General features: G+C 46.0%; 10 protein-coding genes, 2 long non-coding RNA genes and 1 other non-coding gene across 23 annotated transcripts; 5 read left to right on the top strand and 8 right to left on the bottom strand.

Moving 5' to 3' along the window:
* Positions 1–80,868: 80,868 nt before the first annotated feature.
* Positions 80,869–89,765, bottom strand: Rsl24d1 (ribosomal L24 domain containing 1). The gene is made up of 6 exons (XM_052714340.1): positions 89,621–89,765; positions 87,404–87,517; positions 85,976–86,048; positions 85,038–85,101; positions 82,663–82,748; positions 80,869–81,922 (listed from the first exon to the last, which is right to left on the bottom strand). Exons 1-6 carry the CDS (start codon positions 89,699–89,701, stop codon positions 81,849–81,851), a joined length of 492 nt encoding a protein of 163 aa, XP_052570300.1. The 5' UTR covers positions 89,702–89,765; the 3' UTR covers positions 80,869–81,848.
* A 2,064-nt stretch (positions 89,766–91,829) lies between these two features.
* Positions 91,830–102,181, top strand: LOC128095418 (uncharacterized). Its single transcript, XR_008213239.1, has 3 exons — positions 91,830–94,005; positions 97,863–97,976; positions 102,069–102,181. It is a non-coding gene; the product is annotated as an uncharacterized LOC128095418 (long non-coding RNA).
* On the bottom strand, positions 94,790–106,734 carry Khdc3l (KH domain containing 3 like, subcortical maternal complex member). 3 transcript variants are annotated; one of them, XM_052714259.1, is made up of 6 exons: positions 106,558–106,734; positions 105,912–106,357; positions 102,422–103,481; positions 102,049–102,228; positions 97,843–98,022; positions 94,790–97,658 (listed from the first exon to the last, which is right to left on the bottom strand). In XM_052714259.1, the coding sequence occupies exons 3-6, from the start codon at positions 102,588–102,590 to the stop codon at positions 96,811–96,813; spliced, it is 1,377 nt and encodes a 458-aa protein (XP_052570219.1). In that variant the 5' UTR covers positions 102,591–103,481; positions 105,912–106,357; positions 106,558–106,734; the 3' UTR covers positions 94,790–96,810. The 3 variants fall into 3 exon arrangements, with proteins under 3 accessions (XP_052570219.1, XP_052570210.1, XP_052570226.1); XM_052714250.1 differs by having other exon boundaries at positions 102,422–106,357; XM_052714266.1 differs by lacking the exons at positions 102,049–102,228; positions 102,422–103,481; positions 105,912–106,357; positions 106,558–106,734 and adding an exon at positions 98,216–99,735.
* An 11,193-nt stretch (positions 106,735–117,927) lies between these two features.
* Rab27a (RAB27A, member RAS oncogene family) lies at positions 117,928–170,402 on the bottom strand. 3 transcript variants are annotated; one of them, XM_052714290.1, is made up of 7 exons: positions 169,506–170,402; positions 138,676–138,850; positions 136,522–136,607; positions 134,791–134,894; positions 130,156–130,279; positions 119,460–119,666; positions 117,928–118,748 (listed from the first exon to the last, which is right to left on the bottom strand). In XM_052714290.1, the coding sequence occupies exons 2-6, from the start codon at positions 138,826–138,828 to the stop codon at positions 119,468–119,470; spliced, it is 666 nt and encodes a 221-aa protein (XP_052570250.1). In that variant the 5' UTR covers positions 138,829–138,850; positions 169,506–170,402; the 3' UTR covers positions 117,928–118,748; positions 119,460–119,467. The 3 variants fall into 3 exon arrangements, with proteins under 3 accessions (XP_052570250.1, XP_052570234.1, XP_052570245.1); XM_052714274.1 differs by having other exon boundaries at positions 117,928–119,666; positions 169,506–170,393; XM_052714285.1 differs by lacking the exon at positions 169,506–170,402 and adding an exon at positions 152,210–152,274 and having other exon boundaries at positions 117,928–119,666.
* Positions 170,403–173,974: 3,572 nt separating this feature from the next.
* On the bottom strand, positions 173,975–174,254 carry Pigbos1 (PIGB opposite strand 1). Its single transcript, XM_052714315.1, has one exon. It carries the CDS (start codon positions 174,252–174,254, stop codon positions 174,090–174,092), a length of 165 nt encoding a protein of 54 aa, XP_052570275.1. The 3' UTR covers positions 173,975–174,089.
* Ccpg1 (cell cycle progression 1) lies at positions 174,208–228,004 on the bottom strand. Of its 6 annotated transcripts, none has more exons than XM_052714205.1 (11): positions 227,873–228,004; positions 218,865–218,933; positions 214,679–214,799; positions 214,341–214,417; positions 212,408–212,603; positions 209,578–209,673; positions 207,658–207,909; positions 202,365–202,486; positions 198,479–199,800; positions 196,463–196,560; positions 174,208–174,319 (listed from the first exon to the last, which is right to left on the bottom strand). In XM_052714205.1, the coding sequence occupies exons 2-11, from the start codon at positions 218,922–218,924 to the stop codon at positions 174,288–174,290; spliced, it is 2,376 nt and encodes a 791-aa protein (XP_052570165.1). In that variant the 5' UTR covers positions 218,925–218,933; positions 227,873–228,004; the 3' UTR covers positions 174,208–174,287. The 6 variants fall into 6 exon arrangements, with proteins under 6 accessions (XP_052570165.1, XP_052570172.1, XP_052570152.1 ...); XM_052714212.1 differs by lacking the exon at positions 174,208–174,319 and adding an exon at positions 195,848–195,947; XM_052714192.1 differs by lacking the exon at positions 174,208–174,319 and having other exon boundaries at positions 195,848–196,560.
* Pigb (phosphatidylinositol glycan anchor biosynthesis class B) lies at positions 177,569–196,190 on the top strand. Its single transcript, XM_052714240.1, has 12 exons — positions 177,569–177,710; positions 178,509–178,644; positions 179,207–179,324; positions 181,336–181,440; positions 182,067–182,197; positions 183,647–183,787; positions 186,999–187,050; positions 189,578–189,789; positions 190,517–190,581; positions 193,619–193,832; positions 193,928–194,108; positions 195,548–196,190. The coding sequence occupies exons 1-12, from the start codon at positions 177,581–177,583 to the stop codon at positions 195,689–195,691; spliced, it is 1,629 nt and encodes a 542-aa protein (XP_052570200.1). The 5' UTR covers positions 177,569–177,580; the 3' UTR covers positions 195,692–196,190.
* A 130-nt stretch (positions 228,005–228,134) lies between the features above and the next one.
* Positions 228,135–232,059, top strand: Pierce2 (piercer of microtubule wall 2). The gene is made up of 2 exons (XM_052714303.1): positions 228,135–228,420; positions 231,544–232,059. Exons 1-2 carry the CDS (start codon positions 228,394–228,396, stop codon positions 231,883–231,885), a joined length of 369 nt encoding a protein of 122 aa, XP_052570263.1. The 5' UTR covers positions 228,135–228,393; the 3' UTR covers positions 231,886–232,059.
* An 8,177-nt stretch (positions 232,060–240,236) lies between these two features.
* Positions 240,237–258,719, bottom strand: Dnaaf4 (dynein axonemal assembly factor 4). Of its 2 annotated transcripts, XM_052714167.1 has the most exons (9): positions 258,481–258,719; positions 256,091–256,238; positions 255,398–255,531; positions 252,095–252,329; positions 249,274–249,419; positions 246,767–246,876; positions 243,768–243,921; positions 241,068–241,173; positions 240,237–240,759 (listed from the first exon to the last, which is right to left on the bottom strand). In XM_052714167.1, the coding sequence occupies exons 1-9, from the start codon at positions 258,601–258,603 to the stop codon at positions 240,644–240,646; spliced, it is 1,272 nt and encodes a 423-aa protein (XP_052570127.1). In that variant the 5' UTR covers positions 258,604–258,719; the 3' UTR covers positions 240,237–240,643. The 2 variants fall into 2 exon arrangements, with proteins under 2 accessions (XP_052570127.1, XP_052570136.1); XM_052714176.1 differs by lacking the exon at positions 241,068–241,173.
* LOC128105614 (U6 spliceosomal RNA) lies at positions 243,424–243,531 on the bottom strand. The gene has a single exon (XR_008216402.1). It is a non-coding gene; the product is annotated as a U6 spliceosomal RNA (small nuclear RNA).
* Positions 258,720–258,869: 150 nt separating the features above from the next.
* Positions 258,870–262,957, top strand: LOC128095327 (uncharacterized). Its single transcript, XR_008213218.1, has 3 exons — positions 258,870–258,983; positions 260,866–260,917; positions 262,741–262,957. It is a non-coding gene; the product is annotated as an uncharacterized LOC128095327 (long non-coding RNA).
* Positions 262,958–268,448: 5,491 nt separating this feature from the next.
* Pygo1 (pygopus family PHD finger 1) lies at positions 268,449–284,081 on the bottom strand. The gene is made up of 3 exons (XM_052714184.1): positions 283,856–284,081; positions 272,862–272,947; positions 268,449–271,104 (listed from the first exon to the last, which is right to left on the bottom strand). The coding sequence occupies exons 1-3, from the start codon at positions 283,902–283,904 to the stop codon at positions 269,986–269,988; spliced, it is 1,254 nt and encodes a 417-aa protein (XP_052570144.1). The 5' UTR covers positions 283,905–284,081; the 3' UTR covers positions 268,449–269,985.
* Positions 283,962–285,365, top strand: LOC128105218 (translation initiation factor IF-2-like; the record flags this gene model as incomplete). Its single annotated transcript, XM_052730193.1, has 1 exon — positions 283,962–285,365. A coding segment is annotated over one exon (885 nt), but the record flags the coding sequence as incomplete, so codon positions are not given.
* Between the last annotated feature and the right edge of the window lie 1,138 nt (positions 285,366–286,503).

Genomic DNA, 286,503 nt, shown 5'->3' with positions numbered 1-286,503 from the left:
AAAAAAAAGTCATATATTCTATTTTTACTACAGCATGAAAGGCCACAAAAGATACATCATAGATTTGCATTTATGCGTTTGCCATTTCAAATTTGATAAATCTAACCAGAGAATGAAAAACTTCCAGCCTATATTTAATACTAAAGTCGACTCTCTGGGAGTTTCACTACTTCTTTATTACTTTCGTCTTCGGAGAAGAAAAATCCTCTTCCTCCAGTCTCTTGTAATTACTCTTTTTTATTGGGTCCTCCAGTCTTGGACATAAAGAAGTCCTAAGCTTATGTCGACACTCAGTAGAGTCTATCATATGGAAGATATTGCTGAGTTGCTAAGCCAGTGTATCCATAAGGCCAGGCCTCTCTCAGAATGTCTTCCACCACTTGAGAGACTGAGGCAGGATTGTTGGGCCAGCATGGACTATATAGTGAGTTGGGGGCTAGCCTGGACTACAGTGTGAGATACTGTCTCAAGTCTTGCTCTTCTACATTCTGATAAATCCTCACTTTATCCTCATTTTCCTTCACTGTGTGCCAGTCAGCTGCCTCAGTAGGAGGCGCCAAGGCCTGAACGTATTTGCTCTGAAATTCATGTTACCAGTGTGATCATCTCAGAAGGTGACCGTGAGAGTGCCTCCCTCCTGAGTGAGATCAACATGCTTACAAAAGAGGCTTCATGCAGCTTTTAGATGCCCTGTCCTAAAGCCCACCACCATCTGAGGCTCCAGAGAGACCCCCAACAAAAGCTAGCACCTTGGTCTTGGACTTCCCAGACCCCTAAACTGAGAGAACATACATTTTGTGCTTTATAAGTTACCTAGCCTTGAGTGTGCTGTTATAGCACTATGGGACACTTGGTTGTACATATGTCAGCTGTCCTAGACTAGAAGCCCTTTGCAACAAAGATGTGATCAGTTCACACTCTTCCTAGGGACTCAGTAGAGAATGTGGATGCAGAAAATCCTCAGCAAATACATTGAATGAGGAAAGGATGAGTGAGATTGTGCTGACTATTCACTTTTACCCATTAACATGAGGCCTGAAGCCACCCTTCCCTGCTCTCACTATGTTCCAGCACTCCCCCACGGACCTGTCCCCTCAGAAACAGGAAATAATCAGGTATTTCTGAATATAATCAAAACAGCTTCTCATTGTTGGATTCCCCCTCAGTGACTATTAAAACCAAATTACGTGAGCTCTAGGCTGAAATCTTTGAGCAGCTGTTTCCCTGTTAGATGAAGTGTGGCTTTCTTCATCCCCAAAGAGGTCGTTCATTATACGAACACGTGAGCACACAACTAAAACTGAGAGCTCGCAGAAACTAGGGTGCCTGGGGTTCCTCTCACCACCCACCCTGAGGAAATACCCTGGCCTGCTAGTGAAGGACAGCCACTAGTCAAAGGGCATCGCATGTAGTTCAGCAGTGGGAGGGAAGCCCCCGAGAGGTGCAGAAGCAGCCTGCCTTCATCCCCAGGTCCAGCTGCCTCTGGTAGATTCTACAATGAGTGGTAAAAAAAAGTTCCCTCTCAGGGCTGGAGGGATGGCTCAGTGGTTACAAGCTCTTGTTCTTGCAGAGGACCTGGATTTGTTTCTAGAACCCACCTGGAGGTTCAACTGTCTATAACTCCAATTCCAGGGGATCCAACATCCTCTTCTCACCTCATTGGGCACACATGGGGTGTGTGTGTGTGTTTACGTGCGTGTGTACTCACACAGATATACACACATATAGATAAAAAAAAATTTTTTTAAAGTTTTGGCTCAATTCAAAACTGAAATTTTCTCAAGACAATGATCAGATCTACAGCTTGTCAGACCCAGGAGGAAATGTCATTGATTGACTAGAGTCTAAGAGACTTGAGGAATCATGACACCCATGGCACTCCGTACTGGGAAGCAGCATGGGATCCTGGGGCATCACAGATGGGAAACAGCATCTCAGCACATAGATCAAAGTGGATTCCAGAGAGGGCCCAGCTCGCCCTGGGTGGAAGCAGCTTAGGAAACAAATGACAGGGGTCGGTCGCTTTTTCCCAAAGCCAGTGTGAAAGCAAAGGAGGCGGCAGAGACGCCTGACATATTCCCACAAGGGGCCACGAGGTCTCACTGGGAGGAACCACAGCTCTAGAGGGCTTTTAATCACAGCTCATCATACTAATGGACCAAAGGATGATAATAAGCTAACTGAAGGAAGTTCTTGCTATTTCCATCTCTGCTTGTGTGAGTCATGTAAACAACAGGAAGTAAACAACCTGGAAGGCTCCAACTTCATCTATGCAAATTCAGCTTCTGTTGGCCGAGAAATGAGACAATTAGTTTATACAGAATCTAGAGGACAAAGAGTCAGAGATAATTTATGTCCTTCCAGGAAAAAAAAAAGAGAGAGAGACTTTACAAAGGTGATTAAAGACCTTGAAATAGAGAGTGTATCCCAAGGGTATCCCACGTTATCCATACACCCTGCGTCATCACAAGGGCCTTTCTTGGAGGAAGGTTAGGGCCCACAGGATGACCCAGCTGGTAAAAGCTCTTGCCACCAAGTTCACCCCAAGTTTAATCCTTAGAACCCACATGGTGGACAGAGAAAACAGGTTTGTTCAAACTGTACTCTGACCACCACCACCACACACACACACACACACACACACACACACACACACACACACACACACACACACACACACAGGGATAAGAGAGGGTAATAGAGGTGAATATGATCACAATGTATTGTATACATATATAGAATTGTCAAAAAATATTTTTTTAAGATGGATGTGGTAGCACATGCTTGTAATCCCACCTTTGGTGGGGTGGAGACAAGAGGATTCTCTGGGTCCAGACTAGCCTGATCCATGAGCCCCAAATCCTGCTGAGAGACCCTGTCTCAAAATCCAGGTGTCTAAGGAATGACATTTTCCAGACACACACAAATGATACTCTTTTATAAAAACCTTTCTCAATATTTCTCCCAGGTTTCATAGTATTTGTCATCTTTGGTCAGTTTTGCCTAAGTTTAGAGCCTACGGTGATAGTCCAACTTCACTATTTCTCATGGATATCCAGTGTTCCCGACACGGTTTATTGAAACCTCTCTCATTTATTATACAGTATTTATTTGCTGTATAATATTATTTGACATTAAATATAAAATTGTATATGCATTAAATTTACAACCATTAAAAAAAAACCAAGATGGGTGTTGGATAGATGATTCAGTGGTCCAGCACATTTGCTGCTCATCCAGAGGCCCAGAGTTCAGTTCCCAGCACCACACTGAGCAGCCTGCATAATATGCAAGTTACAAGGGGCCTGGGATGTCTTTAATGAAACAATCTGTGGGATTAAGACACATCCTACCTCTGTTCTCATTGGTTTCCATGGCTCCATGACTGGTGTCTCTAACAGGAAAAGTTAAATGCTGCTGATGCTACTACTCACTAAAGATGCATAGATGGCCGGGCGGTGGTGGCGCACGCTTTTAATCCCAGCACTCGGGAGGCAGAGCCAGGCGGATCTCTGTGAGTTCGAGGCCAGCCTGGGCTACCAAGTGAGTTCCAGGAGAGGCGCAAAGCTATACAGAGAAACCCTGTCTCGAAAAAACAAAAACAAAAAAAAAAAATGCATAGATGTGCTACATATACAGTTTTTACAAAGGCTTGATTTGAGGGGTTCATTTGTTTGTTTTTCCCTAGTGGGAACTGAACCCCGGGGTGTTCTGATAGGCAAGAGTTCGGATCTACAGTATCAACCTCTACAGTACCAACCTGCGTTTTGTCTTTTATTTTGGTACAAGATCTTATTAAGTTGCCCAGGCTGGTCTTGAACTCATGATTCCCATACCCCAGCCTCCCAAGTAGCTGAATTGATAAGTCTATACCACCACAACAAGCCAAGAAGGGCTGTGTGGTGGTTTGAATGAGACTGTCTCCCAAAGGCTCATCTATGTGAACACTTGGTCCCCACTTGGTAGCACTATCTGAGGAGGGTTAGGAGGAGTGGCCTTGTTGGGGGAAGTGTGTCACTGGAGACAGGCTTGAGAGTTCAGACTCATCATTTCTAGTCCCCTCTGCTTCCTGTTCATGGTTGAGGTGTCAGCTCTCAGCCTTCAGCATCCTGCTCCAGCTATTACAGAGGGCCTGAGTCTCAGAGAAGCGCTGGAGAAAGCAGACTTGTTAAGCATGCAGGCTTTTTTCTTCAAGAAACTGACACCTGTTCTCCACCCAGAGGCTCGGAATGGATGTGCTAATACCTGATCATCTTTGCTGTTCTGTAAAGCCAGCCCTCACCGAGTCCCCCAAATCCTGAATATTGTTTCTCAGTCGGTAGAACCTAGCCTCATGAAAGAGGTCCCACGTATTTTGCAAAAGAGTTTGCTACCACGCTTATTACAAATCCTTTCTCCCTAGGCCCCTGTCCTGAATGCTGTTTTTCAGCCACTACAACTCATTCTGGTGGGGAAGGTCACAGGTGTTTTCCTAAAGAGACGTACTTTGCAAAGGAGTGTTGATGTAGCCACGTTGTGATAATTGTCATGAGGGAACTTTTCTCCAATGTTTTACTGTGTTTATATTAGTAAAAACTAAAACACTTGGCATTAGGCTCCAGAAGTTCTGATCCAGCACCCACTAAGGCAAGCTGACCCGAGTTTCAGTCTTACCTCACCCAGATCACTTCCCCACTGGCCATGATGCTTTCGGGGACCCCCACAGCTACTATGCCTGCCACTTGCCGCCATGCTGCCTCCATCATCATGGACACCAACCTTCTAGAACCATAAGCCCAAAAAACTCTTCTATGAGCTGTCTTGGTCATTGTGTTTTATCACAGAAATAGAAAATAACTAATACAGTTTATTTTAAATTTTACAGTATTACTTCTGCTACACAAAAGATTAAACTTCAATTCACCAAACATTTTATTGGTCCTGAAGAAAAAAAAAAAAAATGCTAGACAAAGTAGGCTTATAAGGGACCAGAGTGAAGTACAAATAGATCATGGCTCAGGAATAAATAGAGATCTGTATGTCTGCTAAGCACACTAGAGAGTTACTGACTTGCAGAAGAAACCGAACTTGATGAAATTAAAATCAATAAATAAACCAAACTTAATGAAATTAAAACCAGTGTTTTGTAATCGCCATAAGGTTCTGGTCACTTGTAAGTTCTAATATAGGCATCCAAACAGTAGCAGACAAATTTCAATCAAGTAAGAGGAGATTAAGGGTAGAAATGCATGCTCAACCCAGTTTCTTCCTTCCTGCACCACGGGGCATAACTTCATGCCATCTGGTGATTATTAGGGGAGAGAGCGACCATCTGCTGTATCTGCTAGTACATGGGAGAGGGGCAGAGCTCTTGCCACCCTGTAAGCCTGTGGAGATTTCACAATGCCTGTTTACGTGCCTGAGGAGCCAGCTGCTAAGTTAGAATCCCCGGTGTGTGTGTGTGTGTGTGTGTGTGTGTGTGTGTGTGTGTGTGTGTGTGTGTGTGTGTCACACTCAACACCAACGGAAGACATCCTTTCGTTAACATGTCCTCAGTGACGCAGGAGTCTGGGTTGAATGCACCTCACACAAGCCCCCTCCCATCCTGCCTCACTCAAAGCCAACATTCTGTTAGACACAACCCAGAGTGACGAAAACTGTAATGACAGCCAGAAAGACAGACCATAACATGGACACCAATAGAACTCAAGTAAAAAGAGCTTGAGCCTCCTTCTTGTCTATATCCCCACCAGGAAAAACAGAAGTTACTTTGTCCTATGTGACATTCTATAAGCTCTCAGGGAGGAATTTTTAAGGAGTCAGGTGTTTCCTCGAGACTGTGAGAAATGCATTTCCTTATACTTAAAAAGACAGGAGAAAGATCGGGCAGTGGTGGCACACACCTTTAATCCCAGCACTCAGGAAGCAGAGAGGCAGATCTTCGTGAGTTCAAGTCCATCCTGGTCTATAGAGTGAGTTCCAGGACAGCCAAGGCTACACAAAGAAACCCTGTCTCGAAAACCAAAAAAAAAAAAAGAAAAAGAAGAATAAAAAGAAAGGAAAAGAAAAGAAAAAGACATAAGAGGCTGATGAGATGATGCCTCAGCAGTTAAGAGCAAGGCTGCTCTTGCACAGGAGGACTGAATTTTAGTTTCCAGCACCTACATCATGGCTCACAACCATCTGTAACTCCAGTCCTAGGTCTGATGCCCTCTTCTGGCCTGTAAGCACCAGGCACATATATGGTGCACAGACATACATGCATGCAAAAACCCATGTACAGCAATTAGTAAAAAATAAAATAAAAGTTTTTAAATAATGAAGGACAAGAAGAGGTTGTAGAATTATTTATTAGAGGCCTTAGCTGAGATCCAGATTTGAAACAATTCTAGAAACAAATGGGGCGGGAATTAGGATAATAATACTTTATATGTATTATGGATGGATGGATGGATGGATGGATGGATGGATGGATGGATGGTGGATGGATGGATGGTGGATGGATGGATGGTGGAGGATGGGTGGAGGATGGGTGGAGGATGGGTGGAGGATGGGTGGAGGATGGAGGATGGATGGATGGATGGATGGATGGATGGATGAATGATAGATAAATGGATAATGGATGGATGATGGATGGATGGATGATGGATGGATAGATGGATAATAGATAGATTTTCTCTATAGAATGAAATCAGCTTAGTCCATTTCTGACTCAACTCTCCCCCACGTAAGTTGCTCATACTAAAGAAGCAAACACTAATCTTTTTTAAATCCCTACCTATCTTAGAACACGACTGTCTTCTTTTTAATATGTATGGGTGTTCTGCCTGCATGTATATCTGTGCACCACTTGTGTGCCTGAAGAGTCCAGAAGAGGACATGAGATCCCCCTGAAACTGGAGTTACAGGAGGTTGTAAGCCTCCATGTGGGTCTTCTGGAAGTGCAACCTGTGCTCTTAACCACTAAGACACCTTTCCTGCCCTGGCTACATTCTTAAAGCATGACTATCACTTCTAATATAAAAGTACAAAGTTCAGTGGAGCCTGATTCTGAATAATTAATTTTCAGTTATTTAAAGTAATTGTACAGTCAGACAGTGGTGGCTCACACCTTTAATCCCAGCACTCGGGAGGCAGAGCCAGGTGAATCTCTGTGAGTTTGAGGCCAGCCTGGTCTACAGAGAAAGATCCAGAACAGACACCAAAACTACACAGAGAAAACCTGTCTCGGAAAAAAAAAAAACTAAAGTAATTGTACATTTTTTTTTGCCACATCATTTAGCTATTGTGTGCCTCAATTTCTTCATCTATCAAAGAATAGACCTGCTCACCCCAGTCAACCTCACAAGATTTCCATCTGGGACATCTGCAAAATGGTGTATGTGGATAAAGCACGTGCATAAATAAATATGTGTACAAGTCAACCACGATAAGTTTTACCAACCAACACAGAACAGGAAAACTTCTTGTCCCAAGCCTGACTACCTGAGTTTGATCCCCTGGAATCCACATGGTAAGAGGAAAAAAAAAATGACTCCTCCAATTTGTCCTCTGACCTCCACAGGCATGCCATGACTTGAATACACATGCGCACATGCATGCACACACTCGCACACAATTTTAAATTGTGAAATATGTTCAATAGTGTTTGCCATCAGGGAAATGCAAATCAAAACTGTATTGCAACTCCATCTGACCCCAATCAAATGGCTGTTGTTAAGAAAACAAACAACGAACTCTGGCAAGGATGCAGGGGGGGAGGGAACCCTCACATCCTGCTGGCAGAAACAGACATTAGTCCAGCCACTGTGCAAATCTGCATGGAGGCTCCTCAAAACACGGGAAAGAGCACTACCAGACAGCCCAGCTGTGCTATTCCGGGGCATGAACCCAAAAGACGCTACATCACATCCATTCCATTGCAGTAGTAGTATTCACAGTAGCCAAGCTACGGACTCAAATGAGGCGTCTGCCCACAGATGGATGGATAAAGAAAATGCAGGGTGTGTGTGCACAATGGAATTTTATTCAACCTTAAGAAGAATGAAATTGTGTGGTTTGCAGAAAAACGCAAGCAAATGGAGATTACCCTATTCAGAAAAGTAAGCTGACTCAAGAGAGACAAATATCACACAGATTTTTATATTGACACATAAAATCACGTGTGGGTCCAGGGCGTGATTTGAGACGCCAATCAACCTGTGGAATGACTGAGAATAGCAGGAGACAGGAAAAGATGGAGGGCGGATGCTCACAGTCGGAGCACACAATAGACTTGTATGAGAATGCCTTTGTGAAGCCCATCACTGTACAGTGTATATTATTATACCAATAAAAACTCCTGATTAAAAATATCCATTTTCAGAAGACCCAAAGCTGCAAAAACTATAGCAGACCCATGATACAAAAGGCATCAAAGAAGTCACCTTATTAAAATGAAATCAAATAACATGAGAAATGGACACACATAAAACAAAATTAGAAGCAGCAAAAGTAACAGCTATTGGGTAAATCTAAAGAATTATTTATTTTTAATTAAATCTCCTTGAAAGGTAATCAACTGCATAAGGAAAAATGCATTATAGAGTTTATAAAGAGCACAAAAGTAAAATAAAAGCAGTATTAGGATAAAGGACAAGTCAAAGGTTGAAGTATATTTTTGTGAAGTTCTTATATCTAAAATTGGATATTGTATGAAGGTGAAACATGAAAACTAAATACATGTATTATAAACCCTGAAACAACCACTATAATAAAATGGCAAAACCTTTAGCTAGAAGGCCAAAAGGGACAATAAACTATAACTATAAAAAGTTAGGGGGCTGGAGAGGTGGCTCACTGGTTAAGAGCACTGGCTACCTCCTGAGAACCCACGTTCAATTCCCAGCACTATAGGCCAAAGAAAAAAAATCAAAAATGACATTAGAAAATAATTTAAATTAATAAAAGTGAAAAGGCTACTTATTAAAATGCACAGGGTCCAGCAGAAGGTGATACTGAGTGGGGATTTCCTTGTAGCCAGGGCCAGAACACAGAGGTGTCAACAAATTATTACAGTTTTTACCTGAAGATACTGGGAAAATAATTAAACTCCAACTGAGTAGGGAAAAAAATACTATTGGAAAAGAAATCGTTGAAATGTAAAGCAGAAATACTACAGAGAAAAAAATCAGTCAAATCAATGCTGGTTCTTGGCTCAAATCAATCAAACTGGTCAAGTTCTAGTTAGACTGCCCAAAAGAGGAAGGATACATTACTGAAATCAGAATTTCCAGTGGGCAACCACTACTGATTCCATATAACTAAAAGTAGAGTAGACAGCTATGATGACTTGAACAGCTCCATACCGATCCATTTACAATGTGGAGTTATAGGGACAAATTCTTTGAAAAAGACAAATGGCCACAGATGACTTAAGAAAGATATGGCCTGAAGAGTCTTATACTAAAGAAAATGAGGCGGGCTTATAACTCAGTGGGAGAGTGCTTGCCTAACACGAGTACAGACCTGGGTTCGAGTCCCGGCTATGATGGGAAGATGGCAGTGTGTCAGTCTGAAAGGATGCAAGCAGCATGTTCCAGAGGCTGCTTCTCAGACTAGACCTCCTTTCACTGTGAGGTCAACCTCACTAAGCACCTGAGCTTCCTTCCATACCTGGATTCAGTACAGTGAAGATCCCAGCCTCAGAGACCAGGAGAGCGTCTGTGTGACATCAATGATTTGGTTATCCAGCATCACCTCCCATGCTGGGTACTATGGTGATATTTGTACTGAAATGTGATTTCATTTGTATGTTAATAAATAAAGTTGCCTGGGGGTCAGGGCTAATAGCAAGCCATAGCAGAAGCTGGGTGGTGGTGGTGCACACCTTTAATCCCAGCACTTAGGAGGCAGAGCTAGGCAGATCTCTGTGTGGTCAAGGATACAGCCAGCATGGAGACACACGCCTTTAATCTCAATACCAACCATAGAAGACCTGGAGGTCTGTATAGATGGGCAGTGACAAGGAGGTCATGTGGTTGGGTTTACAACCAATGAGAAGGCAGAACAGAAAGTCTATATAAAGACAGATACACAGGATGTAGGTCTCTTGCTGAGGAAGACAGCAGCGGCAGTGAAGCTTAAGGTTTTTAGCTCTGACCTCTTGGGCTTTCATCTCTGCATTGGCTCTGTGTTTCTTATTTAATAAGATGGTTACATCTACAGGGTACCTATGTTCCAGCCGAACTGTCTCAATGGTCTCTCTGGCCACTGAAGCCTGTTTTGACTTCCAGAGTTGTCACACTAGCCCAGGAGTCTCCTGAGGCTCCATCCCCAATCTCCTTCCATGGTTCATTCCTGGATATTATTGGACTTCAGCTTGACAACCGACTGCCTTTCCAGGTCCCTAAGACGGTCCTCTATCATGCTCTGCCCAAAATACAGTAGGTGGAGCTCAGAAAACCGACAGCCATAATCTTGTGCAACTTAGATGAGCCCCTGAGGGTCCATGGCTATCACAGTGAATACCCTCTCCAGAAGGATGAGTGGACAGGGGAAGAGCTTGGCAGTGTGGCACCTGGCATTATCCTTAACATCATTCTCTGCTGGGCTTTTCTGAGGAAGTCCTCCAGAAACTGGGCAGTATCATCAACCTGGAGTCCGGGGAGATAGAGGCCAGCTGGGAAAGGATAGAGCCTGATTCAAGGCCAATTCCCTGACTTCAGGGCCGGTGTGTTTGTGCCCGTGTTCCTCCCCACGTACCCGACAGCATGTGCTCACGCCTCAGAGGGTTACATCCGTGTGAAATCCTCCTCGGTCACTGTCATGCTCGACCTACCTTGGCACAGCAGAGGCCTGAGCTGCCAGGTAACTGTGACAGTGGATCACCCTGGTGGTAACTGGGCCCTGTGTGCTTCTTGGAACTTGGCAGTGGCACCCAGGCCTGTATCACAGAACTCTGGTCTCTGAGGTCACAAAGGCTCAGAGGTGGGGGAGGGGTGACAGCAAAAGCCAAACCCCAGCCCCACCCCCAGCCTCCAGTCGTCCCCCCCCGCCGCCCCCGCCCCACCCCACCCCCCCACCCACCCCACCCCCGCCCCGCGCCCAAATCTCCTGCTTCCCAAGTTCTCTGGACCCCAGGCTCCAACTCCGTTTCCTCAGCCTGTCAGGGAGACCTTCACCCACAGACTCTCAGGTACCCTTGAACCCAGACATCTGCTGTTTCCCGAGTTGAGTTGGGGACCATCATTTTCCAGTTTTCAAACCGTCAGGCTTTTCTCACAATTTTTTGTTGTTTTCCAGAAACTCTCACTTTCAGGATTCCTCTGTCCACAGCTCCCACTTCCCTCCATGGTATGTTCATGCCATGCATCAACCCACACCGGAAACCTAAATTTCCCTTATACACTATTTAGATCCATAGATCTGGGATAACATTTTTCTAAATATTTATTCCATTACCTTCAATATAGGGTGTTAAACAAATGTTAAATTCATTATTTATGTATCAAATGTAGGGCACTGGAGAGGTGACTCAGAGGTAAAGAGCATGTACTACTCTTCCAGGGGACTTGAGTTTGATTCCCAGCACCCACACAGCAGCTCAGAACCATCCTAAACTCCAGCTCCAAGGAATTCAGTACCCGTTGGGGACCTCTTTGGGCACCAGGCACGTGTACAGTGCACATGCATACATGTAGGCAAAACACTCATACACATGAAATAAAAATAAAACTTTTTAAAAAAGAAATAAACAATATGTGTTTAGACAATTGGTTGATCAATTCCATTAAATATTGTCGTTATATAAAGCCTTTAGTCTTGGTTGCTACAAGTTCACATGGATTTTTACCTGAGTTCTGTGTGCTGAAGGAACAGGGGTAACTAATGAAATGGACCCCTCACATATACACACCCACCCACACCCATACACACATACACCCCTCCCTCCCTCCCTCCCTCCCTCCCTCCCTCTCTCTCTCTGTGTTCTAAAGAGAGCTTACTAATGACAAAAAATAAAAAGTTAGAGTCACCCTCATGGCGCAACAGAAAACTGTGAACCTACTCAAAACATTATGAGGTGGGTTTTGGCGATGTTTTTCAGAACTGTTTTGATTCTTGTTCTTTTTTTTTTTTTTTAGAAAGAGATTTAATTATTTTTGTTTTATGTGTATGAGAGTGGTTTGCCTATGTGTATGTCTGTGCACTACATCTATGCAGTGCTCACAGAGGCTAGAAGAGGGTGCCAGATCCCCTGAAACTGGAGTTACGGAGTTGTGAGCCACCATGTAGGTGCTGAGAACAGAAAACATAGGTCCCTGGAAGAGCAGTCGGTGCACTTAACCATTGAACCATCCCTCCAGCCCCTATTTTTAATGCGTTTTTTTTTTTCTTAACGTAAATTATCAAATCCACCTCCCCATCCTCCACACTGTACCTCCAACTTCTTCCCAATCCTCCCCACAGCTATTCTTTCCCAATTTCATGTGCCTCCCCCCACCAACCTTAAACCCACTGAATCCACTTAATGCCAACAGATGTCTATGGGGAAATAGGACCATCTCCTGAAACATGAGGAGACTCTCCTGGGCCATATCCCAGGAGAAGGGGAGAACTGACTTCTTCCTCCAGCAGTTATCAGTTGCCAGTAACACCACAGCCACAGCTAGGGGTGGGGCTTTGTGCACTTCCCCCATCCACGCCGGATGGACACCACACTGCTGTGAGTTCATGCTGCAGTCCTGCTGTGTCCAAAAGACACTTCCACCCTGCTCTTCCTGACCTCTAGCTCTTAAAATCTTCCTGCTGGGAGGCTCAGAGCCTTCCCGTAATCCTCCCTCTCCTTGTTCCAGTGTTATTTGGAATTAAATAAATGTCTTCTCAAGAGGACTATTTCAAAGACAAGGGTTCACTGGGGGAAGTAAACCAAACCACATTGCTTGTAGAAGACCCGATTCAACACGTTATATATCCAATCTTTAAAGGTGGTATCCAGGGCCTCCACAATGAACAGGAAGACAAAAATTGCACCTGAAATGGAAAGGTTTTGACTCGGAGATTTAGCAGCTAAATTTGCCTGAGTTTCTCATCTGTTTGTGCTTGAAAGCAATGGGAGCAGAGAGAGAGAAAGAAGATCTATGTCAATCATTTGACTCATGCAAATTAAAGGTAGATGTGCAAAGATCAGGCTGGGAACCAGAGAAGTTGCTAAGATCATACTAGGGACCCAGGGAAGCGGCCATGGCTAAGATACCTAGTGAAGCAAAATGCAAAAGCTGTTTCCAGGGCGATCTACAAGAGCCCAAGGAGTACTGTGAGCACAGCTACCACTGTCCACAGGGACATGGGCTGTGATCCCAGGACAAGTAGGCAGAAACCTCTGAATTGGTTTCCCAGACCTATCAGGTTGGCCTAAAACCCTCCCCCTCTACCTGCAAAAGAATTTTTCTTATTGAGAGCCCATTATAAGTACCATGACCTTAACCAAGTAAATTCAGATTTGTGGCCATACAAATAAAGCAAGAATTAGAAAGAAGTGCTGGGCATTTCATGCGATGAAGACATCTTCTATAATACGTGACTAATGGTAATGTGGCTTAAACAAACCTCGGAAAATATCATTAAACAGGGGTCTATCATCTGTAGTTGACCAAATTCCATGTGTGTGGCCACTTTAATGAAATGTTTATTTTAAATTAACTCTAAGCCACAGCAATAACTTGTGGCAGGGAATACTGATGCATGCTTGGAAAGTTCCTTCTGCTGGAGAAGGCTTGACCAATTTCTGATGTGTGTAGAGGGCACAGAAGTTGATGGGACAGACAGGAGTTGGTGACAGCTTCTGCCACATGGTAACAGCAACCACCAGTCCCCTCCCACACACACACATAAGAAGCCTCTCTCTCTGAGACTTGGCACAAAATCGCACCATTAATGGGCCCTGTTCTTTCCCCATGATAAATCGCTTGCACATAAATCCTGTCCTGGGCTCATCTTCTTGGGAGCCCTCAGCCTCACTGGCTTTCAAGATCATGAAATAAGATCGAACACTTTTTGTCATACAAATCATGCTATGTGTGTTTTTTTATTCTTTTATTCACTCAACAGATACTCCATGCTAAGACAGTCTCTCTTTGTAGAGTTTAACCATTACCCTGAGAAGAGCCACCTTCTAAAGACCCACAGTTAGTTTTGGGGCTGTCGTCACTGAGCCCTGTTGGTTGATCCAAGCAGCCCATTCCCATTCCATGTCAGCTCCTGTGAAGCCATCGTAGATCTGCAGCATTATCTTTCAGGTTAACTGGGCACCAGGACTGCCAATGGCACCAATATGTTATAATATATAAAGATGGCTCTTACTCATCCAAAAAGAAGCTAAATAAAAATGAGGGAAAGGAATGGGATTCATATTTCCCAATATTTATCCTTACATATTTTTTCTTATACGATTTTTTTACTTTTAAAATATGTAGATAATCCTGTCTCGAAAAAAACAAAAAAAATATGTAGATAATTTCTATATAAATTTAATCAAAAAGAAGAAATAGCATTCCCTAAAACAAGTACACTCTCTTGAGACATCCATACCCACTGCAGGTATGGAATGTTTCTCACCCTCTCTCTCTCTCTATTTCCCCACCCACACTTAAATCTATAATAAAACTATTTCTTAATAAACTCCAATTTAGCCTCAAAAATAATAAAAGTGTGAACAAGTGATCAAAATTGTATTTCAAGTTGATAAAACTCCACCTAGAGAAAATAGTTACTTCAAATAACCAGTAAAAACAGCATGTGAGTTTATTGCTAGTGGGTATATTGGAATTGCAGCTTTGAAACTATTTTGTGTGGTATTCTAGGTAAAGCCAATCAGAAAACATTAAAGTTATTACAAGGGAAGATGTTTAGTGTATTACAAAACATGGCGAAGGAAATGAAGGAAATGCTGCATATCGTGTTTTAATTATAAAAGTCAACATGAACTCACTATTCTTTAAAATACACGTTTCTAACTCTCTAATAGGAAGCATTTGCAGTCTAATAGGAGCAAGGACATCTAGAACCCCAATCCTTCCTAACCCTCCACTAAATGATGCCCACACATGCGCAGGGGTCACTGAAAAGCAAAGCTGACGGAGGAACTGTACAAGCTGAGGCAAGGACTTATTAAGTCACGACACAAGACAGCTCACAGATGAATAGAAGTGTGTTGAGAGGATCCCAAAAGTCAGCCCGAAGGCACTTCCTATGGCCTCTGTGATAAATGTGCACATAGAAAAGAGTAATGGCTGTAATCATATAAGGCTCTGAATTACCAAACATCCCTGAGCCTATAGGGAAACTCAAAATCCAAAGGTAAAATGAAGAGAAGGAAGAAGGAAAAAAAAACAATGAAAGTTTTTGCTTTAGAGTAAATGCTGAAGTAATGAAGAATACTAGGAAATCGCCATGTTGCTACTCCAACTGGAAATAGCACTCTGAGCAAAATCCCTGAATGGATGCTCAGATATCAAGTGGACAGTCTCTTTCTCCTGATAACTTATGACTTGGAAAGAAGACCACCTCTCAATGGAGCACTCTTGGCAACACCCGAGAATCAAGAGACAAACCTTCAGTTCCTAGTGTCCCATATGTGAGGTAGTAACATAAAACGCCATCCATACGAAACACCATTACAAAAGGTCTAAGCTGAATCTAACCAAGCCTCCAGACCTGACCTTTAACCTATAGATGAGCAATTAACCAACAACCTGAAAAGACAACCAGAAAAGACTAGAGTGTGCACAGTTCACATGAAGGCTGCCTGAGACTCTAAAAACCAAATGTGTGTTCCAGGTTGATCGGCACTAAATAATACAACGCACACGATGTGTGAACCTGGGCTACACCCTGATTCAAAGTTAAGATATAGGAGATGAATAGATGGCTCGGAGGTTAAGAGCACTGGCTGCTCTTCCAGAGGATCCAAGTTTGATTCCCAGCACCCACATGGCAGTTTGCAATCCTCTGTAATTCCAATTCCCGGGGCTATGAAGCCCTCTTCTGGTCTGTTCAAGTGATGTTCACAGTGCCCCAGCATGCAGGTAAGATACCCTTATACTTAAAATAAAAATAAATAAATATATAGATGCCATTTGGAAGACATTAGAGAAATTTTAATATATGCTTGAATAGTAACAAATATGAGCTTAAATTATTCTTAATTTTATTTTTAAAATGCTCATTCTAGGGCAGTGGTTCTCAACCTTCCTAATGCTGTGACCCTCTAATATAGTTCCTCATGTTGTGGTGACCCCCAAACATAAAATTATTTCATTGCTGCTTCATAACTGTAATTTTGCTAGTTATGAATCATAATGTAAACATCTGATGTGCAGAAGAGCTGATATGTGACCCTTGAAGGGGTTACAACCCACAAGCTGAGAACCACTGTTCTAGGGAGCCAGCTCAGCTAGAATGTGCTTGCCTTGCAAGCATGGGGTCTTGAGTAGGATTGCCAGAACCTATGAAAAGATGACGGGTCTAGCGATGTGCGTTCCTAGCACTGAGGAGGGTAGGTCCCCAGGGCTTGCTGGCCAGCCCACACACTGGAGAGAACAGTGAGAGACCCTTCGTCATAAATCAAAGTTGAGGCTGGAAAAACACCTCAGTTTTAAGAACACTTTCTGCTCTTGCAGAGGACCCAAGTTCTATTCCCAGCACCCATGTCATGGGGCTCACAATCCCCCGTAACTCCAGAGGAGTCCAGTGTCCTCTTCTGGCTGTGGCAGACATTAACACAAACACACATTCACTTACCATGCACAGACACAAAATTAAAACAAATAAAAATAAGTCATTTTTAAAATGAAGGAGACAACACCCAAGACTCACCACTGGCCTCTACATGCATGCACACACAAAATTAAAAAATAAATAAATAGCTGGGCACGGTGGCGCACGCCTTTAATCTCAGCACTCGGGAGGCAGAGTCAGATGGATCTCTGTGAGTTTGAGGCCAGCCTGGTCTACAGAGTGAGATCCAGGACAGGCTCCAAAGCTACACAGAAAAACTCTATCTCGAAAAATCAAAATAGATAGACAGACAGATAGATTAATAACTAATGAAAGAAATGTTCTTGTTCTTAAAGAGATACATGCTGATGTTTATGGGTGCAAGTTATAAAGACAAAATCTTATTTTCATGTGATCTACCAAATATGAGACACAATTGTAAAGGAACTACAGCACAATAAGATCGCCACTGAACATGGGTGAAGACCAACAGGGGCTTCCTGTGCAATTCTTTCAGGTTTTCTGGAGTTAGAAATGTTGTCAAAATAAAGGAATAGGAAGAAAAGCACAATCGTGCATGAAAGTCCTCACCAAGGGGTAGTATCAATGATTTCCAGTTAATGACTTCTCTTTCTTCTGTACTTGTAACAGAGCTGAGATCATCACAGATGGATGGAAAAAAAAAAAAAAAACATGTTATAAGGATGCATGGTTTAGACCTTAACTACGAAGACTTCAGAAAGACATGTTTCTGAGGTATATCCTGAAGTACTATCACTCACAAAATGTGGCTTCCTTTAAGACTACACTACTATCCCAGGCCCCTTCGTCATTGAACTGGTAAAAGCATTAGTTAAATTTTGAGATATCATTTTCATTTGCCTCTTGCCTGAGTCACATGAGGCATTGCATTGTGTCCAAGTGATTTACAGTATCTATAAATACTTAATAAGATCTCCTTTCTCCATATAAAATGGACAGTCACTCAGACTCTTTTTTTTTTTTTTTTTTTTTTTTTGGTTTTTCGAGACAGGGTTTCTCTGTGTAGTTTTGTGCCTTTCCTGGAACTCACTTTGTAGACCAGGCTGGCCTCGAACTCACAGAGATCCGCCTGGCTCTGCCTCCCGAGTGATGGGATTAAAGGTGTGCGCCACCACCGCCCGGCCATCACTCAGACTCTTACTAGAAGAGGAAATATTCTTTCTAATCAAGTAAGAGACATGTGACTTTACTGCTTATTAAACACACTTAGGTTCTTTTTCTTTTCATGTTACATGGATTTGTATCATACAATGAAACCTGAGGATTCCAACACCATGTAAAGGCACATCTGCACACAGTTTGGAGGAGTTTTACAGGGTCCTGTAGCTGATGTGGTACATTAAGATTGGATCTAAGGGTTTTGACTCCTAGGAAAAGCACCAAGATGTATACATAATATTGTTCAATTGCTTATGCTCTTGAACAAGCTGTTAGCTGCTCTAAGCCTTCAGGATATTTCTGTAGTGTCTACCTGGAGTGTCACATCCCAGACCTTCAGGCTGCATCTGACTCTAGACACACCTGTGGTGACACACTGTGAGTTTCAAGTCACCTACACTGATAGTTTTCCACTTGACATGTGGAGCATCAGGTGGCTTCCATTCATCCCCTGCCCTTCATCCTCCCCACGCATGGGGAAAGGAGGTGCTCTTGACAGTCAGACTAAGCCTACCACCATTTATATTTGTGAGGTGTTAGGGAATTTCAAGCCAGCCTCAAGCTCTCTAAGGATCCAAGGATGACCATGAACTGATCCTCCTGTCTCTACCTCCTAAGTGCTAGAATTGCAAGTGTGTACCGCCACACCTGGTTTATGTGGTACTGGAGACCAAACCAGGACCTCATGGATGCTCGGCAAAGCACTCTTCCAACTGAGCTCCAGCCACGTCACATTTTTGAGATTTCTTATAAGATGAAGGAATTCTAAAACAAGGTACAAAATTGATCAAGTCTGAAGAATTTATGTTAAGGAATTAATAACAAAAACAATGTAGGTTGGGGCTAGAGTGATGACTTAGAAGTTAAGAGCATTGGCTGCTCTTCCAGAGGACTTGAGTTCAATTCCCAGCAATCACATGGTGGCTTATAGCTGTCTGTTAACTCCAGTTCCAGGGGATCCAACGCCCTCTTTTTCTTTTCTTTTCTCTCTCTTTTAAGGTTTATCTATTATGTATACAGTGTTCTGCCTGCATGCTAGAAGAGGGCACCAGATCTCATTACAGATGGTTGTAAGCCACCATGTGGTTTCTGGGAATTGAACTCAGGACCTCTGGAAGAGCAGCCAGTGCTCTTAACCTCTGAGCCATCTCTCCAGCCTTCAATGCCCTCTTTTGACCTCTATGGGCATTGCATGCAAGCAAAACATCCATACACAAAAAATAAAATTTTAAAAAATAAGTTTAATACAATTCATAGAACAGATACAAGATCTTTTAACATATTCTTTTATGTGTAAGGGTATTTCGACTGCATGTGTGTCTGCACACCATATGTGTATCAGGTGCCTATGGACCAGAAGAGGGCATAGGATCTCCTGGGATTGGAGTTATAGGCAGTTGTGAGCTGCCATGTAGGCGATAAGAACCAAACCTAGATCCTCTTTAAGAGCAGCCAGTGCTCTTAATTGGTGAGCCATATCTGAGCCCTCAGACACAGGATTTTTTAATATCACTTCACTGTGAACGATACAAAGCCAACACTATAAAGAACGCTTACAGCTACAAATGAACATCTTAGTTCAATCCTGTCCAAGCATTTTGTAGCTGAGTGAATATATTTGAAAATATTATCATAAGTCTAAGTGTGAATCCCTTTATACTTGTAAGACTGAGGCCAAAAATCCCACTAATTTATATGCAGTCAAAGTCTATTACAGAAATACATAGTGTCTATTTTCCCTACCTCTGCCTTGGGAAGGAAACAGGTAATATTCTGCTCCCTTTTTGTGGATCCTGGAAAGCACTATTTCCCACTGACCTTCCCCAAATTATGCCTTGCACAACCCTAGTATTAATTCTATTAATACTAGAATAAGTTAAAAAAATGGTCCCTATCATTCACATACTCTGTATCTATAAGTCTCTCTAATTGCTCTCATTTTTAACCTTGTGGTTTTTTTCTTTTTTTATATAAATCTTTATGTCAGAGCTAGAGAGATAACTCAGCAGTTAACAGTGCATACTGTTTTTTTGTCTGTTGTTTTTGTTGTTGTTGAGACAGGGTTTCTCTGTGTAGCCCTGACTGTCCTGGAGCTCGCTCTATAGATCATGCTGTCCTTGAACTCACAGAGATCCACCTGCCTTTCCCTCCTGAGTGCTGGGATTAAAGGCATGCGCCACCACTACCCAGCTGCATAGTGCTTTCGCTAGAGGGCCTGAGTTCAACTCCCAGCACCCATTTCAGGCAGGGCACAATCACCTGTGACTCCAGCTCCAGGGCAATCAGACACCTCTGGCTTCTGAACTAGGCTTCTTGAAGGCAACAGATAGTTGGTTCTGGGTTTTTGAATCTGGTCAACCTGTCTGCATCTCATTATTGGTTGAGGCCATTTACACTTAAGTTTTTTCTTTAACATTTAATCTGTTGTTGAGAGATGTTTACCAATTCTTGTCATTTTATTGGCTGTTTTTCTGATGGTTTGGATTATTGTTTCTGCTTTCTCCCCTGAGAGTATTAGGGATTTGCTGCACACCATGGACTCCTTTCTAGCAAGGATTGGTGTTCTCTCTCTCTCTCTCTCTCTCTCTCTCTCTCTCTCTCTCTCTCTCTCTCTCTCGTTATCCTTTGCTGCGCTGTCATCTGTCCCTCTCTCCTGTCTTCAGCTTCCTTAACTACCATCAGCTGTGCCTTAGTGTGTGCTTATCTTGAAATGTCCTTATTTCATCAATTTTGAAAGCTGGCTTTGCTGGCTGTAGCTATCTTGGCTGCCAGCTATTTACGTTCAGGCCTGGGGATGTATCATTCCTTGCTTCCCTGGTTTGAATGGTTGCTGACAAGAAATCTGATGCTATTCTGACGTTTCGTGAGTTGGGATTTTTCCTTACAGCTTTCAGTGCAGTTTCTTTGCTCTGTTCTTTTACGGCTTGACTATGATCTGTCGTAGGTCTTTCCTGGTCATGTCTACTGGGGGTTCTTAAGGCCTCAAGTTTGAATGCCTACTTTTTTTCCTCTACATTTGGAGACATTTCTTTAAATTTCATCGAATAGCTTCTCCTGTTTTTAGTATTTGCCTCCATTCCTCCTCCTGTCCCATGTGTTCTTAGGTTTGGTCTTCTGAGTCTATCCCAGAGTTCTTAGGTGTGACACTGTGCTCACTAGTTCTTCCTTTCCTTAATGCTGTTTGCAGTTTCTCATCATCCGCCTCTTCCATCCTCAATGTTCTTTCTTCTGCTTGTTGGAGGCTCTTGGTGACACTTTCCACTGTGGTTTATTATTTGATTCACTGAGTTTTTCAGCATTTCTATCTGAGCTCTTTTTTTTTTTTTTTTTTTTTCAAAATCTGAATTTCTAGGGCTAATGAGATGGCTTGGTGGTCAAGAATGTGCTTGCAGACTGCTCTTGCAGAGGACCCAAGTTCAGTTCCAGCACCCACATTGGGCAGCTCACAACTACCTGTCACTTCAGCTGCAGAGGATTCAACGCCCTCTTCTGGCCTCCAGAGGTATCACATGTACATGCACAAACCCACATTCACACACACATAGGTAAAAATACAAATAAGTCTTTTTTTAAAAAAAGTTCTAGTAGCTAAGATCTAGGGAAGAGGAAGTGAGGGGGGAAAAGTCAATGAAATGATTCCTAATGATATTCTGCTATACTTGTAGATCAGAGCCTATCCTAATCATCATCAGAGAGGCTTCATCCAGCAACTGATGGGAGCAGATGAGGAAACCCACAGCCAGACACTAGGTGGAGCTTGGAAAACCCTGCAAAAGATGGGGAGGCAGGACTGCTGGAACAAAGGACTCAAGGACGCCATGAGAACACAACCCACAGAATCCACTAAGCAGGGCTCATAGGGACTCACGGAGACTGGCGTGACAAACCTGACCCCGTATGAGTTCAAGCTAGGTCCTCTGCATGTGCCTTATGGTTGTGTAGCTTGTGTTCTTGGGAGACTCCCAACAGTGGAAGTGGGGGGGATGTCTCTGACTCTTTTGCCTGCTTTAGGGACCGTTTTCCTCCTACTGGGTTCCCTCATCCAGCCTTGACATAAGGGTTTGTGCCTGGTCTTATTGTAACTTGTTATGCCGTGTTTGGTTGATATCCCTGGGAGGCCATGTCTTTCCTGAAGGGAAACATATCGTGGGGGATGGGGACCAAGAGGAGTGGGGGAAGGGAAAGCGCAGTAAGGATATAATGTATGAGAGAAGAATAAATAAAGTAAATTAAAAACATGAAAAATAGTTCTGATATCTAAGATCTAGGGAGGAGGAAGTGAGAACAGAATCAAATATTATAGCTCGGGGGGGGGTGGGTAGGGAATTATCTGGGGACACAATGAGTGTTTGCTTAACGTCTGCAAGGCCTTGGGTATGATGCCCAGCATAGCATCCCTGCCCCCTCCCAAAAAATCCTTTAAAATATCTCATCATCAGACTCAGGAATATTCACTTGAAGATAGCAAAGGAGAAGAATTTACAAAGAGACCAACAATAAATTGGAATGATTAGGATACCTAAATTCTCTGCTCTTTTTTAGATTTAACTAACAGGGGCAGAAAGAAAGGAAGGGGGATGAGAGGAGATGGACAGGGGGAAATGAAGAGAGGAATCCAACTGGTAGATAACTAAAATAACTAGTAATAAAATCAACACAATTTTATTTCAATTTAAAATGCATATGCCGATATTCACTGGCATTCATTTTGTCTGTTTGGTTTGACTTCATTTTTGGTTTTTTGATACAGGGTCTCACTCTGTCTGACCTAAAACTCATAGAGATCCACCTGCCTCTGCCTCCCAACTTCTGGGATTAAAGGTGTGCACCACACCCAGCAAGGCCTTTGATTTAAAATGATGAGACCGTCACTAAACCAATAGCAGTATTGAGTGGCTTGCCTTTTCCAAGACTATGGTGATATTTTATTTGTATGTTAATAAATAAAGCTGCCTGGGGATCAGAGCTAATAGCAAGCCATAGCAGAAGCTGGGTGGTGGTGGTGTACACCTTTAATCCCAATCACATGAAAGGCAGATCTCTGTGTGTTCAAGGATACAGCCAGCATGGAGACACATGCCTTTAATCTCAATACCAATCATAGAGACCTGGAGGTCTGTATAGACAGGCAGTGGCGAGGAGGTCATGTGGTTGGGTTTACAACCAATGAGAAGGCAGAACAGACAGTCAATAAAAAGACAGATACACAGGAAGTAGCTCTCTTTCTGAGGGGAAGGACCACAGTGGCAGCAATGTGTAAGAAAGGTTTTTTAGTATCAGCTCTTAGCTACTGCTCTGACTTCTTGGGCTTTTAACTCTGCATTTGGCTCTGTGTTTCTTATTTAATAAGACTGTTACATCTACACAAGACTTTCCAGAGCATTCAACTGAACTCTCAGAGAAACATTTCTCCTTTGATTCTTCAGTTTGTACTAAGTTAGAGAACTGTAACAGCAAGTACCACTGATCCAAAATCATGGAACACAACAGACTGCTGGGAATCCCGAGACTCAACTGGCAGACACCAGTGTTTCTTTTTCATCATTAATGGAGGCTGGAATTTATCAAAAGCTTTTGTTTTGTTGATCAGGATGAAAAGGCTCATGCTTGGCCAATTAATTCAGAGAATTACATTGCCAGAATTCCTGAAGCTAAGCCATCATCACTTGATTATATTTGTAATGTACTTATGGGTTTTGTTATATAACATGTTGTTTAGGATTTTTTTTCATATGCAGCTCATAAGCAAAATGGACCTATAAGTACCTTTCCTTTACTTTTCCATTTTTATCTGGAATTAAGCTTATTCTATTTTTGTAAGTGAGTTGGGAAGCTTTTCCTCTCTATTTCTAAAATTAATATGAAACATGAATTTTCTTTGCTTGAAAATTTGGTAGACCTTTCCCACGAGGCCATCTTTCTCTAACACTTCATGAGACTTGGAATACAGATGAGGGTCTTGGATTACCATTCCAGATTGCAGAGTTCCCTTTTGTGATCGGTGATTTTGTAACCTTTCACAGGCAAGCATCACCCAGGGAAAGAGTCTCAACGAGGGATTGTCTAGATTGGATTCACCATGGCAGGGAGGATTTACTTGATTGTTAATTGATGTAGGGGAGCCCAGCCCACTGTGGGCACCATCATTCCCTAGGTGGGGGATCCTGGGCTTTGTAAGCATAGAGAGGATCCTGAGCACAAGCAGGCACATGTGTACTCTCTGCCCTTGGTTGTGCATATGATGTGACTAGCTGTTTCAAGTCCCTGCCTTAACTTCCCCACAATGATGGGCTGAAAGCTAGAATTGTAAGCTGGATAAACCCCGCTGTGGGATGGTCTATATGTCAAATTGCTCTGATTGGTCAATAAATAAAACACTGATTGGCCAGTGGCCAGGCAGGAAGTATAGGCGGGACTAACAGAGAGGAGAATTGAGAGAATTCTAGGAAGTGGAAGGCTGAGGAGAGAGACACTGCCAGCCGCCGCCATGACAAGCAGCATGTGAAGACGCCGGTAAGCCACGAGCCACGTAGCAAAGTCAAGATTAATAGAAATGGGCTAAATATAAGAGTAAGAGCTAGACAATGATAGGCCTAAGCTAATGGCCAAGCAGTTTAAATAATGTAAGAGTCTGTGTGCTTATTTTATAAGTGGGCTCTGGGACTGGCAGGACTTGGCGGCGGGAGCTGGAGAGAAATTCTCCAGCAACAAAACCCTTTTCTCACTAAGCTGCATTTATTGGTGTTTTGTCACAGCAACAGAAAGGAAAGTAGCACACCTTCTTTCTTACATAGTTCCATAGTCCTAATAATATCAAGAAATCCAGCTCAACTAATTTTCAAAGCATTTGCTAGCTGTCTTTTTAAGCCGCTTTCATGAAGAAGACTGTAAGTCACAGTACTTGGGGACTTTTAGAACTCCTCTAGTCTTACAGCCTGTGTCCCTCTTGGCAAAAATCCTCCAGATCTGCTTCTCCCCATTCTGAACCACAGACAGAGAAGGCACTAGGGAGCAAGGGAGACTTGAATGGCAGCAGGTATGCTGGCACCTACTGTGAGCATCCCCTGCCCCAGCCCGACTCTCCTCTGTCCAAGGTTATCCAGCTGCTGGAACTGCTACTGTCTCTCTACCTCAGAGTGAACAGGACCAACTATACACCACTCAGGTTAAAAACCAGAAAGAACAAGGACAAGGAATCATACTAAATATTGGCACCTAACATTCCCTCCAAGCCTGCCCACCATCCACAGAACCCGTTCAATTCACACCCAACAAAGAAAATTTAGTGTGTGTCTATGGCAAGTGCTCAAGTTACCAGAAAATCCAGCCATGACAATGTGTACCAAGGAACCTGACCTTCCACAGGGAGGCTTGAGATGGCAGTGTCCACCAGGAGTCTACTGCAACTGGGCTGGGATGTGGCTCAGGGGGTAGAGTGTTTGACATGCTGGCCTAGCACGCTCAAGGCCCCAGGAGCACATAAAGCCAGTCACGGAGGTTCATGCCTGTAGTTCCAGCACTCAGGAGGTAGAGAAGGGAGAAAGGATCAGGAGAATCAGAATCCAAGGTCATCCTCAGCTAGGTAGCAAGTTTGAGGCCGGCCTGGGATATATAAGATCCTGTCTCAAAAATAACAACAACAAAAATCTAATGTAAGCCATGGATGTAATTTTAAACTTCCGGGGTTAGGGATCTAGCTCAGTGGTAGAGCGCTTGTCTAGCAAGCTCAAGGCCCTGGGTTCGGGCCTCAGCTCTGAAAAAAAAAAAGACAAAATAACAAAAAAATAATAATAATATAATAAACTTCCTAATAATATCTTTCAGGACATCCCTAAAGGTGTAACAGTGGCATTTATGTCTTGGCCATAACGAACAGCTATCTAATTGGACTCAAAGCCTGATTAATAGGAGGGAAATCATGCCTGGTACTACAAACCTAGCCAACTACATGTGGTTATTGAGGTGAGGGATCACAGAGGAGAACCTAACATTGCCACTTTCCTAAACAATGTAATTTCTAACCGTATTAATTCTAAATACTTACGTTACACCCACAGGTAAGTGCAGCTCTCACCACTCATCAAAGAAGCTTCTTTTTGCAGCAGAAGGAGACAATTACAGGAAGCTACTACTAATCAAAACACAGAGAACTGGCTGGGGGAGGGGGGGTCCAGCCCCTATTGAGCTATCTGCAACACATCCCCTACATCTAAGGCACAGACAACATTGAAGAAGAGGGGGTGGGAAGAGGGCCGGAGGACCAAAAGTCTGCTGTGAGATTGTGCCTTCCTTGCCATGATAGGAAAGTGACACCCATGACATCTCAACAACATAGCTACCTAAAAAGACCTGAACAATCCCAACAACAGTTGACATCCTGATGTAGATGGGGGATATCCCATGGGGTCCCATTCCAAAAGAAGACCTATACACAATTAATAACTGCTGGGAGCGGAAGAATTAGTCCTCTCCAGGGATGAGCCCCATAACTAGTTGTCCAAGTGGTCAACCCTAGAAACACACATGCACGCAACACTGAACAGACTCCGCAAGTTGTGTTTAGATGTTGATCCCGTTATATTTAACACAACAGCAATGAGGAGGAAGGAAGAACCAGACCTAGGAAGGAGAGGAAGAAAGAGAGGGAAGGGGATGATGTTGTTATATTTTAATTCAAATTTTTCAAAGAAATAGGTCAGGGGGCTGGACAGATAGGTCAGTGGTTAAGAGCACATACTGCTTTTGCAGAGGGCAAGAGTTTGGCTCCCACTTCAGGCACCCCACAAGTACCTATAAACCCAGCTCCAGGAGATCCAACACCCTCTTCTGAAACTTCAGGTACTTGCACACATTTGACATACACTACACAGACAGACACATACACACAAAGTAAAAGTAAAATAATTTTTAAAGTGGAATTTTTTGTAAAAGAATGAGAACCAGTGGGGAGAAAAAAAAACAAAATATACTCAAAATAAATCCTGCATTCTCAATTATGATATTGATTTTATAGGTCTTATGAAGGAAAAAATAGATTCAATTAGTTCCAATATATCATGAACTGAATCTATATTCTAATTCACAGTGTGATGACAGAGTAGCTCTTCAGCTTCTCCACAGGCTTAGTTCCAAGACGAGTCTCAGATACCAAATTCACAGATGTGAAAGCTGTGTGAAATGGTGTCATTTTCATAGAATCAACACACGTCCTTGGTAGGCTTTAGACCAGCTCCTCTGGTTGTCCCTTTGGCTGTAACATGAACTCTAAAATGTCTTACTAATTTAAAAAAAAAAAAAAACCTGAGCCAGATATTGGGGTAAATGTTGAAAGATCAAAGAGACAAAGGAACAAGCCACTGCCATGTCTTACCTCTAGGACTCCTCAGCCTGAAAGGTTTCAGTTCCTGTCTCTTCACGCCTTATATACCTTTCTCTGCCCAGCCATCATTTCCTTCCTAGTGCTGGGATTAATGGCGTGTGTGCTTCCCAAATATTGGTAGCGAAGGCACGATATCTCTAGTGCTGGGATTAAAGGCCTGTGACTCCCAAGTACTGGGATTAAAGGTGTGTGCCACCACTGCCTGGCTCTATTTCTCTCCTAGACTAAGTCAATCTCATGTAGTCCAGGGTGGCTTTGAACTCACAGAGATCCAGACGGATCTCTGCCTCCTGAGTGCCAGGATTAAAGGTGTGTGCCACCACTGCCTGGCCTCTATGTTTAATCTAGTGCCTTGTTCTGTCCTCTGATCTTCAGGCAAATTTTATTAGGGTACACAATATATCACCACATTTGGCTTCATCCTTTCTTTCAGCCAGGAAGAGATTCTTGAGGAACTTCTGATTTCTTGGGGTCTACGGTTTCAAATCTGATAGGTAAACGGAGGAACAAAGGGTCTGCATTTGATTGCAAAGGCTGCTAAGTTAAACCAATATATGTATTTTAGAGGTATCTTGATTTCAAAATTTGTGTCTAAGGATACATTGCTTTGGAAAAGAAGTTCTGCTTTTGTTTCCACAGAAGATGAGAACCTGTGGATTGCTTCCAGGCTAATATGGTTTGATCAGCCAAGACCCCCTGAAAAGTCTCCAGTGACACCATGGCCCAGATGATCCAATATCCAGAATGGTTTCAAGGCAACTGGCTCAGACAATGTAACCTCACAGACTATTCCAGTCAGAAATTGACCATAATTCTTAATTTTCTCAGGATTCCCACATAAGATTGCCGGTGCCCCCATCCAGCAGGAAGTAGTATGAGAAGCTATGCCCAAATTCCCAAAATACTGTTTATGAATGTTCATTTTTATATAAAGCAGGTTGATTATAAATGCAATCTTTCTAAAAAAGAAAGGAGGATATTATAGATATGATAGGATAAAAGGTTAGATTATTGAATCTACTTTTAAAGAATAACAACTTATTTGAAATGTTTTACATTGTTATGGATTTTAGTTTATTGATACAAATTTAAAGTTAATTTTGTTACATTATATATATTTCTACTCTTGTTTAAGGTATTGTGTTTATACAGCTCATTTGAAATTGTAATGGATAATTAAGAAATACAGATTAATAATTAGTCATCTATGATAATTACACTTATTTAAGTTTTATTATTTAATAATTAATTACTTATTTAAGTATTAATTTAACTTAAATTAGTTAAGTTTTCTAGATATAAATAGATATAATTCAATTAGGTAGGTAATCTTCAAACAATTCAAAGACCTACAGAATATGGCAATTAAAATGTTTTAAAAATTTAGACTTTCTGGACAGTGAGTCACATCTGGTCCTGGCAGCACTGATTTACTTCAAAGAGAAAGATGGGTGTCAAAGACACTCCATATGAAGTTTATCTTCTACTTGACAAAAATAGCCATTTGGGAAAGAAACTGTTCTTGCCTGGACTGCTGATAGTATGTTGTATAAACTGGACATGCAGGACTCATAGGAAGGTGACCACTGAATTTGCCAAAACACGGCAAAATGGTCCTTCAGGTTCCTACTTCGCAGAGGAGACTGTCAGACATTCTACAGGACACAGGAAAAAGTGACTGAGAGATTAGGCCTGTGGGCTGAAGATGGATGCCCCAATGTTGCAGAGGAACTTTGGATGACTGTCCAGGCAGCCAGCTGTCTCTGTCATTCTAGATTTTTGGAAGTTGCTTACGATGTATTTCCTGTTTACTTAGGTAATATTATATCCTTCTGAGGTCTTTGATGTAGTTGAAGACTAAATAGTTATAATTTTCCCTGGTTATGAAAAAAGATAAATTAGATATGAAATTTTAGACTCACAAATATAGGATAGATAGAATATTTTCTTTAATTTTGCCAAATACAAATAGACTAGATATTGTAACTGTAATTCTTGCTTGGTAACTGTTTTGTTATATGTAATTTTACTATGTTAAAGTTAAAACCTTCCGTTTTGATTAGACAGAAAAGGGGAAGTGCTGTGAGATGCCTTTCTGTATGCTGTGAATATGTGTTGCTCTGATTGGTTGATAAATAAAATGCTGATTGGCCAGTAGCCAGGCAGTAAGTATAGGCAGGGCGAGCAGACAAGGAGAATTCTGGGAAGAGGAAGACTGAGTCAGGAGTCACCAGACACAGAGGAAGCAAGATGACAAAGCAGAACTGAGAAAAGGTACCAAGCCACGTGGCTAAACATAGATAAGAATTATGGATTAATTTAAGTATAAGAGCTAGTCAGTAATAAGCCTGAGCTAATGGCCAAGTAGTTATAAGTAATATTAAGCACTGAGTGATTATTTTATAAGTGGGCCACAGGACTGCAGGTACCTGGCGGGACCAGAGAAACCTTCCAGCTACACTAAACTAGCCCCATTCTTGACAGGCAAGCTGATTACAAAGTGGGCCGATGAAAAGTTCAAGGTCATTGCAAAATACATAGCAAGTTTGAGGGCAGATTAAGCTACATGAGACCTTGTCTCAAAATTAATGAAAGAAAAAGAAACAAACATGGGAAAAGATACTTTGCCTTTTTCTTTTTCTCCTTGGCCCTTCTTGGGAGCACTTACAACATGCCTAACTTTGAACTAGTCACACCACAAGAATGTGTTTGCCATATGAGGCTACTGGCTTCCTTGCCAGGCAGAGGCAGTATGGTCTTCAGACCTCATCTGAAGCAGGGTGATGATATATCCCACAACCTGAAGCCCAGGCATATGCTATGCCTCAGGGTTCCCACGAGTTTACTTGTTCCCATGATCTACCAGCCCTCCCAACTTCCCTATGGCTGCTGTGGCATTTTAACACTGGACAAGAGAGAGACACCAGCCCACAAGCCCAGCTCAGTTCACCACCTTATCAAAAAACTAGGAATCTCCAAAAGCAACTGGGTGGTATGGTTGAACACACACTGTTCTTGGCTAGTCAGTATTAAAATCAAAGTGTGAACATTATAAAAAGCAGCCATCCTCCTGCTCTGTCTTTCTCTATAGATAGCCGGGGTTTTCCACGGCTTCAAAGGCTGAGAAATTAAGAAGGACATTCAAAGGTGGCATGTGTGCCCTCGGGGCTGTAAAAAAGAAATAATAGCATCGAATCCCTCCACTCCCTGGGTCAACATAGCAAAGACTCACTTTTGTGCAAGATCCTTCTGAGCTACAGACAAATAGGATAATACTTGGCTAACATAAAGACAGCTTTATTCCCAGCTATTAAAAAGGAAGAGCCACTTCAAAGGTTACCCTTCTCTCCTTTCTCTTCCTGGGGACCACTGGAGCTCTGGCTTTCAATCTGCTTCTGGAGTTCTAACTCACCAGCATCCTAAAGAAAATACATAATAGTTTGTAAAAAAATATATATATGTAATCCAGGTGGGACTGACCTATTTCATGGTGTCTAGATAAAGTTTAAAATCTCCATTTTCAGGATCGAAGGGGAACTTGGTGGCATTCTGGGGATCCCTGACCAGTTCTGGCTCTGTGATGACCCCACCCTCTGCCTCTAAGTAAAGAGGGAGGCCAGGGTCCTATCCCCACACACTTCCATCTGCTTTTTCATGGGCTGTTCCTATCTTTAATTTCTACCCAACGCATCCTCACATCAATGCACTTAAGTGAGTAGAAAATATTATTGAAGGTCTGGGAAATAAAAGTCTATACTGCAGCAACATAATCTGAAACTCGTTAACATTTGTACTGATGAACACCCCAGGCTATTTCCTTAGTTTAGGCAGCAGCCTCTGTGCTGGTTGAGTTTCCTCCCTCCTTCCGGTCTGTCCTTCCTCCATCTTCAACATCCTTTAACCCTTATTTGTATCGGGGGCACTCCGCTTTCGTGACTGTAGGTCTGTCTAGGCTCCCTATCCACCCATGACCCTCTCTCCTCTCACACTCGTTTCAAGGAGTGTATCTGCAGATGTCTGCTCTCCTGACAAGTCTATAGCTAGAGCTCAAGGTTTCCTTGGGTGGGTTTAAGATCTGATTGCATCTGAGCTGTGAAATTAAATAATATCCTTCTTTTCTTGAAAGCCTTTCTAGTTTCTATTATATTTATTATTATCACTACCACTATTATTGTGAATGTGTGTTGGTGACACCTGCAGGTGAGAGTGTGCATGTGCCACAACACACGTGTGACAGAGGACAACTTTCAGGAGTTTGTTCTCTCCTTGCACCGTGGGTTTCAGAGACACACTCAGTTCACCAGACCTGCTGAACAAGCTCTTTCAGCAGATTTTCACCAACTCCACATCACAGGGTAGGAGGGATTGGGGGCAGGGAGAGTACTGGGAGAGGTGACTGGGATTGGGGGGAGGGGGTACTGGGGAGGCAATGTAGAAACCCAGTGCAGTGGAAACTCCCTGGAATCAGAGAGTGACCCAAGTGAAGTCTAGTAATGGAGGATACAGAGCCCAAACGGCCATCTTCTATAACTAGGTAAGGCTCCTAGTTGCAGAACTGGGACATCAACCCAGCAACAAAACCTCAACCTCCAATCTGTCTTGCCTGCAAGCTGTGCTGGGGTAATGGCACAGAACTTGTGGGAGTGACCAGCCAATGACTGGTCCACCTTGAGGCCCATGCCATGAGAGAGAGTCCACACCTGACGCTGCCTGGTTGGCCAGGAACCAGAGGCATCCTACACCACCTCTCCTTTCCCCGCCCCCTTTCCTCAAGGATATACACTTCACATTTGTTATCTTTCCATTCAGAGTCCTCTAGCTACCAGAGTTAAGATCTGAGTCTTTGCCCAGCAACCCTAAGCAGCTAGGCTCAGCCACCCACCTAACACTGTAGACAGATGAGTAAAACTGAAAAGCTGAGAAAGGAGATTTGTTCAATGTGACCACTGGGAAGAGTAGCAAAAAGGTCTAATAACCCTAGCTCCATTTGGGGGGTCCTGACATAGGCTTTAGACTTAAATAGAAGGGTAGAGGTACACAGAGCTAAGGCATCCTGGCGAAAGTGTGGTCCCAGACACCACCCTTCTCTCAGTTCGGCTGCTGCAAGCTGGTCAGACAAGTTGTCAGGCTGTGTGAAATCTCTTTCTGGGGAAAAAAGAGGCCTTCCTCTGTCTGGCACCAGGCTTCAACCTTCTCCCAGCATGGAACTCCTAAGAAGACTCCAATTCTTGTGGTCAAATGGAGAGACACAAGTCTCTCCTTAGCATGTCTTCGCTCATGTCAGGAGGCTATATATATAGTACAGTGGTCCTCAACCTGTGTGTCGAGACCCCTTTGGGAGTCAAATGACCCTTTCATTGGGGCTGCATATCAGCTATCCTGCACATCAGATATTTACATCATGATCCATAACAGTAGCAAAATTACAGCTATGAAGTAGCAATGAAAATAATTGTACGCTTGGGGGTCACCACACCATGAGGAGCTATAGTAAAGGGCCACAGCACTAGGAAGGTTGAGAACCACTGCTGTAGTATATCCACACATCGTTGCCGGCATCCCATTTAACAAGAACTGCGACACCTCCGCCAGCACCTTGCTTACACTGCTCCCAGCTCATAGCCCGGCAGCCCTGAAGCTTTCCTCTTTCCCTGGAGTGTTCACGTTCTTCTCAAAGATCAAGAGCTTCTTCTTCCCATGTTGACCAAACGAGACTAAATTAGAAAGTCCCAAACTAAGAGTAGGAGCATGTCCCGCACAGGCCTGCTTTCCACTCTCATTGCCATGGCCAAGAGCTTAGGTCTTCTTCTCAGTGAGAAATGCAACTCGGAAGAGAGTCTGAAGCCAGAAGAGAAAGTGGGTGGGGTCTATGGAGTCTCAGCTGTGTGTTTAAGGCAAGCAGCACCACGATGCTCTAACTGAGGAGCCTTGTCCCTTGTGAGGAGAGGACCAGAAGGAACCGGCTTAGCTGTGAGGTGCCACAGCACATGCTTGTTTCTTCACAGGGGCCCAGCCCCAAAACGTCCTTTCCTCGGATTTCTCCCAGGAGGTATCCACCTGGTCTTCCCTTGCTGGTCTCACCCCCATCTACCTTTCAGAATGATATGCTCCTTCCTTCCACGTTGACAGTGAGTTCCCTTGAGGCTTGCTCTTCCCTCTGGTAAATGTATCTCTGTTCAAATGTCATCTCACCAAAGAGACCTTCCCTGACCAGTCTATGTAAAAACAATAGGCTCTTTCTCCCACACTCCCCTTCGAGCTCCCCAATTCATTTTTATCCCTAGCTCTTCCTACTGGTTTGGCATATGATATATTAATTTGTTTGCTTTTTTTTAATGTCTTCCCACTAACACCCAAAAATATTATTCTCTAAGAAAAGATGTTTTTCTCTGTTCTCAGCTTGCAAGCAGGACCTGGAATATAGTAAGTGGTCAATAGCTACTCATTCAATGATCCATCACACTTATTCATCCATCCAGCTACACATCTCCATGGTACTCGGCATTTATTAAGAAGCTTGCAGTGTTTGCTGAAGGGAGGGAAGGGAGGGGGACGAGTAAAGAATGAAAGATGAAAATGGAGAGAAATGGGGAGAAAATAGGAAAGAAGAAGACCACAGAGAGGAGGGAGAAAGGCAGACAAAAGAACCACGTGGCTAATGAGTGAACACACGAACAGGTCTTACTGAGGCAACACGTCACCTTGGGAAATTACAGGAAAAACTGCAAATGTCATTAAAGCCAATTGGTGCGAGAAGGAAGACACCAGGTAGCGGCTCATTTCCTTGGTTCGGTGATTTACTGTGGAGAGCCAAGACGCAAGGAAAATTACCCTGAGAGAACTCCATCCCACGGTCTGGCCACGTGAAGTATGAGTGGAAATCAGGAATGCGCAGTGTTTGGCCAGGAGCCACCGCGCTCATTGTTACTTGTTGTTTGAGCTGCTCAGATCGCGTCATTAAAATGTGCATTTTTAATAGAATGAATAAATGTCTGTGAGCCCCATAATTAGAGATGGTCTAGCAAATTAAGAAAATTACCTTTTTTAAAAGAGAAAATAAAGAAGTGGAATCGATCCAGAAAATGATTCAACTGCCTCTGTACGGGAAACCAATGCATGTTTTCTCCTTGCTGCTACGTTGGACCAGAGGGCCACTTCCTCCGGGCCCCATCTGACTTGCAAGCAAGCCAGGCTGCCTAGTCCCTCCTGTTCCAGCCATTTGACCATGTGAAGCCAGAATTGCTGCCTAATGAGAGAGAAACACTGAGAATGCCCAGGAGACAGATCAGCAGCCAAGAGCTCAGGGTCTAAAGTCAGACCCCTGATTCAGATCCCGGGTTTGTTTTTTTAATTACTGTGTGACACTGGTCACCAGATGTAACTTTGTATGCCTCAGTTCTTATCAGAAAAAAATTCCAGATGATAACAAGTAGCTTACGGTGATGTGGTAGATATGTATGGTGTATGCCGAGAATCATTTGATATGACCCCTGGGGGTGGGAGTTATGCTTATAAATATTACCTTTTGTGTATGTGTAGTGTTTATACATGCTCACGTGTACAGGTGTACATGTATGCATGTAGAAGCCAGGGGAGAACCTTAGGTATGGTTCCTCGGTTGCCATTACCTTTTGTTTTTAGAGATTTCTCTCTCACACAAATGCAAAAAAAAAAAAAAAAAAAAACAAAAACAGGCCATGGTGGCTCACGCCTTTAGTCCCAGAACTGAGGAGGCAGAGACATGCAGATTTCTGTGAGTTTGAGGCCAGCCTGGTCTACAGAGCGAGCTCCAGGACAGGCTCCAAAGCTATAGAGCAACCCTGTCTTGAGGGGTGGAGGAGCCAGCAAAAGGTGTCAGCTCCCCTGGAACTGGGGTTACTTGTGGTTGTGAGTTACCCAACATGGCTGCTAGGAACCGAGTACTCTTACCCTCTGAACCATCTCTCTAGTGCCCCACCTTGCTGTTCTGTATTTTGAGACAGCGTTTCTCACTGGCCCGGAGCTTACCAAGCGGCTAGGTTGTCTGACCAGCAAACCCCAGGGCTTCACCTACCTCAGTTTCCAGCGCTGGTACCCTGACCACCACACCCAACTTCTCTTTCTACTTGGGTTCTGGGGCTCCAACTCAGGTCCTCATGCTTGACAGGCAAGCACTTCGCCGCCTGAGCCAGCCCCCAAGCCTGAATTACATCTTTCCTAATTCCTTTGTATGAGTCCTTCTTTTCCATCAGAAGAAAGCTCGTAGTGGAAGAAAACACATCTTCACCTTTCTTGGTAGTAACTAATTTTGAATAACAGAATGTCCTAGAAGAAAGGTATATAATCATTCTGGGTGATTCCATCTATCTGCAATCAGTAAATTCTGCTTATGGATTCCTGGACAGTGTCACGACACGAAGCCATTGGAAAGAGCTCACGGCCCTTTCTGACATCATGGCCGGATGTCAGTATGCAGCACGCTCCCCCTCGGGTGACACTCTGAGCCCTGGTGTTTCTCTTTCTAGGTTTCTCTCCATGTAGCCACTGTCTAGCTTCATTCACCTACTCTAAAGAGTTAGACTGGATACGTTGTTGTCATTAACAAACTCAAGTCACACTCTTCCCTAAACACAATGACTAGTTAGTTGATGAAGGAGATTGTGAGTTCCCGGGTGAGGGACCTGCCTCCTGCCCCCCCCACACACACACACTTCCTGAAGTTGAAAGAGTCTCCTTTTCTCTGACAAGGGAAACCACACTGATGCTCACCTTGTGCTAAGATTCAGGTGAGACGGCGGGGCGGCGGCGGGAATGACATCCTTCATCCTCTCAGCGATCCTGCTGACAGACCTCCACAAGCTAATGTCATCCTTGCCCTGCCAAAGTGACAAGGGACATTCTGTCCGCTCCATCCCCTTCAATCCTTTCGTGTTCTCTAGATTCATCAAGAGACAAGAAGGGCTTTCCCACCGACCACAGTACTCTCGTGCCACAGGGCATTTAAGACACGTCCCTCAAGAAACCTTGAGAAGAGTAAAGAAGGGCTAATAGAAGTCTGTGCGACAAAAAAGTTTGCAACTTTTTTAAGCTTCCTGGTGCATAGTGTGGCAAAAAAAAAAAAAAAAAAATGTGTTGAGAAAATGATGAACCTGACGACTCGGAACTATACAGGGACACTTTGCTCAGCCTGGGAGGAGGAGACTGGACCTGCCTGGACTGAATCTACCAGGTTGAGCTGAATCCCCAAGGGAGTCCTTGCCCTGGAGGAGATGGGAATGGGGGGGGGGGGAGATGGAGAAGGGGGGGCGGGAGGAGGGAGGACAGGGGAATCCTTGGCTGATATGTAAAATTAAATCAAATTATAAAATAAAATAAAAAGTAAAGTCGCAGTTAGATCCTAAAGGAAATCAGAACTGGAGCTGCTAAGATCATTCAGGTTTCAGTGTGTTCCCTAGGGCGAAGGTATGGGTGAGAATCTGGTCCTTCCAGGAGAAATGCCCCCTACATCTTGAGGATTTAAGAGCCTGGATTTACATGAACTTTCACGTTCACTGTCTGCCAAGAGTTTAAGCCTCTTTCCTTATATAATTGAAACCTGGTGCTGCTGGTATTAATAATTCATCCATACTCCCATAATTGTTTCAAGCTTCATTTTGGCACGATTAAAGACAATCATAATCCCTTGCAGATTCCATACTCTATTCTGTTTAAAGCTGCCATTAGAGCATTCTCATTTTCCTACTTTCTGATCAATTAATGAGAAACCAAATATGTATTTCTTTGATGGGGATATAGAGCGAAAGAAAATGACACAAAAAACTAAGTTGGGCCATTTAACAGAAATGGTCACATACTGACTTAATTTCATCCCTACCACTGTGATAAATTACCTGACCAAAGCAATATAAAGAAGAAAGGGTTTATTTTGCTCACAATTGCAGGTTACATCATTGTAAAGAAGTCAAGGCGGCAGGAACTTGAAACAACTAATTACATTACATCCACAGCCAAGAGCAGAGAGAGGGTGAATGCATGAATGCTATGCTTAGTTCGCTTTCCCCACTCTCATGCTGTCCAGGGTCCCCCGACCAGGGAATGGTACCACCCACAGTGGGCTATTCTTTCCACTAACCCAGAGTTCATCACAGACTTGCCCACACACTAGTCTAATCCACACAGCCCTGCATTGCGGCTCTTTTCCCAGGCGACTCTAGATGGTGTCAACTTGGCAATTAAAGCTGACTACTGCAGAGGGCCGGAGAGCTGCTCGAGAGCACTTGCCCCTCTTGCAAAGGACCTGGGTTTGTTTCCCAGAACCCACACTGGGTAGCTCAGAGACACTTTCAACTCCAGGTCTGAGAGATCCAAAACACTCTTCTGACCTCTGAGGGCAACGGCATGCACGTGGTGTACATACAGACAAGCAGTCATACCCACATGCGTATAATAAAGTAAATAATGTAAAGAGAGTAAATAATGCTTTTCATAAAACTATCACGTATATTTCAGTTGCCAAACCCGTGAAAGATCTTGCAGATACACGTAAAGGTTATGGATGAAGTAGCTTCAGGCATCCAGAGCAAAGCTAGGAAAGTACAAGTCGGGGTCAGAGTCCCCGGCATAATAAGTTGCTTCTTGCTGTTGCAGCTACCTGAGGGGTTCTATTGCTCCTTCATGATCCAAAACCAGACACAGTCCTCCAATGGTTGGGCTTACTGCAGCCACTACACCCTCCAAAGACATGTGTCATGCTATTGTTGGGCATCTTCCGGACATTCGTGTTGTTTGTCACTATTGTGACTGTGCGCCTTTGAGTTTTGTCAACTTGAGCAAGCCAGAGTCCTGTGAAAAGAGCGAGCCTTGACTGAGAAAACACCTCCATCAGACTGGCCTGTAGGCATGTCTGCAGGGCATTTTTTCCTGATTGATGGTTGATCTGAGAAGGCTCAGCCCCATTGTAAGTGGTGCCATCCCTGGGCAGGAGGCCCCACATTGTATACCAAAGCAGTTGAGCGAGCCAGGGGACCAAGCCTCATCAGTAATTCTTCCATGGTCTCCGCTTCATTTGCTGCCTCCAGGTTCCTGCCCTGACTTCCCTCAGTAATGGACAATGATGTGTAAATGTAAGCCAAATAAACCCTCTCCTCTCCAAGCTGCTTTTGGTCATGGTGTTTATCACAGCAACAGAAAGCAGACTAGAACAATGATCATTTTAGTTGTCAACCTGACTGGAGCGAGAGATACCTAGAAAACAGCAATACCAATGCCTGAGTGTGTCTGGGGTGTTCCTGGAGAAACTACTGTGAAGTCAGCACGCTGAATAGGGGGGTCCATCTGGAGTGTGCACAGTACTCTCTGGTCTGGGGGTGAGATGAGATGGAAAGGCAGAAAAGGGAATTTTCTGATCACCCACCTGTGATCCCTCTAGAGCAAGCTCGCTCTTCTCCTGTGACCCTGGACTAGTAGACTCTGGGTTGTTCTTTGAATGCAGACATGTACTGCTGATTCTCCAGGGCCTTTCAAGGACTTTGACCTTGACCTTGGGTTGCACCACTGTCCTTGCTCTCATTCTGAGGTTTCTGGCTTCCTGGACGGAGCAGCTGCTGGCTTCCCTGGACTCCGGCCTGCACAGTCATTGCGAGATGAATCAGGGCCAATCTGAGGGCCGTCTTAGGGTCACAGACATTCTGATGGTTACACTCTCTAGAGAGCCCGGGCTAGTGCAAATTTTTGACCGCCTGTGACTGCCTGAAAATGACAAGATTGACACATGGACTCCTCCTACCCTTACCAGAACTCTCTGCTGTCTGCTGGCTTCTGGCTTCGTTTCCAGGTGTCTTTTCAAGCTGAAGAAGGAAGGAGCTGAAGAATGAGGTCATTGGTGTCTGCTTTCCTTTCCCAGGCCACGACAGCAGAAACACCACTAAACAGTCACCTTTCCCCAGGGCTAAGCTTTCTTAACAGGAGGACTGTGGTCAACTCCATCCAGGCTGAAGGTCCATCGCTAAAACCAAACACCCAGCACATTCTCCGAGTCTTTCACGCTTCCACCAGGAAGGGACTCTTTTCTCTCTCAGTCCTGCAATTAGCCTTCCTCTTCCTCTAAGTCAAAACCGTTTATCTCGGTCTCCTAGTCTTCCAAAGAAAACACCCAGCTGACCTGCAGCTCTTAGCATCACCCAGCATGGACCTGGGCTGAGCCAACTCTCCTACTAAGATCCTAGTGGAACACTGGCTTCGCTGCCTGTCACCAACCACAGACGTCCTCAGACATTGTTCTTGTTATGGGCCTACTCTGAGAGGCAAGACTCCTTCCATGCCGCCTGCTAACATCTGCAATAGCCACACCTGAGATAGACTTGGGGTCTGAGAAAATATAATAGGGGACTCTTAAGGACCCCAGGCTCCATAGCCAAAGACTCTTGTCAAAGCATGCCTTTTGACAGCTGTGGGGGTGTGCTGTGTAGACACTATTGCACACCCAACTGAGACAAGCAATGTTCTGTGAGTAACAGTGAGACACCAAATTCGAATTCTACGGACGGTGAGAGTCCACATCTTAAGATGTCTCAGCGGTAAAGCACTTACTACGTAGGAGTGAGGACTGGAGCTTGGTCGGGAATCCACAGAAAAGCAGGTGGGTGTGGCAGATGCCTGTGATTCCAGCATTTAGGAGGCAGAGATGGGGGATCCCTGGAACAAGCTGGCCAGCTAGACTACCTGAAACGGCATGCGACAGAGCCTGCCTCAATGCACACTGTGATGAAGATAATCACTGTCATCACAGGTCTCCGCACCCACGCACACACACACACACGTGTGCCTATACACGCGCAAACACAATGCATGCACGTCACACACATATACAATAAATAGACAAGCATTAAAAAATAATTTGTACAAGCCCCAGTCACATGTCATCCACTTTAGCCAATGTCCTGATTACCTATGGATGCACAGGAAGGGTCGTCTCCGGAAGAGCACGGTAAAGCCATCTTTACCAAAGCACCTGTACTAGGGAAGTGACACTACGTGTTCAGAGAGAAGTGTAGGTAAGCTTGGAGGGGGAGAGAATTTCCCAGGAGCCCCGTTCCCTATGTTGATGCCTGGCCACTGGGAAGAGCAGCAGCTGCTAACCTGTTATACTTTTCTGTATTTGTTCACGTCACATGAATCACTTTTCATACACGCCTTACCCTCCATCTTTTCCTGCTTCCCCTTCTCACTTCTTACCCGCTGCTGGTCCCCTTGGGCTTAGCCTACGTTCTCCCCATTCTCCCGGAAGGAACTCCTTTGCCCTATCCTGCTTCTGCTAGCTTGCCACTCTGTCGCTGCCACTCAGTTCATACAGATAAATTATCTCAGAACCTTGCTGTATTAAGTCATGAGAGCCTCTCAAAATTGTGCAGGAAGTCTCATCCCAGAGGAACTCCAGTCCAAGGACCCACAGGAGTAAGAACAATTCGAGTAAGCATTTAGAAGTTTCTAAAGAGGTGAATTTGGGATTATCTCTTTTTAATATGCAGAGGGGTGAGTTTGAGCATACCCTGTGTAAGACTGCTTTTATTTTGCTATATAAATTTGAAAGCCCTGGGATAATCACCAATTTTTGCTTTTCTTAAACAATATACCTGTAAGTGGTTTCATGGGGTAGTGTCTGTGGCAATGAAAAACCCCCTTCCCAGACAGCTGTAACCACCGAGTGTTATCTGCAGAGATAAATCTGAAACAGTTTCAGGAGAAGAGAAGTACCAAATACTGAAAAGCTGTTGGGGAGAGGTATGCAGAATAAAGTGGGTGCAGGAAGATAAGGAAGTGAAGAGAGATGGGAGGAAAAAGAGAAACAGGAAGAAACAAAATATCCAAAGGAGGAAACAAAATGTTCACTAGAAACTAGACTTGATACAATCAGCAACTTTTTTAGTTTGAAATCTTCTACAAAGTTAAAAGAGTCACACCACTTTCAGAACACCGTCTTTGGATCATTTAAGAACATTCCCATCACCCCCAGGGGCACCTGAAATTCATCCAGAAAACAGAGTGTGCTGTGCGTGGGGTTTGTGTTTGGTTGTATAAGCCCTTTGTAGCTGAACATTTCCTTTGCCCAGAACTCAACCCCAAAGGGAAAGATGACGCATCTCCCCCATTTCCGTTCTTTAAACTTTCATTGTGCTGCTGACAGCACTGGGGAGGTTAAAATGCTGTGCCTTCACAGTTTCTTGTTTGGCAGGCTCTGAAGGCATCAACCAAACTTCTCTAGCGTTTCCCAAGTTATCCGAAATAACACAGCGCCCTCTGTCGGCCGCCCACCACACTGATTTTTCGTGGCACAGCCTCTGCAAAATGATGACTTAATGGCATTAAGAAAGGTCCTGTTAGTGAATGCAGCTAAACCAAAGAAGCCCGTACAATGGGCTCTAAATCAAGGGCTGACGTTGCTGAAAGTCAAGTCAACAGTCAGTTGTTTTTTTTTTTTTTCCTCCTTCGAACACATTTGGTCTTTCTTAAAAACTGCTTTTTGTCACACAGCTGAATTCCCAATAATTGCTGCGGTAGTGATGTCCGTTGGCAGCAGATGATAAAGTGACAGCTCCAACTCAAGTACCCTAGCAAAAAAGGAAGAGGCAGCCCTGTTTGCCCAGCCAAGGCGCAGCAGCCAAGAAGGCAAAAGGGGAAAGGGGGCGAGGTAACCAAAATGTCTGGATTATCTAGGGAAGAGCCTCTGGGGGAAGGGCAGCCCAATCCCGGGGCTGGAGAGTTGAGGAGATAGAGGGTGGGGTATGTGAGCCATACCCTGTAATGGTTAGGGACTGAGGGATGCTGGGAGACCCTGTCGGCCAGGCCCACTTTGATATGTTAAATAGGCACCTCGGCCATTTTTGTCTCAGGTTTGAAACTTACAAATAGCTCCTGAGAAAAGATACTGGTTGGCCTCTGACCTTCACAAATGAGTATACACACATGCCCATCACATGCGCGCGCGCGCACACACACACACACACACACACACACACACACACACACACGAGGCCATGCTAAATAACGTCTTGGTCATGGGTGCTATTGGGAGGCAGAGGGCCTTTAGAAAGGGGGACCTAGAGGAAAGAAATTAGATCACTGGAGGGTGTGCCTGTGAACGGAATATGGCACCCCAACCCCATAGTCTCACTCTGACTGCTTCTCAGAAATGTGTGTGATGAGCTACCATCTCTACCACATGCTCACCGCCATGGTGCCCTACCTGACCACAGGCCTGATACAATGTGGTGCTTAGTAATCAAGAATGAAAACTCCTACCAGGCAGCGGTGGTGCCGGCCTTTAATCCCAGCACTCGGGAGGCAGAGCCAGGCGGGTCTCTGTGAGTTCGAGGCCAGCCTGGTCTACAGAGTGAGATCCAGGACAGGCACCAAAACTACACAGAGAAACCTTGTCTTGAAAAACCAAATTAAAAAAAAATTAAAACTTCCAAAATCAGAAGAAAAAAAAAGCTTTCCTTTATATATGTTGCTTACTTCTTAAGCCTAGTCTGTTGGAGCAACAGAAAGCTATCCTGTGAAAAGTCAGAATTTTACTTTATTTGAAAAAAACACTCGAAAAAGAGAGGGAGAAACTCCCATGTGAGGCCAGTTCAGGCTCCACACAAAACATACAGAGGCGTCACTGCTCTCCCCACACACCCACTCCTGGAACAAAAGACTTCGAGGGAAACTCCCTTACAATGCAGGACCCAGACCAGGAACTTGGCTTCTGTCAGCACTAAATTAGTGAATTATGGCCATGCCTCTCAGCTCTGCTGAATCATTTCTGCACCAGGCACTGGACAGGAGTCAGAGGAACAAAAATAAATAAGACCCAGTCCCTTCCCACAAGGCTCTCCGTCAAGCAGCATAGACAAGCAGGTGTGCTGGGTGATGGTGGCGCACGGCTTTAATCCCAGCACTCGGGAACTCAGGAGGCAGAGCCAGGCGGATCTCTGAGAGTTCGAGGCCAGCCTGGTCTACACCAAAACTACGCAGAGAAACCCTGTCTCTGGAAAAAAAAAAAAAAAAAAGACAAGCAGGTGTAATTAGAATATAACACTGTAAACCCAAAGACAAAAGTATCACAGAGTGGGGAGGCAGAGAAGATTCTGGAAGGACCTGTGACTTCAAAGCAGTCATTTGCAACACACTGCCAAATTCCTGCCACTTATTCAAGGAGGACTGAGGTGACTCTTGATTTCCTCGAGCACACTTCCGATAGACGGTGGACAAGGACGGAGCTGGGCATGCACACATGAAGGCTGATTCATGCAACATCAAAGCATCATCCATAGAAAAAGCCAGCCACTGTGCACAAACACAGAAGGAGCTTCGGGAAGCAGATGCAGGGATCAGGTAGACAGAAGGGCGAGGGGTCATTCAGACTGTGGGGATAGCTGTATGTAGCTGAAGAAAGGTCACATGGAGTTCAAGACAGCCACTTCAGTGAAGGGATGCATACAAAGAGCTGGACTCAAAGAAGATGTATTTGGAAAGAAGTAAGGTGTGTTAGGTAGAGATCACTGTCTGCCCCCCCTTTTTTTTTTTTTTTCCGTTTTTCAAGACAAGGTTTCTCTGTGTAGCCCCTGGCTGTCTGAAGACCAGGCTGCCCTCAAACTCACAGAAATCCACCTCCCTCTGTCTCCCGAGTGCTTGATTAAATGTGTGTGCCGCCACCACCACCTGGTGTGACCATTTTCACAGATATATTTGGCTTAAGGGAGAGAGCACAGAGGAGCACACTCCTCTGAGACAGTGGCCCTTCCAGGCTGAGTGTACAAGCTCTCTGGTCATAGAGACCTAGGTTAGAGGTACACATGTGTCTCTCAGGGTAACATGTCCACTCCAAGTCCCTGTAAGTGGGAGGATCCTCTGGGAACATGGCTGAGTTGGTGGAGTACTGGCCTAGGACACATCACCCTCAGGACTGTATAAACTAGGCATGGTGGTCCACACCTGTAATCCCAGCACTTGGGGAGTGGAAGCAGGAGGATCAGAAGTTCTAGGTCCACCTGCTGAGATGGCTCAATGGATAAAGGGACTTGCCAAGCAAGCCTGCCAACCTGAGTTTGATCCCCAGATTCCCCGGTAGAAAGAGAAAACCAACTCCTACAAGTTGTCCTCTGACCTCCATATGGGCATTGTGGCACAGGCATGCCCATATTCATACACACATACACAAACACACAATAACAATAAACAAATTTTTTTTTTTTTTTCGAGACAAGGTTTCTCTGTGTAGCTTTGCGCCTTTCCTGGAACTCACTTGGTAGCCCAGGCTGGCCTCGAACTCACAGAGATCCGCCTGGCTCTGCCTCCCGAGTGCTGGGATTAAAGGCGTGCGCCACCACCCGCCCGGCGATTTTTAATGACTTACCTTTAATCCCAGCACTTGGGAGGCAGAGGCAGGGCAGATTTCTTGTGAGTTCCAGGAAAGCCAGGACTGTTACACAGAGAAACCTTGTCTCAAAAAAACAACAAATTCGCCGGGCAGTGGTGGCACACGCCTTTAATCCCAGCACTCGGGAGGCAGAACCAGGCAGATCTCTGTGAGTTCAAGGCCAGCCTGGGCTACCTAGTGAGTTCCAGGAAAAGGCGCAAAGCTACACAGAGAAACCCTGTCTTGAAAAACCAAAAAAAAAAAAAAACAGCCGGGCGGTGGTGGCGCACGCCTTTAATCCCAGCACTCGGGAGGCAGAGGCAGGTGGATCTCTGTGAGTTCGAGGCCAGCCTGGACTACCAAGTGAGTTCCAGGAAAGGCGCAAAGCTACACAGCGAAACCCTGCCTCGAAAAAAATCAAAAAAAAAAAAAAAAAAAAAAAGAAAAACCAAAAAAAAAAAAAAAAAAAAAAAACAAAACAACAACAACAAATTCAAAGTCAGCGTTGGCTACATAGTGAGTTTGAGGCCAGCCTGGACTACATGAGACTATCTCAAATAGATAGATAGATAGACAGACAGACAGACAGACAGACAGACAAGGGGTGAAGCATTTATCTGATAGGAAAAGTGCCCAGCATGTAAACAGTGTGGAAGGTGAACAGAAGCCAGAGAAATCAACACACTTGATTCTAAGACTCCTATTTATCATTTCTGAAATCAGACTGTATCATAGGTCAACTGTCAGCGTTTTCTCCCCTTAATGACTAGAACAAAGGCTCATCCAACAGTCTGCTGACCCTGGAGCAAGTAACAGTCCCGGCTTTATGCAAATTGGCTTAAGAAGATACATTAAAGTGAACGTTTTGCTGAAAAGCATCAAGGTTGATATTGTTATTTTTTTACTTTGTGTGTGTGTGTGTGTGTGTGTGTGTGTGTGTGTGTATGTATGTAATTCTCAGAAGTTAGCTCTCTACTGCCACCTTGTGGAATTTGGGTGCACAAGCACCTGTCCTTGCTGAACCGTCTCCCCGGCCTCTATCAGGGCTTTTTTTTTTTTTTTTTTTTTTTTTTTTTTAAGTCTTCTATGCATGACTTTAATCCCAGCACTCAGGAGACAGAGGCAGGTGAATCTCTGAGTTTGAAGCCAGCCTGGTCTACAGGTGAGTTCCAGGACAGCCAGGGCTCCACAAAGAAACCCTGTCTCGGTGGGGGGGGGGGGGGGGGGGGGGGGTGGGGGGGGGGGGGGGATGTCTTCTAGGTTCTTGTTACCCTACAAACCTGCAGCAGTAGCTAGTCAGGATCTCAGGCCCCACCCCAGACCTGTCAATTAAAATCTTCATTTTAATAAGGTCTACGTGGCAATCTTTATGTATGATCAAGTTTAGAAACAGTTCTGGTAGGCATCCTTAGCATTAACGTTTAGCTATTTAGATTCCTTCTCCTATGGACTCATACATGTGCTGTTCCCTCATGAAAGCTGCAGTGAGGCTCTTCTTCCCAGCTGCAGGGCCCTGAGCAGATCTGTCCCCTCCAACCGTCTCACCACAGTGCCCTACCCTGCCTCAGATCCTTGCCTCATGGTCTGAAACCTCCAATGCCAAACCCCCATCATTCACAGCTCGGTAGTTTACACCCTCCAGAAAATACCTTCTTCTACCAAGTCTCTGTAGATGACTTTCTTGGCTGGGTCTTATGGAGAGGGAGAGAGAAGGAGGGAGAGAGGAAGGGAGGGGAGGGAGAGAGAGAGAGAGAGAGAGAGAGAGAGAGAGAGAGAGAGAGAGAGAGAGAGAGTAAGATGTAGACTTACATCTGTGAAAGGAAATATGAACATATCCACTTACCTTAAACCAGAACAAGGGCTGACAAAGTTCTCTTTGACCAAACTTTGGACAGGCTCTCTTTTTTAAGGTTTTATTTCTTTTTATTTATGTGTTTGTGTGTGTCTCTGCATGAGAGTGTGTGTGTCCTGTGGCTGCAGTGCCTACAGAGGCCAGAAGAGGGCATCAAATTCCCTGGCGCTGGAGTTAGATAGTTGTGAGCAGCAGATGTGGGCTCTGCAAGCACAGGAAATATTCTTTTTTCCAAGACAGGGTTTCTCTGTGTAGCTTTGCGCCTTTCCTGGAACTCACTCTGTAGCCCAGGCTGGCCTCGAACTCACAGACATCCACCTACCTCTGCCTCCCGAGTGCTGGGATTAAAGGCAGGCAACCACCACCGCCCAACAGAAATACTCTTAACCACTGAGTACTTCTCCAGCCCTTGGATGGGCTCTTGACCCTTGCCTTATACCTGCATAGCCCACTTTTATCAAGAGTCCTGCTGATTCATTTTAGCAATAATCCCTTTACCTGTGGAATATGATGAAATTCATCCTCACCCTTCATGTCTAAGTCTTTGACCTGCCTTAAGAAAGCACCCCACTGAGGATGAGGCTCAGTTGGTAGAGTGTCTGCCTAGAATGCAGGAAGCCCTGGGTTGCCAGTACCACATAAACCAGGCATGATGGTGCACAATTGTACTCCTAGCCCTCAAATGAAGAATCAAAGGATCGAGCTCACTCTTGGCTATACAGGGAGTTCAAGTCTAGCTTGGGGTGCATGAGACCTTGTCTCAAAAACATGCTGTTAGGTTTCAAAGCACACCCTGACTGTAAAATTTGTAATTAACTTTACACAGAATTTAAGTCTCTAGAGATTACTAATAATGTTTTTTTTTTTGTTTTTTTGTTTTTTTTTGGTTTTTCGAGACAGGGTTTCTCTGTGTAGCTTTGCGCCTTTTCCTGGAACTCACTTGGTAGTCCAGGCTGGCCTCAAACTCACAGAGATCCGCCTGGCTCTGCCTCCCGAGTGCTGGGATTAAAGGCGTGTGGCACCACCGCCCAGCGAGATTACTAATAATGTTAATAGCAGATCTGAAGAGGTGGGAACAAGTGTTTTAACTTAAAAATGAAAAAAGTTGGGATAGAGAAGTGGTTCTCAACCTGTGGGTCGTGGCCCCTATAGAGGCTGAGCAATCCTTTCAGAGGGGTCACATAGCAGATCTCCTACATATCAGTTATTTACATTATGATTCATAACAGCAGCAAAATTACAGTTATGAAGTAGGCATGAAAAAAATGTTAAGGTTTGGGGTTTACCACAATGTGAGGAACTGTATTAAAGGGTTACAGCATTAGGAAGGTTGAGAACCACTGGGCTGGAGAGATGGCTCAGCCGTTAAGAGCACTGGTTGCTCTTGCAGAGTGCCTGGGCTCAGTTCCCAGCACCCACATGACAGCTCCCAACCACTTGAAACTCCTCTTACAGGGGATCGGACGCCCTTTTTCAGCTTCATCAGGCTCCTGTGCACACGGTTGTGGGAACACGGTCAGAAGAATGAGTCATGGTGAACAATGCCTTGGGGAACTGAGAAAGGCCCCAGGATAAAAGGCGGAGGGCCTTTTACCTCAGGTGCATTTTGTTCCCTGGATTGTTCCTGGATGTGATTTCATGCCTCCTGTGACAAACATTTCCATTGATTTATAAGACATGTTCATTCCTGTTGGATGTCAGAACATAGCGATAGAACCCAATCTGGTCAGTGTTCCCTGAATCTGAACATGGCTTCAGCCTTGCCTTCATGCTTTCCCAGATATAACCTATAGTACGCGCCAGGCACTGTGTTTAAACCGGTCTGTCCTGAGAAAGTTCTGGGCAGGGCTGCTCCGTTAATATTTAGTATGTGCTTCCTGGCATTTATTTACATGTTATTCTGAACTCAAACAACCTTCCTTGGATCATTGCTTTGTCTCACCCGTGTATAAAAGTCCACTGAAACTGAAGTGAGGTTGTCTACAGCATTAGACTGTATTCTGCCCATTCTTTCAGGTCCTCAGAGCCCAGGTCCAGCAGACAAGATCTGCACAGGTCGGCTGAAAAGTCAACATAAACTAATGCAGGTATACCTACATATACATAAGATTATAAATAAATATTGCCAGGCGGCAGTAGCACGTGCCTTTAATCTCAGCACTCGGGAGGCAGAGGCAGGTGGATCTCTGTGAGTTCGAGGACAGCCTGGTCTACAGAGAGAGTTCCAGGGCAGGCACCAAAGCTACACAGAGAACCCTGTCTCAAAAAAAAAACAAAAAAAAAAATTAATAAATAAATATTTATAAAGTTCTTCTCTTATAGCACTGCTGAATTTATTTTTCAAATTACATTTTTATTTTATTTAGTATGTGTTTATGTATCTTTGTATATGTATATATTATATGTATATGCATATATATGTATGTATCTATGTATCATATATGTGTGTATCATACATGCATGTATGTATGTGTGCATATTCATGTATGTGTATATGTGTATGCCTGTATGTGTGTATATATATGTATCTGTGTAAGGGGGTGTTTGTGTGTTTCTGTATATACGTGCATCTGTGTATATGTATACATGTCTGTGTATATGTATGTGTGTGTCTACCCATGTGTGTGCTTTTGTGTATGTATCTGTATGTGTCTATGTGTATATATATGTATGTGTATATGTATATGTGTCAATGTATGTATGTGTTTATCTGTGTGTGTATGTATATGTGTGTCTGTGTATATAAGCCATCTCACCAACCTCTGAATTTGTTTCTTATGTGATGTTTCAAAGTGGCATGACATTTTCACTCTTGGTCAAATGGTGTCTGCTCCAGACTGAACACTTTGGGGTACCATTTAACCCAGCTTGACCGACCTAAACAAACAATAGGCTGCCAATTGCATGTCGTCTAACTGGAAGCGCTGACCTGTTATGAAATCTGTCATTGCACGGTACTGACTGCAGAAAGCATAAACCATTAGCGTGGATATCTGTGCTGCCTTGATCAAATAGCACTGTCATGGCCAGAGGTAGCCCAGCCTCCGCCATCCTATTATTCTCAATAATAGATTCAATCAAGAACATGTAAAATTAGGAAGCATAACTCTCGAGTAGAACAGCTAATCTTCTCCATAAAGAGTCTGGTTTGGCTGTGAGAACGCAGATAGCCAGAGTGATGAATGGGAGAAGATCCCTTTCCAGATAAGCCCTGGACACCGTTGCTTTATTGTGCAAATAAATTAGGTTTTCTGTAATGAATGCAGGTAGGAGGAATCGGCTTCTACCCTTTTGCAATCTTCTCGGGTTTATTATAACACATGGAGTAGTCCCGTGTGCCTCCTCCCATGGCCCCCAGGATTGGTGTGCAGGCCTAGCACCTTGCTGTACGGTCCACTCTCGGGCTGGTCCCGACCGGACCGTGGGCTCTCTCACCCAAACCCCATTTCTGCTCCAGGGAAATGTTCGCTCTCCCTCTGAGACCCAGATCCATCCTGGAGAAGACTCTCTCCATCAGTGAGGAGGTGGTCTCTCTCCTTTCAGGTTCCCAGGCAGCTACAGAGGACTCAGCGAGATCCCGCCCTGCGTCCTGATGACTCTGCTTAACTCCTTCCCCATGAGCAGACAGCAAGGACTGGCTGTCCAGGAGACGGTCTCAGGAAACAGGGAGCCGAGGCAGAATGGGGAAGGTATGGCGAAGCTGTGACCCCCCCTCCCCACCCCTCCTGGTGAAGAGCTACTGAGTTACTGAAAGGTCCCCAGGGGCTCTCTCAAGGTTGGGCCCCTTCCAGGTGCCGGCCAATGAAAACCTACTTGCTGTGGATTTTGTTGCTGTTGTGTGTTTGTTTTGTTGTTTTGTTTTGTTTTTTGAGACCGTGTTTCTCTATATAACAGCTAGGCTGGCCTCAAACTCACAGAGATCCTCCTGCCTCTGCCTCCCTAGTGCTGGGATCAAAGGCATGCGCCACCACGCCCAGCCCTTGCTGTGAATTTTTAATGCCTAGCCTCACATGCCAACTCAGAAGGCCACTTCAGCTCTGGAGCCAGCAAGCAGGCAGCTGAGGCCACTGTTTAGACTGCACTGAAGCCCAGCTCTTCCCTCTGCCATTCACTTCCTCCCCCTTCTCCAAGTCTATTCACAGAGTTCAATCCTCAGTGTCATCCTCAATTGCTCTCAACAAGATGCCATGTTACATCTTGAAGCGTCTGTCACCGAGCCTCGAGCTCACTGGTTCAGCAAGGCCGGCTGGCCAGCAAGCTCCAGGGACATGATGCCACCCATATGACATCATAGTGCCAGGCTTTTTCCATGGGTGCTGGAGATCCCTAATGAGTGTTAGAACGTCTGGACTGGAACAGATCCACAGATCTAACACTCATCAGGGAGACAAGATAGAAGCAGGGTCGGGGCTGGATAGATGGCTCAGTAGTAATTAAGAGACTGGGTACCAGGCGGGGCGGTGGTGGTGGCGCACGCCTTTAATCCCAGCACTCGAGAGGCAGAGCCAGGTGAATCTCTGTGAGTTCGAGGCCAGATTGGGCTACAGAGTGAGTTCCAGGACAGGCTCCAAGGCTACACAGAGAAACCCTGTCTCGAATAACAAAAAAAAAAAAAAAGAGGAGAAAGAAAGAAGGAGGAGGAAGAGGTGGAGGAGAAGAACCACCTAAGGGCTCTTGAAGCACTCCTTGCGCCCCCTGCTGGTGCTCAGCAGAAAAAAATTTCCCACTTGCAAGAAATAAACTGTTCCTTTACTGGTGGGATTTGCACACACACGTGCACTCACACATATGTGCGTGCGCGCACGCGCGCACACACACACACGACTATAACCCAGGGCAGAGGAGATTCATTCAAGGACAAACAACATGTTTTCCCCTTGAGTAGTTTCTTATAAGACCTCAGAGAGGTTTGGAGGAAACTGCTGCAGAAGCTGGGGTGCACATGGCTTTCTCGGGGGCTGTGGAAGAAGTCACATATACCCAAACTAGAGCCATGCTGTCGAGGGTAGGCATGAGAAGTTCTGTGGGAAGCCTCGTGAAGAGCCCATGGCTTCAACACTTGCCACCAGAGGGTTTGACCCAAGATGGCAGCATCTGAAACTCCTTCTCCTTCATCCTCCCCATGCTCATCTCTAGATCCCATCAGGAGAGGGAAACCAAACAAAAACACCTACTGAGAAAAGGAAGGAGAGAGAGAGGCGCGCGCACACGCACACACACACACACACACACACACACACACACAAAGCAGAAGACAGGTGAAACACCTCCCTCACATTCCTTCCTGCAAGCCGGGGTGAGAGGGGAGAACGTAATGGTAGTACAAGGTATGGTTGTTTTGTACCTTCGGCTGTTGGAGGGCTGAGTTGCACCTTAGCACTAAGTTGAGGTGGCAGTTATGCTTATGGCATTCATGCCCCTGTTACACTGAGTAGCCAAGAGGATCATGGATCATCAGGGTTTCATCCAGTAACACCACTCCCATCCAGCAAGTTTGTGTGTGTGTGTGTGTGTGTGTGATGTACCTGCACAGGTATGTGCAGGTGCATGGACCCATGCTCGTGCATAGAAGCCAAGATGTTTGGTGTCCTGCTCTGTCACCCTCTGCCTTTTCCCCTTAAGATGGGTCGCTCACTGAACCTGGAGCTCAGCTGGCAACCAGCAAACCCCAGAGGTCTTCCTGTCTCCACCTCCCAGCACTGGGGTTGTAGAAGCGTGTGGCCAGGTCTGGTCTTTTGCCTGGGTGCTAAGGATTCAAAATTAGGTCCTCATGCTTGATCAGCAAGTGCTTTTACCCCACTGGGTCATTTCCCCAGTACCCCACTCAGAAAAGTTTTGAAGGGAGATGAGAACTAATGAAGTTGGCTCTCCATCATTGACTACATCCCATATATGATGCTAGCTCAATTTCCTAGTTACATACCAACTTATAAAATTCATAAGTGACCACTTCCATTTCTAAAAAACTACAGAAACAACTGCCACTAAAATGCTATGAGAGGCAGGGTTGGAAAGATGACGTGACAGTTATGAGTGTGGACTGTCCTTGCAGAGGATTCAAGTTTAGCTCCCAAGACCCACATTAGGCAGCTCACAACCACCCATAACTCAAGCTCCAAGGGCCCCTTCCAGACTCTGCAGGCACCTGCACTCACGCACCGTGCATGCCCACACACAAAGACACACATATGCACATAATTAAAAACACAGTAAATCTGGACCTGGAGAGATGGTTCAGTGGCTAAGGGTGCTTGCTGCTCTTCCAGAGGACCCAAGTTCAATTTTCGGCACCCATGTCAGACAATTCACAACAACCTGTAACTCCAGCTCTGGAGATCCAACACCTACAACCTCCATGGGCAACTGCTAAGCACCCACACATACACATAATTGAAAATAAAACAAAAAACCAGGCAGTGGTGGCCCATGCCTTTAATCCCAGCACTTGGGAGGCAGAAGCAGGTGGATGTTCTGAGTTTGAGGCCAACCTGGTCTACATAGTGAGGTCTAGGCCAGCCAGGATTACACAGAGAGATCCTGTGAATTAAAAAACAATCTTTGCCGGGCGGTGGTGGCGCACGCCTTTAATCCCAGCACTCGGGAGGCAGAGCCAGGCGGATCTCTGTGAGTTCGAGGCCAGCCTGGACTACCAAGTGAGTTCCAGGAAAGGCGCAAAGCTACACAGAGAAACCCTGTCTCGAAAAACCAAAAAAAAAAAAATAAAAATAAATAAAATAAATAAAAAACAATCTTTAAAGATCATAAATAAATACTACAAAAGGTAACTGGGTCCCACTTCTAAATCTCAATTTCTTTTTTATGTTAAAATCATATTTAATCAATGTTTCTCTAAATTGTTGGTAGTCTCAACCACTTACTTCAAGATATAAATAAAAAAATGGATAGAAAACCAAGACAGCAAAACCAGACACAGGCAGATGTTCCTCTCCTGGCCCAGGTCCCCAGGCTGTGCGAGATGTATGAGGTGCCACCAAAACCTGCAGAGAAGAATCTGTTTCTTTCTCTCCTCAGCTGTCACACTGAAAATTCTCAAAAGTTCTTTCATGGTAAATTACCAAGTGTTAAGACCATTTTTCTAGGATTTGGGGCTCAAAAAAAGACTGTTTTTAATGAGAGAAGTTTTTTTGCACCAGACTCCTGAATCAGAGAGAATTAAAGATGGCGGACGACAGTGAGCTGATGAGAGCAGGAGACACAGAAATCGAAAGGACAAAAGTGGGGACCAGCAAGATGGCTCATCAGGTAAAGGTGCTTGGCGAAAGTCTGATGACCCACCGGGCAGCGGTGGCGCACGCCTTTCATCCCAGCACTCGGGAGGCAGAGCCAGGCGGATCTCTGAGTTCGAGGCCAGCCTGGTCTACAGAGTGAGATCCAGGAAAGGCGCAAAGCTACAAAGAGAAACCCTGTCTCGGGGGGGGGGGGGGGGGGGGGGGGGGGGGGGGGGGGGGGGGGTGAGTCTGATGACCCGAGTCCCATCCCAGGAATATACACAGTGGAAGGAGAAAACTGACTCCTAAAGTTTTCCTTTGACCTCACACATGCTGAGGCATGTACATATACACACACACACACACACACACACACATATACATACACAGAGGAGTCGATTAAAAGACAAACATGGGCTGGGAAGACAGTTCGGTGGGTAAAGTGTTTGCCTGCAAGCTCAATGACCTGGGTTTGATCCTGAGAAGCTATGTGACAGGTATACACATCCCAGGCTGTGGTGGTTCGCGGCTATAATCCCAGAGCCGGTGACACAGAGACAGCGCTCGCTGGCCTGCCAATCTAACCAGGCCAGTGAGATCAACAGGGTTGGGGATAGAGACTGCATGGACTGTGTGGTTCCCAGCATCCATCTCAGGCAGCTCCCAAATGCCTGTAACTCCAGCTCCAGGGGGGTCTGATTCCTCTGCCCTCCCAGGCACACACACATACATATGATTTGCGGTATTGTGTTTCCCAAAATATTGTGTACCTTAATAAACTTATCTGGAGTCAGAGAACTGAAAAGCCACTAGTTAGGCAGTGATAGCACACGCCTTTAATCCTAGCATTCCAGAGACAGAAATCCCTCTGGATCTCTGTGAGTTCAAGGCCGCATTGGAAACAGCCAGGCATGGTGACTCTCGCCTTTAATCCCAGAAAGCAGCCTTTAATCCCAGGGAGTGGTGGTAGAAAGCAGAAAGGTTTATAAGGTGTGAGGACCAGAAACTAGAAGCATTTGGCTAGCAGCATTAGGCCTGGTTAAGCATTTGGCTGGTTGGTTAACCTTTCAGGCTTTGGAGAAACACAGTTCAGCTGAGATTCATTCTGGATGAGGACTCAGAGGCTTCCAGTCTGAGGAAACAGGACCAGCTGAGGAACTGGCAAGGTGAGATAGCTGTGGCTTGTTCTGTCTCTCTGATCTACCAGCATTGACCCCAATAACTGGCCTCGGGTTTGATTTTATTAATAAGAACTTTTAAGATTCATGCTACATGATTAAAAATAAAATAAAATCTTCAAGAAATAAGGTAGGAGCAGTGAGATGGCTCTGTGGATAAAGGTGCTTGCTGCACAAGCCTGATGACCTGAGTTCGAAACCCACATGGGGCGGAAAGAAAGAACCAAGTCACCCTTTAACCACCACATGGGTGCCATGACATGCACGCCCTCACATACACCACGTACACACTTTGCCTTAGTCAGGGTTTCTGTTGCTGTGACAAAACACCACGACCAAAAGTGAGTTGGAGAGGAAAGGGTCTATTTAGCTTATGCTTCCACAGCACTATTTTCACACACATTTGCACGAACATACACATATGAGCACCTGCCGTACATGCATAAGAAGTATCAACTTCCATTCAAGACTTTTTTTTTTTCCGAGACAGGGTTTCTCTGTGTAGCTTTTCGCCTTTTCCTGGAACTCACTTGGTAGCCCAGGCTGGCCTCGAACTCACAGAGATTCGCCTGGCTCTGCCTCCCAAGTGCTGGGATTAAAGGCGTGTGCCACCACCCGCCCGGCTTCCATTCAAAATTTTAAGAGGGGAAATACAATATAGACAAAAACATGGGTTTTTTTCAAATTTTTATGCATATTTGGGCTTTAAACATGTCCCATGTGAGTGCCTGATACCCACGGAGGTCAGAAGAGAGCATCAGATCTCTTCAGAGTGGAGTTTCAGACAACCGTGAGGTGCCATGTGGGTGCTGGGAACTGAACCCGGATCCTCTACAAAACTAGCCCGTGCTCCTGACTGCTGAGCCATCTCTCCAACCTCAAAAGCAGAGATTTTTTTTTTCAGCTGACTGCAAATTCTCTAAGTAAACTACTACAGTATTCTAAATTCCTAACCCAATGTGAGACCATGATTCACAGCTCACTCACATTCTTAGTCCTTGAAGGATTGTTAGCTTGGAGCTGCTAACAGAGTCCACATAAATAATATGTGAGAGGCTTACGGATCTGAGCAGTGGAGGAAGGCATGTTTGAGATCACACTACAGAGCGATTCCTAATTTCATGGCTCCAGTAATCATTTGGGGAATCTTGGTTGTGTTAGTGGCTCTGTGTTATGATGGGGGTGAAAGCTCACACCTACCCCATCTCACCTGGGAGCACCTAGCCCTCCCCCTAACCTTGTGGACTAGGCAAGAGTATAAACCGCAGGCCAGGGAGAGGGGAGCAGTGGCTGGCACAGTTACAGAAATGTGTGGCCGTCCACACAAAGCCAGGGACCAGCCTCTGCGCACACTGTTTTGTAAGTTTAGGTCACCTCTCCATTACAGTTTGCATTTGGAAAAAGGCAAGTTTGACACATTTTGTGGCATAGAGCTGAAGTTCACAGTTAAATCAACAGTGGGAGAGAGAGGACAAAAACCCCACGGCTCGATAACAAATATCATGTGAATATTGGCTGAGTAAGAAATTGCAGAACTGGATAGACATAGGTGTGTGTGATTACCATGTCAATAAGTTTCCATATAATCAATAAAGAGAATTCTGAACCCCAAAGCAATTGGCTGGGTGAGACAGCTATTCATAGCAAGGGCTGTCTCCACTCCTCAATATCCCTATGATTTGGAGCTGGAGAGATGGCTCAGCAGTTAAGAGCAGTGGCTGCTCTTCCAGAGGACCCTAGTTCAATTCCCAGCATCCACATGGCAGCTCACAACCATCTGTAACTCCAGTTCCAGGGGATCTGATGCCCTCTTCTGGTCTCCTTGGGCATTGCATGTATGTGGTGCACAGGCATACATGCACGCAAATACTCATAAACATAAAAAGTAAATAAAAATTGGGGCTGGAGAGATGGCTCAGCGGTTAAGAGCACTGGCTGCTCTTCCTGAGGTCCTGAGTTCAATTCCCAGCAACCACATGGTGGCTCACAGCCATCTGTAATGAGATCTGGTGCCCTCTTCTGGACAGAACACTATACATAATAAATAAATCTAAAAATAGATAGACCGATCGATCGATAGATAGATAGATAGATAGATAGATAGATAGATAGATAGATAGATAGATAGATAAAGATTAAAAATGTTAAATCCTTATGATTTGTTACAAATCATTTCCTTTTGGTTCCAGGGACACAGAACAAAGTGAAAGGACACTGGAGACGCGCAAATGGAAGGGAGCCAGAGAGCACTCCGAAGCGTGAGGATCTTCACAAAGCTGTCAAACTCTTCACCAGGAAGACCACAGGCCCACTGCTGAGGAGGCAGATGGCAGCATCTCAGTCCTGGATGTGAGTGAAGATCTCCGGTAAGGGACCCTGGGGATGGATGGAAGCCAGGGGTAGAAAGCACATGCTGCCTACAGCTGCCCAGGTCAGCCCCTCGCTGGCACCGACAGACCCTGCAGAGGCAGATTCTAGGACGTCCACGGGAAAGGATGGATGTGGCCACCCCGGGTCAGCCTGAAGTAGACATCAAAAGCACAGACTCCCGTGACGGTACCTTACAAGGCCACACTGGGTTGCCACCTGATTTGGTCCGTGCTGAGGGCCACCACTACTGTGAGCAACAACTAGACAAGACCATCATGGTCAGGGTCCGTGTGCTGTCCTCACGCCGGTGAGAAAATAGGGAGAGCAGGAGTGAGGCTGATAATTATGCCTGGAACAATGCTCACTGAGCTCTAGTAACGCTCCTCTCTATGGTGTATACTCCAAAGGCTTGTATTCTGTGTCATAAAAAAATAAAATAAGCATGGGACTAGAGCGGTAGCTATCAGTCCACATTTGCCACACAAGCATGAGACCTGATTTGGTTCCCCAGCACCCCCACAAAAACCCAGGCACAGTAGCACACACCCATAATCCTGGTGCTGGTGAAGTGGAGACAGGCGCAAGCCAGCAGTTTTCTAGCCGGCCTAATCTAGTTGAAACAGGGAACTCTAGGCTGGGTGAGAGACCTTGTCTCCAAAAGTAAGGCGGAAAACCAGCGTGGTGGCCCACACAGTTCATCCCAGCACTCGGGAGACAGAGGCAGGTAGATCTGTGAAACGGTGGCCAGCCTGGGCTACATAGTGAGTTCCAAGCCAGCCAGAGCTATATGGTGAAAAAAAGGGGAAACCAATTGAGGAAGACACCTGACATCAACCTCTGAACTCCACATGCACGCACGCATGCATGCACACACACACACAAAGCACACACACAAGCACACGCAAACATACAACATACGTACATACAACCAACATATATTTAGTTAATTTAATTGGCCTTTTTTAAAAAAATTTGGTCAATGAAAATAATGTTAAATCCACTTGCTGAGTGTCTCTGGCAGAAAAACTGCAATGTCTAGCAGTTTTTCTCTGTGTGCCAGTGGGGCGTGCATACCATGTATGAAGACAGTTAAGCAACTTACTTAAGCACAGACACCACACCTGTCACGGCAGGGGTCACAGAAACAAGGTCTGTTAGTTTTATTGTGTTATAATACTTATACCAAGCAAGGGTTCAAAATTTAACCACATTTTGAAATAACATTGCAGGTGGTTTCTTTTCACAGTGACATGAATATCTTCCAAATCCAAAGGGAAATCATCAAGGGAGGGTGCTTTCCTGTGCTCTGTAATCGCCACCATTTATAATAACTGCGTGTTACCACACTATGTCCTTCTGACACTTATCGAATTTTCACTAGGCGATCACTACACAAAATAAAATTCTGGAAACGTTCTATTCCTTGTGTTATAATCCCAGCTCAAGAACAACAAAAATCTATGGTGTGAAAAGTAAACGTTCCAATACTGTAATTTAAAAGATTGCGTACACACACACACACACACACACACACACACACACACACACACACACACACAACACACAGAGAAAAACTGAGACCCAAGACAAGACAGCTTCCTCTCATTGCTGTACCCACCACTGACAATGCTACCCCTCCTCTAGCTTTTTACTGAGACTGCAATCTGACTTGAATTTTTTTTTATTTTAGAATTATTCTCTGTGTCTATGTGTTTGTGTGTGTGTGTGTGTGTGTGTGTGTGTGTGTGTGTGTGTATGTGAAAGTACCCTCAGAGCTATCAGATCCCCCTGAAACTAGAGTTACAAATGGTTGAGGACCAGCTGAGATGGATTGTGGGACCTGAACTCGGGTCCTCTGAAAGAGCAGAAAGTGCTCCTAAGTGCTGAATCATCTCTCCCGCCTGACATATTTATTAATGACTCTCCTTTTCCCACTTCCCTAGCTCTCTTCCTCCTTACCTCTCCCAAAAGCATTTGTTTGTTTGCTTGGAGACAGGGTCTCAAGTATCTGGGGCTGGCCTTGAACTACAATGTAGCCAGAGATGAACTGAGCTACTGATTCTCCTGCTGTAAATGCTACAAATAATTCCAGCCTAGGAAAGCAGAAACAGGATCCCCAGAGCAAGCTAGCTAGTGGGACCAGCCACATCATTGAGCTCTGGGTTTGATTCAGAAACCCTGACTCAATGAATAAGATAGAAGAGTGACCGATCATGCCTGCCAAGCCTGATGACCTGAATTCAATTCCCAGGACCCACACAGTAGGAGAGAACCAACTCCTGATAGTTATCTCCTGAAGTACACATCTGTACCATGGTATGAAGACCAGAGAGAGACAGCGAGAAAGAATAGGGTGCTGGAGAGATGGCTGAGGGGTTAAGAGCACTTGCTGCTCTTGTGGCAGACCCAGGTTCTCTTCCCAGAGCCTGCCTAGCAGCTCACAGCTGTCTATAGCTCAAGCTCTGGGGAATCGCAACGCCCTCATCCGGCTTCTGCTGGCACAAGGTGTCACATGGTGCACATATATTCTGCCGACATCTATGCATAGGCAAATACTCCTACACATAAAATAAAAAATAAATAAAATTACTTCTAAAGAAGTGAAATGTTTTCTATTAACAAAATAGTATCCTTAAACTTACTTTATGTGGGATTCCTAGAAGAGTCTCACCACTATAAACAATTTGGGGATTTTTCAAAGTTATATCCCTGCAGCTATATTGCTGTATCTCATCTCCAGCAAGATGAATCAAGACATTCATGTCCCAGCATCGCCAGGCAAAGTTCACTAAAAATTTGTTTCCCTGTCCCCACCGAGTGGGTCCCCTGAGACCCTGGCCTGACACTGAGAACCACCAGCTGCTTCATTTGAACCTCAGCCACAGAGGTTTTAGCTCCTAAGCTCCACTCAGATGTTGAGATGCTCGGCTGCGTCTCCCTGAAGCTGCCCTAACAAGCCAGCAGCTGTCTCTATGGGCGCAGGCGCATCAGCAGGTTTTCCGCTCCGTCCTGATGGTGAATGGCCACAGCAGTGACAGCAGATGCTCCATCTCATAAAGAACAGGCGCATGATCAGAAAGTGCTCCTAGCTGAGTGCAGGAGGCATGAGGTATTCACACAGCCAGATGTTCTGGTTTTACAGTGACAGCCTGGCTTCCGTCACTATGTCCCTGGAGCTCCTGCCCGGAGTTGGGGGCAGAATGAAAAGGTTCAGACTTATGTCAACTTCCAGTTGGCTGTCAGGAAAGGGAACCATCTTTAAATGGCTTCCAGGTGTGGGTGGCATCGTTCACCATGTCTAACCCAGGTCCCCAGACATGTGCAGCATGTTCATAAGAAAAGGCATCGTAGAAACCCAGGTGTCGTCATGCACATACGTAATCCCAATGCTTCAGAAGCAAGGGTGAGTATCCCTAGGACGCCTGGCCAGTAGTGAGTTACAAATCAGTGAGCAACCCTGTCTCAAACAGCGACTAACACCTGAGGTTGTCTTCTGGGCTCCTGCACACGCACTCACAGGCACAAACATAAGAAAGGGAAAGGCACTTTATGAAGCTAAAAGAGGAAATCACGTGAGGAAATCAGGTCTGAGGACTGTGTATACACACTAAGAGGCAAAGCAGGGTTCGCAGTGTGAAATGCTTTACCATGAAGACTTGGGGCTGGGGATTTTCCTCCTCGTTTTAAGGCTCTGACAAGCTGGGCTGAGAAGGCAGCCAGAAGAGAAAAAGGGCAGTGTTTATATTAGTAGCCTGAATCCAGATGTCAACCAAATATAGTTCAAGGTAGCAGCCGTGAACCCCACAGGGTCAGCCTGTCCCCCAGATCCTCAGAAGAGATGGCAGAAGCCGAAGCCTTGTCCTCTCACTACCTCAGGGCCATCTGCCTTGCAGAGGGAACCCTGCCCGGGACATGGGAGCCACCTGCTGGCCAGGGAGAGAGATGCAGGCACCCCAGAAAACAGACTGCCCACACAAGACACAGAATAATGATTCTTTCACTGCTATTTCCCACCTGTCAATTTCTTTCCCTTCTGATGTGAGGGGGCCGCAGAGAGAGTACCATGACTGCAATATGGGTATGTATTTATGTGTGTCTGTATGTATATATGTGACTGTGGGGGTGTATGTGTGTGTCTGCATGGATGAGTGTTTGTGTCTGCAATGATGTGTGTGTAATGTGTCGATATGTGTGAGCCTATGTGTCTGTATGTTTTTCTGTGTTGAGCATGTCTTATGTCTGCCTCTGTGTGTATCTATGTGTATATGTCTGCCTGTGTGTGTCTGTATGTGTGTGTGTGTATGTCTATGTTTGTGTATATCTATGTCTGTGTGTGTGTGTGTGTGTGTGTGTATACCACAGCACACTGACATACACAAACGGAAAATATGTATGCCAATATACTGATCCTTTCAATGGTTGGTTAGTTGCTCAGTTTGGTTTTTATTTGTTTTCCTTTTTCCTTTTTTAAAGGTATGTATTAATTTTAGTTATATGTATTTTGTGTAAGTGTGTGCATTTGTGTGCAGGTGCCGATGGAGTTCAACTGAGGGCATCAGATCCTCTAGAGCTAATGTACAGGCAGTTGTGAGCCCCCTGACGTGGACACTGGGCCCTGAACTTGGACTTTCTGGAAGAGCAGTCCCCCCAACAAACCCTAACACGCTGGAAGAAAGTGTTTCTTCATCTGCTGTGTGCCTTGGACCACATTCCAGACTTTAAGTTGTTGGGCTCTTCCAAACAGATGTTGTAGTAGACTTTCTTCTTCCACTGGGCAGTGGGACTATGGGACAATTCATCCTGCTATCCCAGGGGTAACCACTGCCAGATGCCCTCCAGTCTTTTTTTTTTTAAGAAACTTAATAATTTTTAAAAAATTACAAATAAATAAAAACATCACATACCGAAACTGAGCAAACCCAACATCTACACAACCCCGTGAACGTGTATACAGTTACCATTGGCATTTGGAAAGGAAGCTGTGGAGCTTCACATTAAATTTTGCACTTTCACTATGAAATATATTTTATGCACTTATCCACCACCAAAACTAAAAACTCCATGACAGAGTTAAACCTAGAAAAACAATTACCTTTCTGTCCTCTTTGATAATTCATGGCCATCACCTGCATTCAGGCCTTCTTCTCCCCTTATAGTTAGCTTTTTTTGGTCCTTTTTTTGTTGTTTTCTTTTGTTTGTTTTGTTTTTCAAGACGGGGTTTCTCTGTGTAGCCCTGGCTGTCCTGGAACTCTCCTAGGCTGGGCTGGCCTCAAACTCAGAGGTCCACCTGCTTCTGCCTCTGAGTACTGGGATTAAAGGCATGGGCCACCACCCAGCAACTATTTTTTAAAGTGTTCAATATCCCTAGCCATCAGGGAAATGCAAATTAAACCTTCTTTGAGATACCATCTCACTCCATTCAGAATGGCTATCATCAGTAAAACCTGACAAGGAATATTGGAAAGGATGTGGAGAGAAAGGAGCCCTTATTCACTGCTGGTAGGGAATGAAAATTAATACAGCCATAGGGAAATGAGTTTGGACATTTCTCTTTTTTATGTCTACTTTACTTTTAGTCACGTGTATGGAGGGGTGGGGTATGTGTACATGAGTGCAGGTGCCCGCAGAGCCCAGAGGTGTCAGATCCCCTGAAGGTAGAGTTACAGGTGGTTGTAAGTCACCTCACGTGGGTGCAGGGGATCAAACTCAGGTCCTCTGGAAAAACAGTAATACATGCTCTTAACCACTGAGCCATCTATCCAGCCCCTGCCTTCTTGTCTTAAAAGAGAAAACTTCAATGTGCTGAAGCTGTATCTGAACTTAACCTTGTCACCCTGTCTCCCTTGAAGACACCCGCTCCTCTCCAGCTCGACTCAACAGGCAGGTAAGTTTGAGTCTGTACTTGTTGTCCACCCCACTGGGATCTGTGTTAGCGGCTGAAGTCCACGCTGGCAGAGCAAGCGAATCTTGCATGAACACACTGATGGTGTATACCAACCACCTCCAATCCTTTTTAACCCTTTTAGATGTTTATTTCGTCTGTAAATGGATGTTTTACCTGCATGTTGTCTGTGCATCGGAAGAGGTCAGATCCCCTGGAACAGATGGTTGTGGGCCCTCCTGTGGATACTAGGATACTCAGATACTAGGAACTGAACTCGGGTTCTCTGGAAGAGCAACAAGTGCTCCTAAATCCTGAGCCGTCTCTCCAGCCTCCCCACCCCACCCCCCCACACACATACCTATCTTTTATAAGATTTTGCTGCTATGGCAATTAGCTTATTTGGCACTTTCTGAATGATTAAGATTACGCTTTGGGGGCTGGGGGACGTCACTCAGTGATGGAGCGCTTCCCCAGCATGCATAGGGCTCTGGGTTCCATCCCTGGTACCACTAAAGATTAAAAAAGAGCGTAAGGGCAGGAGCCCTCAGATTAAAATGCTGATGATTCCCATCAAATACTGATGGCTTACTGTACCTTTTTACTTTTAAATTTTGACTAAGGAAGTAAATTGCATAAGCCAGCTAGATGACTTGGTAGGTTTACTATGCATTCCCGATAACCTCAGTTCAATCCCCAGAATCCACAGAAGAAGGAGAAAACCAACTGAAGAAACTTGTCCTCTGACTGCCACATTCATGCACGCGCGCGCGCGCAGCGCGCGCACGCACACACACACACACACACACACACACACACACACACCAATATTTTAAGTAAATTGCAAAGGTAAAGCTATTTTTCATCCTTTCTCTGCTATTTTGATGCAAAACTACCATGAAGTTAAAATGTTCTATAAACACATGCAAGTCATATGTCCAAGGCCATGATGAAAGAGCATTGGCCCATCTGATAGAAACATTCAAATTGATGTGAATTCAAACATCAACAATGGGCGGTGGTGGCGCACGCCTTTAATCCCAGCACTCAGGAGGCAGAGCCAGGAGGATCTCTGTGAGTTCGAGGCCAGCCTGGGCTACCAAGTGAGTTCCAGGAAAGGAGCAAAGCTACACAGAGAAACCCTGTCTTGAAGAAAAAAAAAAAAAAAATCAACAAATCCTGATGAAAGATCTAACCATGTAGCCCTCTCCGGTGATTTCTCCACTGCTCAGAGAAGTGTCCCAACAGCCATACGAAACATACATGTGCTGTTTCCAAAACGCCCCCAAAACAATTCGGATTAAAAGCAGTAGGAGATGTACTGGGGTCTATGACAAGCCTGTAACTCAGACATGACCTGTGTAAGAATGTCCGTCAGTGAAAGTAATCTGTCAGAAGGAAGGACCCTAACGGCAAAAGTAAGATCACACTGTAAAGAAACAAGTCATGGTCCATAGACTGCAGTGTCACAGCCCCACCCCCAACTCACATGTAGAAAGCTAACCCTAGGGGCAGGGCATTTGGAGACATCATCAAGATGGATCCCTTAGGAACAAAGTTAGTGACCCTTGAAGGAGACCAGAGAAGTCCCCTTGCTCTGTCAGCCACGTGGGAACACAGCCACGGCTGCCCATCAACCACTGCACAAGCCACCACCAGCTGCTGAGCCTGTTCCTCCCAGCGGGTCTTCACATCCTCCAGACTGCGAGAATCAGTTCCTGCCCTTTGTGAGACACTGCTCTCTGGTGTTTTGGTGACAGAAACCCCAGCACACTGAGACGCCGCGTCTGTTTTATTAAGCGTATTTAAAGAGAAAGCAGACATTAGGTTTCTTACTGGCTTTGCTGATCATTGCAAAATCACCAGAAATAGCCACCCTGTGTCTGAAAGGATTACACGGCTTCACCATCACGCTGCCATCCTGCTGGCCCCGGGTGAGACCATTTGCCTTCCTAATTTCTGCTGCACCAATGAACCTGAACCAGTTTTTAAGCCAATCAAAAAGAAAATGAGCAGCAGTTAGCACATCAGAGTCCCGAAACCCTCTGCAGATGTGAAATCTGGCCTTTCCCGGTATCAACAATACCACCCTCTGGTTCACGGTTCACAACCACTGATGAGACACAACTGGGAACTCCTCCCCTGGCTCCTTCAAGAGAGGTGTGTACGTAAGACCCTAGATGACAAGGACATGAGTCTTCTGGAACTCTTGTCCTGGGGGAAGGGGATAGGACGGATCCTCATTTGGTCCCTACCTGAGGATAACACCCAATAATTACAGCCTCGTGTTACAAATGTTCACGTGAGGCCTATGAACACAATGCCTATGAACACAATGGGAGTCACAAAGATACAAACCCCTCTGACTGAAGATATGAGGAAGAGAAAGTCACAGCACAGAAAACACTGAACCAAGCTCAAGCCATTTAAGATCTCTTGACTTCTGTCCGCCCCATGCCCAACCCCAGCCTGACATCACTCACCTTGCATAACCATCCAGCTACCTCCAGAGTCAGTGGATGCCCCGCACATGAGGCCCGCAGATACTCCCTTCACTTCCAGATGGTGTTAAGAGACTGAGCACAAAGCTAGAGAGATGGCTCAGGCTCAGCTGTTAAGAGTGTGGGCCACTCTTGCAGGGAACCTGAGTTTGGTTCCCAGCACCCACATCAGGCGGCTCCCAACTGCCTGAAAACTCCAGCTCCGGTGACTCTGGTGCCCTCTTCTGGCCTCCACAGGTATTGCATGTTGCATTCATGTGCATATACACCTGTTTAAATTTATGAGAGAGAGAGAGAAACTATTGTTCTTGCCCTAGAAGCTACAACACGAGAATACAAAACCCAGGTGACACCTTTGAGCATATCTCCCTCCCCGTGTGGGCCCGTCCAGAGGGCAGTGGGAATTCATCCAGTAACTCTCACTTAACTATTGACCAGCTCCGCCCATTCCTTGTGCAAAACTGACAGATTCATGATACATTATGGACAGCCACAATCAGCCTCATACTCCTCATACACCCATACCTTCCAGTCCCTGTTAAGCTAGCTGGATGTTTGCCAGGAGTCTTTTTGTGTTTGTTACCAGCCCTGTTAGTGCCCTGTGACCTGAGTGGGGATTGCAGCAGGCAGAATGACTCCCCAAAAACGATGTTCACATCCCGACCTCCGGAATTTGTGGGCGCATTCCCTTAGATGACAACAGGCCCTTTGCAAGTGTTTACGGTGAAGGACCTTAAGATGGGGCCAGGAGCCTGGATTACCCAGGCCACCCAGTCTTTTCCTATAAACCTGTAAAGAATGAAGGCCTTTCCCAACTGCAGCCAATCAGAGAGAAAGGTGATGGGGAAAACCCAGAGGTCATTGAAGATGGAGAAAGAAGCCAGGACCTTAAGAACAGAAGTCCCGTCGGGCGGCGGTGGCACGTGCCTTTAATCCCAGCACTCGGGAGGCAGAGCCGGGCAGATCTCTGTGAGTTTGAGGCCAGCCTCGTCTACAGAGCAAGATCCAGGACAGGCGCCAAAGCTACACAGAGAAACCCTGTCTCAGAAAAACCAAGGGGCGGGGGAGGTTACTCAAAGCTGGAAAAGGCAAGAAGATGGACTTCTGCAAAGCTTCCAGAAAGGCCACAGCAGTTCTGCGGACACCATGACGTCATCCCAGTGAGACCCGCATCAGACTTACGACCCATTCCTGCAAAAGATCAGGACTCTGTTACCTGTGACTCAAAGGTGCGCGCCACCTCTGGTGTCTCAGCCTCTGAAGCCCCATCAGGCCTCTCCAAACCATCTGCCATGCTCTGGGTTTCGATGTTCGCTCCCACAGGCCGCTCGCTCGCTTTGATCTTCAGAGTCAGGCAGTCAGCTTGATTGCTTTATAAAGTAGGAAGACAGGCATGGAGGAGCCCGTGGTCTGCAGCTGCGTCTCCACCTGATGGTTATTGATCCCGCCTTGGTTCCAGGTGACAGCAGCTTCTGTTTGCGCAGCTGTTGCCGGGGCTCCTCGGGGTGCCGGATCTGAGGCTGAGGAGCTTCTTTTCCCACCCTGCGCTGGTGTGAGCGCTCCACCTTCCGTACAGTGTCAGCGAGTTCCGGCGGCGAGCTCCCTTTCTCTCCTTCACGGCTCCCAGGTTCTGTGCTGGCAACAGAAGCCTGTACCAGGCCGGCAGAAGAGCCCGGTGGAGAGTTGTGCTCTCACAGCCTTGGTGGCAAAGGGGTGAAGCCAGGAAGACTTGGCAAGCTGTCTGCCAAATTAGTCCCTGAAAGAAGTGTGACTGTCACCTTGGCCGGTCTGACTGCAGCTAGGTCCACTGCTGCTGCATGTCACCCCAAAGCAGATCACCTACCTTATAAGATGCACCCAAAGTGTGGGACAAACACTTTGAGGGCACTCTCCATGTCACAATGACCTCAGTACTATGCTGTAAACATATACATATTATTACTATTCAAGACCTCCAGGGGCAAAGCTCACCCTTAAGTATGTCTATTACCAAACCTGCAAGCTCACCTTCCCAAGGTTTATGGAGCACACAAAACTCTACATCAAATAAGGGAGAAGAAATGGATGTGAACCAAGGCACAGTAAGTAGCACAAGGCTTTAATCAGAGCACGAGGAAGGCAGAGGCAGGTGGATCTCTATGAGTTTGAGACCAGCCAGATCTACATAGTGAGTTCCAGGATAATTATGAGTATGTAGCAAGATCCCATCTCAAAAAAAAAAAAAAAAAAAAAACAGTAATAATAATAATAACTAATGAAAATAAAAATATTAGTGAATACCCACCTCACTCATGTGGCTAATTCACAGAATGTAGCTTCTAATAAATATCTTTTGATGCAAAAAAAAAAAGCCCTCATATATATCACTGAAAAACAAAATATTAATTCTGATGGTTCAGTTGGCTTTGCCTATTCTTCTTTCTATTCAGGACCCAGCTAATTTTTTTCTTTTTTTCATATATATGTGAGTATATGTGCACATGCATGCAGATGCTTTTGAAGGTCAGATGGGGACATCACATTCCCTGGAGCTGGAGTTAGAGGTGATCATGAGCTACCAAATGTGGACATCGAGGACAGAAATCTAGTTTTCTACAAAAGCAGTAAACACTTTCATGTTGTGTAATAGAATATTTAACTATGTAAAGATGTGTTGCTGTTTCACCTTGCCTACCTAAGGCACCTGATTGGTCTACTAAAAAGCTGAACACCCAGTAGCTAGGCAGAGGAGGGATAGGCAGGGCTGGCGGGCAAAGACAAAAGCGAGAGCCAGCCAGACACACAGGAATGCAGGATGGGCAGTACACAGATGAATTAAAAAAAAAAAAAAAAAAACTTGGGGCACCACATGGATTAATAGAAATGGGTTAATTTAAGTTCAGTTGGGGGGGGGGGAAGCTAGCTAGAAACAAGCCTAAGCTAAGGCCAAGCATTCATAGTTAACAACAAGTCTCCATGTCATGATTTGGGGGCTGGCAGTCCAAGAAAGCCAACTACACTTTTAACCACTATGGTATCTCTCCATCTCACCCAATCCCTTTTTTGTCAGATACAAATATATTTACCGAAGAGGAGAGACAGTTCATAGGTTAAAAGTACTTGCTGCTCTTCCAGAGGGTCTAGGTTTGATTCCCAGCACCCACATGGCAGCTCACAACCATCTGTAACTCCAGTTCCAGCTGATCTGATGCCTTCTTCTGGCCTCCACGAGAGCTAGAAACACCATGATGCACAAATATTCATTCAAGCAAAACACCCATACACATAAAAAAAATGTAATATTGACATATTAGGTCCATGAAGTAGATGGAATGTGATTTGCTCGTCTTCTACTTACTAATGGCTTGAGAAACTGTGGTCATTTAAAGTCTCCAAACATAATTTTGGAGAAATAAAACTCCCTGTAGGGAGCTCAGTTGATTCAAATTATCTCAATCATCTCTGCATTAGGCTGCTAACAAATGCTATTTTTACAAAATACAGATTTTGAAGGGGAAATGTTCTCCCCACGAGACTGCTCAAACTGCTTTTTTCTCATAGGCAGCAGCATGACCCCCCACAAACACTGTGAATACCCAGTGCTCCCCAAGACCCTAGGAGAGGCTGGCATTGCCCACAAAATGTGCTAGCTCTCTCTTTGAAACTCTGGGGGCTGGAGAGATGGCTCAGAGGTTAAGAGCACTAGCTGCTCTTCCAGAGTTCCTGAGTTCAATTCCCAGCAATCACATGGTGGCTCACAACCTCCTGTAATGAGATATAGTGCCCTCTTCTGGCCTGCAGGGATAAGTGCAGGCAGAACACTGTATACATAATAAATAAATAAATCTTGGTTCTGCCTTTCCCCCTCTTGAGGTAGGGTCTCTCTTGTGTCCACCACAGCATATTCTACACTACCGGACATCTGGTTTTTTTAGACGGGTTCTGAAGACTGAACTCAGGTATCTCATCAGGCTTCCGAGGTAAGTGTTTTTACCTTTTGAGCCACATCATGAGCCCTGTTCTTTCATTTGGATCAATAGCTGAATAATTCAATCCACAGATGCAAGCCTGCTGCTTCCTGTTTGTTAGTCCAGCTACAAGCAGACCTAGGGGAAAGCAGCCATGTTTTCATTCCCACTAAGGAACTTGCCCAGAATCTAACTGCCCTAGCTTCTTTTCCAGGTGAAAATACTTCCCAATCTACCTTTGTCGGTGCCTGAGACACATATCGACCAGTACATCAATCACACTGTGATTCAGGGACACCTCTCCAGGCTCAACCACTTGACTGTTTTGTCTCCCACTGTGGAAACCCAGAGGGTTCCTATTGAGAGGGTCAGGGAGTCTGAGCTTGCTTTCCCCAGCAGGGTTCTATAAAGGGATGATTTGACCACGAGCGTGTTTACCAGGTGTTTGGAAGGGTCTGCACTTGGCTGTACGGTGTGCTTTGATCTTGCAAAGGGGAGGCCTTTTGTTCCTCTCCGTGGCATGTTATAAAAATCCCTTTTTAATAAAGGATGAGGCTGTTGGATATTGATCCAGGCCCTCCCAAAGCTATCCAGTGTTTCTGTCTTTCTTCTCATCGTCTAGGTCTCTCTTTCAATCTGATATTTTCTCATTCCTCTCTCCTCCACCTAAGAACTCTTCAAAAGCTGGACCCCCACATTACACCTATCCAAATTGCCATGGCAAGGTCCTCCCAAGACATGAGCATGCTTTCCACAGCACACTCAACAGGGGTCCTACTTCATGTCCCAATGTTCCCCAGCCTGGGTCCACAGGCTCACCTTACTTTCTTCCCAACATACACAAGCCCTATATCTATACTTTTGTCCAGCAGTCAACTTCTTTCCAAAGACAAGTTGTCATATTGAAACACAATTCAGTTTCTGCCGTGCAGACCTGAGGAATGTCTCATCATCCCCACAGACTCTCTGATCCTTAAAGTCAAAATCCAAAGTGACTGTAGTCAATAGCATGAAAGTCACCAGCTTCATTTGTTATTTTGCTTGATGACTGGGATGTTCTCCTGACCGTTGGCCAGCCCTTCCTATCCCATTGCCCTCTCTACAGTAAGCCTGCGGTTCATGGCTTGAGTCCTAGGGGTGACAGGACACCTTGTGTTGGCCAGGAGTTCGGATGGCATCTGGGGAACCAGATTGTTTCCTTTTGAGTAAAAACTCCAGCAAAGCAGATTTTTAGGGAAATTGATAAGGAGCAATGAGTGTGTCCCCCCGCCCCCGCCCCTATCATGCAGGGGAGTATAGACCACTTTACTCTGGGTTACTGACTCTCAAAAAGAGCAAATTGTCTTCTTCTTCCTTTTTTTTTTTTTGTTTTGTTTTGTTTTTCTGAGACAAGGTTTCTCTATATAGCAGTCCTGGCTGTCCTGGATCTCCCTCTGTAGACCAGGCTGGCCTCAAACTCACAGAGATCCGCCTGCCTCTGCCTCCCGAGTGCTGGGATTAAAGGCATGTACCACTACCACTTGGCCAGCCTGTCTGCTGAAGTAATTGTTTCCCAGAGTAACTTTCTCCACACTAAAGTCTCAGGAGGCCACAGGGACAATCCTCAGCATTTATCACAAGCTGCTTTCCTGTGAAGCACACATAAGCCCAGGCCAGTTCAGTTCCTGCCTCCAGCCCTTCTGTCCTGGGATTGAGTTTCTGGAGACACCTGTGAGGAAGGTTTTCCCCGATCTTCACAGTTTAGGGGAAGAGATCAAATATTTTTACCAGGTATCAGGATAAGCTGTAAAATGTACCATACTTGCTCCTAGTCTGCTGAAATCTCACACCCCGAGAAGCTCCCAAGCAGTCACAGTGGCTCACAGCTCGGAAGCCTAAGGGAGAACACTAAGAATCACTTTCTTGTTCAAAGAACCATTTGTTCCTGCCTTAGAGCCTTCAACCCGAGCAGCACAGTTCATCCCGGACTCTCTCGGGAATGGTTTCTGTCAGAACACGATCCAAGAATGAATTCTGAGTGCTTGTGAGAAAACTCCAAGAAAACAACGAGTCTGTGTCCTCAGTTTCTTCAAAACCCAGAATTGTTCTCTGAATGTGTTTTCAGGCTCCTCCCAGGTGTAAGCAGATTAGGAGTGAATTTACCTCAGATTACTCATTATTCATAACTCACTCTTATGACTGTTAGGCATTCTCAACTGATCTTCCCAAGAGCTTTATTGGAAAGTGTGAAGGAAGCAAGCGAGGTCAGCTCAAATACAGCCACATGTGGCTAAGTGAGACACAAGCACAGGCCAGTCTGATCCCGAAGCCTGTAACCGTGATCAGACCATAAGAGAAAGCAGACAGGCCAGTCTCCAGAGGAGATGTCACAGCTGGGCCTTTCTGTAACGTGGGTATCTGCACATTCGTGTTGACTACTAGTGCACATTTATTTTTATGTGTGTGGGTGTTTCCCCACATATATGTCTGTGCACTATGTGTGTGCCTGGTGCCCACAGAAGCCAGAAGAGGGCATTGGTTCCCCTAGAACTGGGATTACAGTTGTGAAGTACCATATGGGTGCTGGGAACCAAACCCTGTCCTCTGGAAGTGTAACAAGTTCTCTACAGAGCAAATACTAACTCTAGCACATACTAACATAGACTTAGCATAGAACTCCCATCTGCTGAGGAATGAGCCCAAAGGCTTATTACAGTTTCTCAGGTCTACCTCGAACTTTAGAAAAAGTTACCCAACCAGATGATAACTTTGGATGGGATACGTGGCCCTGATCTCTCCAGCAACAATCAGTCCCTGACTTATTCAGTCTGCCTATGTGCAACTATGTGCCTATTCCATGTTCTGGGAAAATTTTGTCACTTGGTTCCCACAGGCTTAAAGATTAACATTAGTGTGTGTGCAAGAGAACACACTCGTGCACGCACAAATGTGCGTGCGCGCGCACACACACACACACACACACACACACACACACACACACACGATCACACACATATGCCATATGTATGCAGATACCTGGAGGCCACAAGAGGGCATCAGATCCCTGGAACAGGACTTACAGGTGGCTTTGAGCCACCCACCCAGTGTGGGTGCAGGGAACAGAACTCAGGTCCTCTGCAAGAGCAGTGGCAATCATTAACTACTGAATGCTCCCTCTAACCCTGGTTCCCATAGGTTTCCCCTCCCCTTTCCTCCAAGAGCATGATTAACACAGATATTCCATTCACCAACCAGTAACGATTGGTTCCATGAAGGGGCATGGTCACCCCTCCCCACACCAGTCAATCTCCCCTTGCCTTCCTGCTGTTAAAGAAGACAATCTTTCATCACAGGTATCAAATTAGAAAAGCGTGAATTCAAGGCCCCACTTTACGTCTTTCCCAACACAAAGAGTTGACAGACTGAATGAACACACATCTGTCAACAGCACTGAGCCCTGGAGCCCACACCTGTACCCAGCTGCACACCTGGCCTTTCCAGGTCGGTCTGCAAAGTGCTTTCTTTCCGTACGCTGGGTGAGGGAGTTTCACTAGAAACCCACTGGAGCAGTTAACAAATGCATGTCGGGAAGCCCTTTGCCTGAAGAGCTTGGCTCAGCCTTACTTTCCGTTTTGAAAGAGCAGAACCAGCCAGCTGGGTTCTTAATTCACAGCATTTCCAGACAAACGCCAGCCCGAGAGCCTGTTCTGCGCCGTGCTCAGCTCCACCAGGAGGCAAGCACACTCTCCACCACCACCAGCTAAGGGGAGCTTAGAGAGGCACAGGGAGGCAGCCAGTAAATATTGAACTTGCCACCTAGGCAAGTCTGGGGAGAAATGATTTTCTGAGCAAGCCAATGATTCAGGTTAAATGGAGCGTGACAAAGACTGCCTCCAGGATGCTGTCTGTGGGGGAGACGTGGAACGAGACACTCTAAAGTGATTAACGCGGAGTGATTTGTCCTGCAGATGTGGGGTTGAGACAGTGCTTAAAGAGGATTTGTCCCAGGGGTTTCTTACCAGCACCTTCTGACCCAGCTGTGCTTCCGCAGTGAGCTTTACAAGGCTGGAATCCTGCGGCCACTTCCACCTGTCCCTCTGGGATTATGCAAAACCAAGTACTTTATTCTACCCAAGCTCAGGTCTCTTAAATGTGGTCCAGTTGTAGACAGGGTTATCATAAACCACCACCGACCCCTGTACACGAACCATCCACTGATGAAATGTTCTCTTTATTGTGCGGAGAACGTTAGATAGAACCAAAGAGAGAACACAAGCATTTGTGGGCACAAATAAATGTGTTTGTTGTAAGAGCACCTGGGAGCTGAGTTCATTTCAGAGTTGTGTAGCATAAGGCTCTAATCAGAAAAGTACGGAGTCCTATAAGAGAGAAACACGTGAGCAGCCCTGGCTATTGGCCTGTCAGAGAATGTGACTTCTATTCTTTTGTTTGTTCGATTGATTGCTTTTTTAGATTTATTTTATCTACAGCAGTGTTTTCCCTGCATCATCACGTGTGCCTGCAGAAGTCAGAAGGGGCTGGATGCCCTGGGACTCAGGGTCAAGAGTTTGGGATGGTCATGAGCCATCAGGTGGGTGCTGGGAAGAAAAGTCAGGACCTCTGGAAGAGTGTCAAGGGCTTTTTTTTTTTTTTTTTTTGAGACAGGGTTTCTCTGTGTAGTTTTGGTGCCTGTCCTGGATCTCGCTCTGTAGACCAGGCTGGCCTCGAACTCACAGAGATCTGCCTCGCTCTGCCTCCCGAGTGCTGGGATTAAAGGCGTGCGCCACCACCACTGGCCCTTGAAATATGCCTTCTAATCAAAGCGCATGGAAAGGTTCAATTTCCTGAAAGGTTTACTACACGGAATGTCATAGAAATTCTCAACAGTCACCAAGAGTTTCTGCAGAGACCACAGGCCTTCCACAAATTGACATCATGCCAATGGTCCTGAACTCCAGGCAGATAAATGGAAGGACTTACAGAAGGTGTTTTATGACCAGTCTGTTTTGAGGATGGGCCTGAGAAAGTAGCTAACATAGGAGTCCATTTTAGAGGGGCTACAGGGCTGCTCAGCTTGTCCAAGTTTGCTGTACAAGCACAAAAAGCTAAGACCGATCCCTAGAGCCCACATAAAAAGCCAGATGTAGTGATGTGGACGCACACCCAGTGCCAGGAGGTGAAGACACAAGAAGCCCCGAGGTTTACAGGAAGACGGTCTGGTTGAGGTGGGGAAGCAATGGACTGCCTGTTGACTAGTTATGGGGCTGTGTTGAAAGACAGTACCACCACTGCCCTCAGGATTATACCGCTTCCTTCTGGGAAGAAAGAGCAAAGACAGAGGTGGTTGCTTTGATGATCTCCTCAAGGCAGACTCAGCTAGCTCTTCTCAGACTACTCCGGTTTTGTGGAGACTGTCAGACCTGAGGCCAAATCATTCGTCCGAATTCACACTCTGCCTGTCCAGTTCTCATGAGTGGACCCTGAATCCTCGTGTCATCTGGAAGAGGATTCTCGGGTTACAGCAGGCCTGAAAGACTCCTCCTGTGCTCTCCGCTACTGCCCAGCTGCAGGTGCCACAAGCCTCTTCTAGGTAAAACCCCTGTGCCAGCGGTTCTCAACCTTCCTAATGCTGCGACCCTTAGTACAGCTCCTCATGTCCTGGTGACCCCCAACCATAAAACTATTTTCGTTGCTACTTCATAACTATAATTTTGCTAGTTATGAATCGTGATATAAATACTTGAGGTCGTGACCCACAGGGTGAGAACCACTGCCCTATGCCATCGACCTCACCTCTTTGAGTTGGGCACATTTGTTGTGTATGTGATAAGCCACACCACAACAGGACCACCACCAAGAAGACAGGGCTGTGGCCTATGCTCATTGAGAATTCAGGCCTTTCATAAACAGATTAAAGACGAAATGTGCAGAGTCCAACAAATGGACCACAGAATCCTCCTGCTCAAATCCACGGTCACATCCACCCAGACAGGACACTAACCAAGCTCCAATAAAAATATGAACGATTGCCTTCATGCCACAATTCATCTTAAAAGCCAAGAAACAGCCATCAGCTACCCTGGCGGAGTGGGCAGGAAAATGACAGAATTGCCGTACCATTATCCCAGCAGCACACAAGAACTGCCCCCATTATTCCAGTGAGCCACTTGAGAATGCAAAGAAACAGGGTCCTTAACAAAGCGCCGTCTCGGAAAGCACTGTTCCCATTAATTGCCTAAACTAAAAACTTCAAATGCTCTCCATCTCGGAAATGGGTCGGAATCCCCCGGCAGCTGGTTTAAACTCGCCAACACCTGGGCTCCAGTTACAGACACACCGATGCACTGCTCTAGGGAGAAGGGCCAGGCTCCTGAGAGAAACCTGTGCCAGGCGGTTCTAATGCAGTCAACTTCACTAACACCACGGTAGCTCAGCTTCGACTGTTCCGAGCCAATCTTCTCGGCTGCTGTCTTAGTCTACTCTGTGCTATTGTAACAGGATGCCCGAGACCCGACCATTTATAAAGAAAAGCACTTACTGCTTACAGATCTGGAGCCTGGGGACTTGGGAGATCAAGGAGCTGTATGCACTCATGGTCTCCATGTTGAGTCTTACCAGTTGATGGAGGGAGGGCAAGAGCTCAACCGCCTGGCAGTCAGTACTTTTATCAGCAGCACGAGTCTACTGGTGAGGATGGTCTCGTGACCCAAACGACTCCAGCTAAACCCCGCCTAATACTGTTCCACAGCATGAATTTTTGGGCAGGACACATTTGAAGCCATAACAGATTTTTTTAAGATTTATTTATTAAATAAATTTTTTAAAAAGATTTATTTATTATGTATAGTATTCTGCCTGCATGTATGCCTGCATACCAGAAGAGGGCACCAGATCTCATTACAGATGGTTGTGAGCCACCATGTGGTTGCTGGGAATTGAACTCAGGAACTCTGGAAGAGCAGGCAGTGCTCTTAACCTCTGAGCCATCTCTCTAGCCCCCCACAGCAGATTCTTAAACCTCCAATGACTGGAATTTCCCACCGATTCCAAGGGCTGTCTTAGGGTTCTCTAAGGAACAGAATAGAGAATGAATGTGTGCATTATAAGGGGGCTTATTAGATTGGCTTACATTTTATCTGGGTACTCCAACACTGGCTGTCTCACCCTGGAGAGGCCAACACTCTGGCTGTTCGGCCCATCAGAAAATGTCAGCAGTCCCAGCTAGGAACTGGAGGCCTGGGGATTCCTGGAGACCTCTGGTCTTCAGTCTACCCTGGAAAGCCCAAAATGCTTCAGCAACACGACAGATGTACTTGTCAGAAGTAAAGGTCAGAGGCAGTTCTTCCACATCCTTTGATACAGGTCTTCCCACTTCAAATAACCTGACCAGCAGAGTTCCTCAGAGGAATGCCTAGCAGCCTGCACTGTAGTCCAATTCCAAGAACCCAGCTAACAACCAAGATTAGCCCTCACAAGGGCGCTTGCTGCTTCCGAGGTTCACTTAACCCAGTGAGGATGCAGTGTTATCGAGAGTGTGTTATCGCACAGTAGTGCCCACTGTGAGAATATGATCTCAGATGCTTTGCCCCATGGCAGATAGAAAGACACTTCTGACAGCACAAGGCATCTTCAGAACCCACCTCTCCCCTCAGACGAACCCTGAAGCTTGTGTCAGGACTGTCAGCCCCTGGCACAGGGACAGAATTCTTGTCGGCAGTAATCCTGGCAATCCTGGGGGATTTAAGGACTGGCACAGTGCAAGGAATGACTGTTAGATTGAAATTGTCCTGTAAGACATGAACTACACACTTCCCAGTGACTTCCCAGTTTCTCAGCTACAAACCAGGTCAAACACCACCTCACACACAGCACACCCCTTCTAAATTAGTGTGTGCTGGATTGAAACTGCTCATAAATGAAAGCAGGTGTTGAGGAAATTTGGAATTCTCCAGATACCAAGACTGACATGCATCCCAAAGCTAAGGCAAATAATTTCTGCAGCGATGACATCGTAATTGTTGGTGTGGCTGCACTGGTTTCCAAAAGCCTTCACATCCCTGCATTTGCTGCCTCAAATCCACCAATCACAGAAGACCACCTGTCATTTCAGGACACCCCTGAGTGTCCACTCCCATCCAAAAAACTTCAACTCCTCCAAAACATCTCTTACTCCTCCCAACATCCCCTTTCCCTGCCGGGTTCTTCCCTTGAGTGAGTACGCCTACACTGAGCACCAGCTATACACCCAGACATCCTACACGCTGTTCAGGACAGAGCTCAAAGCCATGTGCCATTAGTTATCAGATCAAAGTCCTTTTTCTCAGGGGCCTGGAGAGATAGCCAAGTGGTTAGAACACTGGCTGCTCATTCAGAGGACCCAAGGTTCAATTCCCCAATTCCAGGAATTTGACACCCTCTTCTGCCCTCTGTGGGTACTGTATGCATGTGGTACACAGATATACACACAGGCAGAACACCCATACACACAAAATCTTTAAACAAACTCAGAAAGTTTTAATATAAAGTCATTTTACATTTCTGGAAAGAAATGCTTTATGTGAAATGTTTTTCCCACATTCACTTCAGTTCTGTGCAGTTCCCAAACTGACTGTTCTCAGGGCCAAGCAGCGGGCTCCCAAGTCAGCAAGGCAGAAAGCTCGGTTCCTGACACTGTACCATTTTTGAAACACACTCATTTAAAAGCAAAGTATGAAGCCGGGCGGTGGTGGCGCACGCCTTTAATCCCAACACTCAGGAGGCAGAGCCAGGTGGATCTCTGTGAGTTCGAGGCCAGCCTGGTCCAGGACAGGCACTAAACTACACAGAGAAACCATGTCTCCAAAAACAAATAAAATAAAATAAAAGCAAAGTATGCAGTGAAAAAATGCTAAATTGCTTCCCTTTGCAGACCACTGTCCTTCGTTAATGATACCAGTTACAAACAGGCCGTACTTTATGGATACGAACACCAAGGCAGGGCTGCACAGACGTCTTAGCAGTTAAGAGCACTTTCTGTTCTTGCAGAGAACCCAATTTCAATTCCCAGCACCCACATGGCAGTTCACCAGTCTGTAACTCCAGTTCCAGGGGATCCAGCACCCTCTTCTGGCCTCTGTGGACACGAGGCAAACACATGGTGCACATACATATATATATATAAAATAAATCTTTCCTAAAAATAGGACATAAGACAAAGCGTATTTGTGGTAGCTTCTAGTGAACATTTATTTATGAACTATTTAAGTGTTCACCCTTTCTTAAGCTTACGGCTCTACAGTTCTAGAAGCCTTGAATTTATGTAATTAAACTTATTAATCAAGAGTGAAGGGAGGAAAAAAACAAACAAGGTCTCCCAACGCTGTCCAGAGGCAGATCCACACTTTCACTACCTAACAATGAAATGAAAGATCACTGGCTGGGGAGGCAGCTCAGCGGGTAAAGGCGCTCGCCACCAAGACTGGGGATCTGAGTTCCCCAACTCCCTTAAGTTGTCCTCTGACCTTCACAGGTGACACACTCGGACACACTCGGACACACTCGGACACACTCGGACACACAAAATAAGCAAATGTTAACAAAAACAGAAAGGTGTTAGTCAGCATGGGACACACCTTTAATCCCAGAACTCAGGAAGCAGAAGCAGGTAGATCTCTGCGAGTTCAAGGCCAGCCTGGTCTACACAGAAAGCTCCAGGCCAGCCAAGGATACATGAGATCCTGCCTCAAAAAACCAAGAAAAGCCGGGCAGTGGTGGTGCACGCCTTTAATCCCAGCACTCGGGAGGCAGGGGCAGGTGAATCTTTGTGAGTTCGAGGCCAGCCTGGTCTACAGAGCGAGATCCAGGAAAGGTGCAAAGCTACACAGAGAAACCCTGTCTCGAAAAAACAAAACAAAAAAAAAAAAAAAAAGAAAGAAAATTATCCTTTAAATTAAATTATAAAATAAAATTTAAAAAAAAAACTGAACAGAAAAAAAAACAAGAAAAAGATTAGCCATTATTTCTTAACAATATAATCCTAAAGATTTATGATTTATTCTAAATGTCCTATAAAATTCAATATACAAGCTTAATATTCTTAACATAGTCATAACGTAAAAACTACCAAGAAGTATGAATCATATATTTCCCTTTAACTAACTATACCTCCTACTTATAATGTGTATAAAAGGTCTCTTCAAAGGAGCAGACACGTACTTTTCCTTAGGACCTTTAAATAGGAAATAGGATACAGCATGCCCTGCACCTTGCCCAGGAAACATGGTAGAGCTGACCCTGTTGGCAAGGGTGTAGGTGAGCTGGCCCTGAGGGTGAGAGAAAGAGAGCTGACCCCACCCCACCCCCATCTGCCATGTGTTAGCATGGATGAGAAAAAGATGCCATCCCCTACCCCTCCCACCTCCACCCCTTACCACCTGCAGCAGGTGGGAGAGTTGGCCTGGAGTTGTGGGGAGGAGGAAACAAGAGCAGGAGCGCTGGTCCTGCACCTCAGCAACTGCAGCACTCGGGAGAGCTGGTCCTGCACCTCAGCAACTGCAGGACTCGGGAGAGTAAGCCCTGCACCTAGCCTGAACAGTAGAGCTGGCCCTGATGATGTGCGTGCAGGTGAGCCGGCCCCACGGGCATGAGAGCGAGAACTGGTCCTGCTCCCTGCTGCCTGCTGCCGTGGGTGAACTAGCCAGGGCAATGCCGGAGAGCTCACCCTGCTGGTGTTGATGAGGGGAAGCTGGCAGGCCGACCAACCCATCTACCCCCCAGGCCCAGAACCAGGGCTATAAGCAGCCCACCCTAACACCCACTTCATCTATGAACTGCTGGAACATGTGAAGGAGTCAGATCTGCAGATCCAAAGCTGCAGGATCTCCATGACGTAAGGCAACAACAGGATATCCAAGAGGAGTCCCAGTGAGGGCCCAGTACTGAGGGTGCAGCAGAAGCCAGAGGCCTTGAACCAGACCAATGACGCATCGCAGTGAACACTTGCAGGTAAAGATGAATGGACTAAAGGGTTTATATATACACTGTGTCTCACCACAGCTTCCATGCCAAGTCCCTTTTTTTTCTTTTTTTGTAAGTTAGTTTGTTTTTGTTTTTTGTTTTTCTTTTACATTTCATTTATTTTGGGAAGAAGGTTGCAAGGGTAGAGGGCAGATATGAAGGGACAGGGAGATGAATAAGATCCATCTGCATGATGTGAAATCCACAAAGAATCAATAAAAAAAAGTCTAAAAAAAGTATGCATTTACTTTAGAAATGGTTTTATTCATGTACAAATAATAAGCAACATTCTATCCATAAATTCTATTTTCCAAAAACAATTGTTTAAGAAAATCAAAAATGCTGGGTGTGATGGTGTACACCTTTAATCCCAGCACTCAGGAGGCAGAAACAGGTGGATCTCTGTGAGTTGAAGGCAGCCTGGTCTACATAGTGAGTTCCAGGACAGCCAGAGCTACATAATATGAGAGACCCTGTCTCAAAAAACCGAAAAAGAAAACCACATAATAAATCTTAAAAGGTACCAAGATTCTTCTGCTTCCAGACCATTGCTGGGCTGGAGAGAATTGGAGGGGAGAGGTGTTGGGCCAGAAGTCACAACTTGGAATTGAGCATTCTCCAAAGCAGTAAGAAGGTACCATTCTGGCAAAGTTTATTCAACCACGTCCCACCCCCACCCTCACAGGCCGCCTATTGGAATGGCTGAAGTGGGGCAGACAGTCCAGCCTAATTCAGCTGCCTTATAGCATTGTATGTGGCCAGCATACAACTCTAAGAAGCTACTAAGGAGACTAAAGCAAAGCAAGAGACTGAGGCTGTCCTGAGAACGGTTAGTTCCTTGTTGCGACCTCTGCTTCAATGACCTTAAACAGACTATCCTAGTGCAAGGAAAATATTACATCACGACAGATTTCACACTAGCAAGACAGTCAGCACAGAAATGTTGCCTGGTGCCATTAAGCAACAACTCAAACCATGGTATGCCCAGAGTTCATGCCTTCATCTACACACAAACCTTTGTGTTTATGTGAGCACAGCACGGTGATGCAGAACATTGAGCTGAGATCTAACACCCACAATGGATGCTTTCACAGGCTGCAATATAAGAGGGAAGCTCGTGAATCACCTTTGTCTGAGGGACCTTACATAACCAATCAGTAACTTGGGGATCGACAGTCTCCACTGGTTTCCAGTGTGTCCAGGGCTGGTTGCAGGAGGCACCATTAGGAAGCATCCTCCATGTCCACATCCTCCTGCAACTGCTGGACCATTTTTTCTTCCAGCTGCTTTCCTTTGCCTTTAAAAGATGCAGTAGATACAGTGTAAACACAGTACTCATGGATGAGATTCCCCAAAAATAAACTCCAATGTAAATCTAAAGGAAATGTAAAACACAGGAACTGAGTGGGACCCTGCAGAATTTACTCTAGCACTCTACAAAGCATCCTGACTGCCCTACAGTAATAGCCATTTCTAAGGACTTAGGAATCTTAGCCAAACTCACACAGAGTTCTTCCAAATGCACAAAGCACTCTACAAACTCATCTCAAACTTCTGCAAACCTTACTGAACTCTGAGAAACCCCAGACAGGATGCACATGCCCTGTACCACTCAGCCGGTGAATCCAGAAACCAAAGCTGGGACGTGACTTCAGCCACCCGGGTGCAGGGCCTCTGTTAATCCTGAGATTTGCCATAGAAAAACCAATTCCATCATTTTGAGCCAAATTTGAAGCAAGCTTTTATGAAATATTAAATACTGGCCAGGTGAATAGACTCTGGCAAGATCCACTCCCTGGATTTCCCAGCTGAGTGGCCCCAAGGCATGTTTTTCAGGAGTTTATAAGGACAAACCCACACAGCCAGTTTACTCCTAAGGCTTTGTTATTTTCTAAGAACTACAAACTCCCAGCATTCCAGGATGTTACCTTGTCCTTGGGCAGGTGGGGCTTATAGGTTAACATCCAGTATAACAAAACACTTTTAGAAAGTTAGCTGGGACCCAGCTACACCAAGCACAAAAATCCAGATGCTCACCTGCAAGAGGAGCCCGGATAAGATGGATGCTCTGCTTGACTTCTTTGATGTCCTGAACCTTCTGTAGCTCTTTGTTTTTCTTCAACCTGTGTGATAAAATGCATCAAAGCCAAACTTCAGTGAGCAAAAAGCTCTGAGACTTTAACTCCCACCAAGTACTGCATTCACTAATGACGCTGTCCACATAGGACACGGGGAACGGAAAGGGGTGGCCGCCTTCAGCTCCTTCCTGTTCTCCGCCTCCCACCCAGCAACAACTGCTGTGGGTCAACAAGGAATCAACTGGTCCCCAAACATGTTTATCCACAACATGTTTATCCACAGATCAAGGCAAAGTCACCCATTGAGCCCTCACTCATCGACATCCTCCTCCCTAATAATTGTGTCAAAATTATTCTCAAGTTCCTAATGCAGCAGGATTTCCACCCCAGCGACATGTGCATTCCCTGCACCCAGTGGACCTAGTGGAGCAGGTGGGGACGCGTGGGTTATCTGCTGGCAGAATGGGGTCTGACTAAGGACTCGGCAGACCTCAGAGTCCATTTCCACGGCACAGACACAAAGCTCTATCGCACACGGTGGTCTCCCATCTGCCAATGGGTGTGTCCTCCTCCTCCTCCTCACAGCACAGTCTCCACGCTGGGCAGTTCTGTCAATTATTCGCCAATCACAGGAGCATAAAACACTTGAGACATTCACCAGAAACGCTGCTGACAGCGCTGTTCTCAAACATCCACGCTCACCTTCTGAAATGCCAGAGAGCTGCCACAGCAGGCTTCTTTCCTAAGACTTCCACCGTGGCTAGACTTAAGACTCACTTTTGACAATGGCATGGCTCAGGGGGTGGAGGCACTTGCTGCCAAGCCTAACTGTTCATCCTTTGGACCCACAGAGTCTAAAGAAAGAACCAACTCCTGCAAGGTATCCTCTGAGCTCCACATACACACCATGACACGTTCACACATACCACAGTGTGTACACATACTAAAACAATTAAAAAAAAAAAAAAAGACTGATTGTGGTGGAATACTCCTTTAATCCTAGCACTCAGTAGAGGTAGAAGAATCTCTGAGTTCCAGGCTATCGAGAGCTACAGTCAGACCCCATCTCAAAGGGAGGGAAAAAAAGGAAGAAAGAAAAAAGAAAAAAAATTAGAAGCTAGAGAGATGGCTGAGTGGTTAAGAGCACTGGTTGCTCTTGCAGAGAGCCCAGGTTCAGTTCCCAGCACCCACATGGTGGTTCACAACTGTCTGTAACTCCAGTTCCAGATCTGATGACCTCTTCAGGCAGTGCACACATACATGAGGTGAAACACTCATACACAAAATAAAATTAAACTTAAAAAAAAAAAAAAACTAGAAACGGATCAAAGTGAGTTTTCCTGCTCTACAGACAGAGGTGATTCCTGGTCGAGACAGGGAAAGCATGTGAACTCTGAAGTTCTTGCTACCCGTGAAACAACAACAAACTGAAAAGCTGAAGATGACTTGACAACCTGAGATAGGAGAGCCCGAGGAACGCCCACTGGTCAAATGTCGGCCACGCAGATCATCACAATAAACACAGCAATATGAATCAGAGCCCACCGGACACCACAGGAGTTCACAAACACAGACCCAATATTCTCATACAAATAAAGGACAGACTCTGAAGGTGGAGAAAGGGGAAGCTTTCACACTGACTGAGGCCAGACTCTCCTATGCAGGCTAAAAATAAGGACAAGGCTGCAGGGCAACGAGCTCTTTCCAGACTCTGCTCCGTATCAACTACCAAGGAAAGAACAACTCTTTGTTAGGGAGAGACCTGCAGACCCCATTGTAACTAAAGAGTCAGAGGTAGCAGGGACAGGACACATGAGCAAGGACACTGTGATGCTATGGCATTCCTCCCAAGGGCCCTAACCTCCCCGTGAAGAAAAGCAGACAAACCCAAATGAAGAAACATTCTACACAGCAACCTCATCAGTACGTGCTCTTCAAACCGCCTATACCTGTGAAACAAATGGAGACAGGAACCTATCCACGTGCAAGGAGCCTGCCAACTGAGCGGTGACCTCTTTACTAGGTGGGAAGTGGAAGCAGGCTCTGCTTCAATCAGTGTCCCGCATCACTGTCCACTTCCCGATCGGAAACCACACTGTGTTTAGGGAAGAGTCTTACACGGACGGATAACCAGAGGCCCAGAAGGCGGGAATGTCTCTGATCCCTGTACTAGTGAGAGCAGTAAAGTGACTGTAAGATGCCGAGAAAACACAGTGTGTGTCGTACAAAAGAGTCTTCCGAGGCTCCTTAACTATGAAGTTCTATCAGAATAAAAGGGGTGAAAAGCACATACGCCTCCCAGAACTCCCGTCATCCCTCCCCAAGTGCACATACCTGTTCATTATAAACTTAGCCTGGCGTTTCTGCTTGATTTCTTCAACCCTCTTCATCGCATCGACTACAAAAAATCACAAGGCAGCAAATGTACACACGTTCAAACAGTATGGCTGTGACAACTACATTCAGTACTTCTGCGTGCCTTGGGCGTGAATGAGAAAACTCAATACAAAACAATCACTCCACAGGAAGGAGAGAAGGCAGAGCAGAGGACCTGTCACACACAAAAATACTGCCACCTAAGAGTTCATGCAGCAGACACCTACAAGACCAGCACTCAGGAGGCCAAGGCTGTGAGTTCAAGGCCAGCCACAGCTGCCCAGCAAGATCCTCTTAAAAATGAAGGAAGGAACTAAGTTTTCCAACACTTACCCTCCCTTCAATTAAAGTCCCTGCCTACTTCAGGGGAAAGACAAGGGCTCAACAATACCACTTTTAATTTGGGGCCTGTAACTCCATATTCACCCACACGAGCACTTAGGTGCACCCTTGGAGTCTGGACTGGTGGCCTGAACTGCAGCACCTTTTTATGTTACACCACAAGGCGCACACCTGAGCCCTGGAGCAGCCGGTCAAGACTGGTGATGCATACAGGTCTATACATCTCCTAACTGGGTCTCGCCTCGCCCACCAAAATATTGCCCTTGTTTAGTCTTTCAGAATTCATGGTTTTTACTTGGGGTGGGCACTTCAAGTTTAATAATTACGTTGTTTTTACATGAATACACCAGTCAGTTTCTGATGTATCTAAATTCAGCCAAATTCTAAAAAGAATTTGGAATAACTTAAAGACATAAACACCAACAGGACCATTAACATGAGAGGAAAAAGAGCCAAGCAATGAAGTAAGTTTAGTTTTTCTACAAGCCAGCATTTATAATTACAGAACGCCCATAATAGTCTCCCCTGAACACTCGCCACCCCCCAAGACTTACTGGTTTTACTCCAGAGCTCTCGCTGGTATTTCACAGGTTCATTTCTACGTTTTTCAAATTCAAATGAGTTGTCCTAGAAGATGATACAGAAGATTGGGAAGCAAGGTGGTAAGCAATCATTGTTTAAAATATTCTTTTCACAAAAATCCTAAGTGGCCAAATACTAGACACCCTCCTCAAATACTGGGGAATACTTGCTTTCCACTAGCTGAAAACAGCTCGGGCCCTGGGGAAATGGGGGCCACTCAGAGAGAAAGGGAGCTCACTCCCTCCTTCAGGAGCTATCAAACAACCACAAGAAGGATAAACAAATTGGAAAGGCTCCCCCAGTTCCCAGCTCCATATGAGAAGCACAGCCAGAGACTTCCAATACATAAACCACTTTTCTTAGACCAAAAGCCAACCACCAAGAATTCACACTATTTCCATCTAAGAACCTGTCACAGTGAAAGGGTGTGAAACTACACACCTGCAGGGTATAACCTTGCCCTGGGTGGCTCTGGGTCCTCCAAATGGGGGTATTTTGACAGTTAATAAGCATTAATCTCAAGACAGGCAAAACAATTTGAAAAAGCTGCCCATATTCCTCAGCTTTCAAATGTAGCTGACGGAAGCATGTGGAGTTGACACGCTATTCCATTTACAAACGTCAGATTCTGTCAGTGCACAATGTGCTCAGCGGAAAGGCAGTGGGCAGTTAGGGGGTGGGGCAGGGGGCAGGGCTGGCACCCTTCTCTGTGGCATTAATGGTATCATGTTGCTCCATCCACACTGAAGATGATCTTTGAAATTACTGTGATTTAGCCTCTCCTCCTATACAATATGCAGCTGTATTCACTAGACAGCTCTGGTATTGGGAACCAGGGATTACAGAGTCGGGCGAGAGGTCACAGGGTTAGGGAAAGAGACAAGCAGAAGGGTACAGCAACTTAAAGCATCTTCCTCCAGCAAAGGACGGCTACCTACAGCTTTCGTCTTCTCCCTCTTCAGGGACCAAATGTGGACAGTTCCAAGAGACCCTGCTATCAAATCTCTCAAGGCGCCCCCTTGGCCCTTGGCTTCCCCCATACCTGCTGGCTTGGTCTCTTTCAGAGCCCACCCAAGGACACACAGGAACTGGCAATGACTGCTTCAGACTGAGCCTCAGTCTACTCAGGAGCACATCAGCTCTTCCCCAACCTCCTCTCCATCCTTAAAGGGCAACTTCCACTTCACCCAACACAGTCAAATCATTTTTTTTTTCTTTTTCTTTGCAAAAGCCAAAACAGTTTTGTAGAGATTAAAAAAAACTTCTACAAACTGGGGTAGGTAGTTTTCCCTTTGATTTTGGGATCACACGAGATTGAGACTTTCCATAGCCAAATAAAGCACTCACAACCACACGGCAGGCTGCCACACTCAGGCCGGGCGACCACCAACTGTACTCACCACGGTGAGCTCCTTGCCAGCCGCTTTCCGGAAGGCTTTAGTCCACCTGACCTTGCGTGGGTTCCGCTTCTTCTTGAAGTTTTTATGACACTTGGATTTGCAGAATCGGAACACCTACGAGACACTCAAGTTAAAATACTGGAGTCAACAATAAAAATGTTTCTATCACAGGATACACCTCCTAGCCAACCAACAAAAACTTCGTAAAGTCTGAGAAATGACAATAGTTCTCATTGATGACTCCTACTGACAACACCAAGAATCAGAACAGAACATCAGAACAGAAGACAACTCAGTGTTTTGTGGGTGTCAAACCTCATCCCCGACAGCAGGCTAAAAACCCTGACATGGAACAATCACTAATCGCTTTAGAGGATAATACCTCACACTGGCCTTAGGTGAAGGACCAACTCTAAGAAAAGTGCCTGAAATCCCTTCTTGATTTGTGATCATTCTCATAATCACCTTCCTATATCCATAGTGAGGGTGAGTTTTGAGCCAAGCTGAATCCTATTTGCTTCCTTCTGGCTGAAAGCACAAAATATTTTCAAAACTAAAACTGCTAATAGGTCATTTTCCTTTTCTTTTTCAATGTCTATTTTATCACTAACTATGAGTTCTGCAGTGAATTGCTTTTTTGCTATTGTTCTGAAACAAAGCCTTACTGTGTAGTCCAGGCTGACCTACAACTTGGAATCCTCCTGCCTCGGCCTTCTACCTACCCTGATTACGGACATTTGGTCCCATGCTGAGTGCTGGATATGTTTTGAAAGATCACATTCACAGGTCTAAGTCAGAGTCTTTACTATTCTAATTTTCCATCTTCATCCCAAAGAAGCAGCAACTTTCAGTTTACTAACATTTCGATGTGTTTTTAAAATGGATAGTAAGGCTTTTACAAGCCTAAACTACATTACCTTGTTACCTATAGTCCCTTTAAAAAGAATGCAATCTGGGGCTGGAGAGATGGCTCAGAAGTTAAGAGCACTGACTGCTCTTCCAGAGGACCAGGGTTCAATTCCCAGCACCCACATGGCAGTTCACAACTGTCTGTAACTCCTGTTCCAGGGGATCTGACACCTTCACACAGACATACATGCAGGCAAAACACCAATGCACATGAAATAAGATAAATAAACTTAAAAAAAGAAAAAAGAAAAAAAAAGAACACAATCTGTGTGTGTCCCTGGAAGAAACATGAAAAGTAAGCCTTTGAGGTTAACAGGGTTTCTAGCAAAAAAAAAAAAAAAACTAAGTGTCATAACTAAAATGTGTGACCCAGTCACACCAGCTGAAAAGGTGTGAACAACATAAACTAAGAAAATCTGCACATATTGCACAAATCATAAAGCTTTCGTTTACATACTTCAGATCATTCTGTGGGAACCTTTCACTTACATCGTTCTGTGAGAACCTGCAAGAAGAGCACTGCACGTAACCGGCTCAAATGGGACCAAAGTACATTATGTACATGCCATTCTGAGAATTGGAGGGATGGGATTCACTCCCAAATAAAGAGGGCAAATGCATGTACTATATATAAGAAGGCCTGCCACAACGTCACCTATACTTATTCTCATTAACAGCCCCACCCCAAGCCTTTGTCATTTACACTCCAATTCTTCAGAGACTGTTCTGTTCTGCACCTTTTACTCAAATCGTGCAACTTCCTACACAGGATGCTCCCTCTCCTCTCGCATACAGAAATGGAAACACAGAACTCAGAGAAAGGACCCGGTGTCGCCAGGAAAGGGGCTCCGAGGCTTCCTGAACCTGAGAACTGGAGAGGTCACGGCGTCATGAACAAGTTTGCACCGTCACTTGTTGACTAAAGGAGGTTTTGCTCCCGGAGGTCTGACGACGAAGTGGGATAGGGAAGGTCGCGAGGAAGCCTGCTCCCCAGAGACCCTGCATCCTGAGTCTCTCCTAGCTCCCCTCCAGCAACAACACACAACTCTATCAGGCCGCAAGCACCACGTCCATTAACCTCTGCAGACACTCCCACCTCCGGCTGGTCCCTATGCCCCGGGACGTCAGCACGAAGCCCGCCTGAGCAAGCGTTCGACCGAGTTCCTGACCCTACGGCAGCCCGGGTGGCCTTGGGATGAGACGTGCGTCGGATCGCAGGGAGGAGATCTCGCCGGCCGTGAGCCCAGGCTACCCCCGCCGAGCTACGAACCCGGCGCGAGCTGCGCGCGCCCCCTGTCCCCGGCTCACCTTGCAGTCGTTGCGGACGAACATCATGCCGTGGCCCGGGTAGATCGGCCCGGAACAGAAGTAACATTTCTCGATCCTCATGTGGACTCCGCGTGGGACCCACCTCCTAGGCGCCGAGCTGAAGAGGAAGGGATACGTTACGTCACTTCCGAGCCCCCGGAAGCAATTCTCTGACCCGACCCGGAACTGGCCCTGGGAATGCGAGCCGTACGTGACGGCACCTCCGGCCGGCCGGACGCGTGCGTAGCAACGTCGTCGCCGTGCACAGGCTCAGAACCTGTCGTCTGCATCCGGGTTTTTTTTTGACTCTGTGGCCCCGGCCGTCCTCTGTACCTGCGCTTGAAGTGCCGCCGAATTTTCCCGTGTGTACTCTTGTTATTGTGGTTGGTGCTTTGCCAGCAGTACGCTCCTCGAGCCGGATTGTGGCCAAGGAAGGTCTCCTTTACCCCAGGCTTGCCTTCCGCAAAAGACTTGGCGGGAGTACGCAGCGAGAACCCGCCTCCCCGGCCTCGGGAAGACAGACCTAGAGCAAGCTGGTTCTCTCCTCCCGCCACCTGGATCCCAGAGATTGCTCTCGGGCCCCTTATCCTCGTTTTGTATTTTTGACAGGGTCTCACTTTGCGTAGTCTGGAACTGGTTCCGTAAGCCAGGCTGGCCTCGAACGAATAGAGATCTGCCTGCCTAGGAGTGAGATTAAAGGGGTGCGCTACCGGGCTTGGCTTTTCAATCTGTATTTTGTGTGTTTTGCTTGCTTTGCATGTTCACGGTGTGTGTGCTGTGCCAGCCAAGGCCAGAAGATGGCGTAGGATCCACTGGAACTGGAGTTAGTAGATAGTTGTGAGCCTCCATGTGGGTGCTGGGAGTAGAACCGGAGTCCTCTGGAAGAGCAGCCAGTGTTCTTAACCACTGAGTCATCTCTCCAGCACCTCATTCTGTTTGAGGTAGACATCTCAATATGTAATTGAGGGTGCCTGGAAATCACAATCCTTCCGCTTCCATGCTGGTCTTATAGAGGTGTGCCGCCATACCTGGCTCGGAATTTATATGTATGTTGATCGCATGTTGGAATATTTAAAATATGTTTAAATAAATCATACTGTTACATTTTTGGCTAAGTGCAGTGGTGCATGTCCTTAACACCAGCACTCAGGATGCAAAGGTAGGCTGCAGGAGAGACCTCTGTAGGTTCTAGACATTACTTAGCAAGTTTCCTGTAAGCCACAACTACTTGTTGAGCCCTTGTCAAAGAAAGAGGAAAACTTTTGCCTGTTTTTTCAGGTTTTGAAGTGTGGCTCCGAGAAAATTGACAATGGCATATGCCCTGTGTTATGGATCTCAGACTATACAAAGCTGCTCTGCAGGCTTGCCTACCTTCCTATCCTGCTGGCCTGGCCTATCATCCTGACCAAAAGTTAGTAGTTTTACCACTTTTCCCGTGTGCTAGAATCAAACCCAAGGACTTGAGCATGCTAGGCAAGTATCTACCATTGACCATATCCCCAAAATCCATATGGTCTTCCGCCCCTGAGTTGATCTCACTGAACAGAACATCAAAATTCTGATGCCTTGGGCCTCAGTTCCCAGACTGTGCAACTGAAGAATGAAATAAGTTGTCTGCCTGTCTTGGCCTTGTTGGGAGTGCCCCTGGCGTGACTTTGAGGTTAAGAGCCCATATACCACACCTCGTTACTGCCCTCTCTACCTTGTGCTTGGCTGTAAGCGTCCAGCTGCTGCTCCAGTGCCACGCCTGCCGGCTGCCATGCTCTTTGCTATGGCAGTCATGGACTCCTCCTGAAACTGTAAGCACCACCAAAGGCTTCTGTGAGCTGCCTTGGTTATGGTGTTTTCTCATGGTAACAGAAAAATAACTAGGACACTTCCAGTCTCTAACTGCTCCTTTTAGTCTGTAAACTGTTTTCTACATTTTTGTATAATGGATATATAGCCACGCTGATAGTCCTAGGGTCTCGACCCCCCCCTTGAGGGTAGCATATCAGTTATTTACATTAAGATTCATAACAGAGCCCGGTGGCGGTGGTGGTGCACACCTTTAATCCCAGCACTCCGGAGGCAGAGGCAGGCAGATCTCTGGGAGTTCAAGGCCAGCCTGGTCTACAGAGTGAGATCCAGGATAGGCACCAAAACTACACAGAAAAACCCTGTCTCGAAAAACCAAAAAAAAAAAAAAAAAAAGATAACAGTAGCAAAATCAGTTACAATGCAGCAAAGAAATAATTTTGTGGTTGGAGTTCACCACAAGATGAAGGACAAACTGGTTTTATTATTTTGGGTTTTTTGAGGCAGGGTTTCTCTGTGTAGCCCTGGCTGTCCTGGAACTGACTCAATAGACCAGGCTGGCTTTGAACTCAGAATCTGAGTGCTGGGATTAAAGGTGTGTACCACCACCACCCAGCTTCTCAGCTGAGGTCCCCACTTCCGTAATGACTGTTACTTGTGTCATATTGACATAAAAACTAGCCAGCGTAGATATCTTTGGCAACACAGCAAGACTGGGGCAGAGTGGATATTAGTGAGGGAGAGGGAAGAGACCGGTATCTTAATTTTAAAATTAATTTACACGAGGGGCCTAGAGAGATGGCTCAGCAGTTAAGAGCACTGACTGTTCTTCCAAAGGTCCTGAGTTCAATTCCCAGCAACCACAGGGTGGCTCACAGCCATCTGTAATGAGATCTGGTGCCCTCTTCTGGTCTGCAGAGATACATGCAGGCAGAACATGGTATACATAATAAAATAAATATATTTTTAAAAAAATAATGTACATAAGGCTGGAGATATGGCTCTGTGCTTAAGAGCAGTTGATCTGCCTGGTGGTGGCACACACCTATATCCTAGCTCTTGGAAGGTGGAGGCAAAAGGATCAGAAATTCAATGATATCCTTGGCTATATAATGAATACCAGGTCAGCCTGGGCTATAAGACCATGTCTCAAAAAAAAAAAAAAAAAGTGTCTGGGAATAGCCCAGTTATAGAGTACCTGCCTGATATGTTCAAAATGCTAGTTATACACACACACACACACACACACACAAACACACACGGAAGAGAGGAGAATCAGGCCTCTTGTACTGTCTCCAACCAAGGACATTTCTTGCACACATTACCATATTCCTTTCAAAGTCCCCTCAGACACATCTGTGAAAGCCAGCATTCCCTCAGGGACTTGATAGTTCCTACCTGTAAAAAGAATTCCCCTTATCTCTGGAAAAAAGGGGGCTTGAAGATAGTTCCTTCTGCTAAAAGGAGTCATTCTCTCTGGCAAAGGGATGTATGGCTCTCATTAACACAACTGTGGTGCCTATTAGCACGTCAAGGTTGACCCCTCAGTCCCTACCCAAGCCCTCATCTAGCTCACAGGCTCCCTCCCTCCTAGGTCCCATAAAACCCAGGAGATGTCATAATACCCCCTCCAGCTCCCCCTGCCCTCTTCTGCTCTCCTGGAGACACAGCCTTGGCAATTTAGAATAACTTTCTTTTTCACCCATGGAGTGGCTGTTTGGGTTTCTTCACTGTATCCATTTCATTCCCGATCTGCGACTTTGTAGTCTTTCCTGTAAAACAGGAATCTGAAAACTCCTGCGGTGGTGCACTGTAATCCCAGCATTGGGAAACAGAGGCAGGAAAGCCAGAAATTCAAGGTCATCTTCCACTATGTAGCAAACTCGATAACCCGGGCTTCATGAGACCATCACAACCCTTACTTCCTATCCCCGCAAGAACCTATAGTCCCATCACTTAGGAAGCTGAGGAGGGAGCATTACCACAAGTCCCAGGCCAGCCTCGGCTACAGTGGGAGACCCTGTCACAACCCCATGAAACCTGCCGAGAGTAATGTAGTGTAATCAATCCTACTGCTTTGGAGGCTGGAGCAGTGAAACCTCCACAAGCCAGCAGACCAAGACCTGTGGGAGAGGAAGGCATTTACAGGAAAACAGATGAAGGGCAACACATCAAAAAATTTAAAGGCCATTTCAGAAAGACGAACCTCACACATTTTCTTGCATTACAGAGGATCTCAATGCAAATAAACTAAAAGCGGAAAGAGACTGTACTGGCTGGTTTTGTGTGTCAACCTGACACAAGCTAGCATCATCAGAAGGACCCTCAGTTGAAGAAATGTCTCCGTGAGATCCAGCAATAAGGCATTTTCTCATTTAGTGATCAATGGGGGAGGGCCCAGCCCATAGTGTGTGGTGCCATCCCTGGGCTGCTGGTCCTGGGTTCTCTAAGGTGGCCTGAGCAAGCCATGGGAAGCGAGCCAGTAAGCAGCACCCCTCCATGGCCTCTGCATCAGCTCCTGCCTCCAGGACCCTGCCCTGCTTGAGTTCCTGCCCTGCCTTCCTTCAGTGATGAACAAATGCTAAAAGGTAAGCAACAAATGCAAAAAGCAACTTGCTTTTTGATCACGGTGTGTTTTGTTGCCACAATAGAAACCCTAAGATGGGGACAAAGGTACTTACGGCAAATGTCAAAGTCCATACCACCATGAAACCCATTTATACTGTTTATGAAAGGTAAAAGATAATAGTTATGGCCAGGCGGTGGTGGCGCACGCCTTTAATCCCAGCACTCGGGAGGCAGAGGCAGGCAGATCTCTGGGAGTTCGAGGCCAGCCTGGTCTACAAAGTGAGTTCCAGGAAAGGCACAAAACTACAGAGAAACCCTGTCTCAAAAAAAAAAAAAAAAAAAAAGAGCCCATGGCTGAGAGAAGTCAGTAGGAACTCAAGGCTGGAACCTGAGGCAGGAGCTGAATCAGAGGCCACGGAGGAGCCCTGCTTACTGGCTTGTTCTCCATGGTTTGCTGGGCTCGAAATTTGGGGCTGGGGATTTAGCTCAGTGGTAGAGCGCTTGCCTAGCAAGCGCAAGGCCCTGGGTTCGGTCCTCAGCTCCGAGAAAAAAATTAAATAGTTATGGTCTAAAATCTTGAAAACTGGCCAGATGCAGTATCATACTCCTATAACCCCATCATTTAGGAGGTAGAGACAGGTAGATCAAGAGTTCAGGGTCAGCTGGGTGGTGGTGGTGGTAGACTCCTTTAATCCCAGCACTCAGGAGGCAGAGGCAGGCAGATCTGAGTTCAAAGCCAACCTGTTCTACAGCTTGTTCCAGAAATGCCAGTGCTACAAAGATCTTGTCTCAAAAAAAAAAAAAAAAAAAAAAAAAAAGCTGATTCTGCAGCTACATGAGTTCAAGGCCTGGGCTATAGTCACCCTGTTTCCACTAACGAAATGAAGACCTGATGTGGTGGCACATGTCTTTAATCCCAGGAGAGGCAGGCAGAGCCGAGTTTCAGGCCAGCCAGGGCTACATAATGAGATCTCTTCTCAAGAAAACAGATAAAATCACCTGCATCTGTTTCCTTTGGTGCTAGAGATCAAAGTCAGGGCCTTGTGCATGCAGGGGAGTACTTAGTACTATTAGTACTATGCTACATCATAGCAAAAGTAAAAGATTTCATTCTGAAGAATTTTTTTTTTTGAGACAGGGTTTCTCTGTGTAGCTTTGCGCCTTTCCTGTAGCCCAGGCTAGCCTTGAACTCAGAGATCCGCCTGGCTCTGCCTCACAAGTGCTTCGATTAAAGGCGTGTGCCACCACACCCGGCCTGAAGAATCTTTTTACCTAGCACTCAGGAGGCAGAGGCAAACAGATCTCCAGTTCTAAGCCAACCTGGACTGTAGTGTGAGTCATAGGCCAGCCAGAGCTACAGTGAGACTCTGCCTCAGAGAGAAAGCCTGGCCACAGAGAGGTTCCTTAAAGTCGGTATCCCATCCTCAAGTCATCTCTACATTCACCTGTCACCCAGAAGTTGCAAGTTCTGTCTCACGTGTGACAAACCCAAGCTTTGCTCTCCACTCCTCAGTGATTTTTGTTTGTTTTTCAAGACAGAGTTTCTCTGTGTAGTTTTGGTGCCTGTCCTGAATCTCACTCTGTAGCCCAGGCTGGCCTCGAACTCAGAGATCCACCTGGCTCTGCCTACTGAGTGCTGGGATTAAAGGCATGCGCCACCACTGCCAGGCTATCTCCTAGAATTTGATACAAGGTCTCATTGTGCGGCTCTGGCTATCCTAGAACTTGCTGAGTAAACCAGGATGACCCTGAACTTCCAGAGGTCTGCCTGCTCGAGACTGCCAAGGGCTGGGACTAAAGGCATGCAACAGCACAACCTTGCCTCCTGGCATTTTTAAATGAAAAATAATTATTCCTGCTAGCTGTTAGCCCTACCAGTTGAATACTTCTGTGAAAATCTAGAACACTCAGCTGCCTCCACCTCAGACTTGTTTAACTGTCCTGGAACTCTCTGTAGACCAGGATACCCTCAAACTCAAGATCCACCTGCCTCTGCCTCCCAAATGCTGGAATTACAGGCATGCACCCCCCCCCCCCAGCCACCTCACTTCCTAAGGAGACTCAACCCACAAGCTCTCCAAGTTCAGGAAATTCACATGACCCTAAGATAACAGCATTCCAGTCCCAGCCCTCCAAACGTCCCTTGCCAGAAGGGAACAAGCCAAAACCAGAATTAGGCAGTGGCAACTAGATACTACCAAATGGACCTTTCAAAGGCAGTTTTTGTCAAATAACAATGTTGCAAACCCGAGTCCACGCGAGTCACCTAGAGTCAATGAGCCCCTGGAGACTCAACAGCCTTGCAAGGCAGCTCCATCCCTATCAGATATACTGGGTAAGGGACAAGGGAAGCCTTTGTTCCTGTGAGTGTTGGGGTGGGGACAAACAATCCAGAAGATTCCACCCTCAGGAAGATAGTGAGGGTGTCCAACAGCACTTGACTGATGGAGCAATGTTCCCTTTCTACCATCCAAATAACACACCTTGGGGGTGCAATTCTTTATTGGAATATTTTTAATTGTGTTTGCAAACACTGAACACAAGGGAAAACAAACGATCCTACTCCATTCTCCCAACTTCTATAGAAAAAGATGTCAGGAGACTTCCGCAGGGATTAAAGATCACTGCCTCATTCATCCCAGACTAGCCTGGAACTAGGGACCCCCTGCTTCTGCCTCCCAGTGCTGGGATTAGAAGTGTGTACATTTATCCTGGCTGAGTCACCTTTATAAGGTGGTAACTAGTTCCTAGGCAGACTTTGGAGACTCAATACTAACATCCAAAGACTGCTGGGCTCCAGTCTCATGGATCTCCACTAGACAACTCTAGGTACTCTCCCTAGGTACATCCCCACAACACCCACCCTCATCCACAACCACCCCTGGCAAGAACCACCACAGAAAACTCCACAGAGTGCTGCTAGGGGGGGTTGCAGCCTCACAGACTTCAATGGCAGACTGCTTAGTGACATCCTGATGGACTTCACATGAAGTGTGCACGGTGGCACCTTCACTAGCCTCATGGACCGCCACAGGACCCAGCTGGGTGGCGGCATCACTGACCTCCACCGGAGCCAGGTGGGTGAAAGTCTCAGCGTCCTCCAAAGGAGACAGGTGAGTGAAAGCCTCAGAGTCACCCACAGGAGCCAGCTGGATGGCAGCCTCAGCGTCCTCCACCGGAGCCTGCTGGGTGGCAGCCTCGGCGTGCTCCACCGGAGACACCTGGGTGGCAGCCTCGGCGTGCTCCACCGGAGACACCTGGGTGGCAGCCTCGGCGTGCTCCACCGGAGACACCTGGGTGGCAGCCTCGGCGTGCTCCACCGGAGACACCTGGGTGGCAGCCTCAGGGTCCTCCACCGGAGCCTGCTGGGTGGCAGCCTCTGCGCCCTGCACCGGAGACAGCTCGGGGGCAGCCTCGGCATCCGCCACAGGAGACAGCTGGGGGGCAGCCTCGGATTCCTCCACGGGAGCCTGCTGGGTGGCAGCAACACGAACCTCAACCGCAGCCAGTTGGGTAGCAGCCTCAGCGTCCTCCACTGGAGACAGCTGGGAATGCAGAGTGAGGAACCTCCACGGGAGCCAGCTGGGTGGCGGTTTCAGCTTTCTCCAATGAGACAACTGGGTGGCAGACACAGGACGACACTGGGTCTCAGTCTCTTGAGAACAGTCTTCCTCTGTGTTGGAAGAAAAGCAGTGTAAGGAGACTAAGGGCAGTCACCCCTGGGACGTACAGGAGTAGGGGCCAAAGGTTCCTAAACACAGGGCTATCTGGCCTCCAACATTTCCAAAACCCACTTTCCCCAGTGGATCCCTCCCAAGGAGCCAAGGCTTGCCGAGCAGAACAACCCTAATCCATACTTTGTATTGCTTGCTTGCAGAAATAGTCAACCAAGTTCCAGATCATCTGGGAAACGTCCTTTTGGTAATCAGGAGGCCCGAATATCAAAATCTCAGCTTCTGCTTCAGGGTTCCACTGGTTCACGTGAAGCACGGTACGTGTCACACACTCCACATGCGGGATGTACTCTCCATCCTTACCTGAGCAGGGAAAAGGAGGAACATCAGGGTCAGGTGGCTTCTACTTCTTGGCACATTCGTTCAGAAGTTGAGGCAGCTGGGTCAGGTGGTGTAAGCCGGGGACCACAGCCACTGGACAGGCTTTCTCTACAGGACATACTCAGACATAGTCAGGAAAAAGGTTGCCTGTGCCTTCCCTTCCCAGGTTACTCACCAAACATCTTTTCCACGAGCCAAGCATCCACGTACACTATTACTGGATCATCCAGATGCTCGGGATGGAACCACTTGGGCAGCTTTCTAAAGTCTCCGACCACTTTAAATAAAGTCCCTTCTTGGTGTTGCAGCTGGACGAGAGACTTAAAGCTCTTATGGGCAGCCATACTAAACCAATATCGTTGCAAACAGCCTGTGCAACTCCAAACTCAGTAAAGCAAACCCTAAAGAGTCCGCGCTGGTGACCCATATTTCAAGGGCGGTTTGCTAGCCCCGCCCCACTCTTGTCCTTCCAATTGGATCTCAGGCCTTGCATCCCACTCCCAGAAGCCCCGCCTCCCCTCAAAGCCTCCCAGAGACACTGGCTGCACCTGGGAGAGAGGGATGCTGCAGCTAGAGGGATTGGGGCCTGGTGTAGTGGCACAGGGCTTTAAACCCAGGCAGAGGCAGGTGGATCTCTGTGAGTTCAAAAGCAGTCTCCTCTACAATTCCAGGACAGCCAGGGCTACACAGAGAAATGCTGTCTCAAAAATCAAACAAAACAAAAAGGAAAAAAAAAAAAAAACATGTGGCAGGGCGGTGGTGGCCCACGCCTTTAATCCCAGCACTTGGGAAGCAGAGCCAGGCGGCTCTATGTGAGTTCAAGGCCAGCCTGGGCTACCGAGTGAATTCCAGGACAGGCGCAAAGCTACACAGCAAAACCCTGTCTAAAAAAAAAACCAAAAACAACAAACAAACAAAAATATATGTGTAGCTGGGCGGTGATGGCACACACCTTTAATCCCAGCACTTGGGAGGCAGATCCAAGCTGATCTATGTGAGTTCAAGGCCAGCCTGCGCTACCAAGTGAGTTCCCGAAAAGGCCCAAAGCCAGACAGAGAAACCCTGTCTCAAAAAAAACAAAACAAAAACCATATGTGTAACTGGGCGGTGGTGGCACACACCTTTAATCCCAGCACTTGGGAGGCAGAGCCAGGCAGATCTCTGTGAGTTCAAGGCCAGCCTGGTCTATAGAAAGAGATCCAGGACAGGTACAAAGCTACACAGAGAAACCCTGTCTCGAAGAGAGAAAAAAAAAAAAAAAACCACCGTATGTGTTGGGAAGGAGCAGACACCTTAAGTGAACAACACAGGGAATTGACAACAGTCTACCCAACATCAGGACAGACTTTTACCTGACTTCAAGACCACCAATTAAGTCTCACCATTCCATGCACCTTAGCTCTGAGTTGCTTGTCCCTAGATAACAAGTCTCCTCATCCTTTTTCCTTCTATTTCTTTCGGTTTTGAGACAGGGTCTTGCTAAGCAGCCTGCCCAGGTAGGAATTGAGACATGCTCCAGCACACTGGACTTCCCAATTTCTTTTACTCTCTCGAGACAGCTGGGCAGAACAAAGGAAGACACGTTTAGTGAAGGCAACTCCACACACGTGGCTTCCTAACCAGACAGATTCTTACGTTTGTAGTGCCTCCTTTCTCTAAACAACAGAATTTGCTGGGATTAAAGGTGTGAGCCACCACTGCCCGGCAAATAATTTCATTTTCTTAAATCTCAACAGATAAACAAAGTGAACAGGAAACTAAATGGAAATATAATTCTATTGTTCCATTTAGTTTCCTGTTCACTTTGTTTATCTGTTGAGATTTAAGAAAATGAAATTATTTGCCGGGCAGTGGTGGCTCACACCTTTAATCCCAGCACTTGGGAGGCTGGGGCAGGTGGATCTCTGAGTTCAAAGCCAGCCTGGTCTACACAGGGAGTTCCAGGACAGACTCCAAAGCTACACAGAGAAACCCTGTCTCAAACAATGAACAAAAATAAATAAAAACGTTATATTCAAAGCTTTACGATTTATTTTATTTTCATTCTTTTTAATTATGTGTAGGTGTGTGTGCATGTTGGTACTATGCACTAGTGAGTGGAGTTGTCCTGGGGAGGCCAGAAGCTTTGCATCCAGCGGAATTGGAGTTATAAGCAGTTGAGTCACCTGATGTAGGTGCTAGGAAAAAAATCAGGGGCCTCAGTAGGCCTAGTTCAGCTTCTTAACTGTGAAAACATCACCACTCCAGTCCCTGAACTCTCTTGCTTAGGAAAGGTCCAACAGGATATCTACATACTTACAAACTAGTGAACTGTGCACAATTTGTTTTTCAAGACAAGGTCTCTCTGTGTAGTTTTGGTGCCTGTCCTGAACCTTGCACTGTACAAGGGCTGGCCTGGAACTCAAGATCCACCTGCGTCTGCGACGCAAATGCTGGGATTACAGGCGTGCACCACCACTGCCCAGCCACCTCAGACTTCCGAAGGAGACTCACCCACAAGCTCTCCAAGTTCAGAAAATTCACATGACCCTAAGATAACAGCATTCCAGTCCCAGTCCTCCAATGCCCCTCCCAGAGGGACACCAACCAAAAGCAGAAGTAGCTAGTGGCAACTAGATACAACCAAATGAACCTTTCAAAGCCAGTTTTTGTCAAAAAACCATGTTGCAAACCCCTGTCCATGTGAGTCACCTTGAGTCAAAGAGCCGGTGGAGACTCAACAGCCTTGCAAGGCAGCTCCATCCCTATCAGATATACTGGGTTAAGGAACAAGGGAAGCCTTTGTTCCTGTGAGTGTTGGGGTGGGGACAAACAATCCAGAAGATTCCACCCTCAGGAAGATAGTGAGGGTGTCCAACAGCACTTGACCGATGAAGCACTGTTCCCTTTCTACCATCCCAATAACACACCCTGGGGATGCAATTCTTTATTGGAATATTTTTTGTGTTTGCAAACACTGAACACTAGGGGATACAAACAATCCTACTCCATTCTCCCACTTCTAGGGCGAAACAATCAGAAAAAGATGTCAGGAGACTTCCGTAGGAATTAAAGATCACTGCCTCATTCATCCCAGACTAGCCTGGAACTAGGGACCCCCTGCCTCTGCCTCCCAGTGTTATGATTAGAGGGTGTACATCTATCCTGGTTCAACACCTGAGTCACCTTTATAACCTGGTAACTGGGCCCAGGAAGCCTTTGGAGGCTCAATACTAACATCCAAAGACTGCTGGGCTCCAGTCACATGGTTCTCCACTGAGGAACTCTGGGTACCCCCCAAACGGTAAACCCCCAAACCTGCGACCCCTGCCAAGAACCACCTCAGAGACCTCTACAGAGCGCTGCTAGGGAGGGTGTCAGCCTCACAGACTTCAATGGGAGACTGCTTAGTGACATCCTGATGGATCTCCCATGAAGTATGGGTTTTGACAGCTTCACTAGCCTCCTCATGGACCACCACAGGAACCAGTTGGGTGGCAGCATCAGCGTCCTCCACCAGAGCCAGCTGGGTGGCAGTACTGTCCTTCACCCAGCTGGCTCGGGTGACATCACCATCCTCCAGCAGGGACACCTCAGTGGCAGCATCAGTGTCGTCCACAGAAGGCAGCTGGGTGGCAACTTCTGCGGCCTCCACCAGAGGCAGCTAGCTGGGGGGCAGCCTCAGCATCCTCCACCGGAGACACTGGGGGGCAGACTTAGGGTCCTCCATGGGAGCCTGCTGGGGAGCAGCCTCAGCGTCCTCCATCGAGGCAGCTGGGTGGCAGACTCCCGAACTGCCACAAGAAGACACTGGGTCTCAGTCTCTTGAGAACAGTCTTCCTCTGTGTTGGAAGAAAAGCAGTGTAAGGAGACTGGTAAGGGCAGTCACCCCTGGGACGTACAGGAGTAGAGGCCAAAGGTTCCTAAACACAGGGCTATCTGGCCTCCAACATTTCCAAAACCCACTTTCCCCAGTGGATCCCTCCTAAGGAGCCAAGGCTTGCCGGGCAGAACAACCCTAATCCATACTTTGTATTGCTTGCTTGCAGAAATAGTCAACCAAGTTCCAGATCATCTGGGAAACGTCCTTTTGGTAATCAGGAGACCCGAATATCAAAATCTCAGCTTCCTCTTCAGGGTTCCACTGGTTCACGTGAAGCACGGTACGTGTCACACACTCCACATGCGGGATGTACTCTCCATCCTTACCTGAGCAGGGAAAAGGAGGAACATCAGGGTCAGGTGGCTTCCACTTCTTGGCACATTTGTTGAGAAGTTGAGGCAGCTGGGTCAGGTGGTGTAAGCCGGGGACCACAGCCACTGGACAGGCTTTCTCTACAGGACATACTCAGACATAGTCAGGAAAAAGGTTGCCTGTGCCTTCCCTTCCCAGGTTACTCACCAAACATCTTTTCCACGAGCCAAGCATCCACATACACTGTTTCTGGATCATCCAGATGCTCGGTATGGAACCACTTGGGCAACTTTCTAGAGTCTCCGACCACTTTAAATAAAGTCCCTTCTTGGTGTTGCAGCTGGACGAGCGACTTAAAGCTCTTGAAGGCGGCCATACTGTACCAATATCATTGCAAACAGCCTGTGCAACTCCAAACTCAGTAAAGCAAACCCGAAAGCAGCAGCTCTGGTGAGCCCTATTTCAAGGGCGGATTGCTAGCCCCGCCCTGCTCTTGTCCTTCCAATTGGATCTCAGACCTTGCGTCCCACTCCCAGAAGCCCCGCCTCCCCTCAAAGCTTCTCAGATACACTGGCTGCACCTGGGAGAGAGGGATGCTGCAGCTAGAGGGATTGGGGCCTGGTGTAGTGGCACAGGCCTTTAAACCCAGCACACTGAAGGCAGAGGCAGGTGAATCTCTGTGAGTTCGAGGTTAGCCTCCTCTACAGAGAGAGTTCCAGGACAGCCAGGGCTACACAGAGAAATGCTGTCTCAAAAATCAAACAAAGCAAAAAGGAAAAAAACAAAAAACCATATGTGTAGCTGGGCGGTGGTGGGGCACTCCTTTAATCCCAGCACTTGGGAGGCAGAGCCAGGCAGATCTCTGTGAGTTCAAGGCCAGCCTGGTCTATAGAAAGAGATCCAGGACAGGTACAAAGCTACACAGAGAAACCCTGTCTCAAGGGGAAAAAAAAAAAAAAAAAAAAAAAAAAAACACCGTAAGTGTTGGGAAGGAGCAGACACCCTAAGTGAACAACACAGGGAATTGACAACAGTCTACCCAACATCAGGACAGACTCTTACCTGACTTCAAGACCACCAATTAAGTCTCACCATTCCATGCACCTTAGCTGAGTTGCTTGCCCCTAGATAACAAGTCTCCTCATCCTTTTTCCTTCTATTTCTTTCGGTTTTGAGACAGGGTCTTGCTAAGCAGCCTGCCCAGGTAGGAATTGAGACATGCTCCAGCACACTGGACTTCCCAATTTCTTTTACTCTCTCGAGACAGCTGGGCAGAACAAAGGAAGACACGTTTAGTGAAGGCAACTCCACACACGTGGCTTCCTAACCAGACAGATTTTTACATTTGTAGTGCCTCCTTTCTCTAAACAATGGAGTTATATTTGCATTTAGTTTCCTGTTCACTTTGTTTATTCATTGAGATTGAAGAAAGTGAAATTATTTGCCGGGTAGTGGTGGCTCAAACCTTTAATCCCATCACTTGGGCGGCAAAGGCAGGTTGATCTCTTTGAGTTCAAGACCAGCCAGGTCTACACAGCGAGTTCCAGGACAGACTCCAAAGCTACACAGAGAAACCTTGTCTCAAACAACCAAAAAAACAAAACAAAAAACAAAAAAACTTTATTTAAAGCTTTAAGTTTTATTTTATTTTCATTCCTTTTTAATTATGTGTAGGTATGTGTGTGCATGTTGGTATTATGCACTAGTGAGTGGAGTTGTCCTGGGGAGGCCAGAAGCTTTGCATCCAGCGGAATTGTACTTATAAGCAGATAAGTCACCTGATGTAGGTGCTAGCAATCAAACTCAGGGGCCTCAGTAGGCCTAGTTCAGGTTCTTATCTGTGAGAGCATCACCACTCCAGCCCCTGAACTCTCTTGCTTACGAAAGCTCCAACAAGATATCTACATACTTACAAACTAGTGAACTGTACACAGTTTGTTTTTCAAGACAAGGTTTCTCTGTGTAGTTTTGGTGCCTGTCCTGGATCTTGCTCTGTACACCAGGCTGGCCTGAAACTCAAGATCCACCTGCCTCTGCCTCGCAAATGCTGGGATTAAAGGCATGCACCTCCACTACCCAGCCACCTCAGACTTTTTTTTAGATTTATTTATTATGTATACAGTGTATCCCTGCAGGCCCAAAGAGGAAACCAGATCTCATTACAGATGTTTTTCAGCCGCCATGTGGTTGCTGGGAATTGAACTCAGGACCTTTGGAAGAACAGCCAGGGCTCTTAACCTCTGAGCCATCTCTCCAGCCCCCACCTCAGACTTCCTAAGGAGACTCAACCCACAAGCTCTCCAAGTTCAGGAAATTGAGATGACCCTAAGATAACAGTATTCCAGTCCCAGCTCTCCAATCCCCCTCCAGAGGGACACCAACCAAAAGCAGAAATAGCTAGTGGCAACTAGATACAACCAAATGGACCTTTCGATGCCAGTTTTTGTCAAATCAATGAAAGACCCTAACCCTTCAGGCTTACACCCACCCGCAAGCCCCAGGAAATAAGGAACTAAAAAAAAAAACTAGTTCCAAGGGCCACCTGACTCAGCCATTATTCAACCACCCCTGTAACAATGTAATAATGTAAAAAGATTTCTGTTAAGAGATGTGCTCAACTGTGACTGGGATAGTTGCAGGTGTTCCAGGAAGGACCACTGTGACCTTTGTGTAAACTCCACTCCCGCCCTGATACCCTCCTTGAGATTTCAGGAAGAATGTACTTGTTGACGTGACTGTACCCACTGTGATCAGACCATGATCTTGTGAAACGAAATTGTATGGGAATTGTAATCTTGTGGGTTTTGTGGGCTTTTCCTTTAAAAACCCCCATGTGGCTGCAGTAAGATGCGGCTCTTGCTCTTAGGAGCAGAGTTTGCCCTTCTGTACAGAAGCTTCAATAAATTCCTCATGCTGTTGCATCAACTAGACTGGAGTCTGGGTTCTTGGGGCACCCACTTGAGACCCTAAACTTTGGGGTCCAACAATTACCAGGTTGCAAACCCCAGTCACCTTGAGTCAAAGAGCAGGTGGAGACTCAACAGCCTTGCAAGGCAGCTCCATCCCTATCAGATGTACTGGGTTAAGGAACAAGGGAAGCCTTTGATCCTGTGAGTGTTGGGGTGGGGACAAACAATCCAGAAGATTCCACCCTCAGGAAGATAGTGAGGGTGTCCAATAGCACTTGACCGATGAAGCACTGTTCCCTTTCTATCATCCAAATAACACCTTGGGGGTGCAATTCTTTATTGGAATATTTTTTATTGTGTTTGCAAACACTGAACACAAGGGGAAAACAAATGATCCTACTCCATTCTCCCAACTTCTAGGGAAAACAAACGATCCTACTCCATTCTCCCAACTTCTAGGGCGAAACAATCAGAAAAAGATGTCTGGAGACTTCCACAGGGATTAAAGATCACTGCCTCATTCATCCCAGACTAGCCTGGAATGAGAGAGCCCCTGCCTCTGCCTCCCAGTGTTGTGATTAGAGGGTGTACATTTATCCTGGTTCAACACCTGAGTCACCTTTATAACCTGGTAACTGGACCCAGGCAGTCTTTGGAGGCTCAATACTAACATCCAAAGACTGCTGGGCTCCAGTCTCATGGTTCTCCACTGGAGAACTCTAGGTACCCCCCACCGGTAAACCCCCCAACCCGCAACCCCAGCCAAGAACCACCTCAGAGACCTCTACCGAGTGCTGCTAGGAAGGGTGGCAGTCTCAGACTTCAATGCGAGACTGCTTAGTGACATCCTGATGGACCTCCCCTGACGTGTGCACCGTGGCAGCTTCACTAGCCTCCTCATGGACCACCACAGGACCCAGCTGGGTGGCGGCATCAGTGTCCTCCACGGGAGCCAGCTGGGTGGCATCAGCTCCCTTCACAGGAGCCAGGTGGGTGGCAGCCTCAGTGTTCTCAACTGGAGCCAACTGGGTGGCATCACCATCCTCCTTTGGAGCCACCTGGATAGCAGCCTCAGCGTCCTCCACCGGAGACAGCTGGGTGGCAGCATCAGGGACCTCCACAGGAGCCTGCTGGGTGGTAGGATCACAGACATCAACCGGAGCCGGCTGGGTAGCAGCCCCCCGAACCGCCATAGGAAGACACTGGGTCTCAGTTTCTTGAGAACAGTCTTCCTCTGTGTTGGAAGAAAAGCAGTGTAAGGAGACTGGTAAGGGCAGTCACCCCGGGACATGGCAGGAGTAGGGGCCAAAGGTTCCTAAACACAAGGCTATCTGGCCTCCAACATTTCCAAAACCCACTTTCCCCAGTGGATCCCTCCTCAGGAGCCAAGGCTTGCCGAGTCGGACAACCCTACCTATTCCCACCAGCCCATACCTTGTATTACTTGCTTGCAGAAATAATCAACCAAGTTCCAGATCATCTGGGAAACGTCCTTTTGGTAATCAGGAGGCCCGAATATCAAAATCTCAGCTTCCTCTTCAGGGTTCCACTGGTTCACGTGAAGCACGGTACGTGTCACACACTCCACATGCGGGATGTACTCTCCATCCTTACCTGAGCAGGAAAAAGGAAGAACATCAGGGTCAGGTGGCTTCCACTTCTTGGCACATTTGTTGAGAAGTTGAGGCAGCTGGGTCAGGTGGTGTAAGCCGGGGACCACAGCCACTGGACAGGCTTTCTCTACAGGACATACTCAGACATAGTCAGGAAAAAGGTTGCCTGTGCCTTCCCTTCCCAGGTTACTCACCAAACATCTTTTCCACGAGCCAAGCATCCACGTACACTGTTTCTGGGTCATCCAGATGCTCAGTATGGAACCACTTGGGCAACTTTCTAGAGTCTCCGACCACTTTAAATAAAGTCCCTTCTTGGTGTTGCAGCTGGACGAGCGACTTAAAGCTCTTGAAGGCGGCCATACTGTACCAATATCGTTGCAAACAGCCTGTGCAACTCCAAACTCAGTAAAGCAAACCCGAAAGAAGCAGCTCTGGTGAGCCCTATTTCAAGGGCGGTTTGCTAGCCCCGCCCTGCTCTTGTCCTTCCAATTGGATCTCAGGCCTTGCATCCCACTCCCAGAAGCCCCGCCTCCCCTCAAAGCTTCTCAGATACACTGGCTGCACCTGAGGGAGAGGGATGCTGCAGCTAGAGGGATTGGGGCCTGGTGCAGTGGCACAGGCCTTTAAACCTAGCACACTGAAGGCAGAGGCAGGTGGATTTCTGCGAGTTCGAGGTTAGCCTCCTCTACAGAGAGAGTTCCAGGACAGCCATGGCTACACAGAGAAATGCTGTCTCAAAAAAATCAAACAAAGCAAAAAGGAAAAAAAAAAAACAAAAACCAAAACGAAAACCATATGTGTAGCTGGGCGGTGGTGGCCCACTCCTTTAATCCCAGCACTTGGGAGGCAGAGCCAGGCGGTTCTTTGTGAGTTCGAGGCCAGCCTGTTCTATAGAAAGTGATCCTGGAAAGATGCAAAGCTACACTGAGAAATCCTGTCTCGAAGAGAGAAAAAAAAAAAAAAAAAAAAAAAAAAAAAAACCATATGTGTTGGGAAGGAGCAGACACCCTAAGTGAACAACACAGGGAATTGACAACAGTCTACCCAACATCAGGACAGACTCTTAACTAATTTCAAGACCACCAATTAAGTCTCACCTATTCCCTGCACCTTAGCTCTGAGTTGCTTGCCCCTAGATAACAAGTCTCCTCATCCTTTTTCCTTCTATTTCTTTCGGTTTTGAGACAGGGTCTTGCTAAGCAGCCTGCCCAGGCAGGAATTGAGACATGCTCCAGCACACTGGACTTCCCAATTTCTTTTACTCTCTCGAGACAGCTGGGCAGGACAAAGGAAGACACGTTTAGTGAAGGCAACTCCACACACGTGGCTTCCTAACCAGACAGATTCTTACATTTGTAGTGCCTCCTTTCTCTAAACAACAGAATTATATTTCCATTTAGTTTCCTGTTCACTTTGTTTATCCGTTGAGATTGAAGAAAATAAAATTATTTGCCGGGCGGTGGTGGCTCACACCTTTAATCCCATCACTTGGTAGGCAGAGGCAAGTGGATACCCGTGAGTTCAAGGCCAGCCTGGTCTACACAGGGAGTTCCAGGACAGACTCCAAAGCTACACAGAGAAACCCTGTCTCAAACAATGACAAAAGAAAACAAAACAAACAAAAAAAAACTTTATTTAAAGCTTAACGATTTATTTTATTTTCATTCTTTTTAATTATGTGTAGGTATGTGTGTGCATGTTGGTATTATGCACTAGTGGGTGGAGTTGTCCTGGGGAGGCCAGAAGCTTTGCATCCAGCGGAATTGGAGTTATAAGCAGTTGAGTCACCTGATGTAGGTGCTAGGAATCAAACTCAGGGGCCTCAGTAGGCCTAGTTCAGGTTCTTATCTGTGAGAGCATCACCACTCCAGCCCTGAACATGCTTACTTACGAAAGCGCCAACAGGATATCTACATACTCCCAAACTAGTGAACTGTGCACAGCTTTTTTTGTTTGTTTGTTTGTCTTTCGAGACAAGGTTTCTCTCTCTGTAGTTTTGGTACCTGTCCTAGATCTTGCTCTGCAGCCCAGGCTGGCCTTGAACTCACAGAGATCCGCCTAGCTCTGCCTCCCGAGTGCTGTGATTAAAGGCCTGTGCCACCACCACCCGCCCTGGGTGGTGGTTTCTTAAAGATGACCATGGTTCACTGTTTTTGGTTTGGTTTGGTTTTGAGACAGGGTCTCACTGTGTAGTGCTGGCTGGCCTGGAACTCACAGAGACCTGCCTGCCTGCCAGCCTCTGCCTCCTGATCCTGGGATTAATAGTTGTCTTGCCACCATGTCCATAACCATTCACTGTTTTTATAATAGTCTACAGGATTTTGATGAAGTTACTATCTTATCATTTGGTGCTTCTTGAGGGTGTCTGGTGAGGTAAATCTTGTCCAGGAGGAGTTCTGGAGGTAGATTATCCTCACTGTAAACAAACAAAAGTTGTTTGAGATTCTCAGGCAACATCTGAGGAAATGAATGAGGCTCTATCCAAGGTCATGTGCATTCAGGTCTTGTGCCTGGGTCATTGCTGCTTTAGCAGAAAATATCTTTCCATGAAAGGAATATTAACCCTATGGCTGCAGCTTTCATGATTGATGCTATTGATCGCGTTTCTTGCTTCTCAACTGGTAAGAAATTTCAGTCAGGCCGGGCGGTGGTGGCGCATGCCTTTAATCCCAGCACTCGGGAGGCAGAGCCAGGTGGATCTCTGTGAGTTCAAAGCCAGCCTGGGCTACAGAGTGAGTTCCAGGAAAGGTGCAAAGCTACACAGAGAAGCCCTGTCTTGAAAAACCAAAAAAAAAAAAAAAAAAAAGAAAAGAAATTTCAGTCAGACTCTCTCCCTTCTCGTGTCCTGGTGATTTCCCTGTCTTTCTGTGTAACTCAGGCTGGCCTAGAAGTCCCTCTGTAGCCCATGATCATTCTGCCTCAGAGGCCTGAGTGCCGGACTCCAATCAAGCACCGCCGTGCCCAGCCTTAGGGTTGTTAAACATAATTGCTTCTTCAAAACTCCATGCTGTGGGACTAGAGAGATGGCTCAGCTGACCCAAAGGATTGGCTCAGTGGACCCAGGTTCAATCCCTCACACCCACATGTTGGTTCACAACCATCTGTGACTCCAGTTCTAGGTGATCCACCTTCCTGGCCTCCCTAGACACCTAAGGGCTCCTTAGGCACAGACATACATGTGGGCAAACATCCACACACATCAAATAAACCAATGATTATTTTTTTAATTTCATGCTTTGCCCCATTGTTCCCTAACGTCAAGCAATGCTTTGGAGAACTCTTAGCCTTTCTGCTTTTAACTTTTGGGAATGCTCAGTTGTTTTGTTAAACATTTCACCTGGTTTCCTGCCTCCTAGACTTCCTTGATTTGCCTTCCTTGGCTAACAGTCTTCCTTCTTAGCTCGGTGCTGTCTCCTAGTTCTGAGGGCTTGGGCACTGAAAGCCCAGTGGAGGCTCCGAGGACTTGGTTTGGTTTTCCTCTGCTCTCACTGAAGGCAATGTTTCGGAGCAGTACAGTGTCATTTCGTCAGGCCTCCTTTAGAAAGCCAGGAGGGGAAAGCACAGGCCTGGTCAGATTCAGCATCTCAGAGTCGCTCTCTTCACATGGAGCGTGAGTTCTAAACCCATGTGAAAATGAAGAGGGATTGAAGAACACTAGCTTGCTGCACCCTCGAAGCCAGCTCTAGGTACGGGGTATAGGGCACAGGGAAACAGAGGCAGTGGACTGAGGCTGTGAGGTGAAGGAAGAAGACAAGAATTGACAGGTCCCAGCCTGCATCTCTCCCCCTCCTACTGACAATTCATCCATCTACACAACCTACCTCACCAAGGGCCAAATTAGCTCAGCATTCTAGGTCTTTCCATGCCCAGTCCCTGCATCAGGTTGCAGCCATCCATTTAAGAAGGGAACAAGAGCCAGGCGGTGGTGGCGCACGCCTTTAATCCCAGCACTCGGGAGGCAGAGGCAGGCGGATCTCTGTGAGTTCGAGGCCAGCCTGGTCTCCAAAGCGAGTTCCAGGAAAGGCGCAAAACTACACAGAGAAACCCTGTCTCGAAAAACCAAAAAAAAAAAAAAAAGAAGGGAACAAGGAGCCTCTTTTCTGTGCTTTTCTTTCTGGAATAACAATGGACCCTAAGGAAGGTTCTGCCAGAACCTAGCCAACTTGAGCACCTGCCCACATCTATCCCCTCCCCCCGCCCCCACATGTAAAAGCAAAGAGCCTTTATTTCAAGCTCCAGAGCTTGGTCCCTCTGTCTGTCCAACACAGCGGTAAGAGCAGAGAGCCCTGAACTCAGGTGGGGCAGAGTTTTTATCATAGCAGAGGTTGGGGTGAGGGGATTTCCAGGGTCCAGGACCCTGATTGGATGACAATTGTCTAGGGGTATCTGTAAAACAAAAAATAGGTGTGTGCTAGACTCAAGGACATCTGGCCACCTTATCTAATGGTTGGAATGTTTGGGATGTCAGGTACTTTCTCACCCCTGGGTAGATCCCTGGGTGGTATCAGCTTGAGGCTTTTCCTGGATCTGGGTGTTGCCTGCCAGTAAGCCTGTCACAGAATCTGTGTCTAGGCTCCTAAGCCTGTCATGGCTGCTATGTGGTCAAGCCAATTTTTTTTAAAAGATTTATTTATTTTGTATACAGCATGTATGACCAGAAGAGGGCACCAGATCTCACTACAGATGGTTATGAGCCACCATGTGGTTGCTGGGAGTTGAACTCAGGACCTCTGGAAGAGCAGTCAGTGCTCTTAACCTCTGAGCCATCTCTCCAGCCCATGCTCAAGCTATTTTGGGGCCCCTTCACATTCCCCCCTTCACAAGTACCAATGATAGGACTCAATCATGAGCCCTACCTGTCCTAAGAACCATTAGCTAACAGATTTTTCTAGGGCAGTGACAGCTGTATCTATTGCCATTTTTAAGGCCTGGTAGTTCTGATCTTTGAGTACAAGCAGATTATGATCTTACATAATATATCTTTGGTTCTGTACAAAGAAGGTCAAGTGTCTTATCTTATTGCAAAACCATTTTAGTTAATAAATTTATCTATTGACAATTCTGAAGCTATTTTCCTGGTATGTCAATGGACATTATAGTTGGTCATCTTGCCTCTATGCCAGGGAGTTTCCTATTGACCCAGGATTTCAGCCTTTTTTGAACAGGGAACATGGGACAACATATTATCTTCTGGAACTGCTTCGAGCTGGCATTGGGGCGCTGTTGTCAGAGCCCCAAAAAGGCTGAAAGGCTGGGCAAAGGCTGGGCAAAGGGGCATCTGTCAAAAAAAAGTATGTGCCTATCTGACCCTGTAGAGACAGGGAACAATCACATTAGCTGAGTTGGTCCTCGTCAGCTTTTAGCAAGTCCGGAGCTCACAGTTGTCTGGAGTAGTGTAGTCAGCAATTGAAGCTTGGAGGTGTCTGCCAACCAAGTGGAAATCTGTTGAGACAAACTTAAACTAGGAACAGAAGTTAAAATATATTAGCTTATTTGGAACCCTTAGCCCCCCCTTCTTAATAACTGGAAAGAGCAGGAGTCCCAAGACAAGTGGAGAAAATTTAAGCTATACCTATCTGGAGTCCTTTTAACCTCTGTGAAGTAGATCTATGTTTTATGACTTTTTTTAACCCTCTGAGGCCTACAGGAACTATCTTACAAAATGACATAAAAGTTTTAGATACATTGGTATTACCAATCTGTACTGACATCCATATCATAGACAAGCAGTGATTCGTATCTGCAAAACAGCAGGAGTGGACTCATGCCTTTGAGTCCCAACAAGAACCACAGATATGGGTTAGAAGCATGTGCATTTTCATTCTGTCCAGAGAGCCAGGTATAAATTGAGCAGAGATTTTTGGCCTGATGAGAAGCACTTCTAGGTTTATAGATGACAACTAAAATAAATCTAAAATGTTGATCTTGTGACTGAACAGTAAGTAGTCATTGCTCTACCAGCTTAACAGAACTCCATTAAATGTTTAGTTCTGAACTGTTACATCACAGAACGGAAGAGAGCAATCTGAAACATTTTTTAACCTAAATCACTTTTTGAGATCCTCAAAGTTTAGAAGTTTTATATCCTCAGGCCTTTTTTAGACCCATATTTGAATCTTTGACATATTTAATTTTTTTTTTTTTCGTTTTTCAAGACAGGGTTTCTCTGTAGCTTTGGAGACTGTCCTGGACTAGCTCTGTAGACCAGGCTGGTCTCGAACTCACAGAGATCCGCCTGCCTCTGCCTCCCAAGTGCTGGGATTACAGGCGTGCACCACCACCCGGCTTAAATTTTTATATCTTAGAACATTCTCTTAAAAATTAGCTAACAAGCTAGCTATATAGATCTGGTTGTCTGATGCTGTCAAGCTGACAAAGTTATAGCTAGCCAAGCCATCAGTACTATGAGTGATCTGAGAAGGATAAACTATATCTAAGTGCAGACCAAGCAGCTTCCAATCCTATAAATGACAGGGACTAGTCCATACCCAGGTCTCCATGGCATTGGAAGCACCAGTCAGAACAGCATCAATCTTCTTCCACCATCAGGCCCATAAGGCAGAGGATTTTTTTCTTGTAAAATAGGGACAAGGAAGGCTGATCTTGATTTGTTCAGGCAAAAGGGTCCAATCAATTCCAGTGCCCTGCTGTTTGTCCACAGTCTGGGCTGGGTCCTGGTAGCAGGCGTTGCATTGGGGCATCTTGCCCTGTGGTCAGCGTTGTCATAATCCAGGCAGTGACATTGTGGTGCCTCATACATAATCTTCTTTGGAGACCTTGGGTCACTGCTAGGATCTGGAAGTCTGTCTGATATAATAAACTTTTAGATCGACATTTAAATGCCATATTCTGCAGATCTCTGAAGTATGAGGGCTTCCAGGTACATCTGAATAGACAAACTTTGTTTAGAGTTACTTATTTTAAGCTCAACCCTGAAAATATATGCAAGGGACTGAGTAAAGCTTATCCCTGTAATTAATTACATCAGTATTTAGCATGACTACAATTAAAGAACTTGGTTATTTATAGTTGACTATTTATTTATGTTCTCTAACAGTCTCCAATAAGCATCCTTAAAAACAATGATTTTAAATTGAAACTCTTTTGGTATCAAGTACGGGTTCAGTAAAGAAGCCAAAATAAAATATTAATATAAAATATATATATGATTCAGTTTATATAAATAGCTTAAATTTAACAAATTTAGCAAAGGCGAGGAGACTAGACAACATCTTGAATTACAAAGTTTAGCTGCCAGAACAAGCATTGAGAAGCAGCTTTATTATTTATCAAATACCGTGTTTTTTAAACTTATGTAGCCATCTATTTAAAATCTCTAGAAGTTTGCTGTTGAATACTTGGTAAAGACATAAGTATTAAGTGTAAATCTCTTAAGTTAGCTTTTGTTAACGTGAATAGATTTTTATAACCTTAGTGAAAGATGGCTGCCAGCCATGTGACTGCCCATGAGGTCACCAGCCAAGATGGAGCAAAGCCACGTGGTTGACATTTAAAGCATGTTTTTCTTTTTTTTTTTTTCTTTTTTTTTTTTTTTTTGGTTTTTCGAGACAGGGTTTCTCTGTGTAGCTTTGTGCCTTTCCTGGAACTCACTCGGTAGCCCAGGTTGGCCTCGAACTCACAGAGATCCGCCTGGCTCTGCCTCCCGAGTGCTGGGATTAAAGGCGTGCGCCACCACCGCCCGGCTAAAGCATGTTTTTCTAAACAATAATTACTTACACATATGCACAGTTGGATCCAAGTTACATACATATACATGCAGTTAAAGCTAGCTTACACTCATAGTTAAACCCAAGTCACATACATGTATGTTTATATACATACACATACATAAGCAGCTTGCAGAATCAGCTATTTTTAAAATGAAAACCAACCAGAATTAGTTCACATCCCCTCTGACTTTCTGCAACTTCCCATAAGACCCCTTCTGACCTTCTATAACCTCTCATGTACCCTCAGTCTGTCCAGACATTTATTTCAGATAAATTTCTCTTTTTATTTGTATTTATTTATTTATTTATTTAGTTTTTCGAGACAGGGTTTCTCTGTGTAGCTTTGGAGCCTGTCCTGGATCTCACTCTGTAGACCAGGCTGGCCTTGAACTCACAGAGATCTGCCTGGCTCTGCCTCATGAGTGCTGGGATTAAAGGCGTACAGCCACCACCGCTGGGTAAATTTCTTTTTTTTTAACATAGAAACTCTTCCAAAGTCTTTCTTGTGATTTCCCTCAGTAGCTTGGAATATACTGTAGAGCTACAATATTTTCAACAAGAACAGAAATACATGCATATACCATTACAAGAATAACTAAGTTTGCATCAGCACTGTACCACAGACAAGAAACCCCTTGGTTAGCCTTATAACATAGCCACGGTAGCTTAGCAACCATAGGCAGTGACATTCCATTCCTCTCTTGGAACCAAACCTTGATCGGGTTTGGCCCCAGGGCAGGTCTTAGAAGCCCCACCCATCATCATGGGAGATAGAAGGGGACCGCACACAGCATGCAGACAAAAGATTGTTATTAAACCGGGTGGTGGTAGCTCACACCTTTAATCCCAGCACTTGGGAGGCAGAGCCAGGCAGATCTCTGTGAGTTCAAGGCCAGCCTGGTCTACAGAGTGAGTTCCAGGACAGGCTCCAAAGCTACACAGAGAAACCCTGTCTCGAAAAACCAAAATAAAAAAGATGACTTTGAACTCTTGATTCTCTTACCTCAACCTCCCAAGTGCTTGGGATTATAGACACTAACCACCATGCTTGGCTATCTCTATTTTTTTTTTGTTTTTTTGGTTTTTGTTTTTTGGTTTTTGGTTGTTTTTTTTTTTTGGTTTTTTGAGACAGGGTTTCTCTGTGTAGCTTTGTGCCTTTCCTGGAACTCGTTTTGTAGACCAGGCTGGCCTCGAACTCACAGAGATATGCCTCCTGAGTGCTGGGGTTAAAGGCGTGCACCACTGCCAGGCGCATGCTATATTTTTAAAGATAAGTTTCTATTTACTGTGAGTTAAGTTGCTCTCTGTTTCCTGGAACCTGACCTTCCCCAACCCATGGCCTTGATTTGTTTTTTGAGAATACCCTGACCCTCTCTAATCACGTGGTGACTGTGATGAATTACTCATGCGTGGGAAACCCCCAGCTGGCCTGGCCAGGGTATCCCACTCGTGCAGGGAACCATGCTGGCATGATGGGCAGATGCACATGGCAGTGGCCAGTGATTTGCAACGCAGCCGGCTATATCCACGTGGAGAGTTTATTATAGTAGAGAGATGAAGAGAAAGATAGGAAAAGGGGGGGGAGGGCGAAGTCCTTCCTTAAAAAGAGGCTTTTACATTAGAAAGCATCAGAATGTAGGCAGACCTAAGGGGCAGGAGATTTCAAGGGGGCAGGTCAGAATATTAACAGTGACCATATGTTTTTTTGTTTTGTTTTTTTGATTTTTTGAGACAGAGTTTCACTGTGTAGCTTTGCGCTTTTCCTGGAACTCACTTTGTAGACCAGGCTGGCCTCGAACTCACAGAGATCCACCTGCCTCTGACTCCCAGTGCTGGGATTAAAGGCGTGTTCCACCACCGCCTGGCCTGTTTTGTTTTGTTTTGTTTTGTTTTTCCTGAGCGAGCGGAGGACCAAACCCAGGGCCTTGAGCTTGCTAGGCAAGCTCTCTACCACTGAGCTAAATCCCCAACCCTGACCATATGTTTTTTTAAAGAGTTTTTTTATTTCCTTATTGCTCCATTGTCTCCCTTCTATAAAGCTACTCATTTTACTCCTTATGGCCTGAGAGATGGATTCAGGCTGCTCTCTTTAACCTGACTTAGAAGGCAGCCGCTGGCCAGCTGTTGGGTGCACCCCCAAAGGAAAAAAAAATCAAGCTTGCTTCAAGTTGAAGTGGTGGGTCTTATTCTTGCTGTTGGGATTAACAGGGGTTCTCTCCTTTCACTATGTGGGTCCCAGGACCAAACTCAGATCTTCTGGCCTGGCAGCAAGTACCTTCACCCACTGAAGCAGCTCAAAGGCCCTAAGCTAGAGTTCATGTTCCCATCTCAGCCTCCCTCTGGCTAGGATTGTTGTATTTTAAAAACCCGCACAAAGGAGTCACTGTTGTTTTAAAAATAAAAGTGGTGCTGGTTACCGTGCGGAAAGGTCATGAGGCACGAGCCAGGACAAAGCCCAGGATCAGAGCTGGACACTGCATACACGTGGTACACAGACATTTAAGCAAACATTCACACACATGAAATAAATGAATAAAATTGCCCCCAAAAACATTTCGAACTATGTTCCCAAGATGTTGTTTTGACTGGGCCCCTCAATGGGCGTCTCATGGACTCTGCATTCCTGAGTTTGGGTTCCTTCGGCTTACAGTTCGTAGTTTGAAATGTTCACACAAACCTGATAGACTGCACCTCTTTTTTTTTTTTTATTATGGTTTAATTGGCACAAAGTTCACTAAAGAGCATTTACTTTTATACAGATTTGCAATTAGAAAAATACATTGACAAAAATATGGTTATTTTATATCAAATTTAAACCATTTCCAATGAGAATATAGGTTACTTTTTCCACAGATCAAGGCAGTTTTTGTGTGGGTATCTATCACACACATTTAACCCTATGCCAGGTTTGGAGCCAACAAGACCTGAATCTAACCATGGATCTAGTTCCCGAAAGCAGCACTATGCAAACATTAACTTATTTTTATTTACAAAAGAGACATTTGTATGTCTGATATGTGATAAACCGCACCCAAGTCTTAGAGCAACTTTGGAAGGCCCTGCTGTGCATGCCCCGCCCCCCTTGAAAGATAGGATAGGTTTCAGACACACGGGATCCAGATGCAAAAGCCTTAAGGACAACCTTGGTGTTTCAGAGCATCCCTCATTTCAGTGACAGAAAAGACTTAGTAGCCATGGCTAATTTGCTGGGGAGGGGCTCGAAGGACAATGGCAATATAGGATGTTGAATTTCAAAAAGCCTTTTAAGGGCTGGGTGTAATGGCTTCACCTTTAATCAGGTGGATCTCTCTGAGTCTGAGGTCAGCCTGGTCTACAGAGGGAGTTCCAGGACAGCCAGGGCTACATAGTGAGACCCTGTCTCCAAAAAAAAAAAAAAAAAAAAAAAAAAAGGCCACTTGAAAACTACTATGCAAACTACTTATTTTCCTTTTCTTTTCTTTTCTTTTCTTTTTTTTTTTTTTGGTTTTTCGAGACAGGGTTTCTCTGTGTAGCTTTGCACCTCTCCTGGAACTCACTTGGTAGCCCAGGCTGGCCTCGAACTCACAGGTAGCCTGGCTCTGCCTCCCGAGTGCTGGGATTAAAGGAGTGCGCCACCGCCGCCCGTCCTTTATATTTCTTTTAGTAATTACAAGTATTACAAGTTCTGCCAAGCATTCACTGTCAAAAAAAAAAAAAAACAACCCAAAACCCACAGTTTTTACTTTTTACAATTATAATTGGTGATATTTTTCCTTGGTGAAGTTCTTTGGCAATTCTGGCTTACTTTCTTTAAAAGCCTTTTGCTGTGAATGAGATCCCTTGGGTCTGAAGAAGTAGAATCTATGAAGAACAAACATTTTGAACCACCCTCTTTGGGCATGAAGACACTGAGGCGACAGAACACATGATCTGGCAAGACACAGCGAGGACACGGATAGGACACGGATGCCCACCTTCCAGGGGAAGTTCAGGCTGCTGCGAGACACCAGGCTTAAACGAGCACACACATGTGACTGCTTAGATACAGACATCCATCTCCCTCCAGACGGCAAATAAACCTGTGGCTTAATTAAAAAGAGAGTCCTTCAGTCACACTAACGGGGGAGAAGACAAACAGGGAGAGAGCATCGACGGACGCCAGCCTGATGGTAAAGTCACATGCTCAGCAGTCTACACAGGAACGGCAGCTCGAAAGTGCCAGACAAAACACAAATATGAAGAGAAGCAAGAGAAGTCTTTTCTCACCGTGCATTCAAGCAGAAGCCCGAGCTATGCTCAGCTGTGGACCGAACCAACAGACCACTAATAAACACCTGGGTCTCCGTGACCCTGAAGCCCAGAGCCAGAAAACCGACTTCACTAGCTTCCACCTCTTTACCCACCCCTGCCCTACAAACCCTTCCCCCACCACCAAACCCACAGTCAACCCAGCATCCCCAGTCTATAGAGATGGCTGTACTTTTAACGTAACGTCCAAGGGAAGGCCGACATGAGAGGTGATGCTGGATGACAGCGATCCAATGTGTACATGATATTAACATTCAAGTGTTGGTGAGTGATGTCCTAGAAGGTCAACTATGGTGTGGATTTTTAAACCTGGATTCTCAAGACCATGATAGCCTTTCATTGCTCAAAGATCCTAATGTCTTTAGGGGGACTCTAATGAGACTCCAGGTCTCATTAGGGGGCACACGTGACAGTGCCATCATCAGCACTCTAACATAACAGACGCAACCTTTCATGGCTGCAAAATCTTGACTACCTGAATGGCCTGCCATGGTGGGCTTAGGCTTTCAAGGCACTTTTGGCTCTGTGAAATAGTTCTCCCAATTCTTGGATCTATAAAGCTGCAACAACTTAGAAATGGATGCTGAGTTAATGTCCACTGGAGACAGGAGAAGCAGCTGGCGTTTGGTGCGGTGTGGTTCATCTCGGCTTTCCGGCTGGATCTCTGCGGAACGGCTCACAGGCCGGGGGCTGCGATGCTCACCTGGTGTCTCAACAGCCGCATATCCCCTTCTCCTTCTCCTCACTCAGCGGATCCGCAGAAGTGTGGCCATTGGACCGCACCACGCCCTCTGGAATCCAGGACTTGTCCACACACCGCTCCATCCGCTTCATTATCAGGTCCAGGAGCATCTCAATCGCTTGGCTGATGTTCGTTCCCGTGGCAGCGCTCGTTTCAAAATAGGGGATTCTGGAAGGACAGAAACGACTCAGTTGACGACGTGGAAGAGGGGGCGGTGACCTGTGCCCTTCATCATGTTTTAGCCATTCGTAATTTAGAGAACAATTTTAGGATACATATACGCGGCAACAATATGAGTTCAGTAGGGAACAGAGAGGAGGCAACGCCACCCCAGTTATAATTCAATGTGCCAAATTACCAGGAAAATGAATCTATTCCAGTATGGGTCTCTCTCAAAACAGTTCCTTCGTTATTTCATTTTTCAAAATGATATCATTTAGCAGCACCTAAAACAAACTCCAGCTTAAAGGACTGGCATCACTGTAACTGGCGTAAGCCGATCAGTGGGTCTGCCTGGGCTGGGTCTGCACCTGTCTCTCTCAGACAGTAAGTCGTCCTGAGGCAGAGTGTATGTGTAAAGAAAACTGGTCCTCTATGAGGAAGGAAGAGGTCGGGTATAAATGTTGTCTAAGCAACCACCCATATCTGCCCCAGAAAGCAGACCCAGTGTTTTTCTAAGAGAAGGCAGGACCAGGCATCATGGTGCACACCTGTAACCATAGCTTGCGGGGGTAGAGGCAGGAGGAGCAAAAGTTCAAGGGCAGCCTCACCACACAGCAAATTTGGGGAAAGCCTGGGCTACATTAGACCCTGTCTCAAAACAAAACACCCAGAGGCTACAAGAGAAGGGGAGAACGGGGGTGTGGGTGGGGCTTCAATTCTATCCCTTTAACTTGTCTGGTGTTGGGAGCACAAAGGTCCTTATGCCCACAGATCACTAGGGAAACCAGGAATGTTAAGCATGCAGAGGTTTCTTTTCAACTGTTTTCCAGCCAGAAGGCAGGGAGTGGATGTTGTTAATGACCTGGTGAACTTTGCTATGTAGAGCCAGATCTCACCCAAATCCCCCAGAATGTTTATCCTAGATTCTCCCTCCAAAGATCTTTATCTTTATATCTCAGTCAATTTAGAAGACATCCTTAGGGGAGATGTCACATGTATGTTGTAGGCCAAATGACCAGGCAGACCTTCCCTAAGCCCTTAAGCTATACATGTAGTTTATCTCTAGAACCGATCCTCTTCAAAGAAATAACATGCACTCTGAGTTGAGGTTGATGTAATTATGTCCCCATGTGCACCAGGGACTGTATTACACCAAGAAACTTTTTTTCAAACTGTACTACAGTAAACCATCTGGTGTTAGACTGACTCCAGAAGTTTTATCCAGCCCAGCTAACTAAGTGGAGCTGGACTGAGTTTCCCTGCGGGCTGGGATGCTTGCAGCATGCCCCCCCCCCCCCCCCCCGCCCCCCACATACACATTCTGGTACTTCCTTGCTACTTCCCAGAGAAGTTAAGCCTTAAGGGTCATTCAGCTTGTAAATGACACACGTATAAGTGTGTTATAAGTGTGTTCTCCCCATATTGCCATATACGTCCTCATCTATCCTATAGCCCCTGTTAAACTAGAAAATGTCCTCCTGGATCCACCACTGAGCAACCGCCATATAATCCTCTGGTTTTTGAGGTAGATTTTTTAAAAATAATTTATTTATTTTTATTTCATGTTCATTCGTGTTTTGGCTGCATGTAAGTGTGAAGGTGTCAGATCCCATGAAACTGGAAATTATAGACAGTTGTGAGCTGCCACGTGGGTGCTGGGAATTGAACCCAGGTCCTCTGGAAGAGCAGACGGTGCTCTTAACCACTGAACCATCTCTCCAGCCCTTTGAGACAGAATTTAACTAGGTAACAAATGGCTCTTAGTTTTCTATGTAGTCTAGGCTAGCCTCAAATTCACAATTCTCCTGCTTCAGCCTATGCAGTATTTGGACTGCAGAGGTGTACCACAACTCCTGGCTTAATATTTTATATATTTTTAAAGATTTATTTTTATTATTTTTAATTATGTGTGTATGCACGTGTGGTTTGTGCACATGAGTGCAGGTACCCACATGGGCAAAAGAAGGTGTTGGATCCCCCAGGAGCTGGTGTGACAGACAGTTGGGAGCCATCGGACATGGATGCTAGAAACCAAACTCTGGTCCTGTAAGGGCAGTAGATGCTCTTAACCACTGAGCCATCCCTCCAGCCCTGGATATTTCATACAACTGGAAAGGCAATTAATAAATAAATAAAAAAAATTGCCAGGCCGTGGTGGCGCACGTCTGTAATCCCAGTACTCGAGAGGCAGGGCCAGGTGGATCTCTGTGAGTTCGAGGCCAGCCTGGGCTACAGAGTGAGATCCAGGACAGGCACCAAAGCTACACAGGGAAACCCTGTCTCAAAAAAACAAAAATTACAAAATCTGAGCCTGGGGAAGAAAGTGAATATAAAAGGAAAGACTAGGAGCTGGAGAGATGTTCCGCACTTAAGAGCACAGGCTGCTCTTGCAGAGGACCTGGCCTCAGTTTCCAGCACCCACATGACAGCTCCCAACTGTATGTAACCGCAGTCCCAGGGGATCAGACACCTTCTCTGATCTTTTTCCAGACACTGTATGCAGGTGGTGCACAGGTATCTATGCAGGAAAACCACTCACAGGCATACAAAATACAGCAAGCAGTGTTGTTTTGTTTTGTTGAGACAGGATCTCCCTATGTAGCCCTGGCTGTCCTGGAATTTGCTACTTTGGCCAGGCTGGTCCTGATCTCACAGAGACCTGCCTGCCTCTGCCTCCTAAGTGCTGGCATTAAAGGTGGTGTGTGAGCTGGGCTGTAGTGGTGTGTAGCACACTTTCTTGGACCACCAGGCCCCAAATCATGACACAGAGACTTATTAATTATGAATGCTTGGCCTTAGCTTAGGCTTGTTTCTAGCTAACCTTTTTTTTTTAACTTAAATTAACCCCTTTCTATTAATCCATGTGCTGCACCAAGGTTTGTTTACTTCATCTAAGTACCGTCCATCCTGCTTTCCTGCATGGCTGGCTGGCTGGCTCCCCTTTTCTCTCTGCCTGCCAGGCCTGCCTATCCCTCCTCTGCCTAGGTATTGGCCATTCAGCTTTTTATTTGACCAATCAGGTGCCTTAGGCAGGCAAGGCAAAACACCAACACATCTTTACATAATTAAACAAATGCAGCATAAACAAAAGCACACGTCTTTACATAGTTAAACTAATATTCTACAACAGTGGTACACTCCTTTAATCCCAGCAGGGAGGCAGAAGCAGGAGAATCTCTGAGTTCCAAACCTGCCTGGTCTACAGAGTGAGTTCCAGGACAGCCAGGGCTACACAGAGAAACCCTGTCTTGAAAAACCAAAATAATAATAATAATAATAATAATAATAATAATAATAATAAATTTAATTAAATAAATAAGGATTCTGGGTTGTAGAGCAAGCACTGTGCTTCCAGCACAGCTCTGGAGGCCTCTCCTTATCTGTGAAGAGGAAGAGCAGTAGTTCATGAGGTCATGACACTAAGGTGATAAGACAGCACACACATACTTAGCACAAACGTTCAGACATGAGAGTCTTCTCGCAAAAACAATATTCTTGCTGCATGGGATGGTGCATGCCTGCAATCCCAGCATGCCAGAGGCACCATTTCTGTACATTCAAGAGCTGCTTGGTCTACAGAGTGAGATCCAGGTGCCAGCCAGGAGTATGTCTCTAGAACAGCCTATCTCAAAAAGCCAGTGTGGGCGTGTATGTGTGTGTGTGTGTGTGTGTGTGTGTGTGTGTGTGTGTGTGTACGTGCATGTATATTCTTTTTTTAAAAAAACATTTTTTAAAAAAAAGTTTAGCGAGGCGGTGGTGGCACATGCCTTTAATCTCAGCACTTGGGAGGTAGAAGCAGGAGGATCTCTGTGAGTTCGAGGCCAGCCTAGTCTACAGAGGGAGTTCCAGGACAGGCTCCTGGTTATATGGAGAAACCCTGATGCTGGAGGGGGGGGTGTTTATCTAGGCATCAATTCAAAAGGATCATTACTTTAACCACAGAAAACTGGTACTACCCTTTATGTCCACACGAGGGTGCTAAAACAGCACCATCCGGGGAGCTCTCTTGCTAGAAGTATGAAAAATAGTTGGTTGAAATTGACATCCACCTACATACACATGGCCACTTGTTAGCTATTTGGAGTTCGTGGAAAAAAAGACTAATTTTGATGTGCTTTTAAGAATAGATTCATCGAAGAACCACTGAACTCGATGTTGTTTTTACATATCTATATCTGTATAAAATAATGATTATAAATGTTTGTTTAAAAAGGTGAAATGCAAATGTGAATTTAACAAGAAGTTGTAGATTTTCAACACTGTACACTCCTTTGTTACAAATAAGTATTTATTCTTCTAAAAAAAGAATAGGTTCATCACAGCAGGGTGTGGTGGAGCACACTAATGCCAGCACTGGGGAGGTAGAGGCAAGCAGATGGATCCGTGTGAGTTCGAGGCCAGCCTGGTCTAAAGTAGTGAGTTCCTAGCCAGTCAAGGTGGTTACACAGAGAAACCTGTCTCCAAAAATCACACACACACAAAATAGATTCACCCCAATTTTATTATTTATTTATTTTGGTTTTTTTGAGATAAGGTTTCTCTGTGTAGCCCTGGCTGTCCTGGAACTCACTCTGTAGACCAGGCTGGCCTCGAACTCAGAGATCCACCTGCTTCTGCCTCCTGAGTGCTGGATGAAAGGTGTGGACCACCACCATCCAGCTGATTCATCGCAATTTAAAAATAAAAACACCAAGTAAACAAAATGGCAACAATGTTGAATCAAGAGACTGTCTCATTTGAGATCTCCACCAGGATATCCAAGGGGCAGAATCCTCCCATAGCTGACCTCTTTTCTATATTTATTTATCGACAAAACTAGAAACTTAAAACCAAGTTGCCAAGGCTTAAGAGATGGCTCAGTAAACCAAGATGGCTGAGTGGTTAAGAGTGCCCACTGTCCTGGCAGAGGATCCATGTTCAGTTCCCAGCACCCATACTCACAACTGCCTGGAACTCCAGCTCCAGAGGATGAAATGCCTCTGACATCTGTATCTGTGCCATACCTGGTGGGTACCTGCACGTACACACACACACACACACACACACACACACACACACACACACACACACACACTTACTTTCCTGGCCTGTGCAAGGCCTTGGGTTCAGTCTCCAGCACTGCAGAAGTTGCCAGAATGAACAGCAAGGATGCCTGGAGAGCTTTGTCAAATGTGTCTAGGTGTTTGACTTACATGTGGACAGAATTCACAGCGAGTCCTGCCAGAGGCTGAGTGCTCACAGGAATGGGCTGTGTGATGATCATCTGAACCTGGAAGTCTGTGGAAAATGAAATCTGGATCCTCAGGAACTAACTACTGAGTCACAGTGCATTCCAGGAATCAGTTTTGTGTTTGGTTGTAGCTTACTTATGTGGTTTTAAAGTATGCCCAGGTTGTAGCTTACTTATGTGGTTTTAAAGTATGCCCAATAATACATCATTAATTTCTTTCTTTTTAAATTTTTTTTTAAATTTTTATGTGTATGAGTGTTTTGCCTATATGTATATGTGTGCACCATATGTGTGCCTTGTGCCTGAGGGAGTCAGAAAAGGATCCCCTGGATCTGGAGTTATGGATGGTTGTAAGCCACCAAGTGGGTTCTGGGCACCAAACCCTGGTCCTCTGAAAGAGCAACAAGTGCTCTTAACCATGGAGCCATCCCTCCATCCCCCATTCATTTCTTCCTCAACTCAAGGATGTCAAGTTTATAAGAGATCAAATGACCAATCAGAGGCCAAATGATTCAGACCACGTGTAACCTAGTTCAGTGTTGGTACAGAGCATTGCCAAATTCAGACCCCTGAAATCCAAAACATGGTCTGTGCTGATGTCTGGTATCTGCCATTGATGTTGTGAATAAAGGCTTTGTTTTGGTTTTTGAGACAATTCCTCTATCTGTTCCTGTCTGGTTGTCCTGGAACTCACTATCTAGACCAGGCTGGCCTTGAACTCACAGAGAACAGTCTGCCTGAGTGCTAGGATTAAAGGCATGTGCCACCGCCACTGCCACCCAGCGTGAATAAAGATTTTCAACTGAGTGTTCATTGCAGAAACTTTGAGCACCTTCCCTTATCAGTAACCAGCAGAGTCCTCATCTCAGATCTGTGGCCAGTTATGTGCACAGCACACAAGTGTGGACATTCGGGTGTCCTTTAATTCCACTCACAAGCTTCTTGGTTTCCTCCATTCTGAATAAAGCAGGCCATGTGGCTTATTACCACCACCAACTATCCTCTGTGACCAAAGGAGCGTGGACTGTTTCCATCCTCTCTTCTCCTGGCATGTCCTTTATCCTCATCGATTCAAACCTCTTCTCATGGGGGGTGGGGCATAGCTTAGTGGTAGAGTGCTCGCCTGGCATGTGTGAGGACTTGTCAATTCCTCATAGTACAAAACAATAAAACCCTTAACAAACAAACAAACAAAAAGCTCTTCTAATTTTAACTCAACTCGCCCATCTTTGTGGTGTCTTCCATGGCCAGTGCATGCTGGACACAGGGAAAGACAGTCCGTCCCCCCACGCTCAGATCAACAGAAAGCAACAGGGAGCTCTCTGATGCCAGGCAGACCGCAGAACCCTGAGACCCCAAACGGAGTAACAAGAAAAGGGCTGCTGAAGCCCCAGGGTGGGGACAAGTTGACCCTTCTTCTCGGCAGGTGCTTGAGAAACACTTGTCAAAAGACTCCTCTCACTGGCCCGCTTTCTCATTCACGTCTCCAAAGCATGGATGATAACCACAGTCTATTGCTTCATGGCTGACTTCCTCCTGATCTCCTTGCAAAACAGCCTCCCTTTCAGCACTTCGGTCTGACTTGTGGTGGCCCCCTGCCACCCCGCCGTGTTCCCCGCCCCCATAATTTCCTTTCCACACTATTTGAGTGCCTCTCAACAGGGAGGGGGCATGCCAGAACTGCCTGTGAGTTCTGCCAGCCTCCGGCTCAGAATCTTCCAAGTAGGTTGGCCGTCACCACTGCATAGGAAAATCACGTGGCAAGCTGTGAAAAGCACCAGTGCCCAGGTCCCCACACGTCGTATATCACTGGAGTTGGGCTGAACATTTCCCAGAATTTGCTTTTGGGTTAGGGTGGACCCCAGGAGAGGTCTGGGGGAAGTGAAGCAGGACCCTTTAAAGATTCTCGTGCACAGGCACTTACCTGCTGAGTTATCTTGGCGTAGCCTAGCGACCAGCCCTGCACCTGTCCCTTCTCCCTTGTCTCTCCATAGCACCCGAGGCTCCCAAGCCAGGTGTGTGGTTAGCCCTGAGATGAAGGGCCTGGCCTGTGCAGAATGCCCACACCACTAAGGTCAGAGGCACCAGCTGAGAGGAGGTGGTTCGGGACACGGTTATGAACCCCAGCTGGTCCTCATTTCCGGTATTCACGCCGTTTTCCTTCCTGACAGCCCATCCTGTGGACCACCCCAAGATTCTGCATCTGATGCAAAGAGAAATTTCCAGAGACTATGTAGCTACAATGGAATAAGGTCAGATCCCTGCAACAGATAGATATGTGTACTCGGGCTTGCATGTTCATGTGCAGGTGCACATGAAACGCATGTGCTGGTAGAGGCTAGAGGTTAACCGTGAGTGAGAATCCTCAGGCATCATCCACCTTCTTTTTATTTTGATACAAGGTTTCTCATTGGCCTGGAATTTACCGGTTATGCCGGGATGACGGGCAGCAAGGGGTTCACCTGTTTCTGCCTCCTAGTGCTGGGATTAAATGAGAGCTCTAACAGACCCAATTTGTTCCGGTTTGTAAGACCCAGGGCCTCACTACGTAGCTCTGGCTTGCCTCAAACTCAAAGAGATCCGCCTGTTTCTGCTTCCTGAGGAGGAGGATTAAAGGCGTGCCCACCACACCAGGATTTAAACGCGGGTTCCGGAGGTGAGCGGGGTATCAAACTCAGGTCCTCAGGCTGGCATGGTAAGCACTTGTCAGCTGTGCCAACACCCCCCAGCCCAGGAGCTCTTCACAGAGCTTCAAAGCACCCGACACAAACCTAACTGCTACAACTCCACATGACCACGCCCGCGGAGGTGAGGCCCACACTCCTGCAACTGTCAGAAGCTCCCAGGTGTCTCCGAGGGTTCAACACCATCTACCCTGGCATGAGACGTTCCACCTCTCACTGCATCTCCTTGCCAGAGTAAGCCAGCAGGGCTGGTGGGAATCCCCCAGGTGAAGTGGTAACTGCTGGAGGCTTAAAGTCGTGCCCCGCCGCACCCTCTGTGTTTTAAACTCTCCTGTATCCTGTCGTGGAATAATGTTTTAGGATGTGTTACTTTTGTTACTGCTGTGGAACATTTGTTTTAATGATGCAAAAATGTGTTGCATTCTTTTACGTTGCATTTGTTTAACTTTGTGAAGCTGTGTTTTGCTTTGCCTGTACAAAACAACTGATTGGTCTAATAAAGAACTGAACAGCCAATAGCAAGGCAGGAGAAAGGATGGGCGGGGCTGGCAGGCAGAGAGACTATAGAGAAGGAGAAATCTGGGAGAAGGAGGAGGAACAAGAAAAGAAGAGAGAGGACACCAAGGGCCAGCCACTGAGCCTCACAGCCAGCCATGGAGTAAGAGTGAAAATAAGATATACGGAAGTTAAAAAAAGGAGAAAGCCCAGAGGCAAAAGGTAGATGGGATAATGTAAGAAAAGCAGGCCAGCAACTAGTCAATAGTCGTGCCCCGCCCCACCCCATGTGTCTTCTCTCCCTATCCCTCTTTTCCTTTCCCAGAAATCCAACCCCTGAACACCTCACAAATCACTGCCGTCCCCCAGCTTCTAGTCTTTCACCCTTCATTTTACCCCACCTGCAGCTCCTGGAAGAGCATAACACTTATCTGTGCTCAAAAGCTTCCAACCCTCTGTCTCCTTGGCTGATAGTCAAAGCCCCCCAGAGCCTGGCTTCTTCCCACCCGGCCTACCTAACCTTCCATTCCTCCCCCTGTCAGTCTCCTCCTTTAGTCCTTCCCGAAGCTCCATCCGACCATGGAAAAGCAAAGCAGAAATCACACAGTCAATGGTCCTTCCCTGGCTACCTAAACTATCAGGTTAGCACCCCACCTGTAAGACCCTAAGACCGGTGCGATCTCTTGTCTCATCCCTTCTAAATCCCACCTCCGTGATGGGGACGCAGCTCTCCTGGTAGAGCATTTGCCTAGCATGAACGGAGCTCTGGGTTCAGTCCCCAGCTCTGAGTAAAACTAGGCATGGTAGATCAGATATGTAATCTAAGCACTTGGGATGTAGAGACAGGAGCTTCAGGAATTCAAGGTACATAAAGTCCAAGGTCAGTCTGGTCTACAAGAGACCTTGTCTCAAAAAAAAAAAAAAAATCTGCTTCCTGCTTGTTACTACTGAAGATTTGTTTATGTGTATGTGATTGTAAGCACATGTGTGTGCATGAAAGTGTGCAAGCCAGAAAAAGGTGTCAGGTGTCCCCCTCTTTCTCTTTCTGTCTTTTAAGGCAGGGTCTCTCCCTGAACCTGGGATTCACATCTTCTCAACCAGGCTGGAAGCCAGCAAGCCCCGGTGATCCTGTCTCTGCCTCCCTCAGAGCTGGGGTTCTAGGCATGCACCAGACACCCAGATTGTAACATGGTCCACACTTTGGTCCTTGTGGTTGTGAAGCAAGCATTCTCAACTGCTGAGCACTCCCTCCATCCCTGCCTCCTACTTCTAATAGTGAGCAGCTTTAGGTCTACATTTGCATTCTCATAATTCAGGAGAGGGAAGTACAATGAAGCAATAACCTCTCTGGAGAGCTCATCCTCTCCTTTCACGTGCAAGCCCTGTGGTGCCTCCACGAACCTACTCTACGAGCTGAAGGAGGAAGACTGTTTTCTGGCCTTCCACTCAAAATCAGCGGAAACTGAAGGGCATCTTCACCTCCCCCCAGTCAAAGCCAACGCCTGCTCTATCATACCTAATAAGGCCTTCTCAATTGCCAGGACTCTGCAACGGTATGTAAAGTGGTGTTGAAATTTCCTTGTTGAACACAGAGGATTTCCTTATTCTAAGAGTCTTCTGTTAGCCAGCCTTTAATTCCAGGGCTCAGGAGTCAGAAGCAAGTTGACCTCTGAGGTCAAGGCCAGCCTGGTCTACAGAGTGAGTAGACCAGGACAGCAACAGCTATACAGAGAAACCCTGTCTCAAATAACTAACTAATTAACTAACTAACTAACAATAAAGAAGATTCTTCTGTTTGCATGTTGGACAGAAGGCCCTACAGTCAGTATGTCTGCACTCAAGGCTCCTTTCCTGCAAATTCCAAGAGATACAAAAGGGGACCAAGACACCCGAGGACACCCCACCCCACGTTTCTTCTGTAACCCCTACTGTGATACTCGTGTGAAATATGAGGCATTTGACACCTCTCAAGGCCAAAAGCTAAGCTTTTTATGTTATTTCCTCACTTTGTCACTTCAGTTACTCACTCACAGGTTAATGTTTCTGTTCCAATGTTTCCTCCAGATCCCACAGCAGGAATACTCACCCATACTTCTCTGCCAGTTCCCTGGCTTCCTCCTCTTTCACTGCCCTCTGGTCTTCCAGGTCACTCTTATTCCCACACAGCACTATATCCGGGTTCTCACAGTATGCATGCATTTGTAGCTGGCCTGAGATACAGGAGAGTTTGTTATAGTAGTCATGATGTAAACACGAGACCAATAGAAAATATGTGCAAAAGTGCTTCTGAAAACCACATGTGCACATACAGAGGTAAAGAGCTGATAGACTGTTTCAAAGCATCAATAATATAATCTTTAAAACTGAATAGATTATTCCTGTCCTTAACACACACATTAGAGAGATGGAAGAATACTATAACCCTTAAAGTGTGTGAGTGTGTGAGTGTGTGAGTGTGTGTGTGTGTGTGTGTGTGTGTGTGTGTGTGTGTGTGTGTGTGTGTTTTACTAATCTTTTTTTTTCTTCTTTTTTTGGTTTTTTGAGACAGGGTTTCTCTGTAGCTTTGTAGCCTGTCCTGGATCTCACTATATAGACCATGCAGGCTTCGAACTCATAGAGATCTGCCTGCCTCTGCCTCGTGGGCGCTGAGATTAAAGGCGTGCGCCACCACCGCCTGGCTGTGTTTTACTAATCTTAAACCCCTGCTTGTCACTTATTTTATTTTCTCTCAACAGTAGTAATATTTGTAAAGAATTGTTTTTTGTTTTTTGAGACATCCCGTATCCCTCAAGACTGGCCTCCAGCTCACTGCATAGCCAAGGATGCACTTAAATGCCCTTACTGCTCCCATCTCCTGAGGGAATTACAGAATTACAGGTATGTAGTACAGGACAGTTTTATAGGGTGCTGGAGATGGTAACTAGGGCTTCATGTGTGCTAAACACCTACCAATTGAGCTGGATTTCCAGCTCAAAGAAATATATTTCTGTAATCGAACCTAGTTAACATCTGAAATGTTTTTCATACGTCTGTGTCATCCCAAGGCAGGACCAGTCTATTTAAAACAATTAAGAAGCTGGGTGTGATGAGGCTGAGACAAGAGGTTCCATAAGTTCAGTGATAGCCTGGGCTACACAGCAAGACCTTGTCTTACACAAACAGTAACTATGGTTTGATGGTTAGGATTCTGCCCTCACTCGAGTTCAGGATCTTGCGTCTTACATCATCAGGGTGCACTGACGACTACATATGCACCTTAAAAGCTGGACGCAGACCCCACCCTCTCTCTCTCTCCTCCCCAGGCCTGGTCCTCTCCCACTTCCCTCCCAATAAAGCTCTGAAGACTAACACTGGGTTCTGTCGTGACCATGACCTTTCCACGCGGCAACCAGCGCTGTAGGCTGCAACCAGCGCCGTTTATCCTTCTTCCATTGATGACATAAGAAGACAAAGTAAATAGTAAAATGACTGTCACCAAGACCAAGGGGAAGAAGGGTGCTACAGTCATAGTCTATAACTTTTATATCCTTTCATCTAAAATCCTTTAGCTAGGCTTAATTATGAAAAGGAAGAGAGGGGCTGGAGAGGGGGCTCAGTGGTTAAGAGCACATGTTGCTCTTCCCGAAGACCTGGGTTCTGTTCTCACCACCACTCACTTCAGGTGGCTCACCACCAGCGGCTACAATGGCCTCCCGGGGCACCTGCACTCACATGCACCTACCCACACAGACACAAGGTTTAAAAAGTTGTAAAAATGAAATCTTTAAAAAAAAAAGAAAAGAAAAAGAGCTCCAGGGTGCTAAGTAGCTCCATCTTCCAAAGAAGGAAAATAAAACCCAACTTCTCTCTCCTCACACTCCAGAACAGAACTGGAGCAGCTGAACTTTCACAATCCGAGGTCTCCGAGAGCATGACCCTGTGTGTGTTTTCTCACTATCAGCTAGGAGTGTTGACACTCCAATTCCTCCCCACAAAGTCAGGTCATACATATCTTATCGAGAGAAGGTGAAGGAGGAGGAAGTTTCCCCAAGCATTAACACAGGCCTGAATTTCAGGATTTTGTCTTTTGCCTTCAGGGGATAACTTAGGTCACAAGACTTGCCCAGACCCTGTTTCCTGCACAAGCCAGGCCTCCTCTCCCCTCAAGTTGTTAGTGTGCAGTCCCCACACTCTTTAATGCCCAGACACAACTTCCTTCAAGAGTGGCTCCATTGTCTCCTCTGCTGGTCTCCTCTGTGCTCCCTTAGCACCTTCAATGTCCATTCCCATGGTTACGAGCATCTCCTAGAGTTGAAGCAGGACTCTCTTGCCCTGCTACTGGCTGTGCCCACCACCCCCATCCCCATCCCCCTCCCCCAGAAGTTATCAGACCACCTTAGCTTCCTTATCTATAAATGATCTCAACAGTACTTACTTCCCAGGGTCAAGGGGAAGATTAACTAATACACTGAGTCTCTGAGTAAGGTGTGTGGGCTAGCAGCCTCAGCATCCCCTGAGAATTTACTGGAAATGCAAATTCTAGGTCCTACCCAACATCTACTGACCAGGAACACGGATGTGGGGGGACCACCCTCCAAGAGACTCAGACACATACGCACACTCAGTTAATAAACCAAAGCACTTCTAAGACTGTAAGTAACAGTTCACAGTGTCTATGTTGGTGAGTCTCTGAGATGTCATTGCTCTCTCTCTCTCTCTGTCTCTCTGTCTCTCTTTCTCTTTCTGGGGGGAGGATTTTCCAGACAGAGTTTCTCTGTGTAACAGCCCTGGCTGTCCTGGAACTACTCTGTAGACCAGGCTGGCCTTGAACTCACAGAGATCCTCCTGTGTCTGCTTCCCGAGTGCTGGGGTTAAAGCCATTTGCTACCATGCCCAGCTGAGGTTATTGTTCTCATCTCTAAATTTTCGTAATGAAATTTATGAAATAATTTCATAATGATTCATTATTTCATGAAACAATGAAAATTATGAAGTAATGGGTAATGAAGTAAATTAGTTATCTGAAATTTTTCTCTAAAGAAGGACATACCTAAACACCTGCAGCCTGAGGTGAGATATGGTAAAGATCAGATATGTGTTAAAACAATAAAATAAAATAGCAGTCATTAATAAGAGAGGGAATATTCCAGCTAAGATGATCATGGAAAATTTCATGGAAGTTATTTCCAGGTTTTAAAAAAATAAACGTAACTTGGAGTCTGGAACAATGGTTAAAAGCTGGGTGCTTTTCCAGAGGACCCAGGTTCTAGTCCAGCATCCACATGGTGGCTCACAACTGTCTGTAATTTCAGTCCCAGGGGATCTGACGCCCTCTTCTGGCCTCCATAAACACTGCACACACGAGTGCACAGACATGCAAGTAAAATACACACATAAAATTAAAATGTAAATAAGTAAAAAAAAAAACAAAAAAAAAAAACCTCTAACCTGTCAGAAAGATGGGAAAATAGAGGGATGTACAACACAGTGAAAGAAAAAGGTTAAAAGTGAAAAGGGAGGGCTGGAGAGATGGCTCAGCGGTTAAGAGCACTGACTGCTCTTCCAGCTCAGCGATTAAGAGCACTGACTGCTCTTCCAGAGGACCTGGGTTCAATTCCCAGCACCCATATGGCAGCTCACAACTGTTCGTAACTCCAGTTCCAGAGAACCCTCACACAGACATACATGCAGACAAAACACCAATGCACATAAAATAAAAATAAATAAATTGTTAAAAAAAAGTGAAAAGGGAAATGTGTGAGTTTGGAGGTTTAGACTACCTAAAAGTTCTGTTAAGAATCAATGTTAGGGGCTGGAGAGATGGCTCAGAGGTTAAGAGCACTGACTGCTCTTCCAGAGGTCCTGAGTTCAATTCCCAGCACCCACATGGTGGCTCACAACCATCTGTAATGAGATCTGGCACCCTCTTCTGTATACGTAATAAATAAATCTTAAAAAAAAAAAAAAAAAAAAGAATCAATGTTAGAATTCCTGGCCGCTCCCTTGGCTACATGACCACACATGCACTGTCCAGTAGCCAGGCAAGATGCTTAGTCATCCTGGGGCCTTAGTCCTACATAATCCATGTACTGCATGATCATGTAATCCATGCACATGCGTGGTGTAGCTATGTAAGCCCATATGCGCATGTGCGGGGTGCAGGAGTGGGGGGAACCTATAAAAGTGGGTTCCACCTATTCCTTCCCTCTCTTCCTGGACGATCACTCCATAGGCTATGCACACCCCCTCTTTATTCCCTTAATAAACTCGTATAGTGGGTTTTGTTGTGCCTCATGACTTTTCTCGCCCAGTAAACAGCACCACTTAATAAATAACACTGCTCCGCTTAATAAATAACAATCATCCTGGCTCTAGACATGGCCTGCTGAGTCCTTTAACTTCAGGAAGACAGACGGTGACCCAGTTCCAATCATGTGGGCCCAGAGGACTCAGCACTCTGTTCAGGCTCCTGCACAGGGCTGGCTCACCTCGAGGCTCTTCTCACCGCACCCGCCCCCCCCCCCCCCCCCCCCAGAGGACATGGAAGGATTCCCAGCAGAGATAGGGTAGCTCCAGGGGAGCAAAGGAGAGAAGCAGGGAATGTCAGTCATCTGCGGCCCTAAGCTGTTTTCAGGAAAAGACATAACATGGTGTCCAGTCCACTGGGGGCAGTGCAGAGCAGGGCCCGGAGCAGAACAAGGTCTCGGGAGCAGAGCAGGGCCTGGGAAACGGCGATACTCACTTATCCAGTTTCGAACATTGAGGAAACTTTGCTCGTTTGTCAGGTCGAACAGTAGCAGGAAGCCCATAGCATCCCTGAAGAACGCAGTGGTCAAGCTACGAAACCTAGGGCACAAAAACAGACGGTCACCAAGCCACGGCCCCACTCCTGAAATGTCAAGCCGCCCGCGACACCCTCTGCCTTCTGCAAAGATTCATCCGTAATTCCCACGATGCTCACCCAAACTGGCGTTTACCACTCCCAAGACTTCAACGTGAACAGAACGTGTTATTGAACACTGAGCCCCACGGACTGGAGAACTGCCTTGTAACCTTAGTCTCGGCCAGGAAATCACTGGACAACCCTGAGTTCCCGGGGCCAACAGTACTAGCCATGTGTGTTTTCCTCCGGGGAGATTTCATGACACTACGAGGCAATCCTTGGTCTCACTTCAGGCTCTGTGGAAGTCTCTTCCCTCTGACAACCTTTTCCTTACCTCTAAAATGGGGACCCTGTTGAGGTGGACCCAACTCTTTCCTGGCATTCTCTACCTCTGACAGCTTAACCTGCTGTCTCTTTCCTCTTACGGCTTCCTCTCATTTTGCCTAAACGTACAGTCTCTAATGACAGGCAGGCTCCACAGAAGGACGTGGTATGCATTAATCAGCTGTTCAGAAATAGTAGGTTTTTCTCAACTATTTCATTCAATGTTCTTACAAAAAGTCTTTATTGTTTACAGACACAAACCAACACAGCTACAGGTGGCATGGTATGAGATCTGAAATTTGCCCTCCAGGTAATATAGAGGGCGAGAGGGAGAAGTGGTAAGGGGATATAAGAAATAAGATTGGCCACAGATGGCAATTATTGAAACTGAGTAGAATGACATAGATTCAACTGAATCTCCTCTTCACTTTTGTATGCCCTTGGAGATTTCTATGGTTTTTTTAAATCCTTTAAAGAGGGCTGGGGAGATGGCTCAGTGGTTAAAGCGCTTCCTATACAAGCTTGAGATCCAGCGTTTGGATCCCCAGATCTCATATAAATGTCAGGTGGGCACAGCAGATGACCCATAACTCCGGCGCACAGAAGGCAGGGGCGGGTGCTCGAAACAAGCTGCAGACCAGTTGTGTCTGTGAGCACTGGGTTCGGGCGAGCAATCCCGCCTCAATGAATAAGGTAGAGAGCAATCAAAGAAGAGTCCTGATGTCAACCTTGGGCCCCCACATCACACATGCCTGCATACCACAGGAGCGCGCGCACGCACGCACACACACACACACACACACACACACACACACACACACAGGGGAAAAAATCCTTCAAGAAGACTGAGAGAAATCACAGGCTGTAGCTGACTGAAAGCAACCTTGCACCAAGATGTCACATGGTTTATTTTAGTTAAGTAACCTGTGACCAGATTAATTCATTCCAACCAGGTGTTTCACCAGGCTTCAGTATCAGATAAGAACAAGCAAGGAACCTTAGGACTGACTCCCTTACAGGTGAGCAAACAGCAAAAGGCAATGGGGGGAGCCTAAAACGGGAGAAAAAAGGATGAGTCCCAAATAGGAAGGTTTCATTTCAAGGAGACTCACATCTCCTTTGATCTCACAGGAAATATGCCCGTCACTGTCACCTCAGGCTGACAACAGACTGATCCGGCAGCTCCTCTTACCAGGTGCAGATGAGCCAATTGGCTGCCCTTGCCCTGCCCAGGGCAGTGTGGAGAGATCACTGAGGAGCACATACCTCTCCTGCCCTGCCGTGTCCCATAACTGCAGGTGGATTCTCTGGCCTCGGCCCACAGCTCCATCTGGTCCATTAGCTCTGTACACCTAAGACATCAAAGCAAAAATAAACCAGCGGAGATTCTGAGATGGGTGGGCTCTTCCTGACTTTCTGTTCAGCACCAAACCCCAAAGCATCTACACTTCTCAAGAGAACTGAGTCCCTGTTAGGTGTGTGCTTCGTTGCAATAATTGCACTTGGACAGTGGTACCTTCTCCTAAGACATCTACCTAGCTGGGGGTGTAGCTCAGTTGGTACAGTCTTTGCCAGCATCCATGAAGCTCTAGGTTCTGTCCTCAGCACCACAAAACCAGGCCTGGTTGCACACGGTTGCAATCCCAGCACTTGGGAGGCAAGAGACAGAAGGACAAAAAGGTCATCCTCAGCTGTATATCGAACTGAATTTGAGGCCAGCCAAGAATTTATGAGTCCCTGTCTTCAAAAAAACAAAAATGGTAAAAATTTAAAAACAAATAGTTTTATATTAAATTTTTTCAAGGCAGGGTTTCTCTGTGTAGCCCTGGCTGTCCTGGAACTGGCTCTGTAGACCAGGCTGGCCTCATACTCAGAGATCCACCTGCCTCTGCCTCCCGAGTGCTGGGATTAAGGGTGTGTGTGACCACTGCCCCAGCTGAAATTAAGAAAAAAAAAACATTTAAATATATGTGTATTATGTTAGAAATATATTATGAAATATGTAAATAATACAATGATTTATGCCAAAATAACCGTCAATTTGCTTTCTCCCAGTGTCCCCTCAAGCACTCATTTCAAGAAACATTGACTTTCTGTGGGTTTCCCTTACCTCATCTTTAGAAAGTGCTCTTAAAATAATTTTACGGAGCCGGGCGGTGGTGGCGCACGCCTTTAATCCCAGCACTCGGGAGGCAGAGGCAGGCAGATCTCTGTGAGTTCGAGGCCAGCCTGGGCTACCAAGTGAGTTCCAGGAGAGGCACAAAGCTACACAGAGAAACCCTGTCTCGAAAAACCAAAAAAAAAAAAAAATAATAATAAAATAATTTTACGGGCATGGTGGTGCACGTCTTTAATCCCAGCACTCGGGAAGCAGAGGCAGGCTGATCTCTGTGAGTTCGAGGCCAGCCTGGTCTACAAAGCGAGTTCCAGGACAGCTAGGGCTGTTACACAGAGAAATCTGTCTCAAAAAAAAAAATGATTTTCTAGAGACCAGTGAGATGGCTCAGCAGGTAAAGGTGCTTGCCACCCAGCCTGGCAGCCTGAGTTCAATCCCCAGGCTCCACATGGTAAAGACGACCAACTCCCACAAGTTGTCTTCTGATTCCTACACATGAACCACAGCACGTGTGTGCACACATATATACAATAAATAATTAAATACATATAAAAACTAATGGCTTTATAAAGAGACAGAGACAAGCAAATCATTGTGAGCTCTAGACCAACCAAAGATAAATAGTAGGTTCCAGGCTAGCCTTGGCTACATAGTAAGAAGACCCTGTTGAAGAATAGAAAGGAAGGAGGGGGAGAGGGAGAGAGAGGGAGGGAGGGAGGGAGGGAGGGAGAGAGAAAAAACATACACTCATAGGGACACACACAGACACATGATTAAAGATAAGTATTTTTTTATTTTTATTTATTTATTTTTTTGAGACAGGGTTTCTCTGTGTAGCTTTGCGCCTTTTCCTAGAGCTCACTTGGTAGCCCAGGCTGGCCTCAAACTCACAGAGATCCGCCTGGCTCTGCCTCCCGAGTGCTGGGATTAAAGGCGTGCGCCACCACGCCCGGCCCAAGTATTTTTTTAAAGGAGAAAAGTAATATGCACTTTATTTGTAGCCAAAGAGTTTTCTATGAAATGTCCTGAAGGTTCCCAGTTACCTTCCATGGACTGAGCACAACACCCTTTCTTACTGATTTATTTGCTTTCTTTATAGACCTTACTGCTCTCAAACTCCCAGAGATCTGCTTACCTCCAGAGTGCTGGGATTAAAGGCATGCACCACCACACCCAGCCACACTTTCCTCCGTATTCTAATTTTAGGTCCCAACCTTTGGTTTCTTAAATCCTACAAAGCAAACTAAATAGGCCTATTAATGTGCTGACTCAGATTAGATTCTTAGGAAGGATGTAGAACTTACCACTCTCTTTTCCCTGAAATCAATGCCCACCGTGGTGATGAATTTGGAGTTGAATTTCCCATCTGTATACTGGTAAAGTACACTAGTCTTCCCAACTCCAGAGTCTCCCAAGGCCAAAAACTTGATGAGGTAGTCATAATCCCCATCCGACATGATGAAGGACTCAGTGCTTCACCTGTAAGACACAAAGAACCGGAGTTAGCAACATCCACCAGAAATATTAGAATTAGGGCTGGTGGGATGGCTCCGTGGATGAAGTACTCGCCACACAAGGCTGATGACCTGAGTTATCCCTGGAACCCATGTAGAGGTAAGACAGAATCAAATCCACAAGGTTGTCTTCGGACTGGCACATGCATGTCATGGCGCGCGCGCGCTGCTGCGCGTGCGTGTGTGTGTGTGTGTGTGTGTGTGTGTGTGTGTGTGTGTATTGATGTTTTTGCCTGCACGTATATCTGTGTGAAGGTGTCAGATCTTGGAGTTAAGACAGTTGTGAACTGACATGTGGGTGCAGGAATAGAACCTAGGTCCTCTGGAAGACAAAGTGACAATATTCTGGTCAATGAATACTTCTATTTGTTTGGAGGTTTGTCTGCCTGCCTGCCTGTCTGTCTGCCGGGGATTTTTGTTTGCTTATTTTTGAGGCAAGGTCTCAGGTAGCTCAGGTTATCTTAGACCTCCTGATCTTCCTGTCTCCACTTCCCAAGTGCTTGAATTACAGACAGGATGCACCACCATGCCTGGCTCTCAGGCAGTGCTTCTGTGTCTAGGGGTCGTGAGGAAAGGTAATTCAGTGTTCACTGTCCCCAAGAACCAAAACACTGTTGGATGAGATGCTGTTGGAACAGTAAATAAATAACAGTTTAGGGCTGTTGTCTTTTTGTTTATTCTAGTCTTGTTGTATGAGTGTGCGCCTCGGTGTAAGTTTGCACCACATGTGTGCAGTCCCCATGGAAGCCAGAAGAGGGCACTGGGTCCCCTGGAATTGAAGTTACAGCGGGTTGTGAGCCACCATGTTGGTGCTGGGAATCAAACCCAGGTTCTCTACAATAGCAGTCAGTGCTCTTAACTGCTGAGCTACCTCTCAGCCTAGTTTTAGCTTAACAGACACGCTGTGGAGCCACAAAGAAGGGAACTCCAAAGGACATGACAGTAAGACAGGCCACTGTAAGCCCGGCAGACCATATAAACCAAAACCTGTCAACAAAAGAAGGGTCAGCTGGGCGTGGCCGCACATGCCTGCAATCCCAGCATTCCAAAAGCAGGGGCAGGAGGACTGCCCATGAGTCTGGGGGCTAACCTGGTCTATATATACACTGAGCTCTCAGCCAACCAGGGCTACAGAGTGAGACTGTCTCCAAAAATAAGAGGAAGAAAAGAGAAAACACAAACGGGAAACGGGAAGCGTAGGAAGGGGAGCGAGACTTGGAAGGGCGCAGGAAGATCTTGAGTTTGGGGCCGGCCTGAGTTGAGACTTTTGTCTCGGTGAAAAAAATTTGCACACGGAGACGGACGGGACAAGGTATGACTGGTGACTCCCGGAGCTCGGTGGTTGCGGCCTCTCTGCTCAGGGCTAAGGCCCGGCCCCTCCCTCTTCTCACTTGGATTCTAAGCAGTTTCGTTCGTCTTGATCATGTTCGTGTTCGAGCACACCTGCAGTTCACAGGAGACGGCTCAGTCCATAAAACACTTACTGTGCAAGCATGAAGACCTGCGTTCAGATTCCCGGACACCCACGGGACAAGCCAGGCGTATGTGCTTGACCCAATTCCAGGGGTGTGGGGAGAAGCAAATACAGCCAGCCAGCCTGGCCAACTGGGGAGCTCTGGATTCAGTGTCTCAAAAGACAGAGTACAGAGGTCTGGAAAAAGACACCTGACACCAACCTCTGTCCTCCACATGCGCGTGTACACACACACACGCACACACACACACACACATGCGCGCGCGCGAGCAAAACCAGATATGACTAACTCACAGGTCAGATCTGTCTGATGGCTTCTGTATACTCTGTCACTGTTTCCTATTTCTTGGTCAGACTTCCTAGCTGCCACACTCTCTCAGGAAGTGGGTTCCATAGTGGAGGAGAAACCATAACCCCACAGCTAACTCTGCCTCCACCTGGGTTTTCTAACAGGAAGTGCTCAAAATCCTTCTTGATTAACTGAAACAACTCATCTTCCCCAGCAATACCCAACCGCAGTGGCTTTTCTCCTTTGTCATGGCACTGATTATCCACTGTACCTTCTCAACAGACACAAATGCCTGAGAAGAGTCTCTCCCCACCTTGGACACCTGTGATCCAAGCAGGATCAAAGGGAAGCAGAGGTGAGCAGACTTCTGTGAGTTCAAGCCAGCCTGCTCTATATACAGTTCCAGGCCAGCCAGAACTACAGTCTCTCTCTCTCTCTCTCTCTCCTCTCTCTCCTCTCTCTCTCTCTCTCTCTCTCTCTCTCTCTCACACACACACACACACACACACACACACACCCTGTGTGTTCTCATTTCACATGTCAAATGCTAGCAAACTCTCTTCATAATCAGAATAATGACCTTCTGTCCCATTCACACCGACGATGCCCCTGGACACCTCTTCCTGCCCATGAAAGGCCGTGTTCACCCATCCATCCACATATCAGACGCCCCACCCTGCTGCTCCCTTCCCTCACACTCTCCTGTCTGCTCGGGTACTGGGCTCTAACACTAGGTGCTTCCTGTGGGGCGATTAGCATAGATTCATAAAGTTAATAAACCTCAGGCAAGGACCTTTACTCGTCTTGGAGCTCACCACCTCCTTCTACCCCTCCCTGCCTAACTCCTCAACTTAGTGACTCACCTTACTCTCAAAAATCCAAAATCCTGAGCCCCTGGAGCTGCTGTAGTCAGCTTCCTCGGAGAGCCTCGGCACAGACCTGTGACCTCATGATGCAGATATGACTGGCACTGTTAGTGAGGGCAGAGCCTCTACAAACATCTGTAGTTCTGTTGGCCAGATATGAAGGGTGACACTTCACTGAGGGGGGTGGCTGTCTCTGTCTGTTAATAGCTTCTCCTTACAGACATAGGACACAGGATTAATGATCTCTCCAAAGGAGGACCCCGTGAGGACAGACGCCCGGCTCCATGGTATACATAAACAGGAGCTGAGGCTTGAAAGCAGATCCAGATAAGCTCAGGCCATTTGGGAAGGAGGGGGGCTTTCAAACTGAAGCGAAGGGGCTCTAATTCAACGATAGGAGTAATTAACAAAGACCTTGTAGTTGTTTCATTTGTTCTTTATGTTAATTGGGGAAAAGCTGGTCAGTCATGTATCTATGCTTTATTTTATTTTTTAATTTATAATCAGATTTTTTTTTAAAAATTATTTCTTTTTACAAGACAGGGTTTCTCTGCAGCGCTGGCTGTCCTGGAACTTGCTCTGTAAACCAGGCTGGCCTCAAACTCAGAGATTCCACTGCCTCTGCCTCCTGGGATTAAAGCCATGTGCCACAACACTGGTTGTGTTTTGTTTTTTAAATTAAGAAAATAAGCCTGGCAGTGGTGGCACATACCTTTTATCCCAGCACTTGAGAAGCAGAGGCAGGAGGACCTCTGAGTCTGAGGCCAGCCTGGTCTACAGAGCTAGTTCCAGGACAGCCAGGGCTACATAGTGAAACCCTGTCTCAAAAACCAAAAATAAAGAAAGAAAGAAAATAAAACCCTACGGGCTAGAGAGATGGCTCAGTGGTTAAGAGTACCTGCTGCTCTTCCAGAGGACCTGGGTTTGGTTCCCAGCACCCACAGCAGGCAGCTAACAAACACCTATAAACCCAGCTCTAGGATCTGACGCCCTCTTCTGGCCTCTTCAGACGCTGAACACATGCACAAACCCATACACACAAAAATAAAAATGGTAAAAAAATCTTTGTGGGGAGGGAACAGAGAGAAAGAGAGGGAGAGAGAGGGGAGAGAGAGAGGGGAGAGAGAGAGAGAGAGAGAGAGAGAGAGAGGAGAGAGAGAGAGAGAGAGAGAGAGAGAGGATAATACACCACCTCACACAGTCACACAGCTGCTCTGAGGAGAGAATGAGATGCTGTTTGTGGAGTTCCCAGCACAACGCTTAGCCTATCCTAAGCCACCAGAAGCTTGGGGCAGAGGGAAGGAGGTGGGGGTGCTTAGGTAAGCTATTCTAAGAGATAGACTGGACTTGCCATGCAAGCATGAAGACTTGTATTCAGATCCTCAGAACCCACTAAAAAAAAAAAACCACAAACCAGCCTGTGTGCAGTAATGCACACCTGTAAGCCCAGAGCTGGGGAGGCAGAGACAGAAGGGTCCCCAGAGCCTGCTGGTCAGCCAGGCTAGTCTACTCCATGAGCTGCAGGGTCAGTGAGAGACCCTGTCTCAAAAGAATAAGGTGGAGAGTGACAGAGGAAAACACTTGATGGCAGCCTCTGGGTTTTTCACATGCACACGTGTATTTACGCACACAATTCTGCGAGGCTGATTTGACTAATTAAATCACCCTCATTGTAGGCAGTTGGAATGTTGCAGATCCACAGTTGTCCTAGCGAGGTTTCTATTGCCGGGATTAAACACGATGACCAAAAGACTTGGGGAGGAAAGGGTTTATTTCAGCTACAGCTTACAGCTTACAGTCCATCATGAAAGGAGGTCAAGGCGGGAATTCAAGGGGAGGATCCCGGAGGCAAGAATTGAAGCAGGGACTATGGAGAAGTATTACTTATTGGCTTGATCTCCATGACTTGCTCAGTCTACCTGTTTATGCACACCAAGACCACCAGCCCAGGGGTAACACGGCCCACCATGAGCTGGGCCCTCCCACATTAATCACCAATCAAGAAAATTCACCACTGCTTGCCCACAGGTCAATTCTGATGGGGGAGTTGTCTCAGCTGAGGCTCCCTCTTCCCAAATGACTCTAGCTTGTGTCCGGTTGACAAAAACTACCCAGCTCACTAGGCAGATTATCTCAGCCTTTACCAGCTGTCCCACACCTCCGTGTGACCTAACAGCCCGTGACCGTCCTAGAACTCAGAGGAAATGTGCAGAAGGTCATCTACATCAAAAGGATTCATGGACTAACCAAGGTAAGGATCTGCTAAGGGCACCGGAACCTCGGGTCACATATCTACGTCCCTCTCTCCTGGAGGAAGTACTCTTTCCAGGCCTCCATCCGTGTCCTCCAGGCGCCTCCAGAGTGAGCAGGACACTTTCCCTCTCAGCTGCCTTCTCTCTCCTCCTTACACAAATATTTTTCCAAAGTGCTCCCCACCCTCATTCTCATCAGACTAACAATAGAAAGCAAAGAACACCCATTTCCTCAACACCAGCCACAGGTGAGATAAGTGCCTGCAGGCAGGCAGCTTCCTTATTTAAAAAAAAAAAAAAAAAAAAAAAAAAAGACAGACAGACAGAAAAGAAAAGAAAAAAGGCGGGGCCCAGCGTTTCAAGTCTGGAATTCCAGCTACTCCAGAGGCTAAGGCAGGAGGCAGACAGAAAGGACAAGGCCGGCCTGGGCAATCTAGTGAGACCTCACCTCAAAGTCAACAGTAAAAAGGACGCTGAGAAGATAGTCACTCCGGTGGTCCTTAGTCTGGAGACCTGTCTAGTCATGTGAGGCCCTGGGTTGAATTCCTAGCACCCAAACTAACAAAAACACAAATAAACAAAACCTCTAGACATCCTTTAGTTGTTTTCGAGAGAGTAAAAAGGAAAAGCGCTTTCAGTTCAGATAAAAGGGGGAGATGAGCTTCAGTAGACCATGCCTGTAACCCCAAGACTCAGGAAGCAGTATCAGGAATGTTACTGGGCCCCATAGCAAGACTGTCTAAAAAATAAAATAATAGAAAGGGGGGGGGGAATAATAGAAAGAGGGAAGCACTGCTGGACAGCTGCCTTTGCCACGAGCAGCACCAGCCATGGATAATCCTCTTTATTTATCACCCTTAATCTGCACAGATTTACGACACAGAGCGAGTGCCTTCCCCATAGAGTTTGTGTGCCTGGCTCCAGATTCCAGCTTTTCTACCTCTGCTCTCCACAGCCTGGTCCCAGGTCTTTAAAGGAGCCTCATCCCTGCAGCTGTAAAATGGAGGCAGAAGCCGTCGACTTTCATTCTGCTCCTGGGATATACACCCCGACAACAAGCAACTTAGGGGAATGTGTTTTTTGTTTTTCTTTCTTTTCTAATTTTTGAGATTATATTATAATGACATCATGTCTCCCTTCCCTTTTCCTCCCTCCAAACCCCACAAACCCCTCCTTGGTCCTGTTTTTCACTAAGCAGTATCGCACACATACCTGTGCATGTATATACATTTTAGCTCACACTTTCGGATAGCATCGGATAGCAGCCCATCATTTCCGGAAGTGACAATGGCAGGGACCGGAAGCAGCTGGTCAGACCATCTCCACAGTCAAGAGCAGAGAGGATGAATGCACGCAGGCATGCTTGGCGGTCAGCTCTTCCTCCACGCTTAGGCAGTGCAGGGCTCAGACCCAGGGAATGGTTTAACCATCTACCTGTTAAGGTGATCAAGGCAATCCAGCACAAACTGGCTCATGGACCACCCTGATCTCCATAATCCCTGAGACTCTCTTCCCAAGTGATTCCAGGTTGTGTCAATAAAGCCAACTATCAAGACAACCCTACTAAGCTCATAGACATGACTTAGAGACTGAGGTAACTCCCAGAAAGATTTCAGCGAAGTAACTGGTTCAAGTGTTCAGTCACTGCAACTTACTAACAGTAGAGTGGGTTTTTCTATTTATTTTTTGGGGGGTGGGGCATGTGTAGAGGTCAGAGGAAACTGATGCAAAAGTTGGTTCTCTCCTTCCACCATCTGGGTTCCAGAGATCAGGTCAAGTCACCAGGCTTGGCAGCGGTACCTTTACCCAGTAAGCCATCTTGCCTAGCCTGGCAGTAAGCACAGATTTTGTTGTTGTTGTTTAGAGAGGGTCTCACTGTGTAGCCCTGACTGGCACAGATTTTACTACATACACCAATGTGGCCCCAAACTCACAGAGACCTTCCTGTTCTGTCTTCTCAGTGCTAGAATCAAAGGTGAGTAGCACCATGTCCAGCTTGTTATTCATTAAGATGCGCTGTCTACCGCGTGAGAAAAGCCACTGTAAGAGTTTATTAAGGGAAGGGAATAGAAGGGGTGTGTATAGGCCTATGGAATGACTGTGCAGGAAGAGGGGGGAGGAATAGGTGGAACCTGCTTTTATAGGTCCCCCCACCCCCCCCACCCCCCTCACATGCGCATATGGGCTTATGTAGCTACGCCATGCATGCGTATAGATTACAGGACCATGCAGCGCACGCAGATTACGTGATCACGCAGCACGGAAGGCCCTAAGATGACTAAGCATCTTGCCTGGCTAATGGATGTACGGTCATGTAGCTGGGGGAGTGGCTAGGAATTCTAACACAGCTGGCAATATGTTTTTTTTTATTATTATTATTTTTAAACCTTTCATTTCCTTTAGTGGTGTTGGGCATCAAATCAGGACCTTCTACATTTTAGGCAAGTGCTCTACCACTGAGCTACACAGCCTCAGCCCTAAAACCTATTCTTACTATTAATTCAGTCTGTACCTGAATGTTCAGAAAGACACATGGGGCCAGCGGGGGGGGGGGGGGGGGGGGGGGGGACCAGTTTGAAGAAAACTTAAGTGCTGTCAGTTCCAAAGCCCACCAAAGATTTCTAAAATGTTGCCATCCCTTAGCAGTTGACCCTGAAGGCTGGGAAGTGGTAATATGGGCTACCGAGTGACAGACAAGACCACTAGACCTTTCCTGAGTACATCTGGAAGACCAGTGTCCATGACTCAAAGGAGATCCTGGCTTTTTATCCCAGTGTGGAACATTCATTCACTTACTCAAGAGGCAACATCTGTACTTATTGCCAAAGCCTCCTTGAGGATAAGAACACGCATCTTCATAGGGATTTAGAAAATTTACCAAAATGCTGGGTGTGTAGTACTTACGGTTTAATAAAGCACCTCTCACTTTACATACAGTCTAATGGGAGGGAGGGGACAACCGTCCATGTGTAGAGTACAGGTGTGGCTGATTAGCTTCCTGAGTAATACCTTCAATAAGGTGGAGGGAGCCTCACAATGCACACAGCCATAGGTCACTGTCACGGAATGCCAGCCCACAGCTGAGCATGCCTCTCAACAACACCTTGAAGCTAGGCTGTCTCCAAGAATATGATAAAAATGAAGAGTGTGCAAAGTCCACTCCCAGTGGGTGGAGGCTTTCTGTGGGTACAAGGGAGCGGTGAAGACCAGGACCTGCAGCCAGGATCTTCAACAGGGTGGCAGACACCACACCCTCCTGAGTACAGTGATCAGTGAAGTGTCTGAGTGTGGATCAACTCAGTCAGAGCTGCTCATGGCCCCAGGCAGGCCAGGGCTCACACTCCGGGAGCTGCTCATCACACTAGGCAGGTCAGGGCTTGTACCCCATCTTACATCTGTAAGCCTGGTGCTTTCCACTCAAGCTAGAGAATGGCACTAAGAAATGACATTCCTCGAAGATATGAGAGAAAACATTCTCCAGGCGTGGAAACAGAGGAGCAACCTAAGCCACCTGGAAGATGGGCTACCTGCAAGCCCATCTGCTCGTCACAGGCTCTGAAGCTACAAAATGTGGCGGTTATTAGTTAAGCCAGAGACCACCAAACCCCTAGGCCTGCTACTCAAGGCAGAACGGTTAGAGACAGGGTCTCTGCCACAGCAGCCGGGGTGGGTGGCACCAGAGGGCAGAGGGCACTGAAGGACCTGGAGGTAGAAAGAGACTCTCACACTCTACAACACAAACGCCTTTCGGCAACCCAGGTGGGGATGCTGTGCAGACTCGTCCTCTCAGAACACAGACTTGTGTGATGAAGCCCTGACCCACACAGCAGCTGCACATCAAAGACGGCCGTCTGCTAGGGAAATGCACCGGAGCAGGAAGCAAGCCCTTCCCTCTGTGAAGGGGCAATGATGCTCTCTCGCTCCAAGAAAAATATGAATTATGCTATTTGTGTGATGAAAGCCGCTATACAAACAATCCTGAGGTATCAGTGTAACTGAGATACAGGATCTCACTTAGAGTTGACTTTTTTAAAAAAGAGAATGAGTGTTCTACATTTTCTCATCCACAGAGAAATTGGGTCCTGGGTATTTAACACCCTGCTCTTTCGGCACCCATTCATTTATACACCAGGGTGTTATTTTCACTAGGTTTTATAAAGGAGTGGTGTTTCCAGAATGCTGTAATCAATCTGGCTTCTTTAACATAAGGGACAAGCATGATTTAACTTCTCTGTTATATAAAGCGAGAGGACTCCTACCCCATCACCCCCCCTGAAGGACAAGCCGCACCGCTGGCTGGCACAGAGGTGCTCACAAAGGCTTTACTCCTCACGCCGTAATCAACCAATCAACCGTATCAAGCAGAGCTGTTCTGTAGCCATGGGAACGTGCTCTTTAGGTCCAGGGTGGCTGCCCAAAGCACTCAACATTTCCAGCTGGCTTTCCTTTGTGGAGCCACACGCCTGCCCACCACACACGCGGCCCTCTGACAGCAAACTCGAGCTCCCACACTGTGGCCTCAGCAGCCATCTTCTTTATCTTTTGGATCTCTTGTCCCACACTGCCAGATTTTCTTCCCCAAAGCCGACACCACCAGCCAATCAACCTGTGCTTTCCTCTGGAAACACGTTAAGCTGCTGTGCAAACTTCTGCATATTCGACATTCTCAGGAAGTGCCCACAGAACCGGGGCCCTGGTTTGGGTTCACCATGACATAGCACAGAGATCCGCCTGCCTCTGTCGCCCAAGTGCTGGGATTAAAATTGTGAGCCGCCACCACTGGCCCAGGACATAACTGAGAAACAGTGGATGTACCCACCGTGGCTGTAAGATTCCCACCATGCACCAACCCAGTCCTTTTTGCCCCCCCACAAGACGGGGTTTCTCTGTGTAGCCCTGGCTGTCCTGGAACTCGCTCTGTAAAGCAGGCTAACCTTGAACTCACAGAGTTCTGCCTGTCTTTGCCTCCCAAGTGCTGGGATTAAAGGCGTGCAGCACCACCACTGGGCTCAACCCAGTCTTTGAAAAGATAAAAAAATAAATAAATAAATAAAATAGGCCCAGAAAATCAATCTATTATCTGATATTTAAATGCCACTAAAATAGAATTATTTTTAAAAAATACTATTAGGTTCTCAGTCATTATCTGAAAACAGTCTAAGTGACACATTACAAACGGCTCTGGGGCTGGAGAGGTGACTCGGTGGCTTAGAGCACTTGTTGCTCTTGCAGAAGACCCAGGTTTGATTTCCAGCACCCACATGGGTGGGGGGAAAGATAGTGGAAAAGATGGTCCACAACCATCTATACCTCCAGTTTCAGGGGATCTGACACCCTTTTCTGGCTTCTAAGGGCACCAGGTGTGCATGTGGTGCACATATATACACATGCGAGAACAAAATAGTTAAATATAAATAATTAAAATAAACAAATCTAAAAATTGAAAAAAAAAACAGCTTTGAAAGGTAAAGTGTGGTGGAGCACATCTTTAATCCCAGCACTCAGGAGATTCTGGGACAGCCTGGTCTACTCAGTGAGTTCCAGGCCAGACCAAGATGCATAGTGAGACTGTGTCTCACACCCAAACCAAACAACAAGCATCTCTGACAAGGACTGGCCACTACCACACAACGCAGGCACAAGGGATTTGACGTCCTCAGAGGTGTGACACAACACCCCTTTTCCTCCACGACACCCGAGGACACCGATAAAGGACACTGGACACTTGACTCTACTTTCCCAGCACAGGGTCCGAGGGACAGCCACACAGCTCTTACAGACATTCACTCTTAAGGCAGGATTTCCTTTCATAGTGGCATAGGTAAGACGTTAGAATTCCAGGCCTCTGTCACTAGGGATCACTAAGTCTGTCTTCTAGGTTTTCCTCTCTACTGGTAAGTTTATAATACACATTTAATTACCCCCGAATGCCGTAGTCTTTACTAGATGAATCCAAAGGAATGAAAATAAACTTACCTAGAGGACAAGGTCTGGTCAAACACACTTCTTACAGTGTCCTGGCAGACTCTCCTGGTTCTACCTTTCCTGTGGAGCTGTGGGTTCTGAGAACTGACTATTTGCATGTCTATCATCATGTTTACAGAATGGGCAGGCCTTAGCTCACTTAGCTCACTTATGCAGAAGCACTGAGGAGCAGCGCGCCACCACCCACTCATTTTCCATCGGCCTGTGAGGCGCTAGCTCGCTGTTATTGTTGGTTTCTAATTCTACTGCATTGTAATCAGTAACTATGGCCTGCATGACACCAAATTTGGAGGGATTTAAGATGATTCTTGTATTTGGTTTTGTTGGAGGTATATCCCAGGTAAGTACTTTGTGGTGGTCTGAACGAGAATGGCCCCATAGGCTCATATTCGAATGTCTGGTTCCCAGTGGGTGGAACTGTTTAGGAAGGATTGGGAGGTGTGGTCTTGTTGGAGGAGGTGTGTCACTGAGAGTGGGCTCTGAGGTGTCAAAAGCCCACTCCGGGCTGAGTCTCGGGCTCGCTCTCTACCTACAACTTGTGGATCGGATGGAAGGGTCCTCTGCAAAAGGGTCCAGTGCTCTTAACCACAAACCCACCTCTCCAGCCTTGGGAAGGCAGACCTTCAAAGGGTGATATTATGGAACTTCTCAAGCACATCTCTTTCAAGTTGAATTATCTTTCCCCCAAAATTTTCACATGAAAATGATAATTTGCAATATCTCAGGATATAACCTTTTTCATAGAACCTCTTTTCCTTTTTTTTTTGTTTTTTTGTTTGTTTGTTTGTTTGTTTTTTGTTTCTCAAGACAGGGTTTCTCTGTATAGCTTTGGAGCCTATCCTGGATCTCACTCTGTAGCCCAGGCTGGCCTCAAACTCACAGAGATCCACCTGCCTCTGTGTCCCCAGGGCTGGGACTAAAGGCTCACATAGATAGAACTCCTAACAGAGGTAGTCAGGGGTTAAAAGAGATTAGGAGGGTGGGCCTGAAACCAGTATGGCCACTGTCTGTATAAGAAAGGGAGCTCTCAATTGCCACCTCAAACTTGAGGACCTGAGTGCCATCCCCAGAACTCATATAAAGAGTGGGCCTGGGAGTAGACAGCTGTAATCCCAGCACCTCAGAAGCAGAGACAAGACCACCCCAGCTTTGCAGGTCAGCCAGCCTCGCCTAACTGGAGAGCTGCGGGCTCCATGGGAGACCTTGTCTCAATACAGGAGGTAAAAGCCGGGCAGCGCCTTTCATCCCAGCACTCAGGAGGCAGAGGCAGTTGGATCTCTGCGAGTTTGAGGCCAGCCTGGTCTACAGAGCTTGAGAGCCAGGACAGCCAAGGCTACACAGAGAAACCCTGTCTCAAAAAAACCATCAAAACGAAAAGGGTGAGAGCCACAGAGGAGGCCATCTGAGGGCGACCTCTGGCCTCCACACACACAAGCACTGGAACATGTACACACTGGAAATTCAGTCCCCAACATACACAGAGGGGAGACAACATGGAGAGGCCTGGGGAGAGGGCAGGGATGGATTCTCCCTCGACACTCTCAGGAGGACCCAACCCAGTCAACACCCTGATCTTGGGTGACAAGACATTCACAAGTTGGAGCGCCACCTACACCAACCTGCCCCAAAGTGGAAAGATTGATGTAAGAAAAGCACTCCCATTGCTCAGAGCGCTCCTCCTCCAGGCTCTGAAATAGAGCCCTGCTCTTTCAAACCTAACAAAATTAACTGTTTTAGTGCCTGGAAAATGGCATGGCAGATCTCAAAACCACCATAAGGAAAAACAAGAACAGATGCAAACCATACCCGAGGCAGGAGAGAACCCGTTGTGTTTCTCAAAACATTTAGCCTGGAGTTGCCAAGGCACCAACAACTGATAACTCGGGATCACACCTCCTCGTCGATAAGGTCACTTTTTTTTTGTCTAACGTTACAACAAAGAGAAATGGTAACGGATGAACAGCCTACTTAGGAAAGTTTTTCCAAAGACTCTTTTGAAAAGCAGTCTATCCTACCCGATTTCCAAATCAGGTTTCTCCACAGAAACCCACAATCCGGCTAATGAGTCTCAGCTGCTTGTCATATGGCTGGGCAGTCAAAGCAGTCAAGTGATCCCCGCGGGTCAGCTTCTCAGATCCACCGGGCTCTCACCCAGAGCGTGCAGCCTTATTCACTGTGCCCGGACTTTGGAGGGCGGTGCCCCCCACTCTTATTCTCCCCCTCCATCAAGAAGGCACATTTGCTTTCTTAGGTGGTTTCTTCAAATGCAATGCTTGATTCAAACAGACAGCCTGGAAAAGCGCATGCAAGGGACCAGCCAGAGGGATGGAGCTAGATGCAGCGCCACCTGCTCCTGGCCTTCAGGCCCACCGATAAAACATTCTCCAGGGTGGGGGTCCACCCAGACACTCACTAGCACCCCGAAGTCAGCATGTTCTGCCCGCCTCAGCGCGCTTACCTTGCTCTCTCCCGCTGCTCCTGGCCTGCCTTTCCCCACCCTCAGTCTCCAGTAACTACAGGTCCTCGGTGGCTCCGCCCTCTCCTCCTCTCGAATTTCCCATTGGCCCATCTTCCCTACTCTCGCCCCTATTCCATTAAAAAAAAAAAAAGATTTCTGGTCTGGATGACCGTGATAAAACACTTATTTGGTATTCTGGCTGCAAATGTGGCCACACCTCTGATCCATGCCCCTCACAGTGCTCAAAGTGTTCTTTCCGCAAGATAGAAGAGAGCCCAGAACTCCCCTCCATAAAACCGGTCAAAGGGGGCTGGAGAGAGCGCAGTTAAGAGCCCGCTGCTCTGGCAGAGACTGGGAGCCGCCGCCATGGGGGTCCTAGGAACTGAATCCAGGTCCTCTGCAAGAGTAGTACCTGCTCTTACACATAAAATCAAAACAAATACATTATTTAAATTTTTTATTCAGTTGTACATGTGTGTCTTTTTTTCTTTATGTGCACCATGTGTGTGCAGGTGCCTGAGGAGGTGTTAGATCTGCTAGAACTGATGGTTTTGAATGTCCCAATACAAAGTGAACCCAGGTTCACTAAAAGAGCAGCCAGTGCTCTTAACCCCTGAGCCATCTCTCCAGCCCCCAATCAATAAATATGCCATATACACTAACAGAATGAAGGACGAAGACAACAAGATCATCAAGATATCTGAAAAAAACAAAACAAAACAAAAAAACCTTAAAGGACTGGAGAGGTGGCTCAGAGGTTAAGAGCACTGGCTGCTCTTCCAGAGGACCTGGGTTCGACTCCCAGCACCCACATGGCAGCTCACAACTGTCTGTAACTTCAGTTCCAGGGAATCTGACACCCTCACACAGACATACATGCACACAGAACACCAGTGTACATAGTGTACATAAAAATAAATTATTTGTTTGAAAAATATACTTGACAAAGATCATCCTTTTCATGACAAAAGCGCTCAACAAATTAGGTTTAGGGGAATTCCCCTCACCACAGCCAAGGACACGTGACAACGTCACAGCCTACATCCTTCTCACCGCTGAGCTGCTAGCTGCTGAAAGCCTTCCTCAAGACAGATGTTCACACTCACCTGGCATGGTCCTGAAGGTCACAGCTGGATCAATCAGGCACCAGAGAGGAACAAGAGCATCCCAGAAAGAAAAGGAGGGGCTGAGGGTAGAGCTCACATGGAGGGCTTGCCCTGAGTTCAGACCCCAGTTACCGAAAATAATAGTTAAATAATCTCTTTGCTGGCAATATGAACCTATCTACAGAGAACACTAAAGATTACACACATGCTGATGTACATACACATACATATATACACACATGCTCAAGCACACACACATATATATACACACATGTTCATGCACACACATACATATATACACATGCTCAAGCACACACACATATATATACATACATGCTCATGCACACACACATACATATATACACACATGTTCATACACACATATATACACATGCTCATGCACACATATGCTCATGCACACACATATATACATGTTCATGCACACACATACACATATGCTCATGCACACACATATAAACATGTTCATGCACACACATACACATATGCTCATGCACACACATATATACATATGCTCATGCACACACATACACACATGCTCATGCACACACATACAGACATGCTCATGCACACACATACACACATGCTCATGTACACACATATACACATGCTCATGCACACACACATGTTCATGCACACACATACACACATGTTCATGCACACACATACACATATGCTCATGTACACACATACACACATGTTCGTGTACACACATATACACATGTTCATGCACACACATACACATATGCTCATGTACACACATATACACATGCTCATGCACACACATACACACATGTTCATGCACACATATACACACATGTTCAGGCACACACATACACACATGTTCATGTACACACATACACACAGGCCTCTGGAATTAACTGAATAGGAAGATGGAAACTGGACATGGTAATCACATTTATGATCACAGTACTCAGGAGCCTGAGGCAGGAGGAATGCCACAAGTTCCAGACTGGCCTGAGCTAACAGTAAGACCCTGTCTCAAAAAACAAAAACAAAAAAGATGGCATTATATTTCCTAATTTCTAACTATTACAAAATGACAGTAATCAAAACAGTATGGTACCGCCATGAAGACACACACACAGACTAGTGGGGTAGAATAGAGAGTTTAGAAATAAACTCACACACGTGGTTTCTTAGTTTTTTTTTTTTTTTTTGGTTTTTCAAGACAGGGTTTCTCTGTGTAGCTTTGCGCTTTTTCCTGGAACTCACTTTGGAGACCAGGCTGGCCTCGAACTCACAGAAATCCGCCTGCCTCTGCCTCCCGAGTGCTGGGATTAAAGGCGTGCGCCACCACCGCCCGGCGATTTTTGTTTTTTGAGACAGGGTTTCTCTGCATAGCCCTGGCTGTTCTGGAACTCTTACTGTAGATTAGGCTGGCCTTGAACCCACAGAAATCTACCTGCCTCTGCCTCCCAAGTGCTGGGATTAAGTGCCCAGCTGGTTCTTCATTTTCAATGAGAGAGCCGAGAACACACGATGGAAACAGATTGGAGACTCCTCAATAGTGTGGAGAAAAATGGTGAACCTGGACACCCTACACAAGCATCAACTCAACCTGCAAGTTCAACCTGAAGTCCTTTCTTCCCTCCCGACAGCTCTTATTTTATTCTCACAGTTACCTAAGAAGCCGATTATACATGGTCTATAACATTCAAATAAGAACTCATATAAGTCAGATGTTAAAGACTGTCTTCAAGCGTCATCACCAACGACACCACGTTTGCCTACGATCGGCCCAGTATAACCCACATCCGTACTCAGTGTCCACCAGTGTGTCCTCAGTGTCAGCAGGGCTTCCTAACTGAGCTGTCTGAAGCTACCAGCTTAGCACTTCGGATTTTTTTTTTTTCATGCTCTGAATAGTTAGTTGTAGAGAGCTCAGCACGGGTTGTTACAACCAGTTCAACCTTGGTGTAGTGCCAAAGTGTGGCCAAGCAAGGCTCTGATTAAGTCACACCAGAGTCAGCCAGCTCTAGAGCCTTCCTGTCAAGGTTACAGACGAACTGGACCATGGTCTAATGTGGAAAGTCCATTGGCCCAACCGTAGCTGAATCTGGAATAAAGTCTTAAAGGAGAGACCTGAGAATGTAAAACTCCCAGAAGAAACCAGCAAAAGCCAAAAAAGCATGGTAGCACAAGTCTGTGATTGCAGGACTGCAAGGCCAGTCGGCTACGTAGCAAGTCCCAGGCCAGCTCAGGCTACACATTGAGAAACGCTGTTTCAATAAAAAACCCAGCCAAAAATTCTAATGGGACTGTCTGTGAGAGGAAAGGGCCAGAGTTGCACATGTGTGGGAGAGGTGCTGGGGAAAATAACTAATCACTCTTATTTCACAATAGAGTGACAAGAGACGACATCTAAACATGAAAAAAAAAATGGCCACGGAAATATGTGTGTCATTTAGAGTCTAGGTGTGTGAGGACCAGCCGAGTCAGCAAACTGAGAGACAGCAGCGGAGCTGGAAACAGGCTGGGGGTGGAGAGCCTCCTGCTGCTGCTGCTGCTTCTTCTTCTTCTTCTTCTTCTTCTTCTTCTTCTTCTTCTTCTTCTTCTTCTTCTTCTTCTTCTTGTTGCTTTTGTTTTGTTTAAATAATAAGCCTCACCAGGCGGTGGAGGAGCACACCTTTAATCCCAGCACTCAGGAGGCAGAGGCCGGTGGATCTCTGTGAGTTCCAGGACACCCTGGTCTACAGAGTCAGTTCCAGGACAGCCAGGGCTACACAGGGGGAAACCCTGTCAAGTAAAACCAAATAACAATATTATAATAGTCATAATAATAAGCCTTATAGAACAATATTTGTATATAGTCTTGACATAAATTTAATTAATGCAAAATAAAATGTAGTTGTCTTTCTTGAATGATTTAGGACATCACAATAGACATCCTGAACTGGCCACGCTGTGTCTCCAGGATTGAGTACCGACCCTAACGTAAGACATTGAGGCCCTGGGCTCTGGGGAAAGACTGTCTGGCTTTGACGGGCGAACTTAGCACTCCAGCTAAAGAGCTCTGAGAAAATTACCCAGCCTTTCTGTCTCACCGTGCCATCTGTGAAACAGGAAAATGAGTAGTATTGTGTTAGAAAGACTGAACTATGCAATGCCTATACAGTACTTAAAGCTGTTTGTGGGGACGGCGAGATGGCTCACCGGGTGTGGCCGCCAAGACTGAAGACCTGCGTTGGATCCCTGGAAACCACACGAAGGAAGAAGCAAATCCACTTTTTCATACATGCACTATGGCACAAAAGAACCAGCACACATACACACTCACATAAATAAAGAAATAATGTTCTTTTTTTTTTTTTTTTTTAGCTGTTTGGCATGGGGTATAGGATTATTGATAGCCATTGCCACAAAAGCTAATTTGCCTCTGTAATAAACGGCTCCTGGGGACTCTATTGCTTTCCCTGGCTTTTATTAGTTTCTATTTCCTTTTCCCTGCCCACCCATGCTGTCAATCAGCCAGCTGTCCCTCAGCACGGTCATCAATGTGCCTTTGAGAACAAGCTCTGCCACCCTCTAGCGTGCTGTTCCTCAGTGATGGGGCACAGGGACACCAAACAGCCCAGGAGACTGGGCAGTGTGGGACCCAGCAGGAAAAGGGCGCGGACACCTGTCCCAGGAGTCTTGGCTGCGGCAGGCTGGCAAGCTTCATCGTACCGATCATCTGCGTGAGTGCACAGAACCCTGTAGGCTTACTTCCTTACGGTCACCTGTGAGTCAGGAGGTTGCTGGCATGGTGACTAACTCTCCCAGTTTACCTGAGACCGTCAGAGTTAAGGCACTGAAAGGCTCACAGCCCTGGAAACTGTGTTCCTGGCCTGGATCTTCTCAACCGTAAAACCAAGGCTGGCTACTGTTTTTGAAAGGCTGCTGAACAGGAGATGAGACAATGTTCCCATAATTCCTCATACATATGGTAGCTGTGGCTCCAGCTGTGCCCCATGCGTCTAGCTCTAATGTTGACTGATGAAGCATTCTTAGCAAGAAGCAGGCAACAGGCTCTAGGCACAAACGCCTTCCCGGAAGCAAAGCTGGCGCTTCTTTTTCTTTCTTTTTGGCTTTGGTGACAGGATCTCACTATACAGCCCTAGCTGGCCTGGAATTCACTCTGTAGACCAGGCTGACCTCAAATTCACAGAGATCCACCTGCCTCTACCTACCTCCCAAGTACTGGGATTAAAGGCATGCATCATCACACCTGCTAATGCTGGTTTCTTAAGAAATTTTCTCCATCTCTGTCCTGCACAATTTGTGTCAGGATTAAGACATACTTCAAATTTTAATTGTTGGGGCCTGGAGAGATGGCTCAGTGATTAAAAGCACTGACTGGCCTTGCAGAGGACCTGGGTTAAGTTCCCAGCACTCACATGGTGACTCACAACCATCTGTAACTCCAATTCCAGGGGCTCCAACACCCTTTTCTAGCCTCCAAAGGCACACACGGTACATGGGCATACATGCAGGTACACGCTCATTAAAAATAAATCCATCTTTTTAAAATTTGTAATAGTTCAACATCATTAACCACCATCCTCCACAAAGGCTAGTGACTACTCTGTTTTCATATGAGTTTCCCTTTTCCCACTGTGAGAGCTTTGAGGTCTTGTGTGTGTGTGCGCATGCACTGTTTTTCAAGAGTGGTCCACCTGGGTTTTATTTTCAGCTTACTACATTCTCATTGATCTCTTTTGTATGCATGTGTATGCATGTATCCAGGTGGAGGAAGAGAACAGCTTGGGACTGGCTCTCCTCTTTCACCATGTAAGACTCAAACTCAGGTGGTCAGACTTGGCAGCAGACACCTTTACCCACTGAACCATCTCCCCAGCCCCTTGTTTTTAGACGAGATACTCTCACTGACTTGCCACTTGAAGGTTTGACTCAAGGGTAGGGTGGCCAGCAAACCTCTCTTTGTTTCCTCAGTGCTGGGATTATTATGCACACCACTACACCTGGCTTTGTTTGTTGAGACAGGGTTTCTCTGTGTAACAGCCCTGGCCGTCTCGGAACTCACACTATAAACTAGGCTAGCCTCAAACACATAGAGACCCACCTGCCTCTGCCTCCCAAGTGCTGGGATTAAAGGCATGCGCCACCACACACCTGGCTTTTAATGTGGTTCTGGGGATTGAACTCAGGTCCTTATGCCTGTGAAGTAAGCACTTTCAGGATTGCGCATGTCCCCAGCACTGCCTTGGGGGTATTTATTGTAGTAACAGTTTCTAAACTTTCAGATGAACTCAAAGGACGCCAGGCGCCACCCCTGAAGGAAGTCGGTTTTCCATTTGTGTCTTACTTTCCTCCTTCACAGCGGTGCCAAGTCATTTAGTGTCCCACTGGGCTGCCAAATGACTCGCTTTGTCAATCCCATCTGAAAAATAAGGGCTCTTATCACGGAGCGCAGGAAACCCATTTCTGACCTCAAAGCTGAAACAATTCACCATTCCATAGATGTTAACTGCAGCTCGGAGGAAGTTGCTCACATCTGAGCTCCCCACAAACACAAGGACAAGGTTGCCAGAGGAGAAGTTACACAACTGGGGGGGGTGGGGCAGGGCGGGGGAAGTAACAGAAAAGATCACAAGTTACTCAAAACCATACACAGGGGCTGGCAGCCCTGAAGAGGCAGCCAAGCTGCCGAAGCATCCAGGCAGCTGAGACTTCGATTTGCCACAAAAACCGTCTTTTATTTGTTTTCATATTTCTTCCAGTCAGCACCCAAGACCTGTGAACACAAAACAGAAACCACCAAACCTCAAGAGGCCTTGAGGGTGGTCTTGTTCCAACCCGCTAGGGCAGGAGGCAGCTCTAGTCAGGATTTTCCCAAGGATGGTCTGGTGTCCACAGGCAGACTCTTCTGGGGCTTTGATGAAAACCCCAAGCTCTGAGCCCCACCTGGGCTTCTGAATTAGGATCCCTTCTAGGGAGACCAGAGAACCTGCATCTATTACCGGCTTACACCGCTCCCTGGTGCCGCATACGGTTGGAGAGCCACTGAACTAGGGAAACAATGGAGAGCCAAATGCAAAGCCATGACTAGGTGAGAAGTCTGTAGGTGAAGGGCCATGTTCAACCTCCATCATCCCCAGGTCCCGAGTCTGTGAAACAGATCAGAGTAGGGACCTGGCAGGAAGGCTCTGAGAACAAAACAGCAAATAAGCACTCCGAGTCCAGTGCCTCGCCCAGAGCAGGTGCTGGGCAGGAATTGGTCTGTTCTCCACCTTGTGTAGTATTCCAAGGAAAGGTCCTAACGACACCTCAGGTTTTGAATATGTGTTCCTAAGCAAACCAGATGGCTTACTTAATAAGCTGGGCCCTCCACGTTCGTGAGTCACCAACTGCAAAAGCCAAGGTTGGCAGTGTTAAGGAAAGGGTGGGCTATGAACCACAGACAGCGCTATTCAGCTTTGTGGGCACCGGGATTACCAGGGTGGTTCTAAAACACAGGCTCTGGGCTCACCGGCTTCAGATCTAGTGGGTCTGGGGTAGGGCTGTGAATTTGCCTCTCTAGCACATTCTCAGGTGCTGTTCACATTGCTGTGGTCAGACGAACAGCTGGGTTTTCACTGTCATGGAGGGATTGACTCTACAGCCCCGCATCTAACACGTAATTCACAGGACACTGTGGACCAGAAAGGAAAGCTGTGCCTGTGGGCTTCCTGTTTGACACCAGCTTGGTTAGTTACAAGTAAACAGAGCAAAATGTAGTGAGCCAACAACTTTTGAGGCTGTGTGTGCTGCCTCTGCCCTGAAAATCTTCCTTACTGCTTTCTGAACGATGCAGAGTCGGGGCTCCAAGACCCTGACTGGCATTCTCTGAGCCTTAGTTTAGTACCTCAGCGTAGAGGAGCACATCACTGGGTCTCAGACCTGGTTGGGCAGTATTTTAAAGAAAACTTGATGCCCTTGGGGTGGAGAGACAGTTCAGTGATTAAGAACATTTGCTGGGGTTTTTTGTTTTTTTTTTTTGTTTGGTTGGTTTGGTTTTTTGTTTTGTTTTGTTTTTCAAGACAGGGTTTCTCTGTGTAGTTTTGGTGCCTGTCCTGGATCTCGCTCTGTAGACCAAGTTGGCCTCGAACTCACAGAGATCTGCCTGCTTCTGCCTCCTGAGTGCTGAGATTAAGGGCATGTGCCACCGCCACCCAGCAAAAACAGCTTGTTTTCCATTTTGTGCAAGGCAGTGGTGGTGCACGCCTTTAATTCCAGCACTTGGGAGGCAGAGGCAGATGGATCTCTGTAAGTTCCAGGCCAGCCTGGTCTACAGAGTGAGTTCCAGGACAGCCAGGGCTACATGTGGAAACTCTGTCTTGAAAAAAACACACAGAAAAAACAAAAACAAACAAACAAACAAAAACCACAAAACAGTTCCATTTTCTATGTCCTAATAAACTGGTATTCTGGATTTAGTTTTTAAAATAAAATTCAGGCACTATAGAGATGTCTCAGTGGCAAAGAGCACTTGTTGCTCTTGCAGAGGTCCTAGGTTTGAGTCTCAGTACCCACGTGTGGGCTTACAAGCACCTTTAACACCAGATTCAAATCTGACACCTCCTTCCAGTCTGAGGGCACCAGGCACACAAGTCATGCACAGACATCCACGCAGGCACTCACACATAAGCATCAAATCAAATCAGAGGGAGCAGAGGAAAAAGGACACAGGTTTCTCCAGCTACCTGTTCACTTATTCGCCTCTTCACTATTAACTTAGCTCTCACCATCTTCTAAGTATTTTCTAGGTAGCCACAGCCACTCAGAGAGAGAGCTGTGCTCACAGAGAGCACTCGTTAGTGAGAAGAGAAGGGCCAAAAGCAAGATAAACAAAGACAAAATGATCTCAAATAGCAATAAATGTTATGGAGACAGACACACATGGCCAGCATGAAGTGGGCAGAGACAACTCTTAACAGAAGGCCTCTGTGGGCTGGCAGAAAATTCACCATGAAGGACCAAGGGAACCATCATGACAGACACTGGAAGTCTCCTGGGCAGCTTAAATGAAATGGAGACCATAATGTACTTGGTCATTTTCAGACAGCTTCAAGGAAGATGCCTGAGTGGTTAGTGAAATTCCATCTGAAGGTCACTCTCGGGCTTGGCCAGGCAACCCTGTAGGCAGAGTACCTGCCTAGCTTGCATGGAGCCCTGAGTTCAGTTTCCAGCATGCCCAGGAATAAAGGCAGGAGAACCAAAAGTTCGAGGCCATCCTTAGCTATATAGGGAATTCAAGGATAGTCAGAGGCACGGGATAGTCCGTCTCTAAATAAATAAATACACACCACTTCCTCCGAGCACTCAAACAGCATAGTTCTGGACTGCCTACTTCACTGCTGGTTACAATGAAGAAATATCAGCCTAGAGACGGCAGAAAGTTCCTTCCGGAACCCTCCTGCTATCAACCACCTGGTGGTATGGGATCTAGCTCCAGACCTAGGAGACTGAGGGGAAACCGCATGATTTCCAAGGCCCCCTCCCACCAGATCTAAAGTTACACAAGCCTGTCAGTGTAATCAATGAGGTTTCCCTATGGGTGGACAATGAGCGGCAGAGGTAGATGGGCTCCATCCCTGACTCTCAAGTGCAGAACAGCTCTCAGGAGGCAGTCAGTGAAGACACTGCCCAGTCTTGCTATTCCTTGGCACCTGTGGCACAAAACTAGAGGGGTCTGCTGGGAATTTAGGAAGCCCGGGCTCCTGGTGAAGGCTTGAGGGGCCCGCAGGCTTCTATGCACAGGTCCTTGTCACCAGTGGATTATATGCCCTTTGGGGTCACACAAATCAGGTCTACCCTTCTCATGAAGTCAAACTGGTTATCAACAAGGGGCGTCCTTAGTCCCTGAGGGCAGGGTTCTCAGACCCCACTACTCAGCAGCAACCGTATATACGCATTGTCTTAGTCAGTGTTCCATGGCTGTGAAGAGACACTGTCACCATGACAACTCTTACAAAGGAAAGCATTTAACTGGGGGCTGGCTTACAGTTTCAGAGGTTTAGTCCATTATCATCGTGGTGGAGAGCATGGCAGCACACACGGTACTGGAGCAGTAGCTGAGAGTTACATATTGATCCAGAGAAAGAGAGAGAGAGAAAGAAAGAGAGACAGACAGACAGACAGACAGAGGAGCCTGGGCTGGCATGAGCTTTTGAAACCTCAAAGTCTACCTCCAGTGACACACTTCCTCCAACAAGGCCACACCCCTAATCCTGCTAATCCTTCTCAAACAGTGCCACTCCCTGATGACTAAAGATTCAAACATATGAGCCGATGGAGCCATTCTTTTTCAAACCACCACACGAATAGATGTGAACCTTAACCCCATACTTAACATATGAGACTTGAGGTAAGGGAAAGGTTGGCAAAATTAGATACAGTTAACTTTTCACAGTGGAGGAGATGTCTCACTCAGGAAACTGCAAGCCAAAGAGGCTCCGTGATTCTGAGGCAGGGTTTCTCAGCCTCACCACTGTCGACATTTCGTCCAAGCTAATCCACTGTTTCCCTATACACTGGTTGTTTAGCAGCATCTCTGGGCAGCATTTCATACCCATGAAACACCAGTAGTAGCTGTCCATTTCTGTGGCACCAAAAATGTCTCTATAATCCTAGCACTTCGGAGGCAGAGGCAAGAGGAATGCAAGTTCAAGGCCAGCCTGGGCTACAGAGTGAGCATGAGACCAGCCTGGGACTATAAAAGACCCTGCCTCAGACAGACAGAGAGTTGCTAAAATCCCCTGGCAGGCATGGGGGTGACGACCCCTGTTGGAAGCTGCTAGTATGGTGTCCAATAACTGATTATCAGCAACATGGAGACTAAAAGCATCCCGGTGATTCCTGGCGGTGCTGGGCCTTTCACTCTCCGGCACAGAGATGAGTCGGCTCACCAAAAGACGCCACAATCTACTTTATGTTCTCATACAGAGTAAAGAGGATTAGTGAAGGGTTAACTTGGTCTCTACTAAGATAAGCTAAACTCAGAACAATCAGTAGACTGATTGGCCAGCCTGCCTCCTCTCAGGCTCTTTCCAGTGGCTGCCAAGCAGTTGTGCTCACTCTTTCTGGCCATCACTACTGTATAAGTAAGATATAGAAGGAAGCCGGGCAGTGGTGGTGCGTGTCTTTGATCCTAGCACTCAGAAGGCAGAGAGGCAGGCAGATCTCTGAGTTCGAGGCCAGCCTGGTCTACAGAGTAAGCTCCAGGCAGCCAGGGCTACACAGAGAAACCTTGTCTAGAAAACAAACAAACAAAAAAGATGTGGAATGAAAATTAACACATGCAGCTAGAAATAAAGAAACCCCACCCACAACTATGGGTTAATATTTTTAGATTATTTTCCCCTATTTCTTCTATTGTGATATTTTTAATTTTTTACATAGGACACAGGAGGTAGTTCAGTTGGTAAAGTGCTTGCCTGGTACACATAAAACCCTGGGTTCCATCCCCATCACCTTATAAAAACCAAGAACAGGGTCTGTAACCACAGCACTTGGGAGTGGGAGGCATTGGATTCCAAGTCGAAAGTCATCCTCAGCTACGCAGTAAGTTCATGCCATCCTGAGCTACAGGAGACTCTGTCTCAAACGAACACACAATTCTTAGGTAACACAGAGGAGCAGAAAGAGGCTCTGCATACCAGGCAGGCCTGTGCTGAGCGAGCGCCATCCCCAGCCACAAGGAAGAGATTTCTATCTATGCATCTGCACAGACTAGAGCTGTACATCTCTCTTCCCCAGGCAAGGCCACTTCGAGAATTAAAGTGCTCTATTACGTTTAACCAGGCAATTGATGCCTTGTCTTTGCCTCGAGTGATAGATACATCGTAGATTAGCGCACAGCAACACCCAGAAGATCTCCCATCCACCCGTGCGGTGGGACCAACGGCAGCAAACAGCATAGAACAGACTTTTCTGTCTCTTGGCAACCAATTTTATTATGCTTTGACCTGGCAGCTGGTAGGGCTTAATATGAATTAACCATCCAGGTTATGAAGAAAGGTCAGGGGCTCTGAAATAAGGTTTTCCTAGTAGCAGACAAAAACACGTTCATTTCCAGGATTGCCTTTCTTTCTTTAAAAAATTTTAGGTTTTTTTTTTCTTCTTCATGTGTACAGGTGTTCGCTTATGTGTGTGTCTGTGCACCACATTCATGTCCGTGGAAGTGAGGAGGTGGTACTGGATCCCCTGGAACTGGAGTTACAGATTTTCTTTTAAATGTTTACTGTATGAGTGTTTCATCTGCATGTATGTATGCACACCACAGGCACACCTTGTACCTGAGGAGATCAAAAGAAGGCACTGGATCCACTGTGGCTGGAATTATGGGTGGTTGTGAGCCACAATGTGGGTGGTGGGAACCAAACCCAGGTCCTCTGGAAGTGCGGTAAGTACCACCCCACCCCACCCTGGGCATAATGTCCTGAGAGAGGTACTGTGCCACGTGTCCTGGTCTCAGCTCTGGACTCACCCAGAGTCTGTATAACTGGGACAGACTCAGCCTCTCCGGGGAAAACCAGTGGTTCTCCCACTTGCTTCTAGCTCTGGTGCCATTAACAAACTCTGTGTGGAGACCAGGCCTGAGTGGAGCTCCTCTGTGTGGAGCTACCAAGCCACAGCTCCACCGTTCTGGGAACTTTAACATGCATTTCCTGTGTATAAACACGGCCTCGGACTAGAACTGGTTACATCTGCATTTTGGAATGAGGTATGATGGTACACACTGCAAATGAGAGGCAGAGTCGGGGAGACCAAGACCTTGCAAGACCCTGCAAGACCCTGACTTGTAAAAGAAGAAAGAAAAATTCAGTTGTTTTTATTCGGTAAATCTGAAACCCCATCCTCAATTTAGACTTTCATGCAGGTATGGTAACACACACCCAGGATCCTAGCAGAAGGCAGACAATCAGGAGTTCGTGGGCATCCTCAGCGACATCGTGAGTTCCAGGCTAGCCTGGCATACAAGAGATTCAATTTGAAAGAGAGAAGAGTAGGGGCGTGGGAGGAGGAGGAAGAGGGCAAGGAAAGGGAGGGAGGGAAGAGGAAAGAACAGAATTCCCATCCCTTTTAGGCCAGACACTCAATTTTAATGGACAATAAATACAGTGTATTATTGGGCCCCAATCATACAAGAGAAATGATAGGCATACCCCTGAGTCCCCACTCTGGAAGGCCTTAGCAAGCTAGATGCTCACCCCAGGACATCGTGTTCACTGAAAGCTGTTATCTTGGCTTCCAGGGTCTGCTCTCGGGGTAATCAGTTTACGGGGAGGATCATCAACTCAAATTTCCTGATCACCAGGCGGAGGAACAAACATAGTCTAAGCAAATCTCAGGAGGCACATGGAGTGAATGCCTATGAAGAGAAGAGCCACTTCCTCAAGAGCCAATCACACTTTTAACAAGGGCAAGCGGGCTTTCCTCTCAGGGGCTCAGACTTTCACCTGCAAGCCCTGTTCTGTCTTCCAAATCTACTCGATTTTATTTGGGAAAGGCATTATGTGTGTATATAAATACCCCATACTGTGTTAAAATAATTCCTAACATGTAAAATTAGTTATCATACTTTATAGGCCGAATTAATTCAATTCTCACTGGGAAGTCTCACAATTCCCCATTCAGTGGGCGGCAGTGGGCGGCAGTAGAATATGGTGGTCTATAACAAGATGTTTGCTAAGAAAGGTATGGACTAGACCAGCAGTTCTCAACCTATAGGGCGGGACCCACTGGGGGGTCGAACAACCCTTGCACAGGGATCGCCTAAGACCAGCAGAAAACACAGATATTTACATTATATTCCTAACAGTAGCAAAATTACAGTTATGAAGTAGCAATGAAGATCATTTTATGGTTGGGGGTCACCACAACGTGAGGAGCTGTATCAAAGGGTCATAGCATCATGAAGGTTGAGAACCGCTGGTCACAGAGGATCCTGAGTTTTATCCAGTAACTCAAGTGCACTTTCAGCCACAGTCTTCCACTTGGTTTTGCCTCCAACTCCGTACAAAATAAGACTCAGGCCAGCGGTGTTGGCGCACACCTTTAATCCCAGCACTCAGGAGGCAGAGCCAGGAGGATCTCTGTGAGTTCGAGGCCAGCCTGGTCTACAGAGCGAGATCCAGGGCAGGCACCAAAGCTACACAGAGAAACCCTGTCTCGAAAAACCAAAAAAAATTTAGTATTTTTAAAAGATTTATTTTTATTTCATGTGTATGTGTTTTGCCTGCATGTATGTACATGCAGCACATGAGTACAGTGCTTGCAGAGGCCAGAGGAGGGCATCAGGTCCCCTGGAACTGGAATTATTGACAGTTAATGAGCTGCCATGTGGGTACTGGGAACCAAACCCAGGTCCTCTGCAAAAGCAGCAAATAGTCTTCGCCACTAAACCACCTGATTCAGTAAATGTAACGATTACAAAGCTTATTTACTTATTTTTAATTATGTGTGTGTGTGTGTGTGTGTGTGTGTGTGTTTGGTTTTGTGCACATGAGTGCAATACTGGTAGAGGCCAGAAGAGGGCATTGGATTCTCTGAAGCTGGAGTTAGAAGCAGTTGTGAGTTGCCTGATATGGGTGTTGGGACTCAAATTTGGGTCCTCAGGAAGAGCAGTATGTGCTCTAAACTGCTGAACCATTTCTCTATCCACTTAAAAAGTTTGTAAACCAAAAAGATTTCGTCATACTCAAGGTAGACTCAATAACGTTTGCTCAGGCTGGGCAAAGGACAGGAAAGGAAGAGGAGGCTTGAGGGCCATTCCAGGGTTGTTCAGTGTGAGCTTCGGCAGGAGTGAAGTTTCTATTCACTAAGGTGGGGAAGGCAAAGGGAAGGCGGGTGTCAGGAAAGGAAGTTAAAAGTCTGCTTCCCACAGACTGCCACCCACTGCAACACGCCTACATTTGTTCTAAAGCCAAGGCAACGGGACTGAGAAGCTGGTCTGAAATTCCACACAGAGACACAGGGGCCCTGCAGAGCCAAAAGCAACCATAACAAAGAAGGGCAAAGCTGGAGACCTGGCATGCCCTGACTTCAAAACCCCCATGGGTTCAATAACCCGGACAGGGTGCCACCACTGTAACAACAGGTGTATGGTATACAGAAGACTGCCAATCCAGACACAAACTCCACATTTATATTTATTTTCAACAGAGGTGCCAAGATCATTCAAAGGGTCAAAGTAGTCTTGTCAACAAACATGCTACCAAAAGTGAATATTCACATTTGAGGAGATAAAGTTGGACCTTCTACCCAATACCACACACAAAATTAACTTAAAATTAATCAAAGAATGAGCCGGGGGTGGGGGGTGGGGGGGTGGCGCATGCCTTTAATCCCAGCACTCAGGAGGCAGAGGCAGGTGGATCTCTGTGAGTTTGAGGCCAGCCTGGTCTACAGAGTGAGATCCAGGACAGGCACCAAAACCACACAGAGAAACCCTGTCTCGAAAAACCAAAAAAAAGAAAAGAAAAGAAAAAAACAAAAAACAAAGAATGAAACAGAGCAGTCAAAACTGTAAGAATTCTGGGTGTACAAAACAAAACAAACAAAAAAATCATAAGCACAAATCTTCATGACCTCAAACAACTTGCTGGGCATGGTGGCACACAGCTATAATCCCAGCACTTCCTAGGCTGAAGTGGGATTGTCACCAGTTCAAGGCCAGCCTGGGTATGAGAGTGATACCTGGTCTCATAAACTCAAAAACAATGGCTGGGGAATGGCTCAGTGGGCAAAGTACTCTCTGTGCAAGCCTTGGGGTCCCCCAACCCACATTGGGGGGTGAAGGTGCAGGTATGTGACCCTAATGCTTGGGGATGGAGAGGAGGATCCTGAGACTTACTGGCCAACCAGTCCACACAAGGAGCTCCAGGTTCAGTGAGAAACTGGTCTCAACAACAGTCAGGTGGTGCACGCCTTTAATCCCAGCACTTGAGAGGCAGACGCAGGCAGATCTCTGTGAGTTCAAGATCAGGTTGGTCTAGTGTATTCCAGGCCAACTAGAGCTACACAGTGAGATCCCATCTCAAAAACAGAAAGCAAACTTAATTATTTTATGCATGCGTGTGTGCGTGCGTGCGTGCGTGCATGTGTAGTGGCTAGTGAGGAAGACACTTATGGACCTCTGTCCTCCACATGCACATATATGGGCCTTCATTCACACACACAAATTTGTCAGAAATAAATCAGCAAAAATTATGCCAGGTTATGAAAAGGAAGCATGGGGTGGGGGTGAGAAGAGGGAGGGAGACCAAGGGAAAATACAGAAAACAGTTCTCACATGGAACTCACTCTGTAGACCAGGCTGGCCTCGAACTCACAGAGATCTGCTTGCCTCTGCCTCCCGAGTGCTGGGATCAAAGGCTTACGCCACCACCGCCCGGCTTCTCTGCCTTTCTTTTTGCTGGTATTATTTATTTTTTTGAGGCAGGTCTCATGTAACCCAGGCTCGCCTCAAGCTCACTGTGTAGCAAAGGCTGGCCTTGAACCCTGAATCCTTTGTCCACCTCCCAAATGCAGGAATTACCTTTCCCATCCTGTTTTCACTCTAACAGAAAGCTTTAAAGAAATGATTAAAGAATGCCTCCTGCCTCACTCATCCGGCTGGGTTGAACAGCTAACTCAGAACAGCTGTTAGCCCTTGGGCTAAGAGGAGCCCGTGAAGAATACTCCCGTGAAGAATACTCCCGGGACAGCAAGGTGCCAAAGTGCGCGGTCTGCTGATCTCCTACACTTTAGACCAGGCTTTCCAAATCGGTACCCAGCCACCGGGCCGGAGACCCGCCCTTGGCAGAGTGACCAAAATGTGTCATCGCACCAATTCTACCTCCGTTAGGGTGACTCGAAGACCTGGCTGACCGGCTGGGTTCTCCGAATGACAGGAAACCTTTCTCGCTTACAAGCAGTGGGGCTCTAAAAACTTCCAAGTCAAAACCCAAGCGAGGGAAGAAGAGGCGGGTGGAGTGGACCTTACTCTCCTCGTCTCCTTGTGAGGACTCTGGCACCTAGATTTCACTTGGGGTAACCTTGGACCCCAACCCCTGGAACTTAGCGGGGCCGTCATCCATCCCGTCCGATCCGCTGTCCCCTGGTCGCCCCAGGGCCGGCTCGAGCGCCGCCGGCAACCTGCACCGCCCAGGACGCCGTGCGCTCACCCGGTTTGGTGCTCCGTCTCTCTCGAGCTATCCCCGCGCTGTTGCGTCGCTGCAGTTCCTCGAGATGCTGCGTCCCTGCGGTGCTCAAGCCCTTAGGCACTCCCTTCCAAACGAAGCTTGGGACCCCAAGTGACTGGCCTTTTTTGGGTGCTTGGCGGTATTTTCCGTCCGGCCCCACATCACTTCCCGTGAAGGAGAGCGCAGCGGGGGCGGGCCCTGCGCGGCCTCCACCTCCGCCTTCTGTCACCTGCCCGCAGGCCCCCAGCCACAGAAACTACGCTCGCCTCGCCTGGCCCGGACCGGTCTCCTTGCCGTGTTGAGGAAGGTGCGGGAACCACGGGGGTGGTTTTCGTTTTGAGATCCAAAATGCCATTCACAAAAAGGTCAAACTGCCCCAGGATTCCGGGGAGGCGAGGCGAGGCGTGCCCTGGTGAAAGCCTTTTCCTGGCTGTACATCCTCGCTGGGGATAGCCAGAGGTTTCTGGAAGTGACTGCGAGAAAAATAAGGTAAGATTCAGGCAGGAAAAAATAAGCACCATTCTGGGAGGCAATGGCCAACAGAGTCTACGCGCACAGTCTAATTCTGATTACAGTCAGCCTGGATTCCTAAAACACTGCCACGGCAGTTAATACACAGTAAGAGGGAAAATATGAGGTGGCATAACATACCAAGACCCGATAGGGTCAGGAGCAACCTGTGAGCTCTGCTGCCTCCCAGCGGCCTCTTCTAGATGCCCAGGGTTTTCTTTGAGCAGTCTGGGATTTTGACCCCGGGATGAGATTATTAGCCAAATTCGTCCGAAGGTGACTCAGAGCTTTCAATACTGGCCTTTAGGCCAGCCCCCTTGTACTTTCAGAATTCTACATCCAAGACAAGCAAAATGCTGGGGAGCAGCATTTTGTCCATCCAAGTGGCCTTCCGCCACAAACTCCAGCTGCCCCACCCACCTGCCGGCCAGTCACCCCTCCAGTCAGCTGCTCCCGGGACGGCATCAGAATGCGGTCCGTTTCTCAACTATGTCCAAGGAGCCTTCTGTGGACAGCAGCTCCTGGAGTCACCCAGGCCTTCACCAAGCTGGACCTGAACAGAATCTTTTCAATCCTTTCCTCTCTATCTGGGGTGAACAGAAATAGACTCCCCAGGAACGGCCAGGCAATCGTCTTCCTTCAGGCACTAGCTCTTAAGGAGCTACCATCTTTCAGTACCATCACACTGGGGAGCAAACCTCCCCCACACAAACCTTCGGGGGACAAACAGTATAGGAACGGCATAGTGACTGCTGATGGTTGGTGTGGTCCAGGTAGAATGCCCACCTTCAGCGTTCCCCACTTCTGCAGCCAAGCAGCTCCATGACTTGGGAGTTTACAGACAGATGGTACCGTGACCATTCATCACCTGTGGATGCTTTCAATGAGTAAGGCACTTTTAGGCACATAGGACGCAACAGCGGACTAGGTTAAACTGCTCCCGGCCCCCAGAACTTACTTGTAAGACAAATGCTTAAGTAGGAAACTCCAGCAACATCCAGTAAGGGTCGCAATAAGGAAAGTAAGGGACATCATTGACAGATGAACAAAGTGGAAGGTGCCTGCATCCCAGCCACTGGGGGGAGGGGGAGGGGCCCTCAAGCAGGAGTTATCACTTGATGCCAGGGTCTGAAGCCAGCTTGGGCAGCACAGTGGGACCGTCTCCACAAAATAAGTAAGTCTTTGAACACATAAAAATAACACCAAATCAAGGAAAGTGATGTGAATATGAAAAGGGAGTGAAGGTAAAACATTCAAAGAAGGAACCAGGCGGTGGTGGTGCACACCTTTAATCCCGGCACTCGGGAGACAAGGCAGGCAGATCTCTGAGTTTGAGGCCAGCCTGGTCTACAGAGCAAGTTCCAGGACAGGCTCCAAAGCTACATAGAGAAAGCCTGTCTTGAAAAACAAAAACAAAAGCAAAGATTCAAAGAAGGGAAGATGGGCCTGTGTTGCAGAGTATTATTTTAAGGTGTGTTACTTTTGTTTATGTTGCATTTGTTTAACTCTGTGAAGCTGTGTTACTGTGACTGTCTAGAACACCTGATGGTCTAATAAAGAGCTGAAAGGCCAATAGCGAGGCAGGAGAAAGGATGGGCAGGGCTGGCAGGCAGAGAGTAGATACAGAAGGAGAAATCCAGGAGGAAAGAAAGAAGGAACAAGAGAACAAGAGAACTTCAGGGGCCAGCCACCCAGCTACACAGCCAGACATGGAGTGAGAAGGAAAGAAAAAGTATACAGGAATAGAGAAAGATAAAAGCCTCGAGGCCCAAGATAGATGGGATAAAGTTAAGAAAAACTGGCTAGAAACAAGCCAAGCTAAGGCCAGGCATTTATAACTAAAAATAAGCCTCCATGTGTGATTTATTTGGGAGCTGAGTGGTGGGCCCCCCAAAAGAGCAAAAACATCAGGCCTGGAAGTGGAAACAGCAGAGTCCAGGCTGGCCTCCAACTTCCTATGTAGGATGACCTTGAACTTCTGATTCTCCTGCTTCTACCTGAGTGCTGAGACTTCACAACTGCATCACTACACCCAGTGTGTGAGGTGCTGGGCGTGAAACCTAGGGCTTCACAAATGCTAGGCAAACACTCTCCAACTGTGCCCTTCAAAATGAAGGTCAAAAGTGGTTTAATTTGGCTTAATGTGTGAGGTAGGGTTATTATTCACTGGATATAACAGGACTGTGTGTTTCTACCCATTGCCTGACACTTGACTGTGCATCTAGTTCCAAGAGCCTCCATGTCTCTACCTTGTCTGAGATCATGTGACATGCACATGCCATTTGTCATACCCAAACAGAAGTTCACGATCCCTAGTCCTGAGTCAGCCTGTCTCTCTCTCTCTCTCTCTAGTAAACTCAGATAAAGCCTGTTCCAGGAGCCTGGGCTCCACAATGAAAAGATCCACATAACCGAATCCCAGTATACCCAGAGCTTCTGTCAAATAGAATCTTGATATCTGAATTAAACATTTCAAACTAGTCATGGTGGCACACAAATTCAATCTCAGCACTCAGAAGGCTGAAGCAGGAAGACAAGTTTGAAGGCAACTTGAGCTACATCATGAGTTTAATGCCATCCTGGATTACCTAACAAGGGTTTAAAAAAAAAAAAAAAGCCAACCCTGACAGCACAGGCCTGTAGCTCGAGCTACTCTATAAATTAAGGAAGGATAATCACAAGTTCAAGCCCAATCTGGGCTACTGAGTGAATTCAGTGTGAGCCTGGGCAATTTAAAAATGTAAAAAGCGGAGCTGGAAAGATGGCTCAGCGGTTAAGAGCACTTGCTACTCTCTCTGAGGATGGAGGTTTAGCTGCCAGCACCCACATGGCAGTTCACAACCATCTCTAACTGGGATGTTTAGGTCAGCTGGGAATATAGGTCAGTGGTAGAACTTAGCATCAGGAAGCCCTGGGTTCGGACTCCAAAACTGGAAAGCTGTAACAGGTAGAATCCTCAGTTTATGTGGTTGTATTGTACAAGAGACAGGGAATTTTAAAACAGATTTATGTATATGAATGTTTTGTCTGCACACCAGAAGAGGGCATCGGATCCCACGGGACTACAGTTACAGATGGTTGTGAGCAACCACGAGTGCTGGGAGTTGAACTCAGGTCCTCTGGAAGAGCAGCCAGTGCTCCTAACTGCTGAGCCATCTCTCCAGCCCAGAAAAGGGGAATCTTAGAAGCACACACTAAACTATTAAGCATATTGACTAAATTAATTATGCACTTGGAAACTGCTGCCTGTCCCGTTAAGACATAAAGCAGCAAATAAATCAGTGAACATGAAAGTGGAATATCTTGGGGCTGGAGATGGCCCAGCACTGAAGAGCACATCTGCTTTTACAGAGGACCTGGATTCAATTCCAGGACCCACATGGCAGCTCACAAGCATCTGTAACTGCAGCTCTAGGGTATTTAACAACTTTGGCCTCCAGAGGCACTTGCACTCATGTGCACATAACCCCCATGAAGCACACATAATTATGTAGAACTAAAAAGAAATAAGACACTTTTTCAAATGAAGTGTCTTATTTAATCACATGTGGGAATACTCTGTAACACCAGCAGCACCGGCGGCAAGACTGCATGTTTGAGGCCAGATCCTGTCTAAAAAACAAATGCCAACACCCCTATAATCTAAGCATTTGTAAAGCTGAGGCTGGACTGCTTAGAGCTTGAGGCCAGCCTGTGCTACAACGTGAACTCTTGCCCTGAAACAAACCAACAAAGAACTAATGTTATAAATAACTTAAATCACCTGGCAGTGGTGGCGCAGGCCTTTAATGCCAGCACTCAGGAGGCAGAGGCAAGAGAATCCCTGAGTTCAAGGCCAGCCTGGTCTACAGAGCGAGTTCCAGGACAGCCAGTGCTACACAGAGAAACCCTGACTCAAAAAGCAAAACCAAAAATAATAAATAAGTAAATAATAACTTAAATCCTTCGCCCATGATTTATTTATTTAAAATGTACCTAAGTTTTTACTAGATTAACAGTCCAGGTGTAATTTCAACAGAATGGTAAGCAGTGCCCACAACTTCACTTCATGTAGAATCAGGTCCTCTTTTCCTCTGATTCCTGCAACAATTTCACCTTTTCTTTGAATTCCTTCTGCTCTCTGGAATACTGTTCAAATATCGGCTGATAAATATACACTCCTCCAGCAATTCCAAGGAAGGTAGCGAACACCAGTTGCGGGAGAGTCACTCTCCGGAGCATTGCTGTGACACGCAGTGACCAGTCTCTGGGGGGCTATGCTCCGCGGACAGCCAACCTCTTCAGATCTGTTTCCAAAGAAAGGGGACAAAAAGGGCCACTTAGTACAGGAGCCTTTAAAACAGATTTTATTTTAAAGGATGGAGCATGGGGAGGGGTGTGCACCGGAGTGCAGGTGCCTTCGGAGGTCAGAAAGTGTCAGGGTCCCTGGTGCAGAAGTGACAGGCAGTTGTAAGCTGTCCAACACAGGTGCGGGCAACTGAACTGCCAGCCTCTGGAAGAGCAGTGCTCACTCTTAACCCCAGGGCCAGGGCTCCAGCCCCACAAGTGCACTCTAAAAGATTTATTACTATTTTACTCTGGTGTGAATGTTCTTGTAATATTTAAGAATCACAAACTAGCTGGGCGTTGGTGGCGCACGCCTTTAATCCCAGAACTCGGGAGGCAGAGGCAGGCAGATCTCTGTGAGTTCGAGGCCAGCCTGGTCTACAGATCGAGTTCTAGGACAGGCTCCAAAAGTACACAGAGAAACCTTATCTGGAAAAACAAAACAAAAAAAATCACAAACTAAATCCCAGCATTTGAGAGGCAGAGGCAGATGGTTCTTTGAGTTCTAGGCCAGCCTGGTCTACAAAGCCAGTTCTTAGACAGCCAAAAATACACAGAGAAACCGTGTCTTGAAAAACAAACAAACAAACATACAGAATCACTAATAAATACAAATACATAGGGGTTTGCAGGACAGCATATAGACTTACTATGAAATATTTTCTAAGATTTCAGTTTAGTTGCCAATAGTTAAAAATCATATTTTATATTAAAATTTGTATTTCCTCCAGGCACAGTAGCACATGCCCATATTCCCAGCACTCAGGTTCAGCCCAGAGCATTGGGAGCTCAGGGTCCCCCTTTGGCTACTTTGCCAGTTTGAGGCCAGTCTGGATGCCATAACAAAAAGCAAAGCAAATCAACAAACCCCTAAAAAGGAAGCTGTAGGGAAGGAAGGTCAGGCAGTGCTGTGAGATGGCTGAAGACCCTTCTATTACAGAATGGTCCTTGAGGTGTTTTCTGTCCTGGTTGCCTGTTTTTGCTGGTTCTCTGAGCTGGGCAGACTGCTCTGAGGTTACAATTCTGCCTTCGCCTCCCAACGGCTAGGATGACAGGCGTATGCCACTAAACTGGTACCTTTTAAAAGGGCAAAAGGATGGGAAGGGATGGCAGCCACCTTTCAAGTCATGCAAAACTTCTGACTCCAAAAGACACCTGAAGGGAAGTCAGCCGTGACTGTCTGTTTTAACCTTCTCTAAGGGATAAAAAGAGAGGGGACAAATGACTTCCCATCATTCCTTCTGCAGTAGTTGTAATTTTAGCAAGCTTTATGACAAAAACAATTTTAAGAGGCTATAAAACTTTATTGAGCCAGGAATGGTGGTGAGTGCCTTTAATCCCAGCACTGTGTGGGAGATGGGGGAGGCACAACACAGCTCTGTGAGTTTGAGGCCAGTCTGGTCTACATAGCGAGTTCCAAGCCAGCCAAGGCTACATAGTAAGACCCTACCTCAAAAGAGCAAAGCAATATAAAACAAAACAACAACAAAAACTTGGTTGAGTTCCTTTTGATATTTAGGAGACATCAAATGCAAATCATTGAACTCAGGACCTCAGGAAGGGCTGCCAGTGCTTAACCATCTCTCCAGCCCAGCGAAGAGTTTAAAAACAAAAAAAGGAACAAAAGCCAGAGGCCATTTGAAACTGTTTCTCATGCACTGTTTTTTGTTTGTTTGTTTGTTTGTTTTGGGGTTTTTTCTTTGTTGTTGTTAAATATGAGTCTTCTGAACCTCACTTTGCTCAGTAATCCGCGACCCCACCCCCGCACCCCTGAACCTTGGGTTTCATGTACTGAAGTTTCCAGGACAAAAACAAAACACTTCTGTTAAACACTCTAGAAGACAAGTCACTGATTAGAACTAGTGACTATGCAGAACCAAGATGTTGCAGGCCCCAAGCCAAATTACCTTGTGCTATCTTTAACCCCCTACATAGTCTTTTGTTTAAGTCATCTCTATGAGACCAAACATCTTTATAACTATCAGGTGGAAGCCCCTCCCTCCCACCAACCCAAAAGCTACAAATGTAAGCAGAGGGCATCTGAGGCCTGAAGCACAGATGCCATCTACTTGACGTTTCTACCAACGAATTTTTAAAAGATTTATTCAATTTTAGTTTATGTGTATGAGTGCTCGTCTTCATGTACGTATCTGCAGGGGCATGCATGCCTGGTGCCCTTGGAGGCACCAAGTCGGTGTGTGGGTACAGGGAATTCTGCAAGAGCAGTCAGTGCTTTTAACCACTGAGCCATTTCTCCAGCCCCAAACAACTATTTTTTGCTTTTTTAATGCTCTGATTGCTGAGCATGGTGGCAGACTCCTTTGATCCCCAATACTCATGAGGCCGAGACAAACTCTGTGAGTGTGAGGCCAGCCTGGTCTACATAGCGAGTTCCAGGCCAGGCAGGGTTATACAGTGAGGCCCTGTCACAAAGACAGATAAAAAGATGAGGCAGAGTGTGATAGTGCACGCATTAAATCCCAGCACTCGGGAGGATCTCTTGAGTTCAAGGCCAGACTAATCTACATAGCGACATCAACGCAAGAAAAAAAAAAATAAATAAATTGATGAAAAAGTAATTTGGGATAGAGAAATCCCCTGGGGTGGTGAAAAACAGACTTAATAATAAAAAATTCACTGACGTGGGGCTCAGAGGTTAAAAGCATTGGCTGCTCGAGCATTCAGAGGACATGAGTTCAATTCCGAGCAACCACAGAGTGGCCCACAACCATGTAAAGTGAGATCTGGCGCCCTCTTCTGGCCTGCAGGCAGAACAGTGTATACATAATTAATCTTCTTTAAAAAAAAAACTTCCTTTAATTAAAAAAAATCACTGACGTATAACTTTCTGCTGTCGCTGTAAGAACCTTGACGGAACTGTTCCCACGCGAGGGCGCGGCGTGTGGGGTGAGCGCCGGGGTCACCCTGGGTCTCGGCACTTCACTGCCTCCCTCCGCTCGGTTACCTCCACGCGCTCCTCGGCGGGGAGCAGTAAGGCGTCCAGTCTTGACTTCTGTCTTTTCCGAGACTGAACTCCAGCCAGGGAGGTGCAACCCTGCGCCGCCTAGAGACTCGGCCGCTTCCGGCCGCATTTCCGGCTGTGGTGGTGCTGGGGGCAGCCCCACGACGGCGGCTCGCGGGGCCCAATCTTAGTGGTGCGCGTTCGCCGGCAAGAAGGCTGCCGGGCGGGCTCCGCAGGGGCTGCAGGTGGCTGGGAGGAGATGGAGCCCGAGGCCGGCGACCACGGCCCGGCCTGCCGCAGTCTCCACAGCCGCCCCGGAGAGATGAAGCTGCGGAAGAGGAAGTCCACGCTGTACGTGAACACGCAGGAGAAGCGCTCGCGGCGCCGCGGTGAGTGCGGGGTGCTCCGCAGAGCGTATGTATGGTTCCTGGCGTCTGCGGCCTGGTGGGCTGTGCACCTCGGTGGAAACGAGCTGAGAGAGGCTCGCTGCATAGTGTCTTTGCTATGTGGTGCAGGCTGTGCTTGGACTTGCCGCAATCCTCCTGCCTCAGCCTCCCCATTGTCATGAGGTGATGACACCATCACACCTGGCATAGCAGATTTTAACGTAAAATCTGATTCCCCCCCATTTCCCCCCACCCCCCACACACTGTTAGCAACTAAAGCGGAAAACTTTGAACACTCTGTATTCAGCATGCAGGCCGCCTGTCCACTGGGGAGAGCCAACCTTGGAGGTGGCCAACCGGCCTGGGCTTGAATACTACCTAGTCAGTAACAGCATTTTTATTTTGGGCAAAGCAGTTTAAGTTTCTGAGCCTTAGCTTCCTCACATGTAAAACGGAGGTTCAGAAAGGAATCACCAGTGGTTAACAGGTAGGGGTGTGTGGGGGGGAGCTAGGGGGGGTGTGGGGGTGTGTCTGTCCCCTACCGGGGTTTGTGCCTGTTTTTGCGATGGTGGGAGGTGTTCTCCACACATGGCTAGGGAACACACTCAGGACCTCAAGCAGGCTAGGCAGGAGTCCCACCCTTAGCTAACTCGGCAACCGGTCCAGTACATCACTTACCCAGATGACCTTTGTGGAGTGGTGTGGAGGGCCCTAACAGAGCCAGGGACAGACACTACAGGGGTGCATCTGAAGAGGAGCTGCCTGACTTAAGACCAATTACTGCTTTGCTTTGCTTTTCAGATCTTCTGGGAGAAAACACTCACCTGGTCTTGTTTACCATCGCTCTACGAGTGTTTAACTGCTTCCTCGTCCAGACAAGTTTTGTCCCCGATGAGTACTGGCAGTCTCTTGAAGTTGCACACCACATGGTTTTCAGATATCCTTTACCATAGTCTCTTTTTTTTTTTTTTTTAAATTTGGTTTTTTGAGACAGGGTTTCTCTGTGTAACAGCCCTGGCTGTCCTGGAACTCACTCTGTAGACCAGGCTGGCCTCGAACTCACAGAGATTCGCCTGCCTCTGCCTCCCGAGTGCTGGGATTAAAGGTGTGTGCCACCATGCCGGGCTCAAGAAACACATTTCTTTTTTTTTTTTCCACTCTCACTCTCACTCACTCTCACTCTCTCTCACTCACTCTCTCTCTCTCTCTCACACTCACTCAAGCGCCCAAGAAACACATTTCTAACTTGAGGAAATTAAGATATTAGTTGACCAAATATTCAATATTCAATATAAAACCCTGTGTTTTAAGGATTAAGGTGCAGTCTAGTGGTATATTACCTGCCTAGCATATCCAAGGCTGGAGATTGAATTCCTACCACCACCAGAACAAAAAAACTGCTTAAAAACATTGTCAAAGAATAAAATATTGCTTTATATATAGAAGTGTAGATTAATTTGTTTCAATACAGTGTGACAGTTGGTCCTTGATATTAGTAATTATGGCTATCTGACCTGGGAATGGACGGAGAGACTGAGGGGTTACACTTACCCCCTCATCTTTGCGAGCATTTACAAGATTCTGCATCTCTTGGGGAAAGACAGTGTTCAACTGCTGGTAAGTTTAAATTAAAATGACCAAAATTGTTGTTAAATCGTATATTTTTCTTTTTCAAAAGTTAATTGGTAATAAATGAATGACTTTCTTAGTTTCACAAAACTTGTTTCCAAAGGCTATTGTTGCTAAAGTCCAGCCTTATCTGGGAAGCCCACTGTACCAAAGACACTGTGATGTAGAACTCTTCAATGTATTTAAGAATAAAATAAAAATATAAATTAAAAGGTACATAAATAAAAGGGAGTGGCTGGAGAGCTAGCTAGCTCAAGGTGAAGAGCCCTTGCTACACAACCATGAAGACCAGAGTTTGGGTCCCAGCACCCATGAGAGAAGCTACGTGTCCCTGCAAATACCTGTGACCCCAGCTTGGAGGAGGTAGACACAAGATTATCCTTGGGTTGTGCTCCACCGTGCAAAACCCCAGTCCCCAGGACAGGTAGAGAGCTGGCCTCAAAAGGAACATGTGACAGAGGAAGAGGTCAAACATCCTCTGGCATCTTTGTGTGCACACACACATAAGCACACACAAATAACAGTCGACGGGAAAGTCTGCTGTGAGAACTCAGTTTAACGACAGCAGAATTAACTATTTTACATATTGTTTTGATTCATTGGATTCAGGGAGAAAATGAATGTGACAGAAACTTAATGACCTGTATCATCACTGTGCTGTGTAATAAGACTGTAGTTTCTAGATGATGGGTTACTGGGGGCTATTAGGAGGAGGCTTCACACAGGACCTGAGAAAAGTCTGCCTAGTCTGACTCATATTTTAAGATCCTTTGGCAGAGGAGCAGGAGGGAACCAAACCAAGTCCTTGGGCATGCCAACACGTCCCACTGAGGTACATCCCAGCCCTGAAGGTCTGTTAGACTGTCGTCAAGGTGGACCCAGGAGTTTGGACTGTTTCCTTCCAGTCAGGGAAAGCTAGGACCCAGTGTTCCAAAGGAAGTCCAATTCTGAGGTGCTATGTGGAGTCTAGAAAGACTGAGGCTCTGGATTAGCTTGTTTTACACAGGACTGTGCCTTTTCTTTGCACTGTCTGAGGCTATTTTGAAAAAACAAAAACAAACAAACTCCCTTCTCTTTGCAGTGTCTAAGGCCATCTTGAAAAAAAAAAACTTTTTTTTTTTTAAAGATTCATCTATTCATGTGTACTTGGCACACACAAACGTTGGTGCTGGAGACCAGAAGAAAGGTTCAGAGGCCTTGGAGCTGGTAGGCAGCTGTGAGCTGCCTGACCTGGGTGTTAGGAACTAAACGTGGGTCCTCTGCAAGAGCAGCAAGCACTCTTAACCGCTAGCCATCCCTCCAGCCCTGGATTTTAAAACTTTTATTGTTAAGAGCACAGGCCGTGGTATCAAGCCTACCTTGGTCTGAATCCAGGCATCAGGGCTAACTAGCGCTAGCGCCTTAGGCACATCACCTAACCTCTCTGTGCCTTGGTCTCCTCATGTATTAAACAGTTCCTGCCTCAGCAGATTGTTGTAAGGAAGGAGCTGATACATGTAACACACTTGCTGTGATACCCAGCATGTAGTACTGTAAATGCCTGACTTAAAAACAAAACCTACCGTACGCTTCTAAAATAGAATCTTAACACAATAAAATGGTTTGCAAGCTGTTCAAGAGGAGCTCAGTGGTAGAACACTTGCCTAACAGGCATGTGCCCTAGGTTCAATACCAACTATTACAAAAGAGAATTAGTGCTGTAAGATGTAAATATAAAAGTGGGCAAGTGGGGTATGGTGCTTTGCACTTGTAAATCCCAATATTTGGGGGTGCTGGGGCAGGAAAAGCAAAGACAAAGCCAGCTGAGCTACATAGCAAAGCCTTTCCAAAAGCCAGGGGGTGGGATTGCAAGCAAGAGCCAGCCAGCTAAGCACACACCGAAAGCGGAGGAGTGAATATGGAGATGGATATTGTTGATGGTTAGGTGTTTATTTTCATGGCACTTCAGTATGAACCGGGATGGTGTGCTTAACACCTGTTTTCCTTTTAACTACTGAAGATCTGGATTCCCAGACTGGCCCAAGCTCTTCTGTCTGCTGTAGCGGATGTAAGGCTTTACTCGCTCATGAAGCAAGTGGGAAAACAGGAGGTGGCCCGATGGGTGGTAAGTCCAAACCCTTTAGACACTTTACGGAGCATGTGTGGGGCAAATGGTTCCTAAAACAGCAGACTACTGTGCTACTAAGCAACTTCCTGCTCAGCCTTGGCTATATAGCAAAATTCTTACCCATAAAAAAATACACATATGTATACATATACACATACATACATTTATATACATATATACATATACACATGTGCACACACACACAAAGAGGAGGAGGAGGAAGAAATGGGCAGCATTTCCAAATCAATATGAATAGATGCTCCAGTCCGGCCACTGTGAGGCAGGAGGTGGAGCACTGGCTGGCTGGTCTAGTGGGGAGCATCAATACCATATGACCTGCACCACAGTGTCTGTGTTGCAGGTATTTCATTAACGGAAAGTAAGAGTTAAGTCAGAGGCCGGCCATGAAAAAGCCCGCGAAAGCACTGCTGACTTGGCATTAAGAATCGCAAACCTGCTGTTCAGAGCCGTGTGTGGCACAGGCTAAGAGCAGCATTTGGCCATGTCTACTGAGACGTGTCCCTTGACGAAGCTTCTGCAGCATTGGGACTCCTGCTTTCTACAGAGGAGAACACTTAGCTTCCCGTTTCCTACGGCAGCTGCACTCACCCCTGACTTGTCAGTTCTTTTGCCAGCTGTGCTCTTGGTTCACGTGGTACTGCTGTACCCGAACCCTCACGAACACCATGGAGACCACCCTCACTGTAATTGCCCTTTCCTACTACCCTCTGGGAGGCTCAAGGTCCAGAAGCAGGTAAGACAAAGGTTAATAAGTCCAGACAAACCTCTCAGAGGTGCTTTTGAAAAGCCTAAGTATCAACATGTTATATCCAGTAGGTCCCCACGTGTTCTCGATGAGGGAAACAGGAAACAGTCACACTGCATGGTGAAGCTAATAAAAGGGCTGGCTACAAAGTGTGAACAGTGCTTAGGAAATCCTGTAGTGCCCAGAGCTCACTGAAGTGGCAGCCTGTTATCAATGGGCTCCAAAGGACCAGAGGAAAGAGTACCGGGACCCTTGCAAAGCTCTGCTTGAAGGTCCCCATGGGAGATAGGCATAGCCAGCCTTTAGCAATGGTGAGGAGTCAGCCAGCCACACTCATGGTGACTGCCTTAAAGTCCCCTTAAGCCATCAGAAGCAAGGTAGGCTCAGTGTTCCCGCAGGTCCCGAGCAGCCCGGGTGAGGGTCAGCAGATCCGAATCGGCAAAACCCAGACCGAGCAGAGAGAAGTGTCTGAGCAGAGGCCTGGAGCCGAGAGAGCTGCAGGCTCTAGGCAGGTGGTGTGGGGAGCAAGTGTGTGGGAGGGAGGAGCAAGCGAGGCTGAGGCTGGGGTGGGACCAGGCCCGGCTCCGCACCTTGGGTTTTCTTCTCCACATAGTAGAAAATCACCAGAGTCAAACCTGATTTTAAAAGAGTGTACTAAAAGCTAGCTGGGTGTGCTGGCACATGCCTTTAGTCCCAGAACTTAGGGAGGCAGAGGCAGGTGGATCTCTGAGTTTGAGACCAGCTTCATCTAAGTACCAAGTTCCAGGAGAGCCAAGGCCCCATAGAGAGCCTGCCTCACACACACACACACACACACACACACACACACACACACACACGCACAAAAAAAAAAAAAAGTACCGAGAGAGATAGGCTTGGGTCTTGTACAAAGACAGTTTCTTTCCTGCAAAGGCAGAACCTCACTTTATAGTCCTGGATATTTCGTCACGTAAGACAATTAGGAGATGGAGGCTCCAAGGCAGTTTCAGGGAACGGGCTGTTTGGTTGTGCTTTATAGTCCAAGGTCTCTAAACTCCCTGTTTTATAGTCTTTTGGTCTTTTGTTTTGTTTTTCTTTTTCTTTTCTTTTTTTTTTTTTTTGAGACAGGGTTTCCCTGTGTAGCCCTGGCTGTCCTGGAACTCACTCTGTAGTCCAGGCTGGCCTTGAACTCACAGAAACTTGCCTGCCTCTGGGGTGCTGGGATTAAAGCCACCACCGCCTGGCAGAATCTGCTTCTTACTTGATTGAGAGTGCTAAGCTAGGTTTGGAACCACAGCACCTGGGAAGCTGAGGCAGGAGAGTTGAAAGTATGAAGTGAGCTTGAGCTATATAAATAAGACCCTGTCTCAAACGCCCCCACACCACAGTTCTCTCCGAGTGGAAATAGCCGACTAAGTGGAAGCTCCGTTTCCTGTAACCACCATTCCTTGCTCCTAGTGTCAGGTACCCGCTCCTGGTTGCGTTGGCTTGCCTCATCCGCCCCACAGCTCTGATCCCATGGGTGCCGCTACTCTTCAGACATTTCTACCAAGAACAGAGAAAGCTCCATCTGGTCCTGCATCATTTTTTACCTGTGGGGTAAGTCTGGCTGTGGTGCCATCTGTAACATCTTACTAACCTCTAAATGACAGACTGTTGGAAAGGTTTTGTATCCTTCAGCTAATTACTGTATCTGATGTCACAGAAAACTTCCAACTCTGTTTCTGATTTTTTAGACACCCATGTGGGAGTGCTGAAAGGCATACAGACATGGTTCTCTCCATATGGGCTCCAGGAATTGAACTCAGGTCATCAGGCTTTTATGGCAAACACCACTGAGACATTTTGTTGGCCCAGTATTCCATTTTAGATTTATGAGAATGATTAACTGCATTGTATTTCGGTTAAACAAAGTGTCTATTTCTTAGAATTTCCATTTTTATTTCCTAAACTTTTCTGTTATTTATTAAAGACCTTATAACAGTTTTGCTCATATGACCTCATGAGGTTCTTGGATGTAAGTGATGCTGGCATTCTTATTTTATAGTAAACGGAAGCCTGGAGAAATTTAAAATTAGCAAAGCCAGTGAGACAGCAACTGTTAAACAGTGTGAGTTCCAAGATATGACACCTATTACAGCATCCAGTACAAACCCAAACTGTCCTCTGAGCCACGGGGTGTACCTTGCCCAGCAGAGCATGGGGTTCGCCACCTGCCTCAGCTTTGTGAGTAGCTGGGGCCACAGACCCCTGTACCAGGCCTGGCCTCTAGGGCATTGCCGAATATTCAGCCAGAGCCCAGTGCTCAAAGACTAAAAGACTAAAGATCTTCAGAGGGAAAATGTTAGGAGGACATACAATTTCCAAGGTGACTTAGAAACAATGCAAAAAAGCACTTGGACCGGCGGAAAAGTAGGGTCCACAAACAGAAAGTCATTTTTGTTGTTTTTTATTGTTTTTGCTTTTTGAGACAGGGTCTCACCATGTAGCCCAAGCCTGCCTCTACCTTCTGAATGCTGGAATTAAAACATGTACCACAGCTGGGCGATGGTGGTGCATGCCTTTAATACCAGCACCTGGGAGGCAGAGCCAGGTGGATCTCTGTAAGTTCGAAGTTGGCCTGGTCTATAGAGTGAGATCCAGGACAGGCTCCAAAACTACACAGAGAAACCCTATTTGGAAAAAAAAAAAAAAAAAAAAAAAAAAAAAAAAAATGTGCCACTAGCCCTGGCCTTTTTTGTATTGTTGTTGTTTTGTTTTTGAGATGGTCTTACCCTGAAGCCTTGGCTAGCCTGGGATTTGCTATGTTAACCAGGCTGGCCTTGAACTCAAAGACCCCCTTCTGCCTCAGTCTCCCAATTTCTGGAATAATGGCCTTGAACCACCATACCTAACAACTTACAAAAAAAAAAAAAAAAGTTAAAAAAAAAAAATGTTGAACCTACTTCCAATCATAAGTTAAAAGAAAATCTCCAAAAACAGTATAGCTCTCACTGTAAAATTTTACAGTGGTTCTCAACCTGTGGGTCTTAACCCCTTTGGGGGTTGAATGACCCTTTCACAGGGGCACAGGGGTTACATATCAGATATTTTGCACATCAGATATTTACATTAAGACTCATAACAATAGCAAAATTATAGTTATGAATTAGCAAACAATAACTTTCTGGTTGGGGGCCACCTCACCACATGAGCAACTTTGTTAAAATGTCGCAGCGTTAGGAAGGTTGAGAACCACTGCTGTAAGGCAATGTCTCCTCCAGGCCCAACAGAATATCCTCTTGACCCAAGAAACCATCTCATAAAACAAAAATGAAAACCAAACCCAGGTGCCTATTCTGCACCTTACATTTATTTCTCCTTACCTTCTGAATAGTGTTGGTCGTTGTCTTGTCTTGTGCCCTGCTTACTCTCTGTATCCTTAGTTACTCTAACTCATTTTCTTACCTAATCAAATCATAGCCATCCTCTAAGCCTACAGTTCTCAATACTGCCTGCCCACTGTAAAGTGATATTCATCATTTTGGAAAACAAAATATTTGATAAACTGATTGCTTACACCAGCAGTATGTCTACTCAACAAAAGTACATATTATGAACACTTAAATTTGCATGATTTGGCCCACCCTGGTGGCACACACCTTTAATCCCAGCACTCCGAAGGCAGAGCCAGGTGGATCTCTGAGTTTGAGGCCAGCCTGGTCTACACAGTGAGTTCTAGGACAGCCACCTTGTCTCAAAAAAGAAACAAATTATATGGCTGTATCTCCTTGTTAGCTTTCTGTTGCTGTGATAAACACTGACCAAAAACAACTTGGGGAGGAAAGGGTTGATTACAGCTTACCAATTATAGTCCATCCCCCAGGGAAGCCAAGGCAGGAACCTGGAGGGAGGAACTGAAGAAGAAAGGAAAGCTGGGGGGAATGCAGCTTGCCAGCTTGCTTCTTTGGCTTGCTCAGCTACCTTTCTTACACAGCCTAGGCCTATGGGCCCAAGGGTGGCCCTGCCCACAGTGGACACATACTACGACCTCAGTTAACAATTAAGAAAATGCCACACAGATGTGTCACAGGTCAATCTGATGGAGAGAATTCAATTGTGGTTCTCTCAGGTGTGACAAGTTGACAGCTGGTGAGAACTATGACACTGTCTGTAGCTAGTGTTCTAAATAACTAAAAATGGAGAGTGTCCTAAAACAGAGTAAGAGCAGTGTGACAGACACAGTTCCATACACTGCCTTGTAAATGAATGAACTGCAGCACACACAGGAAGACAGTCCAGTCTTAGAGGCAGGATGGCAGTGAAGCGGCCGGCAGCCCTGTGAGCTGGGAAGCTCATCTCTTATATACATGGAACCAATGACATGTGGAGCTTTTTTTGTTGTTGTTTTTTGTTTTTTGAGACAGGGTTTCTCTGTGTAGCTTTGTGCCTTTCCTGGATCTCACTCTGTAGCCCAGGCTGGCCTCAAACTCACAGAGATCCACCTGCCTCCTCTGCCTCCCGAGTGCTGGGATTGAAGGCGTGTGCCACCACCGCCTGGCTATGTGGAGCTTTTTAAACCCTGGGAACTTTGAATAATAAGTATTCATATCTTTATGTTGACAGGTTGATTATTCAAGAATAGATGAAATAGTGGTCTTTTTAATAAAGGTTGCTTAAGTGCATCTTGTCATCAGTGAAGGATCTTTCCAAATGTATGAACCCACACTTGGTGGACTTGTAAAGCATTTTTAAAGTGGTGTTGGTACAAGGCATTGGACTGGAACTCAGCAGGTTCAAATGTGAGTAACCATTCTACTTTGTTTTTCAGATTTATAACCTTCAGTTTGTCTCTGATAATTGATCGTATCTTTTTTGGCCAAGTAAGTAAAAACAGATTAAGCTAAAGGCTATTTTTAACCATTTACTGCTCTGAAACCTCAAGCTGGACTTTTGATGCTTTTGTATTTCAGTCTGGGTGTGAGGATACATGCCTGGTGTGGTGGTGCACACCAGGAATCTCACACCAAGGAGGCAGGAGGATCAGGTGGTCCACGTTGTTATCCCTAGCTGCACAGCGAGGTGGAGGCCAACGCAGGCTACAAGAGACCCCGTCTCAGAACACAAACAGACCCATTAACACTTTTAACAGAAGCAAACCTTTTTTTATAGTTATAATGGAATCCATTTCATCACTACTGGTCTGTTCTTTGGTGTCCTCTGCAGTGGTGTCCACGACACACATCTTGATGTGTAATGATTTTGACCCTTAGTCATCCAGAAATCCTGTCAACCGAAAAACTCTCTCCTTCAATCGTTTGCCTTGCAACACAGGCTCCCTAAGTGTGGGCAGCAGCCTTCCACTGCTTTATATTCGGCCCCAAAGGCACACTGGGTACTGAGGTGCCACTCTGGTTTGGAGCCTAGAGATTTATTATTAGCTGTGAGATCTTGGCAAATCTCACACTTTCCTGCCATACCGTATCTGGAAATGACTGTGGCTCCGATTTCCTAAGCAAAGGTTGGTTCTAGGAGGTGCTGCATACAGAGTACTCACAGCAGTTCTGGCTATGAGTGAGCATTTCAGATACTCATCAGAGTGTTGCTGTTGCCGTCCTTGGTATCTGCGTTCTACTAAAATTCAAATTGTAACACTGAGAGCATTGTACCATACCAGGTAAAGATTGGCAGCATAAGGCACTAGAGTAAAACTGTTAATGTGAGTGCCACACATGTATGCTTACAAGTCATTTTAAAGCCAGATGTAGTGGCTTATGCCTCTAATTCTAGGAAAAACACCAGTTCAAGGCCAGCCAGGACTACATCATGAAACACTGTCTAAAGTAAAACATCTTAATTTTTTTTTTTTTTTAAGGAATTCATTTCTTAGCCGGGCAGTGGTGGCACACACCTTTAATCTCAGCACCAGGGAGACAGAGGCAGGCAGTTTGAGGCCAGCCTGGTCTACAGACTGAGTTCTAGCACAGCCAAGGCTACACAGAGAATACCTATCTCAAAAAACAAGGACAAACAAAAATCCATTGCTTTTTAATTCTTTATTATTTGTGTGCATGTCAGGGAGGATGTTTGGAGGTGAGGGGACAACTTTATGGAATAGATTCTCTAACTTTTTTTTTGGGGGGGGGCGTTTAGATAGGGTTTCTCTGTGTAGCTCTGGCTGTCCTGGAACTCGCTCTGTAGGCCAGGCTGGCCTTGAATTCAAGAGACAGGACTGCCTCTGCTTCCCAAGTGCTGGGATTAAAGGCCAGTGCCACCACACCTGGCTGAAACAACTGATTTTTTTGTTTGTTTGCTTGCTTGTTTGTTTTTTCGAGACAGGGTTTCTCTGTGTAGCTTTGTGCCTTTTCCTGGAACTCACTCTGTAGTCCAGGCTGGCCTCGAACTCAGAGATCCGCCTGGCTCTGCCGAGTGTTGGGATCAAAGGCGTGCGACACCACTGCCCGGCCGAAACAACTGATTTTTAAAATCCTCTGTTGGACCTGGAAAGATGACTCAGAGGTGAGGAGCAAATATTGCTCTTGCAGAGGACCCAAGCTGGAGCTCCAGCCCCACATAGGAGCTGCTCACAACTGCCTGTAATTTCATCGCGCCAAAGAATCTGACACCTTCTTACCTCAGAACAACTGTAGGCTCTCGCTCTCTATCTCTCTCTCTCACACACACACACACACTCACACACACACACACACACTCACACATATACACACACATACATACATATAATTAAAAGAAAAATCAATTTTAAAAATTATCTTCTCGGCCGGGCGGTGGTGGCGCACGCCTTTAATCCCAGCACTCGGGAGGCAGAGCCAGGCGGATCTCTGTGAGTTCGAGGCCAGTCTGGGCTACCAAGTGAGTTCCAGGAAAGGCGCAAAGCTATACAGAGAAACCCTGTCTCGAAAAACCAAAAAAAAAAAAAAAAAAAAATTATCTTCTCATTGGCTACAAAATTTGCAGTACCAAAATAAGTATGAATGACTATTCATAATTTTTGAGATTCACCTTAAACACCTAGCGTTTTACAAATTAACAAAAGATGCATCAAGTACTTAGAAAAACAAATGATTAGCGGGGGCAGTGGTGGTACACTGTTTAATCCCAACACTCAGGAGGCAGAGGCAGGTGATCTCTGAGATCAGGGCCAGCCTGGTCTACAGAGTGAGTTCCAGGACAGCCAGGGCTGCACAGAGAAGCCCTACCTGAGAAAAAAAGAAAAGGAGAAAGGTATTAACAAGAATTCATGTCATTGATCAGAATTGCTAATGTAAGACTGCTGCCTGACTTTCAAATTCTCATTTAATATGATTCTGTCTAATACTCTAAAGGTCCAAGATCAGTTTCTGACACTAACCCTTTTGTTTGTTTGGTTTTCTCTTTTACTTATACCAGTGGACGTTGGTCCAGTTTAATTTTTTGAAATTTAACGTGATGCAGAATTTGGGGACATTCTATGGCTCTCATCCATGGCACTGGTACTTCAGTCAAGGGGTTCCAGTTGTCCTGGGAACACACTTACCCTTCTTTATTCATGGCTGCTTCCTGGCCCCCCGGAGGCTCCACATACTACTGCTGACCATACTGTGGACAGTGCTGGTGTACAGGTAAGACTTTTACGTTCAAGTACGTGGACATTTAATGTTCCTGAGATTACTGAACCACTCAGAAGCAGGCCCTTCCTTCCTTAGGATAGAGCAGTAAAGGTTACGTCAGATGAAAGGAATAGTGATGATATGGTGACCAGGACAGGGACAAGTACCTATTCACACCTGACTGTGAAATCAAAACGAGGACCTGGTAAGATGGCTCAGCAGACAGAGGCACCTTCACCAAGCCTGACGTCCTGAGCCGTCACCAGGATCCACATGGTAGGAAACAACTAACTCCCATAAGTCCTGCTCCTCTGACCTTAGTGCCCCCTACTGCATGAGTACCCCCAACACACATAATACACAAACATTTTAAAATCGTTTTTCATGACTGTATCCTTATTCCAAATTTGAGTACTATTTCTTAATTGGTCATATAATTTTTGTAAGTGTACATTACTATATTTTCACTCCAACGTTATTTAACCACAGTCACATTCTATTTAAAAAGGAGTATGACTCCTGAGTCTGAAGCCAGGCCTGGTGTAATGCCAGCAAGGCCAGCAACAGAGACTGAAGCAAGAAGTGTCAAGAGTTTGGGCTAGTGTGAGCTGACTGAAAAATGATTTGCTTAAAACAAAAATTCAATCTTAGATACTTGAAAAATAAGTAGATGTTTATTTCATTTTAAATCTCAGACTCGTGTAAAATTAATGTTTTGCCTTAATATCCTTTGTTATAGCATGTTGGGCCACAAAGAATTCAGGTTTATCTATCCAGTTTTACCATTTTGCATGGTGTTCTGTGGTAAGTATTTTGTTTGATACAGAATACACTAAAAGATAGAAATAGTTAAAAGAAGCCAAGGCATGGCAGCATGGCTGTAATCCCTGTACTGGAGAGGAAAGGGCAGCCTGGGCTTTGATAGCAAGGTCCTGTCTCAAAATGGTCAAACATCAAGAGACAGTCAGTGCCCAAGGAGCTGTTTACTTCCGACCTGGCTAAATGAAAACTCTGATAATTAAACTTACTGTAGTGATTTCTTTTTGTAATCTAATGATCTGTCGGTGTTCCCTGATTATACAGGCAGAGCTGACCTAGACCACACTATTCAGCTGGCCTTGAACTCCTCTTGCCTCGACCTACCAAGTGCTGGGCTCACAGGTGTAAGCCCTTGCCTAGCTTCTAAATGTCTTTTCTCCTGCATTCAATAAGATAAAACAAGGCTGCACCTGCCAGTCCACTTTTCTTGCCAGAGGTAGGGGATAAGACAGTGCCTGGCTGGCCTGAAACATGTATGTAGCAACTCACTGCCATCCAGGCTGGCCTTGACTCCTTCCTGATCATCCAGTGACAGGATGCCAGGCTTGCTCTACCATGCACAGCTTTCCTGGGAATTATCACGTCTTTCTTACACACTTCAAATCTAAGCCTTATTCTGTTCTTGTGACCTATTTTAACCTGATTTCATGTAAATATAACTGTCAGCCACTGCTGTGTAATTAGTGACTTTTAATGCCATTTATTCTTACAAGCCACATCTCAGCTGTGCTCACTCACACTGACTGGACAGGGCCCTCGGCCTGCCTAGGAAAGGCTCTAGATGTGTGGGACCAGGCTAGCCGTAGGCCGAACACATCAGCTCCTGGGTCCTGTCACTGCCCAGCGGGTCAGGTGAAGCTTCATGCATGCTGCTTTCAGGGTTCCAAGAGAAGACTGGGAAGGGAGGCGGCCTGGGCCTGCAATCTGCAGACCCTTCCCCCAGTCTTTGCGTCACAGCAAGTCAAAAGCCAGGCCAGATTCAAGAGGTGCAAAACCAGCAAGTTTTCAGTCTCTAGGCACTCACCTAGCCAGAACTCCTCTCAATCCTGTAAGATTGCATAACGAGTTCCTCAGTGTGTGCACTGTGCCTTGGTTTCTGATGGTAACTGGAAGCTGCTACTACTGCCTAAGGCAGAAGTGCTGAGATACACTTGTGATGAGCTGCCAACAAGTATTAAGTGTCCACTGGTTTCCTTCCGGCCACTAGAGACCTCACTTCCCATAGAGTACTTGTTCTGAGTTCAGATCTGCCCATCAACAATACTCATGCACTGCTTCAGGACGGACTCTGTGTTCTAAAGCCAACAAGCCAGGGAGAGTACTCCAGCACTCTAGCAGCCGAGGCCAGAGGACTGCGGCTGGGTAAGGCCAGCCTGGGTTAAACGCAGGGCAAGATCTGTCTCAAGGGAACAAAAACCACCTGTAATCCTTGCACTGGGGAGGTAGAAGAGGAGAAACCAAAGTTCCAGACTAGGACTCGACTCTGGAAGCAGCTGTTTCAACTTGAAGATAGTTAAATTGCCCAGGCTAGCCTTGAACTGGCACCCCTCTTGCCTAGGCCTCCCTATTAGCTGGGATTACTGCTCTGTGCTACCTCACACACAATGTACATAGTCTCTTAATTTTGCTGTCTGATGTTCATAGTTCCACCATAAGATCTTTCTTGTAGGATTTAGTATTGACATTGTGGTCAGTGAAAATACACCTTTACTTCCTTAACAGAGCAGCAACCTAAACTTCCTGGTACTTATGTCTGTGCCCAGTGACTCAGCCTCACCCTTCCCCCACTGGTTCTTCAGCTAAATAAACCCCTTTTTCCTCATGTGAACACCGACACTAACAGCCTTCCCAGCAGTATTCAGAAATGTAAACGTTAACATGTACTTCTAAGTGGCAGACCGTACTAGAAGGTATTGGCATTTTTCCTTGACCTTGGGGGGGTTTGCTTGGTTTGTTAAAACAGGGTTTCTGTGTAGGCCTGGCTGTCCTGGAACTTGCTCTGTATGGCCTCGAACTCAAGGATCAGCCTGCCTCTGCCTTAGGAGTGCTGGGATTAAAAGCATGTGCTACCACCACCCAGTGTTTTTTTTTTTTTTTTTTTTTTTTTTTTTTTTTTAATTAGATGTCCTTGCCACTGTACAGCACTGGAGATGGAATTACCAAATGAAGGCTGGGGCTTTTTTCTCACCCTCCACTACGTGAAGCACCCTGATAAGTCACTGCTGGAGAGTGCAGATTGTCATACTACACAACAAAACCTAAAGCCTCTGCAGTCCGCTAACCAGTACATTTATCAGCATTGCTAGTACTGTCTGTAATCCCAGTACTTGAGAGGCCGAGGCCTGAGGATCTTCAGTGTGAGGCCAGCCTGGGCTACCTAGTAAAAACACATCTCAAAACGACACAAAACCCACATGCATCCCCAAAGCTAACTTACATAGAGTGGTTTGTACCCTGTGCACCAGACAGAAGCCAGGCAAGCATCCTGGCGCTTACATCCCAGCACCACACTCAGAAGCACCTTTTTTAGGGCCAGGTAATAGGAGCAAAGTAGGCACTTGGAGTGATGTTTATGAGACCTGCACCTCCATATTACATGCAGCTAAAAAGACCTCCTGGGTGGTGGGATCTAACTGGGTGTGACTGAACATGCAGTGGTGCTTCCTGGAAGAAAATCATGGCTCTTAGTCCAGGTTAGTCATGTAACTGTGTCCTTCCAACTGTCCTTTGTTAGAAAGAAACCCCCTTGTAAATCTTAGGATGGCAGATGCCCTCAGACTGTATGTCTGCCGAGTTAAGACTGAACAGCCATTACCCACACCACACCTTTCACTCACCAGCAAAAGGCTAGTCCCTGCCTGAGAGTACAGTGGTGGAGAGTGGTCAGAAGTTGATTCACTGTTTGCCACACAATAATACCATGGCTTATCGGTCTGCATGGAAAATTACAGATAAATGTATCTGCTGCTAACAGAAAAGCAGGACTGCCGTGTTCCACTGCCCTCTACCCATCTCCACACAGGATACTCACTAGCCCACCTGAAGGCGTGGCGGAAGGCAGCTCTGAGCTTCCTGCTCTTGTCAAATCTGCTGCTGGCACTCTACACTGGCCTCGTTCATCAGAGAGGCACTCTGGATGTCATGAATCACATTCAGCACGTCTGCCCCAGAGGTCCTGACCCAGCCTCAGCCTCCGTGTTCATCATGATGCCTTGCCACTCCACTCCTTACTACAGGTAAGGCAGTTCTGCCTGAGGTCCCACAAGTTCAAGGCCAGCCTGAAACTATATGGAAACATGGGGTGCTTAACTATTTTGATTTTTCTACACAGCCATGTTCACTGCCCACTGTCCATGCGGTTTCTCCGGTGTCCCCCAGACTTGACTGGAAAAACTCAGTATCTTGATGAAGCAGATGTGTTCTACCTCAATCCCTCGAGCTGGCTACAACAGGAGTTTCGGAGCAATGCATCACTCCCCAGCCACTTGGTCACGTTCAGTGTCCTGGAGAAGGTACGGAACTTGCAATAGTCAACTTAGCATTTAGACTGGATTAGCACCTATCGGCTTCACTGATCCCTTTCAACTCCTGTATGACTTCCTCCTCTGATGGCTCTGGCCAAAGACCTGACAAAACCAACTCAAGGAGAAAGGCTCTACTGTGGCTCAGGTTGGGGACACTGTACATCATGGCAGAGGGGCCAGGGTGCTGGGTGGGAGCAGCTTCCCAGTTGCAGCTGCAGTGGAGGGATGTGAGCCTGCCTGGGCCATGGAACAGCATCTCAAAGAGGGGGAATGTCCTGGGTCAGCTTGCTCTCCCCTTTTCTTTACTCGGACTGGACCGGAGCACACCACATCCAGGGCAGGTCCTCCCCAATTCTTTAAAGACACATGAACTCTCCAGATGTGCTGCACCGCTGCCCTGTCTTGTTTCTTCCGTGTGTATTCGTGGTCCTGTGTACACACACGTGTGGGAAGGCCAGAGGGTCAAGCTGATGCCTCTTCCTGTCCCTCTCTGCCTCAGTTTTTTGAGCCTGATCTCTCACTGAACCTGGAGCATAACTACTATGGCTTGCCAGCTGTCCCCCAGATTCCTACCCTGCCCCAACTCCAATGACCCAGTGTTACGTGCCCCCATGCCTGGTTTATTTTTGAGACAGGTCTCACTGTGTAGCCCTGGCAGGCCTGGAACTCACAGAAATCCATCTCTCTCTGCCTCCCAAGTGCTGGGCAGGCCTAGAGACATGTGCTGTGCTACTGCACCCAGCTACCATGCCCAACATTTTATGTGGGTACAGATCTTCACGTGAAAACTGAGCTACGTCTTCGGCCCACCCCCACCCCACCCCACAATGGGTTCTTTTTTTTTTTTTTTTTTTTGGTTTTTCGAGACAGGGTTTCTGTGTAGCTTTGCGCCTTTCCTGGATCTCGCTCTGTAGACCAGGCTGGCCTCGAACTCACAAAGATCCACCTGGCTCTGCCTCCAGAGTGCTGGGATTAAAGGTGTGCGTCACCACTGCCCGGCCACAATGGGTTCTTCATCCAGTAAAGTTGACAAACTGAATGACTGCAATGATTCCATAATTGGTCTCTCCCCCAGTAAAATCAGCCCTAGTTCTGTAACTCACTATGTATGTTTAGCTGCCAGAAGTTGCTCCTTTCCTGAGAAATCTTGCATAATTCGAATTCATGAAGAAAAAAGTCAATCTCAGCACCCGGGAAGCAGAGCCAGGCCAATCTCTGTGAGTTCAAAGCCAGCCTAGTCTACAGAGTGAGATCCAGGACAGGCACCAAAACTACACGGAGAAACCCTGTCTCAAAAAACAAAACCAAAAAACAAAACAAAACAAAAAAGAAAAGAAAAGAAAAAGTCGCAAAGGAGAAAGTATCATTGGCAAGTCTACAATTCTTTGAAACTTGCACTTTGCAACCATGTCTTTATTTACTCCTAGGAGATCCATGCCTTCCTCACTTCGGGGAGCTATGAGAGGACTGCTATTTTCTTCCATACTCACTGGCCAGAGGGTCGAACAGGAAGTCACATACATGTCTACGAACGAAGGTTAACTGGCAGAGTCAACACAGGAGGGAACTGAACTGTGAGGATGCCTGCAGAGAGGTTGGCATAACTGAGGGAAACGTCTGGAGATTCGTGACATGAAGAGGAAGCCACTTGGGGACAGCTGGACCATACACTACACTGAGGCATTCTGGGAAAACACTAACACGACGCCAGATTTGAAAGAGACCTTTGGTTTTCCTCACGTGCAGTTTATTGTTCTTCCACAGTGTTGAGGTGTGCAAGAGTGTTCACAAGAACAAGTCAGCAAGCTCCTCACAAGCCAATGGGCTCTTGATCCCACAGAGAGACAAAAGCAGGAGAGTAGACATGTTAGAGCGGAGTCCCACCTCAGCTCACTCCAGTCATACTGCACACCTCAAGACGGCACTCACCACCCTGTACGAGAAAGCTGAGCTTCTGTAAGCTCGGCTCCTCAAACCAAGCCTTGTTTCATGCATAGAATATTTCATGCCTGGCTTCCTTAATAAAACTACCTTTTTTTTTCAGGGCAAAAAAAAAAAAAAGTTTTGTTTTTAACAAACCTAAGCTACGGGAAATTGCAAGTTAGTAAGCTTTGCTTTTGCATAATCTAAAGCCGTCAAACCAGTCTTTTAGAAATGAAAAGACAGTCATCCTGGGCGTTTCATCTGAATTTCAACACCAAACAAAGTAGAAAGCATCCACATCTCTTAATTTCCTAACTTAACCACGAGTCAGTACTTCGGATCAAAAGGTAACTGGCCCAGCTCTATCTCAAGGCTTGCCGTGTGTCTTCCGTTAGCGCGACCGTATCTATGCCATTTACCTTCCCTTTTATAAGGCTGGGGATGAAGGTGCTTCTGCTCGGATTTTCGGTGCCTGGAGTTTTCAATAGTTACCATACGTTGCTTTTTATCAGGTCGACTGAAAGTAGTAAACACATTTTTTATCTATGTTAGAGTTCAGTTTTCTAAAAGTAAAAATAACTTAATGTTTTTCCCCATTAATCTATCTGAACATTGCAAAAAAATAAAATATAAAATGTAATTCTATTATGATACCAGGAAAGAGGGGGAAATCACTACTTTTCAACACTAAAGGAAAAAAATAGACATAAAGACACCTGCACTGGCTGGAAGGGGAGACCAAATGAGTGATGAGGAACAGGAACGTGACAATAAAATAATGAGATGTTTCCATCAGTCCACTGGCTTTATCTCAGCTGAAATACATACATGCATCTCGCCCAGCAAAGCAGTCCCTAACTTCCCCTGCACTCTACCACCAGGCTTCACACACAGACCACATCAACTACCCTGCAGTCCTCAGCTCTAACATGTGACTCCTATCTCTGGGCTCTTGTGCTGCCTGCCGTTCATGTCTTTTCCTGCTTAGTTACCTTCTCTCTAACTGGCACAGATGTCGGTGTCCCTGCACTGGATCTTCCAATGGGGACCGACTTTGGAGTGAGTCTGAGTAGAGACTGCTGTGCAAGGGACTACCAACCACTCCTCTCCAAATACATGTCAACAGGCACCTCCAAAACCATCTCACTTCTGCTTAGTACCTCTTCTGGCATTCTCGGAGTAATCTCAATATCCAGATGTAGGTGAAGCCATTCCGGACATGCAGTCACTTTCTCTCGACTCCCCTTACACAAGAAGTAGCTGTGTCACTAGGAGTCGTTTGAGGAGTATCTCGCTCTTCCTTACCGCCTCATCAGCTTCTTACGTGCAGACCACCACAGTTGGCTTCACAGCTTGCTAATCGACCCTCCTGGCTGCTGCCAGTCATCCAAAAGGCTAGGCACAATCCCACCCCATGACAAAATCCTTCAGAAATTCTCCACCTCACAAGACAGATGCTTCAGGACAAAACGGAGACTTTCCTGGTTTACCCCCCAGCCCACCTGTTTCTGTAAAGAAGTATGTCTTCGTTTCTCCACACCTCTGCAATGACTTTCCATCCAGTGAGAGGCCCTTCCTATCCACGTACTAACCCTCACTTCTTCTCCAAAACCCGGGTTCATAACAAGTTTAGATGCAAGGTCACTTCGATCACGAAGCGTTTCCAACCATCTCCAGACTGCCTGAGGCCACTACATCCTCATGCCACCGGTGCACCCCGAACCCCTAAAGAGCAAGAGGTTGTTCATGTTTCCTCAAAGCAGCCGCCTAAGCCTGCTCATTACAGCACTAGACACCTGACTGCTTCAGGAACTAAAGACACCAGAACCCAGTCTCATTATTTTATAGGCACACTGCATTTATTCATAAAGATGGAACTACGTGACTCTCAGAGGTAAACACCACACATTCGCAGTTACAGAATAAAAGATGAAGGACATTATGAAATACTGTGGCTCCTGATCATCCATCACTCTTCTCTATAGTAAGCCTTCAATGAGTACTACTCCTAACTGTCACATAAAACCAACAATGATTTCTGTGGGGCAGCTCCACAAGACTTCAACTTCACATTAAAATCTATTTGTTTCTAGCTTCCTAAGTCAAAGATGAAAGAGCAATAATTTCACTTAATTATGTAAATTATACTGAAAGAAACCAAACTGGCTCAAATAAGTCAATATACCCTTAACTAATTTTTAAGGTAGAAATTCAATCACCTGTTCAAGCCTAAGTGATTACATAGTACATGGATTTTTCAGTTTGCAATTGTTAAATTTTAAAACTTTGATTATTCTGAATTTCAGCGGCAAGCTTATAAACAGTAACCTTCCAAAAAGCTCAAAGTGAAAAAAAAAAAAAAAAAAAAACAAAAACACTATGCAATGTAGCACTGTTAGAAGCTATTATAGTAACATGGTTTTATGTAAACAGACCTGGGTCCGAATGGAAGGGTGAAAATGTGCCCAAAGTGTCTATATATATATCCGTCCAACTTCTCCAAATTGTCATCCTCTACTTGGTACTCCTTTATTCCTTTAAGGTAACCTTTCACGGCATCAACAAAGTCGGCGAAGAGTTTCTGGTCATGTCTGAAGACACCATTCGGGAAAAAGGGACTGATGAACTGATCCAGTTCTTTCCAGTGGTGAAAAGTATCCAGTTCATTGAGTAAGTACCACTCAATCAGCTGTCTGAAGTCGTTTATCCTGACAGATTCTTTCCCAGCACATTCAAACTTGGCCTTGTACGGACGTGAATTGGCATTTGTTCTCATTTCTTCGGAGTGACTGGCCTTTTCTCTCCCTCCCTCCCTCTGTGCAGAAGGGCCTCTGCAATTCTGGTTTGGGTCTGGTGCCTCGTGCTGTGCATACGAAGAATAACCATAAGCTGTTCCTGGCTGTTCGGTTGCTGCTGCTTTTGAAGCCCCAGATCTCTTACTGCCCTTTTCATCGAAGATGTTCTTGGTGGTGTCTTTGAAATGTCGAAAAGTAGACTTGACTGAATCTGAGAACTTCTTCAGATTCTCCTTCACGGCTTCTTTCGCCTGCTTGATTTTTTCTTTATGATGCCTCACAAACTCCTTGGTAGAATTCTTCATAGCATCAAATGTTTCCTTAACTGTCCCCAGAAATGTCTCCTTCGACTTGCTCTTAGCCCTGTGGCTTCCTCTGCTTCCTCTCTTCCTCCCTTCGCTCTCTGACTTTCTGCTTTGATCCTTCGCCTCAACATACAGTCTTTCCCACAAGTCAGAGCGCTGCTGCTCGAAGGTTAGCTTCTGCTCCAACTCAGCCAGCCTCTGCCTTAACAGCGCCACCTCCTTCTCTTCAGTCCGCACGCCGGGAGAGTCTGCATGGCCCCGTGCCTGGCCAGGGACCACCTGCTCCAGTTCTGCCCGCAGAGCCATGGCTGTGAACTGTTCTCTCTCCAGGTCCCTCTTCAGCGCCTTTGCTTCCTCTACCAGAGTCTCCCTTTCGTTAAAGAAACTGTTCGTTTTCTGTTTCTCCTCTTCTAGATGGCGCTTAAGATCCTGGTTCTCCCTAACTAACTGGGTACTTGTGCCTTCATCCTCCAACAATCTAATCTGCTCCCTTAGTTGCCGTAACTCTTCCTGTAGTGAAGACAGGGCTTTCTGTTCCTTCTCCAAAGATATTCTTAAATGCTGGTTTTCTGCAGCAAGATTCCTTTTCTGAGTTGCAAAGGTAATCTGCTCTGCTTCAGTAACGGTCCAACACCTTTCAAGGTTTTCCTTCAATGACTAGATGGTTTTTTTTGAAAGAGAAGAGAAATGTCAAGTGCTTGGAAAGTTTAATCTAAATCTTTATCATCTAACAACCATAACCTTTACTGCCCACATATGTGTGTATGTATATAGGTATGTATATGAGCATACACCCAGATCTTCTGGGTGTGGCTAAACAGTATTAAAACTTGGAAAATAAATACTCAGTGCCACTTGTCATTTATCAAGATGCTTTCATTCTTGAAAACAAAGGAAACTACAAGTGTCACGTGGAAGAAAATGTGTAGCAGGCAGCTCTGTCTAATCAGGAACACTGATGAGGGAGAAGTCAAACAAGGACAAGCTAGGCAGAACTCACTCATCTCTAACAGACTAAAGGGCTGAGTACTTACTAGCAGACCCAGGGCCCAGATTCAGTGCTAACGCTGCATCAGATTACACACATTTGTAAACTGGAACGTGAGGGAAGCCCTTCCTTCTTGTTAGTACAGGAGCTGTCCTGAAAAGCTGCCTACAGAGTAAAGAACTAAGAGTTTTCTATTTATTCATCTGAGACAGGGTCTCTCTACATAGCCCTGGATGTCCTGGACTTACAATGTATATCAGGCTGGCTTCAAACACAGAGATCTGCCTCCCAAGTGCTGGGATTAAAAGTACAGGGCACCACACCCAACAACTAAGACATTTTAAAGTTAGCTGCATTTGCCTTCTGTGGGTAAACACGCAACCAGCCATTAGTATCTGCATATCCCTTGACTCAGTACCAATGTGGATTAAAAAATATTGAGAAGGCAGCATGGTACATGCCTTTAATCCCAGTACTAGGGTGGCTGGAAATGCTACTGTACATCAGTGTATAAGTCCAGGGTCTCCTAGAAAAGTCTCTGTACACAGAGGACAGTGTGAATTCTGGTAACATAGTTAAGTATTTTCCCAAATCCAAGTAAACTTGAATTCAGAAACAGACTAAAAAAAAAAAAGAGTAACAGAATTTTACATGTGAAAAACAACTAACTGAAATAGTTGTTTCATTAACTCATTACTCTTCATGGGGAAAAAAAAAAGTTGAGATTTAAAACTGTAGTTTGTGGGTCTGGAGAGATGGCTCAGAGGTTAAGAGCACTGGCTGTTCTTCCAGAGGTCCTGAGTTCAATTCCCAGCACCCACATGGTGGCTCACAGCCACCATAATGAGATCTGGTGCCCTCCTCGGGCGTGCAGGCATATATGGAGGCATATATAATAAATACATAAATCTTTAAAAAACAAACAAAAAACTGTAGTTTGCAGGATGGCTCAGCTTGTGGAGGTCCCTGCTGCCAGGCCCGATGACCTGAATTGGATTCCCTAGATCAGTTCCCTAGTACCCGAATGGTGGATCTCAGAGAACTGACTCCTGAAGTTTTCTGATCTCTACATTTGCGCGATGCATACAAAGCACTCATGTACACACGGAGAGATCAAGTTTAAAAGATCTTTGAAAAGCTGGGCGGTGGTGGCACACGCCTTTAATCCCAGCACTTAGGAGGCAGAGGTAGGCAAATCTCTGAATTCGAGCCCAGCCTGGTCTACAGAGTGAGTTTCAGGACAGCCAGGACTGTTTCTGAGAGAAACCCCATCTCAAAAAAACCTAAAAAGTCTTTGCAGTTAGATACTGGAATCCAATTTGATCTGCTGGCCTTGTAAAGTTACTTAGTCTATCTGAACCTCTATTTCTAAAATGAAACAGATGACTTCACTCACAAGAGTGCCAAATAAGGTACATGATGCATAACAATGTAACAGGTATAAAAATACTCGGGAGGCAGAGGCAGGAGGATCTCTGTGAGTTCGAGGCCAGCCTGGTCTACAAAGTGAGTTCCAGGAAAGGCGCAAAACTACAGAGAAACCCTGTCTCGAAAACAAACAAAAAAATACTAAACAACTTATTAACATTTTTTATTTTTTTTGTTACATTTATTTGTGTGTTTTAAAGTCTGTCTGTAGGTATGCATGTGGAGGTCAGAGGACAACTTATGGCTGTGGGGAGTCTGTTCTCTCCTTCTACCAAGTGAGGCCTGGGGACGGAACTCAGGTGGTCAGGCCTGGAAACAAGTTCCTTTACCTGCTGAGCCATCTCACTCATCCCAATTATTGATTGATTGATCTTTATTGTAATTGCATCTAAGTAGTTCAACTGCTGGCTTCTGTTTTTTTTTTTCCTTCTTGGCTTTCTGAGGCCAGTGGTGCTAAATAGCTTGAACTTGGCCTGATTCATACTGCCTCAGTCCTCAAGTACTATGATAGGTAGGGTTATAGTGGGTGTGCCCCCACACCTAGCTCAAACAATTATTTCTACATCACTATTGGTTATTTTTCTTTTTTCCCCCCCTTTTTAAAAATTTTTATTTTATGTGCCTGCTAATGTCTGTGTGAAGGTTTCAGGTTCCCTGGAACTGGAGTTACAGACAGTTGTGAGATGCCATGTGGGTGCTGGGAATTGAACCCGGGTCCTCTGGAAGAGCTGTCAGTGCTCTTAACCACTGAGCCATCTCTCCAGCCCCATTATTAGTTATTTTTCAATGTTTAATTAATACACACCTTGAAATCTAGAAAAGACTCTTGTTCCTGCTGGCATTGCGAGAGGTAATCCTTCACATCATTCAGCTCATCTTTGTGGATCTTTCTGACTAACTGCTGACGCTTCTGAATCTGAATTGTGCCTGAAAGGAAAAACCATTTGGTACAGCATGACTGCCACTACTCAAAACTGCACACAGCACTCCATCAACACTAGCCACTTAACTTAGGTAAGGGCATTCTTTCCTTAAAAAAAAAAAAAACACCTCATGATATGACTCACCAATTGACAGTGCTAGAGCTCAGGCCAAGCAGACTAATAATGCATGGGAACTCAGTCAGCACACACACACAGGAACACCCGTGGTGAACTCAGTCAGCACACACACAGGAACACCCGTGGTGAACTCAGTCAGCACACACACAGGAACACCCGTGGTGAACTCAGTCAGCACACACACACAGGAACACCCATGGTGAACTCAGTCAGCACACACACACACAGGAACACCCATGGTGAACTCAGTCAGCACACACACACAGGAACACCCGTGGTGAACTCAGCAAACACAAGAACATTTAAGCAGATCACTACACTCTTCCAAAGAAAAACACAGGCCACTTTAACAATGACAAGAAGAAAGTTCTTCTCTTGCTATAATGAAGACACTCAGCTTTTCTGAAGTGTTTCTTTAAACAGAAAAATAAGCCATCAGTGCGTCTCTTTTCCTACAGATCAAGAGTCAAAGAAAAATGAAAATGTACGCTTCTTAATAATTTGCCTACAGGATACTGAAGTGTAGCACAGGAAATGTCTAATAACAAACACCCATCATTCTCAAAGTCAATTGATTTTTTTTCCCCGAGACAGGGTCTTAAGTCATCTAGGATGGAGTCCAACTCTCTATTTAGCTGAAGACACTCTTGAATTTCTGATTCTCCTCCTTCTACTTCTTAAAGGCTGAGATTACTTCTTAAAAAATTCACTTTTTGTGGGAGAGGGGACACATGCATGCCATGACACAAATTCAGGGATCAGGATCCTGTAGGAGTTGGCTCCTTCCTTCCTTCCTCTGTGGCTCTCGGGGATCAACTCAGGTCATCAGGCTTGGAGGTAAGCGCCTTTACCCACTGAGCCATCTTGCTGGCCCTCAAAGCCAACTCTTTTACAAATTCTTCAACAGGGCTATATGTAGCTCAGTGGAGGAGGCTCTAGCTACAATCTGTAAAGCCCTCAGTACACACCCAGTTCCTGGACAATTCCTTCATATTTGACCTTAAATTCAAAATATTCTTATGCTAAGACAAGCTGTTTGCATGCCCCTCCTACATGTGTCCTGCACAAGAAAATACACCACCAAACCAAAAAGCACATCTGGCACCTAACACAGAGGAGGCACACCACTACAAGCAGCAGTTTAAACAGAGGATGTAACAATCCACTGGAACTCCTTCTACAGATCCTGAAACCCACTTGTGCACATCACTCACCAATAAGGGGTGGGGATTTGGCTCAGTGGTGGGGGTCCGGCACAACATCTAGCTACTTCACTGTCTGGCAGGACTCTTCCCCTGGGAAACCCTCTACTTCAGACAGGAAGCAGCTAGCACACTTCCTAAACTCTGACGGACTAACAATGCAGAATCCAGGCTGGGAACCTCACTGTAATAACCTCCTCATCCTCCTCCCTTCAGCCTAAGGCCCAAGGCCTTCAGCACCACTATATGGATCACACAAGGCACAGCAGCTCCAGCTGACTTCTCACTTCCCGTAGTTTTACTTGACTTTAACAACCTACATTGTCCACTTTAAAAATACCCGTTTCCTATCACCTAGACAGTCTTTGTTACTGTTCCCAGGGCTTAGAGTTTCAGTTGCTGGAATGGTCTACTCCCCCTCCTGCCTGTCATAAGCTTACTAAAAGCCCATTCAAGGATAACTTAGTGAGCCCATGCAGCATGGACTTTAATGCCTGTTTGTGACAGCCTGTCAACATCCCCATCTGAGTGTGGAGATGAGAAGAGCAAGGAGAGATGTACTTCAGGCATGGGTTTTGGTGCTACCATTCATGTAGATTTTATCTTTTTTCTGAACTTCAGATGCACTTTTAGAATCTGAATCATGTCAAACAGCTAGTCCACTGCAGTCACTCTTCTGGTACAGACAGAAAAACCCACACTTTCATGGAGTCAAGGCTGGCTGGGTTCTGAGTAGATGTTTATACCAGGTGGCTGCCTATGGACACAGATGCTGGAGAAAGGCTTAGTTTGGAGCTCACTGTCCAGCACAGGATGAAGTCCTGTCCTCTAAGTGAGGCTACTGAAAGGCCACGGGGGTCAGGGCTTAGAGTTACTGTGTAGACTCACTCACTTCGCACACTGCATCATCCAGGGTTCTCATGCTGTGATAAGGCTAATGTGAAAATGTACAGGAAGGAAGATATGTGTTAATTTTGTTAAAGCTAGCAAACAAGGAAACAAATTTTCTTGGTTTTAAAAGAACTGTTTTAAACTGTACTTTCTAAAAATATTCCAAAGTCATGCAAATTGTGAGATTTTAGTGCAGTCTGTATTAACATTAAAGTTAATATCCAATGCTTGGCTTTTAGTAATAAAGATTTTAGACCTTTTCCCTTGTTTCCTTCATGTTTACCTGTAGGGGAAAACACATAGAAACATTGACATATTTGCTTCATCCATCAACATAGGCAAGCATGATTCAGAACATGTCTCCCTAGTGTTGTTCAAGGAAGGACCTCGGGAGTGAGTACTCAGCAGTACACACAAGCAGGCCTTCCCATGAGCCCAAAGACCACCTCAAGTTGAACAAAGAAAACAGGTCCGTGATCTGACTTTAACAAGTATGGGCTGCCCCACCATCTTATTCCAGTATCATGCTCTCTATCTAATACCTTTACCACAATCATGAAAGAACACACACATTGTTGGAAAGAACTTCCAAAACAGAAAGTTAAGAATAGGTTATGTTGACCAAGAAAATTAATAAATCTAAAACAGTTTATACAGGTAAACTAAGATTTGTCAAGTTACCAGGCATGCTGGCATAGACCTTTAGTCCAGGACATGGGTGGTAGAGGCAGATGGAGCTCTGTGAATCTGGGTCCAGCCTGTTCTACAGAATAGAGCTACACAGTCAGTTCCAGGAGAGCCGGGGCTAGCTAGAGAGACCTTGTCTCAGACAACAATAACAAAGGAGTTCTGAATCTGACAAGGTCTGAGCATTTCTTTCTAAAGTACACTGTGATCTGCTATGCAGACCTGGTAGCACAGGTCTGTAATCCCAGCACTCAGGAAGCTAAGATCACCAGTAGAGCTCAGCCTGGGTTACATAGTATACCCTGCACCAAAACCAAAAAAATAAAAAATAGAAAGAATAAACTGAACTAGTCTATAAAGTCCAAAAGAACAGAATAGGAACACCTAGTTCTCAGACTGTACAAATACAGGCCTTGTGCTAGCAAGATGTCAGGGAGAGGGTTGTGGTGTATAAGCCTGGAGACCTGAGTTCGATCCCCTGAACCCGCATAAAGGTACAAAAGAGAACTCCAGAGATGTCTTCTGACATATGGCGTAGCACTTGCACCCAAATGCACATACTCAGACACACACACAGTAATAAGTGGTTAAAACTTCCCCAAAAATTACAGGACTTAAGAGATTCAGTGAGATGTCCTTTTTTTCCTTTTCTTTTTTTTTTTTCTTTTGGTTTTTCGAGACAGGGTTTCTCTGTGTAGTTTAGGTGCTTGTCCTGGGTCTCACTCTGTAGCCCAGGCTGGCCTCGAACTCACAGAGATCTGTCTGGCTCTGCCTCCCGAGGGCTGGGATTAAAGGCATGCACCACCACTGCTCGGCTTTCCTTTTGGTTTTCAAGACAGTATTTCTATGAGTAGTCTTGACTGCTCTGGAATTCCCTCTATAGACCTGGCTGGCCTCAAACTCATAGAAACAGGAAAGCAGAAATGGATGTCACAAAACAACTCCTGCATGCAACCTCAAGGCACATCTAGGTTTTACTATGGAGGGCTATGCCATGACAGCTCGCCAACATCTGTATGATGTTAGAAAGATCATACTAACAAAACTGTAATTCATGGCTGAGTGTCCAGAAACAGATGTTCCTATACATAAGCTATTTAGAAGTCATCTATCTAACAAAATAGTTTATTATAGACCAGCTGTATAAAGATTATTACTATCCTAACAAAAGAAGGCAGCTCAAAGTAGAAATAATGAGCACTAGTTATTCAACATTTCAGATGCAACTTTCTCTGTTTTTGGTTTTTGAGATAGTATCACACACTATTCAAGGTTGTCCCTGAACTCTTGGCAACTTTCTTGCCTCAGTCTCTCAAGGGCTGGGATTATAGATGTGAACCATACCCTGTCTACCATTATGTGACTATTTTGTTGGAATTTAAATATTATGCAACAAATTCTAACAATCTGCCCCAAGGTAATTTGTTTTTCCTGTGAACCCAGGGTCTTAAGCTGAGAGTCTCATGTCTAGGTCTCCTACATGATTACCATATATACCAACTTATTACCACATCCAACTTCAGATTTTTATTTTACTTTGGACAGGGTCTAAGTAGCTGGCTAGCCTGGGATGGAATCTGTGAATCAGGCTGGCCTTGAACTCAAAATCCTCTGCCTGCCTCTGGGATTGAAGGCATGCACCACCAGGCTCAGCATCTTCAGGTTTTTAGGAGGGTTCTGCCTGCATGTGTAGCTGTGCACTATGTGCACGCAGCGCCCTAAGGGTCAGAAGAGGGCGGGAGACCCTTGTGAGGAATTACAGATGGGTATGAAACAGTCCCCGTGTGGGTTAGGTACTGGAGATTGAACCTGGGTCCTCTGGAGGAATAGCCAGGAGCCATGCTCTTAACCACTGAGCCATCTCTCAAGCCCCAACTCCCCAACTTCACATTTTTAAATCTTTCATCTTCTTACTTAAAACAAAACAAAACAAAAAAGCCATAAATATGTTAAAAGTCCTTACTTATGCTTGAGAGTCTGATATAGGAAGATCACAGGTTGAAGACTAGCCTGATCTTGTCTCAAAAAAAAAATTTGTTAATGTTTTGTTTGGGGACAGGATCTGGCTATGTTGCCTAGGCTAATGTCAAACTCGGGAGCTTCTTCAGCAATCCTCCACTCTGCCTCCTAAGAAAAGTAGCTAACTGTAGATAGAGACATAGACCATTGTAACCAACACTGACCTTTCTTCTGTGTGCCATCTTGTCCTGGTGCTATAGGTAAGTGGCTTCTGCACAAGGTTTTTCTAAACACTTACCATAGAAATGTCCAAATCCCATGCTGACAGCAATCACCAAGGCCAGGATAACACACTTGTTGAGACCACCACTGAAGTGTCGTTTACTCGGCTCCTTGGAGGGTTCCTCCTCCGGTTCAGCCAGTGGCGGCTCCTCAGACTCTGAGATGGAAATGGTCTTCTTCCTGTTGCGGCGGCGTCTGGGGACAGGGCTGGGCTCATGGCTGGTGTCATCGCTACTGGATTCCTCATCACTAGGCTGAGATGAAAAGACTATTTTAAAAGAAAAATGTTGGTATTTAGGTAAACATTCTCAGAAAAGGCTTCCCAGTAAATATGATTTATAATAATCAACGCTAGCCTTACATGTCCTTTAACATGAAAAAGCCAGAGAGGAACACAAACAAGAACCAACAGCAAACCAAACACAGACAAACGGTAGTCTAACAACTGTTACACCCGCCTCTGCCCCTGTGACAGGCTTCTTCTCCAGCTCTTCTCAAAGCTCTGTCCTTCCCCACCCTATGGTCTAGAACAGTTACTCCTTCTTGTAGTCTAGTTCAGCCTTACAGACGGAAACAAGTATTTAGTTAAGGAAAAAAGAAACCCTGTCTTTTCATTCATTCAATTCACAGTTACGTGAAGGAATAGGAAGTCTCTAAGTACTTCCTGGTCTCGGATAATAGGTCTTCCGGGTCCCTACCCCACCATGCAGGTCCAAAGCACCACAGTTCAACACAGGTTCCCGAAGTCAGGTGACTCTTCCCTTCGACTGCCACTCTTACCAGAAGGTTGTGGATTTACCCTCTAGTAACTATGTCAGCAGGAGGGAGCGCCACAGCAGCTGTCCCCGATGCTGGATGCTGAGGCCCGTCTGGTGCTGCTGCCTCAGGAAGGAAGGGGGGTGGAGATTTAGCTCAGTGGTAGAGCGCTTGCCTAGCAATTGCAAGGCCCTGGGTTCAGTCCTCAGCTGGGGGGGAGGGACGGACACGGGGGACAAAAAAAACTCAAACACTCCACTCCAGGAACACGCACACATGCCCCTGGAAACATGGCCTGCAGCTTTTGCATGTCACTTCTTATCTCCATTCCATAGTTCAACAAATTATTGACAACACTTGGTAGTAATCTCTATAGCCAGTTAGAAGTAAGGATAAGATGTGAACTTGACTTCAACACTGAGCTCCAAAACAGCACACACTCATGCACCAAAAATGCCGGTCTTTCAGAAAACAGGCTGTTCATGCCACAGGAAAGCTGGTGTCTACGTCAGGCAATGCTTTCTAAAGATCAAGTGTGGGGAATTTAGTTCCTGTTCACATAACAAAAGAGACTCCATCACTACTGAATGAACACATGTCCAAGTGCTTAGTGACATGGTGGCCACCGAGGGGATCAGTGTCGTGAATCCTCATGCCCAGCATGGCTCTGGTTATTCTTGATCACTAGTTTTTCCAAGATGCCATCGCCTTACATTTCTTAGATAAAATAGGAGAGAAAGACTTAAACCAAGCGTTGCATAGTATAAAGGCATTCAGACCGTGGCTGGGGTACTGGAGTCACTTTCTGACAGAATCAGAGTAAGTAAATGTAAAAGCAAAGCTTTCTCCAAATGTCTTAAAAATGTCTCCAAGCCTTCATATATAATACACATTGCCTTCATATATATGAATAACCCAATCTATAGATATTAACAGCCATTAACTACCTAATGCTTCCATCTTTAACTCATACATGTAATAGTGGAAATATCTGGATTTCTAAACTTCTGTACAGTGTAATCTGGCCCACAATCCAAGCAGCAGGCAGTGCAGAGGCATGCAGTAAGCTCAGCCGGCCTGTTTGTGGGATCTCTGGGATCAACTCCCCAAAGCACTCAGCATTTCAACAGTAACTGTGACTAGGGCCAGCTGAGAAGCCGCTCAGCATCAGTCACGCCACCTTGGAGAGCGAGCTGGCTAGGAACACGGAGTTTCAGCTGATCATCCCATCCCCTTATGCATTCAGGAATCTTCCACAGCTTCTCCCACCATCTTTCTTTTGTGAATAAACAGGAAAAAAATGTATAAAGCTTTATTGTAAGTCATAAAGGAAAAAACTGAAAATACAACTTTCATCAGTTAACACTGTTATCTACGTGAGATTAAAATCCAGTGAGTCTCTTTAGAAACACACACAACACAAACTTCTCTACAGCTACCACCTTTGCCTTCTGAGGAGAAAGGCTGGTCAATGGAAGGCGGGAGTTTCCTTAAACAAACGAAAGCTGAATACCTATTAGATTCATACAAAAACACGAAGCTGAAAAGCTGTAAGGAAAAAAAGAATGGGAGAGAACAGAACAAGGTAATTGAGGAGACTAAATCATCCAATGTGCCTGGCTGTACAGTATTTTCAGTGTAGCCTAAAATTTATCATTATTTGTAAACACTTTCTTTATATAAGCAATTTGATGGGAAGGATTACAATAGGTTAAAAAAATGCTGAAACTGGGCATGGTGGCACACACATTTGATCCCAGCACTCAAGGGACAGAGACAAGCCAATCTCTATGGGTTTGAGGATGACCTGGTCTACAGCAAATTCCTGGCCAGTCAGGGATCCACTGTGAGACCCTGTCTCAAATAATAAAGAAACCAAATGAACACAAAGAAAAAAAAAAAAACCCTTAATATTTCTGTTAACTAATTCTGAAACATTCTCAGATCTTAGGAGGAAATCAAGTCAAAATCCTAGGCTTAGAGGAGCAAGTTCCCATCAACAATGTTTAGATTAGCCCGGCGGTGGTGGCTCATGCCTTTAATCCTAGCATTAGGGAGGCAGAGGCAGGTGGATCTCTATGAGTTCGAGGCCAGCCTGGGCTAGAGAGAGAGAAACCCTGTCTCAAAAACCTAACAAACAATGTCCTGTTCCCGAGCCCTCAGGCTCCACTCCTACTTGAGTCCATGCATTTGAAGCCAGAGGCAGAAAATACAAATTTTTAAGTAAATATATAAAAAGGGGAAACCATCTGAACATGATGGAATTCTAAAATTCAAAAAATACACATATCAAGTGCTGCCCTGCTGAGCCCCTGAGGAACCTGAGCACCCTGAGGGTGGGAAGGCCTCTCAGACCCCTTGACCCTGGGTATCTGTTGAATTCAACAGTACTAACCTTCTGAAAATAGTTAGCCATCTATATCTTGGGCTCAACGAAGGATGGATTAAAAATAATCAGAAAAAAATTCCTCTGTTCTGAACACACACAGACACACTCTCTCTCTTTTGGTTTTTTTTTTTTTTTTTTTCAAGACAAAATAGCTTTGTACTGTGTAGCTTTGGAGCCTGTCCTGGAACTCACTCAGTAGACCAAGCTAGTCTCGAACTCCAAGATCCACCTACCTCTGTTCCCAAGCGCTGGGATCAAAGGCGTGCACCACCACAGCCAGCAGGCTCAGGCTTCTTTTTATCACCATTCCCTAACAATTTACATAGCACACAGTGTTAAACATGGTGTGTCACATGGAAACAGGATGTTTACCGTAAGCCCAGCTCAATCCCAGCTAAGACAGGAAAACTGTCACAAATTCAAGGTTAGCCAAGGCTATACAGTGAGGTCCAGGATTAGGTAGGCTCAAGAGTGAGATCCTATCCCAGAACAAACCAACAAAATAGCCAAGAAACACAATGTGGCATGTTATTACCTTAAATTGGAATGAGAAATGTCATTGATTCTGACTACCAAATGTATCCAGTGTTAAAAGAATGGGAAAATCCAAGGAGAATATCCGAACTAGATTCTGTATATTCTTGGTTTTTCATCAAATTAGGAACCGCTTAAAACAGCAGTTCTAAATTATGACTGTGGGCTAATTAATTAATAACTGAGTTAGTTACAGGCTTCTCTTTTAACATTTTCCAGGAACTTTATGTCTAAGTATTTTGTGTCACATTGAAAGATACTACATATTCAGAAAACTGCAGTTAAGAATTGTGGAAGTAGGGGCTGGAGAGATGGCTCAGCAGTTAAGAGCATTGGCAGCTCTTCCAGAGGCCCTGAGTTCAATTCCAGCAACCACATGGTGGCTCACAACCATCTGTAATGAGATTCGATGCCCTCTTCAGGCATGCAGGTGTACATACAGATAGAACACCACATACATAAAAAAAATCTTAAAAAAAAATTGTGGAAGTAGCCGGGCGGTGATGGCGCACACCTTTAATCCCAGCACTCAGGAGGCAGAGGCAGGCAGATCTCTGAGTTCGAGGCCAGCCTGGTCTACAGAGTGAGTTCCAGGGCAGCCACGGCTATGCAGAGAAACTCTGTCTTGAAAGAACAAAAACAAAAACAACCCAAAACAAAACAAAAGACCTGTGGGAGCTGGAATGGTGGCACATGCCCGTGGAACAACTGCAGCCAGATCCGAGACTAACCTGAGCTATACAGTGAACTTAAAAACAGCCAGAGTTACAGAGCTGGACTCTACGATACCTCAGTCAACCAGCCAAATATTAAAAGCCAAATGCATCTCTTGAGGACTTGAGACTAATAAACTGAATGTAACAGAGTAAGTTTACCTAGCATGTGCAATATCTAGGGCTGTCCCCAGGACCCTCCCCCAGCCCCACTCACGTATCAAAGAAAGAACACTGAGCTGATCCATTAAGGCCAGGAAGGCACTGTAACAAACTTTACCAAGATTTTCTTGCATCACTTAAGCTGAGAGCTGGAGCTAGAAAACAAGCCATTAACTAAGAGGTCAGAGGTCTGCTGCTGCAACAGCTCCTACCGGGCTCTGGCTGGCAGAAGGCGTACTGGCTACTGGAGGAGGAGCCCATGTTAAAGTCGTCGGAGCTGGGCGCTTCTTTCATAACTTCCTGGTTTCCCATTTCTTCCAGCTTAGGTGGTTCAAGTGTAACAATATCAGAATCATCGCTGGTAGTTCCCAAATACACATTGTCTTCAGGGGAAGCTGCTTCCTCAACCTACGGAACCAAATTTTACAGGCAGCAACCTCAGTCATTTTGAGTCTTAAATTTTCTTCGCTGTTCAGAATACATGACACCTAGTTTCGTTCCTTTCCCTTCTCTCCCCCTTCCCTGTGCTTTCCAATGCTGGGGATGGAGCCCGGGTCTTGGGCATGCTATGCTTCGGGTCTACCCCCAATACTCCCCCAGCCCTTAAAGAAATGACTTCTACCCCACAGTAAAGTGTGCAATCACAGGCTCACTCTCTTTAGTTTGGAGACCTCAAAGCCACCCATAATGCTAAGAATAGATGAGACTCCTGTCTCCTCCCACTGTGCTTCAAAAGCTGAAGAGACTAAAGCTCCCTCCATGACAACAGGACCCCAAGAACTCACTTACTTCACTAGTCTGGTGAGTTCACTGGCACAAAATACTACATCCAGGGAGCACAGAACAGACTGATTCAACTTGTCTAGTTCATCAGCTACTAGGCACTAGAGTCTGAACACGCCCCCAAATTCATTAAAACTTAGACTGGCACACACGTTAATCCCAGCACTCAGAAGACAAAGGCAGGTGGAGCTCTGTGAGTTAGAGGCCAGCCTGCTCTACATACTGAGTTCCAGGACAGCCAGGGCTATGTAGAAAGACCCTGCCTCAAAAAAAAAAAAAAAAAAACCCAAACAAAACATTAACACTCAAATTTAATCAGCTCTGAGGAGAATGCTGTCTGAACACACAGCACAATGCCATTTGGCCATTCCCTTCCTGTCAGCCAAGGACATTGCATTTGTTCCCTAGAGAATGTGGCAAAAGGTACCATTCTAAAGCAAGGAGCGATCATCACCCCACAAACCAGACATCAGCACCTTCATCTTGGACTTTGCAGCCTCCAAAATTAAATTATTTTTAATAACTTTTTTGGGGGTGCATGTGGCAGTCAGAGGACATCTTGCCAGTCATTTCTCTCCTACCATGTGAGTTCCTGGGGACTGAATTCAGGTTAGACTCTGCACCAAGTACCTTCCTTCCTGCTGAACCATCTCGTCAACACTAAACATTGATTTTATTTATGTGGGGAAGTGGACATGTATCTGCTTAACTGTCTGCACGTGTCCAAGTGTACACACAGACCAGAAGAGGGCAGCAGATCCCTTGGAGCTGTAGTTAGATGTTTGTGGGACACCCAGCTTACTCCATGTGTGGTGAAATCTGAACCCAAGTCCTCATGATTATTAAGTAGCAGGCACTCTTAACCACTGAACCATCTCTCCAGACCTTTCCAGAAATGGATTATTTTTCTTTATGTCACCCAATCTCAGTACCAAGGAACTAAAATACTATGGAAATTATCTAGCCAAGTCGCTTTATTCAAAAGACAGCTCCAACAGACAATGTTTAACTTGTTGTCAAATGTAAAAGTTAACCTTCATTTTAGACATTCACTCAGTAAAATTCCCTCAGTAAAATAAAGCTCAAGAATGAAATCAATTTCCAAAAACAATCACAATATAGATTATTAGTTCTTTAAACACTAACTCATCTTCTAGTCACACTCAGGGCTGTCTGTGAGGGTGACCTAGGGGAAGGTACTTGCTCAGTGTCCTGTTCTGAAACGCAGCAGAAGTTAACTTTAACCTTAAAACCAACTGGTTTTTTCCACTAAATTTTCTTGTAATTTAGGTAGGAATAGAATGCTTAGCTATAAATAGGACAGTGCTTCTCAAACATCCAGAGTACAAAACAAAGGTTTACCTCAATCTCTGACTTGGTTTCTCTCACTGATGCCAACAGAGTCTCTTCCACTGACGACATGCTGTTTGCGCTGCTTTCTGGGATAAAACCAAGATCAAGAGCGTTAGTCCTTTGAAAACACTTATTTTACTTGAAAGTGTGGGGGGACAATTGCACAGAGAATGTAACTCATTAATGGCTCTCCAGTGTCAGCAGCGGCCTTCTAACTATTCTCAGACACTTGCTGGCAGATTCCTGCCTTCTTACAAGTCCACTGAACATCCCAGGATAAGACCATTCCAATGGCAATCATGGATGGTACCCCTAGCCCCAGAAAAAGAAATGGGAACTTAACTTACCTCCACCTCCAGGCCTCACATGAAGAACTTGCAGTTCCTCTTGCTCTAATGAGGAACATTCTAGAGTCAGTTCACAGCTGTCACTGGCTGTGGCAGAATTCATGATCTCTACATCAGAACCCTGGGGGAAAGTGGTAACTATTAATTCAGGTATTGTCTCCCCAAGGCTGGATTTAATTTGATGATATGTAGAAAGTCCCTGATGCTACCACACTCTAAACATCACTTATCCTGATTGGTTTTGTTAACTCAGTCCATACAGGCCCCCAGAAGGGAAAGTGAAGGATGGGGCCACAGGCTTCCAGCCCATGTCAGTGAGCACAACAGAAAGAAGCTGACAGAAGATTAACTCTCGCAGTTGGTAACAAATTAAATTTGTCTGTTGTTGGAGTTATCTTCTGAATAGCTACTTGGCTAGATAATATCCATGGTCCTGGAGAGATGGCTCAGAGGCTAAAAGGCAAACTCTTGAGTTTGCACTAAGGGTCTGGAGAGGTAGCTCAGGAGTTAAGAGTTTCTGTTGTTCTTCCAGGGGACCCAGGTTTGATTCCCAGTACCCACATTGTGGTTCACAAGTGTAACTCCAGCCCCAGGGCCTCCAACATTCTCTTCTAGCATCCCCAGACACTGTATGCATATGTTCTGCACAAATATATGAATAAAATAAAACTTTAAACTGCCTGCACTGGCTGCAGAACCGAGGCTCTGCAGACTGCTTGAGAAGGAAATTCGGGACTAAATCAGAATGGGAGTAATGAAAAGAAAAATGAAACAGAGCCAAGAGACCTCAGCAAGAAAGAGAAGGACTTAGAAGGATTTCTAGAATAAAGGATATAAAAACACACATATAAGTGTGGTTACACAGTATGTATGTAATTCCAGCACTAAGAGGCCAAGGCAGGAAGTCAAGACTAGCCTGGACTACAAAGTGACTGCCAGGCCATTTAGGCTAGAGATAGATCCTATCCCCAAAATGCTAAACACAAGTACAGCTGGCAGTTTGTCACGTGACACACACAGCTAAGTGCCCCAACACTCGCTATCATACTCTACCCTGCAGCCTCACAGCCAGGTTCCCAATGCTGCCTTCCCCCTACTCTTGGCTTATCCTTATAGGGAAAAAGGGGGGAAAGCCGTTGCTTTTATATAGAAGTCCACCTGAACTTTGCAGGAACAGTTAAAAACACAGAAGCAGAACCAGGGTAGACACAGTGGCACACACCATTTGGAAAGCAGTAGCAGGACTGAGGCAAGGTTGGGACTGACTTGGTCTTGCAGTTGAATTCTAAGCTAGCTAGGTCTACAAATTAATACCCTGTCTAAAAAGGGTCAGATGAGGAGCTGGACATGGTGGTACATATCTACTAACTCTTACCTGGGGGGTGGGGGAGGAGGATACAGAACATAGGCCAGTCAGGGTTACTGCATAACAAGCTATCATAAAACACTAAACCAGGAGTGGAAGACATATCTGTAATCCTGGCACTGGGAAGCAGAAGTGAATAAATTCAAGTTCATGGCCAGTCTTCTATAGTAAGATCCTGTCAACCCCTCCCACTGAAAAAACCTCAGCCTCCCTTCTATTTCAATCAGTAGAGTTGCTAACAAATTTTGAAACTGTAAAACAAAAGCCTATGAAGTGCTATTTAAAATTACATGTGTTTATTTAGTGCATGTGTACACACAGGCACCATAATGCATATGTAGAGGTCAGGGCATGACTTGTATGTAGAGTGGACATTCTCCTACCATATGGGTTCCAAGGATCCAACTCAGGATGTCAGGCTTCCATGGCACCTCAGCCATGTCACTGGCCCCCTATTTTTACTGATGCTGATTTATAAAAGATATGACTAACAAACTACTCTAAACCTTCAATTATCAAAATAATCTTTCTTTCTCTCTCTCTCTCTTTCTTTCTTTTCTCTTTTCGAGACGGGGTTTCTCTGTGTAGCTCTGGCTGTCCTGGAACTAGCTTTGTAGACAAGGCTGGCCTGGAACTCAGAGATCCACCTGTCTGCCTCTGTCTCTCGTATGCTAGTATTAAAGGCATGCACCACCACCACCCAGCCAAAATAATTATTTCAATTTTTGGTTGTTTTTTTTGTTTGTTTATTTGTTTTTGCTTTTCGAGACAGGGTTTCTCTGTGTAGTTTTGGTGTCTGTCCTGGATCTCGCTCTGTAGACCAGGCTGGCCTTGAACTCATAGGGATCACCTGGCTCTGCTTCCCAGTGCTGGGATTAAAGGCGTGTGACACCACCACCCAGCCAAAATAATTATTTCTATATACCATATATACCATCAAGCACCAGCATCAGTAGACCTGATGGTAAATGCCCATAACTCAAGCACTTGGGAGGCGGGGTAGACGACTTCCAGTCGGAGGGCAGCATGGGCTACTGAGTTCTAGGCAACACTGGGCTACAGCGGGACCTTGTCTCAAAAACTAAATAACTTCACTGATGAAATAAGCAAGCTCATGAAATCCTAAAAACAAATGGGAAACTTTCGATGAGACGACTCAGATCCGAACAAGCGAGGCTGGACCGATGCGATGCTTTCTGTTCTTAGGACTTCTATACTGAAAGCAATCACCAACGCGGGACATAAATCAGTGTCTACAATGTTCTAGTTACACCATTCCTCATTACAAAACTGGCTTTGGGACCACATTCAATGCAGCTTTGACTATGCTGTAAGCTCCATATCAGCCACAACTATACCCCGTCTCCTAAAACAGTAAAAGAAAAAAGAAAAAAATTAAGGCTGATGGGGCTGGAGAGATAGCTCAGCAGTTTAGAACACTGGCTGCTCTTCCAGAGACCAGGTTCAGTTCCCAGCACCCACATGGTGGCTCACGACTATCTGTATCTCCAGTCCCAGAGAATCTGACACCATCCTCTGGCCTTTGCAGTTTGCATTATATTATGGCTACAAGCCTATGGGGGCCAGAAGTAGAATGTGGTAGTTTGAATGGATTATGGCCCCCATAGACTCATGTGTTTGAATGCTTGGCCCATAGGGAGTGGTACTATTAGGAGGAGCAGCCATGTTCTAAACTGCTGAGCTATCTCTCCAGACCCCTACTGCCAGTGGATCAAGATGTAGAACTCTCAGCTCCTTCTCCAGTACCATGTCTGCCTGCACACTGTCCTGCTTCCCACCATGACAGTAACAGACTAAACTTCTGAAACTGTAAGCCAGCTCTATTAAATATTTTCCTTTATAAGAGTTGCCATGGTCATGGTGTCTCTTCATAGCAAAAGAAACCCTAACACAGAAGTTGGTACCAGGAGTGGGATGTTCGAGGCCAGCCTGTTCTACAAAATGAGTGTCAGAACAACCAGAGCTACTCGGAGAAACCCTGTCTCAAAAAACAAACAAACAAACAAACAACAAAAACAAAAAAAGTTAAGGAACGTCAGCTAGAATAATGCAGAAGATGCTGGACTGCAGTATTCAGCAGGGTATCCAAAATCCGGGATGCTACTCTCTAGCGAAGTTCTTCCTGTTGATTATGAACAACTATTGTCCTCTACACCTGTAAATCTAAATACATACTTTTTCTTAAATCCTGAAAATTTCATTTAAGAAAAAAGCAAAAGAGAGGCTGGATATGGTTCATGCCTCTAATCCACCTGGAGGCTAAAGCAGGAAGGCTGCCTTGAGTTTCCAGCCAGCCTTTATGACGGAAGGAGACTTTCTCAAAACAAAACAACAGCCCGCCATACTAGCACACATCTATAACCCCTGTACATGGAAGGGCTGCTGTGAATTCAGGCCAATTTTGGCCAGTCAGAACTACAGAGTGAGACTCTAATGCCTCAAAACAAACAAAAAAACAACAAACAACAAAAACCCAAAGCCCTAGGTGTGCTGGCACAGGCCTGTCATCCCAGCTCTTGAGGAGGCTGAGAAGGATCCCAAGTTCAAGACGATCAGCCTGAGCCACAAACAGATTCCAAGGCCATCTAGGGCAACTTATGAAGACCCTATCTCAAAGTTTTGTTTAAAAAAAAAAAAAAGACTAGGGCTGTATGTAGCTCAGCAGTAATTTAGCAGCCAAGTTTAATATGGTTGGGAAATGCCTACACTATACACAAGGAACCCATGGCTTACATGTAGAAAACACTGACCTCCACGAAGCAGTTTCTGTCACTGCTAACAACGTACCAGAGAACATACCTCATGATTGATGACAGTCCAACCACAAGATGAGTCACTGTCGCTGGAATTTTCAGACATTTTTCAGTCCTATAAATACAAGAACATACAGTAAAACATGGGACACATTATTATTTATTTTTAAAGATGTATTTATTATGTATAGTGTTCTACCTTCATGTCTGCCTACATGCCAAAAGAGGGCGCCAGATCTCATTACAGATGGTTGTGAGCCACCATGTGGTTGCTGGGAATTGAACTCAGGACCTCTGGAAGAGCAGCCAGTGCTCTTAACCTCTGAGCCATCTCTCCAGCCTGGGACACATTTTTTAAATGTCTGTAAAAGCTCCGCATGACACAGCATAAAAACGTCCAGGTGAAACTGAGACACCCCCACAGGTTTCCACCCTGGGCATATGACCGTCGCACACCTGTGAGAATAAACCAGACTGCTAAGATGGGGGAGCCCTACTGAGCCAAGGCAACCTGCACAGCTGTGCTGCTGCAACCAACAGAAATTAGATCCGAAAGGCAAAGAATGTCTGAAACCTGCTGTGAGATAGCCTTTTTGTACACTGTGAAGAGGTGTCTCTGCCAAGGCACTTTTCTGATTGGTTAAGTAGAGCTGAGTGGCCAATAGATAATTAGGAAAGGATAAGTGGGACTTCTAGAAGAGATAGGAACTCTGGGAAGAAGACAGGCAGGATTGGCCATGGAAGCATGGAGGGAGTCAGATGTACAGTATAGAGAAGAGGTAACAAGCCATATGGTAGAACATAGATTAATATAAATGGGTTAATTTAAGTTGTAAGAGCTAGTTGGGAACAAGCCTAAGCTAAGGCCAAGTTTTCATACTTTTACCCTACACTAGCTAGCACAGGCTAGTTTTGAACTTTCAGTTCCCCTACCTGTCTCCAGAACGCTAGGATTACCGGCTTGCAAAACCATGCCATGCTTTGAGAATCCACCTCATTAACTAGCTTCTGCAATGCAGACACTATGAAAGTGTCAGATCCAACCTGAAGGCTGTGGTTCCAAGAAAACTGCATCCAGGCGCGAGGACATAGCTCAGATGGAAGCATGCCTAGCTGGAACTGATTTTAAGCATGTTGACACCCACCTATAATTCTAGCACTTGAGGTAGACAGAGGATCAGAAGTTCAAGGTCACTCAGCTACACAGTAAGTTCCAGGCCAACCTGGTATGCAAGACACTCCTTTATAAGTCAGAAGTCGCCCCACCCTCTGTTCTACTCTAAGAATAGCTAGTTTGCAATGACCTTCCCAAGACTCCTGGACAGCAAGTACAAGGCACTCTTCAATCCCAGGAGTCAGCACTAGGAAAGCTGAGGCAGGAGGGCTGCCAACTGTAAGCCAGCCTAGGATAGACAGCAAGATACTCCAAAAGGGGAGGGAGGGAAAGAAAGAAAGAGTGGAAGACAGAAGGGGGAGGCAGGCAGGCCCCTTAACCATCAGCCTCCATAAATTCCACTGGTGTTCTCAGAGCTTCAAAGCTAGACGACTTCCTTCTGTGCACTGTCCTTCATTAAGAACTGTCTTGGTAGCCCAGGCCTTTAATCCCAGCACTCAAAAGGCAGAGGCAGGTGGATCTCTGTGAGCTTGAGGCCAGCCTGGTCTACAGAGAGTTCCAGGACAGCCAGAGCAACACATTGAGACCCAGTCTTGAAAAACAAAGAATAGCACATAAACAACGCTATTCATTTTTCCCATTAACTACAACAGTTACCTGGTATGATGACACCCCACTACATCGTTCCTAAGAAGCTACATTTTACTATGAAGAAGGCAGGGTTTTCATTTCCTTATCTTCTAGAATTAGACATGAGGGAGAAGAATGGGGGCACTATTATCTCACAGTTCTGTGATTCCAAGCAGACCACAGACTGAGGTAGGTAAACGCCAAGTGCTGCCAGGCTATCCATGAAGAATCCACCTTGGTCACTGTCCAGAATCTGATTCTAAGCACAGACCTGTAATTCCAGCTATCCAGAACGCTGGGACACAAGAACAGGAAGTTTATGGCCAACTTAGGCTATAAGTTTAAGTTCAAGATCAGCCTGAGTAGTTTCGTGAGGTTTTTTTTTTCCTTCTGAAAATCCTCTTAAAATATTTTTGTATGTGTATCTTGCCTGCACGTATGCGTCTCACATGCAGGCTTGGTGTCCGTGGAGGTCACAAGGTGTTGGATCTCCTAGAACCGAGTTACAGATGGTTATGAGCCACCATGTGGTACTAGGAATGGAACTTGGGTCCTCTCCATGAGCAGCAAGAGCTCTCAACCACTGAACAATCTCTAGCACCTCCTCTTTTTCAGTGCTGGGTGTGGTGACACATGGCTTTAATCCCAGCACCTGGGAGGCAGAGGCAGACACATCTCTGAGTACAAGGCCAGCCTGGTCTACAGAGTGAGTTCCAGGACAGCCAGGGCTACACTATTGTCCCTGTTTGGGACAATAAAGAAAATGGAGGTGTTTTCATCATCATCACACTCAGTCTGTGGGCCTGTTTGTCAGTACTAAGTGTAAGGATTCTGTCCTTAATTACGCCACCATCCTGCGACGGTGTCCCAGCCTAAAAAGTGGGTGGGCCCTCTGTGCGCCCTTTTCTCTTTCCGCTCTCTCCTTCCGTCTGTGTGCCCCCTCCTCTCCTTCTCCCCCAATAAAGCTCTAAAAAGGTAACATGACTTGTGATTCTTCCGATCAGTACTCTCCTCCACTGGCATGGCCGCCCGAGCAGCGCCGATTTAACCAACACTAAGGCCTTCCTTATACATGTTAGGTATATACATGCTAGGCAAGCACTTTACCACTGAGGTACGGCCCAGTGGTTTTTACTTTGATACAGGGCCTCACTAACTTAACCAGGCTGACCTGGAAATTATTCTGTAACCCAGGCAAGTCTTGAACTTTCTATCTTCCTGACTCAGACTTTCCCATTCAAGGACTACAGATTTGAGCCACCATGCCTGGCCTTAAAAAAGACTATTCTATACAAAACCCTCAAATCTTCATGCCTAAGTAATCCAAGCCTGTAATCCCAATTACTTGAAATCTGAGACAAGAGATATTGAGTTCCAAGACATTTACGATTACATGTTGGCTGAGGCTAGCCTATGCCGTCAAAGAAAAGGGGCTGGAAGGATGGCCCATCAGTTAAGAGTGCATACTGTAACTCCAGCTGCACATGAACGCAATGCTTGGTCCCCAGTTGTGGAACCATTCCCAGTCAGTGCTCACTCTTTCTCTCAGCTACTTCTCCAGCACTGCTCCTGCTTGCTTGATGCCATGCTCCCACCATGATGATCATAGACTCTGACCCCCGGGACTGTGAGTCCCAATAATCTCCTGTTTTTAAGTTATGCTGGTCATGGTGTCTCTTCATAGCAAGTAAATAAGTCACATACACAACACAATTAAAGGTGTGTGGGGATGCATGTCTTTAATCCCAGCGGACAGGTAGACCACTGAATTTGAGGCCAGCCTGGTTTATGTGGCAAGTTCTAGGCAGGAGTTACTCGGTGACAACCTGTCTCAAAACAATAAAACCAGTTTTAAGCACAGTGAAAAAGAGACACAAATCCATCATCTCTGACAAGAGCAGTTTCTCCTTGAAAAGTTCAAGAAATCAATGTGTCAGAAGTTAATGTGCTACCCCTGAAGTGTTAACTACTGGGTTTCCAGTGAACTGAGTCCACACTGTACAGGCTATGAGGTCTTGTAGAGTCTTTGGTTACATCACTCCTGTCAGGGAGTACAAAGACAGCCCTCTGCAATCAGTAGGCTCTCTCCTAGTTGAAATGAGGTAGGAACAGTCACTAAAAATAATGTCAGCCAGGCGTGGAAGGCACACTCTAATCCCAGCACTCGGGAAAGCAGAGGCAGTAAGATTACCCACGAGCTCCAGGCCAGCCTGGCTACAGAGCAAAACCCTGTCTTCAAAAAAATCTGAGTGTGGTAACACACAAGTCCCAGCACAAGAGAGGCAAGGCCAAGAGGATCAGAAGTTCAAGGCCAGCCCGGTGGTGGTGGTGGTGGTGGTGGCGGTGGCGGCGGGGCGGCGGCGGCGGCGGCGGCGGCGGCGGCGGCGGCGGCGCACGCCTTTAATCCCAGCACTTGGGGAAGCAGAGCCAGGTGGATCTCTGTGAGTTCAAGGCCAGCCTGGGCTACCAAGTGAGTCCCAGGAAAGGCAAAGCTACAGAGAAACCCTGTCTCGAAAAACCAAAATAAATAAATAAATAAAAATATTCATTTGTTGGAGAAAAAAAAAGTTCAAGGCCAACCTACTCTATGTAGTGAGGCTGGAAGCTAACCTGAGCTACGAAACTCTACCCCTAAAAATAAAATCAATTACAATATTTCTAATATTGTAATTTCTAATATTGTAATAAAGGCAGAGGAATAAATTCACTCCATCTATGTACTACTGCTACATACACTAAATGCACCTTTTCATCTAGAACATCAGTTCTGTAAGAGAAGTGAGGCAAGACACCATTTGTAAGTTTCCTTCTATGATGTAACACTCTGCAAATCAGGAAGAGAAAACCACTCTGAGATATCGGAAGTAAACAGTCCTTTTGCCTCAATCTAATGCTGCAACTTTTTAAAAAGTGTGAAAACAACGATTCAGATACCCATAGGAGAGAGGTTCTTCTTTCATTAGTTATTTGCAGGGTTAGAATGAGGCTGGAAAGATAGCTTGGTACTGTTCTTTCTTCCAGGACCCAAATTCAGTACCCAGAACCCACAACAGGTGGCTCACAAAAACTGCTTGTGCTCTAGTTTCTGAGGGATCCAACACCTCTGGTGTCCACGGGTACCTGAACTCACCTGCACATATACCCAGACATAGATAGGAACACACAGTAAAATCCAACACCTCTGGTGTCCATAGGTACCTGAACTCACCTGCACATATACCCAGACACAGGAACACACAGTAAAATAAATCCCCCTTTTAAAGTGAAATACCTAAGATGAGTAGGCTACAAAATGCACTGAGTCGTGGTGGCTTCATCATTTTAGAAATCTGGTTCTGACTTTGTTTCCTATCTCAATAGCGATTGCTCGCTCACGTGCTCTTGCTCTCTTGCTCTCTCTCTCTCTCTCTCTCTCTCTCTCTCTCTCTCACTCACAAACACACACAAATTTTTTTTTAGTTCTTCTAAATACTCTCACAAAATGATAATTTCCTATAATTTTCTTAGTTATCATCTATTTGGAAAGCAAAGCTGGTAATATAAGGTTTTCTCTATACATTCTGTTGCCATGTGTTGGTGTTTATACCTGATTACAGGGAGAAAGGCATCCACTGTGATCTAGTAGCACTAGGGTATGACGAGGATCCACCGGAGCTGCCTACTACCACCCACAGTACATTTTACACAACTATTACCTGCACCTACCTGTATTACTGCGATACAGCCCTTCAAATGAACTTAGAAATTTCTAAACACTGCTTTACGTTAATGCTCTATGTCACCCGAACTTGAGGTCAGCCTCAGAGTCAGATGCCAAAGGCAACAGCAGACTGTCCCAGGAGGAGGCATCTCCACCCCACCCAGGGCTCTCACATCTGCCAGAGTTCAGACTCAATGTAGTCGTGCTGCTCACGAGGGCAACATCAAAAAGAAGCCACTTCCTGTGAAATCAAACTAAGGACCTCAACACTTTAACTGTGAGACCGAGACAAACATGAAGGACCCAACCACAGAGGCACTGTTTTACAATCCCAGGTCTTTCAGTACAGAAGAGCAAATCACAGTGAGGAATGGAACGAACTGGCCATCAAACTGGAGCACGCTACCCAGCTCTACCAAGAATACAAATGAAGCCCTGGATATTTCTTCACCAAAATTATGCACTAAAAAATAGGCACGGCACTGTCATCACACTACCAATGTGTACTAAGTTTCACATGTCACTTACATGCCAATATTACAGAGATAAATCTGTCATTGTGATTTCATTTGCATATCCAATTCCATCTTCACAAATCCACCTTGAAGGTGCACAGCTGTTACTTCCAACTTATCCATGGGAATACTTGGAATCTCAGTTACTTGCTCATCATTGAACACTGTTTTCCTCTGCAAGGCTCGCTGGAGCTCACTGGCAATATGAACTCAAGGAAGAGTTGAGTAAGTCGGTGACAAGTCCTAAGGAAAATCAGACCGTATTCTCATAATCAAAGAGGAAAACCTGCAACTCACGTTACTGAAGGCCACAGAAAACCCTGCTGACTCAACAGCTTTTCACACAGTTAATACCCTTCCTAAAAACCCATATGAAACAAAACAAAAACTCCAAAGCATATTAGTTGCACGAAATCCTTCCATGTCACAGGACTAAACTACATCTCTGAACTCAAACCTGATGATGATTTGGTACCATTTAACTGCATAAGGCAAATGCTAAATACTTAAACCAACCTATTTACTTGCCTTAATCTAGTCAAATCTGATTGTTACTAGGAATAAAGACCTTTAGAGAAAGGGCAGTGATGGCCAGGAAGGCCAGCTTTTTGACATTTTCCAAACCACAACTTAAGGGCTTTTACAATTCATATTCAAATAGTTTAAAGTTAGTTAAAAATACAATTTCACCTAGATAGCAATACTGTGGAATCTGGCAACTCAGACACATTAATCTAGAACAAATGTTTTATACCCTGTGAATGGCCCCAAAGCCTAATCACACCTAAACCAACACAAAACAGGCTGGAGAGATGACTCAGTGGTTAAAAGCACTGACTGTTCTTCCAGAGGACCTGGATTTGATTTCCAGCACCCACAAGACAGCTAACAAACCAACACAAAACACACAACTATAAGACAGAAAATATTGAAAAGAAACTGAAATGTGGGAGGAAAGCTCCCAAGACAACCTAAGAAAAAAGATTATAAATACTACTATCTAAAAAGCAACAAAGGGCTGGGCGGTGGTGGCGCACGCATTTGATCCCAGCACTCGGAGGCAGAGGCCAACCTGGTCTACAAAGCGAGTTCTAGGACAGCAAGGTCTAAACAGAGAAACACTGTCTTAAAAAAAAAAAAAAAAAAAAAAAAGGAACAAAGGCTTCGCAGATAAGAAGAGCTCAGGCTGGCTCACAGCTGCACTCAGGAGTCTAAGGCAGGAAATCTACAACAAAGCCCCAGTCCTTGGACACAGTAAACAAACAGGTGGGTGCGGTGGCACACACCTTAATCCCAGCACTTGGAGGCAGAGAGGTGGATCTCTGTGAGTTCAAGGCCAGCCTGGTCTACAGAGCAGTTCCAAGACTAGAGAGAAACCCTGGCGCAACTCCACTCCCCCTCCCCACAAAAAATTCAAGGCTACATAGCCAACTGTAGATTCCAGGGCTGAAGAGATGGTTAAGAGCAAATATTAGAGATTCAGTTCCAGCACTCACATCAGATGGCCTGGCATTGCACACACATGCTATCCTTACAAACCCAGAAGCAAAACACACAAAAATAAATCTAAAAACAAAATGCCCTAGGAAAAAAAAATGCCTGCATTTCCCCCACTACAGAAAATACAGTAAAACACGAAGTCAGCTTAGTTTCACACCCTTGAAAATCACTTTCAAACTAAATAGCCCTTGAACTCTATTTCCAATGCAAATATAAGTGTCTGTTCTTTGCTTTAGACCACAAAACTGGTTCTAGGGTTTGTTTGTAATCATTCTGGGGATTGAACCCAGGGCCTCACATACATTAAACAAGCACTGTACCAAAAAACTTACATTCTCAGACCTTTTTATTTGGGAATATGGTCTCCCTATACTGCCCAGGTTGGTCTCAAACTTGACATCCTCCTGCTTCAGATTCCAAATGTCTGGGGTGCCACCGTTGACTGGAATTCCAACTTTAGTGTAAGAGGGGTTAAAACAGCATTAACAGCAGGGCTTGGTGGGACTCAACGTGACCACTGTGCTTAGGAGGCTTAGGCAAGAGAACTTACTATGTCCTGGGCTTTGTAAGTAGTATCAGGACAGACTGAGGTACACAGCAAGAAAAAAGGCAAAAGCACTTGCCAGCATTAACTCACCTCACAACTTCCGCAGGCCCCCTGTGACTCGAGTTGTCAGAATAGTAAACTATTCAAACCAGCTACACGTGATAAGAAATCTGAGGCCTATTAAGATTGGGACCTTAAAGCTGAGCGTTGGTGGCACACGCCTTTAATCCCCAGCTCAGGTGTCAGAGGCAGGCAGATCTCTGAGTTCAAGGCCAGCCTGGCTTACAGAGCGAGTTCTAGGTCAGCCAGAGCTACAAGAGAAACCCTACCTCAGAAAAACCAAAGGGGCTTTAAGACTGTCTAGTTAGTGCTGACATTTCAAGAATTATGTGACCTTGCTAGAAGACGCAAAGCACTAATTGAGAGTAATAAATTGGTGGCCCCTCCTGGGTACAAGCAGCTCCATATGGTTAAGAAAGCAGACGTGGGGGAGTGCGGTGCACAATTCACCCCTCAACAGAACAGCCCAACTAGCTGAGGTCTAGAACTCCAGCGCTGCCCCTGGCAGAGGTGGGACCAAAGAAAGGTAAACACGTACAGCACACTCGCAGCTGCTACTGAGGACAAGCCCGCGAGCCTGACCAACGCTGGGGAGGCCCCGGACGGGAAGGGTGAAGAACAGGAAGAGAAAAGGGGGGTGGCGGGGCAGGACGGCTTTGGGGCTGACTAGGAGCACATCTCCGGGCTGCACGCAGGCACTTTCCTATTCCTGACACCTGGGACTCCAGGGCGGCCGCAGGGTGACGCACGCGGCATCTCAGCATATGGATGCGGCCGCACCCGAATCCCAGAGCGCCCAGCTCGGAGCTCGCGGGGGGTGCTGCAGCCTGCAAGCCCGCGCCTCACGCCCGCCGGGTCGCGCCCTCCACCCGAGGTCGCCCGAGCGCGTGAGGACCGCCAGAAGACAGCCTTCCGGCGCTGCGCCCGAAGGCACGAGCTGCAGTCCGCGGACGCCCCATCCTCCGGACCTGCGCCCCGGGGAACCTACCTGAAGGCAGCGCCTCCTCCGCCCGACCGCGCCGGCTGTCACCGTGGCGGCGTCCGGGCTCTAGACGCCAGTGACGCCTCATAAAAACAACAACCCGCTCGCGGGCGTCCGCAACGGGGAAGCGGCGGCTGGCGCGGCGCCGCGAGGCATGCCGAGACTTGTAGTTCCCCCTGAGCCTCCCGCCGGCCAGCGGCGGGAAGTAAGAACTACGACTCCCAAAGACCCGTGCGGCCCGCCTCCCTGAGGCTGCCGGAAGCTGGGCGGGGCAACCGCGGATCCCCACAACATCCGGGCTCCCACGCCTGCAGCCGGTTGCCATGGAGACCGGCTACCACACTAGAAGACTGAAGATTTCCACCCATTCTCTCACTCCCCAGATCTGGCAGTTTACGCGTCAGGAATCGTTCTGGCTTTGTCCTGGCTGCGGCTTTCCGTCGGTTCGGTGAGAAGACCGGACCCTGCGCCCTCGCCAGACTTCTCGCCATCAGGAAAGAACTGCTTTTGCAGAAGAGATTTAGAAGATGGAGTGTCAGACCGACTGCGGCTTGGTGGGTTTGGGCGGAAGGCTTAGACGCTTTTGAAAGTCAAATTCTTTGATAGTGTTTGAGGCACCATCTACTCCCACTCACTCACCTAGTTAGTCACCAGGCGTTTACATTTACAAGTGTAAACGCACGATCCACTAAGTAATTATTGCTCTGAAGGTGTAAAGGCTACAAACTGGTGGTGGTTTTGACCAGGAAGGTTTTGTTTTTGTTGTTGTTGTTGTTGTTGTTTGTCTGTTTGCACTCAGTAGGGATCTCATCCAGGGCCTTGTGAATGATAGGCAACCGCTTAACTACAGAACTACATTCCCAAGCTAGGGGAACATAGCTTGATTTTAATATCCTTTATTGTGTGCCCTGTCTACAAGGATCGGGGAGGGGGAACGCAGTGCACTCACACCAGAGGAAAGCTAACTTTCCTCCATCCCTTACCTAGCTAATGAGTAAATAATAAAGGAAGCCATTCAAGTAGCTGATGTTGGGCAAAAACTGGTTTCACAATTAGACCTGATATTTGTGTTGCTGCAACCAGGGACTGAACCTCAAGCCTCACACAAATTAGGAAAGCACTCTGCCAAGGAGATATATCCCCAACCCCTTGTTTTTGTTTGGGTGAGAGTAGTTTTGGGTGTTTTTTTTTTTTGTTTTGTTTTGTTTTGTTTGTTTGTTTTTTGACAGAGCTTCTCAGTATAACTCAAGCTGACCTCACATTCTCTGTGCAGCTGACACTGAACTCCATAACATCTTGCCCCTACTTCCCAAGTATTGGGATTACAGGCCTAAGCCACCACACCCTGCTCTTAGAACCCCTTGAAGAGGCTAAAATTCAAATAACAAAGCTGCCTTTACAGTGAGTAGGGTAAAGTGGTGGTTACTTTGATTGGCTATAAGTATCTTCAGTTACAATGGAGATCTAAAAGATGTAAGTCGATAGCATCATCCCCTGATTTGATAGTAGATAAATCATCCAGTGATTTGCATTATTTGAAGTGACTTTTAAAAAAAATTATTAAATCTGGAGCTGAAGGGGATTGAGTTTTAGTGTCAGTAGTAGCAAGGGTGCGTTGATGAAAACTGGAGCCCTCAATAACTTAAGTGGATAGTAATAACCAATGAGAGCCCAGACCTAGAATCCCAGCACTATAGAGGCTAAGGCAGGAGGATTGCCAGGAGTTTGGGGACAAGTAATTATTGGGACCTGTCTCAAAAAAATCCATTTATCCAGCATTTTAATGTTTATATTCAATTTTCCTTCAAGTGAGCCCAAAATCTGTGGTTTGTGTTTTGGTGATGTTTTTAACCATTTTTAAGTGGGTCACATCTAGATGGAAGTTTCTTCCTTACACCACTCTTGTAGTATTCCAATTTCTAGGGTTTTGTTTTTTTTTCTGAGACAGAGCCTCCTGTATCTGAGGATGGCCTCTATCTCCTTTTGTAACTTTGGATGACCCTTCTGATCTTCTGTGGGATTACAGGTAGGACGACCTGTCATGCCCAGTTCATGTGGTACTGCGGATAGACCCCAGGGTCTCTTTATATATCTGTTAGGCAAGTATGCTACCAACTAAGCCACATCCTCAGCCCCTTAATTTGCAAATTTTTGTTTTTGTTATCCTAAGCAGGGCTTCTCTATGTAGCCATCCTTGGCTGTCTGGAGCTTGCTCTGTAGACCAGGCTGGCCTTGAACTCAGAGTTCTGCCTGCCTCTGCCCTCCATGTGCTGCGATTAAAGGGTGTACATGTGCTACACCAGAGCCAACTCTGCCTTATGATTATCAGTAAAGTAAGAAAACCAGCCAGGAATGGTGGCTAACTCTGTAACCCCAGTACCTTGTAGCTAGACTTTTCCTGCCTGGCCCACAGTCAGGACAAATCTCTCTCACCTGCCAGTCCCACAGCCGCTCAGACCCAACCAAGTAAACACCGAGACTTATATTGCTTACAAACTGTATGGCCGTGCCAGGCTTCTTGCTAACTGTTCTTATATCTTAAATTAATCCATTTCTATAAATCTATACCTTGCCACATGGCTCGTGGCTTACCGGCATCTTCACATGCTGCTTGTCATGGTGGCAGCTAGCAGTGTCTCCGTCTGCCTTCCTGTTCTTTCTTTTCTCCTCTCTGTTAGTCCCGCCTATACTTCCTGCCTAGCCACTGGCCAATCAATGTTTTATTTATTGACCAATCAGAGCAATTTGACATACAGACCATCCCACAGCAGTACCTCTTTAGAGAACATCAGTTCACAGTAGTAAACCACACTATGCTACGGCCTCATTTTTAACTGTGTAGGTAAAAATGTGATGGAGCTACTACAGGAATTTCACAGCCAAGCATGGTGGCACAAGCCTGCCACACCAGCACTCAGGAAGCTGAGGCAGATGTAGTTCCTTGAATTCAAAGCCAGTCTGGGCTACAGAATGAGATTGTGTTTCAAAGAACCACAAAGGAAATGATGGAGTGTCAGCAACACTGGTAGACAGCACCCCTCTACCATATTAAGCAGCATGAGTGCTTTCCAGAAGGCTCTTGGGTGAAAAAGATTATTGACTGAAGAAAACAGATTCGGCCATTAAGTATAAATCTAGGCTGGAGTTATTAGGAAACCAATTCAGGTTTTGTAGGTGGCACCACAGATACTAAGAGAAGGGGAGAGCCGTGTAAGAGAAGGACAGCAGCGTACATGTTGGATGGGCCAGGGCTGCTCGGGACAGAGGCCTCGATAGATGACTTCACAGCAAAGTCTGTAATTCGGTGGCTTTTTAAGTTTCAGTGGCCAAAGGATTTAAAAGATTAAGTAAAATGTAGCCAGATATGATGGCCCATGAAATGATGCTAATGCTTGGAAGGTTGAAGGCAAGATGGTCAAAAGTTCATGGTCATCTGCAGTTACAGAGAGAGAGAGAGAGAGAGAGAGAGAGAGAGAGAGAGAGAGAGAGAGAGAGAGAGAGAGAGAGAGAGAGAGAGAGAAGGAGGAGGAGGAGGAGGAGGAGGAGGAGGAGGAGGAGGAGGAGGAGGAAAGGAAGGAAGGCATGCTAAGAAAAGAGGCTATGAAAAGGTGAAGGGTGAGGGGAATAGGCCTAAGTCTGCTCCTGCATAACTGAGGATGGTTTTATGTGCCCTTTAGGATAAGAAAAGTACTTTGACTTCAGATGAAGAAATGAAATGTGAACCACCGACTCCATGTGTGAACCCTGGCAACCCTGTGTTTTCCTGTATGTTGGATCCTAAGACACTCCACACAACCACCTCACTGTCCAAACCACAGATGATCATGTACAAAACCAATTCCAGCCAGTATGGTGCGTTCTCACCCAGGCCCCATTTCTTTCCCTGCAAGTACACTCCAAAGGAGCAAGTGTTCTCCAGTCACATCAGAGCAACCGGGTTTTATCAAAACAACAGCCTAAATACTGCCCCTGACAGAACCAGAACCATCGATTTTCCTAATTTCCAACACACTCTATGAGAGCACACCCTCCTGACACCTGAAGATAAATTGTCCTCAAGAATGTTAGTTTTTAAGTCTAGAATACCTCATTTTTGAACATGAAAAGATTTTAATAACTTTTAACAAAAAGATATTAATACATGTTCTAAAAATACTTTTAAGAAATAAAAAAAAATGTAACCGATAACTTAATGACAGTGACTTCATTCATTTATTTTAGAAAAGGGGTCTTGCTGCGCAGCCCAGCTAGCCTAGAACTCTCTATGGTAAACCACCACACCCTGTGGTACAAACACTGTTTGGGGTGGGAAAGATGGCTCAGCAGTTAAGACCACAGACTTGAAGGGACAGCTCCTGTAACTCCAGCACCCCAGGGATTCCATGCCTCTGGCCTCTGAAGGCATCTGCACTCACCAGTACTTCCAACACACACACAATTTAAAAATAAAAATAAAAAATAAATCTTAAAAGTGTTCAAAGCCAGGCATGCTGGGGAACACTTGTACCCTAAGTACTTTGCAGACTTATGCATGAAGACCAGAATTTCAGGGCCAACCTGGGCTATGTAGTAAAACTCTTTCCAAAACAACAACAAAAACCACTTGAGGGTATCCCACTTTATAATAAGCCCACCTATCCCTACACTACCAAAACCCAAATACAGTCAGGACTGGTGGCACAGGCCTATAACAACCACTTAGGAGGCTGAGGCAAAAGAATAGGAAGTTCCAGGTCAGCGTGGTCAACTCAGTGAGACCTTGCCTCAAACAACTATGTGAGCTAAAGTTCCCAGGAAAGGTCACCCACCCACCCCCACCCCCGTTAAAATAATTTTAAATGTTGGTTGAGATGGAATGTTACAGATCTAGAAACAATCTTTGGGGCTATCCCTAGTCCCCAGCTAGCCACTCATCCCAGCTGACCTGGCATCCTATGATTATGAGGTAGAACCTTTGGAATGCATTTACTTGACAGACCATTGGCTTCTAACAACCCAGCAGCTAAGAATGTTCCAGACAGCATCTAAGGCCCATAGTTTTCCTTGATTTAATGTGACCTGCCTATTCCCACCAATGAACTGAAAAGTGCCTGGATTTGTGGCTTTTTTGTTTTGTTTCGTATTGTAACTAAAAACTTCAAATTATTTTCACATTGCAGCATGTTATTAGGGGGCACTTGAATCATTGTTTTTGGGCTATGATAACTCCTATTAGGCTCAAGAATAAACTATCTCAGTCTAGGCGATTGGCCTAGTTGGTAGGAGTGTTGGAATTCCAGTAGCCCGGCAAGATGCTTAGTCATCCTAGGGCCTTAAGTCTTACATAATCCATGAGCTGTGTGATCACGTAATCTATGTGCATGCGTGGCAAAGCTATGTGAACCCATATGCGCATGTGGGGTTGGGGGGAATACTTACAAAAATTGGGTTCCACCTATTCCTTCTCTCTCTTCCAGCACAGTCATTCCATAGGCCTATGCACACCCTTTCTATTTCCTCCCCTTAACAAACTCTTATAATGGGTTTTGTTGTGCTTCATGGCTTCTCTGGCACAGTAAAAAGCACCGCTTAATAAATAACAAGGAGTGCTTGGCTAGCATGCCCAAAGTACATGTACCCCACTAGCTGCAAGGGACTGTCATCATGACACTTGGTACTAAGTATACTAAGACAAAGGAACATAGGAGCCTGGCCTAGTGGCTTACATAAACTCAGCATTCAGGAGTTTGAGGCAAGAGGACTGCAAATTTGTGGCCAGCGAGGTTACAAAGTGAGTTCCTAACCAACCAGTACTACAGAGTGAGGCCCTACCTCAAAAAAGCCAGACATAGCCAGGCTGTGGTGGCACATGCCTTTAAGCCCAGCACTTGGGAAGCAGAGCCAGGTGGATCTCTGTGAGTTCAAGGCCAGACTGGTCTACAGAGCGAGATCTAGGACAGGTACCAAAACTACACAGAGAAACCATATCTAAACCCCCCCCCCAAAAAGAAGCCAAACATAAGAAATATATCACCATTTAGCTGGGCATGGTGGTCCACAACTGTAATCCCAATCCTTGGAAGGCTGAGGCAGGAGGATTGCCATGAATTCAAGACCAGCCTGGGATACTATGATGGTTTTGAAAGAAAATACCCCCTCAAAGGGATTGGCACTATTAGGAGATATGGCCTTGTTGGAGGAAGTGTGTCACTGTGGGGGTGGGCTTTGAGGACTCTTTTTTCAAGCTTCACTCAGTGTGATAGTTGACTTCCTGTTGCCTACAAGATGTAGCACTCTCAGCTCCAGCACCATATCTGCCTGCACGCTGCCATGTTCCCTGTCATGATCATAAATGGACTGAACCTCTGAAATTGTAAGCAAGCCACCCTCAATTAAATGTTTCCTTTATAAAAGTTGCCATGGTCATGGTGTCTCTTCACAGCAATAGTAAACCCCAAACTAAGACAAATACATAGCTTCTACCAAGGTAGCCCCACAAAAATGAGTACAGACGGGCCAGCACGATGGTTCATCAAGTAAAGGTGCTTGTATTGGAACCTACACAGCAAAAGGGGAGAACTGGCTCCTACAAGCTGTCTCTTGACCTGGGTTGTTCTCGAGTGCACTTGCATGTGTACACACACACACACACACACACACACACACACACACACACACACACACACACACAAGACACATGGGAAGACCTGAGTTTGATCACCAGAATCCATGCAAAAGCCAGTATGGCAGTACAAGCCTGTCACCCCATTACTGGGGTGTAGGCAATGGACTGGTAGATCCCCAGCTAGTCTATCTAGACAAACCAATGAACTCCAGGTTAATGAGAGATCCTGTTTCAAAAAAGAAGGTAGAGAGCTATTGAAGCCAACACTCAATATCCACTTCTGGCTTCCACATATATATACACACACATATGCGTATATGAATAGACATAGACATATCCACACACACACAAATACAAAATGAAACAAAACACACAAATGTGGAAGTAACCGTCTTGTTAAATAAGAAACACAGAGCCAATGCAGAGATGAAAGCCCAAGAGGTCAGAGCTAGAAACCTTACCCTTCACTGCTGCTGCTGTCCTCTTCAGCCAAGAGAGCTACTTCCTGTCTGTCTTTTTTTATAGACTTTCTATTCTGCCTTCTTATTGGTTGTAAACCCAACCACATGACCTCCTTGTCACTGCCTGTCTATACAGACCTCCAGGTCTTCTATTCTTGGTATTGAGATTAAAGGTGTGTGTCTCCGTGCTGGCTGTATCCTTGAACACACAGAGATCCACCTAGCTCTGCCTCCCAAGACCTGGGATTAAAGGCGTGCACCACCACTGCCCAGCTTCTGCTATGGCTTGCTATTAGCTCTGACACCCAGGCAACTTTATTTATTAATATACGAATAAAATCACATTTCAATACAAATAAAATATCACCATATTTCCCCTTTTCTATTTTAATAAAAAGAAAAAAGTTATAACTAATATAAGAAAAACTATATACAAAAGTACAATAACTATATACCATATATACAAGCAATAAATACCGAAACAATGTCTAGTCCATTTGTATTTGACAAATTCAGAGAAAATAATTTCATTATCTATCCTATTTTGGTAAGTCCAAAATGTACCCAATTCACTTTCTATCCTAACTAATCTTCAACTATAACTAACTAATCTTCAACTATAACTAACTAATCTTCAACTATAACTAACTAATCTTCAACTCCCTCAGAGACCCAATAAGGAAATAATATTACCTAACAAAAATAAAACAGGAAGTGCATGCAAGCAACTTCTAAAAAAAATGTGAGTTGACAGAAACAGCCAGCTGCCTGGACAGTCACCCAAGGTTTCTCCACAGTGTTGGGGCATCATCTTCAGCCTATAGGCTTAGCGTATCTGACAGACTCATTTGTGAAGTAGGATGTACACAAGGTCAACAGTTCAACCTCACATTGAGTGAGAGTAGTCCATGCATCAGAAACACCTGAATTCCACTAGTGTCATGCCATGATTCAGGATTTTTTTTTTTTTTTTTTGGTTTTTCGAGACAGGGTTTCTCTGTGTAGCTTTGTGCCTTTCCTGGAACTCGCTTTGGAGACCAGGCTGGCCTGGAACTCACAGAGATCCGCCTGGCTCTGCCTCCCAAGTGCTGGGATTAAAGGTTTGTGCCACCACTACCCGGCGCACTTTGTAGTCTAAAGCTGATCTGTAGATGATGTTTGTCAGCTTAGTGATATTATTATTGTTCACGTATAATTGTTGTTATTGTGGGGCCCCATCTTCTTCCTGGAGACTTCAGTTGATGTTAGGCCTGGCCGTGATTTCCTGCAGAAAACTGATAAGAGACTCGAACACAAAGACATATATAGGCAGCTAATTGAAGCCCTTTTTCTAGAATTAGTTAGTACTCTATATGACCATTCATATCTTAACAAAGTTTAATATATATATATAAATTTTGTAAATTTTGATATAAAATTCATACTTTAAGAAAAGTTTAAATAATCAGAATAGAATCAAAGAGTTGAGATTAGTAATAGAATCGTCCCTTAATTAATCTGTTTTTTCTCCTGTCCCATGTCAGAAGATGGCTCTTTTCTTCTGGCATGATACAAGGAGTTTGCATTTTCCTTTTAACAACATGCTTGAGTTTAAAGAAGGAGAGAGCCATTCTCCAACTCCAAAGTCAGCTTTAAATTTTAATTGAACTGGGACTACAAGAAGACCAATAGTGTTAAGTTTCTTTAGAGAAGAGCAGAAACAAACATTTAGGAAGACTTACGAAATTTTATAGATGATATACCGATAGGCCATTTTACTCTGTTTCCTGGGATAGATAATGTGTCCCTTTTCTTCACACAAACCTCCACTCATCCCCTCCACAGTCATTTTCCCTGTAAGACAATAAAGATGGAACAAAATAACTGGTAAGAAAATAACATCAGATGATCTCAAATTACTTATTTTATGTAAGGATAAATCAGAGGCTGAGGATGGGACTCAGCAGCAGGATGCCTGCTTAGCATGTATGAGGAGGCCGTGTCTGATCCCTTGCACTGATTACCACCGACCTCTCCAAAACCAAAAAAGCTAATAAGATTAAGGCAGAGGCAATCCCTGAGGGCATAGATTGAAACTAGCCACTTGGGCAATGTGGCTGCTTCCTGGCCTATGGTAAGGTCTGAGTAGCAGGTCGGTTGGGGTCCAGATTCATGAGGATTTTCAGTCCTCCGATCTGCTGGATTTATGGGAAGGTCAGATAAATTAGTGTATGTTGGGAGATTGAATTGTACTGTGAGTCAGTGATTCCATTTTACTATTTAGCCTCTCCATCTCAGTCCCCACCCCCTGTAGCCTCTCCATCTCAGTCCCCACCCCCTGTAGCCTCTCCATCTCGGTCCCCACCCCCTCTCAGTTGAGGTAGGGTCTGCACTCAGGGCCATGCTCGGATTCCAAGTGTGCCCAGCCACACCCGGTGTGATGCTTGGTCTCTCGTGTGGCCATGGAGGACTGAGTGAAAAGCACAGGCTTCTGTAGGTGCGCTCTTTCACAGCAGAGGGAATATAGATTTCCTGAAGAACTCTGAGGGTGGGAGGGTCTTCAAGGGAGGAAGCCCTCCTGTGATTTTACCAGTGGTCAGTACTGTGTAGGGTCTCCTGAGCTCAGCTCGTGTGACTTGCTCCCGGAGATGGGCCAGGACTCTGCCGGGACCTTTCAGCACACAGCTGTGCCTTACTCGTCAGGGGCAGAGTGCACCTGGCACCATGCTGCTAACTGGCAGATCAGCCAGGCTAGGCTAGCAGTCGCTCTTTGTTGTCTTTTTTTTTTTTTTTTAAATTCTCTGGCTTATTTGATGATTCAAGAATACAATTCGACTAGAAAACTTTTCCTCAAGACAGTGTTGTGAAATATGATTGATATTTGGATAATACAGTATTACAGAAAAATGATGGGGTTAGGGACCTGGCCTGCTCCTAGAGAGCGTGATTAGCCTGCAGGAGGCCCTGTGAAGGCCCTGTCTTCAGACTGAGAAAGAAGACAGAATTACAGGAGACCCCTGCTGTGGGCTGTGTTCCTGTTGTAGACCCCTACAGGCCAGACTGAAAATCGAAGCAGAACCTCCTGTACCAAAACTCCACTCGGTGGCCACTCAGAAACTCATCTGACAGGAGGGAAAGACCGTGGTCCCAAACCTGCCCCTCCCGTTGGGGTGATCGGGAAGCCTTCATTTTAGCCCCCACACAGCAAGGGAGCTGAAGCGACCTGGGGTCAAGAACCAGTCATTTCCGTTTTGTCCGTTCTCACCTTTCAAGGAAAATCCTCCTGTTGGACCAACCTGATCTTGTTTCTGTCTTTCCCAATTCTCTCTCAGCCCCCCCTGCCCAGCAGATTCTACTTTTGGAGTGAAGTGTTGCAAGATTCTAGAGTCACAAATAATCAAGACCTGTGAACTAAGCTGGGCATGGGGACTCAGCACTAAGGAAGCTGAGGCAGGGCGATCACCATGAGTTTGAGGCCAGCCAAGATTTATATAGTGAGTTCCAATCCGATCTGGACTGCAAAGTGAGACCCTGTCTCAAGGAAAAGAAAAAAGCCATCTGTAAACTAGCCAGGTATAGTGTATAGTGGCACACACTTTTTGTGTGTGTGTGTGTGGTTTTCCAAGACAAGGTTTCTCTATGTAACAGTCCTGCTGTCCTGGAACTCTCTCTGTAGACCAGGCTGGCCTCGAACTCACACAGATCCACCTGCCTCTACCTCCTGAGCTGCTGGGATTAAAGGTGTGTGCCACCATCACCCAGTGTCACACACTGTTTTATTTTCATTTCTCCCAGTTTTGTATTGATTGTTTTGTGTGTTTTTGCTTGTTTGTTTCTAAGACAGTCTCTAACACAGCCCAGGCTTGGCCTCAAACTTGTGAGGATCCTCCTGCCTCAGCCTCTCAAGCTTAGAGGTGTGAATCATCATACCCCACCCAGTTCTAGGTTGTAATCCCAGTATTGGTAATGCTGAAACAGGAGGACCACCATGAGTTCTAGGCCAGCCTGAGCTACAAAGCAAGACTCTGTCTCAAAACATCAAAATCTGCAAACTAAATTTAACTTTTGTTGGGATGAATATTTTTAAATATTTATTTATTTATTTATTTATTTATTTATTTATTTAGTGTGTGTGTGTGTATACCATGTGAGTTTGTGCTCAAGGAGGCCAATAGAAGGCATCAGATCCTCTGAACTGGAGTTCCAAGTGGTTGTGAGACACCCAATATGGGAGTCGGGAATTGAACTTGAGGCTTCTGGAGAAGCTGCAAGTGTTCTTAACCACTAAGCTACCTCTCCTGCCCCTTGGTTGGTCTGTTGTTTTTTGTTTTTGTTTTGCTTTGTTTTGAGACTGGCCTGGAAGTGCGCATCTTCGTTCTGTCTCTTACTGGGAGGGTTGGGACTAGGGCATACACAAGACCCTGCTCAGTTTTGTTCTCAAAAACAGTCTATAACTTCAAAATAAGGTTTTGGAACTCGAGAGATGGCTCAGTGTTTAAGAGCACTGACTGCTCTTCCAGAGGATGTGGGTTCAACACCCAGCACCCACATGGCAGCTCACAGCTGTCTGTAACTCCAGTTCCAGAATATCTGATGCCTCTGGCCTCCGCAGGTGCTGCACACACCAGCGGCCTCTGCAGGTGCTGCACACACCAGCGGTCTCTGCAGGTGCTACACACACCAGCGGCCTCCGCAGGTGCTGCGCACACCAGAGGTCTCTGCAGGTGCTGCTATGTACACCAGCAGCCTCTGCAGGTGCTACACACACACCAGCGGTCTCCGCAGGTGCTGCGCACACCAGAGGCCTCCGCAGGTGCTGCGCACACCAGCGGCCTCTGCAGGTGCTGCACACACCAGAGGTCTCTGCAGGTGCTGCACACACCAGCGGTCTCCGCAGGTGCTACACACACCAGCGGTCTCTGCAGGTGCTACACACACCAGCGGCCTCCGCAGGTGCTGCACACACCAGAGGTCTCTGCAGGTGCTGCTACGTACACCAGTGGTGTACGTTCTTGCAAGCACAGCACCCACAGACAAAAAGTAAATAAAAATAGATAAATAATAAGGTTTTCAAAGTAACTAGGTGCTTTGTTTTGTTTTTGCTGTTGTTGGTTTCTTCACTTTATCTTGAGACAGTCTCACTATGTATAGCCCAGGCTGGCCTGGAATTCTACATCCTTTTGCCCATCAGACCCTGGGTTGGTATGCAACACAACACCACACTCTAACTGGTCTAACCTCAGATAACAAACAGTATAAAGAAAAAATGGTCCTATGTATCTGTAAATGACTAAAAATTGTCTATATAGTATGCCAAAGCCAGTCATAATGAAATACTACATTTAATATAATAAAAACTCTGTAAGTACAATCTTTAATGGGGAAATTCTATTCTGCTGAGTCCTCAGTAGTATCCAGAAACCCCACCAGCAGCAGCTTAATTACAAGAGCAAGGAGAGTTCAGGACAGCAACATCGAAGCCCAAGCCCTCTGCCAAGACCAAGAATTAGAGCAGCCCGTTCTCTCTGTTCAGTTCTGTGCTGTGAAACAGGGTCTCCCTGTGCAGACCAGGCTGGCCATAAACTCACAGAGCCCACCTGCCTCTGCCTCCCAGTGCTGGGATCAAAGGTAGTGAGACAGGCCATTCTCGCCCTGGAGATGGTTCTTCAGCACAGCCTTTCCGAAGCATCTCTAGCACTTTGCTCTTCACGGTGATCCTGTGCCTAGCTGTCTCTAGTCATGAGACTTCAATGCTGTCCCTTGAATTATAGTCCGAATCTTCTCCGCATCGTTTTGTACGACTGCGTTGGCTGGGTCGATCTTAAGTGCAGCTTCATAATCTTGCAAGCCTGTATTGACACATCAATGGTAATCAATAAAGCAAGTATTTCATAAGTACCTGTGTTATCTAGACAACCCTTTGTTTTTTGAGATAGGGTCTCCTGTATGTAGCTCAGCAGACTTTGAACTTGATGGTAACGGAAGACAACCTTGAACTTCTGATCTCCTGCCTCCACCTCCCAAATGCTGGCATTGCAGGTGTGTGTACCACCACACACACACAGTGTCTATGGTACCAAGGGTCTAACACAGGGCTGTGGGCATGTGAGGCTATTACTCTGCTCACAGCTACACCACGCCCCCATCAATCTCTTACCTTCAACATACAATTCTAGTTGACAGAATGCTGTACCTCGTCGGACATGGGCCTTCATTCTTGCACTGGCATTGTCGGAAACAGGTGGTGTCAATAATTCTAGCGCCTTTCAAACAATATGTATAATTAGGGTTAGGGAGCTGCCCAGTGGGTAAAGTGCTTGCTCTGTGAGCATGGAGACCTGTGTTCAAACCCCGACATCCACATAAAACTCCAGGCACGGTGGGGCATACCAATGCCAGTCCTGGGGAAGCAGACACAGAGGATCCCTGGGGCTGCTTGACAGGCTAGCCAGCCTAGCTGAATCGGCAAGGCCGATCCCAGCAAGAGACTCTGCTTCAAAAAAAAAAAAAAGGTGAGGAGTAATAATCAAAGAAAAAGAGACCATGAACATGCTGGGGGGTGGGCATGGGTGGACATGGGACACTGAAGGGAGGAGTGGGGAAATGATATAGTATTTTAAGTAAGTTAAACAAACCTCACACACACAAATGCAAGTGTGGGGCTAGAAAGATGGGTTAGAGGCTAAGAGCACTTGTTGCTCTTCCAGAAGACCTGAGTTTAGTTCCCAGTACTCATATTAGGCAGCTCACTACTGTCTATAACTTCATATTCAGGGGATCCAGTATCCTCTTCTAGATTCCAAGGACAACTGCATTCATGTGCAAATACCCACAGACACACATACCTTACACACAAACATACACATAATTAAAAATAAATTATAAAAATATAATTTTTATATGCTTATAAAATAAAATAATGTGAACAGCGCCTTAAGAAGAATATCAAGACTGGCCTCTTGCCACTACACATGCCTGCACACACACATCCACACATATCCACACACTACACATGCCTGCACACACACATCCACACATATCCACACACTACACATGCCTGTACACACACATCCACACATATCCACACACTACACATGCCTGTACACACACATTCACACATATTGGATAAAACAAAGAACAGATATAAAATTAAGTCTGAGCAAAAACAGTGAAAATTCTAAATTCTAACTTCAAAGGAGGTATCAGTAAGACATAATGGCTTGCACCTCTAATTCCTGTGCCTGGAACATTACTGAGCTAGGTGAGGTCACAGGCCTGCAATCCCAGCACTTGTGAGGATCAGGAGAGCAAGGCCCTCCTTCTCTACATGGGCCTGGTGGCACATGCCTATAATTCCAGCTACTAGGCAGGCTAAGGCACAGAATGGCAAATTCAAGGTCTGTTCAACTTTAGCTTAGGCAATTTAGACCTGAAATATAAGTTATATTGGTAAATTGTCAGTACTATTTGTGCTTATTGAGAGCTGACTCAAGCATGTTTATTTCAAGATCTTCCAAAACTCCATGTCCTAGGTCAGGTTGCCCCTGGCTTCCCACAACAGGAAAAAAGGAAACAGCTAAGAGCCAAGGGTGTTATTAAAAACATGACACCCCTGAGAACAGCAGAGGCTACTATTGTTTATCATACAGTATAAAAATGCTTGCAGTGGGAAGGAGGAGCCGGAGGCTCATTCGTGAAGCCAACTCTATGCTCTGCCTGGAAACCTCTCTATCAGGGCCCCCAGCAGGTCTACCCCAGCAGGACTTCCCCAGTCCTCGCTGCTGGATGTTGTCAGCACCTAACGTAATGATGTCTTACCACCTGCCGCTTCGCTCCCTATCTGCTACTTGCTGATTGTTCTTCAATTCTGTTCACTACATCCTTAACAGTCTCACTCTTTGGAAATAGAAAGCATGGCTACTGCAGACCCTCCACATAGAACAAATAAAAAGGAAACGGAGTACTAGACACAGAACTCAATGGCAGAGCAGGCAAAGGTGCTTAGCATTTAACTTCTGCGGGAGGGCACTGAGTGCAGAACCCAGCACCTCACACAGGCTAAGCAGATGCTCTACTACTAAGCTAAGTGCTAAGTCCTAGAGCAGTGATTCTCAACCTTCCTAATGCTGTGACCTTTTAGTAAGCTCCTCATGTTGTGGTAACGCCAACCATAAAATTTTGTTGTTACTTCATAACTGTAATTTTGCTACTGTTATAAATTGTAATGCAAATATCTGATATGAAGGATATCTGATGTGCAGGCCCCCATGGGGGTCGCAACTCACAGGTAGAGAACTGCTGTCCTAGAGCATCATTTAAACCAATGAAGAAGGCCTAGCAAATGTCTGCAGTGCACTGCCCCCAGCCCATGAATATTAAGGGTCTGGTCTATCCATGTAGGTTGATATGGTTGAACATGCTAGGTTCCATTAAAGGAACAATTTTGTTTTGCAGGCATCAGTAGTTTATTGTTTTAGTAGTCCAAACACACTCAAAATTGAAACTCAAAAGGAGAGATTATGAAATACTTCATGAATTTGCCTGTCATCCTTGCACACAGGGCCATGCGAATCTTCTCTGTATCACTCCAATTTTAGCATACGTGCTGCTGAATCGAGCATCAATTTGTTTATTTTGTTTACTTTGATCTTTTAAGACAGAGTCTCATGTTGTAACCTGGCCTGACCTGGAACTTGCTGTCTAATCCACGTTGGCCTTGAACTCAGGGATCTTCCTTCAGTCTCTTGAGGAGCCACCACTCCTGGCTCTCTGGGATAATTTTAAAGCATTATTTTTTAAATTAAGCAGGGAATATATAAACACACACACAACACACCCGTCAGAGGGGTACACATACCTTAGATGAGTCCTCGATGGCCTTGTGTAAGTTCCGTAGTTTGAGGTGGCAAGCAGCCCGGTTCAGATACAATAACGGAATCTTCCTGTTCAGTCGTATGGCTAAATTATATGCATCAACCGCTGCCAGGTAGTTTCCTGTTGCAAACAATTTGCTAATGAGACAAAAAGAAAAGGCCAACTTAACATCGAATCAGACATGGAGAAATAACATCTACCCTACTTGGCAACCAGCCAGCCAGATGGCTTACCACCCCCTTATTTATTCCCTGTCTGGTGGAGACCGCCTGCTGCACAAGCTCCCTCTCTACATACATCAAGCCTGTGCCTTGAATAGGACAGGTTCCCCCACCAAAGGCAGTCATCAGTGGTTTAGTGCAGTGATTTATTTAGGGATGGGAAAGGGGCTTACAGTGGCCTCAATGAAGCTGGTGATTTCGGTCTCAAGTTGTGGAGTGAAAGTTGGTAAAACTTCCCCCCCTGCTGGATATGAATAAGGAAAGCACACAGAACCGATGTTGCTGCTCATCTTTAACCACGGGAGAAACTAGTTACATTAAAGCCGGGGCGGCGGTGAGAACAGAGCAGGAACGAGAAACAGAGGGAACAGCACTTCATGACACAGCAAAGCTGCTCTGAGCTTGACACATGTCAACTTACCTTCAACAAAGAGCCAGTATCAAGCAGCCTGAGGTGCAGACCTGTCATCCCAGCTGCTCCACAGCCTGGGGTCACAGGACTGCAAGATCAAGCTTTACCTGGCCTATACAACAAGCTGAAGGCCAGCCTGAGGAACTTAGTGAGACCCTGCCTCAAAATAAAAAAGGAAGAGCTGTAATCCCATCCTTGGGAGGAGAGAGGAGGAGCTGGAGTTTAAGGCTCTGCTGGGCTACACGGCAAGTTCCCCAGACTGTGCATGGGAGACCCATGTCAAAACAAACACTAAGTGAAATAATAAATCAAAACAGGAAAGTGGCTGGGATAGGATATAGTGTTTTAGCACTTGTCTAGATGAGTGAGGCCCTTGAAGCAATCCCCAACACCACAAAAATCTACTAGATGGATAGTGTGCAGACCAGCCAGCCAGCATCTGTCCATATTAGTGAAGGGCCACATGCCCCTTCACTTCAATTTAGCATTCAGAATGAAGAAGGGAGAAATTAGCATTCTGCATCTGATAAAAAATAACATGGACAGCCGGGTGGTGGTGGCGTACACCTTTAATCCCAGCACTCGGAGGCAGAGCCAGGCTGATCTTTGTGAGTTCAAGGCCAGCCTGGTCTCCAAAGTGAGTTCCAGGATAGGCACCAAAGCTACACAGAGAAACCCTGTCTCAAAAAACCAAAAAATAAAAAATAAAAAATAAAAAATAAATAAATAAAATAACATGGACATGGTGCTAAAGACCTGTAATCCCAAAAGTTTCGAGGTAGAAGCAGGAGTATGGCCAGCTTGGTCTATATAACAAGTCATATGTCAGCCAGCAAGGGCAACATTAGGACTATCTTTTTCTCACAGGGTCCTCCAGAGAAAAAGGAGCCCATGGGGCATACAGTGAGACACGTGACATTTTAGCCAACAATGGGATGCATACTGATCCTCAAAGAATCTATTACCTAGTTTGCCGTGAGCACACCCACAGCCTTCAAAAACAAAAGCCTAGTGCCGTCTTTCTCAGACCAAGCAGCATACGGTGGTACAGATGGGAAGAAAGAGGCGTGTCCTGGCAGCAATTGGATCAAGCAACGATGGAGGCTGAGGAGTGCTGAGCTCCATCTGCCCACTAGATACCAAGAAAGCACTGGTATAGTGAGGTCTAGCTCAAGCCCCGATCTCCTGGGGAGTCAATGGTTCCAGCACACGAGTGTGAAGGCTGGAGGGCCGGGAGTGCCAGCTCAAGAAGAGGACATTTTTCCTGTGTACTAACAAAAACCTAGTAAAGCCAATTCCCCACAGGTATGATGGGATGTGTCAGTAATTCCAGCACTCAGGATGCTTAGGCAGGAGGATCATTGTGAGTTCAAGACCAGCCTAGTCTACATAAGGAGTTCCAGGCCAGCCAGGGCTACATAGTGAGACCTTATTTTAAAAAAAATGAAACAAACAAACAAACAAACAAAAATAACAACAACAACAAATAACAATAACAAAAAACAACAAAAAGGCAGGCAGCAACTCTAGTTACCGCCCCAAACTGCTGCTCTGTGGCAGGGTACTCAACCGATTTTCCTAGGGAAAATCAGCCCTAGGAAAAGGAAGACCGATTTTCTCTCTCTGCCTTCTGTAATAGATGCTAACCACCAAGTACTGCAACAGACTAGGGTAAACTGTAAAACACCGTCACTGGAAGGCGATTACACTGGCATCTGAGAGGGCACCTTGTAGTGCCAAGCCTACCATCCTTTCACTAGGAAAAGCAGTGTGAGGAAACTGTCTCCATCAACCAGATTTACTCCAATGCAGTAGCGAAGGTAGGCTTCCTGGCCCTGTTCTGAAGGCACATAGGCAGATGGGTTACAAGGCAATTCTCACACCAGGAGTGATGGCTCACACCTATAATCCCAGGCTCAGGCAGGAGGACTGCTGCAAGTTCAAGGCTAGACTGGGCTACAAGAGACCCTGGCTCAACAAAATTAAATGACAATTCCCCACGGATCTCCTGTGATGATCTGGTGGTTTGGGGTTGGGAGGGGGGATCTGCAGGTTGAAGCCAGGACCTCAAGTGTCACATATGGGGGGTAAGTTCTCTACTGCTGAGCAGAGTTCTCTACTCCTAGCCTGGCACTATGATTGAAAAGACACTTGTGTAGCATATAGCCTTGGCACACACACACACAGACACACACACATACACAGACACACACACGCATACACACACACACACACACACACACACACACACACACACACATACACATACACACATACACACACACAAGGTCAATCTGCACCTGGAAAGTGTGAGCCTAGTGTAGCATGCAGAACACTCCGACAACTCACTTTCCCTTTTCTTTCAGCCAGTCTGGATTCTTCTCTTCTTCTTTCAGGTCACAGAACTCAGGAAGGTCAGTGCTCATGGCTCTCCGAGCCTCGGCTTGTTTATGCAGCCACTACAACAAGAATGCCATTGGGTGACGGACACAGTCTACGCTGGCTGGTACAGTCAATCTGACAGTATCTGGCACTCACCCGGGAGAAGGGCCTCTGGCACACCTGTGGGGATTATCCTGATTACATTATTTAACATGAAGAGACTTATTTTAACCATGGGTGAAGCCATTCCTGGACAGGGGATCCTGAACTGTGTATGTGGAACAGTATACATGTACTTGTTCACTGCACAGCTGATTCAAGCTTCTGCTGGCTTCCCCACCATGGTGGACTGCATGGACCTTTACTGTGAGCTGACATAAGCCCTTTCTCCCTTAAGTTGCTTTTGTCAGAGTATTTTATCACATCAAGAGGAAAAGAAGCCAGCCATGGAGACAGAGCAAGGTGGATGTCTGAGTTCAAGGCCAGCCTGCTTTACATAGTGAGCACATGTCACAGCATACACATGGAGACCAGAGGACAACATGGTAGAGTCAACTTTCCCCTTCTAAAAGGTCTTGTTTTTATTAATGATTTTAGATTTCCCAGCAGGCAAAAAATGTCATTTGGATCAATGGGCGGAAGAGTTTTCAAAAGGCAAATACACACGTTAAAGGCCTAACAACTGATGTGACAGTGTCAGAGATGGGAAGGAAGGCAGGCCATGGAGTTTAGATAACGCCATGAAGACCTCGGTCTCCTCAAAACAGAAAGAGATCACACCTGCCTCCATCACCACCATGAGGAGACGGGATGAGGGCCTCACCAAGAACCCCCCGGGCAAGACCCTGGTCAAACAACTAAGGCATGAATGTCTGTGCATTGAGCCACCTAATTTTAGGTGTTTTGTTTACAATGGCCTGATCTGATAAACCCTCTATCCAATGGTGGTTTTAAACTTTCAGTATTTATAGACTCTTAGACTTTTTTTAAAGACTCCTTTGCTAAGATTAAATAGATAAATGTTTCTAGTCCAGAGCTCGAGAAATACTCAGCGGCTAAGGAAGGAATAACCACATTGCTGAGGACCCAAGTTCAGACTCCAGTGCCCACATCAGGTGGCTCACAAGCACCTGGAACTCCAGCTGCAGGTGACCTAAGGCCTCTCGTCTCCTCAAGCACCTGCACTTGTGCCCACACCCACACACAGGTACACACATACACATACACACAATTTTAAAATGTAAGAAGTCTTTTTTAAAGTATCTAGTCCAAATTGGGAATTCATGTGATTATTATTGTACCATTATTGGTTGTTTTGTTTGTTTTGTTATTTTTTAGATAGATAGTCTTTGTTCATTTGTTCATTTTTTAAAATTTGTTTATTGTTTTTAATGATCTATTTATTTACTTTTACTTTATGGAGCTGGAGTTACAAACAGTTGTGAGCTGTCACGTGAGTGCTGGGAATTGAACCCGGGTCCTCTAGAAGAGGAGACAGTGCTCTTAACCACTGAGCCATCTCTCCAGCCCTCCTTCCTTCCTTCATTTATTTATTTTTGGTTTTTTGAGACAGGGTTTCTCTGTGTAATGATCCTAGCTGTCCTGGAACTCATTCTGTCGACTGGGCTCGCCTTGAACTCACAGAGATCCACCTGCCTCTGCCTCTCAAGTGCTGGGATTAAAGACGTGTACTACTACTGCCCAGCTATCTATTATTTATTTATTTATTTATTTTTTGGTTTTTCGAGACAGGGTTTCTCTGTGTAGCTTTGTGCCTTTGCTGGATCTCGCTTTGTAGCCCAGGCTGGCCTCGAACTCACAGAGATCCGCCTGGCTCTGCCTCCCAAGTGCTGGTACTAAAGGTGTGCGCCACCACCGCCCGGCCTATTTTTTAAACAAATTCTCTCTATGTAGCTCTGGCTAGCCTAGAACTTTCTCTGGAGAACAGGTCGGCCTCCCTCCCAGAGATCCACCTGCCTCTGAACACAGGATTAAACACACCAGCTTAGACAGTCTTACACTATAACCCTGGTGGCACGTACCATGGGTTCAGTCACCAGCACCACTTAAAACCACACAACAGGCTCAAGTGAGAGATTCACAAGTTCAAGATCAACTGGGGTTAACAGTGAGTCTCAGACCAGCCTGGGCTATATAGTAAGACACTGTCCCAAACAAACAAACACACATACAACAAACAAAACAAAACATACAACACAAAACAAAAAAATCCAAAACCTTATTTCTTTTCTTTCTTCTTATTATTCTTTTTTTTTTTTTTTTTTTTTCTTTGAGGGTCTCTCTACCTATCCCTGGCTGTCCTGGAACTCACTATGTGGACCAAGCTACAGTGAACTCACAGAGATCCCCCTGTCTCCGTGTGCCACCACACCCAGCCCAGTGCTAGTTTCACCCGTGGTGATACTAACTGAAGCCGGGCTGCCTGACTGAGTCAGCTGGGCGTGCGTGCCTACCTCCTCCTCCTCGGCCAGCTGGGACTCCCGAAGAGCAGTTGGGAACGCCCGAGGGGTAAAGTTGATTTGAATACTGCCAGCAGAGCGGGGTGCGGGAATGCTGTCTTCCTTTAACTTCTCAGAAAATATGTTTTCCCAATTCCTCCCTTCAAAAGCAATGGCAACAAATAAGTAATTTATTTCCCATTTCTAACTAACAAATTGACTTTTAGGATAACTATACCCCAAAGCTAATTCTAAAATTAATAACAAATAAACAAATAACATAGCAAATAAACATAAATAATAAAAATTCATAGGTAAATGACAAAACACGGCAAAGACAGGGCCAGTGAGACAGGTCAGCAGGTGAAGCTCCTGCTGTACATGCATGGCAACTGGACCACAGAGAAGTAGAGGGAGCTGGGCGGCTTTTCAGACCAGCACTCAGGGGCAGAAGCAGGCTCATCTCTGTGAGTTCAAGGCCAGACTGTTCTACATAGAGAGTTCCAGGCTACCCAGGGTTAGTGAAGCCATCAAAAAAAAAAAAAAAAAAATGAGGTACAGAACCAACTCTACCGAGTTGCCCTCTGACCTCCACACGAGCACTGTGGCACACCCCATCCCCACACGTCATCCCCACATAATAATTACAAAAATAAAAATAAACCAAAGGTGTTTTTTGCAACAAGGGGTAGAATACTCAGCATTAACCTGGCAGTTGGTCTGTTCTTTAACTAATGACCCACTACTCTTCTGGGGTTCACGGCTGAGCCTGTGTCTAGTTCATATCCACTCTGGGGGAGGCACACTAGGCAGAGCCATCACTGGCACGCCTCCTCCAGTTCCTACACCCCACAGCAGTGTCTCCACACACCTCCTGAGAAGGAAGTGAGAAAGTGGCCACAGGCTAACAAAGGCAGACATTCTCTTAAGGTGCTTGGCAGATGCAGTGACAGCCAAGTCCCAGGGAGAGGAGGAACTAAGCCATGTGCTGGGACGTCGTCCCCAGACACAGACAGACTTAGGCAAATATTGAAACAGGTGGGAAAATGATTTCAAGAAGAAAAGACTCTGACTAATATGTGTGAGAGAAAATGAGTACATATAAGTAAGGAAAGGCGGGGCTGGAGAGATGGCTCAGTGGTTAAGAGCACTAGCTGCTCTTCCAGAGGACCCGGGTTCAATTCCCAGCACCCACATGGCAGCTCACAACTGTCTGTAACTCCAATTCCAGGGGGTCCTGCTGTGGGATGGTCTGTATGTCAAGTGTGTTGTTGATTGGTCAATAAATAAATCACTGATTGGCCAGTGGCCAGGCAGGAAGTGTAGGCGGGACAAGGAGGAGAATAAAGCTGCGAAGTGGAAGGCTGAGTCAGACAGACACTGCCAGTCGCCATGATGACAAACAGCATGTGAAGATGCCGGTAAGCCATTAGCCACGTGGCAAGGTATAGATTTATAGAAATGGATTAATTTAAGCTGTAAGAACAGTTAACAAGAAGCCTGCCACTGCCATACAGTTTGTAACCAATATAAGTCTCTGTGTTTACTTGGTCGGGTCTGAGCAGCTGTGGGACTGGCAGGTGAGAGATTTGTCCTGACTGTGGGCCAGGCAGGAAAACTCTAGCTACAGGGTCCAACATCCTCACACAGACATACACGCAGGCAAAACACCAATATACATAAATTAAAAACACATAAATCTTTTTTTTTAAAAAGGCTGTTAAACAGAGAAACCCTGTCTTGAAAACCAAAAAAAAAAAAAGAAAAAGAAAAAAGAAAAGATAGGGACATTTTCAGCTATGTAGGGCATTCAGGACAGCTTGGACTACATAAAATGCTGTCTCAATTTTAAAAAGAAAAGTGTGTGTGTGTGCGCGCGTGTGTGTGCGCGCGTGCATTGAATTTAGCTCAGGGTCTACAAGCTTGCCTAGAAAAGCACAAGGCCCTAGACTTGGTCCCCACAGTGAGGGGAAATTAGGTAGCAAGTTTGAGGCTAGCCTGGACTACAGGAGCTCCTGCCTCCAAACAAATGAAAGCAAGGGTAAATGAGTGGTCTGTCCTTCTTGTCCTCTGATTCCACCATTACACTCGCTGTGTGGACCCTTTCCGCTGACCCGTCCTTCCACCTGACAGGTTCCCGGGGTCTAAGGTGTTTTCTTGTTTTCTGCGTCTCTCTACACTAGGTAGTTACGGAATGTACAAAATGACTACCATGTGGCCAGAGAGCCAGACATGATGGTGACTACCTGTAATCCAAACATCTGTGGTTGAGGGTAGAGTATCACACATTGCAGGATGCCCAGGTCTGAACAGCAAAACTTCTCAGAAAAGGTCTTTCATCCTACATCTTCGTATTGTATTGCTTATTCTTTTTTTTTTTTTTTTTTTTTTGGTTTTTCGAGACAGGGTTTCTCTGTGTGGCTTTGGAGCCTTTCCTGGAACTCACTTGGTAGCCCAGGCTGGCCTCGAACTCACGGAGATCCGCCTGGCTCTGCCTCCCGAGTGCTGGGATTAAAGGCGTGCGCCACCACCGCCCGGCTTATTGCTTATTCTTTTTTTCTTTTTTTTTTTTTTTGGTTTTTCGAGACAGGGTTTCTCTGTGTAGCTTTGCGCCTTTCCTGGGACTCATTTGGTAGCCCAGGCTGGCCTCGAACTCACAGAGATCCGCCTGCCTCTGCCTCCCGAGTGCTGGGATTAAAGGCGTGCGCCACCACCGCCCGGCTGTTATTGCTTATTCTTAATATACCAGAGCATAGCCCACGCCTGCAAAAAGATTTTAAGAAGAAGGAGGAGGAAGAGAAGGAAGAGGGGGAGGAGAAAAGAGGAGGCACCATACCTCTTTCGGGGAGGCGAGGGGGCGGGGCCTTCCTGGGCAAACTGGGGGGCTCCAGTGCTCCCCTCGCTCCCCTCTCTTCAGCTTGCCTTCCCCGCTGGCATTTCTCTGTCCTTGGGATTCTGGTTTGCTCTTCAGCTTGTCTTTGACATTCCTTCCAAGCTTCCAATTCCCTAGTTGCCTTTTTCCGTTCATTTTCTTTCACCTCTTCTATTTTTTTCCTCTCTTCTTCTTCAATCTGTAAAAATCATAATTAGCAGGTCCTTTCAAACACGTAGGAAGCAACAGCTGTGCATGTGTGATGAGCTTGCGCAGTGTGTGCTGTGTTCATGTGAAGGGCTGCACCATGGCAAAAGAGCCGCGTGCCACCACAACAGGTTTTAATTTGCACTGAAACAAGTAGCTCCTGCTGTGGCCTCTGCACACCTGTGTTGTCGATGTAATTCTAAACGGGGTTTGTTTTTATTATAAGACCTTCTAAGATTCGTGCTACACTGTGTGACTGGCACTCTCTCCTGGCAAACTGAAGGACAGCACATGGGCAGTCCCCATGGCCCCCTACCTTCACCTCCCAAGAGTGTGCATACAGGAAGATGTCCTGGGGGGTGACGTGTGAAATGGGGCAGTTCACAGGTCAGTGGCCAAGGAGCTGGTGACTTAGCTCAGTAGCTGAGCATCTGCTAGCACTTGGAACAACCTAGCTCTGATTCCTCAGCACTGAAATGCTGAGCATCTGCTAGCACTTGGAACAACCTAGCTCTGATTCCTCAGCACTGAAGTAAAAGAGGAGTGACCAGGTGAGTTATCCTGGCTGAGATGGCTCTAGTGGATGCTTTGAGCCCTTCCCTCTTTTTTTTTTTTTTAAAGTAGTTTTAAGAAGCCAAGATTGGTCTCAAAATCAAGATCCTCTTGCCTCAGCCTCCAGAGGGCTGGGATTATGCTACCATACCTGGTTGTCTCTCTTTCTTTTCTTTTCTTTTTTTTTTTTTTTACTACATAGCTCTAACATGTAGACCAGGCTGGTCTTGAATTCAGAGTTCTGCCTGCCTCTGCCTCCTGAGTGCTGAGATTAAAGGCCTGTGCCACCATGCTGTCTTTTCATTTCAATTATGTGTGTGTGTGTGTGTGTGTGTGTGTGTGTGTGTGTGTGTGTGTGGGTGTGCGCGCGCGTGCGTGCTCTTGAATGTGGGCATGGGTACAGCATGCTAAGGTGCATGTGTGAAACTCAGAGGACAACTTGCAGAGTCCATTTTCTCCTTCCACTTTGTGTGTCCTGGGGATTGAACTCAGGCCATTAGGCTTGGCAGAAAACACCTTTACTCACTGAGCCCTGAGTTAGGCTTTGAGAAAGTCAGTTGTCAAGTCTGAGGAGCCCCGGATCTCTCTCTGGCTTTCTGCCTTGCTATGTGATCTGTCTTACACGCTGCACCTTTGACAAGCAGATGGGCTGCCTCATCCTGGACTCCCAGCCTCCAAAGCTGTAAGCTGAGTAACACCTTTTCTTTAGAAAGCTGCCCAGCTTCACATGACATAGTTTTCTTGTTTCATCATCACTGAGGATTGAATTCCTGCCTCCAGCATGCTAAGTGGGTGCTCAACCACCGAGCTACTCCCTAGGAATGTTGTCATAGTAACGAAAAACAGCCCAGTGCATCTGCCTAAGGCTTACACACTAGGCACCAAAGACAGTCATCACTGCATGCTGACAGCTCCGAGAGCTGGCAACGGGAGGAACCTGGCAACCTGCACATGACAGAAAGGAAACCCTCGTTTATATGCCTCACAGAAGGGCACGATGATGTCAGAGAAGGTACCACAATCTGAAAGATAACAATTTGCTCCATTTAATAACAAGCATGTGTTGTGGAATATTTGTGTACACTATAAAGATGTGTCTCTAACTAAGGCGCCTTCTGATTGGTTTAATAAAGAGCTGAATGGCCAATTGCTAGGCAGGAGAGGATAGGTGGGATTTCCGGGAAGAGAGAGGAAGAAGAGGGGGAATCTAGGCACACAGATTTCACCAGAGACTCTGAAGAAGTTGGATATAACAGAACAGAGGTAACTGAGCCATGCGGCAGAATGTAGATTAACAGAGACAGGTTAATTTAAGTTACAAGAGCTAGTTGGAAAAAGCCTAAGCTAAGGCCAAGCTGCCATAATTAGTAAGTCTCTGTGTTGTTATTTGTGAGCTGGTGGAAAGTTCGACTACAAGCATGCCTTCGTTTTGCTCAGCAAACACAGTGCAGAGAAGAAACGTGTAAGGAGTGGGCTATCCTCACCCCGCAGTCCCCAGCTGTGTCCCCAGCCCTCCCACCACACACTCCCAGTCCCAGCACCCTCCATGATGTTCTTCATAGAACAGAGCTTATTTGTACAATCCGTAACCATTTCCAGATGCCAAAATGAGAATTAAAGAGAGCAAAATATTTGGAAACTGGACAGAATTGCTTAAACAGAGACAGAAGATTAGCATTTGTCTAGAATCAGAAGTTGGGGAGAAGAGGTCTATGTGATCCTGACTGTCCTGAAACTCACTCTATGTAGAACAGCCTGGCCTTGAACCTACAGAGATCCTCCTGGCTCTGCCTCCTGAGTGCTGGGATTAAAGAGATGTGCCACCTCGGTCAGCTTCTTAATCTTCCTACTCATAACTTCTTGCCATCCGTGGGTCCCAGGAATCAAACTCCTGTGGTCGGGCTTGGTGGCATGTGCCTTTACCTTCCGAGCTGTTTCACAGGCCCTGCTGTTGCCAAGTTTTTTCCATCCTCCACATTTAAGTGAGTAATTCCATATAGGGTCTTAATTCACAGTTTACAAAGGGGAAGGAACAAAAGAATCAGTGGTCCACATAACAAAGTAAGCCCCTACGACCAAACATCAAGGAAGGACTGAGATGGCAAAAGTGGGGTGGGGGTCGGGACCGAGGGTTCAACCCAGGGCTGCAAGCATGCTAGCCAAGCCCTCTGCCATTGAACTATACACCCGTTCTTTCTTTCTGCCTGTCTGTCTTTTTTGTTTTGTTTTTCAAGACTGGGTTTCTCTGTGTAGCTCTGGTTGTCCTGGAACTCGCTTTGGAGACCAGGCTGGCCTCGAACTCACAGAGATCCGCCTGCCTCTGCCTCCTGAGTGCTGGGATTAAAGGCTTACACCACCACAGCTGTTGTCGGCTTGAACTTCTGATCCTCCTGGTTAACCATCCTGAGTAGCTGGGTGGCCTGCACCCTCACACCTGACTGAACGTCTCTTCTTTTCCCAGCTCACTGTCCTCTCCATCGGCGAGTCCCCTGGAGGTCTGCAGCTTACCTTCATCATCACACCTAGCGCGTATCTCTGATCCTCCCGCTTGGCAGCAGATTTTGCTTCTGTGGCCTCTTTTGCTTTCTCCTGTGCTTGCAGAATAGATTTTTCTCTTATTCTCTGCATCATCTCTTTGTCAACTGCAACACAGGGAAAAGTAATAAATCAGGGTTATGATTAATTTGTTTTATTGAGGTGAAAAGCACTCACCATACTGACCCAGGATAAGATTCCTTTAGATCCCATTTCATAAGAAGTGAAAAAATGTTGTTGAGACAGAATCTTTGATACGGCCCAGGGTGGTTTTACAATTGTGATCTTCTTATGTTGCCCTCTTAAAGAGCTGAGAGTGCAGCCGGGTAGTGCTGGCGCACACCTTTAATCCCAGCACTAGGGAGGCAGGGGCACGTGGATCTCTATGAGGCCAGACAGGTCTACAGAGTGAGTTCCAGAACAGTCTAGGCTACCCAGTGAAACCCTGTCTCTAAAAGAGAAAACAAGAAACAACAAAGAGGAGCCAAGAGGGCAAGCATGCACCACCCAGGGTCACCATAATGCCCAGAGTAAAAGCTTTTTTTTTTTTTTTTTGAGTCAAGGTTTCCTGTAGTCTGGCTTCCCCGGCGCTTGGATTTCAGGGACAGAGTGAGCTCTCATGAAAGACACCTAGCTCAAGCGAACAACTTTCACTACAAAACTTACCACTTGGCATAGAAAGGGTCTCCCACATAACTGGTTCCTTTTTATACAATGTAAAGAGAATCATGTCATTCCCAATCTTGGCTCTGCTACTCCCATCGTCTATGGGAGCGTAGAGAAACACCTCAAATAAAAATGGAGGAAAGTTAACCTGTTCACAAGAGAGAAAGCAGGCATTAAGTTAGTTACACAAATTAAAGACACTGTCATTGAAAAACAAGTCTGGGCTGGAGAGATGGGTCGGTGGTTAAAAGCAAAGCACTTGTTCTTGAGAGGACCTGGGTTCTGTTCCCAGCACCCACATACAGACTAACATCCATCTGTAACTCCAGTTCCAGGAGATCTGACATCCTCTTCTGAGCATCAGACAAGCATATGGTACATGTACACACACACACACACACACACACACACACACACACACACACACACAGGCAAAACAGCCATACACATAAAATAAAATAAATTAAAAATTTACAATTATGGGTTGGAGAGATGGCTCAGAGGTTAAGAACTGGCTGTTCTTCCAGAGGTCCTGAGTTCAATTCTCAGCACCCACATGGGATGGCTCACAACCATCTGTAATGAGATCTGGTGCCCTCTTCTGGCCTGCAGGCGTACACACAGAACACTGTATACATAATAAATAAAATCTTAAAAAACAAAAAAACTTTAAAAAATTTACAATTATTTATTCCGGAAAAAAAAATGTTATAGTGGGAATATAACTCCCAGCATGGTGTTGAATCTGGGTACTCAGGGGTAGAAGCAGGAAGCTCAAACTTTTTGGGTCCTCCTCAGCTACAAAATGAGTTTGAGGCCAACCTGGACTATACCAGTCCCTATGTGTTTGGGGGTGTGGTTTTCTGAAAACCCCACTGAATTTATTCCAGGTAGCATAAGTAGCAAAGTGTATGTGGGTATGTGAGGAAGCAATGGATGAAAGCAATCTCTAACCTGAATGTGTCTGTAGATGACACCACACTCCAAGAGGTTTGTCTTTATTGTTGCTTTCATGACATTTTCTGTGCATGGATGTGGGTGTATGAGTACCACGGCATGCACAAGGAAGTCAGAGAAGTGTGAGAAGTTGGTTCTCTCCCTCTTGGGGACTGAACCGAGGTTGTCAGGCTTGGTGGCAGTGCATTAACACATTGACCCATGTCACCAGCCCTACGTGTGTTATTTATTTGCAAATATTGATTTTTTGTTTTGTTTTGTTTTGTTGTTGAGAAAGGGTTTCTCTGTGTAGCCTTGGCTAGAACTCGCTCTATAAAGCAGGCTGGCCTCAAACTCATAGGGATCCGCCTGCCTTTGCCTCCCAAGTGCTGGGATTAAAGGTGTGTGCCACCACCACCAGGCCTAGATTTGCTTTTTAAAAGAGGACTTTAAATTGAGGTCTAGCCAGGGAAGGTGAAGCATCCCACCAATCCCAGCTCTTAGAAGTCTGAGACAAGAGGGTCGCCTACAACTCGAGGTCAGTGAGGGCTACAGAGTAAGACACACCTCCCCCCCCATAAGCCATTGGGACTGGAGAGATGGCTCGGTGGCCAAGAGCATATGCTGCTCTTAGGGCTGGGGTTTGGTTCCCAGCACCCACATCGTGGTCCATAACTATCTGAAACTCCTATTCCAAGAGATCTGACGCCCTCTTCTGGCCTTCACAGGCACTGCGTACACCTGGTGCACACACATACGTGTAAACATTCATACACATTTTATATATACACACACACACACACACACACACACACACACACACACACACAATACATATAATAGCTGGAAATGTAGCTCAGTGGTGTAGCATACACAGGAGGCTGGGTTTGGGTTTGATCCTTAGCATCACAAAAAAAAATAATTAAAAGTAAAAAACGTAAATTAAGACTTAATAAAACAGGGGGCTGGAGAGAAGGCTCAGAGGTTAAGAACACTGGCTGTTCTTCCAGAGGTCCTGAGTTCAATTCCCAGCAACCACATGGCGGCTCACAACCATCTACGGTGAGATCTGGTGCCCTCTTCTGGCCTGCAGGCTGAACACTCACTGTATACATGATAAATAAATAAAATCTTTTAAAAAAATTAAAATTAAAATTAAAAAAAGAAGGATTAATAAAACAGTCAGGCAGTGGTGGCGCACGCCTTTAATCCCAGCACTCGGGAGCCACAGACAGGACGATCTCCGTGAGTTCGAGGCCAGCCTGGTCTACAGCGCGAGTTCAAGGGCAGGCTCCAAAACTACAGAGAGAAACCCCGTCTCGGGGGAAAAAAAAAAAAAAAAAAAAAAAAAAAAACACTAATAAAACACGGAAAAGGAAACGCCATGGACACGGCGCAGAACTCCGCCCGGGCGGCCCCCGCTCCCGCGGCGACCGCAGCCCCGCCCCGCCCACCTTCAGGTAACTTTCCCCGCAGAACACGTCGGCGTCGCGCACGCACACGCCGCGCAGGGGCAGCGACAGGAAGACCGCGGCCGGCGTCTGCTGCCAGGTGAACTCGCTCACCCGCACCGGCATGGCGGGACCGGGGACGCGGGAGCCACCTTCCGTCGCTAAGAGGCCGGCCCGGTTGCTAGGAAAGCAGGGCTCGCGGGGCTGCCACCACTTCCGGCCCTTCGGGCGCTGCCGGGTCCTTCCGGGTCAGGGGTCCCGCGGGGCACGAGGCTCCCCGGCGTGCCTCGTGCGCTCCTGGTCGTTCTTGGGGCTGCAGCAGCTGGGTCCCGGCTGCATCCTCAGCCTGAGAGAATGAGGAAGAAGTAGAGCGGGGCATGCCCTTAAGACGGAGATGAGATGGTTCGGGGGTCAGGAGGATGCGCTGCTTCAGAGGGTCCGAGTTCGGTTCCCAAGCTCCCGTGTTGGGCTGCTCACACGCGCCTTTAGCTCAGACGCTAACACAGGTGATTTAAACAAAAAATCATTTCAAAGTGAGTGTTTGTTAAGGGACAAGAGAAGCTGTGATGTGGCACCCTGGGAGAGGCCGGGCTGGCCTTGGGATTCCCGGCTCTGGAAAGGAAGAAGCTTGGGGCTTTAGAATGCGGAGGGCTATGGATCAGCAGAGCTGGCATGTGTGCATTGTGACACCCAGGACGTTTGGTTTGCTCTCAACATTTGCTGGACATTAGCAGGGTGGTGGCCTGTAATCTTAGCACTTGGGGAGGCTGAGGCTGGAGACTTCAGGTGGTGACTACCCTGATAAACACAAACTCTTGTCTCAAAACGTAAAGCAACGTGATGATGTTTCTAGTTTAGAAGCTGTTTCCATCACAAATAGGTTCAGTACTTTCAAAAATCGAAAGTAATCCCCACTGACCATCCTATGTCATGCCATACCAAAAGGGATTCCTTAGCATGTTGAATATTTTAAGTTGAAGGAACTTTTTTTTTTTCTAATATATTTTTAGTTTTTCTAGACAGGGTTTCTCTGTGTAGCCCTGGCTGTCCTGGAACTCTCTGTAGACCAGGATGGCCTCGAACTCAGACATTCACCTGCCTCCGCCTCCCAAGTGCTGGAATTAAAAGCCTGCACCACGCCACCCCAGCCTAGCTTAAGCTGAAGGAATTGTAAGAAAGACTCCCTCACGCTCTACAACCCAGTCTTCTCTGAGGCAGATGATAAGATCCTTATGTGAAAAAATGCCCTTGATAAGGGCTGTAGAGATGATGCTCACAAGTCAGGAGCACTTGCTGCTCTGCAGAGGATCCAGGCTCAATTCCTAGCACCCACAAGGCAGCTCATGTCTGTAACTCCAATTCCAGGAGATCTGACGCCCTCTTCTGGCCTCTAAGGGCAATGCATGCCAATGCAAAGACACCCACCAGGCAAAACACTCACACATAAAGTAAATCTAAAATTTTAAACCTTGAAAGCATCCAAATGTTTCTCAAGTATATAAACACAACAGGATATTATATAACAATAGAAACAAGTGAATTGTCACTATACACTAGATGGATGATTGAAAAAAGAAAGTCAAGCCGGGCAGCGGTGGCGCACACCTTTAATCCCAGCACTCGGGAGGCAGAGGCAGGTGGATCTCTGTGAGTTCAAGGCCAGACTGGTCTACAGAGTGAGATCCAGGACAGCCACAAAGCTACACAGAGAAACCCTGTCTCAAAAGACCAAAAAAAAAGGGTCCAGGTAAAGGAGCTTGCTGCCAAGCCTGAGAACCTGAGTTCAAGCCCCAGGACCCACATGGTCAAGGGAGAGAACCAACTCTGTAAATTGTTCTCTGACCTCTACACATATAACAAAATATATAAAAGAAAGCTTCTTAAGGAAAAATACTATTCATTCATTTTGGAGACATGTGTCACCATGTAGCCCAGGCTGATCTAGAACTTGCTAGATATAGATAGCCCTGGCTACTGATCTGCTGATATCTCTCCCCACCCCACCCCCTCGATATGTAGCCCAGGCTGGCCTTCAACTCAGTCCTCCTGTCTCAACCTCTCACCCTCCCCAGTGCTGGGATTATACTTATGTGACCCCACAACCTATTCACTAATGCTAAATTTTTAAATTTTAAAGCAAAAGATATGACATCTGTTTGGAGTCCTGGACCAGGCTGGCCTTGAACTCACAAGAGATCTGCATGCCTTTTCCTCTGCATCCCAAGTGCTGGGATTAAAAGTGAATGCCACCATGACCACTAAGTAGTTTATTTTAAAATGTATGCATTTTATACAAGTTTGGGCATTTTTTGTTTTTGTTTTTTTTTTTGGTTTTGGTTTTGGTTTTGGTTTTTTTGCCTGTTATGTCCATGTACCATGTTCATGCAGTGCCCAGAGAAGCCAGAAGAGGGCATCAGATCCCCTGGGACTGGAGAACATGGTGAGTTGCCCAGTGGGTGCTGGGACTTAACTCCAACCTTTGGAAGAGCAGCTAGTACTCTTACCCATCACTTTAGTCCCTCCCCACCCCACCACCCTACCCTTGCCCCAAACTACCTTCTTGATCATGGTGTCTCCCCTGCAAGGTGAGTATTTAGTTGTATCTTCTGTATTACAATGTTAAAGTTGCACAGATTTAACCTTTGACTCCACATCTGGTGTGTGTGTGTGTGTGTGTGTGTGTGTGTGTGTGTGTGTGTGTGTGTATACATCAGGACCAGAAGGATCTGTTCCATCAGCATAAACACTCCTGGCACACAGGGTGTGTGTGTGTGTGTGTGTGTGTGTGTGTGTGTGTGTGTCTGTGTGTCTGTGTGTCTGTGTGTCTGTGTGTCTGTGTGTCTGTGTGTGTCTGTGTGTGTGTACATACATCAGGACCAGAAGGATTTGTTCCATCAGCATAAACACTTCTGGCACATTCCAGGCCAGAGCTTCGCTTAGCCTTCTGTTGGCTCTATTTCACCCAAAGCCAGTGCAGTCACACCTACCCCTCCTAATGAGAGAGAAAGTTCAAACACTTACAATAACCAGGCCTTCTCCTTAAAAACTAGCTTTATTTAAAGGATACTGAAGTAGAGTAACACCAGAGGAGACAAGCTTACAAGTTATCATTCAAGAAAGCCTGCATCCATCGTTTCCAGAACGGAGTCCACAGGCTGACGGTCCTCACAGGGCACACACGACTCAAACGTCTCCCTGGAAACAACAATGACAAGGACAGGGACGGATGGGAAAACAGAATCTCTGCTTGTCTTCTGACTTCGGAAAAAGACACTAATGTGTGGAAGACATGTTCAGTGTTAAACTCCAGCACTGTGGGGAGGAACTACACGTTTAGTATCTCTGAGGAGAGAGATTCATAGCTGAGAATGTAATCGATTTAACACTTCAACGCCTTTTAAACTATCCACATTTGACCCAATGCTATCAGTTACCAAGCTAGTTTCAGTTTCTGTGAGAAGTGTAACCTGTGTGTAAACCATGCAAAGATAATAATTTGGGATGATCCACTAGTTACTACATTAGTTTGTTGTTGTTATTATATTGTTATTTTGAGACTGGGTCTCCCTGTGCGGAGCTGGCTGGCCTGGAACTCATTACGAAGACCAGGCTGGCCTCAAATTTGCAGAGATTGTCCTGCCTGTTTCCCAGTGTTGAGATAAAAGGTTTGTGCCATCACGCCCCGCCCTGAACACTTTATTAATTCATAGTAGTACTTCCTTAAAACTCTGATTTAAATAGAAATAGAAAAAGACTATTTGTCAAATGTTAAACCAAAATAAACTCCTAAGATGTGGTACTAAACTTTTTAACACAAAAAAATAGGCCTATGAAAATATGGACACTCACATAAGATAGAATGGAATCCTGGCACCGTGTAGTGCCTTTGAGACTGGGTAAGTTATTTCTGTACAATAAAAAATACAGGATATACCATGACCAGCATACCGAGCTCTGATGCAACCTCAGAAGCATGAACATAACCTGGGTACACACTCACTTGGAAAAATATTCACTGGTATAGGAAATTCTTTCTCCATCAGAGCAGTTCTGATTGATAAAGTCTAAATGGGAAATTTTAGAAAGATATATAACTTAAGCATACATCAGCATTTGCTTTTACTTTAAGCATATAATTTAAAATATGCAAATTTGCAATGTCCAAATATTACTTACTACAACCTCTTTGGGTACTAATTTTAATGATAAAGACTTTTTAAAAATATTCATTTATTTATGTTATGCATCTTTGTGTGTGTGCAGATGTCTGCAGAGGCCAGAAGAGGGTTTTGAATTCCCTGGAACTGGAATTACAGGAGATTGTGAGCTGCCTGACTTGGCTCCTGGGAACTGAACTTGAGTTCCCTACAAAGAGCAGCAAGCATTCTCAAGGACTGAGCCATCACTCCAGTTCCAGCCAAGAATGTTTTAAAACTAGTGTTCTTAAATAAGCACCTTGAAAATAAAAAATGAAAACGTGCTTTCCTGGTAAAATTTTTTAAAATCATGATTATGACTTTCATTATCAAATTCTATCATCAGACAGTTATAAACTAAGTAACATCCATGTTCTTTAACATGGTCACCAAGTCTAAGCAAATGAGAGGAGTTTTGCTATCTTAATAATTGTCTTAATTGCTTCAATAAGTTTTTAATTAATAAAGATTGGTGCCATTAATTTGATTATAGTACAGTTGTGAGTCATCAGTGGATGTCAGCTAAGAGAATTCCTCAGAAATACTCCCTGCAGGTAGATGGACTCTTTCTTCTTGACACAGTCTTGCTACCTAGCTGGGAGTGGTCTCTAAGTCCAGTCTCCAGCCTCAGGTTCTAAGCACTGGGATTATGAGTTTACGATACCACACTGAACAGGTCAAAACTTTAAGATGTATTTATTGTATTATGAATGCTATGAGCTGCTAACACCAAACTTTACTCCTCCCACACCTCAAAGACTTCAGAGCCTTTACTAACTAAACCATAAACACTTACCTCATAGAGTAGCTTAAAGCATACCAGCATATGACATAATTAGAATTACATAGTAATTTCCTTTGCCATAGAAATAAAGGTTGGACAAAGTCTGAAAACCTTTTATTTTCCAATTTGAATTACAGTAATTTTGCCACAGACCACAGCACTGGTGTATGTATGACTTAAGACACACACTAAGAACAAAAGGACAACCTACTGCCAGAACACATGTCACCAATGTGGAACGCACTTGAGTTTGTATAAAAGTACTGAACTGATATCCCCCAAAGAGGCATATGTCAACAGTACATAGGGAAGAGATAGTTTTAATATGAAACAATTGTTCAAGTCACATTCATCATGATAAGGAGCAGGACTCTTCTATAAAAGATAACATTTTAACTAACAAGCAATACCACCTACCACGGAACCAGAAAGGTACAGGTACTTAGACGTGTTGTTACAACTGCAAGTTACGTGTTGGTGGGAAAAGAGGACATGGGTGAGGTCTCCCACCCACAGTTTTTATTGAGTTTTGAATTACACACAGGCCAATGCCCCATGTCTTGAGGCTTTGGCTTCTATGTGGCCACCTTCTGTCCCCCTTTGACCATTTGACCTGGGAGATGGAGGGCTCTCCCTAGCCTCCATGCTCCAGTGCCTCCAAACTCCCATCCCAGAATTTACCAAGAATCGATAAATGCAGGCATGATTTTGTACTGCTCTCCCGAGTAAGTGGAGAAGACAGGAAGAGGAAGTTGTTGAAATTTGAGGATGAGAAGGGAACCTCTGAGCTCAGCAAAGCTGCGAAAGTCCAGACTTTTCTGAAGGAAGTAGTCCGAAGACACGGGCAGCTGATTCGCAAAAAGCACTGCTTCCTGTGGGGCCTGGGATTCGGCCGTCTGAAACGTTAGAGGTCCTTCTGCTCTGAAGACGCTTTACAAAAGCCAATGCCATGTCACATTCTCCACTCTCTCCATCTAGCTCAGGAAGAAATGATCTTCTCTTAAAATCGAGCCGCCCAACACCACACAAGGAAGTTATTTTCTTTTCTTTTGAGATAGTCTTATGTGCCCCAGGCTGGTTGCTATAGCTGAGGATGACCTTGAGCTTCTGGTCCTCCTGCCTCCACCTCCCAAGTGCTGGGATTTCAGGTGGTGCCACCATGTCCTGTTTTTGTGTGGTCCTGGGGAGGGAACCTGGATTTCATGAATGCTAGGCAAGCGCTCTACTAACTGCGCCACATCCCCAGCTCACAAAGCAACTTCTGGTCAGAGGAAAGATGGGCAAGTTGGAGCATCCTGGAGGTAAAAAGACAAGCCTGCTTCTACAGCAGATGCTAAGAGGGCAACTGAGAACCAGCCACACTGGTGAACTTAGCCTTCCCTAACCACACGGGAAGGACAGAAGGCCACTGCTTCTCCCTCCCAAGCTTCCCTAGGAATCAAACTATCTCCTATCGATTTCCCAACTATTATTTACAAATGAGCTCAGTGATTCTGGGTGATTTTCATTTTTTTGAATTAGAAAAGCCTAAGACAACACAAATGTCCATGCACACAAAACCTCTCTACATTACAAAAAAGAAGTTCTACACACTTTAGTAGCCCCTTTAAAAACGGCTGCTTGCACATCTGCTTAGTGTTCTCACAGCCCGAGTGTGGGAGAAATGCTGGCATGCTAATTTGCTCAAGTTTGAAAGAATATTAGATGAAGATGCTTGGTACTGTTTTAGGATGATGTCATCAGATTGCATGGTGACCAATATTAAGAGTTTTTCCTATCACTAGGCACAGTTGGATGTCTGAAAAACAAAAGAAAGCAAAACTCAAAACCGGACTGTCATTGTATTCTGCTTACTTACATAGAGTAAACACCTGTGCAGGAAAGCCATTTCCTGCCCGTATGCAGCCTTCCAGTTGGGGTCACAAGGACCACAAGAGCAGTACTGTGCCACCCCAGAGGCAGACACTGGCCACAGGTCTTATTCTAAGCACTCTATTTGGAGCCAGGTTTCTTTTCTGAAGCTCGGTTGCTTCATTATTTGTGTACCCTGGGATATCTGAAGCATGTGGACAAGTAAGGGAACCTGTCAGAAAAGAGCTAACGCTTTTTTTTTTTAAAGGTTTATCATTATTATTTGTGTGTGTGTGCTCCATGTTTCAAAATCCACACACAGCGCTGGAGAGATGGCTCAGTGGTTAAGAGCACTGGCTGCTCTTCCAGAGGACCCGGGTTCAATTCCCATAATCCATATGGTGGCTCAAAAGTCTCACACACACATGCTCTACCCGCGGTGGCCAGAAGAGGGTATCAGATTCCCCCATGACTGGAGTTACAGATGCTTGGGTGCTGGGAACAGAAGTGGGGGGTCCTCTAGAGCAGTAAGTGCTCCTGACCCCTGAGTCATACCTCCAGCCCCAGAACTGATGCTTTAAAACTTCCTCCGTAACCTGGCCTTGTTGAGCGAGCCACAGTGTTGACAGTGAGCATGAAGATGTGGAACTGAGTGGTGTGTGCAGGAGAGGAAGCCTTTCGGTGAAGAAAAAAAAAGGATTATACTAGAAAACACAATTCTACCTGTACTTCTTCATCTCAGGTATATTGGGAGCCCTCTACCACTTTCCTAAGAAAGCCACATCAATCTGTGTTAACAGACATCTGTGGGTAAAATGAAATAAAATTTCTTGGGTCATGTCATAGTTCATCATTTTTCTTTTTTCTTTCTTTCTTTCTTTCTTTCTTTCTTTCTTTCTTTTTTTTTTTTTTTTGGCTTTTTGAGACAGGGTTTCTCTGTGTAGCATTGACTGACTGTCCTGGAATTTGCTCTGTAGACCAGGCTGGCCACAAATTCACGGAGATCCTCCTGGTTCTGCCTCCCGAGTACTGGGATTAAAGGCGTTCGTCACCACTGCTGGACCTAATTCATCACCAAAAGCATCTATATAAATTTTATAAATTTTGACTTAGTATTTTGTAGAGACAGATATGGAACTAGCATAAAAATTAATTCAAACCTGTGAATTCATCAGTTATGATTACAGCTTGTCCACCACTCATGGCTGAAACAATGTAGGGCTTTCTTTTCTTTTTTCTTTTTTTTTCTTTTTCTTTTTAAGATAGAATCTCAATATGTAGTCCTGGCTATCCTGGAACTCACAGAGATCCTCCTGTCTCTGCCTCTAGTTGTTTTTCTTTCCTTTCTTGTTTTTGTTTTTGTTTTTCTAGACAGGGTTTCTTTGTGTAGCCCTGGCTGCCCTGGAACTCACTCTTTGGACCAGGCTGGCCTCAAACTTAGAGAGATCTACCTGCCTCTGCCTCCCAAGTGTTGGAGTTACAGGTGTGCACCAGCTGGTTTTTCCTGTATTTACAGATTCTTACTATGTGTTTGGAAAATGCAAAGCACTTGCAAGTCATCTGTGGTTATTTTTTTAAAGCAACAACTTAGAAATAAAGTGAAATATTCACCTTAGAAATCACACGTCCCTAGACTTGATTTGGAGAGGTCATTTCATTTTCTCAAAGACAGCTAACCACTGAAACCATCAGCACTAAAGGGCTTATAGACCTACATAACCCATTTTTAACAATAACCAAATCAATATTACCACAATAAAGTGTGAAGTCCTGAGAGTACCAGCCATCTTGTTCCATTCAGTCACAGTCAGGACCTAATGCTAGGGATGAGCACCCAGTATGAAGTATACAATTTCTCAAAGGCCAGGCCTCATGAGGCTAGAGACGGCTCAGAGGTTAAGCATGTGTACTGCTTTTGCAGAGGACCAGAGTTTGGATTCCAGTACCCATCACAGGCTGCTCACAACTGCCTGTAACTCCAGAAGAGGATCTGATGCCCTCTTCTGGCCTGTATGGGTACTGCATGTACGTACAGACACACGTACACACACAGATATAATTAAAACACAAGATAAATTGTTAAAAAGTCAGCACTCAAAATAATTTCAAGAAAAAAAATAAAACCAGATCTTTAAACACTGAGAAACTTAGCTCTAACAAAAATAACAGTCTGAGAACATGGGGGCACACTGTTCTGAACACCAGCAAATGGCAGGCAGCCCCCACCCAGAACTTAGCCTCCTGCAGCTGTTCAAATTTGCACTAGAAGAGACGTTAATTACAAAACTCATTGTTATTTCATTTCCCAAGACTGTGAAGGTATACATTATAGGATTCCCCAAGGGCAGATGGAGAAAACCTTGCATTACCTTGTACTGTACGAAACTGTCTTGTATGTCAAAATTAAAGCATTGTATTTTTTAATGTATTTTTTTATTTTCCCCACCCCAAAGCACTGTATGTTTAGAAAAGTTTAAGTCACTGACAATCTACATCAGAAACACCGTTTTCTACAAACAGGGTATTAAATGTCTAATGTTCACAAAACTCACTGTTTTGTCATCTACATAAATTATTCAAATCCTATAGTTACTACTTCTTAATTGGGGGATTCTGTTTCTTAGAAAATGGGCCCAAATGATGAAAAGCTAGCCTTCCATTGAATAATGGTCTAGGGACGTGGATGCGTGACCAAGTTCACAGCCTACGTCAGTTAGCTGTGATTCAAGGCTTTGAGACGTGGGAGGTGCAGTCCTACTGTGTCGAGATGTGGTCTCCGGTCATTAACACAGGATTTTTTAAAGTCAAAACATCTCTTTATTTACTCTTTATACATATGGGTGCTGTGCCTGCATGTATGTCTGTACCACATGCGTGCTTGCTGTAGAGGCCAGAAAAGGGTGTGGAATGCTCTGGAACTGACTGGCGTTATAGATGGTTGTGAGCTGCTACATGGGTGCTGGGAACCCAACTTAGGTCCTTCGGAAAGGCAGCTAGTTCTCATCACTGCTGAGCCATCTCTCCCGCCCTACGTCAAAAGTCTTCACACACTTTTAAGTTTCTTGGTAACATGTGGCGGCTGTCATTGTAATTACTGTAGTAATTATCTCCTTTGAGATCAATCACCACAGTATTCAAAGTTTTGCATTTTTAAATGTTTTTTATTGTATTTTAAAGATGCTTTTATTCTATGTGTATCTGTGCATGCCTGAGTCATGGATGTGCACCTTGTGTGTGCAGCGCCCAGAAAGGCCAGGAGAGGGCATCAGATCCCCTGGAACTGGAGATACATGCAGTTGTGAGCGGACTAATGTGGGTTCTGGGAAATGAACCTAGGTCCTCTGCAAGGACACAGCAAGGGCACGGGTCTGCAGAGCCAGGCCGCCAGTCCCACATTCGGAACTTTGTGTGGTCACACTGGTTATGAATGAATGGTACAGCATTACTGAGGATGGTTGTCAACACCCGCCACTGTCCAAGTTGCTATCTACTGTCATACAGACCATTTGCTTATTCTGGCCCCAGGTTAAGATCTGCTCCTAAAATACCTGTGTGTCATTTCGGATCTCAGAGCATTGCTCTAGAGGGAAGGTCCTCTCGGGTGCATTTTCACCTGTCCCCAGTTACAGCAGACACCACAAAGCCTGAAGTACAGCCCCAAGTAAGTTCTGGCCTTGGCTCTTCACTGCCTTTACTGAAAGTGGATTTTGAACTTCCCTTAGGTTCATTTTGCAAGGTCAGATCTCCAGAACATTCCTCCAGCCTCCACTGCTTGGCTCTTTGTGCAGCAGAGCACAGAGCACTGTCAGACCACACTGGTGCTTCTCTCTGTGCCGTCTGTCCCAGCTAAAAACATGTAGAAGAGAGAGTTCGCAAGTCCGGAGACACGGCATTATCATATGGAGAGCACTAACAAAAAAACAAGTACGTTAGAAACTGAGCGCATAATGCCAGCATTAGTTCTGAACGACACACTTGGAAACATGTTACGCCAACTTCACTAAAGTCAGTAAGCGGATATTAGCAATGTCACAAGGTACACCCAACCAGTTAACTAGCAAACACTACTGGGAATAGACTCTATCCTATGATCCACGTCTGTCCTGTACCTACACAGACATCCTGGAAAGACTGATTTGAACAATGAAACTCACAGATTTCAAAGACCCTAGCAGAGGAAGGATCAGGTGTCAATTCTAACATTAAAATTTTAAAAAAAGGACATTAAGATCCATTACACATACACATTCCCCACCCCCAATTATCACTACACAGATTGTATTCAGGTAACATGTTAAATCAATCTACTCTTGAACTAAATGTGTACTGTCTTATGGTCAAAATTTAGCACTGAAATAGACATTTTTCTTTAAATGACTGACTTTTAAAAGTTAAAACTTGCCTACCTTTGTCATATATTATTTTGAAGCTTCAAGAGGCTTTTATGTTTATGATAAATAACAATGAACATTTATTTATAAGTGTCTCTACAGCACCCCCCACACATCCATCTCATTAAAGACAACACAACAGGATGAATCGAAATGTTAGTAAGAACTAAAATGTAATATTTTTTTGTATGTGCCATTTCACAAAAATGTCAAACATGAAACTCCTATGTCACCAAATCTCTGTTCTGCACGGAGAGAACGAACCCGGGTTCGGGGAGGGCCGTGGTTAGGCATCACCGCCCACGGCGGGCGGGCCGAAGGCCTCTCGGGTGCGCATCAGCTGGACGTCCTTGTCAGCCATGCACGCGTCGCAGCCCCACACTGCAGAGGCCTCGGCCGTCAGGAGCCCGTAGGCCGTCTCCGTCATGCCGGTGCAGACGCGATGGAACCACTTCTGACAGGAGGCCTCGCACAGGATGGCGTCCTGATCGTCGTTCACTTCGTTGGTACAGATCCCACACGGGTACACCGGGTCAGAGGACGAATGGCCGTGGCGGCCGGGGTGCAGGGCGAACTTGCGGCTTTTGTCGGGCGCGCACAGCTCGGCTGCGCCCCGGGGCTGCCGCGGCTTGTTCTGGGTCCCATTGGCATGGCTGTTGGTGGCCTCTGCACTACCCGAACGGCTGTTCTCTTGGACGGCACTGTTCCTGTTGACACTTTTCAACTCAGCGTTACTCGGATTGACCGTGTCCTCCATGTTTAAGTGAGGGGGGTGAGCAGAGGAACTCTGATTCGCGGTTTTGGTTGCCCCTTGAGGAAAGTCTTGCTTGGGAGGTGGCGCTTTTGCCTGACCAAACGCGTTTGGGGGCGGAATAAAAGAATGATTGGATTCTAACGGTGAGGTAAAATTTGAATTGTTTCCAGGTACAAAATTGGATGGCAGGTCAGGGTTAGACACCTGGCCAGCATTCTGCGGGGGAATCGGACTGAAGTTCTCAGCAGAACTTTGTCTGAAAGGCTGACCAGGCATGTTAATGTCCTGCGTCAGCACGTTATTGTACGGTGGGTTTCCAAAACTCGGATTCTCGGGCGGCCCCAAGTTAAAAGCGTGCGGCCGGTTAAAGCCCATGCCCAGGGGATGCTGGGGAAATGGGTGGGGTTGATTCCTGAGTGAGTAAGGACCACAGTAGGGGGAAGCCATTCTTGGGGCGACGTGGGGTGGCATTCTGAACGTGCTGTAGCCTCCAAAGCCAGGATAACCAGGGCTGAGATAGGGATTGGACGAAGGCAGGGGTTTGTAGGAAAGGGTGTTGTAATTGTCATCGAAGGGATTGGCAGCCACTAGATGGTCGGAGTTTGGATTTGGTGGTGGTGCATACTCAGACAACGGAGGAAAGGAAGGTCCCTGCAAAGAGAGCGTAAAGGAAAAGAGACAGTCTTGATCCAAGAGGTCAGTGTAACAGTGGGGCTCAGCACCCAGAACCTGGTTTTGTTCAAATTTCTCTTACAGTACTAAGAAAATTTAGTATTTTCAATTGTCCTTCTAGAGGACCCAAATTTGGTGCCCAGGATGTTGTTCATAAGCATTGCTAACTCCACCTTCAGGGGATCTGATGCCCTCTTCAGGCCTCTACCAGCACCTGCACTCAGGTGCACATACCCACAATAGTCACATGCATATATACATAATTTAAAATAATATCATTTTTAAAATATGTTTCTCTCATTTAGGAATGGAAATGAGGCATGCTTTTGTAGCTCAAATCCATTGCTCTTTCAAACTCCATTTAACTCTTCAAAAAAAAAAAAAAGCCTATCATTGGGTTGGAGAGATGGTTCATTAGTTAAGAGCCCTGGCTGTTCTTCCACACGACCTGGGTTCCATTCCTAACACTCACATGGTGGCTCACAACTGCCTATAACTCCAGATTCAGGGGATCTGACACCCTCTTCTAGGCTCAAAGACACCAGACATGCATGTGGTACACAGACATATATGTAAACCATTCACTCACACATAAAATAAAAATAAGCACATCGTTTTTTAAAATGCCTACCACAACTTTCATGTATATGCTTGCCTATAGCTAAATTCTCTCTTAAAACACTAAAGTATTCTAATCACACTTCTTATACCCCAAATAGCCATAAAGCTAGCGAATGATAAACACATTCCAAGCATTTTTTTAAAATGTCAAGAGAGCCATAATTAAAGCATTCTCAAAGATCTAATCTCTACATCTCTTAATAGAAAAATAATGGTTACACTTCAGATTTAACAGACAGTGACCAAAATGGAAACAAAATGTAACTTAGATTCATATCAAAGAAACTCATTATCACCAGAAGAGTGCTTCAGTGTATAGCAAATAAAACCATAAGGCAGGGCTGGAGAGATGGCTCTGTGGTAACAGCACTTGCTGGTCTGGCAGAGGACTGGGGTTTAGTTCCCAGCACCCACATGGCACTCACAACCCTCTGTAACTCCAGTTCCAGGTGATCCAGTGCCCTCTTCTGGTCTCCAGGGGTACTGCATGCACATGGTGCACAGACATACACACAGGCAAACACTCATACACACATAAACAAAAACATGAATAAACAAATAAATCGAAAACCATAAAATCCTATATGTATATTTTTTATTACAATCACAAGTTACAGCAAAGGGTACTCCCACTATGATACTACACAATATTGATTGCTATAACAACAGAGCAATTACTTCAAGTTAAAATTGTTTGAAAATCCTTCAATAGAACTACAGGCTAGACTAACACACAGCACACTGAGTTCACACCCCTGTTAGGCTCTGAAGCAGACAGGAAGCAAAGCACGGGGCTAAATGTAACAATTCACTTAGCCATGTGATCATACCAACAAGTGAAAATTGTTACTAAAAACATTGGGGCTGGAGAGACCGCTCGGTGGTGAAGAGCACTTACTGCTCTTCCAGAGGACCTGAGTTCAGTTCCCAGCACACATTTCAGGTAGCTCACAGCTGCCTGTCACTCCACCTCTGGGAGATAGGATGCCCTCTTCTGGCCTCCCTGGGAACCTGCCCTCACATGCACATAGACGCACAATTAAAAACAAACAAAACAGATCTTAAAAATAAATTAAAAATAAAAATAATTTTAAAAGAAAAAACAGTTAATTTACCTGTGTGCTGGCCTTGCGTTTTTTCTTATCTGGGCTTCCTAGTTGTATATTTGGTCCTCCTAAGCCATCCAGTCCGCTATCACCACCTAAAAAAATAATAAAAAAAAATCCTGATAATATTCCTACTTGGAAGTGAAACTGTTTCATATATCTCATAGTAATTTGTTTTGCTTCCCCCCACCCCAATATAGGGTTTCTCTGTGTAGCTTTGGCTGTCCTGGAACTTGCTTTGTAAACCAGGCTGGCCTCGAATTCATAGAGCTGGCTCTGCCTCCCTGTGCTGTGATTAAAGACATGCGCCACCAACGCCCGGCTCATAGTAATATTATTAAGGCAGGATACAAAGACGGAAAACTATGGGGACAGGAAGCTGGGAAGGAGCCCCTTCCCCAGCATCAACGGCTGCAGGCTGTAATCCCTCCAAACCGTAAATCTACAGCTCTCAACCCCTTTGCTACTCTCTCAGCTCCGGGTTTCCCCTCAGCAGCGTATAATTTCATCCAAGGCAGCTCTGGAGCGTCCTGTAATTCCACTTACAACAGCAAAGGAAAAGGGATGAACAAAAGGGTTGGAGTCAAGCCACTAAAATGGCTTGTGAAACTAAAGCAAAGCTAATGAACTGGACTCTCTCCTGAGGAGCCCACACTACCCTTGGGTGTGTCATCAGGTTTTTCTGAGCTCCTCTTTCCTCCTAACTCCCACACTTCACGTCTACATTAAGATAGCGTGAATAAAAATCTCCAACTCTAGCCAGGTGTGGTGGTGCACACCTTTGATCCCTGTCCCCTGAAGGCAGAGGCAGGCGGACTTCTGTGAGTTTGAGGCCAGCCTGGGCTACAGAACAAGTTCCATAATAGCCAGGTCTACATAGAGAAACCCTGTCTCAAAAAACAAACAAACAAAAACCAACAACAACAGAAAAACAACGAAAGAGAAATCTAAATCTTCTCCATGCTGACTAATCCTGACATTCTTTTCAGCATCAAAGCCACCAAGCCCAGTTTGGCCTAAGTTGAGGTCCCTAAAAGATTAAAGGAAAGGGAACGTCACTGAGACTACTGACAAGCTCTATTTTATTGATCACTTTTGTTTTGTCCTTATTACTATTTCATGTGTGTACAGGATACATTTATGTTTGGAGGGTCTGAAGGCACGCCACAGGATGTGTGTGAGGGTCAAATGACAAGATGAGAGAGTTGGTTCTCTCCACTGTGGAATCAGGGGACCAACCTCAGGTTGTCAGGCTGTGGCAAGTGCCTTTACCCACTGAACCATCCCACCAACAGCCAGAATCTATTACATGTAACGTGCTGTATTATTCTCTTGTTGTGAGAAAGCGCTTGCTATAATTGCAGAGGGGCGAGGCTGACTGCTGAGCTCACAATTTCAGAGGCTCAGTCACAGCGGCTATACGTACCACGAATGTTGTGCTCCAGATGTAGATGTAGCCATCTTGTTAAATAAGAAACACAAAACCAATGCAGAGATGAAAGCCCAAGAGGTCAGAGCTATAGCAAGCCATAGCAGAAGCTGGGCGGTGGTGGCGCACGCCTTTAATCCCAGCACTTGGGAGGCAGAGCTAGGCAGATCTCTGTGTGTTCAAGGATACGGCCAGCATTGGAGACGCATGCCTTTAATCTCAATACCAACCATAGAAGACCTGGAGGTCTGTATAGATGGGCAGTGACGAGGAGGTCATGTGGTTGAGTTTACAACCAATGAGAAGGCAGAATAGAAAGTCAATAAAAAGGACAAACAGACAGGAAGTAGGTCTCTTGCTGAGGAGGACAGCAGCAGCAGTGAAGGGTAAGGTTTTTAGCGCTTAGCTATTACTCTGACCTCTTGGGCTTTCATCTCTGCATTGGTTCTGTGTTTCTTATTTAACAAGACGGCTACATCTACAGAAAGCGCTTGCTATAACTTGAGAGGGGCGAGGCTGACTGCTCAGCTCACAGTTTCAGAGGCTCAGTCACATCTGCTTGCCCAGGCACTCCGTCACCATGGTGGGCAGGGGAAGGAAATGTCATACCTCAAGGTAAACAAGATGCGGAGAGCGATTCAGAAACAGAGGCTCAGATACAGCTCTCAGAGGAACAGCCCCCTCTATGCCCCATCCCCTAAGACAGCACTCCCAGCTAGGGACAAAGTTCAACACATGAGCTTAGCCGTAGAGCTCTAACTCTGAGGGTTCAACTCTACAGGGTGGTTCCCCCAACCCTAAAGTTCCAGTGGCCCTGGCTTTTCTTTTTTTGTTCACTAAATCCTGAATGTGGATGTTGTTTCCTGCAGTTATGTCTTTATGGTCTCCACAGCTGGCTTTTTGGTTAGCACCTTTATCTGTCTGTCTGTCTGTTTTTAATTTTAGATAGTGTCGCAGGCTGCCCTTGAACTTGCAATCCTCAACCTTCCATGCGCCACCACACCTGGAGTTTCAGATCAACACTGGTTTAATCAATTCCTTACATAAAATCATATTGTAAATTAAAGTATGGGTCAGGAAGGTGATTCAACAGGTCAAGGATTCCCAGGACCTACATTATGGAACAAGAGAATCAGCTCCCTCCTGCCAGTTGTCCTCTGGGCTTCCCACAGGTGCCTTCACTCACACACACCACACAGATACACACCACACACATCACTCACACACACACACCACAGATACACACCACACAGATACACACCACACACATCACTCACACACACACACCACAGATACACACCACACAGATACACACCACACACATCACTCACACACACACACACCACACAGATACACACCACACAGATACACACCACACAAATATACACACATATACACACCACACACATCACTCACACACACACCACACAGATACACACCACACACATCACTCACACACACACCACACAGATACACACACATATACACACACACCACACAAATATACACACATATACACACCACACACATCACTCACACACACACACCACAGATACACACCACACAGATACACACCACACACATCACTCACACACACACACCACAGATACACACCACACAGATACACACCACACACATCACTCACACACACACACACCACACAGATACACACCACACAGATACACACCACACAAATATACACACATATACACACCACACACATCACTCACACACACACCACACAGATACACACCACACACATCACTCACACACACACCACACAGATACACACACATATACACACACACCACACAAATATACACACATATACACACCACACACATCACTCACACACACACACACACCACACATATACACACCACACACATCACTCACACACACACACACCACAGATACACACCACACAGATACACACCACACAAATATACACACATATACACACCACACACATCACTCACACACACACACACCACACAAATATACACACATATACACCTATATGTGTTACCTATAGTTGCCACCTCCATGAAAATGTAATATCCTACTGCGGTCACTTGCATCTGCCTCTGTTAAGAACTTTGTTTAAGTGAGTGGTTTCTGTCCCCAGATCAGATACCAATTGCAAAGCATCTCACGTCCCACCAGCCAGACACAGCCGTGAAGTTCACGTGCCTCGGATGTCTGGCTTGCTGTCAGTGGATCTGTTTCCTCCTGAGTATATACTGACACTTCAATTGAGACATTATTTTTTTTAACCTTAAAAATATATATTTTTAATTATTTAGGGGGCTGGAGAGATGGCTCAGTGGTTAAGAGCACTGGCTGTTCTTCCAGAGCTCCAATTCCCAGCACCCACAAGGCTGTCTGTAACCTCAGTTCCAAGGGACACCCTCACTCAGACATTCATGCAGGGAAAACACCAATGCACATAAAACTTTTAAAAAAATTTAAATTGTGTATAGGTCTTTTGCTCACATGGATGTCTGTACACCACATGTATGCAGTGCACACAGAGGCCAAAAGAGGCATCAGATCCTTTGGAACCGGAGTCACAGGCGGTTGGAAGCCCTCATGTGGGTGCCTGGAATCCAACCCAGGTCCTTTAGAAGGGCAGCCAGTGCTCTAACTCCTCAGCATCTCTCCAGCCTCACAAGGCAAGATTTTTGAAGGAACAGCATTACAATTTGAGATTTACTAGCATTCCATAAAACTAAAAGAAAGTAAACTAAAGAGTGGTGTCTTCTTCGTTCAGGGAGACTTTTCTTTACCCTTTTGTGTTTTACTTTCTTGTTCTTTCTTTCTGGAACATGGTTTTGTGTAGCCTAGGCTGGCCACTAACTCACCATGTAGATGAGGATGACTTTGAACTTCTGATCCTCTTGCCTCCACCTCCCCAGTGCCGGGGCTACAGGCACATATCACTACTCGGAAATAATGCAACACTGGGACTGGAATCCAGGACCCCCTGCGAGCTCAGCAGGGTCAACTTTTGTTAACTGAGCCACATTCCAGCACAAGAGAGTTTCTAAAAGATCCTCTAGGGCTTAAGAAAAGACACTTTTAAAAACATTAAGTTGGAAAAGTTATATTTTACTTAGTTCTATTTATTTAAGTGGAGCTGGGGATTGAACTCAGGGCCTTACATAAACTCTACTTCTGAGTTATTCCCAGTATTTTTTTTTTCATTTTCAGATCTCTGCTTTGGAAGTTGAGAATATGATTTCATAGCCCCTTCAACTTGGTCTGTTTATTTTATTTTCATTACATTTATTTGTTTATGTACTATGTGTTGTTATTGTTGTTGTTGTTGTTGGTGGTGGTGGTGTGTGTGTGTGTGTGTGTGTGTGTGTGTGTGTGTGTGAGAGAGAGAGAGAGAGAGAGAGAGAGAGAGCACGCACAAGAGCATATACAGGTGTACCATGGCAGATCTCTGTGAGTTCGAGACCAGCCTGGTCCATAGTGAGTTCCAGGCTAATCAGGACTACATAGTGAGAACCTGTCTTAAAAGAGGATGTGGGCTGGAGAGATGGCTAAACGGTTTAGAGCACTTGTTCTTGCAGAGGACCCAGGTTCAATTACTAGCACCCACATGTTGGGTCACACCCTTGGATTTGTAATCCAAGGGATCCGGTGCCACCTTCTGATTCTGTGGGCACCGCACATCCATGTAGTTACATACATCCAGGCAAAACATCCACACCCATAAAAGTTTTAGTCCCCATCATTAATCTGCACATTTTGTACTGAGTATATTAACAGACACCAAGCCATGGAACGTGCCAAGCACACAGCAGGAGCCCACACAGTATTCCTCACTTTGCTGTCCTCCAGACTAAACTACACCAGAAGCCATCCCATTTTTGTGTGTATCATATGACACATACCAAAGCCCTAGCATGGGGACACACACCTGTAACCTCAATACTTTTGAGAAGCAGAGGTAGGAAGATCATGAATTGGAGGCCAATCTAGGCTACACAGTGCTGGGAACTGAACTTGGGTCCTCTGAAAGAGCAGTAGGTGCTCTTAACCACTGAGCCATCTCTCCATCCTAGCATCAGTTTCATAAATGCAAACCCTACTGAAGTAACAACTAATCGACAGACAGGGTGACTGAGAGACACAGGGGCATCCATTTAGACCAGCTGGCAGAGCACTTGGTACTCCGTCATGGCAGGTGGCACTCTAAGAAATGGCTGTGATACGGATGAATACGGGCAAAAGGGAAAGCCAGGGCTTTGCAACAACCAGAGACAGAAGCGAATCTGCAGCAAGGAATCCGTTTGGGAAGGCAAGGAAGGCAGAGGCTCAAAGAAGGAGACTGCGGCAGTACTGTGTGCAAACGGGGAGACAGTTCAGCTACCGGGAAAAAGGGCACCCTGTATGGCTCCCAGATGGACACTGCTACCGTCTGAATCAGAATAACCCCTGCAGTGGCTCACGGCTTTTGTTTTGAGACAGGATCTCCCTATGTAGCTGAGGCTAGCCTGGGACTCAAGATTCTCCTGGCTCAGTCTTCAGATTACAGGTTTGTACCACTACACCCAGCTTGTGTGCCACGCTGAAGGAGGGAGGGCCCGGAGGAGGGGAGTTTGCTGGCACAAGTAGGTCACACACACCACACACACACACACACACACACACACACACACACACACACACACACACACACACACACACACGAGACTTCTTTTGTTTCTCTGTGTAGCCCTGGCTGTCCTGGAACTCGCTCTGTAGACCAGGCTGTCCTTGAACTGGGACATCCACCTGCCTCTGCCTCCCGAGTGCCGAGATTAAAGGTGTGTGCCACCGTGCCCGGGTTCATTCTTGACTCTGGTCCAGCGCTCGCTCGCTCTCTGTCTGCACCGTGTGACAGAGCCTCCACCACATCTGACTACTGCTGTCCCTTCCTCACTAGGAGACCTTCCGAACCCTTGGCCGAAACAAACCATTCATCCCATGAGGGTTCTGTCAGATACCTTGACAACCAAGAATAAAACAGGTAACTTCCATCCAACATGTTAAAGACGCAACCCAGAGGGCTGCAGAGAGCGCGCCACAGTTGAGAGCACTAACTGCTGTCGGAGCACAGGAGTTCGTGAGCAATACTCATGCCAGGGGGCTGTCAATGCCTGGAGCTCTACCTCCAAGGCAGGCAATGCTCCTTCCGGCAATGGAGGCCCCTGTGTGCACACACAGGACACGGACAGCGGCATGGGGGGGAGGGGGGGAGGGGGGATGACACGGACACAGAGAGAAATCAATCTTTAAAAAATGAATGCCCCAGCTCTGCAAGATGGCACACACCTTGAGGCACTAGAGGCAGAAGGGAGGTAGATCTCTTCCATGAGTTCCAGGCCAGCCTGATCGACATAGTGGATTCCAGGCTGGCCAAGGTTATAGTAAGACTCTACTAGCTGGGTCACCTTTATCCCAGCACTCTGGGAGGCAGAGGCAGATGGATCTCTGTGAGTTCGAGGCCAGCCTGGTCTACAGAGCTAGTTTCAGGACAGCCAGGGTTACACAGAGAAACCCTGTCTCGAAAAACTACCACCAACAAACCCACACAGGGGGCTGGAGAGATGGCTCAGCAGTTAAGAGCACTGGCACCAGGTGTGGGGGCACACACCTTTAACCCAGCACTTGGAAGGCAGAGGCAGATCTCTGTGAGTTCGAGGCCAGCCTGGTCTACAGAGTGAGTTCCAGGACAGCCAGGATTTCACAGAGAAACAGTCTCAAAGAACAAAACAAAACAAAGAAAGGGCACTGGCTGCTTTTCCACAGGACTTGGTTTCAGGTCCCAGCACCCACATGGTGGCTCACACCTGCCTATAACCCCAGTTCCAGGGATCCAGTACTGCCTTCTTGCCTCTGCATGCATGTACTGCACATAATAATAAATACATCTTTTTAAGACACCAAAATTCATCCATGTATCCCTCATATAGCCAGTCTTCTTTCTATGCATGTGACATATTCTTAGAGTTCCTCCTTCTCTGGAATCTCTCTCTCTCTCTCTCTCTCTCTCTCTCTCTCTCTCTCTCTCTCTCTCTCCCCTCCCTCCCTCCCTCCCTCTCTCCCCCCCATCTATCTCCCTCCCTCCCTCTGCCTTTCTGAGTCTTCCCCATCTGTCTCCCAAATGTTAGTGTTTTCCAAGTTCGTGACCTCAAGGCTCTTCTCACTGTTCTCTCGGGTAAGCTTGTGTGTTCCCAAGACATTAATTAGTATTCACCTGTTTACCTACGACTTCCAAATTTCTATTTCTGGCTTAAATGATTGGCTTCAGTTACAAGCCATGTCAGGCATATTCACTGCACACACTGGGATACCCTGGGGGCCTGGAGTATAGTCAGCAGACTTAGAGCCAAGCTCAGATTCCCGATGAGGTACTGAGCCGAACACGGTCCAACGTTAAACCCAGAAACCATTACCTGTTCTTCCACTAGCCCTCCTACCCCTACTTCTCCACCTCAATCCTAACCCTCCGCACATTCATCCAGATACTGTCTATCAGTAACGTCGACAGTTAGTACACTTATGGCACTTCTCTGTTATTATCTCCTTAACAACAGCCTTGCCCTTCTGTTACTGACAAACTGCATGAATGCTCATTATTCCTTCTTCAGTTCTGAATGTCTGTTTCTCTTCTTCTATTCTCTTAGGGTTTTCCCCCAAGATGAATCCTCCATGGGAATTGGCTTTGATGTTCTTGTTTTTGTAGACAGTGTATCAAGTACTAGAGGCTGACATCTAATTCACTGTGTAGCCATGGATGAGCTTGAACTTGTCCCCCACCATGGTGTTTGTTGTTGTTGTTTTTATTTTGTTTTGTTTTGTTGAGACAGGGTCTCTCAATTAATAGCACTGGCAAATATTGACTGTGTGTTTTTAGAAGTCATTCTTGTAGTTTGGGATTTAACCCTTAGAATACTCTGGAGCTGAAAACTGAGCCAACTCCCTGCTGCTGACTGGGACTGAATGCTGCTACTGTAACAACATGCAGGATTACCTGTGTTCTTACCCTCACCAGTCAGATGCTGACAAATGTTACTTAGCATCACATCTGGCTAGGACAGACAGCTAAGATCAAAGGCATAAACCTGAGGGCTCTTTCCTTTCCTTTAGCCCCAAAGCAATTTATAATAATAGGCAAAACTGTACTGCAAAAATCTCAGGGGGAAAGTGCATCTCAGAAAGGTCTCAGCCTTAAAGGTTTGGCAACTCATGATCACAAACAAAACAGGGCTATGGTATTTCACCATTCGGGGTACTGTGGTACACACCTTTAATCCCAGAGCTCCCTGCTAAGGCAAGTGGATCTCTTTGAGTTCCAAGCCAGTCTGATCTATGTAGTCAGTTCCAGGATAGCCAGGACTACATAGTAAGACTCTGTCTCAAAAAAACAAAACAAAACAAACAAACAGACAAAAACCCACAACAACAACATAATCCACCAAATGGAAGGCTGTCTGGACATCAAGCCTTTAAAAGCAATGCTCTGCTCTAAGTTAAAACTTTTGCTTAAGTGTCTAAAAATATCCATTTCTCTTTTTCTGCATGCTTCTGTGCACATGGAGGACAGGGGCTGATTTTTTATTTCCTGGATTTTCAAGATAGGGTTTCTCTGTCTAACAGTCCTGGCTGTCCTGGAACTCGCTTTGTAGACCAGGCTGGCCTCGAATTCACAGAGGTCCGCCTGCCTCTGCCTCCGGAGTGCTGGGATTAAAGACCTGTGCCACCATGCCCCGCCAGGGGCTGATTCTTGATTGCTTTTCAACATATGTATTTCGGCAGGGTCTCTCACCTGAAACCAAAGCTCACCGGGTCAGCTGGTCTAGCTTGCTCTGGGGATCGCCTGTCTCCCCTTTCCACCTGCTGGAATGACAGGGGAGCTGCCACACCCTCTCTGTACCTGTTGGGCATGTGCTTTACCCACTGAGCCATGCCCCAAGCTCCACAAAGGGGAACTCTACCTAAATATTTGAGAGACGATCTTTCAGATCCCAAGCATTGGTGTCACGGGGTTGTGTTCACTCTGGAGTCACAGTGACCCGAAACACCAAAGGATGCCTTTAGTCAGTTAAGTCAAGTGGAAATTTATCTTACTAGTTATTGATTTATGTGCACCTTACCTTGGTTTGGGTGAACGGCTTATTGCAGTAGCTTCCCTGCTTCAGTCCTTCCCCTCAGGCTTACTTTCTATACAACACTGAGATAAACCCTATGAGAAACTCATTCACTGCTTTGTTCGCAAACTGTCCAGTCCTATCTCAGAGTCAACACCGAAATCTTCCTTTTTTTCATTCTTCTTTTTCTTTTTTCTTTTTTTTTTTTTTTTTTTGGACTGGGTCTCACTATGTAGCCCTAACTGGCCTAGAACTCACTATGTAGACCAGGCTAGCCTCAAACTCACATGCCTCTCCCTCCAGAGTGTTGGAACTAACAGCCTCCCAACCACACCTGACAAAAGTCAAGGTCTTCATGACTCTCGAGACACACTCCCCTAACCTTAGCCCACCACACCTGGAAGTTCTGGCTGCCCTGGCTCACCCTGCCACAGTTACCACAGCTTCCTTGACCCTGCTTGGACACACAGGCTAGCCAGACCTCAGTCCGCTGCCCCTTTGGTTCCTTGTGCCTGGAGTGCCCTTCCCCCAGGAACGACAGGGCTTGTGCTATCTTCCTGTCAGCCCATCTTCCAGGCGAACCTTCGGTCACTTTCTCCATACTCCCTGCCTCCCCTCCCCAAGTGGTCTCTTCTACCCCCATTCTGGGGTTTCATATTTTGCACGGTACTTTATCATGTGTGTTGTTTGCCGAGTGTGTGCACTCCTGCGTGAAGAACATCTACATTCTTTACTCGCTGTTTTAACCTGTGCCAAGAACAGTACCTAGCACATAGTACATGGTCAACAAATAATTGCACAATGAACAAACTTTGCGACTCTCAGAAACCCATCCAGAGCTGGCAATAAGAGCTGGCGGATATCCACACATTCCCAGATGGCATTTGGTGGTGTGTATGGGCTTTAAACTTCCATGCAGTACCTTTTGTTCAGTACATCCTTCTCTCTGATTTTTCCGAGGCAGTAAGAGGCATTCGAATTCCTCACTAGTTCCCAAGGAAGAAAACCAATGATGCAGAAAGCTGATTTTTGGATGATTTGATTCTTAATCTTATTGGTTAATAAAGAAAACGCCTTCTGAATGTATCTAGTTTCTCTCCCTACACTAAAGGAAAATATAGTGAATATGTGCTGCCTTTTGGAGGGAGGTGCTTCCTCCAAGCGCCTCAACTCTCTAGCAGTGCAACTTAGTTTTCTGGGGGGGGTGGGTATTGTTTGCGGGTGTCTCTTTTTCACCCTGAGGTGTCTATTGTGCTGTGTGGTGGGAAGCAGGAGAGGAGCCGGGTAGGAAGGGATGCTGAACGCCGCACGTCTGCACACAAAGTGGGGACCCCGCGCGCCTGGGGCCGCGCACTTAGGCCCGGGCCGCCCCGGTGGCTTCCCGGTGGGCCCGCGCTCCCCTATTCCTCCCGACCCGGCTCGGTTACCTCGAACTCTCTTCAGCGCGATGGGCTCCTTGTCCTGTTCCGCTGACATTACCGACCGCCGCGCATGGCTCGCCCCCGGGCCGCGGGAAGCCGGCGTCTTTGATGCGGTGGCCCCTCCTCCTCCGGGTCCTCCTTCTGGTCCTCCGGGTCCTCCTCCTGGTCCCCGGGGTCCTCCCGGCCGAGCTCGGAGCCCAGGCCTGCCGGGCCGCGGGCCGACTTTGAAAAGTTTGGGAGGCGGCCGAGGCCTCGGGGCTCCGCACACTCGCGGGGCTCAGCCGGGCTCAGGGCCGCGGCCTGGGGGCGGCGCCCGCGCCCGGCCCGCAGAATACGCGCGCCCTGGGCCGCGCTGCGCGGCGTTCCGCCCGCGCGCGGGGGAGACGCGGCCTCCGCGGACACAAAAGCCCCCGGCCTGCCGCGGCCGCTCGGGGGACGTGGCGCGGCCCCGCGGCCTCCCCGCCCCGCCTGTGCTCCACAACCCAGCACGGGGCCGGGCTTCGGGGGCGGGGACCCAGGGCGCGCGGAGCCCCGCACCCGCACTCGCACCCGCACGGAGCTCCGGGGCCGCGGCCTCGCCGGCAGGCAGCGCTGCGCTCCGGGACCGTGCGCGCCAGGCCCTGCGCTCACCCCGAGCCCCTATGCGCCGGGGTCCCCGCGCCCTCCAAGGCCCATTACCCCCGGCTCTACGTCTCCCGTCCGCGCCCCGCAGCTCGGGCTCCACGTTCTCCGCTGCCCTCCAAGGCCCAAGACTCCCTGGCTCCGCGCACCCTATGAAGGGCGCAAGGGCGCAGCGTCCTGCTCTGCGCTCCCCGGCGCCCTCCAAGGCCCCAAACCCTCCAATTCTGCGTCCAGGTCCTCTGCGCCCCGGGCCGCTCTCTGCCCTTCAGGCCCAGAGACCCCCAGCTCCACGCCTCTCTGCACACCCAGCCCGGCCCCAGACTCCCCGAGGAAACAGCAGCTCGCAACTTCATCCCAGCCCCAGCAGGCATCTTAGCCTCGCAGTCAGATGTCAGGAAAACTTTGTCTGAGAAAGCGGCATAGTTCTGGGTGGGTGTATGGACGCCCCACATTCTCCGTGCCCGTGGTTCGAACTCGTGTTTCTGCAACGCCCCCTGCCTTGGAGATGTAATAACTGGGCTCTTCAACACAAAGCGTATGGAATTAACACCAGAAGAGCATCGGGAAAGGGGAACTCACATAGACTAGTTGTAGGGAGATTCCCCCACGCCAACCCAAGGAGACTGCCAATCAGATTCGACTAGTAGTCCACATTCTACAACTGAGGCACACGCTTTTGAGGTTCGGTTTCTGATTTACCAAGTGAGCGGGACTTCTTCTCTAAGGTGTCTTCTAGCTCTGGCATTCTTTGATGAGCTTTTATGAGTTTTCCCGGTTTGTTGTTAGGTTTTCTAGTTACTGTACTAAGAGAAACTAGCTGCAGACTACACTTCCATCAGGTAAAACACGGTTTGTTTCTACATCTAATCTTAGACAAGTACTCCTTAAGCACAGGAGGACCTATAGCTAACCAAACGGGAGTCTCATCTTTCTATACACAAGACTTACAGAACTCTTTCAAGTGTGCAGGCAATGACCAAGGTAAAACCCTACATTAGTGGGATCAGCTTTAGAAACAGAATAGCCTGGCCCTAGCCTGTGGTGGCACATGGCGATAATCCTAGCACTCTGAAGGCAGAGGCAGTTGGATGTCTGTGCTAGAAGCCAGCCAAAGCTACATTTTGAGAACTCATTTCAAAAAAAAAAAAAATACTGAAGATTGCCTGTCAGACAAGGTTGAAAACCTTGCATGAGTTCCTTTATATGAGTTCCCCAGCACTCATATAAAAACTGGCCATTGATACGTATTCATAATCGGGACTGGGAAGTTGGAGGATAGATCCCTGGAGGTTATTGGCTGGCCAGTCTACCCAAAGCAATAACAAGGCTCACTGAGAAACCTTGTCAAAAACAAAAACAAGGCAGAGGGGCTGGAGAAGTGGATCATCAGTTAAGAGCTTGCTAGCTGAGCGGTGGTGCACACCTCAGGAGGCAGAGGCAGGTGGTTCTCTGTGAGTTCAAGGCCAACCTGGTCGACAGAGCTAATTTCAGGACAGCCAGGGATACCCAGAGAACCCCTGTCTTGAAAAACAACGAGAGCTTGTTCCCAGTACCCACATATTGGCTCACAATCATCTATTACTCCAGGACCACAGATTCAATGTTCTCTTCTGGCCTCCTCAGGTACCAGGCACCTGGTAACCTCACACCAGAGATGGTTCACATACATACATACATACATACAGGCAAACACTCATACATATAAAAATAAATAAATCTTTTTTTAAAAAAATGGCATGGTAACCCACCATTCAGTAGCCAGAGGTAGGCAGATCTCTGTGAATTCAAGGCTAGCCTGATCTACATAGTTAGTTCCAGGCCAGCCTGGATAATACAACAAGACCCTGTCTCAAATTCTAAACTAAAATAAAACGGAGAAAGAGCTAAGCTCTAGGAGGCATCCACGACTCTGTTTCCTGTTTGTGGATATGATGTAACCTGCTGCTTCAAGCTCCTGATGCTTTGAACTCCTCACCATGGTGGGCTGTACCTTGACCTATGAGCCAGAATTAACCTCTTCCTTCCTTCCTCCT

This window comes from Peromyscus californicus, unplaced genomic scaffold (assembly GCF_007827085.1).
Source record: "Peromyscus californicus insignis strain IS unplaced genomic scaffold, ASM782708v3 Scaffold_11__1_contigs__length_118956290, whole genome shotgun sequence".
Taxonomy (NCBI): domain Eukaryota; kingdom Metazoa; phylum Chordata; class Mammalia; order Rodentia; family Cricetidae; genus Peromyscus; species Peromyscus californicus.
Note: the sequence above shows the minus strand (reverse complement) of the source record. Positions and strands in the feature narration are given on the sequence as shown.

What these genes read in the sequence shown, in the direction of transcription:
- Pigbos1 (XM_052714315.1), bottom strand. Translation starts at nt 174,254, where the DNA reads ATGCTCCGGAGAGTGACTCTCCCGCAACTGGTGTTCGCTACCTTCCTT.
- Dnaaf4 (XM_052714167.1), bottom strand. Translation starts at nt 258,603, where the DNA reads ATGCCGGTGCGGGTGAGCGAGTTCACCTGGCAGCAGACGCCGGCCGCG. An exon ending in GACCCTTTCTATGCCAAGTG is followed by an intron (nt 255,532 to 256,090) that starts GTAAGTTTTGTA and finishes CCTGTGTTGCAG; the next exon opens with TTGACAAAGAGATGATGCAG. An exon ending in CCCTCGCCTCCCCGAAAGAG is followed by an intron (nt 249,420 to 252,094) that starts GTATGGTGCCTC and finishes TTGCTTTTGAAG; the next exon opens with GGAGGAATTGGGAAAACATA.
- Ccpg1 (XM_052714192.1), bottom strand. Translation starts at nt 218,924, where the DNA reads ATGTCTGAAAATTCCAGCGACAGTGACTCATCTTGTGGTTGGACTGTC. An exon ending in TGTGAGGCCTGGAGGTGGAG is followed by an intron (nt 214,418 to 214,678) that starts GTAAGTTAAGTT and finishes GTTTTATCCCAG; the next exon opens with AAAGCAGCGCAAACAGCATG. An exon ending in TAGCCAGCTCGCTCTCCAAG is followed by an intron (nt 207,910 to 209,577) that starts GTGGCGTGACTG and finishes CTTTTAAAATAG; the next exon opens with TCTTTTCATCTCAGCCTAGT.
- Rab27a (XM_052714290.1), bottom strand. Translation starts at nt 138,828, where the DNA reads ATGTCGGATGGGGATTATGACTACCTCATCAAGTTTTTGGCCTTGGGA. An exon ending in ATTTCAGGGAAAAGAGAGTG is followed by an intron (nt 136,608 to 138,675) that starts GTAAGTTCTACA and finishes TTGATGTCTTAG; the next exon opens with GTGTACAGAGCTAATGGACC. An exon ending in CAATGTTCGAAACTGGATAA is followed by an intron (nt 130,280 to 134,790) that starts GTGAGTATCGCC and finishes CCTGTATCTCAG; the next exon opens with GCCAGCTACAAATGCATGCA.
- Pygo1 (XM_052714184.1), bottom strand. Translation starts at nt 283,904, where the DNA reads ATGTCAGCGGAACAGGACAAGGAGCCCATCGCGCTGAAGAGAGTTCGA. An exon ending in CGCGCTGAAGAGAGTTCGAG is followed by an intron (nt 272,948 to 283,855) that starts GTAACCGAGCCG and finishes TTATTTTTTTAG; the next exon opens with GTGGTGATAGCGGACTGGAT. An exon ending in AACGCAAGGCCAGCACACAG is followed by an intron (nt 271,105 to 272,861) that starts GTAAATTAACTG and finishes CTCTCTTTGCAG; the next exon opens with GGACCTTCCTTTCCTCCGTT.
- Pigb (XM_052714240.1), top strand. Translation starts at nt 177,581, where the DNA reads ATGGAGCCCGAGGCCGGCGACCACGGCCCGGCCTGCCGCAGTCTCCAC. An exon ending in GGCTCAAGGTCCAGAAGCAG is followed by an intron (nt 182,198 to 183,646) that starts GTAAGACAAAGG and finishes CCTTGCTCCTAG; the next exon opens with TGTCAGGTACCCGCTCCTGG. An exon ending in CATCATTTTTTACCTGTGGG is followed by an intron (nt 183,788 to 186,998) that starts GTAAGTCTGGCT and finishes TTTGTTTTTCAG; the next exon opens with ATTTATAACCTTCAGTTTGT.
- Khdc3l (XM_052714250.1), bottom strand. Translation starts at nt 102,590, where the DNA reads ATGGCCGCCTTCAAGAGCTTTAAGTCGCTCGTCCAGCTGCAACACCAA. An exon ending in GCTCGTGGAAAAGATGTTTG is followed by an intron (nt 102,229 to 102,421) that starts GTGAGTAACCTG and finishes TTCCCTGCTCAG; the next exon opens with GTAAGGATGGAGAGTACATC. An exon ending in CTGCAAGCAAGCAATACAAA is followed by an intron (nt 98,023 to 102,048) that starts GTATGGATTAGG and finishes TTCCCTGCTCAG; the next exon opens with GTAAGGATGGAGAGTACATC.
- Rsl24d1 (XM_052714340.1), bottom strand. Translation starts at nt 89,701, where the DNA reads ATGAGGATCGAGAAATGTTACTTCTGTTCCGGGCCGATCTACCCGGGC. An exon ending in TCGTCCGCAACGACTGCAAG is followed by an intron (nt 87,518 to 89,620) that starts GTGAGCCGGGGA and finishes AGTGTCTCGTAG; the next exon opens with GTGTTCCGATTCTGCAAATC. An exon ending in TATCCGGGCTCCTCTTGCAG is followed by an intron (nt 81,923 to 82,662) that starts GTGAGCATCTGG and finishes CATCTTTTAAAG; the next exon opens with GCAAAGGAAAGCAGCTGGAA.
- Pierce2 (XM_052714303.1), top strand. Translation starts at nt 228,394, where the DNA reads ATGGAGTGTCAGACCGACTGCGGCTTG. An exon ending in GTCAGACCGACTGCGGCTTG is followed by an intron (nt 228,421 to 231,543) that starts GTGGGTTTGGGC and finishes TGTGCCCTTTAG; the next exon opens with GATAAGAAAAGTACTTTGAC.